The following is a 288,358-nucleotide window of genomic DNA, read 5'->3' on the forward strand; positions in this document are numbered from 1 at the left end:
AGACTGCAGGGCAGCAGACCTGCACATGGACTCTTCCACGCTCAAAGTTTCCCTCTTTCTGTTCTGTGAACCCCCAAGGCCTCCATGCTACACATGCAGAGTCTCACATCCGCCAGGAGACTGTGGCCCTTCAGTTGTTCTGATTAAAGAACAATTCTGCTTCTGGAGACGCCTGTCTTCTGCCCTTTATTTTCCCATTGCCTCCATTGATTCTGATCTTCCATTCTGGGTCACTCCTCTAGGAAAATAGCCAAGACCTGCTGAGGTGTTTGCTGAGAATGGAGAAATGCATGTTGGGTAGGAGAGGAGCATAATTTTATAAACACCCACTAAGGCAATGTGACCAGTTGCAGAAACGAGGGTTATAATTGACACCAGTGTTTCTGTTGTGTTTTGTTAAGAACATGTTTTGTGAATATACACATATATTAAATAGATATTTTCGTTTTCTTTCTTCTGTCTTTATCATATAACATAACACCAATTAAGATAATACCAATGGTGATCATAGTTAAGTGATGAGACATGAAAAGATTGTCCCTCAAGAGACATGGCCACCTATTCTAAAATATATGATGTGTTTGCAATTGTACACAGGATAGTTGTGTTCTCACTGCTATCTGGGATGGTTATATCATGTTAGAGATAATTTTGACCTCCTTGTTGTTTTCATTTGGAAATAAAGCATGACATAAGGAGATATGATTGTGTGTCAAGTTAACAAGGGGTGGACTTGTGATGGCTGTTCTTAGTTGTCAACTTGACTACATCTGGAATGAACTAAAACTCAAACTGGGAACAACTGTGGAGAATTTTTTGAGATTAGACCACCTCAGGGGGGGAAGATCTACCTAAAATCTGTATCATTTGAGGGGGAAATCACAGGCTGTATCTGGGCCACACCTTCTGGTGGTGGTCCACATAAAAGAGGATGGGAGAAGGAAGCTTTTGCTTTTAGCCTGCTTGTCCTTCCTTTCTCTGCAAATACACAATGAGTAGGAGAGGAGGTCATTACTGTCCTTCCTCGCTGCAGCCAGTCCATCTCTTCTGCTGCCTGCATCTATGCTGGCCATACTTCGTTGGCACTTGAGCACACTTCTTTCAGGATTCCAACGTGGATCGAAGAGCAGCCGAGACATCCAGCCTCACAGCTGAACGACTACCGGATTCTCAGCCTTTCTATCACAGACAAGCATTTTTGGACTAGCCAGAACACAGTCTATAAACCACTTCACTAAATCCCTTTTCATATTAGTAGGTTCATCTCTCAGTTCTGTTCCTCTAGAGACCTCTGACCAACACGTGGTGCCTGGTAACTAGGAGCTATTTGATTAGTTTTGGATGAGTTAAGTTTTGTTTCTCTTGACTCTGTTCATAAAAATGTGTAAATGAAGGATTCATAAATGTAGTGAAGACTATTGTTCAACATATGGGAAGTACAGAAATATTTGGAAAATTATGAAAGAAATCTTCTTTTCAAAAACTTAACCATTATTGACATCTGTACTAACTCCAACCATTTTGCACACACACACACACATATACACACACAGAGAGAGAGAGAGAGAGAAAGAGAGAGAGAGAGAGAGAGAGAGAGAGAGAGAGAGAGAGAGAGAGAGAGAGCTCCAAATTAGAAGAAAGGGACTCAAAAAAAATTAGCAAAGGCTAGCAGAGGATAAGTGTCAATGGAACACCAAACCATAGATAAGACATCTATATCACACACCACACACACACACACACACACACACACACACACACACACACACACACACACACCAAGGCTCAGAAACCCTTGAGAAAGGCGGGGCAGGAAGATGGTAAGAGCCAGAGGTCAGGGAGGACTGAGGTGAGGCAGGGTCCTCCGGACAGGACAGGACCACTGCACTCAGGAACTGACAGCAGCTGTGCTCGCCTGCACGTGATCAAGCCAGGAAAGATTCTAGCATGATTAAAAAGCTTAATTAAGAAGCTGTGAACAGATGGCTTCTGAGGGGTAGTAGGAGAGTCAGTTTCGTTTCAGGGTGTGGCTCCTAGCAGATTGACCATGCTCCAGCAGATAAGCCCACGTCTAAAAGTATATGGACATCACAAAGTGGAACTGAGTGATTGTTAAAAAGGAGGACACAAAGTGGGGAAGGGTAGACTTTAATTGATTATCCAATATCAAGTGATTAGCCCTGAAATCACATACATACAAGCAATACTAAATGGACTCAGCAGTTCATATTTATATATTTATGCATATGTATGTATATATAAAATAACAAGGAAAGAAAGGAAGGATATGAATTTTAGAGAGAGTAATGGGGCATGGGAGAGTTTGGGAGGAGGAAAGGAAAAAGGGAAACATGTAATTATATTTTAATTTAAAAATATTTTTGCTGTGGGATGATCTGTATGTCCTGTGGGAGCCCTTCTTGGGTTCTTTGTGGCATTACCCAGCAGGTCCGTATAGAGGATGATTGGGACCATGGGCCTGAGTGCAGGTGTCTGAGATGGTCTGCACTTGGCTGTGCTGGGGGATGGTCTGTATGTCAAGTTGTTCTGATTGGTCAATAAATAAAACCTGATCGGCTGTGGCTAGGCAGGAAGGATAGGCGGGACTAACAGAGAGGAGAAATAAAAGGACAGGAAGGCAGAAGGACTGGCTGCAGCCGCCGCCATGACCAGAGACACAGCAGCCGCCGCCATGACCAGAGACACTGCAGCCGCCGCCAGGACAAGCAGCATGTGAAGATGCCGGTATGCCACCAGCCACGTGGCAAGGTATAGACTTATGGAAATAGACTAATTTAAGCTATAAGCACAGTTAGCAAGAAGCCTGCCACGGCCATACAGTTTGTAAGCAATATAAGTCTCTGTGTTTACTTGGTTGGGTCTGAGCGGCTGTGGGACTGGCGGGTGACAAAGATTTGTCCTGACTGTGGGCAAGGCAGAAAAACTCAAGCTACATATTTTTGTCTATTTACCTAAAATTACATGCCATATATGTGTAATATATATGTAATATATATAATATATATATTATATATGTAATATATATGTAATATATATATTCATGTGTATACATAGTTTTAATGAGATTTTACCACCTAAGCTGGAAATACTGTCCCCACAGTCCATAAACTGGTTAACAAAAGCCCAATACCAGGCATGAGAAGTTCCCTTATGGTCAGAGAAGTCCAAGAGACTCCCCAAACATTACATTGCCGTTGCCCTTAGCTGCCTCCCAGAGATGGAAAGTAGTTCCTATTGCTGCAAATGCCATGCACTTTAGACACAAAACTCTGAGAATCTGAGCTGGATCAGACTTGAGAGTCTACTCCTGCAGGACTAGCTTTCATAGCACCAGAAGATATTATGTAATTTTCCACGGGAGAAAAGCAACCACAGTCAGTTATGACACGTATGAACTCTAACAACACCAGAATGGCAAAATAACCCTAAGGGTGAAATAGTGGCACTCTTATCTTGATGGTAACCAATGTCTGTCAAATTGGACTTCCAACCCATTCAACAATAAAGAAAGCATGCCTGGCACTGGAAACCTAGCCAACTACTAGAGCTAGTGAGGTCATAGATCTTAGAGGAGAACCTAGTGTCACTTTACTACACTGGCATAATTTCCTAACTTCATTTGAATATATGTCCTTATGCTCACAGGTATGGGTAGATTTCACCCTTCAACAAAGAACTTCTCTCTCCAATATCCAAAGACCATTACAGAAAACCATAACTGATCACAATACAGAGAACAAGTGACCATGTGGTCTCTAGCTCAAATTGATCCATCTACAACAGAACTGCCAAGGGAGTTCAGGGAGCTTCAAGGAAGAAGAAGAAGCAGGAAGACTGTAAGAGCCAGAGGAACAGAATGCCTACTGTGAAACTCTGTCTCCTAGGAATGTCAGGGAAGCTTCAGCTATGACGTCTCCACTACTTGGCTGCCTAAATGAGACTTGAACAAGGACAATACCAAAAAAACATGTTACGTGGAAGAGCGAAATCTCACAAGGCCACAACTGTAGACAAAGAGCTACAAGTGAGTAAAGAATGCTGAGAAGGAGAAAAAGAGTCTTCCCCAGGAAGGAGTCCTCAGTTGGTTATCCAATACCAGTGGTCAGCCTTGAAATCATACATACAGGTAACATTATATGGACTGAGCCGGTTGTATACTTGTGTTTGTGTGTGCACATGCATACATGTGTGTGTGCGTGTGCGTGTGTGTGTGTGTGTGTGTGTGTGTGTGTGTGTGTGTAACAATAATTAGCAAGTAAGAGGCCATGAATTTGAGAGAGAGAAATGGGGGTTGTGCATGAAAGGAGTTGGAGAGAAAAAGAGAATGGAGGAGATGATGTAATTATATCTTAATTTCAAAAACTACTTTTAGAAACCACAGAAAACCTATAACCAAAGCCACCTATAAAAGTAAAATAATAATAGTAATAATTGAAAGTTAAAAAACTTTGGGGGGTAAAAAAGTGGGGGTGAATATGAAAGGAAATAGGCAGGAGAGTTGGAGTGAATGTGATCAAAATACACTGTAAGGAATTCTCAAAGAATTAAAAAAAACTATTATAAATTTTAATAAAGGAAAAGACAACTGGATCAAGATAATACAGCTAGACAGAGCACCGTGCCAAAATAAGATGATAACAAGCAACAGATGATTATTCCAGTGGTAAGGAATCTGAAGGGATAGATGACTGGATGAAGGTCAACTCTCTCACAGAAAGAAGTGAAAATAGAAGAAATCACCTTCCTTATACTGAAAAGCACACCACCAGCAACTAATCTGGGGGACAGATTCAAGTCATAAGAAGCAAAAATAAAGGCAAGTTATTGACTTTAGGGGTCCAAGACCAGAATGTGCCCAGTACAGTCTCTGTTCATAAAGAGCACACTTGTCATGGTACTTTAGTGATGGTAGCAAGTTTTTTTCTTATTGCTATCACGACAGAGTGGATTAGAAACCACAGAGCTGTGAGTGGCCTGTTTTAGAACTTCACACTGAGGTTCTGCTTGTTCTCAGTGCATGTTGAATCCTGAGCTATTAAGAAGCTTCAGTGATGTGACTTGGAGTTCAAGGGCAGGAAGAGCAGGATGCCTATCTGGGCTGCATTGGAAACATGGATTCAGAACATCAAGACACAAAATAGAGTACTTCTCGAAGACTAGGCAACAGATTCAAATGGTTCGTCTGATTTGCCTCAAAAATATGACAAGAGCACTTACCTTAAGAGAAACATGAACATATGAAGAGGGAGCAGCGTACACTCAAATTGGACTGAAATGTTCTCTGAATAACATCAACCTGGAACACTCTGTGAAATTCATTCCATTATCTGCCAGGGAAGGCTGAAAGAGAACATTGAATTTGTATTTCACTTTGTAGCCAAGGGAGAGTTAATTTGTTTTTTCTCTCCTATTACAAATACAAGAGGGCTGCTCACATCATTCCCTTTAACAATGTTCCAACTAGAGCCAAAACCCTTGGTCATATACAGGTCATAAGAACATTTAGTGACTAAAGCAGTACAGTCGTAGGAAGAGGCGAAAGCAATATTCTGGCTAGTTAGCTAGCTAAAGGAGAAATTAAGTTAATAAGTGTCTAGCCTCACCTTGACTTTTTTTGGAGAACTGACAAGACTTTGACTTTTAACTCTGTAATATCAATTGAATGTTATATACTTCATATAACTGTTGTGAAGCTTAGAGAGTATATGGCTACAAATGTATTCATGTATAGTATAGACTGTTCATGTGATTGTATAGGAGGCACTCAAATAATATTTTCTTCTCCAATTTTCCTCTATAAGTGCACATTTCCATTAGTGTTTCTATGCCTAGTTTATGTGACTAAACATAATGTTCTCCAAGTTAATGAGTTTTGTCAAAAACAAAAAAACAAAAAAACAAAAAACAACGCAGGGTTCCCTTCTTCTTACAATTACATATTTAATTTTCTTATCTATTCTTTCATTGATAGACACTAGTTGGTTTCACATATTAGATATTATGAATAAGGCTGCAGTAAACATGAGTATAGATTTCTCTTCCATATATTAATTTCCTTTCTTTCAATTTTTTAGTGGTTTTCAAGAGATTTCCAGGTAATGTGTCAAACTAGAAGAAGCCTTAGTGTGACCCAGTGAAAGAGAAGAATCAAAGCAATAAAAACTCAATCTATTCCAAAGAGAGTAAAAGCACTCAAAATTAACAAGCGATGGTGAAGGTGAAGGCGGTTCTCCAAGGCACAGTGGTAGAGGCAGGGAATGGGTCAGTGGTCACCCAGAGTATGGTGCCCAAGCACAAGGAGTGACACTAAGGGGCTGAGGTGGAGACCAGCCTGGAAGTGTGTACCCCGAGCCCAAAGTGTTGAACAGACCTTAGGCAGGTCAGCCTGCCAGGAGGCCTATGCTGTGGAACGTCCTGCTTTGCCAGCACACAAAGGACACACTGGCTTTCTCCCTGGCCTGAGTAAACAGCTACAAAGGACAGCTCCGGGACTGAAAGGAACCATGGAAACCCACTGAGGTAAAATTTTGGAACAATATCTTTTAACTCAGGTTACAGGATGGGGTTGGGGGCAGGAATAGATGTAGTCATCAGCTTGCCTGTCTGTATATAGAATTTGGCTATATGGGGGACTTTTGGTTTAAGGTATTTTGTTAGACTTTCCCCCTCATGTTTCAATAGTTTTGTTCCTTATCTTATTTGGTTATTCTCTCATAGAACTATAAGTAATTTTGTACATTAATTATTAAGACACAGTGTCTTCTACCTCACTAGAAAAGATATTTATGACTGTCCTTCACTTTTATACACCTACAAAAATCTTCTCCCCTTCATTTTTCATTCAACAAAATAAGAATCATTAATCTCACAAGGTTCCCCCCTATTTTTAGACATATACATGACAACGACTATTTTAGTCCTCTAAGACTATTGGTAATTAAGGGATGAACATTGCATAGACAACTGTTTCTCTATTTTCACTGCATGTTGATCCCTGGATAGTAAATATTTTTGTGGACAGTGCCTGACTGCTGGGGTGCAGACTAAGGATAAAGATTGGGGTCCTGTCTAGCAGTCTCACAGAGGAAAGTGACATCTCAACCCCACTATGACTTTGTCTTCTCCTGACTTTTATAAATACTCTCACAAAAAGAAAAAACAGGATACAAATAAGGAAAAAATTAAGAAAATGACCCCAGATGCACAAGTCACAATGCAGAAGCAAAAACAATACCAAAAACCTAAGATATGTCTCCTCTAAAAATGGTGAATCACACAGTAATGTCCTGCAATGTGAATTATATAGATGAAAAATTCTACATAAAGAATTCAAAAGACTGATTGAAAATATGTTCATAGAACTCAAAGTGGGTATGAATGTGTTTCAATAGAAAACAAACAGATGAATGAAATAAGGAAGCCAATTCAAGTCCTAAAAATATAAGTCAACAAAGATAAAAAATGCTGAAGAAAGCCAAACAGAAATGAAGCTGGAAGTGAACAATGAGTCAAAGAAAAATATCAGTGGAGCTGGTCATAGTGGCGCACGCCTTTAATCCCAGCACTATGGAGGCAGAGGTAGGCAGATCTCTGAGTTCGAGGCCAGCCTGGTCTACAGAGTGAGTTCCAGGGCAGCCAGGGCTACACAGAGAATCCCCATCTTGAAAAACAAAATACACACACACACACACACACACACACACACACACACACACACACACATACATCAATGGAAAGCTTCAGCAACATAACGATCATGTTGAAAACAGAATGTCAGGTCTTAAAGGTAAATTCAGTCAATGTCAACAATACTTTTAAAAACAAAGAGAACATTCTCTTTGAGATGAAAGCCCAAATCTAGGAAATACAGCCACAGAAAAAGGAGAAGTCCAGGGCAAAGGCATAGAGGGTACTTTAAATAGAATTGTACAACAAAATTTTCTAAATCTGAAGAAAGAGACATCCATCCATCTATAAGAGACTTACAAGGATAAAATCACAGAAGAGGCCACAGGGGGAAAAGTAAACAACACCACGACAGTTAAGCATAAAAGGGTCTAAGAAAATGCAAAAAAAATCAATGAAATGATGGTTAACTAATATACATATTTTAATAAATAACTCTGAATATTCATAGTGTATATTCCTCTAATAAAAAGACACAGATTATCAGAGTGGTTTAGAAAACATAAGCCATGTTTTGTGCCTCTCAAAGAGTACACCTTCCTATCAATAATAGCTAACACTTTAGGGTAAATGGATGGAAAGGGTATTCCAAGCAATATGGAACAATAAAACATGCAGGTTTAGGTATTGTCATGCCTGACAAATAAGACTGCAAATCATAACTAGTTAAAAGAACTAAAGAAGGTCACTTCATACTAAGGGAACAGTCCACTAAGCGTACTAACACAGATACACCCAATTTCAAAACACAAATATTACTAGATATAAAGTCACAGATTAACCCCAACACAGTAATAGTACGTGAATTCAATACCCTAATCTCAACAATAGGTTTGCCATCCTGACAAAATACATGGAAAAACTGGGGTATAAAGATTCATAAATCAAATAGCCCTAACATTCCATCCAAACACTAAAGAACATGCATTCTCAGAAACTCATGGAACATTTTCCAAAATAGATCATATGTTAGGACACAAATCAAGGCTCAACAAATATAGGAAAATTGAAATAACAGCTTGTACTCTATCTGATTACAATGAAATAAATCTAGATTTTTTTTAAACTAAAGAAGTACACAAACTCAAAGAGATTGAACAACATATTACTGAATGATGGATGACTCACTAAGGAAATCAAGAAGGAAATGAAAAATTCCTGGAATTGAATGAAAATGAAAACACAACACACCAAAATATATGGAACACAATGAAGGCAGTCCTAAGAAGAAAAATCATTACTCTCTGTGCTTACATCAAAAAACCCAGAGTGGAGGGCAGTAACAGAGCTCAGTGCTACAACACTTGCCTAGCATGTACAAGGCCCTGGGTTCAATACCCAAGACAATGTACAAACACACACACACACACACACACACACACACACACACACACACACACGCATGCACGCACGCACACACAAACAAAAACAAAAACAAAAACAAAAAACAGAATAAACTACCATTTCACACTTAAAAAACAAAAACCCAGAGTGGAACTTGAGCTAGTAGAAATCATGGATACAGGGAGGACGCCAAAGAGGGGCAAAAATGCACAGGCCATGAGTCCCAAAACTCAGATCAACAGAATCCAGAGCTGACCAGGGGCAGGAATAAACGAGCCACGATTTTTAAAACTCAGGGTGGAAGCCTTGGTCTTAGAGAAAGTGTAGTGTTCCCATGTTGCAGAGTTCCACGATGGTGTACAAGACAGGGAAAGTGAAGATCAGACCTGAACTGACTCAAGGTAGGGCATCCAGGCACAGAGAGCCACATTAGAAGGCAGCAGAGGATAGAACCAGCTAGGCATGTGTGGACTCTTGGCTGGTGACCATTAGTACAGACACCACTGACTGTTCTTTCATAGGACCTGAGTTTTAGTCCCAGTACCACATAGTGGCTCACAAGCATCTGTAACTCCATGTGTAGAGGATACAACATCCTTTTCTGGCCTCCACAGGCATCATAAGGAATCATGGGTTTTTTTAGCTACCTAAAATTGTATATCAGTATGTGTATATGTACATAGTTTAAATGAAAATTTTCTATCTGGGCTAGCAATAGTCCCTCCAAGAGCAATAGACAAACAAAACCCCAACATGAGCCATGAGAAGTCTCTTGTGAATTATTGATCAGGGTTGTCCAAGAGACTCTCAATATACACTATTACTGCTGTGTTTTGTTGCCTTACAGAGACTGAAGGTAAGTCCCTATTGTGAAGACACCATGCACTTTGGACACAGGACACCAAGAATCCAAGGTGGATCTGACCTAAAAGTCTCCTCCTGGAGGACTAGCTTCCTTGGTACCAGAAGTCACCATATAAGCTTGGGGGGGGGCTATACTTATACCCATAGATAAGTGTAGTTCTAGCCCCCCAGCAAAGAAACTTCGCAATGGAGATCATTACAGAAAATCACACCCAATCAAAATGCAGACAACAAGAGTTCGCATTATGTCCGATCCTAACTGATCCATCTACAACACACTTACTGCACCTAAGGCTCAGGGAATATGGAGGTAAAGGGGACAGAAAGAGTGTAAGAGCCAGAGGAAGAGGAAGTTTGCTATGAGACTGTCTCCTAGAAATGTCAGAGAGGCTTCACACATGAAGGCTCACTAATATGGCTGCCTAAGCAAGACCTGAACAATAATGGCACCAACGGACATGCTAACATGGAAGGAAGAAAGCTTGCAGGGGCACAACCTTAAACAAAAAACTGTGGGTTACTGGGGAATGCTGAGAGCAGGAGACATAGACTTCCTCAGGGAAAAGTACCCCCAATTTGGTTATCCAATGCCAAATGATCAGTCCTGAGACCATATATATAAAGGTAACATTATAAGGACTGAGCAGGTTGTATTTAATGTATTTTGGAATATATATATATATATAAACAATTAAAGAGTAAAAGACCCTGAATTTGAGAGAGAGCAAGGGATTGCACAGGAGGAGTTACAAGGGAAGAAAGGGAAGGGGAAAATGATGTAATTATATTCTAATCACAAAAATAAAAAATTATTATAGATACCTGACTTTTGACAGAGGTATAAAAAATATAACTTGTAGAAAAGACAGCGTCTTCAACAAATGGTGCCGGGAAACCTGGATTTCCATCTGCAGAAAAATGAAATTGGGCCCTTATTTCTCAGCCAGCACAAATGGCAACTCCAAATGGATCAAAGACCTCAACATAAGACCTGCTACTCTGAAACTGCTAGGGAGCAAAGCAGAGGATGCCCTTCAACGTGCAGGTGCAGGTAAGAAGTTTCTGAATAGACTTCCTGAATTACACAAAGGGAGACCAACAATCATGAATGGGACCTGATGAAATTAAAAGCCTTCTGTGCAACAATGAAAAGTGTCAGTGGAGTGAAGAAGGGACCCATAGAATAGGAGAAATTTTTTTGTAAGCTATGTATCAGATAGAGAATTACTGTCTACAACGTACAAAGAATTTACAGGAAAAAAAAAAACCTGAATACAAAAAAAAAATCAATTTAAAAAAGGCTGTGGAACTGAACATGGAGTTCTTAAAAAGAGAAATTGAAATGGCCAGAAAACACATTAAAGGTGTTCAACACCCTTAGCTATCAGGAAATACAGCTAGAAACTACTTTAAGAACTCATCTCACCTCAGTTAGAATGAATAAGGCTGGGGTACAAATGACAATAAATGTTGTTGTAAAGGTAAGGAAAAGGGAACATTTATACACTGCTTGTGGGAGTGTCAACTACTGCAACCACATTGGAAATCTATCTTGGAATCTCTCTCTCAAAAAAAAAAAAACTACAAATAGACATTTGACCCAGCGACCCCACTCCTAGACATATACCCAAAGTGCTTTATATCCTGCTGTGGAGATATCTGCACATTCATGTTCATTGCAGATCAACTCACAATAACCAGGAAATTGAATCAAGCAAGCTGTCCATCAACTGATGAATAGATAAGAAAAATGTGATACATATACAAAATGGAGTATTACTCAACTGTAAAGAAAAACAAAGCCACAAAATATCCAGGTAAATGGATGGAACTGGAAAAAAATTCTACTGAGGTTACCCAGGGAGAGAAAAATAAACTTCTCTCTCATAAGTGGATCTTCGCTTTGAATCTTTCATTTTGTGTGTTGAACCTAGAGTACATGTGGAAGTCATGGAACTAGAAATAGGCCACTGGGGACGGATGCCTTCAGGGGTGCGTGATAGTCGAATAAAGGTAAAATGATCTGAGAGAAGGGGAACCCTGGGAACAGAAAGCTTTGAGCATGAAGGTTGGGTGGAAGATGGGAAAATGAGGTTTGGGCAGAAAGCCTAACCAAAATGAAGGTGGAACGAAAAAGGTATACAGGATTCGAAAACACTCTGTGTCAAGGAAACAATTCTACCAGAGGCGACAACAGAACACGGGGACATGAAAGGAGAGGGGTTTAAAGATTTAAATGGGGATAGAGATAACATTATATGGACTGAAAAAGGCGGCCATGAATTTGAAAGAGAGCACGGAGGGGTATACGGGAGGGTTTGAGGGAGGAAAGGGAGGAAGGGACATTGATGTAATTCTATTATCATCTCAAAAAAATTTTTTAAATAAAATTAAATTATATAAAATTGCAGTTGTAGCCCTGGGATTCATGAGATTGCAATATTATTTAAATTAATTGGGCACATATTCATACAGAATAATAATGAAAATAAACACACAGAATTTTCAAAAAGTAATTGCTAAAATAAATAGGGATAGAGGCACTGAGAAAAGGAGAAAGTAGGGGTGTGTTAGCAAAAACTAAATATACATGAAGAAGCCTTATGGAAATCCCCTAATTTACAAGCTAATTTGAAATATAATATTTTTAGAGCAGCTGGAACATAAGTACCTTGCATGGGTGGACAATGCCGCTGCCAGAATACATGGGTTATTACATGAAGGTCTCAGTCTTCCCTATGAGGTATTGGTCAGGGAGGCCCCAGAGGCACCCCAAAAAACACAGGCTATTGTCACCAAACTTGGTTGTCTGCCATAACCAGCTGATAAGTCACCGCTGCTGAAGACACCACTCAACTTTGGATGCAGGATATAGAGAAATCAAGCTCAAACTGACCAGAAAACTCTTCCTGATAGACAACTTACGTAGTGCCTGAAGGTGCGATGCAGGCCCCTGCGGGGAGAAAAGACATTGGTGGTCTCACCTGTAATTGAGCCTTACATCCTATAATATTGACCTGCCTGGAAAGATGTGCTACTGGTGCAACCATGACACGATGTGCGGTCATAAAGCACTTTCTGCTAAGAGACTTGATCCACAGGAACATCATGCCTGGTACAGTAAACTTGATCAAAAGACCACAGCTAGGATAATAATAGGGCCTGTGAAGAAACCAGCTGTTGTTGTTCTGCTAAATGGCCATGCTGTCAAACTGTACTCTATGTATTTATGCTTATACCATAGATTTGGCTTGCTCTCAGATTTGGTCAGAAAAGCTTCTGTTTGATGTGGGTAGTGGTTAACACGGAGACTCATAACGGGTCAGAGTGCAGAGGATAAATAGTACTAAATGCTAAGTTGTGGGTGGGTCATTATGTCAACTTCCCACCATGCGATGCTCAAGGAACATTGCAGAAAGGAGAGAAAAAGAATGTAAGAGCTGGCAAATGGGGAAGAGCGTTGCGAAATGCTGATTTCTAGACATGCCATGGCTGTGGCATGCATCAAGTCATAGCAGCTGCAAGCCTTTCCAAGATCTGTCCGAGATGAAGACAGCCAAAGTTCCAGTACAGACTGAGATGGGGACCCAGAGGATTCAGCCCTGTTAGAGGAGCTATTGGTAGTTTGATTCAGGCTGGAGGAGGTAGAGTCACTCTACTTTTGGACATGGCCACTGGCAGACTACTTTGTCCCAGTGGATAACCCCATATAGGCAGCACTAATAGGACTTCAGGGGTTATTAATAACAATAAAAAGGAGAGGACATGAAGTTACCCGGGAGATTGGATGGGGCATTAGACTGACCTGGAGGGAAGTAGAGGTAGGTAGGTACCAGATCAATACACATTGGATACCTTTATGAAATTTTCAAAAACTAAAACTTACTATTTTAAAAAAATCACATCTTGAATAACTATCTTAACAATAAACCTTAAGACCTTGGAAAAACAAGAACAGCCACACAATCTGTAGATGGGAGAAGTAATTAAGATTGAGGCAGATATTAATGAATTAGAAACAAACCAAGAAAAGAAGAAAGAAACATACAAAGTGTCAATGAAATGAAATAAAATGAAAAAGTTGGTTCTTCGAAAATATGAATAAGAGTGACCAAACTTTAGCCTAATTAACCAAAAGAAAGTTACTAAACAACTTAATAATGGGATTAATGCAGATGTCATCCAGGCTGGTGACCCCTGCACACATCATTTCCAACCTCTAGGCTTGGGCCAGGACACATCCTGCTCACCAGCCCAGCCTCCATGTGTCTGCCTGACCGTATCTTGTCCACACCATATCCAACCTCTAGGCCCAACCTCTCATTCAGTGTTTCAGTCCATCATGGTGAGTCTGCCTGACCCTAGCCTACCTACACCCTCCCCAATCCTCAGATTAACCAGTCCAGTCTGGTAAGCCCTGACTGTGCCATTCCCAGCCTCCAGGATTGGGCTAAAACATCCTGTGCACCATCCCAGCCTGCTGTTTCTACATTAGATACACAACCAATGAAAGAAGTTCACACAGTCATATCTCATTGTAAAAACAAAATCCACCAGTCCTATATTCTCCACTAATAATTACCTAGATAAACCCAAGGACACAGAGTTTAAAAGAACAATGATTAACTTCATCAAAGAATTTGAGAAGTTTAAAGAAGACACTAAGAAACAGTTCAATGAACTTGATATGAGTAGCAATCAGTGCCTGAGTGATGCCCAAGAAAACACAAAGATGAAGCTGAAGAAAATGATTACAACAGGATTTAGATTTAGAAACCAAATTCAATAAACAGGTGGAGATATTAAAGAGCACTCAAGCTAAAATGAAGATAGAAATTAAAAAACTAAATAACCCATTTAAAAAACTCCGAGGAAAGACTTTCCAGTAGATTGGATCAAGCAGAAGATAAAATATCAAGACTAGAAGACAAGATGGAGGAATTAGACCACACAAGAATAGAATATGAATTTCCTTAAACACGCACACACTAGAGGAACACACAGGAACTGTTAATGTCATAGATAGACCAAAATTTTCAATTGTGGGCACAGATGAAAAATAATCCCAAATCAACGGTGTAGACCAGATCTCCAATAAAATTATGGAAGACAATTTCCCCCAAGTTAAGGAAAGACATATACAAACAGATACAAGAAGCCCAAAAACATACCAAATAGAAAAGACCAGAAAAGAAACTCCCCACAGCATATTGTAGTGAGACAAATGAAGAAACAATCAAACAAAACCCATTACATATCTAGGACAATAAAGCATTGAAAGTTGCAACCTGGAATAACAGCAGACACAAGGAAAGTAAAAGGACCTTCGTGGGGAACAGGAACTCTCGAAAGGGCACTAGCAGGACATGGGTGCTATGAAGGGGGAAACAGGAAAAGCAGAGGGGTGAGATTTACCTGGAGAGAGAGAAGAGATGGCAACACAGAGGAAGAGAAGCGGGGTGAGATAAATAACACTGAGGAGTTTTCCAAATGCCATAGGGAACCACATTATTTTGTTTTCACTTAAAATTACGCACATATAAGTGTGCACATGCATGCACATGCACACGTATGCATAGATAGATAGATAGATAGATAGATAGATAGATAGATAGATAGATAGATAGATAGATGGATAGATGGATGGATGGATGGATGGATGGATGGATGGATGGATGGATGGATGGATGGATAGATAGATGATTGATAGATAGATAGATAGATAGATAGATAGATAGATAGATAGATAATTTAAATTAATTTACTCCATACAGAATGACACTATTCTCCCAAGAGACACACACAGTCTACCTAATTAAAAAGAAAAGACCCTAGTGCCAGGCATGGTAAACCTCCTTTCAAGTTGCAGGTCAGGGGAGTTCAAGACAACCCCAAACAAAATAGATTCTTGCCATTGTCCTAATTAGCTCCCAGCAACTGAAGGTGAGACTCTATTGCTGTGGCCACCATACCCTCCAGAGAGTGGTCTGAGGAATCACGCTGGTACTGAAAGCTGCCTTTAGCTCTCTCAGTACCAGAAGGAGCTATGTAAGCTGCCAAGGGAGAAAAACAATCAGAACTGTGAACACTGACCAGAATGACAAGATATCCCAAAAGATGTGATGTACATTTACATACTGGGGGAAACCAGCAACTCTCTAGATGGACTTAAAGCCTACTCGATGACAGTTTGTGTCAGGTAACTGTAAACTTAGCTCACTACCCATGAATGCTGAAGCTATGAACCCTAGAAGAGAGGCTCCTATTGCCACTTCATTCAACTGTATTCTAAATACATATCCTTATCCACACAGAAAACTGTAGCTCTTGCCTCTCACCAAAGAAGGTCTTTTTTTTTTTTTTTCATCCCAGAACATTGCAGAAAGCCACAACTGGTTAAAAAGGAGAGAATAACTGACTGTGGAGTTCTCAAGCCCAATTGATACATCTGCAACACAATGCATACCCCTAAAGCTCAGAGAACATCACAGAAGAGAAGGAAGAAAGATTGCAAGAGCCAGAGGAGTCAGGATGGGATGTCTGTTGCGGTCAGTGTCTTCAATAAATGACAGGGAAATCGTACCCAGCAAATCTAAAAACTGAGGTTGCCTAAACAAGACCTAAAAAAATAGCAACAGCCACTGATGTGCCAGCATGGATGTGGGAATTCTCGTAAGTCTTCACCTCTAGAAGAAGAGCTATAGAAAATCAGTGGTTGCTGAGATAATCAGTCTTCTTTAGGGATGAGCCTCCTGATAGGTTTGCCCATCCCAAGAGGTCAGCCCTAAACACATATGTACAACAATAAGTGATCTCAGCATATGGTGTTTATGAACTTATATATATATAATATTTAATACATAAAACAATTATAATTAAAGAATAAAGTGGCAGTGAATTTGAGAAAGTGGGAGGGACATGGTTGTAGGAGGAAGGAAGACACAGAGGGTGAAATGATGTAAACACAGTGCTCATATATGAAATTATCAATCAATAAATAAAATTTGTAAATATTTTAAAAAGAAAATGTAACCATTCTAAATATATATGCACTGAGTGATCGGACTTGTAATTTCTAAAACAGGAAAAGCAGATGGATCCTGACACAATAATAGTGAATGATTTCAAGACTTTAATACCTTCTTTGAATAAACCATTAAAACTGAAAATCAAAAAAGATTCCACCACAGGTGAAATGGACCTAAGCAATATCTACCACTATTTTCCATCCAGAAGTCATTGAATAAACTTTCTTCTCATTAGTTCATAGAAACTTGTCAAAACTAGACCACATTCTAGGCTACTGTATTAGTCAGGGTTCGCCAGGAATGGAAACAATGCAATTTTTCAAACGTTCTAAAATTGTGTTGATTGATAGTTTCATATAGATATACATGAGATTTATTAGATTGGCTTACATGATACCATCTGGGTAGTCCAATGGTTATCTCATACCAGAAAGACTGAGAACTTTGAAGTTTCTCAGTACATGAAGCTGGATGCCTTGGCATTTCCAGTCTGGCACTGAAGGCCCCAGAGGATTCCCGGAGAACTGCTGGTCTTCAGTCCATGTAAAATAAAGTTGTGGTTTGTAAGAAAATAATATGGGGGGATCATTATGTCAACTTACATAAGCCAGATTCAAAAAGACAAATATTTGTTCTTTGTATTTTCTCTTGTGTGTGGAACCTGGGTTTACTCGTGTGTGTGTGTGTGTGTGTGTGTGTGTGTGTGTGTGTGTGTGTGTGTGTGTGAGAGAGAGAGAGAGAGAGGGGGGGGGGAGCCATGACATGGGAAGAAGAGAGCTTAAAGGGGTGGGGTGGGGGAGAATAGAGAAGGTACCAGAGTACGTGAAAACAGAAAGGTCTATTTGGGAAGAGGGGAGGAAGGAGGAAGAAGAGGACAGACAGACAGGTCAGAGGTGGGCAATGAGGAAAGAAGGCAAATACGACACACATGTTTGAAAATGTTACCAGAGGCCTTAGAGTCAGAGCTTGGGCCCTTCTGTCCCCATTAGCCAGGCTCATCCAACCATCCTCAATGGGTCAATGAAAGAGACAAAGGAATCATGAAAAAGCGGAAACTGGAGATTCATTCAAACTGGCTATATTTTGAAGAGAAATAAAGAGATCCAGTGATCCCTGAGTCCATGTTCGGAGTCCTGACAAGAAGTTTAAGTTTACATTGGGAGGAAGAAGTATTTGTAACTAAGCAGGGGCAGCATTTTGTTTTGTTTTGTTTTGCTTTGCTTTTTCGAGACAGGGTTTCTCTGTGTATCTTTGGAGCCTGTCCTGGAACTTCCACTGTAGACCAGGCTGGCCTCGAACTCACAGAGATGCCCCTGCCTCTGCCTCCCGAGTAGAGATTAAAGGAGTGCGCCACCACCGCCCAGTGGGGCAGCATTTTCTCAGCTGCCAGTCTCTCCCGCAGAACTGAGTGAAATAGCTTTCCAGAAGACTAGCGCCCTCTCTGGTTGGCACCAGGATGCCACCTTTTCGCGTAGCCAGAATAAGAACCTTGGGCAAATGCCAACTTCGTGAGGTCCATTATTTCAACAGTATAATAGTCAAAGGGAAGGGCGCTTTCATCCTTACAAGGATGGTTACAATTCCCCTATGCTTTGTTTTTATACCTCGATGCTGAGGTGAAATATGTTTTTGTCTGGAACAAGTACCATAAACAGAACACAAGTAGGAGCCAAGGTTAGATCTCATTCAGTTAGCGTTAGATAACCATGCTCAAGACATTTCATTATAACCTCTATAGAGCTCTAGTTACTTTTGCAAAGCTTGGTAAAAATGAAAACATTTTGTTGTCGGTTTGAGACAAAGTCTTGCTATGAAGTCCAGGCTAGCCCCTAACTTAGAATCTTCCCACTTCAGCCACCCAGGAACTGGGATTACAGGCAATTGCTACCATATCCAACTTTACTTTATTTCAATTCTGACAACTTCCCCTCTTGTCTATCACTAATATTGTCTGAACAAATCACTAATAAACCATCTGATGCTTTGATCTTGATTGTCCCTTGCAACCAAGGATGAGATCCGTTCCGGTTGGTCTGATCAGATCCCACATTTCAGAAAGCAGGTGTCAGGGAGTGCCAGTAAAATCTTTATGACTGGGCATGGAGAGATGGCTCAGAAGTTTAGAGTGCTTGCTATTCATAGATCCAGAAGATCTAAGTTTAGTTCCTGGAACCAACATCAGGCAACTCATATAGGACTCAGCACCTTCTTCTGGCCTCTGTGGACATCTGCACACATCTCTCTCTCTCTCTCTCTCTCTCTCTCTCTCTCTCTCTCTCTCTCTCTCTCTCTCTCTCTCACACACACACACACACACACACACACACACACAAATGAAATATAAATACTAAAAAAAAAAACTTTATAGTGCACGCCTTTAATCACAGAATTTGGGAGGCAGAGACAGATGGATTTCTGAGTTCGAGGCCAGCCTGGTCTACAGAGCGAGCTCCAGGACAGCCAGGGATACATGGAGAAACCCTGTCTCGAAAAACCAAAACCAAACCAAAATAAAACAACTTTATGATCAATTTTAAGGAATGCCTCTTTGTCAGGCCACCTGTACTTTAACTCTGTCTATGGATGGTGCCCTTTTATTTCCAAAATGCTGCGCAGTTCCTTTTGTCAGGTATTCTTCAGAATATTAACAGATCACAGTCTTAAAGCTCTACAAAAAAAAACAGCAAGAGCAAATATTTTTTAAAAGCTGGTTTGAAAATCAAATATTCCTTATACTCTTTAGGCGATAAATGTCTAATAATGATTCATTATTAGGAAACTCTTCCAGAAATGCATAGTATTCTGGCAGGACTAATCAGAGCAGGGATGATGCTGGGTCTTTGAATGTGACAGAGGCTCTCTAGCCTCAGATGGGCTTAACTCAGGAGTTAGAAGGCCTGAAGCTCACAAAAAAATTCCACTGAGTCAGTGGCCCTAGGCTCTTGTCTCACAGATTTGAAGAATGAATTTTCTGAGCTATGTAGAGGAAGAGTCTTCAGAAAGGTATTTATTATAGGTTCATAGGTGACAGCTTAAGACACAGGAAGCAGACAGAGCTGTTTAGCAAGAGTGAGTCACAAGAAATGTGTTGCCATGGAGACGCTCATCTAGGGGCTTTTCACAGGACTGACTGCAGAATCGGAGGTGAGGAGGGAGGTTGCCTGGTCAGTCTACTTGCCGCCTCCCCCACCTCTACAAGATGTCTCGTAGCTTCCCATCCAAGTGGCTGCATTAGGGGTTCTGACACACACTAGTACCTCTAGCTAGAACAATTCTGGCATGCCTGCCCCCTGGCCAGGACAGAACCAAAATAAGGACATGAATCAGTGTCTCTTTCTGGAGCATTTCTGGCATTCTTGGCCAAAGACAAGAATCAGAACTACTCGTTTTCAAAGTCCCTGTCTATCTTCTGCTATCATTGAAATTTCCTTTGCTTAAAGAAACAAGTCATGATACAATCAAGCACACATGAACACAAACCTGGAAAAGGTTAACATCACTAAAATTTCTAGTTTGGAAAGCAACAGCTTGGTCGAGTGTTCTCACAATTTTCTATCTTACAAAGCACACACAATGCAAGAAAAATCACATGAAAGAGCCAACAACAATTGGCGTTAGTACAGAGAACTACATACAAGTCATTTACATATAATTCAGCTTCTACTTTTGAAGCAAAATTAAGGTTCTTTGTCTCAATAAGATAATAGATCTAAAGCACTAACCAAAATTAAAAATTTTACACAACTTGAAAATTTAGGGAACAATGGTAGTTACCACAAAGATGCATTTTGTGATGTACAGGTGCATCTTTTGTATAACAGTCCAGTGCCTCATCGAGGCAATGCATATAGGCCAGGGGCTTAACTAGTGTGACATCCCAATGGCAGTTTCTCATCAGAAGGGCAGTGATTAAAAATAGCAAGAAATGTCGAGATCTCATGTAGAGTTTTCTCAGGAGTAAGGAGCAAGGAGAGAAACATGCTGGACAAAGGAACAGAGGGCGAAGATGAGGTTAAAAAAAAAAAAACCACAGGAGCTTACTAAAACTATGAGGACAGGAAAAGTGGGCAGAGACGAGCTGAATGTGAGGATGGAGATGAAGCTGTATAGATAGAATTTTGTCATAGAGGAATAAAGTAAACGGACAAAAGAGCATGGTGCATGTAGATTCCTTTCCTTCAGATATTCCACACTGGATGTAGCATCTTCCGAAGGACTCTGGGAGGAATTTTCTCAGGGTTGGAACTTGGGAAAATTATGTTACTAATAGAATCAGCCATCGTGTTCATTAACACGAATAATTTTAAAAAATGTAGCCTAGATACATAATTTAATTATTTGTATAAAAATAAATGTCACTCAAAAATAAAAAAATAGCAAGAAATGTTGCAAATATCTCACTGACCATTTTATAGGCCACAGTCCAAATATAAATGTCTGTTATAGAAATCAGCACTCAATGGTTATTTTGCAAACTTTTGAACCATATAGAAAGTACAGACATACAGTTCCAAACATTTCTAGTCACGGATGCACAGGATATTAGATACACCACCATCACTTGAAAATGGTTGCTTCTAAAGGGGCCACATAAAAGACTCAACACACACACAGGCATTTAAACGAGCCTTGGCTTTTTAAAAGACAGTTTCCTAAATAGTGAAGTCTGACAGGATTAGCAAAAAGTAAACATTTTTTAAACAAAATATAAAATCTGGTCCTTTAAGCCCATTCTTTTTTGTAAATGTACCTAAGAGCAAAATAATCTGCTTAAGACAGACTTTTACTGCTCCAAACATGAGAATTAGGGGCTAGTTTTACATTGGTACATTAGATTTTGACCTCAGAAAATACCTTAGGTCAATTTAAATTTTGAATGATCTTTTTTAAAAGTTTTTAGCCGGGCGGTGGTGGTGGTGCACGCCTTTGATCCCAGCACTCAGGAGGCAGAGCCAGGCAGATCTCTGTGAGTTTGAGGCCAGCCTGGTCTACAGAGTGAGATCCAGGACAGGCACCAAAACTAGACCGAGAAACCCTGTCTTAAAAAAAAAAAGAAAGAAAGAAAGAAAAAAAAGAAAGGTTTGAAAGTAGTAGCAATGGCTATAAGCAGACTCATCACCTGGTGCATATGTGTAACTCACATGTGTGACAGCCGTGTTTTAACCAGAGGTATAAAGTCATTAAAGGCTTCAGCCTGAACAGCAATTTAAATGAGTCCAATTCTGTTAAAAGCTTGATAAAATTAATAGGAAAAATAAAACATTAAACTTTTGTTTTTTAAATTTTCCTTTTGTGGTTTCACTGAACCAGTAATCTAAGAAAGCCTTATTGATTTGAATATAAAATAACAAAACTTCTTATAAATAGCACTTTACTTATGGTCAACACATAAAACTTTTCTTGTAAAAGTTATTTTTCATAAATCTTATAAATATATACTTTAAATATGGAGAGTATCTACAGCTGTAACCATGGATATTCATTAAAAATAAATTTGAAAACTAAAAAAAAAATGAACAAAACTTCTAACATTTGTATTATGCTTTATCCATTTGTAAGAACATTTTCCATACATAATTTTTTTAGTTTAATGACCCAATGAACAGAGATCCTAAGTTTAACATTACCTTTTCATGAATGATACTGTTTTTATTAAAACATTCAATTTTATAACATTATTGTTTACAAAAAAATATACTACCAATTAGCAATTATCCAAATAGCAAAATTAGCTCTCTCAAAATTGACAAAGTAGCTGGGTGGAAATACTGCCTTTAATTCCAGCACTCAGGAGGCAGAGCCAGGCAGATCTCTGTGAGTTCGAGGCCAGCCTGGTCTACAGATCGAGATCCAGGACAGACTCCAAAGCTACACAGAGAAACTCTGTCTCGAAAAACCAAAAGAGAGAGAGAGAGTGAGAGAGAGAGAGAGAGAGAGAGAGAGAGAGAGAGAGAGAGAGAGAGAGAAGAAGAAGAAGAAGAAGAAGAAGAAGAAGGTATGAAAAGCATGAGTATGTACACAAGGCTCTTTGGGGACACCAGTGTAACTTTTAAGCAGTTTTAGAATACTACAGCAAGTTTTCCTCTCAGCCTCAGTTTCCAAAATTAACATTTGAAAGCAATAGATTTAAATCATCCCATCAGGAAGCAGGTTTAAACTAATACTTCAATTAGCTAAGAGTTTAGAAAGACTTGCCCAAGGGAGAGTCCTAGTCAAGCTGTGTTTCGGCAGTCCTAAATTCTACAGATAATTGTCAAATTCCTGAGTTTTAACCAATCCTTTTTTTTTCTTTTTTGTAATTTATTTAAAATTTTTTTCATATATGTATTTTCATAAATATCTTTTTATCATACTGTTTCCCCTCCCCAATTCTTCCCTACCTCCCTAGACACCCAACTTCATTCTCTTTTTCTTCTCTCCCTTCCCCTGAAAAGGAATAAACACAAAAAAACCAAAAAATTAAAATGAAAACAGTTACACTAAAAGAAGGCAAAAAAAAAAGCACCAAGAAAAGATGGAGTCTGCTGTATGTTGGCTAACTCCCCCTGGGCATACATAGGACCTCACCTGGAATGTGGGTGATCTACCCAGTAACAGCCCATTGGCCCTTTCCCAGCAGCCATGAATTACAAACAGCTTCCTGGTTAAGGGTTGAGACTTTCTGTCCACTTTCCTGACTCAGTGCTGAGATTTTTTTTGTCAGATTTGAACCTATCCAGACCCTGTGCATGTGGCCTCTGTGACTTCATACGTGCGTCAGTCTGGCATATCTGGAAGACACTGATTCCTTAGGGTCATCCATCCCCCCTGGCTCTCACAGTCTTTCTGCTTCCTCTTCTGAACAGATCCCTTAGCTTTGAGACGAGGGATTTGATAAGGACATCCCATTGAGGACTGAGTGCTCTAAAGTCTCTCAGTCTCTTTACGCTGTCCAGGTGTGAATCTGTGTGTTAGTTACCATCTATTACAAGACACTTCTCTGATGAGGGTGGAACAATGCTCTGATCGATGGATACAGCCATATGTTATTAGAAGTCATGTTATTGCTATGTTTCAGTAGTGAATAATAGTAGCAGGTTTTCCTCTAGGGTCCATGAATTATATAGTCTCTGGTTCTTGGCCACTTTAGCAGTGTTGGGTATGGGTCCTATCTCAAGGAATAACCTTCAATTCAAGAAAAAATAGTTACTCCCGTAATTTTTGCGTCACCTTTGCACCGGTATATCTTGCAGTCAGGTTGCTGTCATAGGTCTTAGGGTCTGTGACAAGATGACACTGATGATCGCTTTTCTCCTCTGGTAGTGTGCAAAGTGCCTTCCAGCCCCATGATACCTAGTCAGTAGGAGGGACGCTTCTATCGAGCCCCAGCTCGACTTCCCCATGTTTGATGGGGAGCAGCAGTCTCGCCATCAGGGTATAGAGAATAACCAACAGCCTTGACAATAGCCTATGATATTCGGGAAGGGATCATCTACAGGAGACTTTGGCCAATGACTCAACAAGATAGAGCCCATTATTGGGGTATTGTTAGGGTACTGCTCCCCCTTCCATTATGTGGTGACTTCATTCAGATTTTGTTCATATATTTATACAGTTCAGGAAGCTTCTACAGTAGTAGGTTTCCATATGGCTTTTCAAAAGTCCCTTAGTGTTAGTTGACCCTTCCCTATTCACTTCTTTACCCTGTGCTCTCATTCCCCCCTTTATGTCTCCTTCCTTGGGACATGCCCTCTTCACACCTGTTCCATTAGTAGTTACTTAACTTCTGCGGTTATTCAGATTAAAACACACATAATGAAAGCTTAAAAGCTAACATCCACGTATAAGATAAAGCATCCAATATATCTGTCTTTCTGGGTCTTGGTTATCTCACTCAAAATGATTTTTTTTCTAGCTCCATTCATTCACCTGCAGATTCCATTTCATTTTTCTTAACATATGAATAATTCTGTAAATGTAATACATTTTCATTATGCATTCATTAGTTGTTTCCAATTTCTGGGTATTATGAACAAAGCAGCAAAAATCATGGGTGAGCAAGAATCTTTGTAGTAAGATGTAGAGTCTTTAGGTATGCCCAAGACAGGTATAGTTGTATCTTGTGATAGACTGAGTTTCAGTTCTGGGCAGAACCTCCACACTGGTTCCCATAGTGTGACTCTACCAGTTTGAACGGTCACCAACAAAAGATGACTGTTATCTTTCCCTGCATGCATCCTCACCAGCATTTGTTATTATTTGTTTTAGTGACGAAATTCTGACTGGTGTATGATGAGGTCTTACAGTAGTTCTAATTTCCATTCCTGGGATGGCTATAGATGTTGAACGTTTTTGAGTGTTTCTTGGCCATTTGCATTTTGCTTTTTGAGAACTTTGTTTGGTTCTATACCTGCCCCAGTTTTTAACTGGGATATTTGTTTCCTTGATGTTCAGCATTTTTAGTTCTTTATATATTCTGGATACTAACCTCGTCTATTGGATGTGTAATTGGTAAAGTTTTTTTCCCCATTCTACAGGCTGCCACCTTACTCAAATGGGTGTGTGCACGCCTTTAATCCCAGCACTCGGGAGGCAGAGCCAGGCGGATCTCTGTGAGTTCGAGGCCAGCCTGGTCTGCAGAATGAGTTCCAGGACAGCCAGGGCTATTACACAGATAAACCCTGTCTCGAAAAAGCAAAAGCAAGACAAACAAATGAAAAAGATTGTGTCCTTTGCTCTTCAGAAACATTTTAGCTGCAAGTGGTCCCATTTATTAATTGTCTGTGCTAGTGGGGTCCTCCTGTTCAGAAAGTCCTTTCCTGTACCAATGAGTCCAAGACTCTTCTGGACTTTCTCTTCTATTGGATTCAGGGTATCTGGTTGTAGGCTTAGATTCTTGGTTCATTTGGAGTTGAAGTTTGTGCAGGGTGGCTGATGTGGATCTATCTGCATTCTTCTACATGCCAATATCCAAATTGAGCAGCACCATTGGTTGAAAGTGCTGTCTTTTCTATAGTGTGTGTTTTCGGCTTCTTTGTCAAAAAACAGGTGTCTGTGTATCCAGTTAGGTCTGGTCTTCAGTTTGACTCCATTGATCAGTGTGTCTGTTTTTATGCCAATTCCCAGCTGTTTTTACTACTGTAGGTTTTAAATACAACTTGAAATCAGGCCTGGTGACACCTCCAGCAGTTACTTTATTATTCAGGATTGTTGTAGCTGCCTGTAAGCAGCGCCCCTCCATGGCTTCTGCATCAGCTCCTGCCTCCAGGTTCCTCCCGTTTGTTCCTTCAGTGGTGAACAGTGATGGGGAAGTGTAAGCCGAATAAACCCTTTCCTCCCCAACCTTCTTTTTGGTCCTGGTGTTTCGCCACAGCAGCAGAAAGCCTACCTAAGACATTGTTTTGAAGTCCTTGTCTTGTGCTTCAGCTACATTGCTTTGCTCAGGACCCATGACAATAAAGGCGCTGCCTTCCAGAGGAGCACATTGTCCTGGTTACGTTTTTCTTTTCAAACTGGGACCCAGGCTTCTGGAGTTCTGATGTTTCGAGTGTTTCTTGGTGTAGACATCTGGTCTCGTCTTTGTTGGGTGGGTGTTCTGGTCTTTGGTTGCCATTGCCCATTCTGGATCTTAGCCAACTGTTGTAACTGTGGGGTCCCTGGTAGAGAGTTGTTCTGTAGGTCAGTGGGGAATCCCAAAGGAAGGGATATGGGTTATAAGGAAAGGCTTAGAGGGCAATGGGAAAGATCTAAAAGAACTCTGGATCCACACCAAGGCCTAGTCCCAAGTTGATGGAGGTAGGCTAAGAGGGGGCCTCAAGCCAGCAGGCTACAGCAAGACTAAGGCTAAGTCTGAAGAGACTGGAATGGAGAACAGGAAGGAAGATAAATGTTGCTTTCATGGGTGCCATCACTGCAAGTCCCTGGCAGAAAGTGCTAATGCAGGTTGGTGCGAGTTACAACGGACTGGAGCGGGGCTAGAAGCAAAGGCTAAATGGGCACTGGGAAAGAACTACTGGACTCGGTGTCCAAACCAAAAGACCAAATCCCTAGAGACTAGGAGTGGGCAAGGAGGAGGGGCTAAGGCAGGGAGGCGGGCCTAAGGCAAGGAGGAGGGACTAAGGCAGGGAGGAGGGGCTAAGGCAAGGAGGAGGGACTAAGGCAGGGAGGAGGGGCTAAGGCAAGGAGGAGGGACTAAGGCAGGGAGGAGGGGCTAAGGCAGGTAGGAGGGCGTAAGGCAGGGAGGAGGGACTATGGCAAGGAGGAGGGAGTAAGGCAAGGAGGAGGAACTAAGGCAGGGAGGAGGATTTAAGGCAAGGAAGAGGGACTATGGCAGGGAGGATGGAGGAAGGCAGGGAGGAGGGAGGAGGGCAGGAAGCAGGGAGGAAGGCAGGGAGGAGGGAGGAAGGCAGGGAGGAGGGAGGAAGGCAGGGAGGAGGAAGGCAGGGAGGAGGGAGGAAGGCAGGGAAGAGGAAGGCAGGGAGGAGGGAGGAAGGCAGGGAGGAGGGACTATGGCTGGGAGCAGGGAGGAAGGCAGGGAGGAGGGAGGAAGGCAGGGAGGAGGAACTAAGGCAGGGAGGAAGGAGGAAGGCAGGAAGGAGGGAGGAAGGCAGGGATGAAGGCAGGGAGCAGGGAGGAAGGCAGGGAAGAGGGAAGAAGGCAGGGAGCAGTGAGGAAGGCAGGGAGCAGGGAGGAAGGCAGGGAGGAGGAACTAAGGCAGGGAGGAAGGAGGAAGGCAGGAAGGAGGGAGGAAGGTAGGGAGGAGGGGGGAAGGCAGGGAGGAGGGAGGCAGGCATGGAAGAGGGAGGAAGGCAGGAAGGAAGGAGGAAGGCAAGGAGGAGGGAGGAAGGCAGGGAGGAAGGAGGAAGGCAGGGAGGAGGGACTATGGCAGGGAGCAGGGAGGAAGGCAGGGAGGAGGGAGGAAGGCAGGGAGGAGGGAGGAAGGCAGGGAGGAGGAAGGCAGGGAGGAGGGACTATGGCAGGGAGGAGGGAGAAAGGCAGGAAGGAGGGAGGAAGGCAGGGAGGAGGGAGGAAGGCAGGGAGGAGGGACTATGGCAGGGAGGAGGGAGGAAGGCAGGGAGGAGGGAGGAAGGCAGGGAGGAGGGAGGAAGGCAGGGAGCAGGGAGGAAGGCAGGGAGCAGGGAGGAAGGCAGGGAGGAGGGAGGAAGGCAGGGAGGAGGAAGGCAGGGAGGAGGGACTATGGCAGGGAGGAGGGAGAAAGGCAGGAAGGAGGGAGGAAGGCAGGGAGGAGGGAGGAAGGCAGGGAGCAGTGAGGAAGGCAGGGAGGAGGAACTAAGGCAGGGAGGAGGGAGGAAGGCAGGGAGGAGGAACTAAGGCAGGGAGGAGGGAGGAAGGCAGGGAGGAGGGAGGAAGGCAGGGAGGAAGGCAGGGAGGAGGGAGGAAGGCAGGGAGGAGGGAGGAAGGCAGGGAGGAGGGACTATGACAGGGAGCAGGGAGGAAGGCAGGGAGGAGGGAGGAAGGCAGGGAGGAGGGAGGAAGGCAGGGAGGAAGGAGGAAGGCAGGAAGGAGGGAGGAAGGCAGGGAGGAGGGAGGAAGGCAGAAAGCAGGGAGGAAGGCAGGGAAGAGAGAGGAAGGCAGGGAGGAGGGAGGAACGCAGGGAGGAGGAACTAAGGCAGGGAGGAGGGAGGAAGGGAGGGAGGAAGGCAGGGAGGAGGGAGGAAGGCAGGGAGGATGGAAGAAGGCAGGGAGCAGGGAGGAAGGCAGGGAGGAGGGAGGCAGGGAGGAGGGACTATGGCAGGGAGGAGGGAGGAAGGCGGGGAGGAGGGACTATGGCAGGGAGCAGGGAGTAAGGCAGGGAGGAGGGAGGAGGGAGGAAGGCAGGGAGGAGGGAGGAAGGCAGGGAGGAGGGAGGCAGGCAGGGAGGAGGGTGGCAGGTAGGAAGGAGGGAGGCAGGCAGGGAGGAGGGAGGAAGGCAGGGAGGAGGGAGGCAGGCAGGGAGGAGGGAGGAAGGCAGGGAGGAGGGAGGCAGGCAGGGAGGAGGGAGGAAGGCAGGTAGGAGGAGGAAGCAGGGAGGAGGGAGGCAGTGAGGAGGGAGGAAGGCAGGGAGGAGGGACTATGGCAGGGAGCAGGGATGAAGGCAGGGAGCAGGGAGGAAGGCAGGGAGGATTGACGAAGGCAGGGAGGAGGGAGGAAGGCAGGGAGGAGGGAGGAAGGCAGGGAGGAGGGAGGAAGGCAGGGAGGAGGGAGGAAGGCAGGGAGGAGGAGGAAGGCAGGGAGGAGGGAGGAAGGCAGGGAGCAGGGAGGAAGCAGGGAGGAGGGAGGAAGGCAGGGAGCAGGGAGGAAGGCAGGGAGCAGGGAGGAAGGCAAGGAGGATTGAGGAAGGCAGCGAGCAGGGAGGAAGGCAGGGAGGATGGACGAAGGCAGGGAGGAGGGAGGAAGGCAGGGAGGAGGGAGGAAGTCAGGGAAGAGGGAGGAAGGCAGGGAGGAGGGGCTAAGGCAGGGAGGAAGGCAGGGAGGAGGGAGGAAGCCAGGGAGGAGGGGCTAAGGCAGGGAGGAAGGCAGGGAGGAGGGGAGAAAGGCAGGGAGGAGGGACTATGGCAGGGAGGAGGGAGGAAGGCAGGGAGGCTGCTGCAGGACTAAGAGTAATTCTGGAGAGACTTGAATGGAAGACAGACAAGAAGATATATCGCTTACTTTTCTATTGCTTTGAAGAGACATCATGACCAAGGCAGTTGTAAAAGAAATCATTTAATTTGGAGCTCTTGGTTCCAGAGGGTTAGAGTCCATGGCCATCATGATAGGGAGCCTGGAAGCAATCAGGTAGGCATGGCACTGGAGTAATAGCTGATAGTTTACATCTGACTCACAAGCACAGGGCAGAGAGAGACAGTTCGGAAAGGCATGGCAGTTTTCAACCTTAAATCCCACCCCCAGTAACACTCCTCCTCCAACAAGGCCACATCCCAGAATCTTTCACAAACAGTCCCATCCAAAACAGATCAAGTATTCAAATGTATGAGCCTATGGGAGAATAATCAGCTAGAATTCTCATTAGAGGTCACCAAAATACTAAAAATATTTTAGGATTATGTAAATCATAATAGATATGTCAACACTTTCGTTTCTGTCACAGATTGTTCAACAGAACTCCAAATGGCTAGGCAGAGCCCCAGAACCTTTCCTGTCACATGCAGGGCACTCTTGTTCAAGGCTTTTCCCACACATGGTGCAATAGGCCAAACAGCTTAGCAGGACTGAGACACTTCTGAAGAACTCCCAGACGGGGTAGTTACAAAAATTCCATTAGAAATCTCATTACTGTGTATGCTAACTTAAAATTTAGTGAAACAGACTGGGCGGGGGTGGCGCACACCTTTAATCCCAGGACTCGGGAGGCAGAGGCAGGAGGATCTCTGTGAGTTCGAGGCCAGCCTGGGATACAGAGTGAGTTCCAGGATAGGCTCTAAAAAGCTACACAGAGAAACCCTGTCTCGAAAAAAAAAAATTAGTGAAAAAGAAAAACAGTTTATACATGCTTTGGATTATTTAGTGCCTAATGATTTTTGCATAAATTACTATCTTTTACTCTTTTTTTCTATTTTTAGGCATAAAAAAAGGAGAGTCATTTTAATTGTAATCACGCCCTCATGTAATTCTTTCTGGATCCTTCTAATACTTGGTCAGAGCAATGGGGTTTTCCTAGAGTGTAGGTATCATGAAAAGAAAAGACAAAATGGGCACTACCAGGGATATGGTGGAGAGAGACAGAGACAGAGACAGAGACAGAGACAGAGACAGAGAAAGAGAGAGTTCCAGGGCAGCCAGAGCTACACAGAGAACCCCTGTCTGGAAAAAAATTGGGTTTGACTTCTAGAACAAATGTTTTGCTCTAGGTTGTACACAGTGCTGTTATTAGACCACAAAACAAATGTTACTCTATAGTATTTTAATAATTTAACTAAATTAGAAGCAAATAAATGAAAAACCTAACATGCAGACTTTTTATACAAAAAATAGTGCAATATAAATGACTCTGTAAACACTTTATTATAATTCATAAAAGTAAGCCTGCTTCCTCGGGTCTTAAAGCACTTCTTAAATTATACTTACTGTCCAAATCAGGAGAGTGATTCCAGAGCTAAGCTGTACTTCTCAGGCAACCTGGCAACACGTCAGCAGCTGATAACTTGGAGCTAGGACTTGGGTCCCTGTTGGGGAAACCTTTGACATACCTTTCTAAGCCTGCCTTAAAGGTCTGCACAGCTGTCCACTGGTGCTGGATTTTATCAGGGCAATTTTAGCAGCTGGTTCGCCTTTGGGAGTATTCATTTCCCTATCAGTCTGGGTGAAAGCATCTGCTCCTACAAAATGGAGTATGCTTCTGAAAGCTGCTTTCATGGGCAAGAGGGAAAGCTCTCGGGAAGATTTTACAAACAAAAAACAGGTGTCTTGATCACTTGAAATAGTTCAGCCTCTCTAATTTTGACAAAGGAAAAAGGGTAGCTTGAACCAGGGACACAGCTAATACTTTTAAAGAGATTGAAAAACCAACTTGGCTTATAGAGATAGGTTGGTATCTGACTGGTAAGCATTCACACTAAGTATCTGAATGTTATTTCTATATACTTCTAAAGTCTTGAAAACTGTGTCCTTCCCATAGTGTGTTAACCACCTATACCTGCAACAATGTAATGCATTTGCTTAACACAGTAGAGCTGTTAAGTTAATCACAGGCAGGTTTCAGACTCTACTCTTTCCCCTTTTACCCGCTTTTCATGTGTGGGATACATGCATGTGGGCCTGAGGCCTGAAGTTGATGCTGGGAATATTCTTCAATCACTCCTCCACCCTATTCTCTTACTCAAATACAGAGCATGATGCTATGGCTCGTCTTGCTAGCCACCTTCCCTTGTGGATCCCCTGCCTCCATCATCTGAGGCTGGAATTACAGAGGGGCAGCCATGCCCACCCAGCACTTACATAGATTCTTGGGGTTTAAATTTAGATCCTCTTGCTTCCTCTGCAAGGAAGCAAGCCATCTCCCCAGGCCAGATAATTCCAAATCTTAATAAGAGGAGCCAAACTCATGAGAATCGATGGTGACCCTGTTTCTTCAGGTAGGCACCATCTGAGCTTCGTTTGACTTTAATCGAGCACGGTCAGAGGCAGTGAGAGCAAATAGGTGAGAAGACACAAGTAAGAATTATGAGAGCCAATTCCCCAAATCAGTCTGTTAGATAGGTGTTAGATTTATTGACGTAATAATGGCGCTAAGAACAGCTGCTACCACAGAAAAGAAGAGCAGGTGTTAGGCTGCAATTAAGATCTGGCAACTCTAGGCTAAAGGATATCTTAGTAGGGGAGAGAACAACAGGAAACATTTTGAGACTTCAAGACTCTTTTTCCTGTGCTCTTTAAATTACCTCCTGGTCCTACCTTATACTATCTTAAGGAGTACCACAGAGTTAAAAAGGCCCCAACAAGCCCTGTTTCCCCAATTTGGAAAATAGGGGTTTTTTTCCAGACACTTGGATCTAGGGATACTTTCATCCCCTTTTCTTCTGCATCCTCTTACTCACTCACTATGCTCTAAATGGAATGTATTTAGCTGTTGGACCTCTCTACGCACCACACTGGAAGACTTCAATGGAGCAAAGGCACATTCTCTGCCTAGGAGCAGCAGAGACCAATCTGGCTCGTTGGTAATTTATTTGAGGGTTATAAAAGGGCCTTTTTTTCACATTCTCACTCACATCTTTCCAAAATGACAACTTTTCGAAAATTGAAAGAAAAACAAATTTCAAGTCAGACATACTAGCGAAAAGGGAGTATTTGAAGAGAGAAATCAGCCACCTATGAATAGACCTTATGCCATCAGCGAATTATCCACGATTACAGTTGCTTTGGGGGCAAATCTGATATTCCACTAGCCCTGCATTGAAAGCCTACACACTAGTTTATGGACCATGGTCTAAGTACATAAGATACAAGATAGATTAAGAAGCACCTAGTACTTACTTTGTCGTGAACAAAGAAGAACCCACGTAATAAGGGGCCATGGAAATTAGGTGGCCATAGGAGAACAATGGATATTATCAAGGGGGAGGCTAATCATACAAGATTTAGAGAAATGAAACATCAACATATTAACTAAAAATACTCCACAGATGGTGGGGGAGGAGTCAAGGGAAACTTTCAGCCTCTACCAACTTGCAGCCCACATACATATCTAACCAGAAACAGCCTTGACTTGAAAATAGTTCTCAGACCATTTTCCCCTGAACACCCTGGGTGCTGTATACAGGAACCATTTCAAGATTTCAGATATTGGGCCGGGCGGTGGTGGCGCACGCCTTTAATCCCAGCACTCGGGAGGCAGAGGCAGGCGGATCTTTGTGAGTTCAAGGCCAGCCTGGGCTACCAAGTGAGTTCCAGGAAAGGCGCAAAGCTACACAGAGAAACCCTGTCTCGAAAAACCAAAAAAAAAAAAAAAAAAAGATTTCAGATATTGTCTTAATTTGGAGTATTTTAGGGGTCCCATTCTTGAGGCTATACAGGCATTCTAGTGCAATGATTTTAGGAGTAAGCTGTCTCACAAACAAAACTTGGTCAAACATAGTGACTGTGACCTAAGCGTGCAGAGTAGTAAGCAGTGTAGAGAGTGGGTGCTGTGGTATGGAAGCCAATGGAGTGAGCTAGTCTCAAGAACCAGATCAAGCCAGTATCACCTTGAGACCAAGGGTGTGCTCAATCACATGTGAAATTGATTTGAGATATGAGAACTATTCTGTGTTCATCCTTGAAGGAGATAGGTCACGATCCACATAAAATGATATTCAGTTAAATTTGAATTTCAGGGAAACAACAAATACATTTTAGTATAAGTATTTCCAATATATTGTATAGAACATACGTGTACTAAAATCATTTTCTCCTTATTGAAAATTGAGTTCAAAGCCAGTCTGGTCTCCAGAGTGAGTTCCAGGACTGCCAGGGCTATACATAGAAACCCTGTTTCAAAACCACCACTCCCAAAAAAGATTTTAAAAAAGTAAATCTTGTAAGAAAAGATTTATGTGCAATTAGGTTGACCAAATTGTTGTCTATAAGGGGTTTCGCTAATGCATTATATTCAAGCAATCAAATTTTCTTAGAATATTGAACTACTCTCAGTAACATTTATAAAAGGGCTATCTTTAAAAAAACCAATAATTTAGTACTTTATATCTCATCTTTATTTTGAAAGTTTTTAAAAAACAGAATCAAGGTTCAATTTAATCTCTGTTTAGGTTGAAATATTTATATTAAGATTTATTATTCTTAATTACATGTAGGTGTTAGCATGTGTGCATGTTCACATGAGTGCACATTGAAATGTATTAATTTTAAACAGGACTATCACATATATGAGATATATACAATGCACCAAGTGATTAGTCTGTTTATGATAATTGATGCTACTTTTTTCATAAAAGAAATCTGCCCTGAGGAAAGACACACACCTACAAGAAACACACAAAACACCAAAGAGCCAGAACTAGAAATGAAACTACACTCAACATATCAAACTTAGAACACTAAGTAGACAGAACAAAATATATTGAAATCTGCAAAGGGGAATGCACAAGTGACATAGAAAGAACAAGCCCTCAGATCAGAAGAACAACGGATTTCTCAACAGAAACGTTGACCAGCAGAAGAACCTGGGGCAGCAGAATCCAAGTCCTAAGAGACTGCGAGGACCAACCTAGACCAGTAGAGTCAGCAAAACTATCTACCATGGATGAAGGAGGAAGAAAGCCATCCCATGATCCAAACAGCCTTAAAAACCAGTTCATGAAGCCAGGCGGCTGGTGGCACATGCCTTTAATCCCAGCACTCGGGAGGCAGAGGCAGGTGGATCTCTGTGAGTTTGAGGCCAGCCTGGTATACAAAGTGAGATCCAGGACAGGCATCAAAACTACACAGAGAAACCCTGCCTCAAAAAAACAAAACAAAACAAAACAAATTCATGTTTAGCAGACCAATACTAAACAGAATATGGGAAGCAATAGTTTGGACTGAACAGAATAAGCAAAGTCAAGAGATTGTGGTGGGGGGGAAGGGAAGCTATAATTACCAGAACACAAAGTACAACTAAGAGCACAACAGGGGAAAAAGAAAGAAAGAAAGAAAGAAAGAAAGAAAGAAAGAAAGAAAGAAAGAAAGAAAGAAAGAAAGAAAGAAAGAAAGAAAGAAAGAAAGAAAGAAAGGAAGGAAGGGAAGGAAGGGAAGGAGGGAAGGAAGGGAAGGAAGGGAAGGAAGGGAAGGAAGGGAAGGAGGGAAGGAGGGAAGGAGGGAAGGAGGGAAGGAAGGAGGGAAGGAGGGAAGGAGGGAAGGAAAACATGACTGTAATCAACATATAATTCAATAACTTTAAATATTAATGGCCTCACTTCTCCATTTAAAAGACACAAGCTAGCTGAATGGATTAAAAAACAAAATACATCTTTCTGTTCTCTACAACAAATTCAGCTTTAAAGTTTGGCATCACGTCAAGGTTTAAGGATGGGGGCAAGTACTCCAATCAAATGGGGGACCAGGTAGCAAGCAAGTATTGCTATCCTAATATGTGAATAATCAGATTTCAAATTAAAACTAATCAGCAGAGATAAAGAAGGGCAATTCATTCTAACAAAGGGAACAATTAACTAAGAAAACATTGCAATCCTGAACATATATGCGCCAAACTCTCATGCCCCCCAGTTCCATTAAAAAAATAAACTACTGCTGGATTTAAAGACAAAGACTAACATCAACTCATAAATATTAGTAGATTTCAATACCCCACTTTTTCCCATAGCAAGGCCATTTGGACAAAAACAGAGATACATCAGAATTTATTGACTTCATACGTCAAGTGGACTTAAAAGATATCTATAGTATAGTCTATCCAAGGAATATACATTCTAATGTATATTAAATGAGTAACTTTTCTAAAATGGACCACATTCTGGGACACAAGGCAAATCTTTACAAATTCAAAAAGATCAAAATCACTCCTTGTATCCTATTTGACCACAATGGACTAAAACATAAAGTTGACAGCCAAACATGCCTCTAGTAACTACACACACTCATGGAGATTCAACAGCTCATTACTGGATGATGAATGAGTCAAAGAATAGAGCAAGCAAAAACTTCTTGGAAAACTCAACAACAAAAGCTCTGAGACACATTGAAAACAATTCTATGAGGGGAATGTATACCTCTAAGTGCCTACATTTTAAAACGTAAGCATAAATAAATGGCTTGGTGGTACAACTCAAGTATTTGGAAAAACAAGAACAAAATAAACCCAAATCCAGGCAACAGCAAGACATTCAAAGAAGATCTATAGCCAATCCTTCTTAAATTATTCAAAAAGAAAAAAGAAAGGAAGGAAGGAATGAGAGAAAGAAGAGGAGCACTTCCAAACTCTTTCTACTATTTAGTTTTAAATTATGAAACAATATTTCACAATATAAATTTACCTAAGGGATTTTTAAGGTCAAAATTTAATGCACAGCATAAAACTAGAACCTAACTCCCTGTTGCTAAAGCAACACAGCTTTCTCTAAAATATTATTCTGCTCTTAACAGCATTTACAAAGAAGATCGTGTGTCTGGTTGAGACAATTGTTCATGCTTTCTGCTGCTCTTCTCAGGATTCTATTTAGGAATCGGAATGCCAAAGAAGTCAAGATTCCTGTAAGTATGCTTGCATTAAAGTTTTTTTTTTTTAATCAAAATATTTATTTTTATTTTACTTATGTGTATGCGTGTTTGGGCTTGTGTGAATTCAGGTGCCCAGAAGAGGATGGTAGAATCCTGGAGCTGGACTTATAGGCCACATGGGTTCTGGAAACTGAATTCAGGCCTTCTGGAAGGAAGGGCAGCAAGAGCTCTGTATTAGGATCTTTAACTGACCGCTTTAGAAACAACTTATTTTTTTATAATTTATTTTTATTTTATGCACATTGGTGTTTTGCCTGTATATATTCTGTGTGAGGGTGTCAGATCCCTTGGAACTAGAGTTACAGACAGTTATAAACTGCCACGTGGGTGCTGGGAATTGAACCTGGGTCCTCTGGAAGAGCAGCAAGTGCTCTTAACCATTGAGCCATCGCTCCAGCCCTGAAACAAGTATTATTTTAAAGTGAATTGAATACATTCAATTTTCTGAGTATTTGTAAAGAAATGTATACAGCTGTATGTCTAAATCTTATCTAAGTATTATGCAAAGGTTTTCAGAATTGCAGACCAAAGTTTAACACAAAGTGAACAAACGGCGTCTCTTACATAATAGTTATTATATCTGGATCACTATCATAAAGTAGTCAGTGAAATTCTTTTGACATTTCTGGTCCTTATAATCAGTATAATCGGTACCATTTAGATTAACTTGCAATTTGGAAATCCATCAGTCTTAGTCGTCTATTGCTGTGAGGGGACACCTTGACCAAGGCAACTCTTATAAAAGAGAGCATTTAACTGGGCCGGCTTATGTTTTCAGAGGGTCAATCCATTATCATCATGGCAGGGAGCACCGAATCATACATGGTGCTGGAGCAGTAGCTGGGAGCTAAGCTCATCCCGATCCAAGGGTTGAGAGAAAGAGACTTGGCCTGGCATGGAATTTTTGAAACCTCAAAACCCACCCCCAACAAGGTCACACCTCTTAATCTTTCTCAAATAGTGCAAGTCCCTGATGACTAAGCATTTAAATATATGAACTTAGAGAAGCCATTGTTATTCAAACCAGCACACTGACTAAACCCCAGAATAAATTTATATGCTTTGACTATAGAATCATTTTGTTATTGTATAGATGAGGTGTACTTACATGTCAGAAAATGTGTCTATTTGGGGCATTTTTCACCATCTTCTAAATTTGTGAGAGGTCTGAAGTTTTGATTGTTTGCCCATGTTGTAGACTTATTATTTTACTAAGCCTAGGATTTTAAACTTTGTTTCAAAGTAGAAGCTAAACACACACACACACACACACACACACACACACACACACACCAATGTGTGTGGTTATGTGTTAATTGTTCCAGGCTTCTTTGTATGTTAAGTTTGTTTATGCTCCTCAAGTAATTAAGTTTCTAGAATAGATTGCTTAGGAGAACACTTTGCCAACCCGGTGTCTTCCTAACTAGAACTGTTAGTAGTGGTAACCTCTTCCAAGCTTGTGTTCACATAGCCTTAATTGCATCGTTGGTATCCTTTTTAAGAAAAGATAATTAAGCATGCTGTACCACAATTCACTCCAAGCATTGCCTACTAATGATTTAAAAGTAACAGATAATTGGTAGCCTACAGAGAGTGCCTACAAACAAAAACATTCCACTTTGGTTTTTTTAAAATAGTTTTGTTTATTCTTTTAAAATGTTTTTACATGTATTTAATGATGGGACATGCATGTGGAAGTCAGGAGAAAACTTGAGATTCTGTCTTTCCACCACTGAGCTTTCTGGAATATAACCCAGGCAGTTAGGTTTGGCAGCAAGTGCCCTTACCCAATGGACCATCTCACCAGCCCCACTTTTTTATTCTTAGAAGACAACATTAAATGAAGATTTATGTATACACATAACCTAGAATTATGTCACTCTTTCATTGAAACAGTAATTTGAGTCTATTTCTTCAAATAAGAAGAGAGATACAATAGGCTGTTGATCAACACATAATGCTATCAGTCATCATCACTATCCCTAAGTAACTATATGCAATGAAAGCATATCACATTGTTATCACGTTGTTAAGCTTTCTGCAAAATCCTAACTCTGGTGATTCTAAGTCTTTTGTCAGCCACAACCCGATCCTTTTCCATAGCACCCATAATCAAGTTCATGAAAAGTGACTAACAAGTAATTATTTTTCAAAATAGTATTTTCTACATTCCTTGTAAAACCCTGTAACTATTATCTGTTGACATTTTGTGGAAGAATAACCTCTAACAAAATAATTTATTTTGAAATGCTACTATTTCAGGCCTGAGTTAGAGTTTAGAGGGCATACATTGAAGTCTCCATGACCTTCTTTCCCAAGACAAAGAACTGTACCGGGAGGTCCAATGAGAAGGCTCAGTAGGTAAAGGCATTTCCCATACAAGCCTGGCCACCTGAGTTCAATCCCCAAAAACTTCAGTGGTTCTCAACTTTCCCAATGCTGTGATCCTTTAATACAGTTCCTCATGTTGTGGTGACTCCGACCATAAAATTATTTTCATTTTTACTTCATTACTGTAATTTTGCTACTGTTATGAGTTGTAATGTAAAGATCTGTGTTTTCCAATTGTCTTAGGTGACTTTTGTGAAAGGGTAATTACACACATACACCCCAAAAAGGGTCATGACCCACAGGTTGAGAATCCCTGGTATAGGAAGGTGAGAATCAACTCCACAAAGTTGTCTTCTGACCTCTAAACATGCACCATGGCACAATTATATCAACACACATACACACACAACACAATACTAACAAATAAAATAAAAATTGAAAGAAAAAAGAAAGAATTGCAGCAGGGATGCATGCACGATAAGGTAAGAGGTAGTACAGTGAGAAAGAGAAAGACACTCTGGAGAATAGGAGTGAGCTAGTGAGCTGGGGACAGGAATAAGCTCAAAGACGCTAGGCCTCAAGTCCCATGGTCCTTCATCGGTCATTTGTGGGAGCCCATTCTCGGGTTCCTCGTGGCTTTACCCAGCAGGTCTGCATAGAGGATGATTAGGACCACGGGCCTGAGTGCAGGTATCTGAGATGGTTTGCACTTGGCTGTGCTGGGGGAGGAGGTCTTTTGCTCCCCATCCCTTGTCATCTCTATAAAAACCCTGGGCCAGAGACAGTCGGGGCCCATTGGAATAGGTTCCAGGCCCTCTCGAGGCTATCCTTTATTTTTCTGTCTGTTTATCTCCGCAAGATTCTCCACAATAAATCCTTCTATCTAATATTTCCTGCTGCTCGCACTCAAGAAAACTCCGGGGAGCTGTGGGGTTGGTGGGTAAACACCCCACAGTCATTTACATAGCACTTGCCTCTATCACCTTTGTATATGGAGGACTTTGCTTACATATGCATTGCTTGTTGCACTTAGCCCGGGTGAATAAATGTTTCCAGTGTCTTTTGTTAACTGGCCTCTTTCATATTTTAGAATGGAGATTTTATCCAGTCCCTATTCTCCTGCCACACTAGGGTATCACATATAGGGCAGACAAAAATTAAATTCAAAAGTGGAGTCCAAATAAACTTGTCATCAGAGTTACTCCTTCTAGAATCTAGAACTTTTAGTCCCTTGAATTTGTCCATCAAGAGTTTTATTGGCATTAAGCCCTTTGACATCTGTCACTCCCTCCAGTCCTGACAACTCATCCTAGTAAATGGAAGAGTCGAAACAAACTTCCAGATAGTTAGTCAGAAATGGCTTAGAAGGAAATCATTCAGACATAAAGGAGGAAGTTGGCAGACTTAAATGAATTCACACCGAACACAATACATACTCAGTTCCAATGATGAAAGGCTGAAGCAGGAGGAGCCTAAGTTTGAGGCCAGCTTTGGTTACATAGAAAGACTCTTTCTAAAAGCCAGTGGCAAAATGGAGTCATTTGTGGCAGCCATTTCAAAAGGAACTAAAACCAAGAGATTATGAAGACACTATTTTTCTGCATAGTTATTTGTAGAGACAAAAAGATAGGAACACAATCCCCTACTCTCTTACAGTCACACAATAACTGTTTGAAGCCTAACCTGGTGACTTAGGATGTCTTACACAAACAATTAAACGCTAACTCTTTCTTCTTCTTTTTTTATTATTAAGAAATTCTCTATTCATTTTACATACCAACCACAGATCCCCCTCTCTTCCCTCCTCCTGCCCCCAGCCTTATCCCCACAACCCACTCCCCATTCCCACCTCCTCCAAGGCAAGGCCTCCCATGGGGAGTCAGCAGAACCTGGTACATTCACTTGAGGCAGGTCCAAGCCCCTCCCCCTGCACCAAGGCTGTGCAAGGTGTCCCACCATAGGCACTGGACTCCAAAAAGCCAGCTCATGCACCAGGGATGGATCCTGATCCCACTGCCAGGGCTCCCTTAAGCAGGTCAAGCTACACAACTGTCTCGCCTATGCAGAGGGCCTAGTCTAGCACATGGGGGCACCACAGCTATTGGTCCACAGTTCATGGGTTCCCACCAGTTTGCTTTGGTTGTCTCTGCAGGTTTCCCCATCATGATCTTGATGCCCCTTGCTCATAGAATCCCTCCTCCCTCTCTTTGACTGGACTCCTGGAGCTCGGCCTGGTGCTTGGCTGTGGATCTGCATCTGCTTCCATCAGTTACTGGATGAAGACTCTATTATGACAGTTCGGGTATTCACCAATCTGATTACCAGAGTAGGCCAGTTCAGACACCCCCTCCACTATTGCTAGTAGTCTAAGGTGGGGTCATCCTTGTGGATTCCTGGGAACTTCCCTAGCACCCTGTTTCTCGAAATTTCCATAATGTTTCCATCATGATATCTCTTTCCTTGCTCTCCCACTCTGTCCCTGTTTCAGCCCGACCATCCCATTCCCTCCATTGGCCCCCCTCACACCCAATTTGCTCATGGAGATCTCATCTATTTCCCCTTCCCGGGGCGATCCATGTGTCCCTCATAGGGTTAAACCCTAACTCTTAATGAATCCTGGCACCTCACCCCAAATAGGCAGTCTCAAGGAGGAAATGGAATACTATAAATTTTACTCAGCAGATGGTCACCTCTCCTCCTCTTATCTGTTGAACTGAGCCAGAAGGCAAGGACAGATAGCTTCTCTTAACTGATGCAGAAAGGCCCCATGCCCAAGGGGAGGTGATTATCTTTCTCTGATAATTCACGTACTGGGCTTCTGTTCACAGTGTATATTTTTTACAAAAACTTTCCATTCAAAGGATTGTAAAAACTGGGATGGTAAATACTTTTGCCCCTCACTTTAGGCTCCTTGATCCTGGCACAACACTAACACTAAATTTCTTTTACTAGAATCCATTGCTAGTAGTCCTTTTTGCTTGTTTGTTGTTTTTCGAGACAGGGTTTCTCTGTGTAGTTTTGGTGCCTTTCCTGGAACTCACTCTGTAGACCAGGCCAGCCTCGAACTCACAGAGATCCGCCTGGCTCTGCCTCCTGAATGCTAGGATTAAAGTTGTGTGCCACCACCACCTGGCACTAGTAGTCCTTTTTATATGGGTTTCTTTAGAGCAATGGATCCACTCTTGGCTCTTGGTGAGCTTACCAGGGAACTAGGAAACTGGATGATTATGGTCACCAAAGCTATCCTGAGCCAGCTGTTTCTGGGCTTCTTGTCTACGCCCAAGATAAACAAGAAAACACGGACAAGGAGCAGAGAGAATGTACATTTATTAAGGAACCAGAGAGTACTGCGAATAGGAAGAACCCCAGAAAGATAGCACTGTGCTGCCTAGTTCTTGTGGACACTAAGGTAGTCTTTGTTATGATTTCTCATTCTTTGAGTGGATCACAAGCTAAACCAATGAGGCATCCACACAACCTACACGTGCTCCCTCAGCTCAACCACAGATAATCATGTGTTACTCATCCAATCAGGGAAGTTGTCACACATTGTAGTCACCTTTATCCACTCTGTAGGCTAGTAATGGAGTCATTTCCCTTTTTTTGCTATTGGGCTAAGTGATTAGTTTATGATCCACCTTAGACCGTTCCCTTACTCCCTGCAAGGAGCTAACTTCTGTCTCACTTGGTCAAAGATATGTCTCCCTACATGAGTTATTTAATTGAGTGTTTTCTGAATTTGGCTTATAGTCTGCTTTACGGAGTTTATAGAGTTTCTATTTTCAAAATGAGTTACCTGGTTATCTCTTCGCTTGTATGACTCACGCACTACAGCTGCTTCCTTTCTCATGCAGTAATTTTCCTCCAGGGCAGGGAACCTACAAAACCATATTAGGTGAAATCCCAATTCCCTGATTCACACACAAAGGTGAAGATTAGTAATTTGGGGAGAGATGATGACCTGACTTGTCTCCTTGTAATTTTTCTGCATTTTTCCTTTAATACTCTTTAGCAGAAGTTTATTTTATTTCACACAATAGCTTTTTCAATATTTAGAAGGGATTATTGAAAAAACAAAGAAAGTTTTCTTCTTCCAAAATGAAAAAAAAAATGCCCCCCCCCTTCTTGGAGCATTTCCTTGAGATATTTACCTAGTATTTGTAAATCTGTCCCTTTGATGTACATGTAAAAAAACTTTTCTTGGCTTCCTTGTAGCCCAAGAATGTTTTAATTAAGTGTTCCAGAGCCATCTCTTTGAAATGTAAATATTAAGGGAGATAAGACGCCCCCCCCCATCTCCTCACCCTGAGTATTCTGCCTAGGGCTCTCACTTTAAGCATTAACTATGTGTTTCTCAAAGACATATGAAAAGTCATATTACTCTTTCATCCAAAGCAATTAGGTTTCCCAGTTACGAGATGAATTTGTGGTGCACACTGGCCAGGAAAGCACAAGAAAACAGTTTTGCTGAATCCTTTTACATGACAAGTTACTGTTTACTTTGAGAACATGTATGTCAGGGGTTTCATTTTCCAGAATTTTATATAATTTACATGGTATCCTAGTTAAGTTTATTCAGTCATATTGGTGTGAATTATGTACATTTCTGGATGACTTCGTCTCATCAAACAAAAAAAGTTAGCGTTTAAAGGTTGCCATGTAATCTTACATAAATTCACAAAATATCCCATTAATATTGTTCTTGAAGAACTTTGTCAAAAGTCAAAACCCATTTTAGTCCTTGACAGTTTCTAAAGATGCCATTTTCTTCTTCGTTTGTAAGAAATGTCTAGATGTCGTTTTAGAGTATATTTAGTACATTACATTAACAACAGTTATTAGCATACCTTTTTGAGATTTCGAAAATAAACCCATCTTTATTGTAGCTCTTACTAGCAAGTTTTTCAGTACAGTAAAATGAAGCCCTATTTTTGTTGTGAGAATCTCAATGCTTGGGCATATCATAAAGAACATGGATAGGAGTTTCTGGGAGAAGATACTTTTCTGTCTCACAGCTATTATTACTATAGAACCATCTAGAGTCCCACTTTAGGGCAATTTTTGCCCTCCTTGAGCAAATTACCAATTGTGTCTCTGGTGGACTTTAGTTAACCAGTCCTCAATGGTACGTGCTGACAGATGTGCTTTGTTTTGTATTGGTAAGCATGGCATCCCTCATAAACTTAAAGATAGTATCTAGCATTGTTTGGTAGCTAGTTAGGTATTACCAGGGTAAGCGGACATTAGAGCTGGCCTCTCCTTCATAATCAACAGCATCTTAAGGCAAGGACTAAAACTATAGGGTTCTGACTACCGGTCAGAAGGCTGGGATCTGAATCTTATCTCTGGACTCTGGAGGAGTCGTGATATCCTGCATTGTGCTATGGTCACTAATTGATAGCTATTTGACTCTGCTTCCAGGAATCCAAAACCCTGTAAAATTATTATCTAGCAGGAGGCTTTCTGGTAGAGAATAAGGATAAACCATTGTCTCTTTCTGTAAGAGTCTAACTAAATGGATTCATTATTCACTTGGACAGGAAAATGACCCTCAGAAAAACTGCCTGTACTGAGAACTTAGAAAGAGCATGAAGCCTGCATTAAATGTAGATGGGCACCATGGTCTCTTTGGCCATTGCCCATCCACTTTCACCCTCTGAGCATATGCTATCTTCTACTCTGAAGTAAACTCTGCCCATCTTCTGTACTTCACTGTCTCATGTGAATTCTTCCTTTTAAAAAGTCTTTACATTCTTTTGTTGGAGTACGTTTCCTTACATATACAGTGATATATTTACTAAACACAGTTCTGTGCAGAGACTATATACTATCCATCTAGACACATTTTGGTTACACTTTGCCTATTGATTGAGTAGTTTCACTTATAATGTTTTATATATCAAAAAGCTTTGAACTTGACCAGGCTATCCATTAATCATCTCTGGAAAAGTCCCATTTAAAAAGAAAAAGAAAAAACTCTCATTTGATTTTAGCTCTATTTACAGCATTGAAACCATCTCCAAATATTATTCTGTGCACAATGGCACTGAGTAGACAGAGATCTTCATCCACCCAGATCCACAGAGTCACATTCTGAGCTCTTCATCCACCCGGATCCACAGAGCCCCATCTGAGCTCTTCATCCACCCAGATCCACAGAGCCACATCTGAGCTCTTCATCCACCCAGATCCACAGAGTCACATCTGAGAGCTTTTGCTCCATACCTGGGACTTAGGAGACAGAGTATTCCTGACCACCTCATGGACTTCTTACTCTGACAGGTCACACTGCCAACGAAGACACGCCAGCAGCTCTCCCACATCCAGCTGGCATTTGAGTAACAGGTCTGTGCCATCATGTGTGACAGAAATAGGTATTGTTGTCATAATATCCAGGTAACTAAAGACACGTTTTTAAAAATGCCAAATTGATATAAAAATCAAGAGTACAAGGCCATGGCAACAAACTGTACCCATGTTACTTAGTTTCAGAGATATTAAGACATGATTCAAATCCCTTTACTCAATCTGCAGAGCCCTGAGATCACCCTGCAAAATGCGTATCAAAAAATACAAAGTTAAGCAAAGTTTGACATAATGGCATTATGCAAACCAAACTGGGAGGGTCATAATTAAGTATTTATTTGGGGGAGGTAGAGAGATAGCTCAGTGGTTAAGAGCACTTGACTGCTCTTCCAGAGGTCCTGAGTTCAATTCCCAGCAACCACATGGTGGCTCACAACCATCTGTAACGGGATCAGATTCCTTCTTCTGGTGTGCAGGAAGACAGAGCACTCATACATAAAATACAGGAATAAATAAATCTTTTTTAAAAAGTATTTATTTGACAGGGAGGCATAAAATCCTTTGTGTACACACTTAGTCTCACTGTAACAAAGCAGCCAGCACATTTTTGGCCCTTTTTATTTTCTCTTTCCTTCACTCCCTCCAATCCCTCCCACATACCCTTACCCACTCCCATTTAAATTCATGATCTATTTTTTCACTAATTGTTAATGCGTGCGCATATATAACCTGTTGAGTTCATGTAATGTTACGTGTGTGTGTGTGTGTGTGTGTGTGTGTGTGTGTGTGTGTGTGTGTGTTTTCAGGGCTGACTATTTGGTACCAGATAACCAATTGATGTGTTCTTCCCTAGGGAAGACTGTTTTCTCTTTCTCCCTTTCTCCCCGCCCTCCCCGTCCCTCCCCGCTGCCAGCATTCTTCAGTGACCTACAGTTCTTTGTGTAGGGCTGAAGCTTCCTCTCGTCCAGTCTGGCATGTTCACTGGTGTCATACTCGTTCAACTCATGTTTGAGCAATCCTGCTCGTGAGACTCCATGGGTGTAACTTGTAGTGTTTAAAATTGAGCATCTCATCTTTCCTTTTCAGTAACCCCCTGCCCAAGTAATTAGAGAATATCAATCCCAAATAAAATCCTCCAGGTTCTGCTGATTCTCCTAGAGTGGCAGGACTTGGGTCATCATCAGGAGAGAGTTTTATTTTAAAAGTGTCATCTTAAATTTCAAGGATGTCCATTAAACATCACAATTAAACCTGTCAAAAGAGAAGCCATGTTGTCAAAATGCCCATTTAACCCACCCAAACATTTCAAACCCACCCTTTTGTTGACCTTCTCGACCCCATTTTTATACTCTTTCCCTTTTGATTGACCAAGAGAAAGTAGAAAGGTACATGTTGATAAATGCCAACTCTCAGCATTCACATAAAGACACAGCGTAAGCTCTTGTGTTTACCGAGCCCCTACCATCAAAGATTGGAGAACACCTTAAAAGGAGAACGAATAGAGGAGTCAGGCAGAGGGAACGCTGTCTTCTGGACCCTCCGTGCCTGTTGACCTCATGAACTCACAGTAGCTGTGTTATTTGCACGAGATCAAGTCAGCCAAAACTCCCGTACTGGTGGGGAACAGCTCCCTACTCTTCTTTGGGGGTGTGGACCCTAGGAGGCTGCTCATACCCCAGTGCATAGCCCCATAGCTGTGCATTTATAAGAAACACTAATGTTGCTTAGTGGATTATAAAAAAAAGAAGAGGAGGAGGAGGAGGGGGAGGAGGAGGAGGAGAAAGAAGAAGAAGAAGAAGAAGAAGAAGAAGAAGAAGAAGAAGAAGAAGAAGAAGAAGAAGAAGAAGAAGAAGAAGAAGAAGAAGAAGAAATAAAGTTGGGAGGTAGATGTGCATGAGATAGCCGTGGGGAGCTTGAGAAGAGGAATTGGGGGATGGATATAACCATATTTCATGGTATACACGTATGAAGTTCTCAAGGAAAAAAATTAAAGCAGTTTCCTTTGTCTTTAAACCAGAGAAGTCATCATTGTAAGCCTTCAACACTTATAGTACAAGTACCCAGACAGGACATGGATTCCTATAGGAAGAATTTGGAGTAACTATTTGAACGTATTAAAAAAATAAAGAAATAAATATTTCAGTCTTCATAAGACATAGACATATATGCACACGTATGTAAAACATGTTGCATAAGTGGGAATCTCCTTAGGGCAAACTGGGATAGAAGTGTAGCCTGTCTTGTGAAGCGAGTGGCTGTGTTTCCTGACACAATTGTTCTTGATTGGCTCTCTCGGTAGTGTGCTTTCAGTTCCGGACCGCTATGTTTCCCTGTTATGTCACAGTGCTTTCTGAGCTGGATTCCGACTCCCAATGTCTGACCTAAAGAACGTTGAACATTTCTGAATCAACAGTTAAAAATCCTCCAAGTTCCCAAAAATGAGTACAAACACATGTCCACACATATTCCTATGTTTATTTCATTATAGCTTACATAATATTATAGGCATACATATGAATATTGTTACTTCATTATATCCTCTATAATTCTAGCCCAAAGACCAAAAAGCCAATGATGTTTTATTCTTAACAACTGAAGGGTTTATCATAGTTGTATCTGAAGGCAAAAATGTGCTCAATTTATGCAGTGGTTGTCTCTTTAAAGGAAGTCAACACATAGGCCTTACTATTCATTGTATTGTCAGAGTTAGGATCAGCGCCTGGGCTCTGACAGTGTCCCTAATAAGCAAGTTCCGTAGTACCATTAAAGACACTTGGGATACTGTAAAGCAGAAAAAGGAGACACATTCATGGAGCCATTTTGGAAGAACAAAAAGGTCCAGTGATTCCCTCGTGCCAAATTTATCTTTAGGGTGCTAACATGAGGTTTAAGTTATAATAGAGGACCAGAGCATACCTGAACAGTTCCTGCCACTATTTCAGTTCCAATCCCTAAGTAAACTGATCTGACAAATCAGCTCTGTGTGAAAGCTTTTCTATTCAGATGAGCTAGGGCTAGCACCGGGCTCCCAAGCTTTTCCTTCTCGAGGCAGACTCATGGGAAAATTCCAGTTTCTTGGAGTTCCATGTTTCAACAGTCCAAGAACCAAAGGGGAGGGCACAAATGTCTCTTTAGAGTGTTTTTACTCCTGCCAGGACAGTTGTATCTCCTTTGAAGGAATTCCTTCATTTCTCCCGACTGGAAGGTCAGACTGACAAGGCCTTTGTGGGGGCTTTTGTTGTTGAGAAGAAAGAGGGGGAGGGAAGGGAGGAGGGAACAATAAGTTGGGTGGGTAGAGAGGATCTGGGTGGAGTTGAGGAGAAAAAAGAATAGGATTAAAATATATTGCATGAAAAACTTTAAAATAAAAATTATTTTTTAAGACTTCCGGCTTTGATTTGGGGCTAAAACCTGCAGTGGGGGTTCTGTGTGAGACTCAGAGTCACCATCCACTTACCAGCTGAGAGATAAGGGAGGGAAAAAAAGGTGAAGGGACCGGGAAGGAGGTTGAATAGTTACTTAAGGGCCCGGAATGGGCCTTTCTTTGTCAGGAGTGATAAAGAATGGTGAGTTGTGAGGGAAAGAATGTCAGGTGATTGATAACATCTCAATGGCCAGCCATTATGAGGGAGCCTGCAGGGAGGCAGAAACAGGAATCTAGGGAAATCAGTTACTTTCCTCCTGGAATCCTGATCACTGTGGTTTGGGGGAAACTGCCAGAACTTTTCAAAATGGTGGTTACAGCTAACACTGACTACATTTCCTGCTTCCTTCCTGTAACAACCTAGAGTTCTGATCTCAATTGTGCTCATATAACCTGTAGAGCTTACACTAACCTGTGTGTGCCAAGGTTTTTCACTTCTTTATTTCAAGATTTTTTTTTTTTTGGAGGCTATTCTGAATGGGACTCTTGTCCCGATTTTCCTCTCAGTATGCTTGTTATCTGTATATAAGAAAGCTGCTGATGTTTTATAATTTTATATTCTGCCATTTTGTTGAAGGTTTCAATCAGTTCCAAGAGTGTCCTGGTGGAGTTTTCAGGGTCACTCACATATAGAATCATATCGTCTATGAAAAAAGGGACTTGGACTTCTTCCTTTCCCATTTGTTTCCCCCTTTTTATGTTATTGTACTAGTTCAGCCCTTGGGAGGCAGAGGCAGCCGGATCTCTGTGAGTTCGAGGCCAGCCTGGTCTACAGAGTGCGTTGCAGGACAGCCAAAGATACACAGAGAAACCTTGACTTGAAAAACAAAACAAAACAACCACAGCAACTCCACACACTGTATTGACGGGAGTGGGAAGAGTGGACATCTTGTCATGCTCTTTATTGTAGTGGAGATGCTTTGAATTTTCACATTTAGTTATGATAGGTAATTCACATACAATCTTCACTGAGATAGTTTCTTCTAGCCACCTCTTCCTGCTTTCTCCAAGGCTTTTTAAAAAATTATTTATTTTTATTTTATGTGCATTGGTATTTTGCCATGGTGTCGGATCCCCTGGAACTGGAGTTACAGATGGTTGTGAGCTGCCACGTGGTTGCTGGGAATTGAATCTGGGTCCCCTGGAAGAGCAGCCAGCGCTTCTAACCTCTGAGTCATCTCTCCAGCCCCTCTCCAAGGCTTTTTAATCATAAAAACAGGTTGGATTTGTCAAAAGCCTTTGCTGCATCTATTTAGATGACCGTGTAATTTGATAGTTTGGAGGTATTCTTGAATTCAGTTGTCAAGTATTTGGTTGAGAATTTTTGCATCCCTGTTCATCAGAGACGCTAGCTTATAATTTTCTTTTTTTCTGATTTTAAACGCGCTTTCCTGTGGGCTGACTCCTCTCCTCTTCCTGCTCCCCTTTCCTCTGCTCTACCCTTTCACTTTGTCCTACTGCCTTCTCCTCCTTCCCTGGCGAGTCTCGGGTTTCAGACACAAGGCTCTTTTTTCTAGTTTCCTGGCCTTTCCCCATATCTATTCCCACAGGCATTCCCATATTTGACAGTCATTGGCTAGGATGTACATATAAGAATATATGAATCATACTTGTCTGCCTGAGCCTGGGTTAGCACAATGTAAGGTTTTCCAAATTTCATTTTTCTTTATGATGGAATAAAATCCCGTTGTATATACGATCACATTTACATTATGTATCCATCTGTTGAGAAACATCTATGACCTACTTTTTATTTGTTGCAGCTTTATCTGGTCTGGGTATTAGCATAATAATGGCTTGTAAAAAGAATCTGGTAATGTTCCTTCTGTGGTACTTTGAAATGGTTTGGGAAACATTGGTGTTTGGAATTCTTTAAGGATCTAATGGAATTTCCAATTGGGTGGACACTTTTTAATTGAGGTGGTTGTTGTTTTTTTTTTTCCTAATTCAACCTCATTGCTTATTATGGATCAGTTTCAATTGTTTATCTCATCTAGATTTAATTTGCAACTAAAAGTTCATTAACTGTTTAGGTTTTAAAATGTATTGAAGTATAGGATTTTAAGGCAAGTCCTAATGGGCTTGACTTCACTAGTTTCTGTTGTAATGTCACCATTTTTCATCTCTAATTTTATTAATTTGGCTCCAATCTCTTTCATTTTGCTAGTTGGGCTAGGGGGGTGTCCAACTTGCTTATCTTTTCAAAGAATTAATTTTTTCTATTATTTTCATTTCATTGATTTTTGCCCTAATCTTAATTATTTTTGATGAACTGATTTTAGGTTTCCTTGTTCTTGCTTTTCTAAGACTGCGAGTTTTACTGTTAGGCTCTTTATCTGAGTGCTCTCTCTCTCTCTCTCTCTCTCTCTCTCTCTCTCTCTCTCTCTCTCTCTCTTAAAGTAGGCACCTGTGGGGAAAAAAACTTCTTTTTTGGAGTGCTTGCACCATGTCCTACAGGCTTATAGATCTTGTATTTTCAATTTGGTTGGGTGCTAAGAAATTTTGAATTTCCCTCGTCATTTGTCACTCGTGTTTTTATTCACCCTCCACAAGACTGTACTTGCTCTGCGGTTTCTCTTCCAATGGATTTCTAGTTTTATTTCATTGTATTCAGATAGAAGACCAAAAAAATATTTTAATTTTCCTCTATTGGTTAAAACTTGCTTTGTGTTCCATTATGTGATCACCTTTCAGAGAAAGTTCCAGGGCTGCTGAGAAGACTGTACTCTGCAGTGTTTGATGTTTTTTGGGTCTGTTTCATTTCCAGCTACTTAACTCAAATGTTTCTCTGTTGTTTTTAAAGAATGAATGATGTGTGTGAGAGACAGTTTTATGTCACTTTGACACCAGCTAGAGTCCTTTGGGAAAAGGCAATCTGAATTACCAGCTCACTGTGGGTGGTACTGCCCTGGGGCTGGTTGTCCAGGGCGCTACAGAAAAGCAGTCTGTGCAAGCCACAAAGACCGAGCCAGAAAACCGCACTCCTCCATGGCTTCTGCTTCACTTTTGACCCCTAAGTTGCTGCCTTGAGTTGGTCCCCTGACTTCCCTCAGTGGTGGACAGTGTAAGATGAAATGGAAAATTAAATAAATAAATAAATAAATAAATAAAGCCTTTCCTTTCCGAGTTGCTTTGATCTTGGTATTTTAAAATGTAATAGAAACCCTAACTAAGACAATCTGTTTATTATTGAGATGGGGTACATCCCTCTTCTTCTTGTTTTATGAGACAGGGTTTCTCTGTGTAGCCCTGGCTGTCCTGAAACTCACTCTGTAGCCCAGGCTGGCCTCGAACTCACAGAGATACGCCTGCCTCTGCCTCCTGAGTGCTGGGATTAAAGGCGTGCCGCCACCACCGCCCAGATAGGGTACACCCACTCTTATTGTCTGAGGTTACCATGCATCTTTACATCCGGTATTGTGTTTTATGAAGTTGGGAGCCCTGATATTCAGTGTGTACATGTTTTAAATTTGGATTTTTCCTTTGATGGATTGTTTTCTCTGTATATTTTTGGACTAATTTTAAAAAGAGATGAATAGTTTTTAATTATGTGTAAGTGTGTCTGCCAGAAGAAGGTATTAGATCTGGTGAAGCTGGAGTTACAGATGGTTGTAAGCTGAGCCATGTGACATGTGTCCTGGAAACTGAACTCCAGTCCTCAAGAGCAGTGAACATTCTTTACTTTTGTGTCATCTCTCCAGATCCATTTCCTGACTAATTTTGATTTGAAATCTATTTTTTGATATATGAGAATAGAACAGTGACCCCACCCATTTCTGCTTCTATTTGTTTGGAACGCCTTTTTCCATTCTTTGACTCTTACGTTTCTGCCACCATTTACACGTTCAATTCATTCCAGTGCCTCCACTGTCCTAATTCTTAAGCCTCAAAAAAAGCTTCTGAATATCCAGCTCCAGTGGCTCCAACACCCACCATAACAATGGTCCAGGAACAGGTTTAGAATATGCCGAGTGACATCCACTGTAGAAGAAGTTACATGGGTCTCTATTGTCACAGAGTAAAAGAAAATCATAAGTCAATTTACCAAACACACAGGTGGAAACATCAGGTACGTGGGTAACGACAGAACAGAAGGTCTGTCTCTGCTTCAGGTTTCAGATGCAATCTTGTAACCGTCTTAGCTTTAGGGCTGGTGGAAATCGGTGGTCTGGTAAGTTTAACAATGCATTCCAGAAGTTTTACCTAACAGCCACAAAGTTAGATCAGATATAGGGGCTGGAAATAAATGGCCATTATGTGGACTGAAGAGAGCCCAAGATGATTTGGCTCCTGATCTGTAGCATTCCATCTCTCCACAAATCATGAAGTTCTTGTAAGTTAATCAGTTTTCAGGATCTCCCACACAGATGGGCTTCTTGAGAAAACTTCAGTTCACAATATAGTTACAGAATTAATTCCGTTGTGTGCCTTTCTTCTTCTGAAACTGGTTTTTTTTTTCTCAGAGATTCCACTCTAAGGTATCACACCCTTCACATCCCGTCAAACTACTCCCCCAAATATATTTATCTTTGGTTACACATGATCAATTTACTAGTCATTCTCATGTATGTTTGAAACATACATAGATACTTACCAAATTATTTCCTAAACAAAAATATAGAGATAAATAGGGTCCTCAATCTAGACTAAAGCAAAGACTAAAATACAATGGGGGAAACTAAAGAGAAAGATGGAGGTCAAATACAGAATTTTGTGCTTTTTTCCCTCTGTGAATATCTCTTACAACATGACTCTTAAATGTGCTATTATTTTGATATTATTATTATTATTTTGGTTTTGCGAGACAGGGTTTCTCCGTGTAGTTTTGGAGCCTGTCCTGGATCTCACTCTGTAGACCAGGCTGGCCTCGAACTCACAAAGATCTGCCTGGCTCTGCCTCCTGAGTGTTAGGATTATAGGCATGCACCATTGATGCCCGACTTTATTTTGATATTATTACTTGTCTCTACCTGTTCAGAAGCTAGAATAAGCTCTCCTTAGCTTTTGTTTTCCTCACAATTTTACCTTCATGTAAAAACAGCCAACTTTCACTTTTGTAGCCACGGTTTATCAAACAGGTATATAAATTTTGTTGATTCTATTTATGTTCTTTTAACATTTACAATTTAAGAAGTTTTACTAGATAGAAAAGAAAGGAACTGATTTCGTGTGTCTTTCCAGATCACAGTGTAATAAAACTCGAAATAAAACAAAAACAAAAAAGCCTACAGAAACTAGACAAATAGATGAAGAGTGACCAATACACCCTTGAATGACTAGTGAGTCATTGAAGAAAGCAGAAGGAATTGAAAAATGCTCAGAATTAACTGAAAATGATAGCACACCTTACTAGAATCTTTGTGATAAGAGCAGATTATAGGTATGAGTGATTCCACTGAAAAATTAGAATTATCTCAGATAAAATAATGAAGTACCTCAAAGTCTTCGAAAAATAAGAACAACCCAAGCCCTAAAAATAATAAATACCAGAGCAGAAATGTATTAAATAAAATCTAACAGAACAATGCATAGAATCAAAGAGTTGGTTGTTTGAAAAAAATAAGGAAAACTGACAAACCCTTAGTCAACTAACAAAAAGAAAAAACAAAGTAATAAAATTTGAGGTGAGTGCCAGGCAGTGGTGGCACATGTCTTTATTCCCAGCACTCAGGAGGCAGAGACAGGTGAATTTCTGAGATGGAGGCCAGCCTGGTCTACAAAGAGAGTTCCAGGACAGTCAGGACTGTTACACAAACAAATCTTGTCTCAAAAAAAGTATATATACATAATTTGAGATGATAAAGGAGAGGTTATAATAAATACTATGATATCCAGACATTCATTAGGGAATACTCTGAAAACATATTCTAAAAAACTTATATTCTACAACATTCCCAGTATATACACACACACACACATATGTAACAGCTAAAGAAAAAAGAAGCTCTGAATTTGAAAGGAGGGAGTAAACATGGGGGAAAGGAAAGGGAAGGGGAAATTTTGTAATTATAATTGCAATATATGTCTATACATACATTGCGGTTTTATATATATATATATATATATATATATATATATATATATATGATTTTAAGAAAAAATTTTATATAGTTTTAAGAAAAGCCCAGGATCAGAAGGATTCACTGCCAATTTCTTCCAAGTCTTAGAAAGGAGATAACATCAATGCTCCTCAAACTGTTCATAAAATAGAAGACAGAGGACTACCACAAAACCACCAAACAAGGCAAGTGTTACCGTGATACTAAAACCAGATAAAGACATAACAATAAAGGAAGCCATATATCACAGTCCCTGTGAACTCAGATGCAAAACATATTCTCAGTAAAATGCTTGTAAACTGGATTCAGAATTCAATGAAAGCACACAACATATCAACACCCATGGGGCACAGTGAAGGCAGTCCTAAGAGCTAAGTTTATACACCTAAATGCTTATATTTTTTAAAAAATGTAAGACCTCTCAAATAAAGAGCTTAATTATGCACCTTAGAAAAACAAGAACAAACCATACCTCCAAATCACTAGACAGGGGGAAATAATTAAGGTCAGAGATGAAATTAATGAAATAGAAACGGGGAATAAAAGGTCAGTGTAACAAAGAGTCAGTTCTTTGAAAAGGTAAGCAAGACTGATAAACTCCCAACCAAATTAACCAAAAAGAAGAAAAAGCCCAAATTAACAAAATTCAAGATGAAAAGGGAGACACTCCAACAGATGAAATTCAGAAAATCATCAGGGCATTCCTTGAACACCTCTATTTTACTAAATTGGAAAATCTAAAAGAAATGGATGTGTTTCTACATGCATATAACCTAACACAATTAAAACAAGATAAACTAAAAAATTTAAACAGAGCTTTATCCAGGAAGAAATTGGAGTAGTAATAAAAAGGCTTCAACTAAAAATTATTCAGGGCCAGATGGGTTCCCTGCAGAACTCTGTAAGTTCAAAGAAAAACCAGTACCAGCACTTCTCAGATTATTCCATTGAGTGTAAGAGGAAGGGATGCTTCCAGGTCTTTTTATCACTGAAGTATGAGGGGTAGGAGCTCATGAGCTCCCTCCCATGCCTGACTGAGGCACTGGGGATAGTTGATGGCTTCTGGGAGAAGGCGAGTCAGTTTTCTTTCAGGCTATGGCTCCTGGTAGGTTTGCCATGTTCCAGTGGATGGCTGCACGTAGACCATCAATTTATAAATAGCACAATTTGGACTCCAGGAGATTACAAAAGCCAAGAGGCATGAAGTTGGAACGGGGTAGAGAGGTGGAGAAATGAATCTTGGGGGGATGTTAAGGAGAGGAGTGTGGTGATAGATACAATCAAAATACATTATTTGCATGTATGATATTCTCAAAATTCATAAAAATGTTTAAAAAGAATACCAAAAATATCAATAGCAATAAATGCTGCCATGGATGTGGCAAAAGAGAAACTGTTGGTAGGAATAATACAGCCAAACTGGACATCAGTCTGGAGCTTCCTTTAAAAAATAAACATCGGGCAGTGCGGTGTTCGCCTTTAGTCCCAGCACTCAGGAGGCAGAGGCAGTCGGATCTCTGTGAGTTCGAGGCCAGCCTGGGCTATAGAGTGAGTTCTAGGAAAGGCTCCAAAGCTACACAAAGAAACCCTGTCTCAAAAAAAAAAAAAAAAAAAAAAGATAAGGGCTGGAAAGATGGCTCAGAGGTTAAGAGCACTGGCTACTCATCCAGAGTTCAATTCCCAGCAACCACCTGGTGGCTCACAACATCTATAATGAGATCTGGTGCCCTCTTCTGGCCTGCAGACATACATGCAGATGTAATAAATCGTTAAAAAAAAATTTTTAAAAAAAAGAAAGAAAAATCAGGGCTAAAGAGATGACTCAGTGGTTAAAAGCACTAGTTGTAGCCAGGAGGTGGTATCACACACCTTTAATCCCAGCCCTCAGGAGACAAAGACAGGCAGATCTCTATGGGTTCAAGGCTGGCCTGGTCTACAGAGTGAGTTCCAGGACAGCAAAGGCTGTTACACAGAGAAACCCTGTCTCAAAAAAACAAAACAAAACAACAACAACAACAACAACAAGCACTGGCTGCTTTTCCAGAGAGTGCAAGTTTGATTCTTAACACCCACAAGTGGCCCATAACTCCCCACAAGTACAATCCTAGGGGATATGATGCCTTCTTCTGGCTTCCACGGGCACCAAGCATGCATGTGGTGAACAGGCATGCATGCCGGTGAAACACTCAGGCACATATACAAATCAAACAAAATTTTAAAAAGCTAAAGAGAAAACCATTATATGACCCAACTCTACTACTCTGGACATATACTCACAGGACTGCATCCCCTATGATATGGATACTTGAATAACCATGTTCATTGCTGCCCTGTTCACAAGAGCTAGGAAATGGAACCTGCTCAGATGGCCATCAACTGACGACTAGATAATGAAAATGTGGTACAAATACACAAAGGAAAATAAAATTTTCTGGGAAATGGATGGAATTGAAACTTGAACCCAGAAAGACAAGTGCCATGTTTTTTCTCATATGTGGATCCTAGTTTCAACTCATTAGTTATTATTTTTTTAGCCAGAAGCATGTGTAAAATCCAGGAAACAAAGGGAACATGGCTGGGCAGTGGTGGCATATACCTTTAATCCCAGCACTTGGGGGCAGAGGCAGGTGAATCTCCGTGAGTTTTAGGCCAACCTGGTCTACAGAGTGAGATCTAGGACAGGCAGGGCTGTTACACAGAGAAACCCTGTATTGCAAAACTGGGAAAAAAAGGGGGGAGGGGGCAGCATGGTGGGAAATTGCCTTAAATAAGAGGGATCATAGAATATAGGTAAATGGAAAATAATGAGGGAGACTACTGTGAGTGGAGAGGTCTAACTGAGAATCTTTATAAACCCCTCCCCTAGAGATCTATGTGGATGAGGACAGAAGGTAGATATAAAGAGGAAACATTGGACTGGAGAGGTGTTCTTGATAAAAATTCTCATTTTAAATCACAATAAAAAACTGTCTAGTTTTTTTTAAGATAAAATATACAGAAGAGAAGATACATTATGGTTATTCACTAGGCCAGGGATTGATATCTAGAATAAGGAACTCAAAAGGTAAACATGAACAACACAAACAATCCAATTAAACCAGACACTTCTCAAAAGAAGATATGCAGATGGATAAAAAGTACATTTGAAAAATGTTCAGTCTCAGCCAGGCGGTGGTGGCGCACACCTTTAATCCCAGCACTCAGGAGACAGAGCCAGGTGGATCTCTGTGAGTTCGAGGCCAGCCTGGACTACACAACGAGATCCAGGAGAGGCACCAAAACTACACAAAGAAACATTGTCTCAAAAAACCAAAACCAAAACAAAACAAAAGAACAAATTTTGGCAATCATGCAAAGAAAAGGGACCTTTCTTATACAGATTGAAATCTAGGCTTTATGGAAAACATTGTGAGCAGGGTCAACAGGTGTCACATGCCTTTAATCAGGAACCAGAGGCAGAGGATCTCTTGAGTTTGAGGCCAGCCTGGTCTACAAAGCGAGTTCCAGGACAGCCAGGGCTGTTGTACAGGAGAACAAAACAAAAACAAAAATAAAAACAGAAAAACAAACAAACAAACAAACCAATATGGAGATTCTTCATAAAGCTGCAAATAGAAAAACCACAACAATTGCACAGCTGGACATAAAGGAGATGAGGAAACACGCATGTCTATTTTTTAACACAGCACTGTTTTCAATATCCAAAATACAGAATTTTCCCATATATCCTTCAGTAAATCCAGATAACAAAGAATGAAATTCTTTTGAGTAGCATGGGTGAAACTTGGAATCTTTATGCTAAGTGAAAAACAGCTAGACACAGAAAAAACACTACTTGTTCTTAATCATTTTTGAAATCCAATAAACCAATCTTATAGAAGACTGGCCTGGAATATTGGTTAGTTGAGACTAGGAAGGTGGAGTGTGTAGAAAGAAGTACTAAAGCATAGTTGGAGTGGAGGAACTACTTCTCTAACACAGGATGGTAACTATAGAATAAAATATATACTGTATCTCAGAATGTCGAGAAAAAGTGCTCAGAATCCACAACATAAAAATGTACTGTTTGAAATAAAAATTCTTATTGTCTTGATCTGATTACTTAATTTTGTGTGGAGTGGGGTTGGGGATATGTACGTGGTGTGTGTATGTGTGTGTGTGTGTGTGTGTGTGTGTGTGTGTGTGTGTGTGTGTGTGTGTGTAGAACAGTCTCCCTAACCCTTGACCTGATTTGCACATTGTGTACATGTATTGGATTACCATAATATATTCCATAAAGATGCATGAACATGTTTCAATTTATAAAGAGCTGGGTGTGGTGGTACATGACTGTAACTACAATACACATGAGGTTAGTATTGGAGGTCAGCCAGGGTTACGCAGTGAGGCAATGATTTTACATACATAGAGAAGAAAGAGGGAGAGAGGCAGGGGGAGAGAGGGAGAGAGGGAGGGGAGGGTGGGGCAGGTCTGATGATGCACACATGCAATCCCAGTACTATAGGCAGTGAGCCAGCAGGATTGGAATTTTGAGACTAGCCTGTACTAGAGAGTGAGACCATATGCATCAGGTAGAAAGTTATATATGATTTACAAATGTAACTTAGAATAATTAAATAAAGTTTATTAACATATGCACCACCTGAAATCATTTTTATGGTGAGAACATTTGGAATTCATTCTTAGCAGTATTGGAATGCATAATACACTACTGCTAACTGTGTTCACGACACTGTGCAAAGAATCTTTTAAAAAGTTAAGAATAAAAACAAAAAGAAAAGAAAAAAATCAATGAAGACTGAAGTAGAAAACTACAGGATGTATAACAGTGTTTATTATAAAGTACAGTCAAGATGAGTTCACCCTACAAAGAAAAACCCAGCTCAATACTAGAAAACTGAAAATATAAATCACCAAGCCACTAACTTAAAGAATAAAAACATGATGAGTTTTCCCACCAGACACCAACCTTTATTATACAGATATTATGAATACTAGCACATGCATCATCAGAACAGAAATGGAGCTCCGTGACATTTTCGGTGGGAAAATGATAGATATTTCAACAAACTGTGCTAAGACAAAATGTTTATCTATGTCGAATAATGATAAATAATCCCTAGATCACATCATATGTAAAATTAGTTCTAGGTAGAATCAGTGTCTAAATTTGAAAAAAAAAATGTAAGTGCAGTTATTTTAGAAAAATAATGTAAAATATATTGCAATATGTTGTCAGAATGAAAATCTATGGGGAAGTAGAAAAAACAGCATAGAAGGCAATGCAGAACTTTAACATAATTACAACAAAGGATTCAGACAAATCCAAAGAAGGTTCTGAAGCTCCAATAACTCTCTAAAATTGTCCCCAAGTGGGGAAAGGGTGCCAGTTTTTATAGCTGTATGCATCAGCCGTTGGACACAAGCTAACTCTAAGAAGGGCATGTACCTTTGAGTAAGCATGCTTTGGAGAGGAATCCATTGAGATGTATTGTTCTAGTTTCATTTCTGTTGCTGTGACAAATACTGTGACCAAAAACATCATAAGAGAGGCAAGAGTTTATTCACTTCACAGTTTCCGGTTATAGACTTCCAGGGGGAAGTCAAGGCAGGAACTCAGGCAGCAAGTTATAGCACATCTACAATCAAGATCAGAGGGAAATGAATGTATCTGCTTGCTAGCGTTCTTCACGCTTATACACTTCAGGACCCAGCCAGGGAAGGGCGCTGCCCATAGTGGTCTGGGTCAATTAACAGTCAAGACAATCCTCCACAGATATGCCCACAGGCCAGCCTGCTCGTGACAACTCCTCACTTAAGACTCTCTTCTCAGGTGATTCTAGATTGTGTATTATATATCAGGCCAAAACATATGCTATCACTTGTATCTCCTCCTAAATTTCCCAATAGTTTGAGACTAAGTACTTCTATCTTGGAAGAAGGTATCTGAGCAATCTTCAACAGATACTTTAAGAGAAGACATCAAAAGGTAACCGTGAAAAAAATCTTGCCGGGCGTTGGTGGCGCACGCCTTTAATCCCAGCACTCGGGAGGCAGAGCCAGGCGGATCTCTGTGAGTTCGAGGCCAGCCTGGGCTACCAAGTGAGTTCCAGGAAAGGCGCAAAGCTACACAGAGAAACCCTGTCTCGAAAAACAAAAACAAAAACAAAAAAAAGAAAAAAAAAAAAAAGAAAAAAATCTCATTGGCAATCAAAGAAAATGCTACTGGAATCAATGAAGCCACTGGCATGTTTTTCATACCGTGAAGATGGCAAAAACAGAAATTAAAGAAATTCATTTTGTTAGGTATCAGACCTTACCTAGCATGTATTGTTACCAAGAACACAGGATCCCTTTTGTAGGCTCTTAGTCTCATGAATAAAAAATAATAATTAAACAGCATCACAGAACATTTAAGGGCAAGTTTATTAGTTTAAAAGAAAAAAAATAATAGGGTAGGCAAGCTGGGAATCAATGACTTCTAACCCTACTCTTGTTAGACCCATGTTTCGATGCCAGAAAAGGAGGAGGGGCCTGAGAGCTCAGGAGGTTGAGGACAATTAGAGGAGTCATAGAGTGGGAAGATACACACACAGACACACACACACACACACACACACACACACACACACACACACACACATATATGCATTAGGCAGCCAGACACCAGCAGGCAGCCAGGTACACACAGGCTGTACATATGTGGGCATGGACACATGCACAGACTGGCACACAGGCTATATGAAGCCAGGTGCACAGGCCTGTAGAGAAACACAGGCAGGCTAGCAAAGGCAAAATCTCATGTGTCTGACCTCAAGGACATATTTATACAGGATCACAAAAAGTGGAACTCGGTGCTGTGGGATATCTTTCTGTATGCTGTGAATATGTGTTGCTCTGATTGGTTGATAAATAAAGCTGCATTGGCCTATGGTAGGGCAGGTTGGAGCCAGGTGGGAAATCCAAGAGAGATAATGGGAGGAGAAAGGAGAGTGAAGCAGACGCTGCTAGCCATCGCCAGGAGAAGCAAGATGTGAAGTACCGGTAAGCCACAAGCCACGTGGCAAGGTATAGATTTATAGAAATGGGTTAATTTAAGATAGAAGAGCTAGTTAGCAAGAAGCCTGCCATGGCTATAGTTTAATATAAACCTTTGTATGTTTATTTGGGTCTGAGCAGCCATGGGACCACGCAGGACACAGAAAAACTTCCAGCTACAACTTGGCTAACAGATTGTATAAGTATTTACTTTCCGGGTCCATGGGCATTCAGTGCCAGCCAATTGATAGTGACTCATAGCCCCTGAGATATCCAATGTCAGCTGTGTTATAGCTGATTCATACCAGATATCCATCTTAGTACCACGTTATCTGTATATATAAACTAGTCCTTATGATCTTCTGTTCCCAGCAATAGTACTCTGGATTTGACCCTTAAAAAAAACAGAACCAAAGTATAACATATTATCAGAGCTGTGATTAAAAACCACACATATTATAAGTAGAAATATAAATTGATGCAATTGCATTGAAAAATATTTTATACTGCTAAGCTAAGCTCAAAAAAGCAAATGTCTGGGCTGGACAGATGACTCAGTGGTTAAGAGCACTGGCTGCTCTTCCAAGGGACCTGAGTTCAGTTCCCAGCACCCACATGACAACTCATAGCTGTCTGTAGCTCCAGTTCCAGCAGATCCAACACCCTCACACAGACACGTGTGCAGGCAAAACATCAATGCACATAAAAAAATAAAATTAAAAATATTAAAAAAAACCCCAATTATCCTCTGTACCAGGATTCCCTTCCCTAGATATTTTCCTTAGAGTAATTCTTACAAATAGATATCAAAAGCCATTTAAGAGAACATTCACCAAAGTTCTGTTTCTCTAAGCATTTTTATATTTAAACTTGAAACAGTGTAAGGGGAACACCCTACCCCAAAAAGAGATAGTTTATTTGGAGTAGATATTTCATCATATTTATTTCATACAAGTATTTATTTCATCATATATGTATGATGAAATATCTCACAACAATAAAAATAAAAGTACTGGAGTTACACATATCATCATGGATGGATCTCACATAATTTTAAGTAAAGGAATCAAGATACAAAAGAACACATATTTCAGGTTCAAAAACAAGAAAAGTGAGCCGAGTATGGTGGTGTACACGTTTAATCCCAGCTCTCAGAAAGCAGAGGCAAGCGAATCTGTTAGTTCAAGACTAGCCTGGTTTACATAGTGAGTTCCAGGACAGTCAGCCCTACATAGAGACCCAGTCTCAAAAATGAAATCAAAACCAAACCAACCAACCAACCAGCCAACCAACCAACCAACCAAAACAAAACAAAAACAAGAAAATTAAAATAGTTGCATTTGTATTCAGTGATGACAAAGATAGTTTTCAAAAGAGAGAAACAATAGGATTATTGTTAGTAGAATAGAGGCCCCTAGTTGGAACTGACCTGAAAGTCTCCTCCCAGAGGACTATCTCTTACCAAAAGAAGGAGCCAGGGGAGTCTCCAAAGGAGGGAAGCAACCAACAGTCCTACCCAGCCATGATGCCTGTGAACCACAATGTTAGCATGGCATCCTAACGCTAAGGTTCAGGAGTAGCAATCATACCTTGGCAATAACTAACAGCTCTTACTGGACTTAAGCCATGCTCGGCAATAAGGAAATGGTGCCTGATGCTAGAAACCCAGCCAACTACCCTGGGCTAGTGAAGGCATGGATCTTCGAGAAGAACCTCAAGTGTCACTTTACTAAACCAGTATATTCCCTAAGTACATGATAAATGTTAATCTTTATACTCACAGATAAGTGCAGTCCTCACCCCTCATCAAGGAAAAGTCTCTTTGCAACATTGCAGAAAACTACAACCAATCAAGATGTGGACTTGTGGAGGCCAGTCCCAACAGATACATCTATAATACACTCCTGCATAAAGCTCGGGTAACATCGAGGAAGGGGAGGCAGGAGATTGTAAAAGCCAGACAACAGGGCATTTGCTGCGAGACTGTATCTTCTAGAAATGTCAGAAGCCACACCCATAAAGTCTGAACAAGAGTAGAACATGGAATAAACATGCTAATGTGGAGAGCGGGGTAAGTCCCTGAAGCCTCAACCCTAGACAAAGAACTACAGGTAACGAAGGGATGGTGGGAGCAGGAGAAACAGTGTTCATCAGGAAACAGTACACTAATCCGTTCTCCGATACCAAATGGTCAGTCCTGCAAACATATACATGTAAGTAACATTATATGGACTGAGCAGGTTTTATATATGTATTTAGGAATATGTATATAGCAATAGTTAACAAAAATGGGGCCATGAATTTGAACACAAGCAAAGAGGAATGTATGGGAGGGTTTGGAAGGAGGAAAGGGAAGGGAGAAATGATGTGATTATAATTTCAAAAAATAAAAAAAATAATTTTGAAGTGAGAGGACTTATATGGTTACCACTGAAACAGGATAGAGGCCACTTAGGGGAACAAAATGTGATGTGTATGTGGTGGCTTCTGAAGGTCTGAGCAATGAATGTCCTCTTTTTAATCTGAGGAGTATACATGGGTTGACTCCATTCCTTCAACTACAGATATACACTTTATTCACTCTTTCCCAACGTTCTGATTACTTATCTAGATGGAAAATGTTTCTCCTAGACACCTAAATCGGCCATTCCCCTACTAGGCAGCCAGCAACAAAGGGCACTTACGAAGACTTGAAACCTTTAAAGAAAAGAAGAGAGGTTGAGAAATGCAAAGGTCTCATCCGTACACCTGGAAAGTACCAGGGAGATGGTGGGATACAAGAGGGATCCTGTAGGTGCTGGTGTCTGTGGCGGCACAGGAGGTAGAGATGAGTCCTCTCTAAGCCACCCCTGACAATGTAATGACAATCGATCTAAACGCAGGAACTGGCAAAGTGAAAATCTTCAGCTGAGGCCTTAGAGGTTTCTATTTTCGGAGCACACGTTCAATAACTCTGAGTCAGTGTTCCGAAGGTGGGAAAAGTACGTGCTTATATTGGTGCGAGCTCTTGGAGGTAAGGAAATGGGCTACATGGCTCTAGTTGACGGAAGAAGACTAAATACACAGAATGGACTTGAATAGAAGGGAACTGTCTGATAATCATTTGTTATGTGTTAAGCCACCGGGCGCAAATAACGGTCTTTCACCCTGGTCATTAAAGGTGCTTGTGATGAGAAGGGGGAGGCTCAAAGCTCACAAGTCTTGCTTCCTTAATGGCTACCAATTTTTTTCGTTTCTTTTTTTGGTTTTCAAGACAGGGTTTCTCTGTGTAACAGTCCTGGCTGGCCTTGAACTCACAGAGATCTGCCTGCCTCTGCCTCTGCCTCTGGGGTGCTGGGATTAAAGGTGTACACCAATGTCTGGCTTGTAAAGCTCTTTTTAATTGTACTTTCAAAATATTTTTTTTCTTCTCACAAAATAAATAAATACTGCGGGGCAATCTGTAAACTGTTTTTTGTTATTTTTAGGACCTAGAGTGGAAATTGCATCCTGACAGCCTTGGGAACAGCCACTTTTAATTTGTCTTTCCAAATTCTGGCCCCCATCCCCTTCACAGAATTTCCCCCTTTTACTTTTCTTCTGTTGCTCCTCTGGAATACACAAGTTCTAGATGAGACTTCTTCCCACAAGTCTGCTCAGGACTACCCATGTACTGAGATGTCTTTGGACTTCAAAGCTGTCTCAATACCCTCCTGTACCTATTTACTGCCCCCCCCAAGGGAACTAAAACAGCAAAGACAACAGGCCTGTACCTCAAAACTCTTGTGGGATCCTATATAAGAAATACAAAAACAGCACACAGTCTTCATCAAGTCCTATTCATGGGCATGTCTGAATATATCAGCAAGAATTAGGAGGGCTTCATGTACTTTAACAGAGAAAATCATTGCTGGAGACACCTGGTTTCCTTTGTTGCTACACAATACTATATAGTACCTTCTGTCACAACTTTTTTTAGTCAGAATTTCAAAAAGAAAATAAGCTATTTGTTCCACGCTGAAGAAATGCAATGAGAAGACAAACGGAACACGAACCCCATGGTTTCTGGTTTAAAATATTTTTATTATTAAAAAAGTACAGTCATCAGACAGAACCAGATTGCTGAGTACCCAGGCACCCACCCTGCCTGGGAGCTGCCGCGGGAGCTGCCCCACTGAGCTGAGACAGAGGAACCTCTGGGGGGCCATGCTTACTGAGGCAATTCTCGAGAATCTTCAGCTACACGACAGATGAGGGAGTTGCTCAACATCGTCCCTCTGAACAAGAACAAGTATAAAATGAGCGAAAATAGGTGCTGCTCTAAAGCACTAAAACGAGGAGGCACAAACAGAAGAGTTATAGAGACTAATGCATAATATACTGTTTTAGAATTTCTTTAAATAATGACAAAACTCCAAGAAATCCCTTCACTGCAGGCTCCTTTCCCCACCACACAAAAAAAGTCAGTTTCTGGTACTGCTCTCCTGCTGTGGCCTCCTGTCAAAAACAGGGATGAACATCACTAGGGACTGTCTTCCCTTTTCATTCAGGAATACAACGAAAACAGCACTGTATACAACATAGTTATAAAAGTAACGTCCAACACAGTTATTTGTACTGACCCTAGGAGACATCTACTGGAAGGGAAGGAGAATTTGTTAACAAAATAGTTATCTCTTCCCTTGCCCCCAACCCACCACCAGAAAAAAAGAAATGGAAAGTGATACCCAGTGTTTGAGAAACACCTACATAATTTCCATTCTCTTCCAGTCCACTCCCAACCCAACCATCCCACCCCACTCCCCTCCTACCTTTACTGTTTAATGTACAGTACACGCAGAAAGAGAAATTTTAACTCATGAAACGGAACTGACCAAAGACTGAAAAGCTTTGAGAAATTGTCTTTGTGCTTCTGACAAAGTTATATGTAATGCAGTCCAACCAGAGTAAGAAAGGGAGAAAAATATCATTTCAAAACTACGTGTTTTGCCTCTTATTTTATGTTAGGTCCTAATATGTTTCGCTTCTGGAAACAGTTGATAATCCTGGAGTCAGAGGATGTAGGGAAAGTGAGGATAACAGAACAAACAATATTGCTTCCAGTGGCCACTCTTCATTGATCTTTCTTATTGATTAAATTTAGCTGTTTTACTAATGAGGGATAATCTCCTTTCCATAGGATAAATATAAGGTACTCTAATTAGCATCATAGTAATGATTATAATACTTTCTCGCTCATTTAGAAATCACGCATCATTTTTTTAAACATCTATTAATAAGAAGCCTCACAACACTCCTGTGAGGTAGATATGTGGATCCCCATTTTTAGATGGGTTAATAGAGGCACAGAGAGGTGATGTGACTTGCCTAAAAACTGGGGAAAATACAGAAGAGAGGCAAATCAGGATACCACCCAGTTGTCAGAGATCCATATTTAGTAGAGAAAAAGACAGTGCTAAATGTTTCTTTAAACTAGGCCCATGGTGCTTTCCCATTTATCCCTTATTAGGAACTAACACACAATGGAAGATCAACAAGTTTCCTTGACTTCTTCAAGGTTAGGTCAATCACCAATGGTTTGCTTCATGTATGAGGAAGCATTTAGGGGCTAGGATAGAATTGAGAATACAGATATCTCTAATTCAAGAATCTTGTAGATCACTCTGTTTCAAAGAGTTGTTGAAGTTCTAAAAAAATGTTACTATCATGTACATAAGCACCAGGTTCTAACTGATTGATTTTTCTCATGGGTATACAGGATAACACTTAAGACACTGTTAATATGTATATAAACTGGATTTCAACAATTAATAAATGCCAGAAGGGGGAGCAATGGTTGTCACTGTTAGCATGGAAGGCTATGAAGATAACTAAGGATTGATGACAACTATATGAACTCATATATAAATAATAAAGATATTACATATGGAAATGTTTATAGACATGTGCATATATATAACTTAATATATATGCATATATTTCTTTGTTGTATTGGCTGAGAAGGCCTTTGAAGAAATAATATCCCCAAAGTAGCAAACCTACATGGTGCACAGATCCTGGTTTCTGATACAATTCTTCAGTAAAAGGAATTAGAACTCATTGAAGAAATGTCTGGTTATGAGAGTGCCCTCCACAAAACAAAAACAAGATGAATCTGGAACATCTTGAGACACTAAAAATTAAGCACATGCTGAAAAAAAAATGATGGGGTAGGTAAAAAAGACTTAGGAATCAATTCAAAAGAGCTCCTAACAGTCAAAGCTATAATTTGGGCAACAAAATAAAAGTAGCATTGGATTATAAAATAAACTATAAAATAAATATCTGAGTCCATGTTGGCATAAATAAACAACTATGTAAATAAATAAATGGGGAGGAGGCAAAGCTCCCATGCAGAAGAATTCCAAAGGATTTATGTAGACACTTGCTCTCAAGGACATGGTACATAACTCACCATTTCCATGTGTGGGCTGCTGTGCTTCCTTCCAGAGAGTGTAGTATGATGATAGGAAAAGGGGTACATGGGAGAAATTTCATAGATATTATCCCAGCCATGTGACTGAAGATACCATGAAGAATGATAAGTCACAGAAATATGATGTTATGAAAATAGTAACTCATTTGTGTGGTTATTCAGGCCCAAATCCATTAACCTTGTCTTTTCATGAGAAAAATAGCAAATAAATACCAAGTGAAGAACATCCTTCCAAGGTCCTTGAGAGTAAGGAAGTCCAAGAAACTGTCACAACCAAAGGAGTTGGGACTCCTAAATCAAAGCAGTACTTTGATGAGATATTAAAACAAAAAGAGGACGACAGTCGGAATAAAGCACTGGCTGCAGCTAACATTGATGCATCAATATTGTTTCACTAATTGTAACAAGTGTACCATACTAATGTAAGATGTGGAGTAAACAGGAACTCTGTTCTACCTTCACATTTTTTTCTGAAAAGCTATAAGAGTTCCAACATGGAAAGCTTATTTAAGAAGAAAGTCTTTTTTACAAACATTTGTGTTCTGCACATAAGGAACTCCACTAATCCATCAAACCAATTTACATTTCCTATATTTCACAATGGCAATTATCAACAGTTGTGTTCAGCTTCCAGATGTCTACAGAAGGAAGAATTCCACTGTAATAAATTTCTGAATATTAGCCATCCCTATGAGATTTCCATGTCCTAGGCAAATGTCATACTAACAGTGCTTTGCTGTTGTAAGCCCATTCAACTTAGTTAAAGCGCAGATGTTCCCCAAGAGAGATGCATTTCATTTCCTTTGTACCCCACCATCTAGCAAACATGCATGTGCTTTTGGTGCAGTAATTCTACACTGCATTGTGTTGGAATCAATTCACTCTGTGAAATTTTCTTCATCATGACACATTTTTAAAGAATAGGTTTGTAATTGGAAAGACTTTACCATTTTTGGAAAAGGGGGCAATGAGAATAGGGTTAGAAATGTTTCTGGACTAAAGACCATGAACAAGCATTTGCACAGTCAATTACTACTCTGCAGAAATAGATTTGAAGAAAGGCTCAGAGATGCCACGAGCATCGATATCTAGGATCCTAATTTGATCACCATTCTGAGTACTATAATTTGATAATGCTCATTTGTAAATATATGTCTCAATGTAAATATTGTAACCATATGTATCAATATCCTGAAGTCTAAGGGGCATGTGCCAATTCTGAACTCTGGAAAGCAAATCTCAGGATCCAAAGTGGGAAAAAAGTGGGTAACCCTTTGGACTCTGTTCTATAATATTGTACCAACTACTCAATTATAAGCTTAAGCCCATGCATGGTAGTAATATACATTTATCAATCTGTCATACAATGTGGTCCCCATGAATAGACTTGCCCTAGATATTTATTAGTGCTTTAGTAATTAGTATACAGCTTGGAACTTGTATACCATAAGTCAGGAAAAATCCTGTATGAAGATAATGATAATAGCAAAACCTACACGTCATCTGGAAAAGTACAAGTAGGCCTTAACTTATGGAGAATTTATAGTCTGGAAAGACACTGAAACTTGAAACAAGGTAAATTTAAAATAAAAAAAAGCCTGGAAATATCAAACTCTGAGAACAGAAATACTGTATGCGTAATGTTAACTGGCAATGACCATAAGCACTTACTACTTCCTTTGTCGTCAACTATATATGAATTTTGAGTGATTTAAAGTTTTCTGAAGTATAACATATAAAATTGGACAAATATTGCAACCAATCACATAATTTTTTATTTAATTTGGTTTACTAGTGTGATCCCTGGGAGAAGGAGTACATAGGTCTACATAAGGCCTCAAAGGAAATATCTGCAGAAAGAATCGAACCCGTATTTGCCTCATCTGTAAGATGGGAGGGATGGGTAGAAGTAGACAGGACCCCTTCTGGATGGTAGAGTTCTAGGATTTAGCTAGAAAGGACAGCCACGGGAGGTAGTAACCTGAAGTATTCAAGCTAGAGCTTTGAATATCTGCCAAGAAAAAAGGTTTAGTATGAAGACAACCTTTAGGCAAGAGGCTGCATCCAATCCTAATGATACAAAGCTCCTCTCCTTTTTTCCCAGGAGAGGAAATATGCCACATGGAGGTAGATCTGAGGTCCAGGGCCAGGAACAGAGCGTTTTATGCCCCAGAGAATATTAGGAACAGTCTGATTGGGCAACCAAATGTATATTATGCATCCTGCTGTTACATCTAAAATAAATGGCTTGGGTATTGGCAGCAGTTATAAAACATTAAAAATGATTTTTATATGTCAGTGTCAGAAAAAAATCTTTTCTATCTCATTAAAAACAGAAGAATGAGTGCCAAAAAATGGCATGAAGTAAACAAAATGCCTTGAGTGCAACCCCTCACCTCTGTCTAACATGCTCAGTGTACACTTTCTCTCAGGTAATACGCTGAATGGTTGCTCTATGTAAACAAAAGAATAAACAGTACAGCGGAGCCCAACGAAAGCGCCGTTTCAACGGGCTGCCCTTTGAATGAGGTTTGGGATTAACAGCAATTCTAATATCTTATCCAAATAATTGCTCAAAGGGTCCTCCAAGGTCTGCTTTTTCCTGTCACTGCCTGACATATTTTCCTAGAATACTTCTCCCTACTGATCTGTCTTTCTGTGCTTTGAATATTTGTCCAAACTTAACCTAAAAAGAATGTAATTGTGCCATAAAACCTTTAATTATAAAGGAGCATGAGGAGGAAGAGGAGGTCGAGAAAAATCCCTTCATTTCTTTGATGGACTTCAAAAAGGAGGGCTGGTACTGTCTGTAAACCAAACTGGTAAGAACAAGTAAAACTGGATCTACAAAACCTTCAAGGTTAGAATGAGACTCTGTATTTCAGACTCAATTCTCTGTAAATCTGACCAATCAACTCCACTGTTATGCCCCTTGTACCTATGACTTTGAAAAAAAAACCCTCATTTTAGGACATTGCTAAGTGACCTTAAGTACTGGTTACAGTATATATACTGTATCAATACATATTTATATAATGGATAAAAGTTTTAAAAAACAAGAGAAAAGTGGCAGGGGGAGCAGCGGATGTTTGTTCACAGCCTTGAGTTTGATTCCTGTTTTGTTTGTTAGTGTAGGAAAAATGTCTATAACACAGCATGAGGGATCAGGGAGGGCAACCATGGGTGCCGCACTAGAATTCAACCCAGGAAGAGGTTGAGAAAACTGAAGTCTGGACAGTGAAGAGGTGAAAGCGGAATATGAAGAGCCGCACGGGAGACCGGCTAACTTTTGTTCCAGTCTCATCAACCTGGCTCAGTAGGCTGTTCTAACCCCTAATCACAGGGGCAAGTTGTAGTCAAAGAGGCAAACAGGGTCTCGACCTCAGCAGACACTCAGGAGACCAGTGTAGCACGTCAGCTGTGGCCTGGGATATTCACATGGTGTCATGACGCCGGCGGTGGAGGGACAAGTGGTCAGATCGAGAAAAACTGCGGTTGCAGTCTGTGCACCGGAAGGGCTTGATGCCTGTGTGCTTACGGAAGTGGCGAGTGAGCTCATCCGAGCGAGCAAATTTCCAGGAGCAGCCATCCCAGGTGCACTTGTAAGGCTTCTCTCCTGTAGTGGGAACACAGCAAAATGAAGGTAATCAGGAAATGACTGGCTACCAGAAAGACAGCAGAATACATGATATATATATCAAAGCTTTAGTCCAAAAGTAAGACAATCACCTTGAAGGGGCACTCTCATTCACCTTTTTAACTAATAAGTTTGACAAATAAAAACCATTTTGCGCCAGGCGGTGATGGCGCACGCCTTTAATACCAGCACTTGGGAGGCAGAGGCAGATGGATCTCTGTGAGTTCCAGGCCAGCCTGGTCTACAGAGCAAGATCCAGGAAAGGCGCTAAAGCTACACAGAAAAACCCTGTCTCGAAAAACCAATAAAAAAAATCATTGCTTGTCTTCTACAAGTTTCAAAATATGCACACACTGTGGACTGGTTAAATCTAGCTAATTAGCATATGCATTACTTTACATACTTCCCGTTTTTTTTTTTATAGTGAAGATACTAAAAAATTTACCCGACTACACACTGCTGCTTGCAAAAGGTCTAAACTTAGCCTGAGACAGTAAAGTGGAGGGGACATGGGCTCTCAAAGAGTCTTTGAATCCTGCTTCTACCACACTAACCATATAATAAATAGTCTATTTTCTCAAATCTAAACAGAGGCAAAAATGTCTCACAAGGTTGTTCAAAACATTTTAAAAGTGGAGGCTAGACATAGGAAAGCATCCTTGCAACCCTAGCACTCAGGAGGGAGAGGCAGGAGGAACATTACAAGTTTGAGGCCAAGCTAGACTGCATAGTGAGTTCCAGGCTATGCAAGGCTATACAGTGAGGTACTGTCTCAAAAGAAAAACGGAAGAAAAAAAAAAAGGTCAGATTGCTAGTCTAAACTGTATTAGTTACATTTCTCCTCTCTGTGACCGAATGCCTGGCAAGAAGTAAGTGAGGGAAGAAAGGACTTCTTGTGGATCACAGTTTGAGGGCATGCAGTGCACCAAGGCCAAGGAGGCAGGGTAGCGGCAGCCTCCATTCCGTCGGGAGCTTGGTTCAGCGTGTACTCACATCTCTAGATCAGGAAGCAGAAAGAGGACAGAAAGTGGGGCTGGGCTGTAAGCCTACCTCCCAGAGAGTCACTTCCTACAGCCAAGCCCCAACTGCCAAAAATTCCACAGCCTCCCCCAAACAGCTCGAGAAGCTGGGGGCCAAGTTTTCAAACACGGGAGCCTGTAGGCGGAATTTGACATGCAAATTGTAACACAAATCCAGGTGGCTGCTACTTTCTACTCCACTCCACTAGTCCAACTACATTCTTTCATCTGATGCTTCTTAATGAATAATCTGAAATAAAGCCATCCACAAGAAGAACAGGCGATTCAATGGGAAGAGCACTCGTCGAAAGCTGTAAGGTCGGAAACTCGCACATGGAAAGGAATGGGGCGAGCTATGAAGCCCAAGTATTTGAAATAGCTCCACACTCAGACTCTTAAGGTTATAACCGGATTATATATGGGGCATGAATGCTCAGGAGAGAAAGAAAAATGGCCCCCAAAAAGTAGTATAGGAAGAATTACCGTAGTGCAATCCCATTATATGCATAGGTCCCATACCATACATTTGTACACTCAAGATAAAGGAAACATCAATACACTGAAATAGAAATTATAGAAAAAGGATCAACAATGAGAAAAGTAACAGCGAAGGATGGTAGGAGGCCTTTTTAAAATAACTTTTTGTACTGCTTGAATACTTTACAAACATGATACAGACGTATATTATATTAAAAAATAAGCCAGGAGGGGTAGTGAACACCTGTAATCCTAGTACTAAAGAAATTGAGGTAAGAGGTCCAAGAATTTGAGGCTAGACTGGGTTCCTAAGTGAAATTAGGTTGCACAAGTTAATTAATTGGGGCCAGAGAGATGGCTCAATGGTTCTGAGCACTGGATGCTCTTGCAGAGGTCCTAGGCTCAATTCCCAGCATGGGAAGGTACCTCACCACCACCAGTAACTCCAGTTACAGAGGATCTGATGCCTTCTACACATGGTGCAGAGACACACATACACAGGAAACACCCATATGCATAAAATAAAAATAAATAAATCAAATTTTTTTCGAGACAGGGTTTCTCTGTGTAGCCCTGGCTATCCTGGAATTCACTCTGTAGACCAGGTTGGTCTTGAACTTAGAGATCTGCCTGCCTCTGCCTCCCAAGTGCTGGGATTAAAGGCATGCATCACCACTGCCCAGCCTAAGTATTTTTAATTAAAGGAAATATGTTATATGGACAAATAAATATTAACTGTGGTTAAATCTAGGTCATAAATCATAGCAATATTCGTTTTTTTCCTTAATACACTTCTCTGTTTCTCATCTACTATGATGAGTATGTATTCTTTTATAATCAGAGACAACAATGTAGACACAAAGTGTATTAGGATTCTAACAGTTTGTTCTTCTATCCCTCTTTTCCCCCGTCATAAAATTTCCTGGGCATTTCCTTTTTTTCTGTTTTCAATTCTGGTGGCAATCTGATTTGCATCTTTTCACTTACTGCTTGCCACCTGCTAACCCTCCCAAGTGTTCACTAATTAACTGTATGTACAGCTGTTAGATAATGGACACCAGAATGGAGTCCAGTCTAGCTCACGTTTGGAGTATTACCCGGAAACTATATGGTTGATTAAAGATGGTTGTTACTGATCATTTCAACATTCAGAAATTGCCACATAAGCCTCTAAGAAGAATGACACACAGCTGAATGTATCAAATGTATTAAGACTAAAGATAACCTGGGTGTAGTAGTACACACCTTTAATCCCAGACCCACAAGACAGAGACAGGGAGATCTCTGAGCTCAAAGTCAGCCTGCTCTACATAGTGAGTTTTAGTCTAGGCAGGGCTACCTTGTCTATCTTTCTCACCAAACAAAAGAAGAGACTGGAAGGTTACACATGCTTATTAACATCTAGAAAGAACAGGATTTCAGAGAACGTAGGAGTGCAAATGAGATTTTCTTTTTGCTTTGATTCAATATAGTAGTATCCCATCCCCACACTTCACAACAGCTTTGCTATGTATAGACTTTATTGTAATTGCTCAAGGATTTCTCCTAGGAAATCCTATTTTCAGTACACCAGGATGAGTAATAACCAACTTGTTAAAGTAGTGCCACCATGTGGTGATCTGAGCTCACTGCTAGAGCACTCATTCAAAATAGTAGTTCAGGAAGAAGTCCATCTTTCTAGTTCAAGATCTGCCTTTTATCATGGTTAAAGAAGCTTTTGTTCAAGCTAATGCCAGTGTTATCTAGACACCAAAACCTGATGAGGACATATGAAAAAAAAAAGGCAAGCAAGCAAGGTATAGGCCAACAGCCTTTATGAACCTAGACACGAAAATCCTCAATAGATTATTTTCAAACTGAATTAAACAGCATATCAAAAACAATAAGACATGGTTAACTTGATTAAATTCTGATATGCCAGGATGGGTCAACATACACATATCAATAAATGTAACAGTACATAAATAGGATCAAAGATAAATATCTCATGATAATTTTAAAAAATGCAGGACAGGACTCTGATACAGCTCAACATATATTCATAATATAAGCCTTGAAGAAATTAGGAATAGGAGGATCACATCTCAACATGATAAAGGCTATATACAGCAAATCTATAGCCAGCATAATACTGAATGAGGAGAAACCGGAAGCATTTCTTGTACAATAAAAAAGACAAAGATGTTGATGTCTGCAATCCATACTCCTTTTGAATACAGTGCTTGAATTTTATGCACAGCAATAAAGCAAGACGAGAGAGAGAGAGAGAGAGAGAGAGAGAGAGAGAGAGAACTGAGATAGTCTTTCTTCACTTGGTAAAGGTGCTTGCTGCCAAGCCTGATGACCTGAGTTTTATTTTTCTTTTTTTTCCTTTTATTTTATTTTACAATACCATTCAGTTCTATATATCAGCCATGGATTCCCTTGTTCTCCCCCCTCCTGCCCCCTCCCCTTCCCCCCAGCCCACCCCCTATTCCCACCTCCTCCAGGGCAAAGCCTCCCCCGAGGACTGAGAACAACCTGGCAGACTCAGTCAAGGCAGGTCCGGTCCCCTCCTCCCAGATTGAGCCAAGCGTCCCTACATAAGCTCCAGGTTTCAAACAGCCAACTCATGCAATGAGCACAGGACCCAGTCCCACTGCCTGGATGCCTCCCAAGCAGATCAAGCCAATCAACTGTCTCACCTATTCAGAGGGCCTGATCCAGTTGGGGGCCGAGTTTTATTTTTCTAGTAATAAAAATATAGGCCGGGCGGTGGTGGTGCACGCCTTTAATCCCAGCACTCGGGAGGCAGAGCCAGGTGGATCTCTGTGAGTTCGAGGCCAGCCTGGGCTACCAAGTGAGTCCCAGGAAAGGCGCAAAGCTACACAGAGAAACCCTGTCTCGAAAAACCAAATATATATATATATATATATATATATATATATATATATATATATATGTAGTACTTAAAAGGAAACAAAACCAAAAGCAGAACCTGACACTTAGTAAATACTGTTATGACTCTTCTGCATCCCTTTATCGTCACTTCATTAACACCATGCTATAGTTAAACAGTGAACCTGAATGATATCCTAAAGCCCCTTTCCAGTACTAACATGACTATTTTACAAGATATATAATAAAATGATGTGGAAAATGTATGTGTACTACAGCCTTTTAATTTTCTTTACCTTTTCTTCTTTTTCTTTCTTTCTTTCTTTCTCTTTCTTTCTTTCTTTCTTTCTTTCCTTCCTTCCTTCCTTCCTTCCTTCCTTCCTTCCTTCCTTCCTTTCTTTCTTTCTGATCTTTCAAGACAGGGTTTCTCTGTGTTAACAGCCCTGGCTGTCTGGGAACTCTCCCTGTAGACCAGGCTGGCCTCGAACTCACAGAGATCTGCTTGCCTCTGCCTGAGTGCTGGGATTAAAGGTGTGTGCCATCACTGCCTGGCTCACTTGAAATTTATATGGATGAACAAAAGACCTAAATAACCAAAGCAAGCTTGAACAAAATGCTTAGGATAATAATGCTGAAGGTATTTCAAAATATACTACAGAGTAATAGTAACAAAAAAAAAACCCAACACAGTACTGGTATAAAAATGAGACACACAGACCAATGGAATAGAATAAAGAACCCAGAAATAAACCCACACATCTATAGCCACATGATTCTTGACAAAAGAAAAAAACATTATGTTTTGATAGAAAATAACCCCCAAAAGTTATATGGGTTATGTGTTGATAGCTTGTCCCTAGCTAGTAATGCTAGAAGTGACTGGATTATGAGGGTGATAATCAATGCTTAATTTATTCATGCTCTTAAAACTTTATACATTCATAAGTGATGGAGAACACGAGGCAGGGCCTACATAGAGGAAATAAATCAGTGGGCGCATGAAGGTATGGAAACTTAGAAGGCATATATTGTCCATGGCCTTCCTTTGTTTATCTCCGTGTCTCTTGTACGCCACCATGTGGTGAGTCACTCTGTTCCCTGACATCCTCTGCCCCGCGATGTTCTGCTTCACTGGAAGCAACAGAGGCAGGTGGCCATAGACTAAAACCTCTGAAACCAGAAACCAAAATAAATTTTCCTCTTTAAAGTTGATTTGCTCAAATATTTAGTTAAAATGATAAGTATCTAGTGCACATATATTGGGGAAAGACCATCCCAGACAATAAACGGTGTTGGGAAAACTGGATATCCACATGCAAAGCATTGAAAAATTTTCCCTATTTCTCACTAAACAAAGCTTAACCCATACTGGTATAGAAACTCATGTCAGAACCCTAATTTTGAAACTCTTAGCGGAAAATATGTAAGGCACTTCAATGGCTCTAATAGCTCAGGAAATAAAATCAAGACACATGGGGTGATAACAAATTAAAATGCATATGCAGAATAAAGAAACTATCAACAGAAGACACTGACAACGGATAGAATGAGAGAAAAATCTAAGCTAGTTATGCATATGAGAAAGGATTAACATCTAAAATATACAAAGAACTCAAAACAGTTAACAGTAAATGAGTAATTCACTCACTAAATGGAAAAATGATGTGAACACACACTACTGAAAATAAGAAACACAAATACTCTAGTAAATCCATGAAAAAAATGCTTGTTTTTCAGCCATTACAGATGCACAAAAGAAACCTAGACTCCATCTTAGCCTGGCCAGAATGACTATTATAATAAATAAACAAATATACAATATGCTGAGAAGAATATGGAGAAAAAAAAGATTCCTGATGTACTGCTGGTAGAAAAGTAAACTAGTACACAGACAACAACAGTACAGAGATTCCTTAAACAAGACTAAAAACCATGATGAGCATGCTATCGGATGCTCATGATCCCCACACTTGGGAGATGGAGGAAAAGTATCAGAAATTCAGGGTCAGCCTCAGCTACATAGCAAGTTTGAGGTCGGAGGTGGCTACAGGAGGGACCCCATGTCAAAAAAACAAAAACAACAAAAGAAAACCAAACAAAAATCGAAGGGGCTGGTGATGTAGCGAAGTTGGTAGAGTGCTTGCATACCATGCATGATGCCTTGGGTTTATTTAATACCTAGCACTGTAAAACTAGGCACAGCAGCACACTTACTTAGAAGGTAAACGGGCTTTCTGTTCTGCTAGACTGTTTCTGGATTTAGGAAAAGAACAATAGAGCCCAAACCCATAAGTGATCTCTTCTTTGTAGTTTGTCTCCCCTGCCCCCCCACACCGGCCCCGAACCTCATCTTGTAGTATCTGTGTAGGCGAGTGTGTGTGCTGGAGTTGGAATAGTGGGGGGGGGTGGCGGGGTGAGGGGCAGACCTGTATGGATTCTGCGGTGAGCTTTCAGGTGAGAGCTTTTGGTGTACACTTTGCTACATCCTGCAAAGTCACACTGGTGAATCCGTCTTCTCTTTAAGTCGAGAGAGTCTTCTCCCTGCATTTGAGCCACTGTTGCTGGACTAAGCAAAGAAAGAAAGAAAGAAAGAGAGAAAACCAATTACAGTGGTGGTACTTCATACTGTCTTATCATTGATGCAAATTTCATGCTAGCTCCCCAAGAGAAGAAATAATTAGAACAATGTAAGCAATTCTTTTAACTAGGGCCAGTCTGCTTAGGAAATGTAGCTCCCTGAGGAAGCACTGGAGGTGGAAATTTTTCCTTGAGTAGCTACATTGTCAGTGTGAACATTTCACTTCAACAAGTGCCATTCTTGTGCTTAACAAAATACAGTTTTCATATAAGATGTTTGCTCAATGCAAGCTAATTGCTTCTGATTCGTTTCAAGATTAAAAGACCAGACTATTTTGAATCTATAGAGAAAAACACTACAAAAGTATAATTTATAGAAAATTGGAAGATTTTTTTTCAGGGATAGAATTCGTGACATACAATTAGAATGTAATTCTATCATAACATGCATGAGCATACACGTCTGCACACACACTTAGATAGTTCTTAGGAAAGCAGCTAGCTTGTATATTGTTTTCCTCAAACTTTTATTGTTGTGTTCTGTTAATTCTAATGCTATGTGTGTGCTATGTGTGTGCGCGCACACACACTCACACTCACACTCACCCAGACACACACAGTTCCAACTTACTCTTGTTGAAATCCCTGCAGACTCTGTAAGGCCGAGGATCCACTCTCAATAGCACTCTCCTCGCTATCACTTGGAAACTCCAGTGGAGACATGGAGGTGGGGTCAACTTTGACTAAAAACAAAGAAAGACAAGGATGGATGCACCCCTACAATTATTTTCACCTCAACAACCATTTTCAGGATTCCCAGTTTGGCCCATATTAAGAAGTGGAACATAGAATTAAAGAAAGAAAGAGGAGAAAGACAGTAATGGCTGAACAATTATTTTTAGCATAAGAAAGGACAGAGGTGTCTTGGAAGGAAGGGTAACAAGAATTGTTCTTGCGTCACCAGAATGTGAATTTCCCTAGGACACGATCTAAGTGTGATATATCCATCTCTCTACTACCAGCTCCTGGGAAAGGGTCTGCAGAAAAGATGGGTTCCATGTATTTTGGGAACACTGAAGTCTTTGAACAGTTCCCTGACTGTCTTAAGAAAATTCCTAGGATTATCCCAACAATTACGACACTGAAAGCTGATTGTAATATTACATATATGGCGATGATAAATATTTCAAACCATGTCAGAAGCAAGAGATTTTCTTTGATCATTTCTGATTATGAACTAAAATATATGTAATTCTGGAAAGGGACCTATTGTTGAGGACAATGAAAGATGGAGCTTAATTTAGACCTTCTGAATTCTGAGCTCACTTCAAAAGCGAAGTAAGACAGGCCTGTGACACAGGCCTGTAAGCCTCGCTCCTCAATAGGCTGATGCAGAAGAATCGGGAGTTCAACATCTGCTGGGGTAATATGTTTAAAACCAGCCTGAATACATTCATGAAACTGTATCTCAAACAAAAAAAAAATCTTGCTTCTGTTTTTGTTCTTTTAATCAAAAAGAGACCTGGGGGTCTAGTTCAGGAGTAGAGTCCTTGCTTAATATGTGTGAGACCCTAAATTAAACTAGCAGTATCACAAAACATAAATAAATACACAGATGACAGCATATGAAACTCTGAGCAAATTTTCAACCTTCTTTGTTCAACAAATGATCTGTAGCTAAACAACTACTAAGGAGCCCTGTGGAGGGTGTCTCTGGAGAGGTGCACAGTCACATCATAAACGTCTTCTCGAGAATTCCCAACTCAGTTACGAAAAATGGCCTCATACTCTTGAAATCAAATAAAATCTTAGAAGCAATAAAACCTTAAAAGGAAGGTCATAGATGTCAAAGAAAGGGCTGCCTAGGAAACATGGATACATTGCAGAGACTTTTCTGTAGAGACCAGAGCTAAGCCCGGCTAAGTTATGGTAGCTATAGGAATACTGAGTTTTCTCACAAAGCATTCCAAACTGTTTGTTGTTAGTTTGCGTATTAACTCAGTTTTCAAATTTTGCATTTTGCTTTAAAACAGCAATATTTTAAATATGCTTTAAATTATTTACTATCAAATAATAGTGTATAAGGATTCTAGGAAGATACATAATAGTTCACTCAAGAATAGGCATCCCTGTTTGAGAAATATGGACTACCTAAAAGAGATCAATTATAGGTTCTTTTGTGACAAGGTCTCCTTATGTAACCCAGACCACAGTGTAGCCTGCAACTTGTAGTCCAAGGCTAGCCTGGGATTCATAATCATCCTGCCCCAGCCTCTCAAGTGCTGAGATTATAGATATGTGCCAAGATAAATGGCTCATTATACATCCTTAAGCATTACATAGAAATTATTTTAAAACCACTTTCTAAAAAAACGATAATTACAACAAGTCCCCTTTGAAACAGTGTCGCTCAAAATTGGAAGAGGTGAAAAGAGACAAGATAGAAAGGAAGTTCTCTGAAGGCAAGTAACAGTAGGAAGCTGTCAGCCCCACCCACACTCACCTGACCCAGCATTTTTGCCGTCTCCTCCAATGAGTGGGACGGTAATAGCTGCAGGACTCCCATCCGCAGGCAAACTGGTATAGACCATAGGCAAAGACTGAACCACCAGTGGGATTGTCTTTAGTCCACCCATCTTATTTGGCAAACTGACCGAGGGGATAGTGTGAATCACATGTAAAATCGGCTGGCCCCCAGTCCCCTGCGAGGAGGCCAGGATAGAGCCTGGAGTGAGAACGGTTGGGATGGTTGCTGAAGTGCCCGTATCAGATGAAGTAGACACCACGATGGCTTGGGCTGCAGCCGGTGGCCTGGGAGGCCGTATTGGAGCTTGCAGCATGCTAGCAGGCTGGAGAGGAGCCTTCGGTTTGTGAAGGGAAAGATCGACCGGCTCCACCTGGGGCAGGTTGAAATCACTAGCCAGTAGCTCTTCTGGAGGCTCGATCTTGATATCATTAAACAGGGCTGGGTTCTCCATCGAGCTGGCATCCAGGAGTGGGGAAGAAGTCATATTTCTTCTGTCTACTGTCACAGGGGGATGTCTGATCTGAACAGGGCCGGCGACCTAAAATAAATGATTACAAGGGAAGACAACCACCGTTAGTACTCCAAAGAGACATAGGAACAATGAAAGAAAGAAATCTCTACACTCATAGAAAAGATACATCATACTGAAAGAAATGAGACCATAATACACCAAAGAATAAAAAGGAAAGAAAATGCTGCTAAGCACCAGTGTTAAGTATTGGCAATCAAAGATCTAAAATGAAATTCAATTTTAACTTGAGAAATCCAATAAAAGGATATTCATTTAGAAAATAGCTCCTCGATTTAAAAAAAAAAAAAGCAGAAACCATTTATACCATCCTCTTGCAAAAGCATTGTGCTAAGTCCAGTGACAGCAGCTATGAATAAGACACAGCAATGATATTCTTATTTATGAATAAGACACAGCTAAGTATATACTAACTATGATATTAGAATAATATGAGTAGCTTAGAAGTCATACCAAAATAAGTGATGTGACATATGAACAGGAAGCCTCAGAGAAACAAATGAGCAAGTAGATGTAGCACAGTGGTACATCCCTTGCCTAGCAAAATCAAAGCCATAGGTTCCATTTCCAACACTAAAAAGGTTTGTTGGGGCGGCAGGGAGCTGGGGTTAGGTAATTTCTTCTATCTAGACAGGGAAGGCTTTAAAGAGAAGGTGACATTTTAGATGAGTCAGAGAATTAATAAGGCTTTCTCAAGGAGAGAAAAAAGGTAAGAATAACACTTCTATTTGCAATGGTGTATTAGCAGATAATATGCACCAGGAATATAATACAGTGTAATTAGTTGAATTTATATGCAAGATTAAAATCTGTAAATTCTAAATTGTGGCATATTTAAAAATAAATGCACATCTATAATCCCATCAATTGGGAGGCTAAAGCAGGAGAGGCTGAAGTGAGAGGGTCATGAGATTGAGGCCAGCTGGGATATACAGTAAGACTTGGTCTACATATACACACACACACACACACACACACACACACACACACACACACACACACACGTGCGCACGCATACACAGAGAGATACAGATATAGAGACAGAAACAGAGACCCGGACAAAGACATTTGCACTCCCATGTTCACTGCAGCTCTATTCACAACAGCCAAGACATGGATGAAATCTGTCTAGCAAGTGATAAAAGGATAAAGGAAATGCCGTACATATATTCAATAGAATAGTATTCATCTTCAAAAGGAATACAATCCTGTTACTAGTTCAACACAGATGGAATTGGAGATCTCAATTTTAAGGAAAATAAATGGAGTCACTGAAAGACAAGTACCACAAGATCTTACTCATGTGTGGAATCTTTAAAAATAAAACAACTCAATTTGTACAAGTTGGGAGCAGAAAAATTGACTGCCAGAGCTTAGAGACAATGGAAGGAAGATGGTCACAGAATGATCAATGGGAACTAGGCTATGGTTTGATGAAGCAAAGAACCCTGGGATCCTCTCACATAGTATACTGTGTGGCTACATATAGCACTGGGCCAGAGAGATGGCTCAGCTGTTAAGAACGCTTACTGCTCTTGCAGAGGACCTAATTTCAGTTCCCAGCACACACATGGCAGCTCACAAGTCACCTGTGATTTTAGTTTCAGGGGGACCCAACATCCTCTTCTGCCTCTAAAAATACTACAAGCACATGTACTCATGCAGGCCCACATACATAAAAATTTAAAAAACAGAAACAATTTGGAAAAATTTCACTATAAAATGATAGATGTTTGAGGAAATGGCTATGTTTATTATTAGCTGCACATTATTCAGTGTATACAGATATCCAAACATGACATGGTACCACACTAAAGTGTATGAACTTGGTTTTTAATTCATCAGTTAAAATACATTCAAAAATACTAACAAATGGTCATTGAATGTGCAATATAAACATAAAAGTCCCAATCCAATTAAAATATTTCTAAAAATGTGATCAAATCAGATGCCAAGAATGCTGTGTACTGTGTATACAATACCCAAGCAACATAAATCATGACAATGGCCTGGGAGATGGCAGTGCCACTTACGTCAGCCAATCATCAGAGCAAGCCTCTAGTCTCTGACAATCTATGTGAGTTATGGAAGTTTGACACAAGGAGAGATGTTCAAAACGCTCACTTTCTATGCAATTGAGCTCGTCTACTGTTAGATTTGGAAAGAAGGGGAAGGGAGTTCAAGAAAAGGCTGGGCAATAGAAGAGCAGAGCGACATGAGCAAAACTATTAGATTTGAATTTGCCCAATGACAGGAGAGCAGCGAGAGAGGAATGATACTGCATTTAAAGAAAAGAAACAACAGAACTGTGCTGGTAAGACATTTGGAGAAACGTGACTGCTGACCGAATATATGGTATTAAAGAGTTTTTCAATTATAAGCTATGATAATGGTACTACAGTAGTAACCATTTTCTAAAAATTGAGAGAAAATAAGGTGTGAATTTTGAAAAGGATGAGAAATATGGAGAAGCAGTGTCCTCTTGCTGTGACTTCACTTACAGATCACTCCCCTAAAAGCATTCTAGGAATGAGCATGGGCATAGAGAAAAAAATCTATATTCAATCTTCAGAACTTAGCCAGACTACCATCCGCTTTTCTTTTCTGCTTGCTAAGACATTGTTTTCTTGACTTGCAAGCCCCCATCTCAACTCAGGCCTGTGCTAATCTTTTTTTTTTTCAATTGTTCTGTCATATCCTTTCTTCCATCATTCATAAGCATCTCAGGCAATCTGTAACTCATGTGTGCATTAACCCCCGCTGGGAAAGGGGCTCAGGAAAGTCCTGTTAGCAGGAGCAGGTGTCAGCCAAGTAAGATCAGTGATGGAGTTATCAAGAACTGCTTCACTGTGGCTAAGGAGATGGTTGGGGGTTCAGAGAACGTGGTGCCCATGCAGAGGACCTAAGGTTCAATTCTCAGCACCCACACCAGGTAGCTCACAACTATCTGTAACTCCAGTTCCAATGTCCTTTTCCAGCCTCTGCGGGCACATGTACACACATGGTGTACACACAAACAGGCACACACACACACACACACACACACACACATATATATATATATATATACAAAAACAAATTTTTAAAAAAGAACCATTTTAGAGGCTGGAGAGATGGCTCAGTGGTTAAGAGCACTGGCTCCTCTTCCAGAGGTCCTGAGTTCAATTCCCAGCACCTACATGGCAGTTCACAACTGTCTGTAACTCCAGCTCCAGGACATCTGACACCCTCACACAGACATACATGTAGGCAAAACACCAATGTACATAAAATATAAATAAATAAATAATTTTAAAAAAGAACCATTTTACTAAACACACTTTTACTGACTTCCGAATCTACCAAATCAATTTAAGCTACCATTTTTTCCTATATTTCTACTTGTCTCTACCTGAGTAGGTCCATTCACTGATAAAAGAAGTAGAATCCAAAGAATCCATAAGCAGAGCAGGAAGGCCACCTATTTCCATAATTTTTTTTTTACCATGGCTTTTGATGATACTGAGAAAGGAGCTACAATAAAAGTTGTCAGATGCAAGCCACACACACCTATAATCCCAACACTTGGGAGGCAGAGCCAGGTGGATCTCTGTGAATTCAAGGCCAGCCTGGGCTACGGAGCAAGATCCTGGACAGGCACCAAAACTACATAGAGAAACCCTGTCTTGAAAAACAACAACAACAAGAACAAAACAAAACAAGTGTAATATTTGGGCTGGATGGATGGCTCAGAGGTTAAGAGCACTGACTACTCTTCCAGAGGTCCTGAGTTCAATTCCTAGCAACCACATGATGCCTCACAATCATCTATAATGGGATCAGGTGCCCTCTTCTGGCCTGCATTCAGAACACTATATACATAATAAATAAATTTTTTAAAAAAGTTGTCAGATGTAATATTTTCTCTTTAAAGATTTACTTTTGCCGGGAGGTGGTGGTGCATGCCTTTAATCCCAGCACTCAGGAGGCAGAGGCAGGCAGATCTCTGTGAGTTCCAGGCCAGCCTGGTCTACAGAGCGAGATCCAGGAGAGGCTCCAAAGCTACAGAGAAACCCTGTCTCGAGAAAGAAAAAAAAAAAAGATTTGATTTACTTTTATCTTTATGTATGTATGTGTATGTGCACACATATGGGTATGTGCATACTGAGTCTAGGTGTCTGTGGAGGCCAGGTGCTGAGAACTGAACCTTAGGTCCTCTGCATGGGCACCACGTGCTCTTAACCCCCAAACCATCTCTTTAGCCACAGTGAAGCAGTCCTTGATAACTCCATCACTCTGATCTTACCTGGCTCACACCTGCTCCTGCTAACGGGATTTTCCATTATCTATAGCCACTCAGTTTACTGAAAACACTATTCAAGAATATCCAAAATGGAAACTGAACAAAGAAAGTATAGAAATGAAAATATGTTTATTGCTTCGATGAGAGATAATGTTATAGGCCCTGTTCAAACTATCCATCCTGGGTGTGCTTCTATAGAGCAAGCCTGTCCTGTGGGTTCTCAATTTTTCACTAAAACTGTCGGCAATGGTGCTTAAATAATTGATCTCTCTTGCTATCATCACATGGCTTTGAAACAAATGTTAGAAGGTGGTTATTTAGGTCCTAGTGTTTTAATAACTTCCTTAAAAATATCATTACATTTTTCTTGTGGACATACTGATTTCACATGTACTTGTGATACTGAAATGAATCCGGCCTATAGCAAGGATGTGCTGGGTGTCAACGCCTCTGCAAGCAAGCTCCTTAAGAAAACACACTGCACTTGAGAGCAGGCGTCAAGACATTATTCTATATTTATCCACTAGTATAAGCAATGCTTTTGCTTGTGTGTACCAATGATTACCTTTTAAATAGGATCAAAGTAGCTTTAGTAAGATTCCTGATGATTTATCCTATATTCCATATAAAGTTCACTATGGTAAAAAAGGAAAAACAAACAACAACAACAAACACATATTCCCTGATTTCTTTTCTCATTCTACACAGCACCTTATACCTGGAGATTCTAAAGAAAAGGAATGTAAGGAACAAGTTTACAGCCCTAGGACCATGGTGACTGGCTAAGGGTTGGCTCCATATACTATTCTTCAGTGAACATAATAACTACAGGTTTGTAAGCTCATATGGAAACTGATGTAAAGCTCTGCCATGAGATTTTTCTCTTTTACCCACCATTTTCCTTCTTCAATATTGTGGGACAGTTTCAGGTTTTGAGTGTTCTCTAGTCAATAATTAACCACTCTTCAAAGAAAGAGAATGGCTACTTTCGCCATCTGCTAGTTTAAAGCTTGAAGCTACAGCTTTCCAGGATTTCTGATTCTGTGGAGAAGGCTGTGCATGGAAAGCCCAAAACCTTGGGAGTGGTTTTCGAGAGCTTTTACTTTCCACAGTCCTCCTTACAGGCCCAGGATCCTAATCAGGCTTTTATTTAAAAAAAATATTTGAGTTGGCATTTTTCTTAAGTTCATTATTGACAAATTACCAGAGATATGGAGAAAGGCAATTCTACAAAGAAATCTAGAGAAAAAAAAAACAGGTCACTTTTATAAACATTTAAGCTCTTAGACATCGGATGGAGACAGCCTTGACTTGAGGACAGTAGGGGAAATCAGCTGAGGAGAACTAACCTGTTCCTTCCCCTTTATCTGAAATAGCTCTGATGTGGAGCTTTAAAGTAGGAAGGCAAGACAAGAAAGAAAATGAAAGAACAAAATACTGCAGGCAGCGCAGGAAGTAGAAAGGAGAGGAAGGAAGGTTGTCATGGTAACAAGATAAAACCCAGGCTCCTCCCCAAGAGAAAGATAAAAGCTGTTTTTGTACACAGGTCTCTTCTAGCTTTGCTCTGGGTTTAGACTAATCATTTTCATGCCTGGGTGCACTTGTGTGTGCGTACACATATATTATGCACATTCATTATTTTGGTCGAAAAGCCAGTTTAACCCTCTGAAATTCCAATCCTTCTCCAATAATGCATGATGTGTTTCAGTATTAGAGAAAAATGGATGGAGATGAATATTATTAAAAAGCTAAATTTAATCTAAACCTAGAGGAATTTTGAATCTTATATCTTTACCATCTCAATAGCATTATGAAATAAAGCACTATTGGACAATCCTTCTTTATACAAACTAATGAACGTGACAACAATTTTAAGAGACTAGGATACTAACAAAAACACCCGGGGCAGGGGGAACCAAGATAAAAATGCACACACCTGAAATCCCAGAACTCAGGGGACCGAGGCTGGAGGGTGTTCAGTTCCAGGTCATCCTAGACTACATGACAAGAGCCTTTCCCCCAAAACATAGACAAAACCACAGAATATACATATGAACCTACACATATCTATGCATTTATGAATTCTATGTATTTGCTTACTATACAGCATTGAAATATTAGTACATAGCTTGAAACTAAATAAAAAGGAAAAAAGAGGAAATAACTTCTTTTTAATGTAAGATTACTTTTAATGACACATCATCAAAATTATTTTAACAACTATATGCTTGTTGTAACATATTATACCAAGCTGAAGGATGGTCACCCAAAAAAGATTTATCCATATCCTACCACCTAGAATCAATGACCATCACCTATTTGGAAAAGGGATAATTGCAGATAGAATTATGGATCTTAAAAGAACCACCCTGGATTACGTAGGGGGTGGAATTCAGTTCTCTATAGGGGCCAAAAATAAGGTGATGTGAACACACAGGGTCAAAAGCCAGAGAAGCCTGTATCTACCAGGTGTGGGAAAAAACAAGGACCCTATTTTCTCTGATAACTGGTATGACAATTTGATAGACCAGGGCAGTGTCACCAACTTGCTTTGAGACTTCTGCTTCTAGGATTCTGAGAGAATGGACTTGTTATTACCACAGTGAGCAGCTCACAACCACCTGTAACTCCAGCTCCAAGGGGATCTGATGCCTCTGGCCTCCAGAACACCTGCACTCATATGAACACAGCCACATAAGGACACACATTTACATGCCACTAAAATAATAAGTCTTAAAATGGGGGGAAAGCAAGCAAGAAATGTTAGTTATAAGATGAAAATCATTGACACTAAGATGTGAGATAATTCCATGCTACAGCTGACAATACAGGACAAGAAATGAATGGAACTATGAGAATGACTGAAAGAAATCAATTAATATTCTAGGAGTATGAGTGCACTAGAGATTTATGGGCATTAGACTGTCAGGGAAAAAAATTGTATAGAATAGTTAGAATTGAAATTTGGGATCATAAATGTGGTGAGGACTGGACAGGCTCATTTAGCCACAGTCCTGGTGGACAAAAGGAAGTTTAAAAAAATATGCCATTGAAAAAAATCTAAAAAAATATGCCACTGAAAATCTCTCAGAAATGCATATATATCTCCACTAGATATTATTATGGAAAAACTGTTCCTATGGGGGTGTGGCAGTTCTGATGGAGTTTTATAGGAAAGTGTGATTATTTGTAGGTGATACACAGCTATTGAGGGGCAAAGTGTCTTGATGCAGCTCACTTTCAAAAGTAAAACAAAAAAGTGTGTGTGAGAGAGAAAGAGAGAAAGACTGTAACAAAACATTTGTAAAACATTAACAGTGAAAGGATGTACACGGAAAGAGACATGTATGATATGATAAGGCACTCACAAGTCTCAACCAAGAGATTCCACTTAAAGAAAGCCATCAGAAACTAGAAACAAAAGACGGACAACAACCAAGTGCTCCTTTGTATGGTATTAATATATAGAAATCCAGAAACTGGAGAACAGCATGTGTGCTCTGAGTTAGAAAGCTTCTAGTATTACTATGACCAAGCTCCAGTGATATTTGCAACAATTAGCAAGTTTTTGATGTGCTGATAGTTTCTAAATGGCAGCAGCTACAAAGGTAATAAGATATTAAATTCAATTTAACATCATTAAAACACTACAAAGGAGTCTCATCCAAATGCATACGTACCTTAAATCCAATTATATGCCACAGACCAATCATTCACTGGTTAAAAAATAGGACTCATTAGCTGGGCATGGTGGTACACACCTACAATTCTAAAACTTGACAGGAAACAGCAGGAAGATTACCCTAAGTTCAAGGCCAGCTTAATCTACATACTGAGTGCCAGGCCAACAAGAGCTATATATTGAGGACTGATTTCAAGAAAATGAAAAGGTAAATATATGTATGCATGAGATGCGGGGCGCATATACACACATACAGCATATATATGGCATATATGACTCCTAATGTAACCCAGATATTTCACCTGTAAACAGCAACCCATCACTATGGACATGCTAATAAGACCAAAAGAATCAGATGAGTATTATATACACAAATTTGGATATTCAATTTACAAGCAATTTTAATAGATTCCTCAAGGTAATTCTGACTGTATTGGGGGCTCACTTATGCAGTGTCTTACAACTCAACCCTAAACATTCAAGCATTGTTCTGTGCCTGTAATCTTAGAACTCCACAGCCTGACAGGAGGATTGCTGTGAGTTTGAGAATGTCCAGAGTTATACAGTAAGTTCCAGGCCAGGCAGGTCTATGTAATAGTTAAGACCCTATCTCAAAATACTTTTTCACATCATTCAAAACCAGTTTTATTTTCTATAAAAAGTGAACATCAAGACCAGTGATAGTTGATGTGATATGACAACTTAATTGGATCACAGGTCAGATGGTTGGTTAAACATTTTTCTAGATGTTTCTATCTGTTTTGAGACAGAGTCTCACTATGTAATCACTGCAGGCCTGGAACTTGATATATAGACCAGGTTGACCTTGAACTCAGAGATCTGATTACCTCTACCTCCTGAATAGAGGATTAAAGTTGTGGAATACCATAACTAGCCTCTTTTTTTCCCCAACAGGACAAATATTTAAATCACTGGACTTGGAATAAACCATTTCCATAAAGTGAAGAGGCTTCTATAAATTCTTAAAGACCTTAATAAAACAAAGACTAAGTGTCATAGACATATCTAGGAAGGTGGACTTTCAATGGAGAAATTTCCTTCATCAAACTAGCCTGTGAGCAGTTAGTGGGGGCATTTCTTAATGACTGACTTGGGAGGTGCCATCACCGGGCAGGTAAAGCCTGGGTTATAGGCGAAGCACAAGAGGGGAACCATGTAGCGTTTCTCGGTGTCTCTGCTTCAGATCCTGCCTTTCAATCCGTACCTTGATTTCCTTGACTGTGAACTACAGTAAATAAACCCTCACCTCCCCAAGTTGCTTTTTTGGTCACGGTGTTTACCATAATAGCGGGAGCAAGCTAGGACACTGAGACTGATTTTCACGGTGAAAGAGAGAATTCATTTTTTTTTTTAAAGACAGGATCTCCTTGGGCTAGAACTCACCATCTTCCTGGTTCAACCTCCTGAGCATAGGGATTATAGACTTGCACCACCACGTTTGGTACAAAAATTCTACCAACAGTATTTGGAGACTTGAACTGCAACTCCTTCTAACTCTGGAGTGTGCTGATCTAGTCCATCAGGTTTTGGACTTGCCATACTTCTATAAACACAGGAGCCAGTTTCTTTAAAATTGTGAGATATATATATATATATATATATATATATATATATATATATATATGTGTGTGTGTGTGTGTGTGTGTGTACATATACACACATACATATATACATATGTACATATATGCATATACACATACATATGTGTGTATGTATATGTATATTTTATATGTGTGTGTATGTATACATCTCCATCCTTTTTTCTACACACACACACACACACACACACACACACACCAAGAACAGTGCATTAGCCAGGGTTCTCCAGGGAAACAGTTGACAGGGAACTAGAGTCAACAGGATGCTTCCTTAGAAAACTCTGATATACTATCCAGCATGGCTACTGAAGAAATGAAATAAAACAAACTACACACTGTTCACTATACCTGAAATTTGGGATAGTGCTAAATAAATGATTGTAGTTCTTCATCAAAGACTACAAGGGACAACACGAAGCTGTTTCTTTGAGGCCAGATAGACTCCTTAGTTGAAATTCAAACCCAGACATTCAATTAATTCTGGGGAAAAAATCTACCCTCTTTTATCCCTTCTCATTTTTCATACATGTCATTTGAAAATGGGGCTTCGATTCTGCAATGTTTAAGAGCTATTCAACTCACAAAGCTCACCTGTTTGAATACCTGCATTGAACCTCTTTCTGAATTAAGTTGGACTTCGAAGCTGTTCATGAGTTGATCCATATCTAGAAAAGATACAAGGGGAAAATAGCTTTTAGAACAATACTGACCCCATTATATGCATAGAGTATGACACGTACCCTATTAACAGTCTTTCAGATAAAATTTATACCAGAAAGTTATTAGACTATTCTAAATTAATCTACTCATGGTGGAGAACAGCATTTGTCCCCGATGCTAGCTGCCTAGTTCCTATAAGTACTTCCCTTCCTTCATGTAAGTGAATCCATTTCTTCCAGCCTCTCCAACCTGTCCTATTTCAGTGTTTATCGGCATACTTCAGTTTCCAAAAATTTCCAATCCTGGTCCAGTTCTTGCTTTCACTAAGGACTTTTAAGCTACTATACAGGTATTTACCCAAGTAATACATGTACAAAGACAAACCAACACACCATTTTTGTCTATAGATCTTAAACCTACAAGCCAAGCATGGTTAAAGGCAGTTCTCATCTTCCTCTCTATACAGCTGTCCCTCTTATGAAGAGATGATGTTAATAGCTTCAGTCAAATACCTTGAACCATCAGTCACCCCATAAAAAGCACCTATGTTTTCCTCTGTAACAGCTTTTGCTTGCTTTACCTACAGTTCAGTTTCACCAGAGAGGAAAACAGAGGCTGAGGGAACAAAGCAAAATCTACGGCTTACCTACAAACTAACCAGCCAATTTCAGATCACACTTGTGCCTCCTCAACCCTGTCCTGTCTTAATCCACAGGAACCGAAGAAGACCAGACACTAACTAGATGACTTGTAATTAGTCCTAGCTAGATATAACGACTAGTCAAGGATGATATGACTGCAAAGGAAAAAACAGTTCTGCAACACTCCTCTAGGCTTTCCTGGCAGCAACCAATCAAGCTCGTCCAGCTATTGAGCGCCCCCTCTGGATTATAAGAGAATTATCTGACATAACACTTTTTCTACCACCACATCTTTTTCCAACTTAGGAATTAGAAAACACTTAGGTATTCCTTCTAACACCTCTCACTTCATGTTAATGGCACCATGTGTGTGTTTCATACATAATCTCTTCAATTTTATTTCACGGTTTCCTACATTTTCCCAACTCTTGTTTTTAATAAAAAGCCCCCCCTTTCTTTACTCCCTTTTTCTTTCTGTAAGAATGAGACGGGGTTTTACATTGTAGCCTAGGATGGCCTAGACCTCACTGTGTAGCTCAGCCTGGTCTCAAACACAAGCAAATCTTCCTGCCTTACCCTCCCAAAAGCTGGGATTACAAGCATAAAATACCATACCTGACCCCTTGCTCCTTCTTTGTCAGTATCATGTAAGCCTTCAGAAATTTGTTGAACATCTATCATAGTTTCAGACAATGTCCTTGGTCCTTAGAATACATCCAGGGGCGTATGCTAAGAGCTTAAACTCTGTTAGAAGTCAGTTTTCTGAGTTCTGGCCCTAACTGTTCTTATTCCTTAGTAGACAGGTCCCTCCATTGCTCAAACCCTGGGAGGCTCTATAGAAAGAAGCCTTAGGGCTCTGCAAAGGGTAATGTGTACTCCTACAGTTCTAGATGGACAAGCCAAGTTTTACAAAGTCAGAAAATGTGATTCATAGGCATCTAACTCTCAGATCAACACTCTGCTGCATTTTCTTTGTGCCCATATGCTTGATTCACCTGGAGTCCAAACTGGTAGTATTATGTCTCGGATAGCCTCTGAATTTTCAAATGAAATTGGAGACAACAGTCTCAGCTGTCAAAATTCTCTAAATTCTGATAGTGGCTCAGAAGTCTTCCTTTTATTTCCCAAGGAGATTTCCTTGTGTATTACTGCTTTTCAACTAGGAATGATTTCCTCATTTCCTGACATTCAATAGATGAAATAATTGATGTCAAGTTCATTGCTTACTTTTTTGTGTTACTGTATCTTGGCTCCAAATATGCAAACCACACTCTTCCTAATATATTCTTCCTCGTTTTCTTTCTTTCTTTTGAGATGGGGGGGTCTCACTATGTTGTTTGTAGCCCAGGCTAGCCCAGAACTCACAACAACTTCCTCCCCCCCCACCCCCACCCCCACCTTTGTTTCTGAAGTACTTGGATTATAAGTATCACTAGCTCAAAATTTTGTAATAACAAATTTTGTGATAATAACAAATTGGGAAAGGGATTCTGAGTGCCTTGTGAAAATATTAATAGCACCAGCACATACATTATTATAGGATTTCTTAGGTAAATAAATGTACAGGTGAATTAGGCAGTGATGTGCACACCTTTAATCCTAGCACTCAGGAGGCAGGGGCAGGTGGACCTCTGAGTTTGAAGCTAGCCTGGTCTACAGAGTGAGTTCCAGGATAGCCAAGGCTACACGGAGAAACCCTGTCTTGAAAAAACACAAAAAGAAAGAAAACAAGCAATGTTTTAGAATTTTTGAGATTCCAGATTGCCTGCACGTATGTCTGTATGAAGATGTCGGGTCCCCTAGAACTGGAGTTACAGACAGTTGTGAGCTGCCATGTGGGTGCTGGGAATCGAACCAGAGTCCCCTGGAAGAGCAGTCAGTGCTCTTAACCAATGAACCATCTCTTAAGCTCCAAGGATTACTTCCATCAGGAAAATCACAAGAGGTACAAAAATACAGTCATATTGGAAAGATCCAAACCACTTAGCATGACACCTATCTCAATTTTTTTTTATCAATTTATATTTACAGTCCTGGAGGTTCACATTCTGCAGCGTCATCTGCACACTCCTCAGTGATGCAATAGCAACTAGCCTAGCCTCTAGTGTTCTCATCAATTTAGCCTCTCCTCAGATGGTGATTTTTAAGGCCCATTTTCTCTTAGACAAGAATAAAACAGATACAGGATCAGAATGATTAAGCAATGCTAAAGCCATGTAAGATGGGAATAAATGGTTGAGCTGGGATTTGAATCCAGGTATGATGCTCAATACCAAAGCTCTTTTTCTACATTAAAATACTTGACCGTTTTCTTCTAGAGATGACATGGCTATTACCATGAACTCACAGCAGCTGTGGTTACCTGCCCAAGACCTACAAAAGTTGAGCATGAATGGAGGACCACAAGGCTCCGCCTTGAAGATGCTATCGCTGCTGAGTCAGAGAAACAGCCTTTGGGGATGTGGCCATTAGTAGGTTGCATTTGTTCCCTCCAGTAGATGGCTCCACATGCATGCACATATCAGTAGCACTAAGTAGACTTAGTGGGTTATTTTTTAAAAAAGAGGAGAAGGAAATGAAGGGGGGGCATATGGAGGAAAGTTGGAAAGGGGGAAATGAGAGGTAGATATGTTCATATTTCATTGTATACATGTATAAAACTCTCAAAAAATAAAATTTTTAAATGAAAAATAAATATTACAACCCTGCACTTTGGAATGGTTTGGTAAAGTTGAATACAATAATGGAGGTTCTTTCATACCTTCACAACAAGCTCTATTATTGACAAAGAGAGTAAAGGTACCCACTAATTGTGGTATTAATCATAAGACAAAATGTGCAGCAATCACAATTGGCACAAAGCACTTAAGTATCAGTTGAGAAAAAGAAGAAAAGGCCACAGTAGCAAAGACTCATTGCTCTGAAATATCATATAAAATCTTACCTTATCCTATCATCTAATTACTTAAGAGAAAATGGAATCTAGATTTTAAATGAAATCCAACTTTAAAATATTGGCAATGAGCCCATTTTTAAGAGTATGAGATTAGGCCAAGTGGCTTGATGCCCTCCATTCATATGTGAAAGCCCTCACTCCTGAGGTGACTATATTTAGAGATATGGCCTTTATGGAAATAATTAAAAGTAAATGAGGTCATCCAGGTAGTGCTCTAATCACAGAAGATTAATCCCTTAAGAAGAAACACAGGAGAGTTCTGTCTCTTCACTTAGACAAAGGAAGGTATGGAGTATACAGCAGAGAACGCAGCCATCTGTGAGTGAGTGATGAATGCAGCCTCAAATCTGCCTATGCTGAACCCCTGAGCCCCGAATTCTAGCCTCTAGAACTAGGAAAACAAAATTTCTCTTGTTTAAAGCACCCAGTTAGTGGTATTTTGTTCTAACAGCTCTATATATACTACTTACTGAGTTTTCATTCCTATTAGAAACACTACAGATGTTTGGAAATATCCTAAATGTTGATCAATAAAAGAGTGGCTGAATAAATCATAGCTTACCCGTATAGTAAAAAAACTATACAGTCACACAGAACAATGAGGCATTTTTATAAACCTATAGGAAAATATCTCCAGTATCTATTTTTAAGTAGGAAAAGCAAATGGAAGAATATGCAGAATGTGTTACTATTTGTGTATAAATGAGAGGAATATAATTAAATTACAATCTCAAAATTAAGATAAAAATATTAAGGGATTAAAAAGGCAAATAAACACGTAGATGAAGAAAAAAGAAAAGTGATATATTTTCATTTAAAATGCATAAAAACAAAAAAGAAAAAAATAAATTCAGATTAAAAAATTATAAAAGGAAAAAAGTTGAACAATGTGTATGTGTGTATTCACATATACTGTTTCTATTGGATATACTTCAATATCTCCACAAAGAATCATAATAAACTAATAACTTCAGTTGTCTCCAGTGAGTAAAAGTGGCTAATGGACTAATAAAGGGAGAGTTTTCACTGCATAACCTTTTGTTTATGTTGGGTCTTGAGCCATATGGAATGTTACCTATTTAAAATACATCTGTTGCCGGGTGGTGGTGGTGGTGGTGGTGGTGGTGGTGGTGGCGGCGGCGGCAGCGGCGGCGCACACTTTTAATCCCAGCACTGGAGAGGCAGAGGCAGGCGGATCTCGGTAAATTCGAGGCCAGCCTGGTCTACAAAGCGAGTTCCAGGAAAGGCGCAAAGCTACACAGAGAAACCCTGTTTCAAGAAAATAAAAATAAAAAAAAAATAAAGCCTTCTCTTGCCTAGCAAGCGCAAGGCCCTGGGTTCGGTCCTCAGCTCTGGAAAAAAAAATATATCTGTTAACAAAAAAGTAAATAAAAGAGAGTTTAAAATTTTTTAGGGAAAACAAAATTTTTGTATGAGCTGTAATTGGTATATAGGCAAGGCCAGGCAATGGTGGCACTCGCCTTTAATCCCAGCACTCAGGAGGCTGAGCCAGGTGGATCTCTGTGAGTTCAAGGCCAGCCTGGTATAGAGAGCAAGACCCAGGACAGGCACCAAAACTACAGAGAAACCCTGTCTCAAAAAAAAAAAAAGTATAGGCTAATTATTTCAGCCTCTGGGTTGTGGCAGCTTTTAGGATAAAAGAAACGATGTTAGGAAATAAAGACAAGCAACAAACTCGTTTGCCAACTAGGTGGATATGGAAACTGAGAAAGAAGAAAAAGCTTGTATTTTGTACAAAAGACATGAGAATCACAACAACCACACCTTCATTTTCTCACTGCTTATACTTTATACTTTCATAAATTCTTAAAGCATTTTCACAAATTAATTTTCACAAGCATTTTACAGTGAGCAGTATGTTCCTCACTGCCATTCAAGTAGTCTCTACTGTGACCTCTAATTCAGAGGAAAACATTCAAATGCATAATTTAAATAACTTTGCCAAGGTTATGTTAATGGCAAGTTGTAGAACAGGGAAATGGAAAGGAAAAGTCTTGAATGAGCAGTGGGTAACTCTAGAGGTGAAAATGGGCTCTATTTAGAATGCTAAGGTGGTGGTTACAACAAAATGTGTGTGGTGGGGGGTTGGTTTTTCAAGACAAGGTTTCTCTGTGTAGCCCTGGCTGCCCTGGAACTCACTCTGTAGACCAGGTTGGCTTCAAACTCTGAGATCCGCCTGCCTCCCAAGTGCAGGGAGTAAAGGTGTAGGCCACCACCACCACCGCCAGGCAGGTTTGAAACACCTTAACAAGGTGCTAGCGTTGCATTATTTAACCTTCAAACTCTCATAGACCAGGGATGCAGTTCAGCGGCATACGCAAGACCGGTAAGTTCAGTTCCTAGCACGGCAAAGAGACATATAAACACCCCCCACCAAATCCACATTGCCCTTTAAAAAACATAAATATAGGTCTGGAGAGATGGCTCAGAGGTTAAGAGCACCGACTGCACTTCCAGAGGTCCTGAGTTCAATTCCCAGCAACCACATGGTGGCTCACAACCATCTGTAATCAGATCTGGCACCCTCTTCTGTGTACATGATAAATAAATAAATCTTAAAAAAAACCCGTAAATATACAGATAACATCTTTTAACGTGTTATATAGACTATCTAGCATGTTCTGGACATTTATAACTAACTTCCTGCTCAATAATTCATATGTCTCCCCATTCAGACACACAACATTAACAACATTAAAGTAAAATGAAGCATTGAAAAGAGCAAAATTAGTGAGACCCTTCACTTAAATACATCATTTACAACCACAAAGGACCACATTATTTTAGAAATAAGAGGCTAGATGATAAAGTTGAGTTGGGGTTAATAAAAAGAACAGAAACCCGACTTCTACTTATAAAATCAAACCAAATGTGGTCTCAGATTGTCTTTGGACGAAGAGATAACACCATCTATCCATACTCTACTTAGTAGTTAAATTGTAACCATACTGGATGATCATTTAGGTCAATCACACCTAAGAAGGGTTCTCTTCACTTACAAAAATATGGCAGTTTAGAATAAGACCTTAGGTCCCCACGGTGGTGGCGCACGCCTTAGGTCAGTCCCAGCACTCAGCAGAAGCAGACGGATCTCTGTGAGGCCAGCCTGGTCTACAGAGTGAGTTGCAGGACAGCCAGGGCTGTTATACAGAGAAACCCTGCCTCGAAAAACTAAAAAAAGAACTGACCTCAGATCACAATCTACAAAATATGTACCAAGTGCTTATAAGGGAAAGGTAATTAGGTAAGTACTATGAAGACATGACGATATGAGTGTCATCAAGAAGAAGTTCTCGGTCTCAAAGGACTGGAGGCTTCACTATGAATACAAATAATCAAAATGCAGCAGAGCTGTAAAACAAAAGGAGCTTTAAAAAGTGTTCATGTCGCGTGCGGCGGCAGTGGCGGCAGCGCACGCCTTTAATCCCAGCACTCTGAAGGCAGAGCCAGGTGGATCTCTGTGAGTTTGAGGCCAGTCTAGTCTACAGAGCAAGATCCAGGACAGGCACAAAAACTACACGGAGAAACCCTGTCTTGAAAAACCAAAAAAAAAAAAAAAAAATTGCTCATGCCTATAATTCCAGCACTCAGGAGGCTGAGGCAGGAGGATTGAGAGCCAGGTTAGCCTGGCTACATAGTAAGACCCTATTACCGTTTTAAAAATTCCAATGGTATACCAGACACTGATTCCAATGCCCAATAAATACTACAAACAAACAAACAACATAATACCATTTTCCCCAGCGCCTGACGTCCAATATGTCAATTTGCTAAATGAATTACATATGCCCAAACTGTTTTTTCTTCATCCAACAATGTAAGCGAGCTCATAAAGTATAACTGACTCAAAGCTAAGGTAAACATATAAATGTCCTGGGCTGGAGTTACGGCTACATGTTAAGAGCACTTCCTGCTCTTCCAGAGGACCCAGGTTTGGTTCCCAGAACCCATGTTAGGCAGCTCACAATCACCAGGAGTTCTGGTTTCTTCAAACAAGCAGCAATGTACTCATCCAGACACATACAAAAGCACATACATAAAAATAATAATGACAGAAATACGAAAATAAAACCTCTAGATGTATCAAACATTAATAAGCCCCTGCCAGAGTACAAAAGCGTGAGTAGCCAATCTCCACCTCCTCGCAGGAGAAACAGAACATTCTGGAAAGACTAATAATATCTAGTTTTGGTACCTTGGCAATAAAAAAAACCAAACAGAAGAACCACTAAGAGCCGCATCTCCGAAGTGCATAGACAAGAAAAATACGAGTGGTTGTGGTGATCACTTTTCCCCCACCAATTTTCCCTCCTATGAGCTCTGAAAGCAAGAGCATTCTGATGCTGGAAAACTGGAGCGAGCCTTTATACAATTTGGTCTAGCAAACAGACGAGGTAGTTACATTTGTCACTTACTCTTTTGAAGTGGTATTTCTAGCCGTCCTGTGTTTTTGCCTAGCTGCCCTCTAAGATAACCTGGAGACACACTGTGCCTAGCCTGTCGCGTCAGCAGTTTCCAAGGATTAATGTCTCTCTCATAAGGGTTACCCCCAAACTTTGAAGAAGAGGTTGAAGCCATTTCTGAGTCACTGGTTTGCTGTCCAAAGGTCCTGCTGGTTACATCATCTTGGTTAAACTGACCAAAGAATCAGAAGATAGGACGATTAGTGGCCTTTTCTCTTGCAGCTGATAAAATCCAGTGGGAACAACATTAAATCACAAACAAATAAGACATATATTCCAGCCTGTTTTTGAGCAAACTGCACTGCAAACTGAGACACTGCACAGGTCTTTGCTCCCTTTGTCCAAAATGTGTTTTAAGGACAGCAAAGTACTAATTTGACTAGTGGTGCTCCAGAGAGAAAACCCCAAAGAGTAGGAAAAGAAAGTGAAAAACAGAGCAAGTCGCAGCAGCACATGCCATATATATCTTCTGAGTAAGAATTTTTAACATGCATCCTACAGAGGAGAAAAGCAAGGCTCGTGGTCATAAAACCAGTTCATGGTGGTAGGAGGGTTTCAAAGTAGATCTTTTTATTATCCCAAACCAATATCTTCAGCTCCAAATTTAAATATTAGTCTCTTTTTTCTCTTTTCTTTCTACCTATTACACTAAGTGGCATGCAAGTACTTTATAATTTTTTTTTTCCACATGGGCAGTAATATTAGAGAAAATAAGGTATTGCTCCCCTGGCCACCTGTTAGGATATGATTTCGTTTCTTCAAAATTCTTAGGGTCAAAAAAGTCCAAAAAGCTTCACCTGTGGCGAAGCACATCCTTTCACTCTGGTAATCACAGCAATCCCGGCTGATCACCCACCTACAAGAACTCACCTCTTGGCCACATCTTAAGAAGCTTAGATAAGGCTACGCTTTGGCTTCTTCCTGCAACCAAGCTCAGCCCCTCCTTAAAGAGCTGGCACGCCCTAACCAGCTCCTCCTCAGAGGCTCCGGGAAGGGGTCTTGCCATCAATACTAAGAGGCCATGCTCCCAGCTTAACTCTTCACTGCCCCTCCTCCCGCTTTGGAGAATCATCTCTAGGTACCTGCTACCGCTTGGGGGAAGGGAGGGGTGACGTAAGTGGGATCACTGGTCTTCCAAATTCTCTTCTCTTACAGAGACTTTGGATGTATGCGGTTAAAACGAACCACTTAAGGAGAATTGAGAGCATAGAGACAGGACAGACTGAAGTAGACAAACCTATCCATTCTTGTCCCCTTTCAGTTCTTCCACAAGGCCCCCTGAAGTACCCCCTCCTCTTAGTCTCGCTTCACAATCCTTAAGGGAAGTCATTTTTCCCTTGAGTTTAATTTGATTCCGCATAATGTTCTTACCCTTTCCGCTCACACGCCCCCCATCCCAACACTTCACTGCTAAAACCCAAAGCCAAGTGGGTGTGTGCGGTTGGCGGCGGCGGCGACGGCGACGGCGGCGGCGCGCGGGGCGGAGGGGGGGTTAGTTAGAACCTAGATTGAGGACATGAGAGTGGGTTCTTTCCCGAGTCACTTACCGCCCTTGTCTCTAGCTGAGGACTCCTGAAGTGTCCGGAGCTCACGCGGTCCTCCCGGAGACTCATACTCTTGAGCTGATCTCAAGACAGCTGTTCCCCTCGCACCCGCCCATGTCTGACAGCGCGCCTGGCAACGCGCTTTAGCCTCCTCTTCCTTGGTCCCCCACCTCTCTGTTTTCTCCTGGCTGGAAAAGGATGGGGGGAACGAAAAAGGGAGGGAGTCGATTCAGACCCAGCTGGGCCACCCTCAGAACAAGGGAAACAAAGCTTTCAAGCATCCAAGCCCCCAATCGGGGCGGCGGAGCAGACTTCCTAAAAAGAATCCTCCCACTGCAGCCTTCCCTGTGCTAAAAATACAGCGGCTTCTCCGGAGCGAAGTAGCCAGCGCTAAAGCTCCTGCGTTCCCCTTTTACCTCAACCGATTCAGTTCCGGCCAAGCCCATTCTCCACCCACCCCAGAACTCCTCACACCCTCCCCGAGAGAGCCGGGGTGGGGTCCCGGCAAAGCACCCAAACCTCAGATCACGACTTGAACGCAAAGTTGAGACGGAGGAGTCAGTGAAGACCCGCAAGGAGACAGCGCCAGAGGATCCCCTCCACGCAGCGGTTAGCGCTGCACACCCGGCGCCTTCCTAAAAAGAAAGGAGGAAAAGAGGCCGGCGATTGGTCGAAACATATAGGAAAACACCGACCCAGGGCAGGGGCTCCCACGTTAGTGGCAGGCACTCCCGCTGGACCGAGCTAGAGAGACTTCCCGGTGGTACCTGGCCACCCCACTGGTACACCACGCCCGTGGGGTCAGAACCTGGCGCGCTCGCTCGCCAGGCAACCTGAGTAGGTGGAGTGCTTCGCTCTTTCTCTGGCAGACTAGGCCCAGAAGAGAGGTGTGACTACCATGAGGACTCCACCTAGGGTGGAGTTCCTTAAAAGGGACAAGTGGCCGCTAGAGGGGAGTGGAGTAGGAGGGGGGTGGAGATGGGTGGGGCAGAGAAGGCGGAGGGACAGGGGAGGGGGTGGGGCGAGACCTAGGAGCTGGCCTCGCCCCTGGCGGCGGCGGTCTCTGTTGGCCTCCTGCAGCAGCAGGTACAACTGAAATCAGTTTCAGTGCATCCTTAGTCCTTGCCAGGGGTTTTCGGGCACACTACATGGTCACCTATCCACCAGGATTTAAGCTCTCTAGGGAAGGGTGAGAAGGGTGTGGTGATTGGGAGTAAGGGATGTCTAGGAAGAAAAGGACCGGGAATGGGGAGTGCCAGAAAGATGGTAACTGTAAGCGGATTTTTACCCTCCCAGTTCTCCATGGCAACGTGTGACAGTAGCAAGGACAGAGGGGTCACAGTGTCTTTTTAGGGATGACACTTAAGAGGAAAGGAGACTGGAGCTGGGTGCATTTTCTAGCACTAGTTAAGAGAAGGTGAGAGTAAAGAGAAGGTGGGGAAAAAATGAGTTGAAGATGAATTCCTAACACCCTGTGGCCCTGGCAGGGAGAGTTCAGAAAGGCTTTCTGAGTCTCCCAGCTACCAGCTCTCTAAGAATAGAGTTCTCAACCCCCTGAGACCGCCTCCCAGCCAAGTATTGGCTAACCTCCCTGAAGATCTGAATCCATAGACTAGAAGCCACATTTCCAGCATTTCCTTGCCCTTGCCTTGTAGTCCTTCTCTAGCTCATTTAATGGAAACCCAGGAAGTCACAGACAACCACAGCCTCCTTCCAGTGCCTCTTCCCTATCACAGTTCGTCCAAAGGGGAGGCAAAAGAGAGAGAAGAAACAAAGGAGAGGAAGGGAGGGAACAGCCAAGCAAGAGAAATAATAATAGGCTCCGTGTATTCAGCACCTCGCATGGGCAGTTCACTGGGCCAGGTACCATTACGGTCATCCATTTTCCTTTATTCCTGGGGAAAACCCTGGAAGTAGGTAGCACTATATTTTTATGCCTCATAAGGGAGGACAGAGGACTGAATTCAGGACCTTGTGTATTCTAAGCAAGCACTCTACCACTCAGCTGTACCCCAGCTCATTTTTGTTGTTGTTTGAGATAGGTAGTCTTACGACAGAGCTCCGGCTAATGTTATAGCCTAGGCTGTCCTCAAGCTCACCAGTCTCCTGCCTCAGTTTCACTAGTTCTGAGTTTGCAGGCATGGGCATGAACTGTCACACCCAGCTTCTTAAGAAAAAGAATAAGGAAACTGAGGGTCACAGCTCAGTATGTGCCCGGAATGTATGTCCGTTGGCTTAATTGCTATGTCTGCTCAGATGTGTCTTAAACATCTCCCAGACAATCTGTTCTTTCACGGTAGATCACCAACCACCTAAACATTAAGGCAACACCTCGGAATTCTTCCACTTGCTGTAATGAGGATCTGGACCCTGCCTCTATCTCAAGCAGCGGGGTTTTTCCTGTCCTGCTAGATCTTACCCAGATTTGAAATCTCTGGTAATCCCAGGCCTTTTCCAGCCTCGGGGCCATGAGACAGACACCTTACCTTCTCTGTCTGAAGTGGCTGTATAAACACTCTGCCCACCTTTTTAAAAGGACGAACTAAAGGTCATCTCCTCTCCTTATTTAATTCACTCAGGAAGAACTGACCATTTCCTGCTGTACCTCTAGGTATCCACGTGTTGTTATAACTGCTTCTCATTACTACACTATAATGTCCTGGAGGTTAGGCATCAGGTGTTGTTATGTCTGTAATGTAGATGCTGAATATTGTTATCAATAATAGTTATCGAGCAGAAACTATGTGCTGAGCTCTGTTCTAAGATGCATTGAATCATTCTGACAGTGGTATAGGTAGGTATTATCACTGTCATTTTCATATGTAGAAAGCAAGGAACAAAGGTTAAACAGCATGTATATGTATGTGCTATGTGGAAGAATGACCCTGTAGTAGAGGCTTTTATAAATGCCTCACTATCTCTCTATACCGTATTTCCACCTCTGCCTACACCCCTGCCCCGCTTACAAGGTAAGACTTACTAAGTGAAAGCCATTCAATGTACAACCCTACATATTCTTTTTTTAAAATGTCATTTATCCCTTGGAGCCTTATGTTCTTAATGTATAAAATCTGGAGAGTATTACTGAAAAAATGATTTGTCATTAGTCCAAGGCTATCTTCAGTGATGACAGTTTTAGATTCAAGGATGTCAAACTGTTTATATAAAAGACTAATACACTTTTGTGATGTGAAAAAGGAAGACTGGTAGACTTCTGTAATTTCTACATCAATAGCCACGAGAGAGAATTCTTTATCGATGCTAGGTACACCATTAGGCCATCATGAAGTCTTCATTCAATCTACGCAGGCTCCTCAAGAAGTTGTGTCCTCACCAGGTGGTGGTGGCACACGCCTTTAATCCCAGCACTCAGGGGGTGGAGCCAGGCGGATCTCTGTGAATTCCAGGCTGGCCTGGTCAACAGAGTGAGATCCAGGAAAGGTGCAAAGCTACACAGAGAAACCCTGTCTCGAAAAAACCAAAAAAAAAAAAAAGCTGTGTCCATTTGAAGATAGTCAAACAGTCGATCCTCTGGCTAAAAGTGTCCCTGGTTATCTAATTTATTTTATGCCCTTGTTTTTGTCTGCCTCAACTGCATTTGTATAGAAAACATTATATCAGATTGGTAAATTCAGATTTTGGAAAAAACAAAGTAAATTATTAAACCTTAGATAAATGAACTCGAGACTCTTTTTCACCCATTTAGTCAATGAAATATACTAAGCACCTATGCCCTAGTAAGAAGCATGTTAAACATTAGAGGGAAAAATAAAATCAAGCCACCCATTCTGTCTCTCTCTCTCTCTCTCTCTCTCTCTCTCTCTCTCTCTCTCTCTCTCTCTCTCTCTCTCTCTTAGGGACTCCAGAGTAGGAGCCTTTGACTTCATCATACCCAGTCTTTTGGTTCATATTTTTCCTTTGAAGTTTTCAGATATGGAATCCGTCTGGTTTGAATGAGAACTCAAAGGTGACTCACAAGGAACTATGTCCCCCAGTTAGTGGTAAAGATGGAGTTTACCTTGACATTCTTTGTCTCTGTTCTCTATTTCTCCAGACCGTAGCCGGAACCCAGTGCATTGGCTATGGCTGGCCAGCCCTCTCCCACTGAGCCCCTCCACACTTGTTCTCAGATCAATCAACAGCATGGTGGATGCCATTTATGTCAGATGGAAAGTTGTGAGGGAGCAGACATGAAGAAGTAGATGCAATGCTTCTTCCTTCTAGGAAGAACCACAGGCTCCCTTTTTCTTAGGTGGCTTAAGAAATAAAGCAAAGAGCAACCTCCAATATCTTCAGCTTGTTCCATTTCACCCCAAGCATAAGGAGCCTGAATGCTTGCAGAAGCAGCCTAAGCTCTCCCCCATATGGTTAAAGAATCCGAGGGGGAAGGTGAGGGTTAAATTACAAACTGAACTTCATGAAAGATGGCAGAGAAGCCTGCAGACACCCAGAGCACACAAGATGCTGTTCTTTGTTGCCCTTCTTCCTCTTCACTCTCCTGCTTCTCTTCCTCCTCAAGAATGCCAGCCAACAAACTACTGGGGTGGAGCCCAGAATGAGGGCTAGAGGGAGAAGAGGAGGAAAAGCCTCAGGAAGAGGCCTCCACCCTCCCGGCTCCCAGTAGAACAACAACAACAATTGAAAATTCTTGAAGGGCTGGAGCTAAGGAGAAGGTGGGGCAGAAAAAAAAAAGGGCAGAAGAGGATGATGAGGAAAGGCAGAGACAAGACAAGGGAGGAGATTTAGGGGGCAAGCAGGGTAGAGCAGCCTGGGGGACAAGGAAGAAGGTAAGAACGGAAACAGAAAACTTGGCCCTCTTATGACATGTTGTTCCCGGGGCAAGACTGTTGCCAAAACCAGTGCATAGCTCAGACCTAGTGAGAACAAAATTGCCCTCCTCACCCACTTTTTTTTTGCTCTGCATTCCCCAGGGGGTATAGTCTCCCTGCAAGCTCGGCTAGAAGGAGACCTTTTGCCTCCCTGCCAGTGTTGAAGCACTGTTGAGTTCCTCCCATGGCTCAGAGGACATCTCGAAGGTTACTGGCAGCAAAAGATAAGGATAGTAAGAAAAGAAATGTCTATTTCGCTGAGAGGAGAAGACCTGGAAAAAGACTTGGTTTGTAAGCTATGCAACGTTGAGCAAAAGCGTTCACGTCTCTAAACACCAGTTCCTACAGCGATTTCTTTTACAGAGATACTGTTAGCACTGACTTCACAGAGCTGTCAAAAAGATTAAATAAGACACAGAGGAGGCTTTGCAGTGACTAGCGAATTTGAGTTTGGGGGCTTCTTTCCCAGAGTGGAAGGAATCAAACCGTTTTTTTCTCAGTCTCCAGAGTTCTATCAGCAATCAGTCCCGGAAAAGCCTCCCTCAGCCCGATGAGATTACCGCCTGCAAAGCACACTGCTTGGCACAAAGGAACCTCTCAAAGGTTAACTAGTATTACTCTTAACAATGGAACCTCTGAACTTTGCTTCAACAGAAGTTGAAGCAATGGCCCATATTCTTTGTATTCCCTTTCCCTATACACCTAAATGCACCAATTTACAAAATTAGCAAGCAAACTGTTTGCTCTAAGGCATCCAGAGGCACAATTAAATTCACCTTAGGAATGTCCAGTGGGCCCGGAGTGTATGGCCAGAATTTGAAATCATCCTGGCATAACACCATCCCAGGCAAGCTCTAGCAGGCCTACAAACTCCTATAAATTTAGTTGTGCCTTAGGCCACTAACTATGAATAAAACGCTTGATTAATTGTGGTAGTGTGGTGGTGGTGGTCATGGTGGTGGTGGTGGTGGTGGTGGTAGTAGTGGTGTATGTGTTAGGACAAGAAGTTGGGCTCCCATGGATTTTCACACTACTTAGACTACAGAAGTTACCACACCCATAAATTGGAGGAAGGAAGAGCCTTCAACAGTGAGCAACCAAGTCAAACCAGAAAAACTGGGAGCCTTGGCCTCACCTGAAGGAAAGGTGTCCTTGTCCCTTGATTGTATATTCCCGAGTCAGTATAACACTTGAATACTTGCTTTCATATTCCCCAAATAAACATATGAGATTAGGTAAGGAAATATCTAAATAGGACAGAAATGTCTTTATTACTACGGTAGTCTAGGAGTACTAGGTCCCCAAGGGCACAAAAAGCAGCTCTCATGTCCCCCAAACAGGTAAGAAATGGACCCTGACGCTGGGGGCCAGGACAGTTTATCACGGCACTCAGAAAGTAGAACAGAAAATCTGAATGGGGTTCTGCCTATGGTGCTTTCTCCAAATCTTTCTTAACACGCCTACTAAAAGTACTGAAGCCTCAAGCTTTATTTCCTTCATTTCCTCCTTTCACCGAATAGCCGTGCATTGTAGTAGTTTTTACCCCTCAAGTTAATCCCACAAATCCAGTCTAAGCAGCCTGATGGGGAGTGACAAGGACAGCGCATTACTCTCTCAAGTCAGTACAGTAATGAATTGAAATGAGGATGGCAGGCAGATTAGCAGCGGCAATTCACTTCCTAAAATGAGATAAATGGTCTGATCGGGGATGAGTGTCTAATTAGTATGCCACGGGGATACACCTATTTACATGGTAGAAACACACAATTGAAATGGTCAGGGCTATGTGGCCAAGTGGAGGAAATGTGCACAAATGTGCTGAAAATAAAATGTGGGAGACACAAATCCTTGCAAGACTTACTCAACCCAGTTACAGAATGTCAGTGTGGGAAAGGCCTGAAGATGTTATTTCAGTAAGTGTTTTCAACATGTGGCGTGTATGCCAATAGTTCTATAAAGGATCATTTTGGGTGGCACACAGATAAATATTTTCCCATACTGTGTATTTACTTTTATGGTTACCTTCTATTTACAGAAAATAAAACTGGCTTTCCGTTTTCAGCCACACTATTTTTGTAGAAATTTATTTTTATTGAAGTAAGTTAGTTCATTTAAAGAACAATAAGTAAGTAATGCTACAGATATGTTCTAAATTATGAAAGTAACTCAAACATTGATCTTTAGCAAGCCAGTGTGAATCTAATTACCCCAATCCAACAGTTCATTTATTGGACACCTTGATTTAGAGGAGGGTGTTAACACCCTGATCTACAAATAAAAATCAAACTTGCCCATTTTTCCTATAGCCACTGCAGAACTGATAATAGAACATGGCATTTTAACACTGAACCTAGGGAAAGCACCTCCCCTAATTCTTGAAGCACCCACTTTATACTAAAAGGCTTTCTTTTGCCTCTTACAACATGGTAAAATATGGCTCCCATAGGGCTCATCACATTTTATTAAATTTATCTTTTTACGTGCAATCTTACTCATTTGACTGTTAGCTCCTTGATATCAGGAGTTGGATCATCATAGTTCAATTATCATCCTGATTTCATTTCTGAGCATAGTACCTATACTGTAGCAAATACCCAGTGCAAGTTGGTACAGTGTAATAAGTAAGCATTAGAGATGGATGTCTGCATATTAATGCTGCCATCATTTCATCAATGTTGCCACTAATTCATCACTTAATAGCTGTGTGACACTGGACAACTTATATAAACTGCCTGGGTCCTTGGTTTCCTTATTAAGATGAGGATTAGGAGAAAAGCTGCCAAATATGACACTGAGAAGATAAGGTAACAATACATGTACTTGGTACAGAGTGAGTGCTAGCTAGTACATTTTACAGATTGAAAATCCCAACTCGGACATCTAAAATGCTCTGAAGTTTGAAGCATTTCCGAGTGCTTAGACAGCAAAAGTTCCTGCCCGTCTCATAGAATTATAGTCACAACACACTTACACTAGGGCTGCTGAGATGTGCTGGCTGACAAACCCGATGGACTGAGTTTGATACCCAGAACTCACATACATGGTGGAAAGTCCAACTGACTCCTGCAATGTGTTCTCTCACTTCCACATGTATGCACACGCACACACATGCACATTCCCACACCTTGAATAAATATAAATGTAAAAATACATTCTCATTAAATATTATATAAAATTACCTTCAAGCTATTCTCATAAATTGAAATAAAAATAAATTTCATGTTTAAGCATGAGACCATATCTAAAATATATTATTATATAAATACAGAAATATTCCACAATCTGAGGAAAAAACTTGAAATCTAAAACACTTCTGTTCCCAAGCATTTGGATAAGGGACTCACAACCTGTATTTGTGTTGAACTCAATAATACTTTATTGGTCCTGAGATCCAACTCTGGAGAAATAAAGACAAGACTATTTTTTCCATTCATGATCATTCAAATGCCTCACCTTCTTTCCTTTCCCATCCCCAATGGCTCAATCCACTTCTGTAACATCATTTCCACACTCTTTGCTATCTGCTATCTCAGCTACTTACAGCAAATTATAGACTCCTCAATCAGCGATGCCATCTCCCAGAAACCAAGATGTTTTAGCATCTTAGTTTACCAGGTAATTAACTGCAAGAGTAAGTCTATTAACAGAAAACCAGAAATCAAGGCAAAGGAGATCACTCCATACTTAGATATAATAGAAGAGATTGAATGTTCAACAATAAGATATTAGGGAGCTAGATTACAGGATGCCCAAATAACAAATACACTGCTAGTCAGATTTGATATGTCCTTTCTCCAAAATTCATATACAGAAACCTTGATTCCCAAGGCAATGGTATTAAGAGGAAGGACCCTTGAAAGCTATTAGTACTCTTACAAAAAGGCTTAAGGAACAGACTTTGTCCCGTAGCCCACTTCCATTCCTTCTGCCATGTGAAGACAATGCTCACACCTTCTGGAAGGCCAGCAACATAGTACCATCTTGGAAGCAAAAAAACAGCCCTTGCACGACACTAATCTGCAAGATCCTTGATCTTATATATACCGGGTTTCAGAACAATGAGACATAAACTCTCATTGTAAATTAGCCACTATGTGATATTATTATAGCAGCATAAAGGATATGATAATATACAGACATCAGAATTTATGCTTCTAGCTATGCAAAGTGGCACATGCCCATAATCACAGTTACTTGAGAGGCTGAGGCAGGAAAATCACAAACTGGAGTCCACTCTGGGCTACTGAGCAAGTTCTTATCTCAAAATAAAAATAAGACTAGGAATATACTTCAGTGGGAATAGGTTTGCTTAACTTTGAGAAGCCAAGTCCTAGGTTCAATTCCCCAAAACTAAAAAAAAAGAAGGAGGAGGAGGAAAGGAAGGAAGGAATGGAGAGGGGAAAGGAAAACAAGCTAGGTTTTGCAATACAAATATGGCTATATAAAATATTATGTCATACTGAGTCGAAAAATAGACACAAAAGAGCATATATAATGTCATTTAAATTTGTCTATACACACACATTTTTGATAACAAATGCATTTAGTGTGTAGAATTATCTGAAAGCTTCATCTACAGTATTTAAAATATTTTCTATAATGATCACGAATTATTTTTATTAATTGGAAAACACGGGCTAGACATAGATTATCACGGCAGGCAGCACAGATCGTGGTAAATTTTATGTTTTCACCTGCACACTTACACAAAATCAACAGACGTAAAACAAATTTTAATCTCCCCGACTTGGTTTTCCTGACAACGTTTGCCCTCTTGAACTGCAGCTATAATTGGCCATTCCAAGGCAGAAATTTCTCAAAAGTGCCTGTCTCAAGACAAAAATTGATGCCACTAAATATGAGCTACAAGAAAACCCTTCAGAAATAGTTTTCTATTTCTATGGTTTTCTTCCTGATGGCATCTCTCAACCAGCATGTGCCACCTGATGAAGACACTGCTTTTTGAGCCAAAGTGCACAAATCTTGGTAGAATGTTCTTCCACACGTATATGTTTAGCAAATCAATTTTCCTTAGCAGCAATAATCACAGTTTCTAATTGGGTATACTCTGTATTTGTGTGATGATCTATTTGATGCCTGCTTCTCCCACCAGACCTCATTGTAAGAAGGCAGATCTAGGTCAGATTTACTCAAGGATGTAATTTAGTTCTTGAAAGAAAGTAATTGCTCAATAAATATTTGTTAATTTCACTGACTGGATAACTGAATCATTGATTTTTTTTTAAATGTCATGTTCATCTATTCTGTTTGTGAGACCCAGTCTGATCTCCAGCTCACTATTGTTCCCAGTGCATATGCCATCATGCCCCACATTGATCTTGAACTTCTTGGATCTACAGTTTCCCGATGATAACTGCATGATGTTTTCGTGAGAATAGGGTAGCTTCCTTTCCCAAAATGAAAACCAAGAAAAGAACTTGAGGAAGAAATCAGTCAAAGGTTCTATAATAATAATAATTCCAATTTGAATTGGGTGTTTTGCTATGTGCCTATTGCTGCTCTAAGCAGTTTACATATAGTAAAAGAATCCCTGAAATAACCCTGTAAACACCATTGTCTCTAGAGAGTAAAAACTGAGACCGAGAGAAGTAAAATTTGCCCATATCACATATCAGAATTACCACTTCAGTCGTCCCGACTGTATGTGTTGTTTGATTGTTTATAAACAGATATCAGTATGTACCCCAGGCTAGCCTCCAACTCTCCTACTTCAGCTTCTCCAATGTTGGGATTATGGGCATGGACTACCTCGCCTACCAGTCTTAACTTATTGTATTTAGATTTTAAAAAAAAAAACTATGGACATACCATACGATCCTTAGAAATAGACACTTGATATTACATGAGAAACTTTTAAATTTATATAATTTTTTCCTAATGACAATTCTTTTTGTAAGCCTATGTCTGTCCTTGATTGTGCTGTGCTGAAATGATGGAATGGGGGTGATTCCTCTATTAATGAACAAAATAAAAACAAAGCAAGAGGTACTTTCTCATGATGACCCAAAGGCATTTACTACACAACTTTTTGAATGTAGAAATTTCTCAAAAACTAATTCCTGTGATTCCACACAGTGTTACTACTCCCATTTCAGCATGCCAGAAAAGCCTGTGCTTTTCTGCATAAAACAATCAATATCTTATGTACAGTAAGAAGATACAATTTAACTTACATTTTTTTTTTTACCAAAGATACAAATCAGTATATTAAAAAATGAAACCAAAAAATCAGATTCCTTATTTGGCTAACTGTCTGAACTGTAACCTAGTACCGAGATGGCTCTGTGCTTAAGAGCACATACAGTTCTTGCACAGGCCTGAGTTTAGCTTCCAGAACAGACATCACGTAATTGTAACTCCACCTCAGGCCTCTATGGGCACCTGCATGCATTCACACACAGATACAGACACAGAGAGACAGCACACACACACACACACACACTTAAAATGATAAAAATAATTCCTAAAAACTAAAATATAAGGGTTACAAATAAATAAAAATCGCTTGATTAAACTGCCAAGACGGTTGCTCTCCACAAACTGAGAGCAATGCCTCATTGCTGAAGACAACATCCACACTATTCACTGAACACAGAGAGTCTAGCTAGTGACCACATAGAGCCTTCACCTTCGCCCCTCTGTTCTGGTGTCTTTGGTATGGGAAGGTATCTGCACGTTCCTAAAAGAGAAACGTGAACACCAACCCAGCCACTTCTTTGACCTACAACCTGTCCTGCCCATAAAATATGCTAGAGCAATGGTAGCACAAAGCCTGTGGGAGTAACCAACCAATGTCTGCTGTGACTTAAGGCCCACTCCATGAGATAGAACCCATACCTGACACTGCTTGAGTGATCAGGAACCAGAGACTGGATAGCTCAGGGACCTAGGGTAAAACCAAACACTACTGCTCTAAAAAAAAGTATCAATAAAATGATTCCTAATGATATTCTGCTACACTGATAGATCAGTATGCCTTGCTCAGCCACCATCAGAGACGTTTCCTTTTTAGGAAATGGGAACAAATAGAGAGACCCACAGCCTGACATTTGAGAGAGAGAGAGAGGAGAGAGAGAGAGAGAGAGAGAGAGAGAGAGAGAGAGAGAGAGAGAGAGAGAGAGAGAGAGAGAGAGAGAGAGAGAGAGAGACCTTGGAACACACAGCTCTAAACAGGATGTCTTCATCAAATCCCTTTCCTTAAAGCTCAGGGAACCTCATGGAAGAGGAAGCTGTGAAAATAGTGTAAAAGCCATAAGGGATGAAATATAACGCCCTCTAAATCACCTGAGCAAAGCTCCCATGAACTCACAGAGACTGAAGCAGCAAGCACAGGTCTGCACAGGTCCTCTGTGTCTATACAATAGTTTCCAGTTTAGTACATTTTTTGTTTGTTTTTTGAGACAGAGTTTCTCTGTGTAACAGTCCTGGCTGTCCTGGAACTCACTCTGTAGACCAGAGATCTGTCTGTATCTGCCTCCTCAGTGCTGGGATTAAAGGCATGTGCCACCACCGCCCAGCTCAGTTTAGTATTTTTATGGGACTCCTGAATGTATAAAGAAGTAAGTTTCTGATTCTTGTGCCTTGTCTTGGACTCTTTTCCTTCTGCTGGTTTTGCCTTGTCCAACTTTGAAGTGATATTTTGTTTTGTTTTTTTAACATTCTATTTTTCTAAAAAAGAATAAAATTTTTGATGATTTTATTTTAAAAAAGAGCACTGTATTATACAGATTTGTGCATAAAACATGAAAAAATTAGGTAAGACAAAAAGCTAGGTAAATAACATCTTTGTGAAAAATAAGTTTCTCATGTAGAACTAAGATTTAGTGACAATTCTTAAGCCTCCAGCAGACCATGGACCTCATATTTCAGCATATTTCACCCCAGAGACACATCTGAATGTCTTGCTAAAATCCAGACTGTGGGGCTCCTAGCCTCATTCTGATTAGTCGATTACTGCAAGGAACCCAAAACTTTTCATTTCTAACAAGTTTCCGAGAGCTGCTGGCGTTTCTGTTCCAGAGACCACACTTGGAGCACTGTGGAGCCACGGGGAACATCGATTCTGTTCCCGAGCTACTGCTCTACACGTGTTAGAAACCGTCACCAGACACACAGCAACCACTTTTTCTTGCTATTCATAGCAGGGAATTATTTCTATCAGTAATTGCAAGACATTCTTTTCACAGAAGCAGCTAAAAGTAATGGCTACTATATTAGCACACTATATACTCCATTTATGTCATACTACTACACTGAGATGCATATTTTATACCAAGACCTAGTGATAAATGAGCGAGTTCCAGGACAGCCAAGGCTACACAGAGAAACCCTGTCTCAAAAAACCATAACAAACAAACAAATAAAACATTTCTTTTATCTTTTGAGATTATAATATAATTATATCATTTCTCCCTTCTTCCCTTTCCTCTCTCCAAGTCCTCCTATATACCCCTCCTTGCTCTATTTTAACTTCATGGTCTAACTCTTCATTAATTGTTGTAACATGCATATATACATATATACGTGTGTGTGTGTATGTGTGTGTGTGTGTGTGTGTGTGTGTGTGTGTTCCTAAATACATAAATACAACCTGCTCAATCTGTATAACAGTACTTATATGTATGTTTTCAGGGCTGACCATTTGGTATTGAACAACCAATTGGTGTGCTCTTCTCTGGGGAAGACTATTTCTTCCACTCTCGCATTCCTTAACTGCCTGTCCTTCTTTGTGCAGGCTTGATGCCTCATGGGCTTTTACTTGTCCACTTTAACACGTCTCATGTTGTTGTCCTTGTTCAGCTCATGTTTAAACAGTCATGTTGGTGTTCTGGTGTAACTTCTGACATTTGGAAGAGACACAATCTCACAGCAAACATCCTGTTTCTCTCTCTTAAAATCTTTCTGCCCTGCTGAGCAGCGATGGCGCACACCTTTAATCCCAGCACTCGGGAGGCAGAGCCAGGCGGATCTCTGTGAGTTCGAGGCCAGCCTGGTCTACACAGCAAGATTCAGGACAGGAACTGAAACTACACAGAGAAACCCTGCCTCAAAAAAACAGCAACAATAAAAAAAATCTTTCTGCCCCATCTTCTACAATAATCCCTGAGCCTTAGATGTGGGAGCTACACTACAGGTGTTTCTTTTGGGACTGGGCTCCACAGCTCTGCATTTTGATTGGTTGTAGTTTTCTGTAATGGTCTTCATCTATTATAAAGAGAAGTTTCCTTGATTGAGGGGTGAAGACTACACTTATCTGAGCATATGTCTTAGTTTATTTTTCTATTGCTGTGCAGACACCATGACCAGAGCAGCTCCTAGAAGGAAGAGTTTATTGGGACTTATAGTTTCAGAGCGTTTACTTAGAGTCCATGATCATCATGGCTAGGATCATAGCAGCAGGCAGGCAGGCAGGCATGGTGCCGGAGCAGTAGCTGAGAATTTATAACTGATCCACAAGCATGAAGCAGAAAGCTAACTGGGAATGATACAAACTTTTGAAACCTCAAAAGCCCACCCACCAAGATACATCTCCTCCAACAAGGCCATACTTCCTAATGTTGCAACAACTTAGATACAAGAATGTAGAACATTGGGTAGCAGGTAGCGAACTTCTGCCCTCCGGGGATCCTCCATTATGTTGTAAGCCTGTATTTAATGTTTCCTCCCTCTTTTAATAAACGGCATTTGGCATTCAGCATTTCAGCCATGGCAAATGACCCGCTGTCTCTTGTCTCTTATTTTCTAATCCGCAGCCCCTCACTCGGACATGGTGAACGGGTATCGGTAACGCCTGTGTTACCGCAACATCCTAATTCTACCCAAACAATTCTACCAACTGGGGACTAAGCAGTCAAATATATGAGCCCTGGAGCAGTAGCAGAGAGCTTACATCCTTATGCAGGTTTCCAAAAAGAAGAAGTACATAGTTTGAAGAGAAAAAGAACACTAGGAAATTTAATGCTGTAGCCATAGTTTGTATTGAAATAGAGAAATGCAATAAAGGGAGTAGTGCCCTCAGGGTGAGACCACACCCAGCTAATCCTGCAATTTGTGAAAACAAAAGGCCTGAGGAATTATCTGTCTGTTCCTGCAAAGCAACAAATCAAAGCTTGTGCAAATGCAATTCAAAGAGGTGGCCAGAGTCTATCCCAAGCAGGCACTAGGCAGCATCAGCCACCTGGTTCTGGCTTTAGAGTCATGAAAGATACAGGAATAAATATTTTGGAATCTTCCTCTGAGGATGAGGAAAGCCTCCCTGGCATCCCATTGCAGAAGTGAAGCCTGGATTGTGTTGGAGAACCCAGGATGCTGGAGATGCCAGAGACCTGCGATATCTGCAAAGAAAAGCCACATATGCAGAGTGGAAGCAGCCCAAGAGAGCAAGAAGTGTGTAGCAGTCAGCAAAGCTGGAAGGGATGAGCCATGTCCCTTTGACACGGGAGATAAGAGTTATAGGATTTGAGCTTGCCCTGCTGGGTTTTAGTGATGCTCTGGTCCAGTATTTCTTTACTATACTCCCGTTCCTCCCTTTTGGAATGGTAATGCATATTCTATGCCATTGTATGCTGGAAGTATGCAATTTGCTTTTTTTTATTTTATAGGGAGTTACAATTAAGAGATTGCCTTGAGACTTTTGACTTTGATTTTTAAACTGTGTTATGACTGTGAAAGACTACGGGAACTTTTGAAGTTCTTCTAAATGCATTTTGCATTCTGATATGGTCACAGGCCTATGGGGGTCAGAGATTGGAATGTGACGGTTTGAATGAGAATGGACCCTTAACCTCTTCTATTTGAATGCTTAGTCCCCAGTACTTGGGAAGGAATAAAGGTGTGGTTTGGAGGAGGTGTCACTGGGAATGAACTTTGAAGTTTCAAACGCCCATTCCATTCTCAGTTAGCTCTCTGCCTTATGCTTGTGTATTAGATGTAGGATCTCAGCTACTGCTCCAACGCCATGCCTGTCTGCTTACTGCTGTGCTCCCTGCCATAAGTCTCAGACTCACCCTCTGAAACTATAAGGCCCCACTACATGCTGTCTTCTATAAGTTGCCTTGGTCATGATATCTTAACATGGCAATAAGAAAGTAACCAAGACAGGCTAAAAGGACAAATACTTAGAATGCTGGGTCTATAGCTAGGGATTGTACTGGCTTTGTAAAGTGGCCGTTGTGGGTTCTCCTCTAAGGTCCATGACTTCACTAGCCCTGGGTAGCTGGCTATGTTTCCAGTACCAGACACAATTTCCCTTTTGTTAGTTACTGCCACCGGTCTGAATGCCACAACTGCACCCTTAGGGTTATTCTGTCCTGATGGCCCTTATTGGGGTTCACAGGTGTTACAGCTAGGTAGGATTGTTGGTTGCTTCCCTCCTTTAGAATACTGAATGGCACCTTCTGGCACCACAAAAACTAGTCCTCAGAGAGCAGGCTTTTGGATGGCGTTTTCAGCAATAGGGACGTACCTTCCACCTCTGAGGGTCAACCAAGGGAAAGAGCAATAGCCTGTAATGCTCTGGGAGTCTCTTGGACAACCCTGAAAAGAAGGTCTGGTGTTAAGGTTTTTGTTAAACGGTTTTTGGTTCTTGGGGGAGCACTGTAAGTCCAAATGGGAAAATTTCATTTAAAGTATATACTTACATTTGTATGGTATGTTTATGTGTATGTGTATTTTTTTAGGCAGTTGATAGTATGATTCCATATGACTTTTTCAGACATCCTTTCTGGTTTTTTAACTCTCTTCATTCCTTCTGTATCTATCTCCTTCTATTCGTTTTGAATACATCCTCCCTCCTCATTTTCACCATTAAATCACTATTCCCCTCTCTATTGCTTCCCCATGCCCCAACCCCAACAAGATCTCTTTTTACTTTCCTGATTTCTGCAATTATTCCAGCACACGTACACAGATCTGAACACATTTGGAACTAGGAGCCTCATATGATAGAGAGTGATGGTTATCTTTCTGGGTCTGGGTTACTTCCTTTAATATGATCTTTTCTAGTTCCATCCATTTACCTGCAAGTTCATGATTTCATCTTTCTTTACAGCTGAATAGTACTCCATAGTGAATATGTACCACATTTTCATTGTCCATTTGTCAACTGAAGGACACTGAGGTTGTTTTTATTCCCCAGTTACAAGAAGGAACATGGTTGAGCAAGTATCTGTGGAGTATGATGTCAAATCCTTCGGGCACTGTCAAGGGGTAGTATAGCTCAGTCATATGGCAGAGTCATTTTTAAGCTTTTTGATAATGCTCTACGCTGATTTCAGAGTGGACAGACAGATTGCCATCCTACCAAGAGTGAAGGAAGGCTACCCTTTCTCCACATTCCCTCCAGCATTTACCATCTGCCTTTTTTTTGTCATTGTGACTGGAATAAGATGAAATCTTGGAGCAATTTTAATTTTCATTTCCTTAATAGTTAGTATCTTGGTCACTGTTCTATTGCTGTGAAGAGACATCATGACCACAGCAACTCTTATAAAAAGGAAAGCAATTAATTGGGGCTTGCTTACATTTTCAAAGGTTTAGTCTATTGTCTTCATGGTGGGGCGCATGGCAGCATGCAGGCAGACATTATGGAGAAGTTGGGAGTTTTATATCTGGATCTGCAGGCAGCAGTAAAAAAGAGAGCCACTGGGCCTGGCTTGGGCTTCTGAAACCCCAAAACCCACCCCCCTTGACACACTTCCTCTAACAAGGCCACATCCACCTCAACAAGGCCACATCTCTTTATCTTGCTCAAGTAGCGCCACTCCTTAATGACCAAGCATTCAAATATTTGAGGCATTGGGGGCTGTTCTTATTCAAATCACCACATCTACAGACCATGAACACTTTTTGAAACATTGGTAGCCATCTTTTCCTTCTTTTCAGAGCTCACTGTTCAGGTCCCAGGCCCATTTTTTTGAATAGGCTGTTTAGGGTTTTTTTTTTTTTTTTTTGACAATTTGTTTTTTGAATTCTTTATATATTCTGGATATTAATACTCTGTCAGATGTATAGCTGGCAAAGAGTCTGTCCCATTCTGTGAGTTTGCTTTTTACCTGATTGATTCTTCAGCTGTGCAGAAGAAGCCTTTTAGTTTTATGAAGTACCACTTATCAAATGTTGGCCTTAATACTTGGGCAAATGCAGTCCTATTGAGAAAGTCCTATCCTTTATCTATATATATCACGTAGAATACTGTCTACATTTTCGTCTAGAGTATTTCAGGCTTTAAGTTGGATCTTTGATACATTTTGTGTTAGTTTTTGTGAAAAGTGATAGATACATGTCTAATTTTATTCTTCTGCATGTGGACATGCAGTTCTCCAAGAACCATTTGTTGAAGATGCTTTCTCTTTTCCAAGTTATCTACTTGGTCAAATATTCAGGGGCTGAAGTTATGTGTACTCATCTTTGGGTGTTCAATTTTGTTCCATTGGTCTACTTGTCTGTTTTTGTTGTCCACACCATAGTGTTTTTATTATTATCTCTATAATGTATTTTAAGATCTAAAAGGGTAATCCCTCAATATTGTTCTTTTGAGGATAGGGGACTAATGTAGTTTACAACTCTCAGATCACACACTCCATCATGAAGGGAAGGCAGAGCAGGAACCTGGACACAAGAACTAAAGGAGAAGCTGAAAGAAGAACAGTGTTTACTGACTTTTCCTCATGGTCTCCTTGCTTTTTTTAACCTTTTATTGAAAACAGATATTTTTTTCCTCACATAATATATCCTGGTTACAGATTCTCTCCCCCTCTACTCCCAGTTCCTCCCCACCTCTCCTCCCATATGGATCCTCCCTTTTGTCTCTCATTAGAAAATAAACAGGCTTCCAAGAGATAATAATAAAAATAAGAGAAGGCACAAGAAACAAAGATCCACTCATTCACACACTCAGGAATCCCATAAAAACACTAAACTGAAAGCCATAATATATAGCCACAGAGGACCTGGTGCAGACCTGTGCAGGCCCTGTGCATGCTGTCTCCCACTACCAATATGTGATTCAAACTGCAGCAGTGTTTCTTTTACACGTTTAGGTGTCCTTTTGTTTGCGGCATAGATGTTAAGAATTACATTGTCATCTTCGTGGAGTTTTCCTTTGATGGGTATGTAGTGTTCTTCTCTATCTCTTCTGATCAGTTTTGGTTTGAGGTCTATTTTGTCAAATATTAGAATGGCTACACTAGCTTGCTTCTTAGGTCTTTTTGCTTAGAATACCTTTTTTTCCCATTTTTTTTTTTCACTCTGAGGTGATGTCTATCCTTGATGCTAAAGTGTGCTTCTTGGATGCAGCAGAAGGATGGGTCCTGTTTTCTTGTATCCGTTCAATGAGTCTTGTGTTTTTTTTATTGGTGAATTTGACCAATGATTGCTGATCCCTGATATTTTGTTGTTAGTGGTGGTGGTGATGATGGTGGTATGTGTGTTCGAGCACTCACATACTTCTCTTCTTTTGGTTTTGCTGATTTGAGATTATTTATTCCTTGTGTTTTCATGAGTGTGGTTAACCTCCTTAGGTTGGAGTTTTCCTTCTAGTACCTTCTGTAGGTTGAATTTGTAGATAGACATTTTTTAAACTTGATTCTATAATGGAATGTCTTATTTTCTCTATCTATGGTGATTGAAAGTTTTGATGGATAGAGATAGTAGTTTGAGCTGGCATCTGTGGTCTCTTGGTGTCTGCAGCACATCTGTCTTGGTCCTTCTGGCTTTTAGAGTCATCATTGAGAAGTCGGGTGTTTGTCTAATGGATCTACTATTATATGTTACTTGGTCTTTTTCCCTTGCAGCTTTTAATATTCTTTCTTTGTTCTGTACATTTAGTATTTTTATTATTAAGTGCCAAGGGGACTTCCTTTTTGATCCAGTCTACTTGGTATTTTTTAAGCTTCTCATACTTTCTTTGATAGTCATTTCCTTCTTCGGGTTAGGGAAATTTTCTTCTAGATTTTCTTGAAAATATTTTCTGTGCCCTTGATCTGGGTTTCTTTTCCTTCCTCTATTCCTATTATTCTTAGATTTGGTCTTTTCATGGTGTTCCAGATTTCCTGGATGTTTTGTGTCAGGAATTGTTTAGACTTACCATTTTCTTTGACTGAGGTATCCATTTCTCCTATTATATCTTCAACACCTAAGATTCTATCTCCTGCATTCTGCTAGTGAAGCTTGCCTCTGCAGTTTCTGTTCAAGTTCCTAAGTTTTTCATTTCTAGATTTCCCTCAGTTTTTTTTTTTAAATTCTATTTCCACTTTTGGGTCTTAGATGGTTTTATTCATTTCCTCCCACTGTTTGTTACTATTTTCATTGATTTCTTTAAGGAATTTATTTATTTATTCTTTAAGGATCTCTATCATATTCACAAAAGCTGTTTTTAGGTCTTTTTCTTGTGCTTCAGCTATGTTGGAAAATTCAGTCCTACTGTGGTAGGGTTGCTGGGCTCTAGCGGAGACATATCGTCCTGACTGTATTGAATGTGGTTTTTATGCTGGTATCTAGGCATCTGGGTTGGGGGAGATTGTAATTCTAGGTGCTGCTATCTGCTACCGTCTTTGCTATCCAGGCATTTTGTTCCTTGGTGGCTATTGCCTGTCTGGTTCTTAGTAGAGTGTGGGGACTATGTATTGCCTCATAAGGGATTCTCCTGAGATCCTGGTAAGTATGGCCACTGGAGTTTCTAGGTAAAATGTGTTTCTAGGTATTGGAGGCTAACACTTAGGAATGAGGATGGGATAGGGAAGGAGGAGATGAGAGGGTTCACAGGAGGGAGGAAATCGGGGTTGTTATAGGAAGATCTGCTTAGTTCCCTGGGAATGGGAGCAGAGTAAGGAGAGGCCACAGCAGGTGGCCTGCTATAGACCTGTATTATTCTTTTATCTTATCTTACAAAGTAATATTGCACTGTATGTGCTCGTTAAATCTATCATTTTGAAGGCTAGAGAATGGAGGTCTGTGAGTTCGAGGCCAGCCTGGTCTACATAGTGAGTTCTAGGCTAGCCAGAGCTACATACTAAGACCTTGTCTCAAAAAGAAAAAATATAAAACAACAAACCTTTTCTTAATAAACTCTTCTTTTGCTTTACAAAAAAAAAGAAAAGAGAAAAAAGAAGAAATCCACTTCATTCACTTTGCATCTAAGAACACAAAAAGATCCAGGGAAAAGGGATGGGGTTAAAATATTCAGTGTGAGCCGGGTGATGGTGGTGCACGCATGCCTTTGATCCCAGCACTGGGAGGCAGAGCCAGGTGGGTCTATGTGAGCTCGAGGCCAGCCTGGTCTACAGAGCGAGATCCAGGACAGGCACTGAAACTACACAGAGAAACCCTGTCTCAAAAACTACAACAACAAAAAAAATCACCATCTACTGCTAGAGGAAGTTTCTCTGATGAGGGTTAAGCAATTCAATGATCTGCAAATTTCATAATTTATTCTTGATGAACATGAACACTCAAATCTTCAACAAAATACTTGTAAATGAAATCACAAACAAAATGATTATTCCCTGTGATCACAGGAATGGAATGATGGTAGAATATATATGAGTACATGTATGTGATGCATCATTATCAACAAAAGGAAGAATTAAAAAATCATGGGCACCTCAATTCATACGGAAAAAGCATTTGATGAAACTCAGCATCCCTTCATGATCAGCATAATAAAGGCCATTGTTAGGAAGGCACCGGCTACCATTACGCCTGAGTGAGGAGCAGAGGAAAACTTTCTGACAAATACATACACTTTCCCCACTTTTACTCATCATGGCAGTTCGCCACTCTAGGTAGAACAAGTAGAAAAGAGAAAGACATAAAGAACGTCAGGTTAGAAAAGAAGGAGAACTGTCAGTGTTTACACATGATACGATCTTACAGAAGTCAAGAAAATACTACTACACGATTAGAATCAGTGAGAGAGAGCCAGCCCGATGGCTTACTAAGTAAAGACCCTTGCCACACAAATGCAGCAACAAGAATATGATCCTCTGGAACCCACATAAAGGTTGAAGGGCAGAAGCAAGTCTCCAAAGTTACCCTCTGACCTCCACACACATGTGCCATGGCAAGGGAGGCACCCCAACAACAACAATAATAATGAATGTCTTAAAATAATACAGTAGAAGAGGAGAATGGGACTTGAATATGCAAACAGCAATAGTATGTTATACTATAAAAGAAAATTCTTTAAAACAAATCAATAGCTAAAATAATATACTAGCTAGGAATAAATTTAACTGAAGAGACCAAAAAACTCTGTAATGAAATGATAAAATATTGATGACAAAATCAAATAGCTCTCCAAAACATTGCAAGATATTCTGTTGTTATCAACTGCAAGAAACAATATTGATAAACATTCACATTGCAAAGCAATGTACAATTCAATGTAATCCCCATCAAAATTCTAATTAACATATTTCATAAAGCTAAAAGACACTCTAAAATTTATATTGGACCTCAAAAATCTCCAGACAGACAAAGCTATTTTGAGTAAGATGAAGAGAGGAGGGAGAACTATGCAACCTGGCTTCAAAATATACCTCAAAGCTGTATTAATCCAAAGTGCTGACATTAAAACCACACCCAGGCCAACAGGACAGAGTAAACAACTGGAAGGAAAGATGCACAACCACAGCAAACACTCAGGAGAATCAAGAACACAATGGGTAGAATACTTGCAATGTGCATATCCAATGAGATGCTGATGTGACGTTAAAGGAGCAAAACAAACTAAATAGAACTTTCTCAAAAGAAGACAGAAAAATGGCCAACATAATCAAGCTTTAGGTAATCACAATTCAAAGCCATAATGAGAGGCCAGTGTGTGAGGTGGTTCATGGGCTAAATAAAGACTCTTGCCACAAGCCTGAGGACCCCAATTCAATCCTTAGCAGCACTCACATGGCGGAAAGAGAAAACTGAGTTCCACAAATGTCCTCTAACCTCCACATGTATGTTGTAGTACACATGCACACTGTTCTCTCTCTCTCTCTCTCTCTCTCTCTCTCTCTCTCCCCCCCCCTCTCATACACACACACACACACACACACACACACACACACACACAAAATTAATTAATGTAAAAGAAGTGATGAGGTATCACTGCACTCTAGCAAGAAAAGCTATTATCAAAAAGACTAAGGATGCTGGGCGGTGGTGCTCGCCTTTAATCCCAGCACTCAGGAGACAGAGACAGGTGGATCTCTGAATTCCAAGGCCAACCTGGTCTACAGAATGAGTTCCAGGACAGCCAGGGCTACATGGAGGAAACCTATCTCAAAAAAAAGAAAAGAAAAGAAAAAGAAAACCAAACAAAAGACTTAGGAAGAAGAGCTAGAAAGATGTTTCGGTCAGTAAAGTACCTGCTGTGCAAAAAATGATAACCCGAGTTAAGATCCCTGCACCCATGCAAACTCCAGGTGCAACAAAGCTCTGCTCTAACCCTGATACTGGAGAGGAGTGGGGACAGGGACAGGTGGATGCATGTCTGTCGCTCTTTGGCCAACCAGCCTAGCTAAATCAATCAACTTCAGGATCAGTGAGAGGTCCTGTCTCAAAAATTAAGGTAGAGTGCAATCAAGAAAGACATCTGGTATTGAACTCCAGTGTTCACACACACGAACATAGTGCACAAGCACTCACATGCACACACACGCGTACACACACAAAAACAAGTACACAAAAGACTAAATATAACAAATGTGGATGAGGATGCAGGTGCAAGGGAACCTGTGGACATTGTGGGTGGGAACATAAATTAGTGCAGCCATTATAGAAAACAGTATTGATTTCTCCCCAAATTAAAATACAACTGTCATCTAATTCAGTAGTCCCATTACTGAGGATTTTAGAAAAATTACAGTACGATTTTAGAAAAGAATGGAATGTGTAACTTGTGGTGAGATCGGTAGAAGTGGCTATCCTGTTGCTAAGTGTCAAGCACAGCAACGGAAGGGCCACTTGATCTCACTTATATGTGGAACTCATTATAGAGGTATAGAATGGGAGTCGTAAGAACTCAGGGAGGGTAGTGTTGAGGAATGGAAGGAAGCTGACACTGGATGATGAATTTTAAGTCGCATAGAAGCAAAAGCCCCAGTGAGGTGGCTGTAGATTATGAGGATCAACTGTATTTTTCAAAGGCTAGAAAGGGGAATTTTGAAAGTTTACACCCTGAAGAAATTATCATGTCTTTGAAATAAATATGATTAGCCTGATTTAAACATTGTAGAACACATACATGTATCAAACCTTATATAGTAATCAAAGATATGAACAGCTTTTTATGTTTAAATATTAGTTGAAAAACAAAGCATTTCAGTTATGCCAGATAAGTTCTGGATAGCTAATATACTGTCTGCACAATGCCACATCATATACTTAAAATTTGCTGAGAGTAGATCATTTCCTTAAGCAAAATTTTATTTTTGAGTTATTCTTGGAGAATTTTATACATGCATACAATGTATTTCTATGCAGTCACCTCCTACTCTACCCCACCAACTCCACCCACATCCTTCCACACCCCCTTACAACTTCATGTCCTCTTTTTAAAAAAACTTTTTATTAATTCTTTGAGAATTTCACACATTATATTTTGATCATATTAACCTCCCTCCCCCAACTCCTCCCAGATCTACCACCCAACTATGTGTCCTCATTTTTTAATACTCTACTTAGCCTAATTTGCGCTCTCCATGTTCTCATGGACGTGGGGCCATCCTCTGGAGCATGGCCGACCTTACAGGGGCCATACCCTTAAAGAAAATGGACTGTCTCTTTCTCAGAAGCCATCAGTAGTCAACAGCTCTAGGAGTGGGGCTTGTGAGTTCTCCTCCAATGCATGCCGATTGTTGATTGGCTCAATCTTAAGTGGGTCTTGTGCAGTCAACCACAGCTGCTGTGAGTTCATGAGTGCAGCCATCCTGTCATGTCCAGAAGCAGTCCCGCTTATGGCTAGGCAAACTGTACAGATACTTAGTCTCTGTACTCTGACGAGTACCTTCCAGTACTACGAAAACTAGCCAGCAGGGTGGAAGTTTCCAGGTAAGTAAGTTTGATTTCTCCAACTCTAGTGACTAAAGTGTGTGGTGTGTTCAGCAATGGGGTCTTCCCATTAAGTTCTGGGGGCAACCAAGAGCAATGGCAGTAGCTTTTATTATTTTGGACTGCCCTAACCAACAGCTCATGGGGACATGTCCGACACCAGACACTGAGCTTTTCTGTTTGGCAACCTATAGGTTGTAGGAGTAGCATTATTTTCTGTGTGGGATATTTCACCTAAAGTCCTTAGTAGGTTTCCATATGGTCTTTTCAAACATTCTTAGTGTTAGTTACCCCTCCTCCCCTTCTTTCTCTGCCTGACCTCCCTTTCTTCTCCCCATCTAAACCTTGTCTCCTCATTATTTGAGAATAGATCTTATGTTGTATTCTTACAAATTAAAAAATCATGCCTCCTTCCCATCTTCCTCCTTTTTAAATTAATATCCAACTAAGTCCATTTAGTGTTTGCTGTGTGTTCGTGGGTATGAGGCCATTCTTTTACACCCACAGACCTGGGTTGCTCTCAATCTTACTCAGAGAAATTGCATTTCACCATGAGCAGCAGTCAAGGCAGAGACTAAAATTTGATCAAAAGTATGAGAATAAGTTGAGTGTGAGTACTCTGAGTTAAGTAGGACATCCTTATCAACTCCCTTCTCTCACTTTCCAGTCTCAGGGAACATCAAAAAAAAGAGGAGGCAGGAAGAATATAAGTAATCTAGAAGCCACGCGGTGGTGGGGCACACCTTTAATCCCAGCACTCCGGAGGTAGAGGAAGGTGGATCTCTGTGAGTTTGAGGCCAGCCTGGTCTACAAAGTGAGTTCCAGGAAAGCAGTAAAGGTGCAAAGCTACACAGAGAAACCCTGTCTCGAAAAACAAAAAACAAACACACACACACAAAAAAAAGTAATCTAGAAAAAAAAAAAAGGATGTAAGTGCCAGAGGATGAGGTTGGGGGTGCTAAGAAATGCTGTCTTCAATTAAAAAATGGGCTAAGAAGCTAAACAGAGAATTCACAAAACAAGAATCACAAATGGCTGAAAGACATTTAAAGAAATGCTCAACATCCTTAATCATCAGAGAAATGCAAATCAAAATGACTCTGAGATACCACCTTACACCTGTCAGAATGGCTACGATCAAAAACACCAATGACAGTCAATGTTGGAGAGGATGTGGAGCAAAGGGAACACTCCTCCACTGTTGGTGGGAATGTAAACTTGTACAACCACTGTGGAAATCAGTATGGCGGTTTCTCAGAAAATTAGGAATCGAACTACCTCAAGACCCAGCCACACCAGTCTTGGGCATATACCCAAGGAATGCTGATTCATACCATAAAGATACATGCTCAGCTATGTTCATAGCAGCACTATTTGCAATAGCCAGAACCTGGAAACAACCTAGATGCCCGTCAACAAAAGAATGGATGAAAAAAAATGTGGTACATATACACAATGGAGTACTACTCAGCAGAGAAAAACAATGAAAGCATGAAATTTGCAGGCAAATGGATGGAACTAGAAAAAATCATCCTGAGTGAGGTAACCCAAAACCCAGAAAGACAGTCATGGTATGTACTTACTCATAAGTGGATTCTAGATATAAAATAAAGAACAATCAGACCACAACCCATAGAACCATAGAGGCTATATATATAGCATGGAGGTCCCTAGGACGACTGTGGCTTATAATAAATTTCAGTTTTACTCAATTATTGAAAAAATAGCCAAATGAATGTAAACACATGAACTATGAACCAAAGGCTGAGGGGCTCCCAGCTGGATCAGGCCCTCTGAATAGGTGAGACAGTTGATTGGCTTGATCAGTTTATGAGGCAACTAGGCAGTGGGACCAAGTCCTGTGCTCATTGCATGAAATGGCTGTATGAAACCTGGAGCTTATGCAGGGACACTTGGCTCAGTCTGGGAGGAGGGGACTGGACCTCCCTGGACTGAGTCTATCAGGTCGATCTCAGTCCTCGGGGGAGGATTTGCCCTGGAGGAGGTGGGAATCGGGGGTAGGCTGGGGGTAAGGGGAGGGTGTGGGAGGGGGGAGAATAGGGGAACCCGTGGCTGATATGTAGAACTGAATGGTATTGTAAAATAAAATAAAAGAAAAAAGAAAAAAATTGTTTAAAGGCTTTTCACTTGAGATTAGGACAAAATTTCTAAAAAAAAAAAAAAAAAAAAAAAAAAAAAGAAAAAAAAGAAATGCTGTCTTCTGGACATGACTGTTGCACTCAGGAAAGCACAGCTATGGTTACCTGCACAAGACCTCCGCAAGACCAAACCAGCTCAAATTCCAACATAGACAGGGGAGGAACTCACAAGGCCACACTCCTAGCTGAAGAGCTATAGGCAGCTCATAGCTACTGGGGGATGGAAAAATCATTCTTCTTTGGGGATTATGAATATGAGCAGCAAGCCAGCTGACTTCTGTTACTCTAAATGTTATCTGTATGAACTGAATCTTATGGAAGTTCTGGTGTTAGATTTTTGAAGAGTCTTCATAGTGTTTTTCATAGTGGCTACATTAATCTAAATCACCAAGATCAAGTAAGGCGTATAGTCCTCCACCCCTGCATTTTCAACGCCATTTCTAACTTTTGTTCTTGTTACAGTTTTTTTTTTTCCATCATACCCACACCTACTGAGGAGAGGGAATATCAACATAGTTTTGATTTATATTTCCCTGATGGCTAACAAGGTTGAACTTTTTTTGAGGTAGTTATCAGCCATTAGTACTAAAAATAAAAATGCCTGATGAGCTTACAAGATGTCCCTCTCATTCTGCAGATTATAATGTGGCTCTGCTGTTTCCTTCCTGTCCAGCAGCACTGAAATTTGACAAAGCATGTTCTTATTTCTTCAACTAGTAGAGTCTTATTCAGCAAAGTCTAGCCTGTGTATCTTTTTTCCCCCCAGAGCTGAGGACTGAACCCAGGGCCTCTACCACTGAGCTAAATCCCCAACCCCCTGTGTCAATATCTTGAAGCTGTTGCTATGTTTCTCTCTCCCTGTTTCAGTATTTTGCATTTGAATGTCTTTGATCCATGCAGATACCCAGTTTTACAAGAACCATTTGTTGAAGAAGCTATCTTTCTGAAATGGATGTTTGGGCACCTTCATCAAAAATTGGTTGATGTAAATGTGTGGATCTTTTTCTGGGTCCTCTATTCTATTCCATTCAGCTACTAATCTATTTTTAGACCAATAGCATACTTCTTTTGTTACTATGGCTTTAAAATGTATTCTGAAATCATCATCATCATTATATTTGCTGGTGCATATGTTGGCTATTAAGTTTACTTGGGGACCCATGTGAACTTTCGGACATCTTTCCAGTACTGTTAAAAACGCCATTGGTATGTTCACGGGTGGTACACTGTTTCTGTGCATCACTTTTGATAGCACAGTCATTTTAACAATGCTAATTCTGTGGATTCACAACAGGCAAAGTCTTTCTGTTTTCTAGTTTCTTCTATGTCTTTCCTCAGTACTTTATAATTATCATTAATAGAGGTCTTCTTACCTCCTTAGTTAGGTTTATTTCGAAGTATTCTGTACATATATATTTTCATGTAGCTCAAATTTTTGCCTATTTATTATGTATACAGAAATTTCTCATAAATTTATTAGTTCTAAAAGGTTTTTTAAAGTTTACAAAAACGTATTATTTTGTGCGTATGAGTGTTTTGTCTGAATGTATGTATGTGCACCATGTGCATACAGTGCCCTCAGAGGTCAGAAGAGGACATAAGAACCCCAGAACTGGAGTTACAGACAGTTGGGAGCCACCACATAGGTGCTTGGGATCGAACCTGGGTGCAACCAGTACTCTTAACCATTGTTCCAGCTCCCAGTTCTGAGAGTTTTGAGTCCTTGTATTGAGACATAAGGGTTTTCTAAGTTATCTACATCGGGAATAATTTGATGATTTCTTTGTCTAAAATTTCAAGTACTATAATTGAATGAAAGTGAAAATGAAACTTTTGTTTCTGACTTTAGCAGAAACGTCAGGTTTTTCCCTTTCAGTATGATATTGGTATGGATTTTTCATATGCAGGCTTTTAAAACTATTTTATGGCCCAGCGATGGTGGCGCTCTCCTTTAGTCCCAGCACTCGGGAGGCAGAGCCAGGAGAATCTCTGTGAGTTCGAGGCCAGCCTGGTCACAGAGCAAGATCCAGGACAGGCACCAAAACTACACAGAGAAACCTGTCTCGAAAAGCCAAAAAAAAAAAATTAAAAAAAAAATTCATGTATATGACTGTTTTGCCTGTATGTATACATGTACAGCACATGTGTGCTAGACACACAAGGAAGTCAGAAGAAGGCATCCTATCCCTTGGAAGTGGAGTTATGGATGTAGGTGCTGGCAACTTATCCCAGGTCCTATGCAGGAGATTCTAAATGCCTTCGTATTTTTCTGAATTCTTTGACGTCTGTTGTAATGTTTCCCTGTTTGCTTCCCATTCTGTTCACTTGGGTCCCTCTTTCTTTCCTTTGGTTAGTTGGGCCAAGGGTCTACTGATCTTGCTTATCTGATTTCCAGAATATTATAAGGAACTATTTTTAAAAATCTATACCCCATCATGTTGGAAAACTCCCCTCCAAATGTGGAGAAACTGGAAGCAGTCCAGGAAGTGAGACAGGCCTGTCCACTGTCCCCACTCATTTCAATCCAGGGCTTGAAGCAGTAAGGCAGGAGAGCACAATTAAAGAGGTACAAACAGGAGAAGGCAAAATCAAATTATCTCTATTTATAGATGATATGGTGTTTAAGTAAGAGACCCAAAAAAAACTTCTTAAAACAGTAAATTCCTGTACCAAAGAAAGGGCCTTTAAAGGAAATTTACATTTGACCATACATTTGAAGGAAGGGATGGGGTAAGCCACAGGAAGATTTGGGGGAAAGTTTTAAGGATAAGGAACAGATAATACTTGAGGGGAAAGTGTGTGTAGAGTGTTCCAGGGCAAACAGGAAGGCCAAAATGTGGTTAAAGGACAACGAGCACAGGGACAGACGGACAGCAGGAACTGAGGTCAGAAGGTCAGAGTGCACAGCACCTTAGAGACCTTGAAAAGACCTAACTTCAATTGAGATACATATATGCAGTAGAAATCTATTGAAAGATGGTTCATGGAGAAAAGCAACAACGTTTGATCAATGTTTTAAAGGCATCGGTTTAGGCCAGAGGCTAAGAAGGAGATCATTAAGTTAGTAATTACATTAACCCTGGTAAATAGCAATAGAGGTATTGAAGGTCAGATTCTGAAGAGAGGTGGCCTTGATCTGCCTTCTGATATCATGCAGAGTATCAGAGAAACTTTCCAGAAGAGACTTGGGGATTTTTCACCCCTTCCCGAGGTCCCCCTCTGCTCTTCAGAAGGTCTTTTTCTAGGTGTGTCTCTGCGGTGTGGGGCATGCTTCCTCACCCTCAGTAAATGCCTTTCTTTAAACATCTGATCCTGCCTGTGCCTGTTTGTGCTGGTTCAGATTCCTCCACTACCACCTGGCTCGCTGGAGACTCTTCCTGTTTTTTAATTCTTTAAAGGGCAGAGAAAACAAACCCAATCAAGGCCCTTAGACTGTATAATTTGGGGACCTTATCTCAGGACTTCTTCAAGGTGAGTAAGAAATCAGGTCAAGCCCTGAAAGGATAGGAAGGTGTGTTCCATAAACTGCGGGCACCCTTCCCCCATCCTGGACAGAGACCGATGATTTTCTTTTTCTTTTTTTTTCTAACAAGGAGGGTCCCCTTAGACCTTCTAACACAAATGTCTGCAGGCCCCCAGGAAGCCAGTTCATCTATTTGGCATCCAGAGCCCTGTGAACAGACACTATACTAACCTAAGCCCTGGCTCCAGAGCAATGTAGCCTGGGTCTGGTCAGGATGTCACCGGATCTAGGTGCCTGAAGGAGAGATTTTTAGCGAGATTTGGAAAGTTCCCCTCTACCTGGAGACAAACAGACCTTTGGCTTTTGCAAAGGGCCTACCCCTCCTTGTCTCCTGTCCTTCCTTGTCTCTTCTGCCACACTGAGAGACAATGCCACCACTATTGTGAACTCCAACTGGATGATGGTTAAATTTCTTCCCTCTCCCTCAAGAAGCTATCTGAGATCTCACGCTGACAGCAGCTCCCCCAAGCTGAGACTGCGGAATTCCTTCCTGTGTTTTTGCTTTTGGGGGGCCTACTTGCTGAGGCTGCCTCCTCCTCCATCCATCCTTACCTTATGAAAGTATCTTTTTAAAGAAAAGGGTATAAAAGTCCACATTTAATCTGCGAGATGTGTGGATCCCACAGGGCCTTGTACCTGATGGGAGATTGTGAGCTCACCTTATCAGGGACCTGGGCTCACCTGGAGCAGAAAACAACCATGTGGCTTTCCTGATAACCTACCTCATCAAGATGGAAGCAGCCATGTGACTTGGCTGCCATCTTTACTAATGTTATATTTTAAAAAAGACAAATGTCATATGACTTCACCACAATCTTAGTTATCATCACATCTCTCTCTTTAAAAAAAAAATTAGAGGTTGGGGATTTATTAGCTCAGTGGTAGAGCACTTGCCTAGCAAGCGCAAGGCCCTAGGTTCGGTCCTCAGCTCCGGGGGTGGGGGTGGGGGGTGGAACAAAATTAAAAAAATTAAAAATTAGACTAAAGAGTACCAGGACTCCAAGGTGTTTTGTTTTGTTTTGTTTTACTCAATGTTCCATTTTTGCTTTGTCTTAAATTTGAGCCTTTCGGTTAAGAAAAAGAAACAAGCTAATATGGTCACCTTCTGAGTTCTTTAATTTGTTGTTGCTGTTGTTTTCTATGTTTACTATCCTCCATGTTACAGGGACTTAAACACAACTTACACATAGTGAATTGTGAGAAGACGCTCCTAATTTAGATGATACTCTTCAAATAAAAAGAAAATCACTTATGATGCTTGCTTCCTAGCTGGATTAAATAATTAATAATAATAATATGGATTTACAGCTGAAAAGAAAATGGACATGAGATCAGGAAAACTCTATGGCAGAGCAACTAATCCCTTTTTTATTGTTTAGGCTATTATTGCTGGGGTTCCTCTGCAGGAGTTAAAGGTGATGCAAATTTACATCACAGAAAACAGGCCATTATTTAGACCCTGGGGGAGGGGACCTCAGTCTCTCAGAATGCACGGTGTCCTATCCTCAATCTGTCCTAAAGATAAGGTTATAGGGGTGCTAGTGAGATCTCCACTTTCATCTGTCCCAAGGATGAGGCTTGGCAGAAACTAGTGCCTGTCCCTCACAATACCGGGCTTTCTAACCTTGAGCTGTCCTATGAATGAGGTTAGAAGGAAACTAAAATACATCTAACAATGATATCTGGGTCAGAAGTGAAATCTGGCAGGGACCAGAACTGCAGGCATGGGTAATCATGACTCAGTACCACACTGGGAACTGGTCCCCCCGGGGTGTTAGGGTCTTGCTGACAACCCTTCCCCCTCTCTGGATGCTGGGCTGAGTCAGCCCAGGAGGCTTAATTAAACCCCCATCAGTCTCTCCAAATCTTGTTTTCACTTTATAGATGGGGACAAAACCTTCACGATTCCTCCAGGTTCCCCACCCACTTGTCTCCTGGACAAGTGGAGCAAGTTAGACCCTGGGTACTTAGCAAGAGAGGGTTCGTCTTTCTTCAGGACCCATGCATGGCCTAAATGCTCTATAGGGAATAATGAAAAGCAGCCCTCAGTGGCAACTAAATTAGAATACTGTCCCACAGTTAAAGCTGTTCTATAAACAAGAGGAAAAGTCCCCTAAAATTCCCACTGTCCATCTTTTCTTTTGCCAGCTAGATCATCCAAATGTTGCTAAACACACAGACAAACAAACAACCACAGGATGGATCCACCTATGTGCAGCTAATCAAGGTTTGTGTTTGAAGTGTTTCATTTCTGCTCACCTAAACACAGCAGAGGAACCAAAAATAACGCGCTGGTGCAACTGACCTCCGGGTGTTCCATAACCAGACTTGGAGGCCTGCGATGATGTGTTCAGAGGCATTAAAGGGGAGCTCAACTAAGTCCCAGGGAACTATGGGGTGTCTCTTCAGATGTCCTCTATCTGGGGGAAGCCACCCCTTCTCTTTTTCAGAGGAGACATCCCTGATTGGATGCTGACCAGTGTCCTGTCTACAAAGAGGAGCGTCAATACAGGGGAGAAAAGTTCCTTCGCACTTCCCAAGGAAACAACAGTCAAGCGAGGCCTTGGACTGAGCCTCACACAGGTGGATCAACTGACAGCCATTAGAGGCACCAGAGAGGCTCCTCCCAAGCCCAAAGGACCCCTGGCGTCCACATTGGCAGGAAAAAAAAAGTGGAGCCTGGAGAGATGACTCAGTGGTTAAGAGCACTGGGCTGTTCTTCCAGAGGACCTGGGTTCAATTCCCAGTAGCTACAGGGCCGCTCACAACTGTCCTACTCCAGTCCCAGGGGATCAATGCACCTAAAAAAATGATTAATTTTGGCCACCTACACTTACCCATCAGGAAAGTCTAGCCAGGATTCAAATGATCAGTTTGATTCTTATCAGTCCTCAGACACTGTACTTGAACACTGTACTGAACCATATGAGATGTTATTTGGACAACTATTTCCCACTAATTAATCACTTCCTAATGACACTATCTCTTTGTAAAAGAACACTTCTCACAGCTCTATTATGATGTCCTATGTCCCAACCAATCATGTTCCCCAATTAAAGAAGGCTGCCGGATATCTTGCTAAAATCACAGGTTTGTGGAAATATTCAAGATAATAAAATGATGTTCCTGGAACACTGCTGGACAACTCTACAAAAATATGTCCTCTTTACATTGTCTATCAGATGCTGTTGTCTGATTGGAACTTCAATAAAGGAAATTTGGATTTCATTCTAGTTTGGTCCATATTGTATACCTCCAGTAGGCATTACAGCTGGTATCTGGGAAGAGGCATCTCTTGCTGGTAAGGCAGTATCCATAGGCCTCTACAGGATTCTGGTAAAAAGGTTCTGGTATGTAGTTTAGCCAGCTACACAATTTGGCTCACCTTATTAAACAAAACTTATGTTAACCACGATGGCAAGGAACTTTCCACATTAATCTTGTCTCTTAGTGTTTCCCATGATTAGAGAAGAATAAACTCAATGGCTGACTTCTGAACTTAGGGCTGATAGAATGCTCCTTGACCCCTTGAACCAGACAAATGACTTCCTCCATGGCATACACTAGAAACCTTACAATTTTAGCAAAGAAATCATCAGCCTCCGTGATACCTATGACAACGCCTGCCAAGGATTCTTTGGCTTGTTTTCTTGCTTGTTCTCTTCCTCAAATAAGGGCAGAACTGCCCCAGCTATTTTTCTAACAATGTCTTAATAAGAGTCTCATTTTCTATATGTTACAGATGCTACCTCCCTTGGACGGCATGCTTCAAAACTATACACCACCACCACATGGCTATCTTATGTTCTGGATAATCACCACTGGTTAAGTTTTATCATGGCACCTTAGATCAAACCCTCTCTGAGGACCCTGACTGCTGCCCCCCACCCCTCCCACCCACCCACCCCTACCCTTGTCAGCACAAAGCAGTTAAGAGCAGTTAGCAACCCCAAACTCCCTGACAGCAGTTAGGGTAACCTCTGAGAAGCGGGGGGAATGGAAGATTCGGACTTAGACAGACCCCCTGGTAGGCAGACAGATAGGGAGAGGAGCCATGGCTCCATAATAAAGGAGGTGAATTTCCAAGATGGCTAGCTTAAGCTTTTCCTTACCCCCCTGGCAGCTTAAAACAAAGTCCTTGTGGGCTTCTGTCTCCCACCAGCAGGCTCCCCGATGAATCACTGGATCAACAAGCTTAGTTCGGGTCTGGATCAGGACATGTCACACAACACTTGTGGGCCAATTAACCATCCTATCTTTCTTCAAACTGAGCAACCCCTAAATTAGAGGAGGAAGACTCTTCAGAGACTTAAAAAAACAGGCCTCCAGAAAAGCCTGGACTTTTCAGCTCCCCACATCCTCCCTCTGCTTTGTAGAGGGTAATTTGGTCTGTGTCTGCAGCATGCCTGTGTTTCCTCACCCCCAATAAACACTTTTCTTCAACTGCTTAAAAAAAAAAAAAAAAGAAGGAGGAGGAGGAGGAAGGGAAGAAGAAGAAAAAAAAAGACTTGAGGGTTGGGGATTTAGCTCAGTGGTAGAGTGCTTGCCTAGCAAACACAAGGCCATGGGTTCGGTCCTCAGCTCAAAAAAAAAAAAAAAAAAAAAAAGACTTGAGGGCTTTGTCTTCAGCAAATAAAAGGATGGGACCATCATATTAAATGGATCAGACTACAGATTATTGTGTGGCAGTGGTGGCCTTTAATCCCAGCACTTGAGGCAGAGGGAGGCAGATCTCTGTGAGTTCGAGGCCAGCCTGTCTATAAAGCAAGTTCCAGGACAGCGAGAAAACCCCTGTCTAGACAAATAAACAAAAAAGACAGCCGGGCGGTGGTGGCGCACGCCTTTAATCCCAGCACTTGGGAGGCAGAGCCAGGCGGATCTCTGTGAGTTCGAGGCCAGCCTGGGCTACCAAGTGAGTTCCAGGAAAGGCGCAAAGCTACACAGAGAAACCCTGTCTCGAAAAACCAAAAAAAAAAAAAAAAAAAAAAGACTGCAGGTTATACAGGGCTGCTGATAAGGCAAACAAGAATCAAGTAGGTGGTAGATGCAAGAATTATGATTTTGGCCAGGCAGTGGTGGCGCACGCCTTTAATCCCAGCACTCAGGAGGCAGAGGCAGGCAGATCTCTGTGAGTTCGAGGCCAGCCTGGTCTACAGAGTGAGATCTAAGACAGGCACCAAAACTACACAGGGAAACCCTGTCTCAAAAAACCGAAAAAGAAAAAAGAAAATGAAAACATCACTTAATGGAACATTTTCTGATATAGCAAAAGTACTCGTAAGGAGAACTTTTATAACTAAGGATTCCACATTAGAGCAAATGGCAGGCAGAACTCTCTGACAAGTTACCTAATGGTGTGCATCCCATCTTACAAAAACCATAACAAGGCAAACCAGCAACTTTAAAGATCAGAGCTGAGGCTGGGTAGTGGTGGAACATCCCTTTGATCCCAGCACTCAGGAGGCAGAGACAGGCAGATCTCTGTGAGTTCGAGGCCAGCCTGGTCTACAGAGTGAGATCCAGGACAGGCTCCAAAGCTACACAGAGAAACCCTGTCTCGAAAAAACGAAAAAACCAAACCAAAACAAAAAGATTGGAGCTGAAATCAATGAAATAGAAAACAAAAGAATGCCACAAACATTCAAAGAAATAAAGTTCTCTGAAAAAGATAAATGTGACCTACAAAACCTTAGACAAATTAATGGAAGAAAGAGAAGACCTAAGTTAATAAAATCGAACTTTTAAAAAGAAATAATACAATAAATTTCTTTGAGATTCTGTAATCATACAGTATTTTAAATAATGCTTTAATAATTGGAAAATCTAGAAGATGCAGGTGAATTTCTACATTATATGGCCTATCCAAGACAAAATAAGAGGATAAAGACAAACTGAGCAATGAGATAAATAATAAACAGTCTCACAAAAGAGAAAATCCCAGGACCAGATTCATTGCTAAAACCGAGCAGGCTTTAAAGAAGAGCTAATGTTGATGCTCTACAAACCACCCCATAAATTATCAAGAGAAAGAAAGGTTCCAAAGTCATTCCACAAAGCCAGGATTACCCTGATACCAAAACTAGTTTTAAAGAAAAGAACATAAAATGATCATAATTATATAAATACATAAATTTCATGAATTAATACAGATCCTCAAATCCCCAGCATAATACTTGCAAACTAACTTATAACATATTAGAGACATTTAACAGCATCATATTGAAGTAATTCACCCGTTCATCATAATGCACAGATGTTCAGCATATGCAAATCAATGACATAATACAGTACATAAATCAAGAACAGTGAACACACGGTAAGTTTAATATATGCTGAAAAGGCCATTAAGAAAAGTCAACATCCCTTTGTGATTAAAAAAAAATGAAGAAACTAAAAATAGAAAAATAAAAGCCTGTTGGGTGTGGTAACTTGAACCTTTAATCCTAGCACTTGGGAGGCAGAGGCAGGTGGAACTCTATGAGTCTGAGGCCAGCCTAGTCTACAGAGTGGGTTCCTGTACAGCCAGGGCTATAAGACCTTGTATTAAAAAACAAGGAAAAAAAGAAAAAGAAAAATTATACCTACATGATAAACTCATACCCAACACTATACCAAATGACAACAGAAAGCATTTTCTTCAAAATCAGGAATGAGATAAGAATGTATCCACTTTCACTATGCCTTTTCAATGAAGTGCTTGAAATCTTAACAAGACAAAGCAGAAAAAGGAAATATGAGGAGAAGTCCATGAAACCTCAATCCTACACCAAGAACTATAGGCAACTGAGGAAACCTGAGATGAGATGTGTGGTCTTTCCGAGGGAAGAGCACACTAAGTGTTTGTCCAGTGTCAAATGGTCAGTCCTGAAAAATCCATACATATATATACAAATACATATATAGACTGAACAAGTTATATTTAGAAATATATATGTATATATATATATATGCAATAACAAGTAAAAAATAGACAATGAATTAGAAGGAAAGCAGAGAGGGATTTATGGTAGAGTTTGGGGGTAGGAAAAGCAAGGGAGAGGTGTTGTAATTATATAATAATCTCAAAAACATAGAAATAAAAGAAATACTATGTATTATTAATAAATGCAAAAGTAACTCTAATGAGATGTTTTTAGGCCTGCAATCAGTATTCCTCTTATTGTATTGGCAAGAATGTAAAAAAAACAGGCATATGTGCAGTTGAATCATATGTTAATTGATATAGCCTATCTATTAAGATTTTAAAATATGCTCTTTAGGTAAAGCTCGATGGTAGAGGACTTCCTATTCACTTAATATGCTGAAACACAAGAAAGATAATTTATTCTTGAAGAAAATGAGCAAGACTCCCCCTTTCCCACCACATGTGCTGCGTATTATACAGGCCCAGGAATAACTTTCAACTTTCTAATTTATCCTTTCACATTTCAGTGTTATCTTATTTGCTCTCCTCTCAACCTGGAACATCTTATCAATGTACCACTCTGTGTACCACCTTTCTCCTGTTGGTTGATCACTGAAGATTCAGCTCAAACTGTAGCTCACATGTTAGCCTGCTCATAAAGCCCGCCATGATTTATATCCTCAATCTCCCTCCTTTAAAAATCCCACAACCTCATGTAAAACTACTTAGTATAGAATTGATAATTATAATTATTTTGTTTTGTCAAGAGAGGGTTTCACTGTATAACAGCCCTAGCTGTCCTGGAACTCACTCTGTAGACCAGGCTGGTCTGAAACTCACAGAGATCCACCTGCCTCTGCCTCCTAAATGCTGGGATTAAAGGATTACACCACCACTGCTCAGCAAGAATTATAATTCTTTAAAAAAATTTTAATTTATTATTAGTGTATGATGTATAGATGAGTGTGGGCACACATATATAGAGATAAGAAGATGATTTTCAAGAGTCAGTTCTTTCTTTCTACAAAGATTCTCAGGGATCAAACACAAATTGTCAGTGCTTTTACCCAAAGAACCGTTTTGCCAGCCCTTAAAAATGTTTTTATTTGTGCACACAGTGTGTGTGTGTGTGTGTGTGTGTGTGTGTGTGTGTGTGTGTGTTGCATACCCACATTTGGGGGAGAGGAGATGCATGTGGAGGCCAGAAGAAGATGCTGGGTTTTTCTTACCTATTACTTCTCTCTGCTTCATTTCCTTGAGATACAGACTCTTACTAAATCTGGCAGCCAGCAAGTCCCAGGGATGCTTTTGTCTGTGCTCCCACAGAGCACTGGAGTTGGCATTTTGTGTGGATGATTGGAATTTAAACTCAGGTCTTTATTATCTCACAGAAAACATGCTTACCCGAGCCATCTCTGTACCCCTGAATTGTTATATTATTTCTTTAGAGGACTTTGTCTCTCTTCTTCAGAGTGAAAACACAGTTTTATACAAAGCAGTTTTTTTTCTTCTTTGGTTTTTCGAGACAGGGTTTCTCTGTGTAGCCCTGACTGTCCAGGAACTTGCTCTGTAGACCAGAGATCTGCCTGCCTCTGTCTCCCAAGTGCTGAGATTAAAGGCGTGCTCCACCACTGGTAGGCCATACAAAATAATTTATTGTTTACTTTCTCAAGATTCTATGAAGTAATTATTTGCTCCAAAATTTAGTAAGGTATAAATCAATACTATATATATTTACAATATATACTGTGAGGTTTTAATGCATATGCCCAATGTAATAAGATTACTAGTGAGTCTTCATCTTAGTTTTTGAAATTTTCAAGACAGAGTTCATGATTTATCAGTAGCCCTGGCACTAGAGAAGCCATATCATAGCAAGCACTCAGTAAAGTTCATATTCACCTTTTTCAGATCCAGGGCACTTGCAAGTAACAACATCCCTATGGATTTCATTCTAATCAGAGAAAAATGGACAATAACTAACATATAATATGTCAGAGAGCTTAAGATTGGGTCTGATGAGGAATGCTTGAAAAATTGCTTATCAGACCACTTTGGGGTAGCAAACACGGGAGAAATGAAGCCATGCGGCTATTAGAAGAGGACTCAAGTATAAAGAATGCCAGGTCTGAAGTTCCCGTGGATTGAACACAGTGAGTGGATGGGTTAAAGGTGGAAGATGGTGTCAGAAGGGGAGCAAATCTGAAGACTGTTGTGTACTAGGGCAATGATGCTGACTTTCGGTTGGAGTGAGCCAGGAAAACATTAGAGGGACTTGGGAGGAAAAGGAATATGCTCCCATTCAGGTATAACAGAATCGATCAGTCTAGCTAATGTGTTAGGAACAAAGACAGGAGAGTTGAGGCTAGTTAAGAAACTGCTATAATGCTGCGGGGGTGGGGGGGTGACACATTGCACTAGCTACTGTAGGTTGATGGTGGTGAGTAGGGATTCAATGTAGATTATGTGTAGAGATCATCTCCCTTGTTGATGTATTTCTTATATATGAATGACAGTGATTGCTCTGATTAGTGAGGAAAATAATAGATTGCAATTTACTTGGGCATCTTGAATTGTGTGCTTCAGCCAAGCTAAAAACAAGTTAAATGAATGAGTAAACAAAAAACAGGGGTCATTCATTTCCTACAACCAGAAGTCTGCATATTTCTTCTATCTCCTAGAATACCATTCATTACAAACTTCACAAACAAAATCCAGTACTGTTGTTAAAATTCCTACCAACTAGAGCTGCAGCTCCATGGCAGAGCACCTGCCCTTGGGTTTGCTTCCCACAACACCCATGGAGAGGCCTGGTACATGTAGCCTGCAGTACACAGAATCATCTTCTTTGGCTGCCATTCTTGGTTGAGATATTTCATCCCAATTGTGATGGGAAAAGGTGTTCCTACTCCACCCCACCCCACCCAAGGCTTCCATTAGCCTATGAAAGACACTGGTGAATTTTGTTTTGCTTTTTTTTTCAGGGAAATTAGAAAGATTTGCATGAGATCTCTAGACAACAGTGATGTGTGAATGAGCAAGCCGTTCCTGCGTCCTGCTTTCCCCTTTAAAATGCATTGCCTCTCGTACTTTACATTTCTTACAATTGAAGGTGAAACTGGTTCCTATCATACTTCCATACAAATGTAATGAAGGCATAAACAAAGAGCTGGTGAGACGCCTAGCTGACTGGGAGGGGCAGGGACAGGACGCCAGGGGTCTTTTAGCAGCCATCTCAATTATGTCTGCTCACTTGAGTGATGGTCTAGAACCCACTGCGGAGGATAAACAGAGGCTTCTCAAGAGATGCTGCAGTCCATGTCCACTTATGAATGAACTACACAGTTGAACTTCCGATGACTTTAGATCTTCAGTAACAGAGTTTTCTGAGAGGCAGGCGGATCTCTGTGAGTTCCAGGCCAGCCTGGGTTACAGAGTGAGTTCCAGGAAAGGTGCAAAGCTACACAGAGAAACTCTGTCTCAAAAAAAGAAAACAACAACAACAAAAACCCAGAGTTCTCTGACTTAGAACGGGGCAGTGAGAATAACTAGCCACCAAAATGTTGCAGTTATATCAAACAAGAGAATCATTTTCTCTGAATTCAGTAACAGCCAAGACGCAAAAGAAAATGCACAAATCCTTGTCATGTCACGCTTCTTCACCCAGAATGACTCCACTGTACATGGATGTGGATTGCTCCAAGGAAATACCTTGGCAGTGAGGAAGAACACTCTTTGACCTCTCCCTGTAGACATCATAGTGGTCTATGGTTTATGAAGGCTGGAGTGGAAATCACTCTGTATTATATGGCATAAAACTGATAAAGAGTGTCTATTCTTCAGGTAGAAAGCTAGTGGTTAAGAGAGGGGACTGAAGCTGCCTGGGCTTAAGTTGTTTGGCCTCAACCAAGTTATTCAGCAAATATTTACTCTCCTAATATGTACAGAGATACCTTGGGCACATTAGCCATCTCAGGGAACAGATGGTGGGAATTTTTACCTTTGGAAAATACGAGGGAGCCCTCATCACTACGGAACGTCTAACAAGCCTCTGTGTCCTTCCTTCCCTTCACTTAGCCAATGGTTTTTGTTTGCTTTGTTTCATTACTGTGGGTGTGGGTGTGGGTGTGTCTGTGGAAGTCAGGGAATAATCCGCAGGAGTCAGCTTTTTCCTTCCACCACATGGTTCCCAGGGACTGAATCTGGGGCATCAGCCTAGGTGGCAAGTGCCTTCATCTGCTAAGCCATCTTGCTGGCCAATTTGTTTTGGTTTTGTTTGATTTTTTTCGAGACAGGGTTTCTCTGTGTAGCTTTGGCTGTTCTGGAACTCACTCTGTAGACCAGGTTGGCCTCGAACTCACAGAGATCCTCCTGTCTCTGCCTCTCGAGTGCTGGGATTAAAGGTGTGTGCTGCCAGGCTCCAATTTAGTTTTGAGACAGAGTCTCACACTGTAGCCCAGGCTATCTTCAAGCTGTCTTCAAACTCAATGTGATCTCCCTGCCTCAGGTGGGAGTATGAGTATGTCCCCAAATCGCTAAATTTCTTCTTAGAGTCTTACTAATGGCCTCTTCCCAAATCCCTTACTTTCATGTGATAGTGAGAGGAATTATAACATTAAAGAAGTCAGAGGTTGTTTCTAGCTATCATCAATTTTAGGTCATGACTAGGCATGATTTGTGACTCTTTTTGTAAATTAAGGGGATTGCACTGGCAAGAAAATGTAAGAAATAGAAAAAGAACACGTTAAGAGAAAGCAAAATGGAGAACTCTACTCCAAACACCACGTGCTCTTAAGACACTGAGATGTGTGAGTGGAGCAGGAACACCCATACACGGCTTCTTGACTCCCTTAGATGTATTCACTTATCCAATAGAGGTGGCTTTCAGGAGATGAGAATGTAGGAAGATGTGAAGAACAGGGTATGATAACCACCAACGGAAATAAGTAAAGAAGGGAGGGAAAGACAGAAAAGCAAATGAAATGAGGGACTGAAAGATTACTTTCACATTTTATTTTTAAATGGTAATTCATTCTTACTAACCTGTACTAATCATGCGTGTTAATGGGGCTCAGTGTGGTGGTCCAAAACATGTATGCATTGATCAAATCCAGCCTCTCTTTACTCACACGTGTCCTCTCTAATTTCTGGTAACTAGTACTCTACATTCAGGCTGACTTTTTTAAAAAACTGCAACATATGAGTGAAAATATGCAGAACTTATCATTTTTTCTCTGGCTTGACATAATGTCCTGCAATTGCATGTATTTTGGTACAAATGACATAATTTCATTTTCCTTTAAGGATGAATAATACTCATTAGACAAACATACACATACAGAGAGAGAGAGAGATTCTTTTTTTCTCTCTCTTACACACACACATACACCACATTTTCTTTATCATTCTGTTGATAGATAAAAAGGCTGATTCCCCATCCTAGCTATTCTAAATAGTACTTACAACAGACGTCAGTAATGAATTATCTCTTTGGTAAGTTGATTTCAATTCCTTTGTATACCCAGAAGTGGGCTACTTTGATCATTTGGTATATATATATGGAACTTCCAAACTGATCTTCCTAATGGTTATACCCATTTACATTCCCATCAATACTTTATCAAAGTTCTTTCTTTCTTCCATAGTCTCACCAAATTTTTTTGTTTTTGTTTTTGTTTTTCGAGATAGGGTTTCTCTATGTAGCTTTGCGCTTTTCCTGGATCTTGCTCTATAGACCAGGCTGGTCTTGAACTCACAAAGATCCACCTGCCTCTGCCTCCTGAGTGCTGGGATTAAAGGCGTGTACCACCACTGCCTGGCCTTGTTATTTTTTTTAATCTCAATGTTCCTTGATTTTGTATTTCCTGATGACTTATGACAAGTCATCACGGCATGTTTCCACATGCCTCATGGTCATTGTATCTCTTCTTTTGAGAAGGACCTATTCAAACAACTTGCCCATTTACCACAACTTTGCTAGATCAGCATGATTTCTTACTACATTCTAAATATGTCTTCCACCCATAGATAAGTGTAGCTACCATCACTTAGCAAAGAAACTTCTTTTTACAGCAAAAAACAAAAACAAAAACAAAAAACTTTATTTTATGTGTATGGGTGTTTGGCCTGGCTGGTGCCCATAGAGGCAGAAGAGGGCATCAGATCCCCTGGAACTGGAGTTACAGACTGTTGTGGACCACCATCTGGGTGCTGGGAACTGAACCTGGGTCCCCTGAGACAGCAGGCTGTGCCCTTAGTAACTGAGCCATCTCTCCAGCCCAATGTGCCCATTTTTACCTGGAGTATTAGGGGTTTTGTTCTTATTAGTTTTTCTCAGACCTTTATATATTCTGATAACATCAGTATTTTGCCATATGGATAAATGTCAAATATTTTAATAGGCTTTTCTCATCCAATTATTTCCTTTGCTGAGTAGAAGGGTTTTTTACCCCTTAGCTTTGTATATCTCATTTGTCTATTCTAGATTTTGTTCCCTATGCTTTGGGGGTTATGTAAAAAATGAACAAACAAACCAAAAAACTCATCACTGCCTATACAAATACCATAAAATGTTCTCAAAGGTTTCTTTTGTATTTTCAAGTCATATGTTTAGATGTTTGCTCCATTTCAAGTTAATTTGAAGCTAAAATTTCCTTGATACTAAAACCAGATAAGGACACATCAACAACAGAAGAAAAGCTATATAACAATATTCACATGGGACATGGATGTTACAGTTTTCAACAAGATACTAGCAAATTGAATCCAATAGCACATCATAAATCTCATTCACTATGATTAATTCACTTGTCCCAAAGTATACAGCTGATAAATAGTAGAGCCAGATTTGGAACTCAGATTTCAACTTTTCAATCTCCAACTTTTCAATTTAGTATGTTTACTTCCAAGAATAACCTTTTCACATTTCACTCTCTCTTTTTGTACACGAGTCCTACTTTTTCAGAAGATCAACCAACTATTCCTGAGGGTTTTTTTCCATGTGTCCCATAGCTCATATCACAGAGTACAGTACACAACCAATGTTATTAATTTCCTGCCAGGTAGCCATGAACCTTTGTGGCATTATCAACACTTTAGCTGATAAGATACAGAAAATAGTCAATCAATAACAATCTTAAGAGTAATAAAAAATATCAAATTTTACTCAAAATTTGTCTATTGAGTATTGACTATGTATAAAGATTGAATAATAAAAGCACACATCAAGATATTTCTCCTAAGGTGGGGGAGTGTGGTGATATATGACTAATTTCAGAACTTCAGAAGCAGAAGCAGTAGGACCAGAAGTTCAGGGCCAGCCTTGGCTACAGAATGAGTCTGAGGCAAGCCTGGGCTAGAATAGACACTGTCAAAACAAAACAACAACAACAAAAACACAACCTGCAAAAATATTTCTCCTAGCTCCCACTCAGTTAGAAATGATTTTTCAAGGTATTACATAGGTTATTTTCTTCAGATGATGACCCTTTCATTTGAAATATTTACTAAGTATTACCTGCTTTTTGATGTCTACTAAATATACCTCAAAATTCTGTAAGTGCTATTGTACTATTAAAAGCTATCAGGCCCCAACTAAAACAGTATGTCTCTAGCTAAGTCTAAAAATATGGCCAACACAGGGCTAATAATCCTACTAGACTGCCTCTAAAAAGCTAACTAAGGCAGAAACATGACAAGGTCCATCACAATTCTACTGCTCTCTGTCTTTGGGGAAAGAAGTTCTAGGTTAGGAGAATCAAATGTTCATGGCAAACAGAGAACTACAGCCACATAAAAACTGAAAGATTCAGCAATCCACAAATAACAGATATCACAAACGGACAAGTCAGTCTCGCACTCACTCAGAGACATTTGCTCTTCTCTTTGTTTCTCATTGTTTTAACGTCACTTCTGTGGAATATGACTTTAATGTAAAGATGTGTTACATTTACTTATGCTGCATTTGTTTAATGATGTAAAGATGTTTTGCTTTGCCTGCCTAAGGCACCTGATTGGTCTAAAAAAAAAAAAAAGCTGAACGGCCAATAGCTAGGCAGGAGAGGGACAGGCAGGCCTGACAGGCAGAGAGAATGAGTAGAAGGAGAAATCTAGGCACAAGAGAAGAGAGAAGAAAAGAGAATGAGGAAGAAAGGGAGACACCTGGGGCCAGCTGACCAGGTATCCCCCAGCCAGCCACAGAGTAGGACATACAGAAAGAAAGAAAGGGAAAAGGCCCCAAGGCAAAACACAGACAAAGAGAAACAGGTTAAATTAAGTTATAAGAGCTAGTGGGACAAGCCTAAGCTAAGGCCGAGCATTCATAACTAATAATAAATCTCCTTGTCATGATTTGGGAGTTGGTTGGTGACCCAAAAGAAAGCATGTTACACTTTTACTTCTTTTGTCTGACTTCAACTTTCTCTTCCAGTCTCTTTCTTCCTTTCCTCCTGTACCTTTTCCTTTCTTGAATATCCCTTCACAGAATTAAACAAGAAACATTACATGTGAGAGGTCTAAATGGAGTGCTTTCCTTCAGTCTGGTGCATGTTACCTTCAACCTGCTCTATAGACACACTTCAAGGAATTTCTTTTCATTTGAGAATTTCTTTTTTCTTTTTTTTGTGGTTTTTTGAGACAGGGTTTCTTTGTGTAGCCTTGGCTGTCCTGGAACTTGCTCTCTAAACCAGGCTGGCCTTGAAATCACAGAGATCCCTCTGCCTCTGCCTCCTGAGTGCTGAAATTAAAGTCATGCACAACCACCACCCAGTTGAGAATTTCTATATCTTTCTCTTTCTCCACTCATCTATGAGCCTATGAACCTATGTTTAATACGCTATGTTTAAATACACAGAGATCAAACCCGAGATAGAAATACGCACAACAAAATACACAAAAAAACATATGCAATAAAAAACAAGCACATATGCAATAAAAAAAAGCATAGGGAGGCAGAGGCAAGCAGATCTCTGTGTTCAAGGCTAGCTTGGTCTACATAATGAGTTCCAGGACAGCCAGAGCTACATAGAGAAACCCTGTCTCAAAAAAAAAAAAAAAAAAAAAAAAAAAAAACCAACCAAACCAAACCAAACAAAAACCAAACTACATTAAAAACTCATAATAGCATAGGCTCAGTTCAGTTACTACAGATCTCATGTACATATATAGCCTTTATAATAGGTTGCCCATAAGAACTTGACAGTAATACCCTATTGCTGAAGACACCAAGTCACAGAACATGGAGATATAAAGCTGGAACTCACATGGAAGCTTCAACCCTACTGGGTAGCTTTCATAGTGCTAGAAGGTGCCATGCATACTACTGAAGGAGAAAAATAATCATCACTCTTACCCAAGTGAAGCCTATGAGCTACAATAACATCTGACCTGGCCAGATGTGCCCACTACTGCAATAGTGACATGAACATCATGGGAATAACATATAACTTTCTAATTGGGTTTAAAGCCTGTGTCACAGGATGAAACCCATACCTGCCACTATTAAAGGGGCCAAGAACCTGTGGCAAGATGAGTTATAAGCCCTACTGGGGGAGAACCTACTACTATTATTCTGCTAAACCAACACAGTTTAAGCCAACTCCTAATGACTTATCAATAGATCAATCTCTCATCTTTCAATCCTCATCAGAGAAGCTTCTATGAGTAGTAGGTGGTAAACACAGAGATCCACACAATGGCCAAGATTCAGAAAATAAGTGACCAAGGAATGCTCAGGCCTGAATGGGTCCTCTTTCACATCCCCTCTTCCCAAGGCTCCGGGACCAGTGAGAAAGATGGAGCAGAAAGATTGCAACAGCCAGAGGTGGTGGATGACTACAAACAGTGTTTTCCAGATGCCACAAAGCAGCTGTACATAAGAACTCACAGTGATTGTGACAGCATGCATAAGCCCCATATAAGCACAAGCCAGACCAAATCTCAGCATGGAGAGGGAAGGTAGACAACAGGATATCATAATCCTAAACATACGTGCAACAAACACAGGTGGCCATCAAGAGAATAATGGAACAGGAAAGATTAAATAAGGTGGTTGATAGGAGTACAGGGTAGAGGAGGAAGTAAGGGAGGGATAGATAGTTAAATTCTAAAGATGTTCTGAAAAAGTCATATGCAAATCTTCATATGCTGTAGAAGCCTCCTTAACAAAGAGTTCAAATGAAGTTACACTATAATGGGGTGACAATGACCCTACTAGGCACCATAAGCAAACAAATAAAATCCTCAGTGCCAAGAATGGGTTCCTTCTCCTGGAGTCATGGCCCAGCGAGGTCCCATGGACCCTTAAACATTACAGGCTATTGTTAATGCTATTGGTTACCCTCCAGAACGAACTAGTAAGACCTGATTGCTGAAGACACCACACACTTGAATCATAGAACAGAAAGATATCAAGCTGGCATTCAAATAGCAGCCTCTTCTCAACTGGCTAACTTTCACAGTGCTACATATGCTATCAGAGTTGAAAAGTAATAATTGGTCTTATCCAACTATGAATCCTCTGAGCAACAATAATTTCCAGTCTGGAAAGACGTGGTCACTAAAGCAATAGTGGCACAAACATCATGGAAGTAACCAGCTACTTACTGATTGGGTTTAAGTCCCAACTCAGAAAGATGAAACCCATACTTGGTACTGTTAACAGGACCAAGAAACTACGGCTTAATAGGTCATAGGGAGAAAAACTACCATTATTCTGCTAGATGGACACAGTATTAAACCAACTCCTAATAACAACATTATTATACCCATAGATAAATGCATTTTCAACATTCATCAGAGAAGCTTCTTCTTGTAGCAGATGCCACTATTATATAACACAGAGATTCACAATGAGTCAAGACACAGAGAATAAGAAACTGCAGAATGCTTAGCCCAAATGGAACATCTATATTATAGTCCCTCCTCCCAAGCCTCAGAGATCATTCCAGAAGAGGAGGCAGAAAAAACCCTAAGAGCCAGAGATGGTGGATGCCTACAAGCAAACCATTGTTTGCACACAACCGAGCAAGTGCACATATGAACTCATGACAGTTGTGATACCATCCACAAGACCTAGGAAAGATCCAGCTAGACAAAATTCCAGCACGGTGAGGGGAGGTGGGCGTGAAGTCTCACCCCACACTGAGGATCTTTGTCAGTTAATAGTTGCTAGGAGGAAAGTCCGTTTTCTTTAAGAATGTGGCCTCTGGTGAGTAGGTCACACTTCAGTGGAAGGCCACACATTTAAGACCTATGGACAGCACAAAATAAACTTGATAGGTTTTTGAAAAGATGACACAAAGTTGGGTGGGTTGAGAAGGGGCATGAATCTGGGAGGAGTTGGGAGGAAAGGGAATGGATATGATGGAAGTACAGTGCATAAAATTCTCAAAGAATTAATTAATTAATTAATTAATTAATAAAAATGTGGATGAAAAATAAAATTAGCAATAAAAAGAAAATAACCAGAACTGAAAATCTTCTAAAGATAGGACAAGAGATGCTAATCCAGATACAGAAAGCATTTAGGACACCAAGCAGGCAAGGTCGGGAAAGAGCCTCCACTCATCATAGCGTAATTAAAGCACTAAACATATAGAACAAATAAGGTATATTAAAAGTAGTAAGAGAGAAACAATCCCCATATACAGGTAGGCCCATCAGGTTAATAGCAGATAATTCACTGAAACTTTCAAAGCCAGAATGGCTTCAAGTTCTGAATGACAACTGCCAACCCAGGCTACTGTACTCAGAAGTCAGGAAAACTATCTGTCACAATGGAAGGAAAAATAAAAACTTTGCATGGTAAAAATAGACTAAAGGAATTTGTGACTACTAGCCTAGCTTTACCGAAGATAACTGAAGGAATTCTTCAGACAGAAGAAAAAACAATTCCATGAGTGAGGCCACAGGAAAGAATAAACCGTGCTACAATAGTTAAGCATGACAGGAAGAGGGAGAAAACACTACAGAATCAACAACAACAACAACAAACCAGGAATTGGCACAAAGTTTTCCATGATCCTTCCGAATGCTAATGGTCTGAATTCCTGAATCAAAAGACACAGACAAGCAGACTGCATCAAAACCCAGGAACCATCTATTTGCTGCCCCTACAACAGGCATCTCACCACAAAAGATTGACATTGCCGTAGGACGAAAGGATGGGAAAAGTTGTTTCAAGACAAAGGAACTAGGAAACAAGCAGATGTACCTTGCACTAGTATCTGACAAAACAAAACTAGTGAGAAAAGATAAAGTCACTTAACAGGGATCAATCTAAGCCTATATGTTCTGAACAGGGATGCACTCAATTTCATAAAAATACTATTAAATGTAAAGTCACAGATCAGCCTTAGCACAATAGCAATGTGGAACTTAAATACCCTACTCTTACCAACTGACATGTCTTTCCAACAAAAACTAAATGACAAATATACAAATTAATTCATTTCATGGATCACACTGACCTAACAGACATCTATAGAACATTCCATCCAAACACCATGGAATACATACTTATTTTCTCAGCAGTCAGTGGAACTTTCTCTAAAATGGATCCTATATTAGGGCACAAAACAAGTGTCAACAAATACACAGGAAAATTGAAATACTCTGGTGTATTCTAGCTGATCATAACATAATAAGACTATAAATCAACAGCAAGAGAAACCCTTGAACATACATAAACATGTGGCAATTAAATAGCACACTATGGAACGATGAACTGGTCCTAGAAGAAGTCAGGAAGGAAAACGTTCTTAGAATCCAATGAAAATGAAAACACGACACACTACATCGCCTGGGTACAAGGAAAGCAGAGCTAAGTACCTACATTAAGCCATCTCCTTAGTGATCGTGATTGCTTCTGTGGTTGTTATTCGGTTGTGTCGACAGAGCCTAACTTCTCCCTGTATGAACTTGTTAAAATATTAAATGATCATTAACCTTAAAAAAAGAAATCAGATAGCAGGGCTGGAGAGATGACTCAGCAGTTAGGAGCACTGGCTGTTCTTCCAGAAGACCCAGGTTCAATTCTCAGCACCTACATGGCAGCTCATAACTGTCTGTATCTCCAGTTTCAGGGAATCTGGTACCCTCACACTGACACACATGCAGGCAAAACACCAATGCACATAAAAATAAAGAAATATTTGTTTAAAAAAATCAGGCAGATGTCAAATAAATAATGTAATGATACAGTTTAGGTCCTAGAAAAAGAACAGATAAACTCCAAATCAGTAGGTGGAAAGTAATTCAAGATCATGGCAGAAATTAAAGAAATGAAAAAAGAAAACAAAATCAATACAGAGAATCAAACAAATAGTTGATTCTTTCAAAAGAGAATCAAGATTGAGAAACCCTTAGCTAACCAAAAGAGATGAAAGATCAAAATGGGGCCATTACAATAGATACCATTAAAATTCAGAAGATCATTAGGTCTTACGTCAAAAATGTATATTCTACTAAATTGGAAAATCTGAAACAAATGGACACATTTGTAAATACATATGACATACCAAAATTAAGTCAAGATAAGATAACAATGTGAACAAGTCTGTAGCAAGCTGTGAGACATAAACATTAATTCACAATATTCCCAACCAAATGAATTCATTAGTGAATTTTATCAGATGTTCAAAGAACTAACATCAATGCTTGAAAAAGTATTCCATAAAATGGAAAAGGAAGGAACATTACCAAACTTCTATTTAACCAAAACCTGGTAAAGACACAACACACACACACACACACACACACACACACACACACAGAATGAGAATTAGAAACCTATTTCTTGGGCAAATATACATGCTAAAATTCTCAAAAAAAAAAAAAAAACTTGCAAACCAAATTCAAGAACACATCAAATAGGCCATTTGCTATAATAAAGTTGGGTTTACTCCAGCGATGAAGGAATGGTGAAATAGACCTGATCAATAAGTGTGATAAATTACATGAAAAATCACAATGGTCATCTCAACAGACACACAGAAAGGATGCTGACTAAATCCAACATCCCTTCACATTAAAAGTCTTGAAGAAATCCAGAATAGAAGAAATATTATTTAAACATAACAAACAGTATATGCAACAAACCTACAGTTAAGTTTAAACTAAATGGGAGAACTCAAAGTATTCTATAAAATAGAGGACAAGAAAAGAGTTGCACTTTCTGCAGCCTTATTTAATATAGTACTCTAAACCTTAAGTAGAGCAGCAAGACAATAGAAGTAAATTAGAGGACTCCAAGCAGGAAAGGAAGAAGTCCAAGTATCCTTGTTTGCAGATGACATGACCTTATACATGAGAGCCAGTAAAGTCGCCATCAGAAAACGCTTAGGTCTGAAAAACACTTTCAGCAAAGTGGCAGGATACAAACTTGTCATAAAAACTACTCTCCTAGCTGGGTGGTAGTGGTATATGCCTTTAATCCCAGCAGGCAGATCTCTGTGAGTCCGAGGCCAGCCTGGTCTACAGAGTATATTCCAGAACAGCCAAAAATTCAGAGAAAACCTGTCTCAAAAATAATCAGGAAAACAATTCAATTTACAATAGCAAAAACAAAATACTTCAGAGCAAACCTAACCAAGGAAGTGAAAGACTTCTATGATGAAAACTTCAAAAGACTTAAGAAAGAAACTAAAGAATATACCACAAAATGTAAAGACCTCCCATGTCCATGGATTACAAAAGTCAAAATTGTGAAAATGGATATCCTACAAAAGCAATCTACAGATCTAATGCAACTCCAATAAAAATTCGGTGAAATTCTTCATAGAAGTAGAGGGATAGCTGGGTGGTGGTGGCGCACGCCTTTAATCCCAGCACTCCGGAGGCAGAGGCAGGCGGATCTTTGTGAGGCCAGCCTGGTCTACAGAGCAAGATCCAGGAAAGGCACAAAGCTACACAGAGAAACAATGTCTTGAAAAAAACCAAAAAAAAAAAAAAAGAAAGAAAGAAAAAGAAATAGAGGGATGATCATAAAATTCATGTGACAGCACCAAAGTCTTCAGGTAGCCAAAACACTCCTGAACAGAAAGAACACACCTGAGATCCCATGCCTGATTTCGTTATACTGCAAATCCATTTTTAAGAACAGCAGCATGCTACTGGTACAAAAACAGGTGCTGGGCAATAAAACAGCATGAGGGACCCAGATAAAAGGCCAGTCAACTACTGTCACCCATTTTTGGATGAAGATGCCAAAAATACATATCAGAGGAAATGCATCATCTTCAACAGGTACTGCTGGGGAAAGTGGGTATCTGTGCATGTAGAAGAATACCATTAGATTCTTATCGCCCACCCTCCACAAAATATCAATCCAAAGTGGATTAAGGAAATTTACACAGGCCCCTAAACTCTGAAACTGCTGGAGGAAAAGTACTGCACACTTCAAGAGATAACTGCAGGTAAGGACTTTGTGACTAGGATTCTGATCACTCAGGAAATTATATGCCTCAAATCAACAAATGGGATTTCATGAAAAAAATGATTCTTTACATCAAAGGAAATTGTCACTCAAGTTAAGAGGCAGTCTACAGAATAGGAGGAAATTTTTGCCAGCTTTATATGCAACAACGGATTAATATCTAGAATATACAAAGAACTCAAGGGACTTTAACCTTAGCACTCGGGAGGCAGAGGCAGGTGGATCTTTGTCAGTTTGAGGCCAGCCTGGGCTACATACAGAGTCCCATGGCAGCCAGAGCTACACAAAGAGACCATCTCAAACAAAAACACAAGCAGACAAACAAAAAGAATTCAAGAAACTATATATCAAGCAGATACTCAATCCAATCGAATTCACTGGTTTGTTGAGGCGCAGGGTATAGCACAGTGGCAGAGCATTTGACTGCCAATTCACCATTTTGTGGACTGTGTTTATCAGATCTAATAGATTTCCTGGGTATTCCTTAGGGCTTTTAAAATGAGGATCATATCATGTGCAAAGGGGGCTAATTCGGATTCTTCTTTTTCTACTTACATGCCTTTTCTTTCATTTTCCTTGCCTCATTGCTCTAGCTATGATCTCAAGCACTACACTGAGCAAGAGTGGATGAGAGTGGACACACTTTGTTCATGATTCCGGAAGAAATGGTCACAGTTTTTATTCCATTCATCATGTTTACTACAGGTTTGTGGTACATAGCCTTTATTATATTGGGTATGACTATTGTTTTCTTCATTTTTTCAAGCCTTTTATCATGAAGGGATACTGAATTCTCAAATTCATTTTCTGCATCTATCAAAATTATATATATATACAAGTCCACAGTTATAAGCTACACTATGTTTACTGATTTCCACATTTTGAACTTGCAACCCTGGAGTGAAACTCTGTTAATTATGGCATATGATGTTTAATAAATTGTTGAATTCGGTTTGCAAATGTTTTATTGAGCATTGTTACTTCCGTGGTTATACATTTCTTTCTTTCTCTTTTGTTTCTTTGATTTTTTTTTCAGTTATCTTTTGAAATGCTGCTTTAATGCCCATAAATTGCTGTAGTTTGCCCTTATCTTGGAGAGTCTTTGCTTCTCTGTTCACTTTAAAGGATAGTATCTGCTGGACAGAGTAATCATGATTAGCAATTATATGCACTCAGGCTTGAAATGCACCCCATGCCTTCTCGGCCCTCGGGCTTTCTGCTGAGTAGTCTGATGTGATTCTGATAAGTTTACCTTTATAAATAACCTGGCAGTGCTCTCTTGCAGCTTTTAATAATTAACATCATCGTCTTGTTATGTACACAGATTAAAACTCTGCAGCCAGTTATTGTTTAGGTTAGCACACAAAGTTGGAATTGATCATGGCCTCTTCATGAACGTGCTATCAAATTTTCGCCTCCTTCATTCTTTTTCCCTACTGCTCCCGCTGCTCCTCACAACCATATGCAGCTGCTTTACTTTCTCCAGTTAGCTCCTCCTCCTTCTTTCCTAGTACATGCATTCCATTCCTCCCCTGTTCACCTTTTCCGCTCCTCTCATGAGCCTCTGTACAGTGTTGGTTTTTCCAGACAGGGCATCTCTGTGTAGCCCTGGCTGTCCTGGATCTCATTCTGTAGCCCTGGCTGGCCTTGAACTCACAGAGAACTGTCTGACTCTGCCTCCCAAGTACTGGGATTAAAGGTGTGCACCACCACCACCACCACCACCACCACCACCACCACCACCACCACCACCACCACCACCGCCCAGCAATCCTCTTTCTAGTTTTATGACCTACAAATACATACATCTAAAAACGTGCATATACAAAAGTATATATTTATATAAATTTGGATATATATATATTAGTTTTTTGAGACAGGATTTCTCTGTGTAGCCCTAGCTGTCTTGGACCTCACTGTATGTGCCATCAACCACTGCCCTGCTAAATAAAAATGTTTGGTTTACTTTTTTTTATTCTCCTTTCACACAATACATCTCGAGCACAGCAGCATCCCCTCCCTTCATTCATCCTAGTCCCCAGCACCTCCCTTCTCCCCCAGATCCACTGCTCTCCTATTCCCCTTCAGAAGATCCATTTACTTTATGTGTACGAGTGTTGTGCATGCATGTATGCATTGCATAAGTGCCTGGTGCCGACAGATTTCAGAGGACGGCATCAGATTTCCTGGAACTGGAGTTACAGTTAGGAGACACCCTGCAAGTGCTGGGAATCAAAATTAGTCCTCTTCAAGAACAATGGTTGCTCTCAACCACTGAGCCATCTCTGCCGCCTCTATACAAAACTTTAAATCTAAGTTTGTGGAGTCAGTAAGTTCTTCTTTTCCCTTCCCTCTGAGCCTATCCTTCTTTGACCATGAAATGGTGACAAAAATATCCCCCATGCCTGGTACATATATAAAGAATTCCATCTTCATGGCTCTTAGCTTACTGTAAGCTACCTTCATCTCTTGCTTACACTAGACCCTCAATTCATCTTTCAGTTCTACTGTATTTCATTCTTTGTGGAACAGCCAGACAGATCTTTAAAAATTCCCATCAGTGGCTGCGGAAGTGGCTTGGTTTTTTAAACCACTTGCCATGCAGCAAGGAGACTGGAGTTTGGAACTCCAGAACCCATGTAAATTCCAGGTGGGCACAGTGGCCCACCTATAATTCCAGGCCTGTGGAAGTGGAGAAAAGGAGTCCCCAGAGCAAGGTGCTCAGTGAATTAGCCTGATCAGCAAATTCTGGATGTACATAAAAGTTTTACCTCAAAGACTAGAGTGGAAGACCAATAAAGGAAGATTCCTGACATCAATCTTGGACCTCTACATGTACGTGTGTGTGTGTGAGTGAGGTGCACACACCTGTATACACACACACACACACACACACACACACACACACACACACACGCATGCACGCACGCACTAGATATACACATGAAAAAAAGAAAAGATAAGAAGAATTATAACAGTTTATACTACCCTTTGGTCATTACTATCCAGTACTTCCAACTGAAGTAAGTCTAATGGTGAATTTTGCTTTAAAAGCCTAACACTGTCTAACCTACTACCTCCTCAAAATCAACTCCTCCGAACAACATGTTTCTTAATTTACTGGGTTCCAGTTACTTGGGTCTCTTGGGTCTTTGCCATATATCCTCTTTCATTTCTACTTCAAGGACTTCTTATCTGCTATTCTTTCTTAGAATAGCCTCATCTTAGTTTTGCACAGCCATCATAGCTAAGGGAACACTCCAACTTCATTACTTTTAAACCTACTACCTTGATTGTGTGTGTGTGTGTGTAAAACAGTATCTAATCATATATGAAAATTATATTATAAATGTGGTTTTTTTTCTTCACTCACATTATCCAATCTCCACAAGGGAGATGACTTTCTGGGTACTATATGCTTAGCACTAACAGTGCTGAAGACAAAGTAGATATAATAAATGATTTTTATATTAATTAATCATGGAATAAAAAAATTGCTGTGCCATAAGTATTGCCAAAGTCTGACATGTACTTTACTGGTGATACATGAGATGATGTTAATTGGCACGCGGATGAATTATTTTTAATGATCATTTTGATGCAGATGATAAAATATTGCTGGCATATTCAATACATGTGTATACACACACATACATACACACATGAAATCACTGCTGAGAGCAAAATAAGTAAACAAAAGACAAGATAGGAATATACATATTACCATTAAAAAAAGTAAAGTACAGGAGAATATAAATCTCACCCTTTTTCAATGTTTCAATGTTCCTTCAAACCCAGTAATGTAGGTCACCACTGATTTCCATGACTGTGATGTCTAACTCCATCAAATAGGTAGGGATTGCAGTCTCTGATTATTGACAGTGACTGTTTGGTGACGTGGCCCTCTGGAAAACTGTAAGAAAGTGAATAATGGACAGAAATAGGGAAGATGCTGTACTGTTAAGTAAGCAGTATTAGGACTGAAAAGGAGCCAGATGTCTGAAATCACTAAAGGTTCACCTTTACTATCACTTCCAAAGTGCTCAAAAGTGCTCAAACATATGTAATTTGGTAGATATTTTAAAATGCAGTGTAATTGTCATGAAGATTGTATAGTACTTTTGTAGACTAGCGGTTATTGAAGTGTGGTATTTAATTTGCCCTTATCAACATCAAAAAATAACAAAGATACACAGTGATGCCTAAGGTAATGGATCAAATTGCCTGGGTTGCCGTGAGTTCAAGGTCAGCCTGAGCTACATAGTGAGAGTATCAAAAATGAAAATGAAAAGTCACTTACATTATTATATTGTGTTGTTGCTGTTTTTTTCAAGACAGGGTTTCTCTTTGTAACAGTCCTGGCTGTCTTGGAACTTGCTCTGTAGAACAGGCTGGCAGAGAGATCCTGCCTCTGCTTCCCAAGTGTTGTGATTAAATGTGCTCCATGACTGCCTTGCTACATTGCTATATGTTAATAAGGGATTATCAGAAATAGAATCTTAAAAAGCAGTTGTATTTGCAATAGCTACACAAGGAAACAAGACAGAATTTTGCCAGAAGTGAAAGATCTCTATAAGAAAAATAATCTATAAAATATTGATAAACATTTTGAGAAGAACAAAAAGGAAAAGATATCTCACATCTGTAGATTAGGGGGAAATCATTGTTAAAATACAAATTTACAAATTCCTTCTCAAGTTACCAATGACAGTCTTCACAGAACTAGAAAAGAAAAGTGTAAAGTTCATATATGGAAGCACAAAAGACTCCAAACATCTAAAGCAATTTTCAAGGAAAAAACCTTGGAAGATTCATAATGCTTGATTTAACATATGCCAGAGAGCCATAGAAAGCAAAACAGCATGCTCCTGGCATATAAACAGATGAACAGTGCTATGAAAACTGGATATCCACAGGCAGAAGAAGTAAACTAAATTCTTATCTCTTACCAGTTACAAAAATCAACTTACAATGGATGGACTGCAAATGTAAGTATACAATTTACAGAACCATAGAAGAAAATACATTAGAGTGGGTGAAGTTTTTTGTCTTGTTTTGTTTTTGACAAGACCTCAAATCACAGTAGTTTAAAAGTAGATAAATGTGACTACATCAAGGTAAGAATCTTCTGTACAACAATAATACAATCAATAAAATACAGAAAGAACCTACAGAAAGGGATAAAATATTTTAATATGTACATATGACAAAGGACTAATCCAGAATGTACAAGGAGCTACAAAAACTCAATAGCAAAATTGAACACCTAATTAAAAAGTAGGCAATAGATTTGTGTTGAGTTGCTTCTCTTGTTATGAAAAAATGTCTGACTTGAGTCACTTGAGGAATTAGGGGTTTTATTTTGGCTCACAGTTTGATAGGACAGTTTCTATGGAAGGGAAGGCACAGTGGCAAGACTGTGAGGCAGCTGGTCACACTACATTTGCAGTCAGGAAACAGATGAATTCTAGCACTCAGATCACTTTACCCTTTTAATGCAGGCCATGATTCCAGCACATGAAATGATGATGCCTATTTACGGTGGGGCTTCTGACATCAATTAATCTAGAAACATCTAGAAACTCCCTTACAGATATGCCCAGAGATTTGTCTCCCAGGTGATTCTGTATTGTGAAATGTTGACAATCAATATGAACCACCAAAAGTCTACCTCCTGTCAACTAGATACTCAAACATCACTGTTAAGTGATAACCCTCCACCCTTTGTCCCCACAGACTCATGACTACCTCCAGATGCAAAATGCAATCAGGTCAACTTCCGACATCCACTTAGTCTTTGAAAGTTTTAAGTGTAGAATTCTGAAACTCAGGCAATCTCTTAACTGCAAGTCTTTCTAACATCAGAGTAAACATTCCATTCCAAATGGGAGAAATAAGGACATAACAGTGAAAGATGAGACCAAAACAATACTGAAACACAGCAGGGTAAACACTAAATCCTATAGCTCCATATCCAGCATCTGGGGCAGGTGACAGAAATCAACTAGGCCCCAAAAAGCTACAGTAGAGCCTTCCATACAGTTCTGCCAGCCTACAGCACACATAACTTGTTTCTTCCTCTGATGCCACTCTATGAATATGTAGACATACATACACTGTAAGATATCAGATTAGAAGGATTCAGCAGGATGGTGACCTAACAGAGGACGGTGGGGAGCAGGATGGGGGAATAAGAAAGTAGGAGAAAATTAGAAAAAAACAAAGAACACGAACAACTCCTGTAGAAGCAGAACCTAAACTGGGTAAGAGAGAGAGCTCACTGGGTAATTGTACTTGCCACTGACAATCTGAGTTTCATCCACATGCTGGGGTTTTAGTGCAAAAACACAATTTGGAAGGTTAAGACAATATGTACCCCCCACCAAAGTACCAGTCTTACAAAAATGTTCTCTAATAAGAACTCCTAGATGAACCCCAAGACACAAAACTTGTCGGGCGGTGGTGGCGCATGCCTTTAATCCCAGCACTTGGGAGGCAGAGGCAGGCAGATCTCTGTGAGTTCAAGGTCAGCCTGGGCTACAGAGTGAGTTCCAGGAAAGGCGCAAAGCTACACAGAGAAACCCTGTCTTGAAAAAAAAAAAAGACACAAAGAATTATAAACTTCATTAAAGGATACATGGAATTTAAAGAAGACACAAACAGTTCAATTAACTATAAGAATCAATCTTAAAAAGAATTAAAACACAGGAAAGGAACATTCAGGAACTATGAGACACCATGAAAAGGCTAAACCTTAGAATCATAGGTACAGATTAGGGAGAAGAATCCAAGGTCAGTAGCATAGACCAGATCTTCACCAATTCATAGATGAAAACTGCCCCAAACTAAAGAAAGACACACCCCTACAGATACAACAACAATGCAGAACATCAAATAGGCAAGAACAGGAAAAGAAACTATATTTGGTATATTATAATTAAAACACTAAATATAAAAGACAAAAAAAAGAAGATTGAAAGATACATAAGAACATATGTCACAACAAAAGTCACATGAAGGAAAACCCATCAGAATAGCAACCAATTTCCCAACAGACATGTGGAAAGACAGAAAAGCATGCATATGTACTTCATGTACTAAAGGACCAAATATGATGGTACACATGCTGGCACATGCCATTAATTCCAGAATGTGGGAGGCAAAGACAGGTGGATAGGAGAGGCAAGTTCCAGTCTACATAGCGACTTCCAGGATAGTCAGGGCTACAGAGAGAGCCTGTCTCAAAAGTAAAACAAACAAAAAAGACCAGAGATGACGATCTAGGCTCCCCTACCCAGCAAAACATCTGTCATACTTGAAGGAGAAAGAACATCTTTCTATTACATAAACAGGCCAAAAGAATTCTTATCCAGCAGAACATTCCTAAATAGAATTCCTGAAGCAATATTTTGGACTAAAGAGATGAATAAACACCCCCTATAGACTGTAGAAGAAAATTAAGCTATAATTACTGAGTCATAAAATATGGCTGGCAAAAATGACTACAATCAACACATACTATTAACTAATAATTTTAGATGTTAATGGCCTCAACTCTCCAATCAAAAGACACAAGTTAGCTGAATGGATTCAGAAACAAAGCTCCATCTTTTTATTGTTGACAAGAAACCCATCTTAGTTTTAATGATAGGTACCACCTTAATGCAAAAGGATAGAAAAAATTATTTCAACATAAATGAGACCAGCAAGGAAGCAGCTGTCATTCTCCTAATATCTAACAAAATAGACTTCAAACTAAAACTAATCAGAAGAAAAAAGAGCACTTTATTTCAATGAAGAGAAAATTTTACCACAAACAGTATAATTCTAAACAAATATGCACCTAAGTCTGTGTGCCCAATTTTATAAAATGTGTACTACCAGGATTAAAGACAAAGATTAGCCCAATAATAGCAGTGATTTCAATACCCCAACTTTCTCAAAATCAAAACAAAACAGAGAAACATCAGAATTAAATGACATAATACACCAGATGGACCTAACAGGTATCTATAGAGACTCCACCCAAACACCAAACAATACACATTCCACTAAGCAGCCAATGGAAGCTTCTCTGAAACTTACCACATCTAGGTACAAAACAAAACTGAAAAAATTTAAAATATTCAAATACCTCCATGCATCCCATCTGACCAAAATGACAAAAACTTATTTTTTTTTCAAGATAGGGTTTCTCTGTGTAGCCTTGACTGTCCTGGAACTCCCTCTGTAGAACAGGATGGCCTCAAATTCACAGAAATTCACCTGCCTCTGCCTCTTGAGTGCTGGGATCAAAGGTATTCACTACCACCATCTGGCAAAAACTTTTTAAAAAACAGCAAAAGAATATCTAGAATGTACACTAATTCATTGACATTAAACAACAGTACATGTGAGTTAAAGCATAAATCAAGTGAGAAATTTAAAATTTATTAGAACTAAAGAAAAATGAAAAAAAATTGACATACCAAAGCCTCTGGGATACATTAAAAATTGTCTTGTAAGCGAAATTTATTGCTCTAAGCTACTACATTTAAAAAATCAGAAGACACAAATAAATGACTTAATAATATAACTCAAGAATTTGGAAAAATAAGAACAAACCAAACTCAAATCCAGTAGCTGGCAAGAAATAATAAAAACCAGAGCCAAAACTAATGAAAAAGAAAAGAAAAGAATACAGTAAAAATAAGTCAAAGAGCAGGGTTTTTTGCAGAAATAAACAAAATTGGCAAAACTTTGCCCCAACTAACCAAAAGAAGTGCCTAAAGAAACAGAATCAGATGTAAACAGGAAACACTGTTTCTGTATACATACACAGACTATATACATATATACACACACACACACACACATATATAGAGAGAGAGGGGGGGAGGGAGATGGAGAGGGGGAGGGAGAGGAGGGGATATTTATTAGAATGACTTACAGGCTGTGGTCCAGTTAGTCCAACAATGGCTGTCTATGAACAGAAGTTACAAGAATCCAGTAGTTGCTCAGTCCACAAGGCTGGACGTCTCAGCTGGTCTTTAGTATACTCTGGAATCCCTAAGAAGTAGGCTCTAACACCAGTGAAGGAATGGACTTGCTAGCAGGACAAGGGCAAGAAGGCAAAGAGCAAAAGCTTCCTTCTTTCATGTCCTTATATAGGGTTCCAGCAGAAGGCGTGGTCCAGATTAGAGGTGGAGCTTCCCACCTCCAAAGAGCTAAATTAAAGGCATGTCTTCCTACCTCAAAGATCAGGATTAGAAAGAAGTATCTTCTTACTTCAAATTAAGCAAAAGTCCCTCACAGGTGTGCCTTCCAATTTGGGGTTTTAGTTCTTTCCAGGTGTAGTTAAGTTGAAAACCAAGAATAGCCATCACAGACACTATAGCAATTCAGAATGTTATAAGGGAACACTAAAACTTGTACTCCATTAAGTTGGAAAACCTAAAGGAAAGGGAAAGTTTTCTAGATTCATCCAAAGAGAAACAAAGAATTCAACAACCTAAAGAGACCCAGAACAAATAAGAGGATCAAATGAATAATAAAACAGACCTAGATGGATCCATAGCATAAGCCTATCAGACTTTCAAAGAAGATCTACCACCAATGTTTCTTAGTTTTCTTTTTAGTTGTGAGACTAGCCTTCAACAGCTTAGCCATCTCTCCAGCCCATTAATTTATAAAAATGGAACAGAAGGAGCACTTCTGAACTCCTTCTATGAAGCCATTATTACTTTACTACCAAAACCAGGTAGACACAAGAAAAGAGAAAACTCCAGACAGGCTAATACTCTAATGAGCAAGATGCAAAAATCCTAAAAAAAAAAAAAACCCTTGCAAACCAAATACAGACATATATATAAAAAAAGACCATCTGCCACAAACATATTGGCTTTATACTAAAGATGCAGGGGTGATTCAATGCATGTAAGCCAATAAATCTAATTTAAAGGGGCTTAAACATAAAGATCACATGATCATCTCCCAATAGATTTTTAAAAATCCTTTGATTAAAATCAAACATACTTTCATGATATAAAGTCCTAAGGACTAGGATTGGAGGGAACACACTTCAACATTAGAAAGGCTATAGATGATGAACCCAGAGCCAACATCATCCTAAACGGAGAAAAGCTTGAAGCAACCCCACTAAGGTCAGGAAGGGGACAGAGCTGGCCACCATCCCCACTCCTTCTCAATAGAGTGCTTAGAGCACTAGCTGGACCAATAAGGCAGGAGAAGGAAGCTAAAGAGATACAAACATGGACAAAAGGAACCAAATTATCCCTATTTGCAAATGATATGCTATTAGACATAAGAGAGCCCAACATTTCTATCAGAAAACTTTTAGAAATAATCAACAATTTCAGCAAAGGGCTGGATACAAAGTCGACTTGAAAAAATCAGTAGATTTCCTATACACCAACAAGAAGGACTCCATTCACAATAGCTTGGAAATGAAAACAACCTAATGTCCTTCAACTGAATGAACAGATAATGAAAATGTGGTACATACACCTAATGGAGTGCTATTCAGCTGTAGAGAAAAATGAAATCATGAAATTTTCAGGTAAATGTACAGAAATAGAAAATAATATATTGAATGAGGTAACCTAGGCTGAGAAACACAAACGCCAAGTTTTCTCTCATCCATGGTTCCTGGTTCCAAATCCTCAGATGAGGGTTTATATAACCTAGTGTAACTGTACAAACTAGAAAAGTAAAAAGAGACGGTGGGGGCAGGCTAGGGATGGGAATTGCAGGATACAAGTGATATGCTGGAGGATATGGGAAGACGGGGGGAAATTTGAATCGGGGAGAGAGTGGAAGATTTATATAGAAGGAGAGGTAGGAGCAATAAATAACACTAAGGATGTTTGGAAATGCCTTAAGAAATCATATTGTATTCACCTATAATTATATATAATACACATACACATATGTACATATGCATATATGTGTGACTTTACATGAAGTTACACTACTTCACTTATACTACAGGCATGAGAAACCTCCATTCAAGTTGTTGGTCAGGGGAGTTCAAGAGACTCGCACAACAATACAGACTATTGCTATTGCCATTGGTTGTGTCCCAGAAGTTGAAGATAAGTCCCTGTTGTTGAAGAAATCATATACTTTGGACACAGGACATGCAGCAATCTAGGTGGCTCTGACCCGGTAACATCCTCTCTGAGAACTAGCTACACAAGCTGTCAAGGGAGGAGAAGTAATCAATAGTCCTACTCCGCTGTAATAGCTATGAACCACAACAATGATCATCATGGAAAGACATCCCTGAGGGGTGCAAAAGTGGCACTTGTATCTTGACAGTTACCAACAGCGGTCTGATTGGACTTAAGGCCCACTCTACATGGCGGGGGGGGGGGGGTCATATCTAGTACTAGAAAACCAGCCAACCACTCATGGCTACTGAGGGCATAGATCTCAGAGGAGAGTCTACTGATGTCATTTTCCTAAACCAGTATAATTCATTCCGGAGGAGGGTGCAGAAAAAGAGTAAAAGCCAGAGGATCAGGAAGCCTGCTACAAGATTGTGCCTTCTAGATATGACAGGGAATCTATACCCATGAAATCTCAACAATATGTCTGCTTAAGTAAGACCTGACCAAAGACAACATCAATTGACATGCCAGTGTTAATGGCGGAATTGCATAGTTCCTTTATCCCCAGAAGAAGAATTACAGTTAATTAAAGACTACTCATAGCCAGGAGGTGATGGCGCACTCCTTTAATCCCAGCACTCAGGAGGCAGAGGCAGGTGGATCGCTATGAGTTCGTGGCCAGCCTACAAAGTGACTTCCAGAACAGCCAGAGCTGTTACACAGAGAAACTCCATCTCAAAAAACAAAAAAGACTACTCAGAGAAGAACTAGTCTTCTCCAGAGTTGAGCACCTAAATGACTATTCAATCTCAAGTGGTCAGTTGTGTGTGTGTGTGCATGTGCATGTGTGTGTGCATGTGCGTGTGCGTGTGCGTGTGCGTGTGTGTGTTCAAGCAACACTAAACATACTTAGCAGGTTGCATTTATATACTTAATTACTTACATACATGTAATAATAATAAGGGAGAATGATATGGCTATATTTGATTAAATAAAAAATTATTAAAATATTAGTAACCTATTATACTACATAATACCTGGAGATCATAATAATACATATCTCAAAAGTGTGTCAAAGAGATAAAAGAAATCACAAATGAAGGGTTCACTGGGTCTGAACTTTAAGTGCTGTAACATAGCTCAGTGGTACAGCCCTAGAAGTTGCTCTTGCTCCAATAACACCCACCTCATGCAAGCAACCCTAATCAAATGCAGTGAGTGACAAAAACCACGAGAAAAGTGGCAGGAGAACTTGTTAGAAAGAAGAGGGGATTCTGGGGTTCTGTGGGAGGGGAAGGGGAGTAAGAGGATAATGGATAGAAATATAATCGAAATAATTATAGCTCTATAAACCTGTAAAAGAATCAACCCAAGCTTCCGAACACGCGGCTACAGTGGTATGAGTTCACGGCTGAGCTCTGTACTCTATTCCACTGATGGGCAATGTCTGTTTTTGTGCCAGCCCCAAGCTGTTTTATTATCTCATCGTTATGGTACCACTTGAGATAAGGTATCATGATATTTCAAGCATTATGATGAACTTATTTATTGTTAAGGATCCCTTTGGTTTCCATGGGAATTTTAAGTTTGTTTTGCTTATTTCTATGAAAACTAGCATTGGAATTTCGAAGGGGATTGCTTTGAAACTGTAGGTGAGCATTGCTAGCACAGCCATTTTCACAGTATCAATACTGCTAATTATTTTTCATTTCCTTGTGCAGTGATTCTCAATCTTCACTAGAAGGTCATGACCCCCCTGGGGTAGCATATCAGATATGCTACATATCATATATTATAATTTATAACTAGAAAAATTACAGTTATGAAATATCAGTGAAAATAATGTTATGGTCGGGGGTCACCACACCATGAGGAACTGGATTAAAAGGTCACAGCATTAGGAAAGGTTTTATATGTTCCATTATAGAAGTCCTTCATTTCTGATTAAGGGCTGTTATTTTTTCTTTGTGCTTTATATACATATGCTTCAGGCAATTATAAGTAGGCTGGTTTTTCTGATTTCTTTCTCAGCATGTCTATTATTACTATATAGGAAGGTCAGTCATACATAGCCTTGGTTGTGTTGAATTATCTTCCATCTATTCTTAGTCTCTTCACGACTTTTATCATAAGGTATGCTGATGTTTGTAAAAATCCTTTTCAGAGGGGATGATCAGATTTCTAACATTATATGCCTTTTTGTTCTATTATTGACTTCATGTCTCTTAAATATCTTGAAACATACCATCTTAATCCCTTTGTTTCTTTTACTGTGTTTAAAATAAATTTAGTAATTTACAAAAGTTTTACTCTTCTAAATTCCATTGCCTGCCTCCATCTTTCGTTGTGTAGTTACATTGCATGCTCATCAATACTTCTGTAGACATCACTTTCTCCAAGTTATCTTGTTGAGTATTTGTGCTAACCTATTGTTTAATTGAATGCTGAATATATCACCTCGGGTGTCCATGATAGGTCTTTCTCTGATTCTTCTGACAAATTTCCCTGGGTATAGAGTATTGGACATGGAGAAGATCTCAGTCAGAACCAATAGAAGACACATTTGCACACGAGGCATTCCAAAAGGCTGCCACAAGAGTTAAACAATGACAATGTTCTGGAAATGGAGCTTTAGAGAACTGACAGCTCTATTCTTCCCTTGCTAGTGGTTGCCAGATTTCTGCTTTCACTGAATGCAGCTGGAGAAGAGAAATGGAAATGAGCTGAATTATAATTATAAATTCACAGCTCTTACCAAAAGATGGTATTTTTTTTTTAAATAAATGCACCGTGAGCTGGCATGGGACTGACCTAGGCCCTCTACATATGTATGACAGCTGTATAGCTTGGTCTACTTGTGGGATGGGAGCCATGGGAGCAGAAGCTGTCCCTAATGCTTTGACTGGCTTTTGGGACCCTATTCATTCCCCATACTGGGTCACCTTGCCCAGCCTTAATACAAGGGGAGGAGCTTAGTCCTACCTCAACCTGATATGCCATGCTTTGTTGATACCCATGGAAGGCCTGCCCCTTTCTGATCAGAAACAGAGGAGGAGTGGATGGGGTGGCAGAGGGAAGGTGGGGGAGGGAATAGGAGGAGAGGACGGAGAGGAAACTACACTCGAGATGTATACTAAATTAATTAATGTAATTTTAAAAATGCTCCATGGGTTTTTGAAAGCAAGCCTCAGGCTAATTCCTAGTATACTAAAAATATCTATTATGACGTTTTAGTCCATTATTCTCATTTTTTTATATATGAGAGACATTCTTATATTTTTGGTTGTGAGCCTAGCCTTTAACGGCTGAGCCATCTCTCCAGCCCTGAGAGAGACATTCTATACAGGTCCTTCCTGCAACATTTTCATTGATGATAATCAAGTCACAACATTCTTAAATTTTATATTTCATATTTAAATAATCACATGTGGGGTTCTGTTCTTTAGGTTTATTCTAAGGACTACTACTACTCTGAAGTAAAAGTTTTACTAGGCTCTATTATTTGACTCCATGTTTCTCTGCATAGATCTTTGGAACCTCAATAACCCAATTCTTAATGTCCTGAATAAGGCCACAAAAGTGTATGTTGAGGACTATCCTGAACAAGGTATTCACTTGGCCAAACTCAGTGCTAAGATGGGGAGATCATAAGTGCAAGTGCACATATGATGTTGGATTCCACACTTTCATTAGAAGATATCTACCTTACCTACTCAGCTATTAAACAATAGTGCAAAACTTTGTATTTACAGAGATGAAACTCAATTCTGCAATCTCTGCCATTTAACTTACAAAAATGCAAATGAGAGAAATCATTTTTCACTCATCAGTAAAGCCACATGAGAGATGTATGTGGGAGCGCTGACGAAACGTGTAACTTGTAGCATCATTCAATTCTTTTATATACACCCAAGAGAAATAAGTGTGCATGCAACAAAAAACTATCTGTTAAAATATAAAATCCCACAGTATCATAACCAAGACTGCAAATAGTTCACATATCCATGAAATATACAATAACAACTAAATTATGTTACAGATATACAATGGAAATTTATGATAATATAAAAATAAATACAATGCAATATCATAAATCAATATAAAAGAAGCAAACCACTGCTACATACAACAGCATCAATAAATCATATAAACTTGAGCGAAATAAGCTACACATAAATGAGTACCTACCATATGGTTCCATTTAGATGCATGCTCGGTTTAGGAAATGCAGTATACAGCTGTGTGTGTTCCTGTACTCTCACTTTCTCTTTACTAAAATAAAATATTGGCAAACCACACTAACCTACATATTCTGACTCCAGAAAGGAGGTATTTGGGACAAAAGAAACAATATTTACAACGGTGCTGTGACATGGAAAAGCACCCTGTGTTCTTGGAATGGTGACTGATTCATTCGGTGGGGCTGGAGCTCAGTTACGTTTACAAATAAGAGATATGAGGCAGAGAAAGCCTTTTATTTCTGGAATAGAGTAAGTGTGTTTAATAAAGTGAAATACTAATCCATATATTTATTAACATAGGCTATAACACTGACATAACTTAACATTCCAGCACACTGTATTATATATACTCTGGGACAAAATGTCTGCAACCAGATACTGTAACCATATACTAAAGTTCTTCTTCATTTGGCACCTTGTATCATTCTACTCCATTGTCCAAGACAAAAACCTAGGCCTCACCTTCACTTCCTCCTTGCCCACAACCAATCAACCACTCAACTTTGTTGATACCATCTTGCTTCATTTGTATCTTCCATTGGCGTCTATTACCATAGTTTAGACCCTACTTTTTCACTTTGGCAATCAATCCTAAAAACCCCGCAATTATTACTGTTTCTCTCTGTCTCTCTCTCTCTCTCTGTCTCTCTCTCTCTATCTCAGTCCTATTCTACACATGCTCCACAATGATGTAGCATAATACTTTAAAAGACCAAAATCCTTAACATGCTCTATACTACCATTCACAGGGTTTCTGATCTGCGTATTATTGTCTCCTTAGGAAGCTTTATTTATATCCTTTTAAGTAGGGCCTTCAGCTGAAAATGTGTAGATTTCAATCATCTTTAAAATTCTATATACAGTGCTAAAAGACTGAGGTCAGTCCTAAACCAGACATCTAATTAGCCCCAAGCCAAGAAGCCTTAGGGAACATCCCAGAAGAGGAAGCAGAAAGAATGCAAGAGCCAGAGGCCAAGGGAAGAGTGAAGTGAAATGCTGTCTTTGGGCAATCATGGACGCACGGCAGCTGTGCTCACCTGCACACGCTCTACACAAGCTCAAACTAGGCAAAATTTGTGAATCTAGTGAGTAGAGGACCTCCAGGCCCCATTCCTTACTGAAGGGCTATTGGCAATGGACAGTTGCTGGGGGTGGGCTGGACTGGAACTCATTCTTTTGTAAGGGACTGCATGACTTTTTGTTTTTTTAATTCCCTAAGGCCAGTTAGTGCTGTCCACATACTTATGTGGAGCCATCCACTGGAACCTGGGAAACCTACCAGTGGCCACATCCTTACAAGGAATGGGGCCTGGAGATAGGGGAGGTTGGAGGGAGGAAAAGAGGGTGGATATGATCACATTTTATCGTAAACATGCATAAAATTCTCAAAATTAAAGAAAAAAATTGATTCTACTTTAGAAATCCCTTTTATTTAGTACATGTAGAATTCTAGAATGACAGACTGTGCCCCCCCCAAAAAAATACAACAGATGAATGTCAATCAAAATAACCCAATAGCCTTAAAAATTGATAGTCAATGAGCAATCTGCTGGGAAAGCAGTATATTTCATACCTAGATGCTCTTAGTACTCACTCTTAAACAAAAAATTGCAAAATATCAACCATGGATTTAATAAAGATACAATCTCCAAGAGAAATGTAGTAGACCATCTCCAGGGACAGAACTATATATAAAATAGACTGTCTACCAAGATGTGGTCCCATTTATACAATTTAGCACTAATTTTTCCATTGCAGTTACAAGATTAACTGCCATGCAAGCTGTATATTATTAATGCTTATGATGCTAATGAGTTATTTCTTTTCATTCTCTAAGAATATAGAATCAAAGCAAGATCAGTTTCCAGAAATGACCCAAGCACATAGCAAACAAAGGCTGTTAGAACAAAGGCTGTGAGAGCCCCTGCTCAAATCACTGAAGTTCAGTGAGAAGCTGTTTAACCGTCTTTAAAACACTAAGAGGGCTGGAGAGATGTGTTGCACGAATCCTAAATGGTCTTAAAATAAAAACCCGAAGCCAGATATCAGGGTGAAAGCTGAAAGATCAGAGAAGCAGAGCAAGTCACAGCCACCACCTCTTACCTCACAGACTCCTCAGCCTGAAAGAGCGCTGAGTTCCTGTCTCCTCTTGCCTTATATTCCTGTCTCTGCCCAGCCACATCACTTCCTGTTTCAACCTTCCTAGTGCTGGGATTAAAGATATGTGATCCCAAGTGCTGGAATTAAAGGTGTGTGCCACCAATGCGTGGCTCTGTTTCTCTTTTAGACTGGATTAATCTCGTGTAGCCCAGTGTAGTCTTCAACTCACAGAAATCCAGACAGATCTCTGCCTCTGCCTCCTGAGTGCTAGGATTAAAGCTGTGTGCCAACACCGCCTGACCTCTACGGCTAACTCTGTGGCTAGCTCTGTCCTCTGATCTTCAGATAAGCTTTATTTTCTAGATTATAAACAATATATCACTACAGAGATGGGTCAGCAGTTACGAGTACTGGTTGCTCTTCCAGAGGACATGGGTTCAATTCCCAACATCTACATGGTGGCTCACAACCATCTGTAACTCCAGTTCCAGGAATCCAATGCCCTCTTTTGCCCTCTGAAGGCACCAAGCACACACATGGTGCAGACATACATGCAGGCAAAATACCCACACACATAATTAAAAATAAAGATGAAAAAATATAAAGAGCAAGATCTTACCTATGACAAATCAGTACTGGAGAATCACCAGCTGACTATGGACTTCAAATTGCTGCAGGAAGAGAACTGTGATATCATCCATAACCTCAACAAGTACCAGAAGCAGAGATCACAAGAGCAGAAGAGCCTACACAAGATGGACATCCATTGCTATGGTACATGGACATATTAAAGCACATGACTTTCCTGGGTGACATAAAGACCATGATGGAGACCAAGAAAATGGCCAGCTTAGGGCTTCTCTTGCTGGACAGCCATGTAGACCACATCCAGATCCCCCAGACTGTGGCACACTCTACAGACCCCAGCATTCATCCAACAGAAAGATAAGGAACTAACCAGTGCAACAAGCCTATTGCCTCCATGGAGAAATCTCATGTGGCTTTCACACATACATCGTACACATGTGATGGAAGATGTGGGAAGATCTCACCCATGCAGACACCCAGATATCTTGGACATATTGGAAGATAACTAGGACCAACACTCCAGCACCGTTCATCAGAGCCCTTAGCAGCTACTCCTGGAGGAGCAAGGGATTCGCTGGCACACCCAGTACATTCCAGTTTGAGCTGACATTAAAGAAGGAGGAAAAAGAAAATGCACTGGAAGTTCAGGGTTGCCTGGGGCTGGTAAAAACAACCTTGGCTGGGGAAGAGATCATTGTCTCAGCTGAGAAACCATCTAAGATCAAAGGCCATGACTGGAGTGGTAAAGGTAGAAGATAATTGGAGGGAGGAGGGGACTGCAGGCTGTGGTAGGCCCCTCCAGTCTTGGAGGGCTCCTTCTTTCTATCTTGAAAACCCCCGTACATACAGGAGAAGCTACAGGCCTCCTGGGCCTCCATTCCATGAAGGCCCCTAAGTGACTACCTAACTACAAAAGGGGCCTGCTTTGCCTGCTTCGGAACACCAAGTGATTGTAAGACAACCTAAAACCTACATCCGCCATCCTCAGGCCATCTCTCCTCCCTACTCTACCTCCTGACCTACTCTACTCCCTCAGTCTACCACTGACCTCTTTCCCTGCTACCTCAAGACTCTAGGCCATCCTAAGAATAACGAAAATGGAAAATTGAAAAAAAAAATATATCAAGAGCAAATGTTATGCTATTTTTCTAAGGTAGCTAACGAAAAAGACAGTCAAGCCTACAATTCTTATCATATGCATGGCTGTAAGAGAATTCTTCCTAAATACAGGTCTACAGATTGTATATGTAATTATATGTGTATATACATGACATACACCCCTTTCTCTCTCCATTTTCCTCATTTCTCAACCTTGTATTCATCTTAAGCTATATATACAGCACAGATATACACACACATACTATATATTATATGGACTTTCTGATAGGCAGCACCACTTGTCCTATCAAAATGGTCCAATTTCATACTAGACAGTAAAATGATTAATATTGCCATCTGTTGAAGAAGAAGAGAAACTAAAGAGGGGAAAACAAATCTGAGGGTGTTCTGGAAGATGATAGGATGGTTAATACCCAATAGTATGTGTTTATCAGTACTTACAGATTTATACAAGTTAATAATGCTGCCTCAATACTGGTATCGTTGTATTGGTTCAGTATTTGTAACCCATACTACACAGTAATGCAAGATGTAAATGACAGTGGAGACTGTAGTGGAGCAGGCATAAACTACATCATCAATCTTTTTGTAAATTCAATTTTTTTCTTAAAATTATCTACTGAGAGATCTCCATGGGGAAGCGGGTGTGAGCAGCTGCAAGTCAGCACCAAGTGGCCCCACTGAGGTCAGAGAAGACCCAGGGAAATGCTTCTCCTCAAACACACTGGTTCTTCAAGAACAGTTAGCTGAATAAACTAACAGTAAAGCCTGGGAGCTGATATTCTTGAAGCTCCGCAAGGGCCTTGCCTGAGATCAGTGGATACCACCCGGTCAAGGTCACAAGCCCTATCACACAAAAAGGCACCATAGGACGCGAAGGGCCGAGTTCCTACAGATCCAAAATATAAGTGAAAAAGAGCCCCACACACTTCCACGGGAAGGAAGCCAAGAAATCCACCCTAGCTGTAGAAGCTGTGGACAAGGGAGATACTGCAAGACCTATGGAGACTTGCTGCTAAGCTTGCCGCTGAGGTCAGTTAGGGTTTTCACGCTCCGCTTCCTAACACAGCACAGATCCAGACAGAGCATCATCAGGGGCCTGAGAACCACACGGCTCAGCCTCACAGAGCTGTGCCAAAAACTCAACCCAAAAGCTAACCATCTCAACTCCCGCGGGGCAATAAGTAACCCAAATCTGATCTCACAGGTTTGGATCGCAATTACAAATTGCACCTTGCTCCTCAGCGCAATTTTCTGCATGAAACATCACAGGGAGGGAAAGAATTTGAAACGCATTCCAGGAAACAATATCGACTTATGCGATCATTGTGTTTTGTTATACTCTGTCTTATTTTTCATGTTAATGTTTTATCACTTAGAATAGTTTTTCCTTTTAATTTCATTCTTTCATCACTATCTCATGGTGGTCTGTATATCACCAGGCTAAGTTTTATCATGGTGCTCTGTATTTCTCCACCCAGTCTACTGTGCAGTATCTACTTTTCTACACCCATTCTCCCCTCCCATTCCCACCTCTTTTTCTCTCTTCCCTCCTGTCTTAGGGTTTCTACTACTGTGAAGAGACCCCACGCCCACAGCAACTCTTATGAAGGAAACCATTTAACTGGGCTTGCTTACAAATTCAGGGTTTAGCCCATTATAGTCATGGCGGCACGCAGGCAGGCAGACATGGTGCTGGAGAAGGAGCCAACAGTTCTACATCTGGATCTGCAGGTGCAGGAAAAGAGAGTGCCGCTGGGCCTGGCTTGGGCTTCTGGACCCCCAAACCCACCCCAAGCCATGCCTACACCAACAAGGCCACACCTCCTATCAGTGCCACTCCCTAGGAGCCTACTGGGGCCATTTGCATTCCAACAACCACATCTACTCTACTCCTCTCTACTTCTCAACTATAATGTTCCATAGCTTCAATAATCCCTAAAAGCTATGGGCCTTAACAGTACCACAAATTTCCCCTACCACCAGGTACTCTTCCTACATTAGTTTTTTTCACAGCTGTTATAATATTAATTCTTATCCTTACCCTGTGTACTTCTGTTTGGCTCCTAACATTTTAAATAATAATAATAATAATTAATATTAGTATTTAGATGATGATGATTATGATGATATGTGAAGTGATATGTGGGGAGGGTGCACATGCCACAGTACACACATGTAGGTCAGAGGGCATCTTTACGAAGTCAGTTCTCTCCTTCCACCTTCACGCCCATTTCAGTGATTAAACTCAGATCATCAAGAACCTCACGCACTGTACCATCATGCTGGCCCTTCACTCTCTATCTTAGTAATTTATATATCCTAGTATAATATTCTACCCTTAATTATTTCCGCTCCCACAGCTATTGAAGTTAAGAGAAGCATTGCAGTGTATTGGCTAGTATATTTGCATGGTGGGCCTATTCAGTAGTAGGGATTCTCCTATAGTTAATTCTACTCTCTGAGAGTAAAACACCAGGTACTGTGAATATGGATTGAATGCCAAACTTCTGAACACTTTACTCGACCATAACCCCATACCACTCAAATACTGTAAATACTTCAAATGAAAGAATACAGCTAATTTAAAACTCCAAGCAAAGAAAACCCACATATGTGTAAATCCCAATGCACTAATATAACAACAACAACAAAAAAAATCAAGGCTGTATGACATACACTCCTAAAAAATACCAATTCTATGTTAGTGGCTCCCAAATACAATGAAATCTCAAAGAATTTAAAAGAATGATTAGGAAGGCTTGATAAAGTCAAGAGGATACAAATAAACTCCTAAAAAATTCAAAGAGAATACAAATTAACAACTGACTTTAGAAAATCAATACAAGATATGAAACATGATCAATACCAATATCAATAAATAACTAAAACAATACAATTTTAAATTTAAAAATGCAAAACTCAGTAAGTCTAATTTAAAAAAAAAACTCAGCAGAAAACCTTACCAATCGAATGGTTCAAGCAAAACACAAAGTATCAGAAATGGAGGACAGGATACATAAATTAGCCAGGCTGTGGTGGTGCTCGCCTTTAATCCCAGCACTCGGGAGGCAGAGGCAGACGGATCTCAGTGAGATCGAGGCCAGCCTGGGCTACAGAGTGAGTTCCAGGAAAGGCACAGAGCTACACAGAGAAACCCTGTCTCGAAAAACAAAACAAAACAAACATACAAACAATATATATATATATGAATTAGAACATTCTGATACTGACAAAGACAAAACAAATATGAACAGGACATATGAATTCTGTAGGACACCATTAAAAGATCAAATTTACCAATCTTGGAAATGGAAGAACATCAAACTAAAGGCATAAAAAATTTATATTCAATTAAATGAAGCACAAAACATCCCAAATATAAAAAAAGAGGCAATAATCCAAACTCAGGAGGCATTTAGAACACCACACAAGACCAGAAAACAACCTCTCCACCCAATATTACAATCAAAACATTAAATACATAAAACAAAGAATTAAACACTGACAGAACAAGAGGGAAGTGCGAAATCATACATAAAGGCAAACTCCTCAAATTTACAGCAAATTTCTCAAAAAAAAAAAAAAAAAACCCTGAAAGTCATGAGAACACAGAATGATGTGTTCCAATAATAGCCAATCTAGGATACTACATCCAGCAAAACTAACTGACCTCTGCTTGTAAAGAAAAAATGACTTCTCTTCAATGGAGTCGCACTGGGTATATTAACCATACTTTAGGGCAGGCCCCATGCCCAGCATAGATAGATGGCCAACCCAAAACAAACTCCATGGTACTTTTTGTAGACTTTTTGTCTCATTGCTTTGATTGGGTATTTTTTTTAACCTTACTGGTTTTTTTGTTTGTATATTATGGTTTACAATTTTGTGTTTTCATGGTTTGCGTGCATGTGTTTGTTTCTTATGCCTTTTTCTATATTTTTTTCATTATGGTTTGCTTGTTTTGACTGTTTTCTAAAGAGAGAGAGAAAAGGGGGCATAGAGTTAGGTGGGTGGGGAATGGGGAGGATCTGGAAAGAGCTGGGGGAGAAGAAATCGTCATCAGAATATATTACATGAAAAAATATTTTCAATAAAAATATATATTAAAAATGATCATTTCCTATGGTTCAGGTATCTCTCTCGACATATAGATAACATATACATATATAGTAAAGCAATATATTGCATAGGTATTTTAATATATATATGTAAACAAATCATTCCATATATTTTTCTTCCTAGAGACTCAGACAATACAAGTTTCTATGACTATCAAACCACTACATTTAGCATGACTATCATAATTCAGTTTTAATTACATGTTGCACTTCCCTTTTGTGATTGTTGGTCCTAACTGTTCCTTTAAGAGGACTTAGAATCAACCTATGAGACTCTGTGAGGGCATTTCTGGGAAGGCTACCTGTGCGGGGAAGAGCCACCTCAATGAAAAGTCTGCGGGAAAAACTGCTGCTTTTCAGACAATTCCTCTTCCTCTTTATGAATGCATGAAACTAACTACTACTGCCATCTTCTGCTGCTATGGGAGCACAGCTTCTCTGACCTTCCGACGGGGACTGATCTCCAACACCTTTCCAGGGAGCTTCCAAGACTTACAGCTAAAGCTATTTTCCTCCACAGTATGCAGACAGCGTGCCCGACCTATCATATGAGGCAATCTACTTACATAATATATACTATACATTATATTCATATATACACATACGTATACATATATGTATGTGCATATATATACACACTACTGCTACAGAACTCTATCTAATACAGCTTTTGATACAACACACACACAGTCACATACACAGGAGTGAACTCAAAGCCTTTGGCATCACAGCAACCAAGAACTATGTCAAAGACAGGTTTCTTTTCTCTCCTCTAGGTAGTATATTTCTACTTGCAGTTAATAACATGGAGATTAAAATTAAGAAAATCAAATAAACAGTTCAAAATCTATTTTTAGGACAGAATGATAACAATAGGGAAAGGGATAAAGCAAAAACACAAATAGAATTCTATTCTTTCACTCAGAATGAACACTATTTTCACTTTTGTTAGCTGTTAAAAGAAAAAAGTCTTTCTGTGGCTGCAGAGGTGGCTCAGAGATTAAGAGCACTGGCTGTTCTCCCAAAGGATCCAGGTTTGATTCCTAGTCATCCACACAAAAATAAATAAACAAATCCTCTTTATTTTCCTGTGACTTTAAGAGAGAACTAAATCAGGGATCAATATCTAAGTCCAGGGCAAACAGCCACTCCACTTAAGGTTATCACAGTAATGCCGATCACAGTGACATACACCTGCCATTTCAGCACTCGGTAAGTTGAGGCAAGAGGCTGGCAAATTTGAGGCCAGCTTGCCTTATATGGTGAGATCTAGTTTGACCTAAGCTATAAAGATCCAGTACTCATAAAAACCTCAACAATTAGGACACCAACATTCACTAACTCCTCTAAAAATTCAACCCTCCACTAGCAAATATACACCACCAGCATTATCATTACCAACATCTCCCATAGTCCACTGAGGGGCAACTTGCTCATTTTTCATTTGAGAGCAGTCATGACTACAACCCAACACTCTGGCTAATGTCACTCTCAGACCCATTGATGCACCCTACACTACTTGTCCCTATTCTCCTTCCTTACACTAGACACACAGACATCCTTTTTGTCCAAAATGCTTCTGTGTCCTTTGCTTTCTCTAGAGCAGAATGAGTGTTTTCATTGCGGGCCAGTAGCTTCAAACAGAGCAAGGAAGGTGGCTCTGTTCTGAACTTATTGCCATTAAACTTAGAAATCTAATTTTCCCTTCATTATACCATCGTCAGAGTAAGTTCACCAATGTCACAGCCTGACTATGCTTAGTAGGTCCCACTCCTAGTCCTAAATGGCACAACTGAATGTCTGTAAGCTTGGTAGGTACCACTACAAGCTCCGTCTGCTTCTGTGTTGTAGGAAAAGAACAACAAATGAAAATGTATTCTTGTGAGTCCTGCTGTTATTTCTTCCAGTCAAGACTGATGGAGACTGGGAACAGTGAATAGATTTCTAGACCAGGCATAAAAGGCCCATTCTCAATGTTAAAGCAAATGTTAAAGAGATTTAGCAGCTTCTACACTGATCCCAATGAGCTAATCTGAATGAGCTAATCAGCTGTGAAGTATTCCATTGTGAAAAGTTTTCTTTTATAATATAGACCTATGATGTTTCATTTAAATGTACTTTTCTATATAACAACTATGAAAATAAACTCATAAGGTAAAGCAACTAACACAGTAAAAGAGATTGGATAGGCCAAATATATCCTTATACAACAAAAAGATACAAGAAACCTGATTTGAATCCTAGTCTAACACTAACCAATGATGTAAAAGTAGGAAGGTTTGCTTTGAGTAAAGTGGTTAAAATATAATTGTATGCACAAGTTCATGACTTGCTTTATGCCTTCATTTCCCATCTACAAAATGACAATAATAATAGCATATATTTCATAAGGTCATAGTCAACATTCAGGGTTTAATTAATGTAAACCACTAGTGAGAGTATGTAAACATAGTATTAAATGTAAGATTTTGTCATTTCCTGTAATTTTCCATCTATAGTAGCAAATAAATGGAACGTTCTATCAGCCCCATGGTCTAGTTAACTAAGAATTACTATGTGTATCACCAGGAATCCCTACTTTTAAAACCAAATTACAATATAAGAAAATAAATGGTAGTTTTCTCCAAATTACTATGGCAGCTTCTAGAACTTTAGCCGTGATGATGGAAAGTTTAATTGATCCATTTGACAAATGTGTGACAGGTACTATATCCCATGGACTTTATCTCATACTTACATACCATAATATATGGCTCTCTATGAAATTCTTTAAGGAATCTGAACACTGTTTCCATGATAGCTATCCTAATTTACTCTTCCATCATTAGTGCATCAAAGTTCCCTTTCCCCTATATCTTTACCAACATTTGGTATCTATTTTATGTTCCTAAAAGATATTTTAATAGGTGTGAGGTGATATCTCACTTTTGTCTTAATTTGTAGTTTTAAAATTGATTAGTGCACGTCTTTGAAATCTTAAGTGGCCTATCTGCAACAGTAAATTTGGGCACTAAAATCTATGACAGGAAAATAGATAAATTAGAGCATAGCTGAATGGCTATATAGAAAGGAATGACTTAGATTTTTATATATTAATATGGCTACATTGCAGAAGCCACAATGTGTGCCGGAAAATCATGAAGATTAGCAAGTGCAACATATTTTCATTTATATACCTTAACATGTTGCATACTCAACTGTATGACCTATAGCTGAAGAATCTATATATAGGCACGAAAAAAGCCTAACATGGACGGATATAGGTTGGATGTGAAATGCCCTCCATGTGCTTGTAATGATGCTATTTTGGAAGGTTGTGGAGCCTTTTGGAGATGGAACCTTGCTGGAGGAAGCGAGCACCATAGTGGGATGGGGTGAGGTTTTACAGCCAGGCCTACTGTTGAGTCTTTGCTTCCTGACTGCCGATGCCATGTTATCAGCCTGCCTCCTACTCCTGAAGCCAAGCCATCCCTGCTGTGGTGGCGGGCATGCCCCTGGACCATACACCCTTCTTTCCTTCTTGTCAAGAGTTTGGACACAGAAAGGAGAAAAGTAATTAACACATACACCAGACCCATCTAATGGCTTCACCTTGTACAGCAGGGATGTCAGTCTGGAAAAGACCCTATCTGACAAATAAACATTCCCTAAATGACTCTACACTGCCACAATTTATTCCTTTGTCTGCATTATTGCTTTTTCTTTTTTTTCTCCTTGAAATATTTTCTATTATATCAATTGCTAAATGCCTATGTCTAGAACTACTTTTTGGTCACTCATGCCTGCCATCTCAAGACTCAGGAAGCTAGAAAAGGTAGTTTGCCACAAGTTTAGGCCAATGTGGCCTACACAGTAAGTTCCAGGCCACCCTGGAAACCAGAATGAGACTCTGTCTGATAAAACAAACAAGTAAGCAGGAATGGACAGGAGTCCATTCTTCAGAGCGTCTATGGTCTACATATGGTATAAATGTGTCCCCTGAGCACCATGTCTTTAAAGCTTGGTCACCATGGTGATGTTAAGAGGTGGTAGGACCTTTATGATGTAGGGCCTAGTGAAAGTTGATTAGGTCAGTGGAGACATAGCTCTTGGAATTGAAGTAGCTCTCATGGAGCTGAAATATTCTCAACAGCGATTAAAAAGAAGCCTGGTTCCTTCTCCTTGCTCTGGCTTCCTGTCTTTCTGTGTGATGCTTCCCACCCCACATGCATACATTACTGTCACTGTGAGTCCACTTTCTATGGAGTGTTCATCACAGACACACATATGCCAGTGATGCCCTCAAACCTTCACAACGATGAGCCAAAGTGCTTCCTTTATAATGTGTCTAGCCACGAGTACCTCGTAATGCCAGAAAGAAAGACAAGTCTATTCGTGATAAAAATAGAGGGAAGCCTTCACCAGAGCGGCTTCTGTAAAGCCTTAATTTAACCCTGAAACAAAGTAGATGCTATAGTCTGGGTCTGAAATGTTCCTCTAAGGATTATGTCTGAATACTTGTTCCCTGTCTACAAGAGATGTTGGAAGAATCTGTAGGAGCCCTGGGTAGGGCCTTGCTGGTAAAAGTAGGGCACCAGTAGTTGCTCTAAAGAGTCTTGAGAGCCCAGGAATATTTCGAATCCTGGCCTCTTTGCTTCCTTATCCTGCTATCACTTGATGCTCTACCACACACTCCAGTGACCAGGATCTGAACTGTTCTTGTCATCAAGCCTCCTTTCCCATGAGCTGTACTCTGAAACCATGAACATGAATCAACGGTTTCTGTTAGGTATGGCACAGTGATGAAAAAGTCACCGATGTGGTGAATGGATTTAGATGTAGACCAACATATATACTTTCCCAAAGAAATCTTTAAGGGCACCCACAAGTGATTTGTTCATACCACAAATACTTCACAAATTCTCTTCTATACATAGAGTCATGACTGTCAACATCTTCCACTTCATCCTTCAGATCATCTGCTGGGCTGTGACCCTGCAGGCTAGCATATGTATCATGAAAAGGCTCGTGTCTGTAGCCTTGGTTGGTGTTTAGCCAATCAGAAATACCATCAGGAATCCTGAAGGAGAAGGGATGAAGTATTTATTCTCCAAGTGAAAAACTGGATTGCTACATTTATTCAAAGATCATAACTCTGTCCAATGGACACTAATAGATGTAGGTGTTAAATCTGAGTTTTCTAGGCATCATTCTCTATGTGTACCCTATCAGGGCTAAGAATAATAATATCACTTGATATTATTACGCTTAGGAAATGATATTATCTGTCTTAGTTAGGGTTTCTATCACTGCAACAAAACACCATAACCAAAAAGCAAGTTAGTAAGGAAAAGGTTTATTTGGCTTACACTTCTACATTCCTGTTCATCACTGATGGAAGTCAGGACAGGAACTCAAGCAGGGCAGGATCCTGGAGGCAGGACCTGATGCAGAGGCCATGGAAGGGAGCTGTTTACTGGGTTGTTCCTCATGGCTTGCTCAGACTACTTCCTTATAGAACCCAGGACCACCAGCCCAAGGAAGGCACCACCCACAGTGGGCTGGGCCCTCCCTCATTGATCACTAATTGAGAAAATGCATGCAGCTGGATCTCATGGAGGCAGTTTGTCAACTGAAGCTCTTTCTTCTCTGATGACTCTAGCTTGTGTCAAGTTGACACACAAAAACAGCCAGGACATCATCCATGTGATGATTTCCCTATCCCCTACTTGGAACTCTGTAAGTAGTTTACCATATTAAACTCCCCCCCCCCCCGAATCACTCAGTATGAGCTGCACCTATGTTCTTTAATAGGACTGTCATTTGTATAATCAGAATCACTATCCAAGTAATAATATTCGGCATTTATTGAGCATTTACTGTGCATCAGTTTCATGTGCATTGACTTAAATGAGTCATTTTCATGCTAATTCTCAGAAGTAAACATAATTTTTCTATACATTACCTCATTCCTTTATTTTTAATCTAGATGTTTTCCTTTCCTTTTCACTATTAAAAAAAAAACTAGTGCTACCTCTCTGTCCATGGTTCAAAGGAGTAGAAAGTATAGTCCCCCCAAACCAAGGAATACAAAACTAGTAATAATACGGTAGCAGAAAGGACATGTTTTGGTGATAGTTCAGACCGAGTAAACAAAGCAGGAGTAGAAAAGCTGCACAGAGACACATGTATAAACCAATCGACAGCCCAGGAAAGCTTGTTCCCACCTTCCAGTCTATGAATTGTTTGTTCTTTTGTCACAGAGAATTATTTCAAGACTGAAAGGGATAAGGAGAAGTAAAAGGGGGGTTGGGGATTTAGCGCAAGGCCCTGGGTTCAGTCCTCAGCTCCGGAAAAACAAAAACAAGCAAACAAGCAAACAAAAAAAGGGATAAGAAGTAAAAGGAATGACAGATTACAAGAGGGATGATGCTTATGATAAGCAAGTGACAGAAAGAAATTGTATAAATGGGTTTAACAAGTTTTTTAAGTTAGTCGCTAGGAAGAGGAGTCAAAAGGAGTATACATGAAAACTAGCTAGAAATGCAAACCATCAATATCTAATTAAGAAATGAGATCCTTTGTCATTTTGTCTAGTGCTTTGTAATGACAGAATAGCACACACTCCATGTACGTGTTTGTGTATTTCACAGTCATATACTGTTGTTCAGTTATCTCATATCTGTTCTTGTTCTCTCACACAGCAGAGGAAGATCCTTCCCTTTCTGCTGCAGCAAGTCACTAAGGACCCCTTGATCATACTCCTTTTTGCAAAGTTCCCCAGTGCTCCTGGAATGCCATCTACTCTGTGACCCACTGCTTCTCAGTGGATCAGGGAAGAGAGAAAGGAGGGAAGAACTGATTGATTGGTTCTGTTTCCATTCATCTGACCTTTTCCATCTCATTCTGAATCACATTCCACTCTAGCTGCTTTATTCCAGGGTACTAATCCACTTGTGAAACACCGAGACTCTCCGTTTCCTTTCATATCAAGGGCTTTGCAGTTACCATTTTCTTTGTCCTACGGCAAAGAGACAAATACACAAATTCGATCACACCACAATTATATAGGAATAACAATTAGGTATCAGAAAAGAAATTTTCATTAATTACACCAATCATCTTATGGATTCTTCAAAGCTATAGGGGAAAATATAATTGAGGTTATTGGGGGATAAGATATAATTTATTGAAATAACAGAGCACTTTAGAACATAAACTTATCCATTATGTATTGACATCTATTCATTAAGCAAGTATTTCTTGTTTGTATGTGCATATGTGCACACCTATGTGTGTGTGTGTGTGTGTGTGTGTGTGTGTGAGAGAGAGAGAGAGAGAGAGAGAGAGAGAGAGAGAGAGAGAGAGAGAGAGAGAGAGAGAGATTATTTCTCAACCTTATTTTTGACAGGATCTCACTGAACCTGGACTCAGTGATTTGACTAGCCTGGCTGGCCAGTGAGCCCCAGACATCCTTCTGTCTCTGTCTCTGTCTCCGTCTGTCTCTCTAGTTCTGGGATGACAGGATGTGTATGTGGGTGCCGGGATCCAAACCTAGGTGCTCATGTTGACATAGCAAGCAGTCTACCTATTATTACCTTCTCCTTGGTCCCACTAAGCAAGTGTTTAAGCTCCTGTTTCTTCCTTCCTGAAACTCGGGTGCTGAGCTGTGGGACCGGGCAAGCGGTTAGGAGCTGGCCCACCAAAGCCTGAAGCCTGGAGAATGGATTCCCAGAACCAATGCAGTAGCCAGGTGGACACAGTGGAACTCCAGCCTTGGAAAGTGGAGACAGGGGATCCCCCTAAACAAGCTATGAAGACTAACCACATCAACAACAACTCAGTTTGATTAAGAGACCATGACTCAGTGAAGAAGGTGGAAAAACAGCTGAAGCTGATTCTAGATAATGGCCATGGGTGGACACAAGAATGAATGTACACGCACACATATGCGCACACACACACACACACACACACACACACACACACACTCACGCATGCACGCACACACGCACTCACGTACGCATGCACACACATATTAAAATGGAAAAAAAACATCAAATGCTTCAGGACTCCTACTCAATTAACCAACCAATATTACTGGAGTAAAAGCTATGTGTAAAAACTTTTTAATAATATTTTTTTTTATTTTCTGAAATTATAATATAAGTGATCCTTGTTCTTGTGGAACATATTCTAGTGAAAATGTTAGTTATTAAAACAACACAAATTGATTGTTTTTAATATTATCTGCACTAGAAGTATGAAGTACAAAGAGCAATGAGTCTTGACCACAGAAAAAGCTCATCTATTCTGGGTATATGGGGCAGTTTCATTAAGAAGTGACATTTGAGTAAAAAATAGAAAGATGATTAAGAATTAAGAGGGCAATAGAAAGTATATATGCACAAATTACATAATATACAAATATGAAATTATCATAATGGCACCAATTTATTAAAATTGAAAAAAAGAATGCTGACTCCCTGGGACCCCACAGCCACTCTGGTCAGGGAAACATATAGGCTGACTGCAGCTCTTCATCTCTTCTGCTCCTCCAAGTACAATCCCCCAGCCTCATCCCTAGCTCTGCAGGAAAACCGCTGCAGCCTTCCTCCCGCCCCTTCCCCCTACCTCCAGTGGATCTCACAGATCTTCCCTTCCTGACTGCCCTCCCCCACTCTTGCTTTCTCCCAGACCCCCACCCTGCCCCAACTCCAGCAGGCATTCCCTAGGAAAGCACAGGCCACTCCAGCCAGGGAAGCAGGAAGGCTGACTGCAGATCTGCACCTCTCCCTCTGTTCCTCCAGATCCAACCCCCCAGCCTCACCCCCAGCTCTGCAGCAGACCTTCTGCTGGGACCTCTCACCCTTCATCTCCAGTGGATCTCCCAGATCTTCCCCTCTTAACTTCTCTTCCCCAACTCATTCCTTCGTCCCAGCCCCCAACTCCAGAACACACAACTCCAAACACACAGGCCACCCCAGCCAGGGAAGCAGGAAGGCTGAGGGCAGATCTCCACCTCTCCCTCAGCTCCTCCAAATCTAACCTCCCAGTCTCATCCCCAGATCTGCCCCAGGTTTCTCCCAACCCAATAATGGCTTCCTTTATCAAGATATCTCTTCCATTGTTCTCCCTACCTGCTGCAGATCTGGAGCTGCAGCCTCCCTTCCCCCTGGCCCCATCTCCAGTGCATCACACAGATCTTTCCCTCCAAACTTCCTTCCAGCCACCCATTGCTTTGTCCCTGCCCCCAACCCCAGCAGGCACTCCCTAGGAATCCACAGGCCACTCTGACCAGGCAAGCAAGTAGGCTAATTGCAGATCAGATAAGCAATTTAAACAGACATATAACCCCTAGTGAAATAGAAGCACTCATTAAGTCTCCCCCCCAAAAAAAAGAAAGAAAAGAAAAGAAAAGAGAAAGAAAAAGAAAGAGAAAAAAAGGCCCAGGGCTAGATGGTTTTACCGCAGAATTCTACCATCAAGAACCATTAATGCCAATACTCTTCAAAACGTTCCACAATATAGAAACACAGGGACCATTATTCATTTTATGAGGCCACAGTCACCCTAATACCCAAACAACATAACGACCCAAGAAAGAAGAGAACTACAGACCAACTTTCTCTTATGAACACAGATGCAAAAATACTCAATAAAGTACTTGCAAACCCAATCCAAGAATACATCAAAAAGATCATCCATAATGATCAAGTAGGCTTTATCCCAGAGATACAGGGTTGGTTCAATATAGGTAAATGAAATCCACCACACAAACAAACTGAAAGAAAAATGATTTCCTAGGTAAATTAGGGGGTGGGGTGGGGGATAAGAACATGAGAGGACAGGATGATCGAGTTGGGGGAGGGATGGAGTGGGAGAGCAATGAAAGAGATATCTTGATAAGGGGAGTCATTATGGAGTTAGGGAGAAACTTGATGCTAGGGAAATCCAGGAATCCACAAGGATGACCCCAGCTAAAACTCCTAGCAATAGTGGAGAGGGTGCCTGAACTGGCCTTCTCCTGTAATCAGCTTAGTGACTGCCCTAACTGTCATCATAGAGTCTTCATCCACTAACTGATGGAAGCAGATGCAGAGATCCACCGCCAAGCACCAGGCTGAGCTCTGGGAGTCCAGTTGAAGAGAGGGAGGAGGGATTATATGAGCAAGGGGGGTCAAGATCATGTTGGGGAAACCTACAGAGACAGCTGACCAGAGCTAGTGGGAACTCACGAACTCTGGACTGGCAGCTAGGGAGCCTGCATGGGACCGAATTAGGCCCTCTGAATATGGGTGTCAGATGTGTGGCTTGGTCCGTTTGTGGGGCCCCTGGCAGTGGGACCAGGACTTATCCCTGATGCATGAGCTGCCTTTTTGGAGCCCATTCCCTATGATGGAATGAATACCTTGCTCAGCCTTGAAACAGAGGGGAGGGGCTTGGTCCTGCCTCAACTTGATAGGCCAGATTTTGTTGACTCCCCATGGGAAGCCTTAGGCTCTCAGAGGAGTGGATGGGAAGGGATGAGGTGGGGGAAGTGGGAGGAAGGGGAGGGGGACTGTGATTGTTATGTAAAATGAGAAAAAAAAGCTGGGAAAAAAGAAGCTGAAAAAGCCTTTGACAAAATCCAACACTCCTTCATGATAAATGTCTTGGAGAGATTAGGGATACAAGGAACATACCTAAACATAATAAAGGCAATTTACAGCAAGCCCCTAGGCAATACAGAGAAACTGAAAGCAATCTACCAAAATCAGGAACAAAGCAAGGCTGTCCACTCTCTCCCTATCTATTCAATCTAGGACTTGACTTTTACCTAGAGCAGTAAGACAACTGAAAGAGATCAAGGACATACAAATTGGAAAGGAAGAAGTCAAAGTATCTTAATTTGCAGATGATATGATAGGATACATAAGTGACCCTAAAAATTCCACCAGGGAACTCCTACAGCAAAGTAGCAGTATACAAAATTAACTCAGAAAATCAGTTGCCCTCTTATGTACAAATGACAAATGGTCTGAGAAAGAAATCAGGGAAATAACACCTTTCACAATAGCCTCATATAATAAAGAATATTTTAGGCCGGGCGGTGGTGGCGCATGCCTTTAATCCCAGCACTTGGGAGGCAGAGGCAGGCGGATCTCTGTGAGTTCAAGGCCAGCCTGGGCTACCAAGTGAGTTCCAGGAAAGGCGCAAAGCTACATAGAGAAACCCTGTCTCGAAAAACCAAAAAAAAAAAAAAAAAAAAAAGAATATTTTGGGGGACTTTAATAAAGCAAGTGAAAGACTTATAAAAACTTCAAGCTGGGCAGTGGTGGCGCAAGCCTTTAACCTCAGCAGATCCAGGTGGATCCAGGATCTGGCAGAGCCAGGTGGATCTCTAAATTAGAGGCTAGCCTGGGCTACATACAGAGTGAGATCCAGGACAGCCACCAAAACTACACATCGAAACCCTGTCTCAAAAAAACAAAAACAAACAAACAAACGAAAACTTCAAGTCTTTGAAGGAAGAAGTTGAAGAAGACATCAGAAGATGGAAAGCTGTCCCATGCTCATAGAACAGTTGGACTAAGATAGTAAAAATGGCCATCAAAAGTGATCTACAAATTCGATGCAATCCCCATCAAAATTCCATCACAATTCTTCACAGACCTTGAAAGGACAATTTTCAGCTTCATATGGAAACACCAAAAACCCAGGACAGCTAAAACAATCCTGAAAAATAAAAGAACTGGACATATCATCACTTCCGATTTCAAGTTGTACTACAGAGATATAATAATAATATAGTCTGTTTTGTTGGCATAAAACACACAGTGATCAGTAGATTTGAAGACCCAGACATAAGTCCACACACTTATGGACACCTTATCATTGATTTAAAAAAAAAAGCCAGAAGCACACACTGGAAAAGAAAGCATCATCAACAAACAATGCTGGTCCAACTGGATGTCTACATGTAGTAGAATCCAAATAGATCCATATCTATCACCCTGCATAAAACTCAAGTCCAAGTGGATCAAAGACCTCAGCATAATTGACCATGATAGATGCAAAAATGGGGAATAGCACGCAGTAGAGGACTTTCGAAACAAAATACTGTTAGCACAGGCACTAAGATGGGACCTCTAACTAATAAATGGGACCTCATGAAACTGAGAAGTTTCTGCACAGCAAAGGTCATTCTGCACAGCAAAGGTCAATGTCATTTGGACAGCCTATAGAATAGGAAAAGATTTTTACCAACTACACATTTAATAGAGGACTAATATCCAAGATATATAAAGAATTTAAGAAACTAGATATCAAGAAAACAAATAAGCCAATTAAAATGGGGTACAGATCTAAACAGAATTCTTAAAAAAATTCTTAAAAAAAGAGGAATCTCAACTGGCTGAGAAACACTTAAAGAAATGTTCAACATCCTTAGCCATCAGGGGAATGCAAATCAAAACTGCTTTGCGATTTCATCATATACCCATCAGAATAGATAAGATCAACAAAGCAAGTGTCAGCTCATGTTGGCAAGGACATGGAATAAGAGGACACTCATCCATTACTGATGCGAGTGCAAACTTGTACAGTCACTACAGAAATCAGTATGGTGGTTCCTCAGTAAGATGGGAGTTGATCTACCTCAAGATCCAGCTATATCACTCTTGAGCATATACCCAAAGGATGCTTTATTATACCACAAAGACATTTGTTCAACCATGTTTATTGCTGGTCTACTCATAATAGCTAGAAATTGGAAACAACCTAGATGTTTCTCAACAGAAGAATGGATAAAGAAAATGTGGTTCAATTACAAAATGGAGTATTACTGAGCCATTAAAAATGGCAACATAAAATGAAACTAAAAAAAAATCATCCTGAGTTAGATATCTGAGATCCAGAAAGACAAATATGGTATGTATTTGCTTATATAAGAATATTAGCTGTGAAGTCAATGATAACCAAGCTTTAATCTGGAGGGTAGTTTTTATATAAGGAATTAGAGGGAACAGATAGATCTCTTAGGAAAGGCAAATCGATAATTAGGAATGCATTGAGGGGGCTGGGATGACATGATCAAGTGGGGAAGGGATTGGAGAGGTCATTGAGGGAGTGAAAATGGGGAGAGACAGTTAAAATTAAGGGGCATTCAATGAGTAGTATAGAAACCTAATACAGTAGAAACTTACTAAAATATATACACTCATGATATAGATGAAATTGCCAAATAACAGGGAAGACTAAGTCCCAACTGGCCATTTCTTTTCACCAAAGGAAGCTTTCAGTACCAGGACTGAATCACATTTAATTAAGCTGTTGGCCAAAAGAATTCCATGGGAATCCCTGAAACAGCCCAGGCTGTTGCCCAAACTATAGGTTGCTTTCCACAAACATACAGCAAGGTCCTGTTGCTAAAGCCAACACCTACACAACTCACTGGACATGAAGATGACTAGTCAGTGCCTACATGGCGCCTTCATGCTACTTTCAAGCATCTTTGTTACAGGAAGACACTCTGCATGCTTCCAAAAGAGAAACGTAAACTCCAAGCCAGCCACCAACCCTCTGTCTACAATGTGTCCTGCCTGCAGATGTGCTAGTGCAATGGAGGCACAAAGCTTGTGGGAGTACCCAGCCAATAACGGACAATAACGGATCTGACTAAAGACCTACTCCTTGAGATGGAACCCACACCCGACACGGATTGGTTGACTGAGAACCTGAGACTACATAGCCCAGAGACCTAGAGTAAAACCAAATATTACTGGTCTTTAAAAACAAAAAAAGTAATGATAAAAGACTCCTAATGACATTCTGCTGTACTCATAGACCAGTACCTTATTCAGCCATCATCAGAGCAGCTTCCTCCTGCAATAGATGGGAACAAATGCAGAGACCCACAGCCAGATTATGGGGGCGGGGGGGGGGGAGACCTTGGAACACGCAGCTCTAAATGGGATGTTTCCTTCCAATCCCTCCTGTCAGAGCTCAGAGAACCCCATTGAAAAGGAGGTCTAAAAGTGTAATCGCCAGAGGGCATGGAGGACACCAAGAAAACAAGGCCCTCTGAATCAACAAGATCAAAGCTCATGTGAACTCACATAGACTGAAGCAGCACGCACAGGGCCTGCACGGTCTGCACCAAATCCTCTGCGTGTATATCATGGCTTCCAGTTTAGTGTATTTATGGGACTCCTGAATGTGTGAATGAGTGGGTCTCTGACTCTTGTACCTGCTTTTGGGACAATTCTTCTGTTGGGTTGCCATGACCAACTTTGATAGTTTTTGCTTCATCTTATTGTATTTTATTTTGTGATATTTGGCTGTCATCTCTTTGGGTGTCTATTCTTTTCTAATGAGAGACAGAAAGAGAGTGGATCTGATGGGGAGGGCAGGTGGGGAGGATCTGGAAAGAGTAGAGGGAGGGGAACCATAACCAGGATATATTATGTGAGAAAAGAATCTATTTTCAATAAAGGAGGGAGTTAAAGGCCAGCAGATGAGCAGGGAGGAGAGGACGGGAGGAAGGGGCTAGAGAGATCAAGAGGGAGGCTGTCTGTGTATATCTCAAAGTGACATTGTTAAGACAAGGCAGTATACAGAAGCATGTGTATTAGATTACCACTTGTATAAAATGTACAACCCTGATGCCTGGAAAGCATGTGGAAAAACCTGATGACCTGTGTGGAAGAAGATAACTGAGTGATTAGATGGGTAAATCAAGGGCTTGGCTACTCCATGCTCTTTACTAACTGAACAGTGTGATTATATTCACTCAAGAAAATAAGTAAATTTTGAATTTTCACACTTAGAACATTAAGAAAGAAAAGAAGGCTGATAAGTGGGCACACAGCATGCTGTGTAAAGGGAATAAATGCAAAGGCCTTGATGTCAAGAGCTAGGACTCTAACATCACCGTCCCCTCTGTCGCCACCGTCCCAGTCACTGTGTGGAACTATGCTACTGCTTGGTCTGAGGGCAGATGTTTTAGTCTCACACCAGCTACAGCAATTGCAAGGGTCAGAGGAACTGGGAAAGATCAGGGCTCATTCTGGCCATGTGACCGAGGAGGAAATGGCCATTGCTGGAATAGTGCTATCATTCCTGCTGTGGGAGTGGTCACACAGAAGGCAGATGATAACTTCTACATACCCTACACATTCCTGAGTCACAAGAGTGTTCCCCACATCTGCATGTCCCAGGAAGATAGTAGTCTACGGCTATGCAACACAATACATTTTACCCGCAGTCATTAACTACAGGCAAGGAAGCTAGAGGGCCATTACAGTATGGTTCTAAGCTGGAATCAAATGTGACATTACATTCTATAATAATTGAACCTAGGTGCCCCCAAAGGTTTCTGTGTTAAAAGTTTTGTTCCCAATATAAGACTACTGGGAGGTGTCAAAAAAAATAAAAGATAATAAATGGGGGGGTGCAGTCTTTAGGTCATTAGAAATTGTGCCCTCAAAGCAGAATGTGGACTCATGTCTGGGGTTTCTATTGCTATGATAAAATATGATGAGCAAAAGATACTTGGGAAGGAAAGGATTTCTTTCTTTTTTTTTTTTAAGATTTTCTTTTCTTTTTTCTTTTTAATTTATTTATTATGTATACAGTGTTCTTCCTGCATGTATGCCTGCAGGCCAGAAAAGGGCACCAGATCTCATTACAGATGGTTGTGAGCCACCATGTGGTTGCTGGGAATTGAACTCAGGACCTCTGGAAGAGCAGCCAATGCTCTTAACTGCTGAGCCATCTCTCCAGCCCCGGAAAGGATTTATTTCATCTTACCCTTCCAACTTCCACATCACAGTCCATTATCAAAGGAAGTCAGGGTAGAAGTCAAGGTAGAAACCATGGAGGAATGGTACTTACAGGCTTGCTCAGCCTGCTTTCATATACACCCCATGACCACCTGCACAGGGGTGGTACCACCTCCACTGAGTTAGGACCTCCCCCATCAATCACTAATTATGAAAATGCCCCCACAGGCTTGCCCACAGGCCGATCTGGTGAGGGTATTTTCTCAACTGAGGTGCCCTCTTCCCAAATGCGTCTAGTTTCTTCTTCTCCCCCCCCCAAGACAGGGTTTCTCTGTGTAGTTTTGGTGCCTTTCCTGGAACTCACTTTGTAGCCCAGGCTGGCCTCAAACTCACAAAGATCCGCCTGGCTCTGCCTCCCGAGTGCTGGGATTAAAGGCGTGCGCCACCACCGCCCGGCACCTCTAGCTCCTTTTAAGTTGACATAAAAGTAGCCAGCATACCCCACTTCTTCTTTTCCTCAATTTTGAACACTGGTCATGGTGTAAGCAGTATCACTGACTCTATCACAGAGTAATGCCTCTGATACCCTGCCACAATCCCAAAGCAGGTTCCAAACAATCAGAGATTGAAATCGCTAAAAGTATGAGCCAAAATAGTCCTTTTTGTTTTGAGCTGAATACGTTTGGTAACACACCTACCAAACTGACACCTCGAGACACAGCTTCAGGGAAAAGCAATTTACTACAAAGCCTACTCCCTAAAAGAGGTAGAAATAATGTATTCACCAGATATGCAAATTTCAACACAGAAGCACAAGAAATGTGAAGCAGTGAGATAAGATGACATTTCCAAAGAAAATAAACTCTCAAGAAACAGAGTCCAAAGAAAAACAATACATAGTGTGGGGGTTTGAAAAAAAAAATGCCTCCCAAAGGGAGCGGCACTGTTAGGTGGGGTGGAAATAACAGCAGACAACTTCCCTAACCTTGAAGATGATGTGAGCACACAAGAACAGGAGGACAGCAAAGAAACACGGTCTAAACAGAAAGTCTCTTCACTCCCAAACATATTCGAGTTACCGTTCGAAATATAAGACAAAGACAAAATGTCCAGTAATTACAAGAGACAAACACTCAAGTTCTATTGAAGAAAACCACCATTCGATCAGCAGCAGCTTTGTTAACAGAAACTTACTGGTCAGGAGCAGATGCCAAGAAGCCACCATAAAACAGCCACTTTCAAAGAAGGCCTACAACCAATACTTCCTAAGACATTCCAAAACAATAGCAACAGACGGAACACTCCCAAACATTCTATGAAGCTACTATCACGCTAATCTACTATCTAAACTACTATCATTTAAACCAGGTAGAGACAGGACCAAAAAGCCACAGACCAATATGCCTGATGAACACAGATGCAAAATTCCTCAATAAAATACTAGCAAATTGATGCAGGCAAATGGATGGAACTAGAAAAAATCATCCTGAGTGAGGTAACCCAAACCCAGAAAGACAGTCATGGTATGTACTCACTCATAAGTGGATTCTAGATATAAAATAAAGAACAATCAGACCACAACCCATAGAACCATAAAGGAGATATATATATATATATATATATATATATATATATATATATATATATATATAGTATGGAGGTCCCTAGGATGACTGTGGCTTATAATAAATTTCAGTTTTACTCAATTATTGAAAAAAAAAAATAGCCAAACGAATGGAAACACATGAACTATGAACCAAAGGCTGAGGGGCCCCCAACTGGATCAGGCCCTCTGAATAGGTGAGACAGTTGATTGGCTTGATCAGTTTGGGAGGCATCTAGGCAGTGGTACCGGGTCCTGTGCTCATTGCATGAGTTAGCTGTTTGAAACCTGGGACTTATGCAGGGATGCTTGGCTCAGTCTGGGAGGAGGGGACTGGACCTGCCTGGACTGAGTCTACCAGGTTGATCGCAGTCCTCGGGGGAGGCTTTGCCCTGGAGGAGGTGGGAAGGGGGGTAGGCTGGGGTAAGGGGAGGGGTGGGAGGGGGGGAGAATAGGGGAACCCGTCGCTGATATGTAGAACTGAATGGTATTGTAAAACTATATATATATATATATATATATATATATATATATATATTACTAGCAAATTGAATATACTCACTAACATAAAGGTCATCCACCACAATCAAGTCGGTTTTATCCCAGAGATGCAGGGATAGTTCAAAACATGTAAATTGATAAATGTACTAAATCATATAAATGGACTTAAACACAAAAATCACATGATCATCTCTCACTAGATGCAGAAAATCCTTCAACAAAATCCAACATGCCTTCCCAATAAAACTCCTAGGAAGAGTAGTAGTGGAGGGAGCATACCTCAATAAAGGATATATACACACCTATATAATGTATATGACAGGCCCACAGCCAACATCGTCCTAAATGGAGAAGAATTCAAAGCAAGCCACTAAAATCAGGAAGGAAACAGGACTGCCCATCAGGCCCACTCCTTTTCAACATAATGCCCAAAGCACTAACTGGAGCAGTAAGGCAAGAGAAGGAAACTAAAGATACAAATAGGAAAAGAAAAAGCTAAACTATCCCTGTTTGCAGATGATATGAGACTATTCATAAGAGATTCTAAAACTTCCACTAGAAAATTTCTAGAAATAATCAACAATTTCAGCAATGTGTTGGATAAAAGTCAACTTTCAAAAAAAATCAGTAGACTTCCTATACACCAATGAGAAAGACCCTGAGAAAGAAATAATGGACACCCATTCATAGCAGCCTCAAAGAAAAGAAAGTGCCCAGCAATAAACCTAGCCAAGAAGATGAAAAACCTCTACAGTGAAAACTTGAATTTTCTGAAGGAAGAGACTAGAAAATGGGACGATTCCCCCACCATCACCACAGACACACACCATGGTCATGAACTGGTAGAACTAGCATTGTGAAAATGACCATTCTGCTGAAAGCAATGTATAAATTCAACGCAATCCCAACAAAAATACTGACAACATTCTTCAGCAGAAATAGGGGGGAAAGTCTTAAATGTATTTGGAACCAGAAAAGAGCCTGAATAGCCAAAGCAACCCCGAGCAAAAAGAATAATGGTAATTAGTGCAATGAAAACGGGATCAGCATTCCAAATCTTAAGATAATGTAAGGAGCCATAGTGATCAAAACAGTACAGTACTAGCACAAAAAGACATGTAGACCAATGGAACAAAATTGAATACCTGCCTAAACATGACTACTCATCACTACAGCCATCTGAAAGCTAACAAAGAGACCAAACCATAAAATTTTCTTTGAAGAACTTCAAAATTAGGAGCTAGACATGTCTCTTTTTGGATAACTGATTCAACCAAGACTCTCCGCCCAGTTATCATTAAGCCTGAACCAAAATGGGGTATCCTGTAATCATTTGTCCTTTTCCCCAACAGCAGCCAATTATTCACCGTGATGACTCAACAGTGATGGGAGAAATACTCAACATATTTTACTGCTAAGTAAGGGACCGTGACCAATCAGAATGGATCTCATCGCATATGTCAGCATGATCCTTTTTTTTTTTTTTCCGGTTTTTTTGAGACAGGGTTTCTCTGTGTAGTTTTGGTGCCTTTCCTGGAACTCACTCTGTAGACCAGGCTGGCCTCGAACTAACAGAGATCCACCTGCCTCTGCCTCCCGAGTGCCCGGCCTTCAGCATGATCTTCAAATTTAATTTGACTCCATCTGAACTCATCATTTTCCCCATCCTGTTTCAAATGTCCCCTTCCTGTGTTCTGGACATGTGACTATGTTATCTTTACTTGAGAGATTACCCGAAGCTCTCAGAAGTTGGTACCTGTCCCAAGGACTAATGAGGCAACACATGTGGCACCTAACTAGGACCGGACACTCAATTCATGCTGGTGTCTCCTTAGTCCTGGAAATGAGTCCGTCTAGTCACCCATCCATCTGACCGCCCCCATGGACCTTCTTTGTGTATGTACTCTACACATCCCTGTTTGCTAGGCAAATCAATCATCCTGAAACCTCCCTTGCTTCCCTCCTGACATTCCGTTATGTACTTCCATGTTACAATAATTGACACACTAGAGACTTTTCTGCTCTGAGTTTCCCCAAGCACTGAGTAACCCTTTCTAGTGGCGTCTACTCTTCCTAAACTGAAGACATTTCCAACGAAGTATTATGCATCTTGCTCTTTTTCTTTGTGTTCTCTTTTCAGTGAGTAGCAACCTATATGTATGGTCAAAACTATGGAAATCACTTCAGCTCTTCTCTTTCTATCATTTCCCATGTCTAATTAATTATCAAGTCCTGTTGTATATATATTTCAAAATCTCTCTCATGCCCAAACTCCCTTCTCTATTTGCACAGACATTGTGCTAGTCTTATAGCAAAAAAATAATCTTTAAATAAAAGCACAATGCTGAGCAACATTACACTATTGGATTTAAACTCTACTACAAAGCAATAGTGATAACAATAATAATAATAAAAATAAGAATGGCACTGATACAAATATATGTAGACCAAAGAAACAGATGAATGAAAAGAGAGCCAAGAAAATAATCTACACATCTATCTATCTATCTATCTATCTATCTATCTATCTATCTATCTATCTATCTATCTACCTATTTATTCATTTATTGGTTTTTCGAGACAGGGTTTCTCTGTGTAGTTTTGGTGCCTGTCCTGGATCTCACTCTGTAGACCAGGCTGGCCTCGAACTCACAGAGATCTGCCTGGTTCTGCCTCTTGATTACTAGGATTAAATGTGTGCGCCACCACTACCCGGCTATTCTGCACATCTATAATTGATTTATCATCAATAAAAGTGCCAAGGACACAAAATAGGAAAAAAACAGCTTCTTTAATAAATTACATTGGAAAAACAAGACATTCCCATGAACAAGAATAAAACTATACTCTTACTTCACATCATATGTAAGTCTACTCACAATCTAGTAAAGACTTCCACATACAATGTACAATGTAAACCACTGGAAAGAAGGCACAGAAGAGAACTCTTTCTGATGTCACTAAGGGCATGACCACAAAAGCACAGGTAACATAAGCAAACAGAAAAATTTCAATGTGTCAACAAATCCTTTTATCCAAACAAGGAGACAAGTATTGTGAATACATACCTACAAAATGGAAGAAATTATAAGTCTTATTTCTGCTGAGTGGCTACTATTCAAAGGAACATAAACAAGTAAGAAAAAGATAACCAAATTAAAAATGGCCAAATGACTTGAACATTGCTCAAAAGAAAACATACATATGGCTTACAGGTACAAGAAAAATCAATTCAACATTACTAATGACTAGTCAAATATAGCTCAAAACTACAATGAGACATAACCTCACACTATTTCTTTATTAATTTCTTTAGGTTGTTTGAGATAAGGTCTTGTTCTGTAGACCTGGCTGGCCTTCCTATGAGAACCAGTTTGCTGGTTTTCAACTTGCAGCAGTCCTCCTGCCTCTGATTTCTGAGTGCTAGAATTGCAAGCATAACTCAACATACCCAGAACCTCCCCCTTATTAGAGTGGCTAGTAACCAAAAGATGAAAAGTTTGGTTTTTTTGCAAGGATGCAGGGGAGGAAAGAAACCAGTATTCACTACTGATATAAATTTTAATTAGTATAGCCCTTATAAGAAACAGTTTGGAGTTTTCTCAAAAGAATTAAAAAGGAGCCGGGCAGTGGCGGCGGCGCTCGCCTTTAATCCCAGCACTCAGAAGGTAGAGCCAGGCGGATCTCTGTGAATTGGAGGCCAGCCTGGTCTACAGAGTGAGTTCCAGGACAGCCTCCAAAGCTACACAGAGAAACCCTGTCTCGAAAATCAAAAAAAAAAAAAAAATTTAAATGGCCAGGCAGTGGTGGCACAGCCTTTAATTCCAGCACTTGGGAGGCAAAGGCAGGAGGATCTCTGTGATTTCAAGACCAGCCTGGGCTACAAAGTGAGTTCCAGGACAGCCAGGGCTATACAGAGAAACCCTGTCTTGAAAGCAAACAAACAAACAAAAAACCCTAAAAATGGAACTATCATAGAGCAATCCATCCCACTTCTGGTCAGACATCCTCAGCAATTGAGCTGATACTGAAGGAATATCTACACTCCTGTGTCTGCTGCAACACTATTCATGATAGCCATGATACGGAATCAATCCAAGTATCAATCAACAAATAAATAAAGAAGATATAGTGGGTATACGAACACAGCTACAAACAACATGGAATATCATCTACTTTTAAAAAGGAAGAAAATTTTGTCATTTGCTACATGGATGAACCTAGCAGACGTTATACTAAGTGAAAAGGACCAGGTACAAAGGCTGCATGATCTCACTCGTAGAATCTATAAAGTTAAACACACAAAAGCAGTATGAACTGAAGTGCCTGGGGGGGGGGCGGGGAACCCAATCCTATGTGAAAATTTTTCCACAACTAGCTGATTAGAACTTCTGTGACTATGGAGAGGTTAATGTTTCAGGTCTGGAGCCAAATTATCTTGTGCCATCTTTAGTCCCTTAATAGCCATTTATTGCCTACTTGTGTGTTTGACCCACTATCCTTGTGACTATTAGTCAAATCCTTTTGAAATGTAAAAACAGACACTTAGCTTTCATCAACCCCAAGGTTAATAAGCAATCAGATAAAATCTGAGGCCTAGAGCAGAGGTTCCCTCTGCTGTAACCTGCCTACTGGATGTTCCCACCTATCTTTAATTAAAAAAAAAAAAACCTTGATTTGTGACTTTCTTTGTTGTTATTATAAAAACTTCACTAAACTGTTCATGTGCTGGTCATGGCATTTGGGGCAATGTGAAAACTATCTCGTATTCTGATTGAAATGACAGCTATGTTTTTGTGTGGACAATGGAGAGGAAAATAGTGGATGCAAGGAGCTGGAGGCTGGGGAAAACAGGGATATGTTGCCCCAAAGGCACACTTTTAGTTATGAAGAACTAAAAATTTGGAAGATCCAACATACGGTATTGCTATTTTGTTAATTATACTGTAATGTATTTTGTTGATTATACCATAATGTATAATTTAAATATGCAAATAATAAACAACTCTACTCACCAAAAAATATGGTAGCTATATTATGATGATGGATATTTTTCAATCTTTCCTAGGATTTAGTTTTAATTATGTGTATGTATGTGTGTTTGAGCGTGTGGGATCCCTTGGAGAGGGAGTTAGAGGCAGTTATGAGCTAGCCAACATGGGTACTAGGAACTGAATTTGGGTCATCCACAAGAGCTATATGTGACCTTATCCAGTGAGACATTTCTCCAAACCCCAAATAACAAATATTGTAACTCACTTGATTTTGGTAATCATTTCAATATATATATATATATATATATATATATATATATATATAACTTCATGTTGTATACAACAAAACAAAGTTTTATATGTGAATTACAGCTCAAAAAAACCCCTGAAAACTCACTTCCTCAAAGAGAGACAATTAACAAATTAAGACACCAATGATTCTTTATACTGTAACATTTGCAATACAGTCTGTTACTGACTTTTTCCTGTGTTGACTAAAAGCTAAAAAGGTTTTACATTTTACTTCTATCTATCTATCTATCTATCTATCTATCTATCTATCTATCTATCTATCTATCTATATGTCTGTCTATCTATCTGTGTATGTACAACTTGTATAAGTTGGTTCTCTCTTCCAACAGGTAGGGCCAGGGATTGAACTCAGGTTGTCAAGCATAGCAATGCCTTTATCTGCTGAACATCCCTCCAGCCTACTTTTACATCACTAGTGATCAAAAACTGTCCAAAGAATGATTTGTGAAACTTAAAAAGTTTATGAAATTTAAATGTGTCCATATATAGTTTTATTAAATTATACTATACAGTCACCCCAAAATGCAAATTGCATTTGTCCTACGATAATAAAAGGTCATAGGCATATTCAAAATGATGTGTGAGATGAGAATGAAAGAAATCCTTATAATCTGGAAAATAAAGAAATTTTGTATTACAAAGTGAAGATTTCATTACAAACTCCACAGCCGTCCACTCCCGTCTTTCTCTCTCCTCTGCCCCCTTCTCATCGCACCTCTGTACCACGCTGAAATCCTCTCGTGTGTGACTCGCACCTCTGTACCACGCTGAAATCCTCTCGTGTGTGACTTGCACCTCTGTACCACGCTGAAATCCTCTCGTGTGTGACTCGCACCTCTGTACCACGCTGAAATCCTCTCGTGTGCGACTCGCACCTCTCTGTACCACGCTGAAATCCTCTCGTGTGCGACTCGCACCTCTGTACCACGCTGAAATCCTCTCGTGTGCGACTCGCACCTCTCTGTACCACGCTGAAATCCTCTCGTGTGTGACTCGCACCTCTGTACCACGCTGAAATCCTCTCGTGTGAGACTCGCACCTCTGTACCACGCTGAAATCCTCTCGTGTGTGACTCGCACCTCTGTACCACGCTGAAATCCTCTCGTGTGTAACTCGCACCTCTCTGTACCACGCTGAAATCCTCTCGTGTGAGACTCGCACCTCTGTACCACGCTGAAATCCTCTCGTGTGTAACTCGCACCTCTGTACCACGCTGAAATCCTCTGGTGTGCGACTCGCACCTCTGTACCACGCTGAAATCCTCTCGTGTGAGACTCGCACCTCTGTACCACGCTGAAATCCTCTGGTGTGCGACTCCTTTCCTCACCGGGCTTTCGCGTCCTGTGCCCACATCTGCCCTCTCACCTTTCACTCTGCGGGTCTACTTTTTCCCTCGCATTTCAACCCCAATGTTTGTTCACTGAAGATGCAGCACTACTTTAACAAGGCCTAGCTTTAGTCAACCCATTTCACTACACCTTCGCTTCCTTCATAACACATTTCACAGTTCACATTAAGCTGTTTATGCAGCAGTTGTACATTAATCTTCTCTATTGTCTGTCTCCCTCCACTAGACTGGAAGATCATTAATGCAGAGACCAATTGACTTGATCACTGTAGTCTCTCAGTAGTTATTTCAGCTGACATACATGGTGTGTGTGTGTGTGTGTGTGTGTGTGTGTGTGTGTGTGTGTGTGTGTGTTTGCCTGTATGTGTGCCTGTGTGTGTGTGTGCCTGTGTTTGTGCGTGTGTGTGTGTGCCTGTGTGTGCCTGTGTCTGTGTGTGTGCCTGTCCGTGTGTGCCTGTGTCTGTGTGTGCCTGTGTGTGTGTGTGCCTGTGTGTGTGTGCCTGTCCCTGTGTGCCTGTGTCTGTGTGTGCCTGTATGTCCGTGTGTGCCTGTGTGTGTGCCTGTGTGTCTGTGTGTGCCTGTGTGTGCATGTGCCTGTGTGTGCCTGTGTGTGTGTGCCTGTGTCTGTGTGTGCCTGTGTCTGTGTGTGCCTGCGTGTGCGTGTGTCTTGTGTGTATGCCTTTGTTTGTGTGCCTGTGTGTGTGCACCTGTGTGTGTGTCTGTGTGTGCCTGTGTGTGCATGTGCCTTGTGTGCATGCCTGTGTGCGTGCCTTGTGTATGTGCCTATGTATGCCTGTGTGTGCGTGCCTGTGTCTGCGTGTGCCTGTGTGTGTGTGTGTGTGTGTGTGTGTGTGTGTCTGTGTGTGCTCCTGTGTATGTGTGTGTGTGTGTGTGTGTGTGTGTGTGTCTGTGGGGGAGGAGTATTACTCAAAAGAATACCCCTTGGAAACTATTTATTCAGGTTTTATGGTAATGTATGAAATCACTTATAAATGAATAACATACTCAATATTCATCGGAGGAAATGAACAATGCACAAATGGTTTTCAGCTACTGAAACCGGAAACCATCTGTTTTTTTCCTCATCGCACTTAATCAGAGATTGTACAGATGGCAAGACTCTTACCTACCTACCTACTTACCTACTCAATGCACAAGTCCTCTCTCTTATAGTAGTGATTTTTTTTTCTACTGTGAAATATTTCTAGACAAATTCAGAGTAATTTTAGTCAGATTGTGTATGTTCTTTCTAGTCCATCAAGGTATTTCAATTAATTGAAGAATATCTCCGTGCACGTATGGAGTGGGAAGCATACGTAAGGAGGATATGGAAAACACTGAATTGGGGCTAAAGGAACAAGAAAGGAAACACTATTGCACAAACACCCTCACCCATTCTTTCATTTCTGATGCCAAACGGAGAGGAGAGCCGCCTGAGGGCTTTCTTTCTTCCCACAAGATCCTGGTGCTCAGGAGTAGGAAGCTTCTTGTTGGAGGCAGCAACAATGGCTCGCTCTTCAACTCACCTCAATTTCTGTCACTTGTAAGGGACAAAGTCAGGAGGTCATGCACAGTCACATCCCAGCTTGTAAATTAATACGTATTTTCAATTCTAGAATGTTTTGGGTGTAAGACTTATTTATTCTGATGTCTATGTGTGTGTGCCTGTGTGAATTTGTGAACCATGTGTGTGCAGGAACATTCAAGAGGCCCCTGGAACTGGAGTTGCAGGAAGTTGTGAGAACTGGAAACAGAACGTGGGGCCTCTGAAAGAACAGTAAGTGCTCATAACCACTGAGGCATCTCTCTCATCTCCATCCAAAAAGGTTGGAGAATACATAAATCTATGCATATCACGGGAGAGAATATGGAATATTGTGATACATTGTGTAATACTGAAATCAACTTAAGCTTATCTAACTCCTCAAACATTTCTTTACAGAAAAAGATGTTCAAAATATTCCCTTCTAGCTTTTTGAAATATTCAGTGTGTTTCTGTTATCAATAGTCATCCTACTATGCAAGAGCAAAGGAAAAGCTTGTTCCTGTCTACCTGTAACTTAGTATTCACTGATCAACTATTATCCATCCTCACTCTTGCACTCTTGTGGGCCCCTGGCAATCCATGTTCTACCTTTGACTTCTCTGATAGCAATTTTTTTTAGATTCTACATATTTAAGATCATACAGTGTGTGTAAATTTCACTTTGCATAATTACTTCTAGTTCCATCCAAGCTGGCACAAATGGCAGAATTTCATCCCTTTTAGGCTGAACAGCATTCAGTCGTGTAAATATCTTAATCCATTCAACAGCTCTGATGTTCATTCAGGTTTCTCCCACTTCTTGGCTATTGAGAATCTGTACTCCCATGTTTATTGTAGCACTGTTGACAAAATATGCTTCTAAGAAGCCTATTCCATAGCAGATAGTGAAATTCCTTCTACCCACGCTCCATTTCTGTTCATTAGAAAGAAAAGATCCTGCCTGGCCCTTTTCTCCCATATATTACATCACAAGTGAAGTATAAAGTACTAGGGCTATAGCTCACTGGGAGAGTACTTGGCACCATAGGGGGGAAAGTGGGTAATACTTTTCCTTAAAAAGTAGAAAAGGGGTAAGAGTCTAATTTCCATCAACTACATCGTTTCTTGACTAATGCAAAAATAATGTTGTTTTCCTAATCCTATGTGTGTATCTTCTTGCCTATATAATGCTGAAAAAGTAACATCATATCTCCATGCCTTAATTTTCTATTACGTTAAATTAGAACAGTAATAGCATATGCACTGGAGGACTTTTAGAAAGTAAATGAATTCACGCCAAACATATGTCTGACACATAGTAAATGCTAATTATGTGCTATTATTATAACTGAAAGTTTTAAGACTTAAGGAAAGATATAGTGTACCATATAGCAACATCACCCTTGGGTATACGCAGAGAGGAAATAAAATCAATATTTCAATAAGACCCATACATGCCTATGTTAATTGTAGCACTAGTCACAGTAACCAGGACATGGAATGAATTAACCAAAATATCAATCAACAGATAAATGGATGGAGAAAATGTGAGGGTGTGTGTGTGTGTGTGTGTGTGTGTGTGTGTGTGTGTGTGTAAAATACTGTTCAGCATGAAATCTGGCAATTTGTCACAACATGGATGAACAGGGAGGATGTTGAGTTATACAGAAATAAAAATATTACATGATTTCATTTTTAGATGAAACTCAAAAACGATCTAATAGAAATCAAAAGTAGAATAATGGTTATTAGATACCAAGGAGAATAAAAAATACAGGTTGATTGATAGATACAATGCTAATGTTAAATTTAGGATGAATTAATGATATTCTACAATACTGCATTGTATGGCCCAAAACAGTTATAAAACTGGATTTAGCGGTGGTGGCGCACACCTTTAATCTCAGCACTCGGGAGGCAGAGGCAGGCAGACCTCTGTGAGTCTGAGGCCAGCCTGGTCTACAGTAAGTTCGAGGACAGACTCCAAAAGCTACACAGAGAAACCCTGTCTCGAAAAACAAAAACAAAAACAAAACTCTGGATTTTAAATGTATAGTTTTATTATTCTGATCCTATCATCACCCAATGCATTCATGAATCAAAACATCACATTGTACATCATAAATATGTAAAAATTCTGTCAAGTTAAAATGAAAATAAAATGACTTTTTAAAAACATGATGATGCCCTAAGTGTAAAAACATTGATAAATGGAAATATATATATATTTATGCAAAAATTTAAGGCAAATTTGATTTTTGACAGACACTATGAATACTGTGTGAAGAAATGATAATTTTTTTTAAAGATTTATTTATTTATTATGTATACAGAGGAGGGCGCCAGATCTGATTATGGATGGTTGTGAGCCACCATGTGGTTGCTGGGAATTGAACTCAGGACCTCTGGAAGAGCAGTCAGTGCTCTTAACCTCTGAGTCATCTCTCCAGCCCCAAGAAATGATAATTTCAATCAATAAGTCATGTTGAGAAAATTGGACATCTTCATATAGAAGAATAAAACTGGACCTTTTTACACAACATATGAAAAATAAACTAAAATGAGTTTACTGGCTGGTTTTGTGTGTCAACTTGACACAAGCTGGAGTCATCAGAGAGGAAGGAGCCTCAGTTGAGGAGATGCCTCCTTGAGATCCAGCTGTAAGGCATTTTCTCATTTAGTGATCAGCTGGGGAGGGCCCAGCCCATTGTGGGTGGTGCCATCTCAGGGCTGCTGGTCCTGGGTTCTAGAAGAAAGCAGGCTGAGCAAGTCATGTGAAGCAAGCCAGTAAGCAGCATCCTTCCATGGCCTCTGCATCAGCTCCTGCCTTCAAGATTGTGCCCTGCATGGGTTCCTGTCCTGACTAACTTCCTTCAGTGATGAACAGCAACATGGAAGTGTAAGCCAAATAAACCCTTTTCTCCCCAACTTGCTTTTTGGTCATGGTATTTTGTTGTAGTAATAAAAACCCTAACTATGACAATGAGTAACTAAATTTATATCTAAAAATGGAAATAGTAAGGCTGGTAGAAAAAAACTTCGAGAAAAATTCCATAACTATTTTCTGACTAGTGATTTCTTAGATAAGACAAAAAAAACACAAGCAAAACCAAAATAGAAAAAAAATGAGATGACATCAAGTTAAAATGTTTACCCACAGCAAAGGAAATAATTCACTGAATGAAGAGACCAGACACCTGATCAAGGGCTAATATACAAAATACTCAAACTTTTCAAGAACAAGTGAACAAATAACACAATTTTTATTTTTATTTTAATAAATATCTTTATTAATTGAGAATTTTATAAACATATTTCGATCATATTCACCCCCAACTCATTCCCTTAACTTCTCCCAGATCTCTCCATACCTCCCTACCCCCAAAATTTCACGTTCTCTCTTTTTTAATTGAATAACCCACCAATTCCAATTGGTGCTGTCCAGATTCTTCTGAGCCAATCACTGGAGAGTGGTCAACCTACCAGGAGACACACCCTTAAAGGAAACTACTTTTCCTGCCACAGAAGCCACCGAGCCTCCAACGTTCCTCAGTTGGAGTAAGAACTCAGGAAGCAATTCCCACCCCAGGCTGGAATGCTGACTTGACTGATTCTGTACGGGGCTTGTCCAGGTAGCCACAGCTGTCACGAGTTCATGAGTGTGGTGATACTGTTTCACCCTGGTCCTCCCTCACCCATGGCTCTTAACAATCTTTCTGTCTCCTCTTCCATGATGGTCCCTCAGCCTTGGGAAGGGGTTGATCCAGATGTCCCATTTGCAGCTGTGCATTCTACAGACTCTTGTTTTCTGCACTTTGAGTAACAACACAATTTTCAAACTGGCAAAAGATCTGAACAGACATTCCTCAAAAAAGACGGCAATAGCCAACTTATGTTACCATCTCTAAATATCAGAGAAATACAAATTAAAACCACAATGAGGCCGGGCGGTGGTGGTGCACACCTTTAATCCCAGCACTCGGGAGGCAGAGCCAGGCAGATCTCTGTGAGTTTGAGGCCAGCCTGGGCTACCAAGTGAGTTCCAGGAAAGGCGCAAAGCTACACAGAGAAACCCTGTCTCGAAAAACCAAAAAAAAAAAAAAAAAAAGAAAAAGAAAAAAACACACACAATGAGCTAACTTAACCATAACTACTGGAATAACTGTTATTTTAAAAAATGAAAAGCTAGACATGGTGCTACACATACTTATGATCCCAGCATTAGGAAAGCGGAGACAGGGGGACTCTTGGAGCTTGCTGGCCAGCTAGGCTACCCTATTTGATGAGTTCCAGACCAAGTGAGAGATCCTGTCTAATAAAAAAATGTAGATAACACCAGAGCTTGACACCCAAAGTTGACATTTGGACACCACACACACACACACACACACACACACACACACACACACACACACACACACACACACACATCTACATAGCTGAATACACATAGAAATATGGATAAGTGTTAGTTAGGATGTTGGGAAAACAGAGCATTTCCACACTACTAATAGATGTGCTAATTACTCATATTGTAAAATGTAAACACATCCCTTATAATAATTGCAATATGACCCAGCAATCCTACTTCTTAGAATATACATAAAGGAGTTTAAGTTGTTATATCAGAGATATATATCCATTCCAATGATCATTTTAACATCATTGGCAATAATCAAGATATTTTAAATGCATTAGTATCTACCAATGGATGGATAAATAACATGTAATGCATATATATGATGGAATACTATGTAGCCTTTAGAAATAAGGATCATCTTCCTTTGCAACAACATGTATGGAACTTCAGGAAATTACATTAAGTGAATTAAGCCAAGTACAGAAAAATAAATACCAAATTACCTTACTTTTATTCAAAGTCTAAGTAGAACTCATTGGAAATAGAGTAGTAGGAGACTGGTGAGATGGCTCAGTGGTTAAGAACACATATTACTCAACTAGATGACCACAGTTTAATCCCCAGACTCACATTAGGCAGCTCACAACTGACTTTTCCACTTCAGGGAATCTGACACTCTCTTCTGGCCTCTGAGGTCATCTGCACTCATGTGCATATATCCACACACACATAATTAAAAATAAAACTTAAAAAAAAAGAAAAAAAGAAGCTGGGCAATGGTGGCACACACCTTTAATTCTAGCACTCAGGAGGCAGTGGTAGGCGGATATCTCTGAGTTAGAGACCAGCCTGGTCTACAAAGCAAGTTCCAGTATAGGCTCCAAAGCTACAGAGATGGTCTATCTCAAGGAAGAAAGTAAAGAAGGAAGGAAGTAAAGTGCTCCCTAGAAGCTAGGTGATATGTGGAAGAATGGGGAAAGGAAGATATTAGATATGGAAAACTGCAAAATTAAGTTTTCAGAATCTCATCACAAAAATAGCAAATTATGCCGGGCAGTGGTGGTGGACACCTTTAATCCCAGCACTCAGGAGGCAGAGGCAGGTGGATCTCTGTGAGTTCGAGGCCAGCCTGGTCTACAGAGCTAGTCCAGGATACGCTCCAAAGCTACAGAGAAACCCTGTCTCAAAAAACCAAAAAAAAAAAAAAAAAAAAAAGCAAATTACTGAAGTAATGATTATGTTATCTCAATTGAAGATTTCTATAATATATATGTATATCAAGACCAAACAATTCTATGTAGTCCATAAATATGCATAATTATTGGTATGGTTAATTTTGATTGTCAACTTGGTATGATTTAGAAATAACAGGGAAACAAATCTTTGAACAAATCTGTGAGGGATTTTCTAGATTAGATTAGTTGAGGTGGGAAGTTACCCTAAACGTGAATGACACCATTCCATGGGCTGGGGTTCAACACTGAAGAAAAGGGAGAAAGTAACTGAGCACACATTCATCTCTGCTCCTCACCTCCCTGCTGTTATGACTTACCCAACATGATGGACTGTACTCTGGAACTGCGAACCAAAAGAAACCCTTCTTTCTCTAAGGTACTTCTGTGGGGGTATTTACAAGAAGACAAGGACCTAACACAGTAATTTATCAATTAAAAATAAATATGGAGGAACTAGAGATGGCTCAGTAGTTAAGAGCACTTACAGCTGTTACTGAGGACCTGAGTTTGCTTCCAAACACACACGTCAGGAAGCTCACAACCACCTATAACTCCAGCTCTGGCAGAGCTGGTGCCTCTGTTTATGTGGGAGATCCTGTTTATTGATTTACATACACTGAGCCAGCCCTGCATCTCTGGGACGAAGTCAACTGGATGAGGGTAGATAATCTTTTTGATGTGCTCTTGAATTTGGCATGCAACTATTTTATTGAGAATTTGTGCGTTCCTAAGGGATATTGGTCTATAATTTTCTTTGTTGTTGCTGTTTGGTATTGGGGTAATTATTATGGCTTCATAAAAAGAATTAGAAAATATTCTTTCGGCTTCTATTCTGCAGAATAATTGAGGGCATATTAACCTCAAATTTTAGTTCTTCTTTGAAGGTCTGACAGAATGCTGCACAGGCCCTCTGACCCAACAGCCCTCCCCTCAAGAACTCTGAGGAGTTCTATGAAGAAGAGAAGCTACAGTGAATGTCAAAACACCCGAATACTCCATTTTTTTGTTACTGTAGTGCATGGCTAATGCCCCAGAATTCAGCTTTATGCCTTCTCATAGCTTTTTATTTTTCATGTGAATTATCATTTGGGGGGGTTTCTGTTTTCAACATTTCAACTTTCAGAATTTTAATCTTTCAAGACTGTGATTTTCAAGCCGGGCAATGGTGGCGCATGCCTTTAATCCCAGCACTCGGGAGGCAGAGCCAGGCGGATCTCTGTGAGTTTGAGGCCCGCCTGGGCTACAGAGTGAGTTCCAGGAAAGGTGCAAAGCTACACAGAGAAACCAAAAAAAAAGACTGTGATTTTCAAGATTCTAGACATGAAAAAATATCAGGAGTTCAGCCTTCAGGAACATGGCACTCAAGACTGGTCTTGTGAGCCTCCAAGGGAATGGACTAGGCCCTCTGCATAAGAAAGACAGTTGTATAGCTTGATCTGCTTAAGCGCCCCCCCCCCCCCCCGTTCAGTAGGATCAGGATCCATCCCCGGTGCATGAGCTGGCTTTTTTAATCCCACTATCTATGGTGGGACACCTTGCACAGCCTTGAGGCAACAGGACGTTCTTGGACCTGCCTCTACTGAATGTACCAGGCTCTGAGGACTCTCCATGGGAGACCTTACCTTCTTGTAGGAGGAAATGGGGGGGGGGGTTGGAGGGGTGGGAGGAGGGAAGAGGGGGATCTGTGATTGGTATGTAAAATGAATAAAGACTTTCTTAATAATAAAAAAGACTGGTCTTTTGGCAAATAATATACACCATTCTCTGACCACTCTGTATACAATAAAGAGCTCAGTGGTACACCCACCTCTGTCATTTTGTATACTCTCAGTTGCTTTAATTTGCCTTGAATCACTTATCACTAATGTTGTTTGGTAATTACATTCATGTATCCTCCTCAACAATATGAACCGATCGACGTCAGCAACCTTGTCTTCTTTACTGATGCATCAGGGTATCTGACACTGGGTATGCACTCGAACAACTGTCATATCTATTGAATGGGCGACTAAGCTCTTGAGGTCAGGGTTACGAGGGAAAGTAGTCACACACTGCACATAGAACACTAAACTCAAATATATCTGGGTTTGAAATCTGACTTGACCACTCAGTTGATAAGTCCTTCTGAACAAGCCACTTGTATAGATAATAACTGCAGCTGTCTTCTAAGCTTAAACTGAGTTAATGTTAACACGTTCATCACAGGCCCTGTCCTACAACTTGTTTGTAAAGATAGTTTGTGTTTGTGCTGTAGTTTAGAGGACATGGGTAAATATTAGCTGGAGTAGTCATAGTACTGCCATCGGTAGGCCTGGAGGAGGCCAAATGAAAATTCTTAAATGATCCCACACCCTAATCCCTGGGCCATGCATGTTATTGTACACAGCCAAAGGAACCTTACAGAAGTGGTAGGAATCTGAAGTCGGGCTAGTACATAAGTCTATTCCACTGGGCCCGACGTAACCAAAGGGTACTTCCTAGGAGGAAGGCAGGGGTCAGCGACAGGGACGTAAAAGAGTAAGGCAGCCTTTGAGCGAAGAACGTGAAGAGCCTTTAGAAGCTAGAAAAGGCAAACAAGATTTGCCCTGAAGCTTCCAGAAAGGGCAGTCCTGCTGACACCTTCATTTTAAGCCTTTTTCTAACTTTGAGAACTGTAATAAAATAAATTTGTGCTGTTTTAAAGCACAGTTTGTAGTAGTTTGTTACAACAACAATATGAAATTAACATAATCATTATCAATATTTCCTACACAAGTGAACTCTTTTGAGTTATGGCAGTAATTTTGTTATTTAAGAGTGTTTTACACGCTGGTAAAAAGATTGTATGTCCTTGGCAGAAATGAACAGAACGACTGTTATTTTACTATATCAGAAGGACGGACTATAACCTAATAACCCACTTGGGGTCCTCAAAGAAACATGCCTCTGTAGCCATGACTTTCAACTTCAGCTACAGAGCTAAATCACTGGAGTGGCTTAAAACGACCACACTTCCCACACTCTAGCCCAGACTGATCACATCACTTTAAACTGCCCTCAAGGTGTTTCTAAAGAACATCACACACGGCTAGGTGGAGGTGGAGGTGGAGGTGGAGGTGATGGTGGTGGTGGTGGTGATGGTGGTGGTGGTACCGTACATCTTTAATCCCAGCACTCGGGAGGCAGAAGCAGGCAGATCTCTGTGAGTTCGAGGCCATCCTGGGCTACAGAGAGAGTCCCAGGACAATCAGGGCAGTTACACAAAGAAACCCTGTCTCAAGAAAAAAGGGTGGGGTGGGATAGTGAGCTGGATTTATTCTAATGAAAAAAAATGGTGATTTTTACACAGTAGAAATGGAGCACACAACCTTAAACAAGTGATCCACCAGTAGCATCACGTGCACATCACATGCTCTCTGACATAACATGAAGATAAGGGCCTATCAGTTATGTTTTATTCCGCCCCCAATTCAAACCTCAATGTGATCGGGAGATAGCATCAGACAATCACAAATGAAGTGATAAAATGAAAACTAAATGTAGTGTGTATTCCTGGATTGGACAGAAAGCAAGACATTATTAGATAACAACTTGGGAAAATTCAAATGAAACTATAGTTCAGATAACAGTATCACATATCACTTCTATATTCATGGGGAACTGGCGAAAGCCCGCAGCCTATAATCTCCATGTTCATCCAATCAGTTGCAGTGTCTGCTCAGTACATCAATTTATAATTACTATCTACAATAGAATTTCTTAAACCACTAACTCCTCTCTGTACATAAGCTTTCATTCTCCCTAGAATTCACGTTCTTTTTAATGCTTGTTCGCTTGTATGTCTGAGGCTCTAACCCAGCCTTGGAAGCTTTAAGTGAGCCACAACTCCAATTTGGGGACGATCTAGCCTCTTTAGCCTTTAAGTCATAAAAGGTAAGCCAATGGTCTCTTAATCCTAAAGTCTAGTATGTTCCTAAAGTTATTAAAAAATTTTTTTCAGAGCCGGGCGTTGGTGGCGCACGCCTTTAATCCCAGCACTCGGGAGGCAGAGCCAGGCGGATCTCTGTGAGTTCGAGGCCAGCCTGGGCTACCAAGTGAGTCCCAGGAAAGGCGCAAAGCTACACAGAGAAACCCTGTCTCAAAAAAACCAAAAAAAAAAAAAAAAAAAAAAAATTTTTCAGAAAATACTTTCTTTTATGGTATAGCAATACAATTTCTATGTTAATAGCACTATAATAGAATGAAAAAAGAGAAACCTGGGAAAATCCTCTTTTTTATTCAAGTCCAATTTGGGGCAGACATCTTAGCTACACTAATAGTAGAAGAATGTACCTTATTTTTGTTTGTTCATTTGTTTTATGGGGTTTTTGGTGTTTGTTTGTTTCAAGACAAGGGTTTCTCTGTGTAGCCCTGGCTGTCCTGGAACTCGCTATGTAAACCAGACTGGCCTCAAACTCACAGAAATCTGCCTGTCTCTGCTGAGTGCTGGTATTAAAGGCGTGTACAGAAGGCGGTACCTTTAAAGGGTGGGATACAGGATATTTTAGTTATAACACCCAGGCTCTGATCCCAACTTTTAACCCCTACATACAAAGGAAATGATCAATTTCTAGAAAATGTACAACTGAGAAAATGGTAAGTGAGAAACTGAACATCCAGGTAAACAGGATGGGAGACACAGACAGACCTATGTCTTCAGATCACTCCTTGTCCCCACGAAACTGTCCTCCTGCTTGCTTCCTTGACAAAAATTTCATCTTCAAAGTTTTAACTCATGCCTTTAAATGTCATTGGAGTATTTTTCCAACCGTTGTTACCCTGATCATTTATCTTAAACCTGGATTCTTGGGGCATCATCTGTCTGTTTCCTTCAAGTTGGGCATTCAGCATTGCCTGGTTGTAACTACTTCCTTATGGGCCTCACCCACCCAAGTGGACCATAAATATCTTCACGGGACATGCTAAGTCATATTCATCCTTACCCTAGTGCCTGGCACAGTGCCTGGCATGTAGTAAATGCAACAGATGGTGCAAGTGCTGCTACTGTTGCTGTTGATTAAGATGGTATAGTACGTTGTGGGGGGTATTTATAGTGATGCTAGAGTCTGCTGTTGCTTTTCTCGGTTTATTCCCACACCCTTACATTTATCATCCCTTCACTGTTTTCTATGGCCAATATCCATGCCCCTTTCAAAAACAAGTGAAATGCCACCTTCTTTCTACACCAAATTCTTAGCGCCTTGTGGAAAGAGCCCAGGGTTTCTTAATTAGAAAGTCTACAATACAACGGTTAATTGAACGGAACTTCCTGTCAATGACATAATAGGAGACCCTGCTGCCACTCTGTCCTAGGAGACAAACAGAAGGACCTGACTTTTACGCATGCTTTCACTTGATCCTCCCTTGTTTATTTGGTGTTATAAAATCTCAAGCATGCTTCAGTGATTAAGAGCCCTTGCTTCAGGGGCTGGGGAGATAGCTCAGTGGTTAAGAGCACTGGCTGCTCTTCCAGAGGACCAAGATTCAATTCCCAGCACCCACACAGCAGTTCACAATTGTCTGTAACTCCAGTTCCAGGGGACCCAACACCCTCATATGGACATATATGCAGGCAAAACCACGAATGCACATGAAATAAAAATAAATAATTGAAAAAAAGATCCCTCACTGCTCTTGCAGAGGACCAGGGTTCAGTTCCCAGCCATCTACCGCCAGGTCAAAGGATCTACCACCCTCTTTTGGTTTCCAGGTATGCACAAAATAAAAATGACTAAATAAGCATAAAGAAGTGGGATGAGCTGGGCGGTGGTGGCGCACGCCTTTAATCCCAGCACTGGGAGGCAGAGCCAGGTGAGCTCTGTGAGTTCGAGGCCAGCCTGGGCTACCAAGTGAGTTCCAGGAAAGGCGCAAAACTACACAGAGAAACCCTGTCTCGAAAAACCAAAAAAAAAAAAAAAAAAAAAAAAATCCCAGCACTGGGAGGCAGAGCCAGGCAGATCACTGTGAGTTCGAGGCCAGCTTGGGCTACAGAGCAAGATCCAGGAAAGGCACCAAAACTACACAGAGAAACCCTGTCTCGGAAAAAAAAAAAAGTGGGATGAAAATACCCGCCATCAAATCAACGCTCCATAAAAACCATCTTCCTCTCTGTGCATTCCTTGCATGAACAAATACTGAATGCTCACAATGGGCTAGGTACCATTTCAATGTTGGGAAAAACAACACTGAACACTAACAGACAAAAGGTATCACCTTCATGAAGGGGTAGTCAGTAGTGGGAAACAAACAATATACAAAATAAACATACAATGGTTGGATACTCTTCAGTGTAAATAAATATACATATATAATACACATATAATATATATATAAATATATAACAAATACATACTAGTCAGACAGTCTTCAGATGGGTTAAAAACAAAGCAAGCAAAGGAGACATCAGGAGTGATGTGTTAGGCAGAGAAATGGAAAGACAATCTCAAGGTAGAAACATTTTAGTGTGAACAAGAAACAGCTAGACTAGAAGTATTTACTGATCCCCAACTCATCTTTACACTGCATGTGGATATTATATATCTTTATAGAGATCTTATTGTTTTCTATTGAATTGTGTTCTCCCAAACGACATCTTGAAGCTCTAACCCTGTGGACTGGCTATTCAACAGGTTTGTGAGAATCCCCTGCCAGCAGAAGCATTATTAGTCTTGACTGAGCAGAAATGAAAGAGGGAGTTGAAGGGCCAGGGCGTGGCTACAGAGGCCTGGGCCAAACACCTCATTTCCATAAGTAGGGACGGCAGGGTCACTGCCCCATTGGCTGGGAGGGCACAACTACCAGGCCAAGGGGACAGAGAATCACACCACAGGATTCTTCTCAGGCTTTGACCTTTAACACAATGTTCCTTGACCTGCTTTGACCCCATGATCCCTTTTATTCTTTTAGTTTGAAGGATTTTGGAATGACAATGTGCATTTTGTCCCTGTCCTGGCTTTCTTAATTTTTCTTCCAGGTTTTACATGTCTGTAGATGGAAAAGAATTCTGCCCCTGGAGGGACCTCTCAATCAACCGTATCTTATTTAAATGAATGACAGATGAAACCTGGGACTTTTGTATTGATTTTATCTAGTTGACATTTTAGACTTGGACTGGGTTAAGACCTTTGAGAATACTGGGATCAGTTGAAAGTCTTTTCCCATACAAAGGGCATGAATCCTGGAGAGCCAGAGGACATGCCATTACAGGTTGAATTGTATCCCTCAAAATGAGCTCTTGATATGTTGAGGTCAGTACTTGCCAATGAGACCTTACTTGAAAATAATGTCTTTGTGGATAAAATAAAGATGAAGTGATTAAGGCAGATCTTGGTTCAGTATAAGTATGCCCTTACAAGAAGAAGACACCATGTGGAGAGAGAAAAAAAATACACACAAATAAAAGGACAGAGAAATCAGTTATGCTGTCACAAGCCAAGGAATATATGGGGCTAGAAGAATCTGGAAAAACCCAGAAAGGATCTTAGCATAGAGGTCTGTGTGGGACCCCGGCCTTGGCAGCATACGGATGTTAGGCTTTTACCCCACAGCACTATGAGAATGAATTTCTGTCTTTTAAGCCACCGACTCTATGGCCATAGATATTCTCCTCAGGTGCCACCTAGATCTTCTGATTCTACCTGTACAGTAATCAGAGAAGCAGGTAATTTATGCACAGAAAATTTGAACTGTACGTACAACTGAAGTACAGGAGACATGAAAGAATGTGTATCTCATCAGACAGTTAGGAGGCCAAGGTTAGAAGTAGTATGCATGGAGCTTAAGATAGTATTTGTGGTACGATTTTTACAGCATCAGGAAACCAAGTACATTCATTTATGTGATGTATCTTTATAAGTCTGTAAATACCAGGATAGCAATTTCTGAATGAGTATGTTTATCTGTGCCTATAGACATACATAAATAATTTATATAGAGTTAAGCAATGTGTAAAATGATGTATAATCTACCAAGAAGTTACAAACTATGTAGATGATTCCCCAAACCTGGATTTATTCATTTACTTGTTTATTCTTTACTTCACTCAACAAGTATTTTCTAGAATCCTTTTGCATTGTAAGCATTGAGGGCAGACATGACTAAGACATTCCTAAATATCTAAATCTAATGCTATGGGAGTCCAAAGGCTCCTGATAAGTCTACGACCTAATTTCTATTCACTGTAAGGCAGTGAGAAGAAAATGGGTAAATCATGAGTAGCCAGCCAATACTTTTTAAGGGGCCTGTGACATTTGAATCTGTCGTTTTGCTAACTTTGGTACGTAAAAGCAGCATGATAGATCACTTAACATACTACTCATGTGACCTAGAGGAAGATTTTTAGTTAACGTCACTGATTCCATAATTACTTATTCATAACACAGGAAAATGGTATTTCACAGGTTTGTATTAAGTAGATTCAACAAAATAACATTTACACAGAGGGAGAAAAGAAACAATACCGGGCATTCAGAAGCTTGTGCCGCCTTGACCCTTGAATACTGAACAAGAGGCTGTTTTACTGGAATATTTTCCCCGTATGAATGTACTGCTTCTCACTAGCAGGGGCTGAAATACAAAATTAGATCCCCAACGTTAAACCTACCCAGTTATAAATATTATATTTTATATCCCCTGACTGAGTCAAAAAGGACAAATTTAACACAACTGCACCAAATGAACTTTGAAAAACAAGAGGAAGTTTAAAGACTATTAAAGGTACCACCAGGCATTATAAACACGGTCACATGCATTCCAGCACGGCTGAAAAGGAAGAACTCAAGTGGTAGATTCCAATGATGCTGAAGAGGATTTTGCAGGTTCTCAAATGTCAGATCCCTGGGCTATCAAATGATCTCAAATAAATTCTTCAACTTGTAGGTATTCTGGGTGGAGGGGCCTGGCAAGAAATAGTTTGAAAGATGTATCTGTGGAAATCTGTGGGGTTTCCACCTCATCTAAGGAGGAAGTTGTCCACTGTCCCCTCCATGCACTGGGACATGAGGACCTCAGCCTCATTCAGATAGAGTCGGTGTGCTTTAAGACTGGAAGTGAGAGCTCATTTTAAAGATTTTTACTTCTCCCTCATCAGCGACTGAATCTTATCTCCAAATACTTGAATGAGCCTCACTTCTCCTTTTGGACCAATAAAGCCTTCTAAGTTACTTAAAGCTTTCATAAAGTAATTATCACACATGTTCAATGAAATTGACTTAAATGTATTTACAAGGAAATAAAAGTAAATAAAGTAATAATTCAACAAAACAAAATTGTGTTCAATTAAGACACAATAAGACTCCTCAGCCGGGCAGTGGTGGCGCACACCTTTAATCCCAGCACTCGGGAGGCAGAGGCAGGCGGATCTCTGTGAGTTCAAGGCCAGCCTAGTCTCCAAAGCGAGTTCCAGGAAAAAGGCGCAAAGCTACACAGAGAAACCCTGTCTTGAAAAACAAAAAAAAACAAAAAAAGACTCCTCTACTGCACTAAGTAGGCTAAGGTGAGATACAAAAAAGCAATTCAAAAAATCAAGGAATTGCTTTAAGAAAAGATTATAAGCAAAGAAATCCCATATCTGACAGAGGACTGATCTCCAAAATATATAAAAATTTCAAGAAACTAGACATCAAAATACCAAATAATCCAATTAAAAATGGAGTACAGATTTAAACAGAGAATTCTCAACAAAAAAATCTCAAATGGCTGAAAGACATTTAAGGAAATGCTCAACATCCTTAGCCATCAGGGAAATGCAAATCAAAACAACTCTAAGATACCATCTTACATCTGTCAGAATGGCTAAGAACAAAAACACTGAAGACAGCTTATGTTGGAGAGGATGTTAAATAGGGGGAACACTCTTCTACTGCTGGTGGGAGTGCAAACTTGTACAGCCACTTTGGAAATTAGTATGACAGTTTCTCAGAAAATTGGGAATCAACCTACCTTAAGACTCAGCAACACCACTCTTGGGCATATACCCAAAGGATGCTCTATCCACAAGGACACTTGCTCAACTATGTTCATAGCAGCATTATCCGTAATAGTGAGAACCTGGAAACAACCTAGATGTCCCTCAACTGAAGAATGGATAAAGAAAATGTGGTACATTTACACAATGGAGTATTACTCGGTTAAAAAAAAAAAAACATAATGACATCATGAAATTTGCAGGCAAATGGATGGAACTAGAAAAAAGTCATCCTGAGTGAGGTAACTCAGACCCAGAAAGACAAACATGGTGTGTACTCACTCATAAGTGGATACTAGATATAAAGCAAAGGATAACCAGGCTACAATCCACATCCCCAGAGAAACTAAGTAACAAGGAGGACCCTAAGAGGGACAGGCATGAATCACCCTGGGAGGGGGAAATAGATAAGATCTCCTGGGTAAACTGGGAAGGGGGGAAGGGGAGGAGATGGGGGTTGAAAACATGAGGGAACAGGATGGTTGAGCTGGGGGAGGGACGGGGAGGGACGGAGTGGGAGAACAACTGAAAGAGATATCTTGATAGAGGGAGACATCATGGGGTAAGGAAGAAATCTAGTGCTAGGGAAATCCAGGAATCCACAAGGATGACCCCAGCTAAGACTCCTAGCAATAGTGGAGAGGGTGCCTGAACTGGCCTACTCTGGTAATCAGCTTAGTGACTACCCTAACTGTCATCATAGAGTCTTCATCCACTAACTGATGGAAGCAGATGCAGTGATCCACCGCCAAGCACCAGGCCAAGCTCTGGGAGTCCAGTTGAAGAGAGGGAGGAGGGATTATATGAGCAAGGGGGGTCAAGATCATGTTGGGGAAACCTACAGAGAGAGCTGACAAGAGCTAGTGGGAACTCCCGGACTCTGGGACTCTGGACTGATGGCTGGGGAACCTGCAGGGGACTGTACTAGGCCCTCTGAATGTGGGTGACAGTTGTGTGGAAGCTCCACCTCAATATCCTGGCCCCCCTGGCATCCATTCACCCAGAGTCTGGAATGTTCTGGTAGAAGCTCCACCTCAATCCCCCTCCCACATCTTTCTCTCCTTAAACCCTGCCTCATCTCAGAAAGCCCACCAAACACGGCTCCTCCCCCCAGAGATACTCAAGACCACTTCCACAGGGTATTTAAACTCCCCTCCCTGTCGTCGTCCGTCATGTGTCGTCGTCGTCCCCCCCCCTCCCCCCGCTTCCCGAGAGAACAGACATATGGTTTATTGGTCTCTCTTCCCTGTCTCCTCTCTGGGGGGCCAAAGAATCACCCAGGAGTGTTTTACCCATTAAACCTGGGATTTTTTTCTAATTTGGTTTGATTTAGTCTGATTTGGATTGCTTGGTCAGCAGAGAGGCTTATGGGGTATAGAAACTTTTCATCTCCAGGTCTTCGTCTGTTTGTAGGGCCCCTGACAATGGGACCAGGATCTATCGCTGGTGCACGAGCTGCCTTTTTAGAGTCCATTCCCTATGATGGGGACACCTTGCTCAGCCTTGATGCTGTGGGGAGCGGCCTGGTCCTGCCTCAACTTGATGTACCAGACTTTGTTGACTCCCCATGGGAGGCCTTACCCTCTATGAGGAGTGGATGGAGAGTTGGAGGCGGAGAGCAGAAGGAAGGGAGGGAGGGGGAGCTGTGATTGGTATGTAAAATGAAAAAAATGGAAATTAAAAAATAAATAAATAAATAAACGAACAAAAAAGAAAATACAACATAAGAATCAGTAGTTGGGGCTGGAGAGATGGCTCAGAGGTTAAGAGCACTGACTGCTCTTCCAGAGGTCCTGAGTTCGATTCCCGGCAACCACATGGTGGCTCACAACCATCTGTAATGAGATCTGGTGCTCTCTTCTGGTGTACATACATACAAACAGAACACTGTATACATAATAAATAAATAAATCTTTAAAAAAAAAAAAAGAATCAGTAGTTGGAGTCAGGCGGTGGAGGCGCACGCCTTTAATCCCAGTACTTGGGAGGCAGAGGCAGTCGAATCTCTGTGAGTTCAAGGCCAGCCTGGTCTACAGAGTGAGTTCCAGGACAGGCACCAAAGCTACACAGAGAAACCCTGTCTGGAAAAACCAAGGAAAAAAAGTTGAAGTCTAGACTGTGTCACTGACTACCTCTGTGACCTTGAGAAGTCATTTAACATATTTAAATAACAATCACTTTCTGGTAAAGAAAACAGATTTGAAGAAATTTTAAGTTTCCTCTGTCCTTATTATACAAAGTGGGATCCATTCAGACACCAGAAAGGATACCTTCCGCAGGCTCAAGCCCAGATCTCCGGACTCAATTTGCATTACAAGCAGAACTGCAGGGAATTTATTTGCACTAACGTTTGAGCATATCCGGGTGAAGCAAAGAATAGATGAAGGAATACATACATTTCATCAGCAAATTAAGGTGTCAAATTTGCAAGTAGGCTGAATAGGGTGTGACAGATATAAAAATGTCTCCGAATTTTTACTTGTGAGGGTGAGTGAGAAAGCATGTACTTCCATTAGGCCCAATCCAAGTGGGCTGTAACAGGAACGAATAGGAGAACGGGTAGAAAATGCATGCATGTATCATTCATTGACTGAATGTTCTATGATAGCTACTTATCTTCATCGGCTTCCTGTTGCCATAACAGAATAACAGAGACTGGGGAAATTGTCCCCTGAAAACTCCTTACTCGTTAGCAAAGATGTGAGCTCTGATCATATTCCATGGCCCTAGGAACCTGTCTAGCAGTCCAGAAAGGACCAAAGCCAGGCATGTCAGAGTCCTGTGAGTTTGGAAACAGAATGATGAGATCCAATGTCTTTCCAAGTAACCGAACCATAACAACTGTAACATGAACTCAGCACACAAAGAAGTTCTCTCTTGCCCACTAGGTGCCATAGCAAATACACAGAGGGAGAGATATCTAAGATTCGTAACAGACCTTGGATTCCCATCAGCTTCCCATCTCTTTTCGTGGAATCTGACTTTTCTTTACATTGGATTAAATAAATATGAGTTTGCTTGAGTTAGTTAAAATGTCAGTACCTCCCCCCATGCCACCACTCCACAACTTCCCACTTCAACTCAGTTGCTTCTGAAGAGCTAGTCACCAGCCCTGAGGAGGCAGAGGCAGGAGGATCTTGGTGAGTTTGAGGCCAGCCTTACCTATATATTAAATTCCAGGACAGCCAGAGGTACATAATGAGACCCTGTCTTAAACAACAACAACCAAATCTCTTGTCACATTAGAACCAAAAGATATTAAATATTTAATAAATAAAATATTTAAAGTTGAAGCATCTACTCGGCTTCTGGTGACTCTGTCTCTTAAACACTGACAATGAATTCTAATTTTGAGAAAATAGTCTTTAAAAACATGAACATGTGTACCCTGATATCAGTGTGTAGGTCTTTGAATTGTGACCTGTCAAGAAGTTTTCTAGCTTACTATTTTCTTGCTTGTAAAATCTTTCATCTGTTTTTATCTTTTTCATTATTTATTCAATTATGCATTGTGTCAGACTGGTAGTGTGACCCAAAGTTACTAATCCATCCTGACTCAATTTCCTTCCCAATCTTACTGACTATCTTGCTAAATATGTAACAACAAAATAATCATCAATGATTGAACATAATGACTAAAATCATGAGTTACGGAACAAAATTACTTGGGTTTAAATTCAAATTCTGCCAATTATTAGTGGAGTTTCCCCAGCATCTTTATAATTATTGTCAGAGTTCTGGGGTGGTGGGATTTCAAGTGATGATGACAAATTTAGTTCTTAAAATATCAGGGAGTATATTCATTGTATTAGTGGTGGTAGTGGTACAACTTTTTTTTTTAAAGATTTATTTATTTATAATGTATACAGCATGTATGACTGCAGGCCAGAAGAGAGCATCAGATCTTGTTACAGATGGTTGTGAGCCACCATGTGGTTGGTGGGAATTGAACTCAGGACCTCTGGAAGAGCAGTCAGTGCTCTTAACCTCTCAGCCATCTCTCCAGCCCGGTAGTGGTACAACTTTAACTATCATGCCTAATAGCCATTTCTGATAACCAGCCTCCCACAAAGTGCTGATTTCATCCCCTTGGTGGTAGTCGTAGGGTCCTGTCAGTCCTCAGATTTCTGTCTACTTTCTGACTTCAGTAATTTTTCAAGTCTCTGGTACTACTCCTAAGTACCAAGCATACCTTTAAATCATCTCTTGTGCTAGGAGTAACTGCTTTATGCAAAGGTTTTGAATAGTAAAGAATATCACAAGAATAAAGTACCCTTAGCACTATATCTATAAAAATAAAAGGATTGTTTTATTTGTGGCTGTATCCTAGATTCTACCCACTGTTTGAGTCTTTTTGCCACAGATTACGTGCCATAATGAAGTACTATTTCCTGAGCACACATCACTCCAGGGCTTTCATTCCTTTCTACATACCTTTTCTATCTGTTGTACAATGTAATTTCTTAATTCACAAATCTTGAAAAATCCCTGTTTTCTTTAAGATATAAGCATCATTTTCTGTAGCATGTCCTTCTCTTACCCTGCATTCCCCAAATGACACCCACGTCTTACCTACTCATATTAATAATGTGCTCACTAGGCACATTTGCCAGGATTCCTCTCTTTAAGTTGACACAATTTTTCGCTAACCTTCATCATCCTTATCTGAAAGATGAGTATAACTCTATTGCAAATTTAATTGAAAAGTATGCAAAGAGGTTAGCATGGTCGCCAGCATAAAATAAACAACCAAGAAATGCTAGAGTATTGTCTGTCTCCAGTTTCCCAAGCTATAGCAAAGAGCTGACTACACAGGGTTCTGGTAGAAGTTGAATGAATGAATGAATGAATGAATGAATGAATGAGATAAAGGACTAAATGTTCTTTCTTTCATCATCATCTGCAATATATGAGTGGAAATGAATAAACTACATGATTAGATTTAAGTAAACCAAAGATACACCAAAATTAAACTCTGATCCAGTTTTAAAATCTGTTACGCTTAATCACTCATGTTCATATACACTTACACAGAGAGACAGACAGACAGACAGACAGAGACACACATGCACAGAGAGATAGATAGAGACAGAGAGAGTGTATGCTATTAAAAGGTCCAGCTTTCCATAATCCCATTTACAAATATCCCCCCAAATACCTTGAAAACAGTTAACCAGAGAGGTGATGACTATCTATATTGTAAACTATGAAAATTAGTGAACGAAAGTGAAAAAAATCAATGTATGTAAGGATATCACAACCGAAAGAATAAACACTACACAGAGAAACCCTGTCTTGAAAAAAAAAACAATTTGCAAGCCGGGTGGTGGTGCAAGTCTTTAATCCCAGCACTCAGGAGGCAGAGGTAGGCGGATTTCTGTGAGTTGGAGGCCAGCCTGGGCTACAAAACAGATTTCAGGACAGCCAGGGCTACACAGAGAAACTCTATCTTGAAAAAAGCAAAAACCAAACCAAAACAAAATTTTCCAAATACACTCACATTCTAAGGTACAGAAACAGTTAGGGCTCCAACACGTTTTGGAGTATACAGCTCGACAGAGATACTGCAGGCAGAGAGAAGAACAAAGGAGCTGTTTGAATAAGCCAGGTCAGATACAATGAAAAATGAAGCATAATTTAGAAGGTGACGGAAAAGAAAGGGTAACTGACTCTGTTAGGTCACTGTTAACCAGAGGACTAAAAAGGAAATGGGAGGTTCGCTGATATATGAAGGGTGTTAGCCCCACCACCTGTGAGACGCTGAAATGTCTGTCCAGTTAACAGATGGATGGTCTACGCTCAGGAGAAACATTCTACTTGAAAAACGGAGGCTTGTCATGCAGACAGGCATCATACGAGCGGCGGTAGAAATATTTAAGGATTATGGAGTAGCAAGAGAGTGCAAAGAACAACCCGAGAGGCAAGTGGAAACCCAAGAAATAACACTGACATGAAAGGCGAGGAAGCGGGGGCTCGAAAGAAAGGACAACCTGCAAGCCTGAATGCAATAGTTAAGTGAGTTAGAGGCCGACCACTAGGCAGGATAGAGCCTATGGTGACCTTGGTAAGAGCAGTTTCGTCGGATTTCAACTGAAAGTGCAGACGAAGTAGGTGTTAAGTGGCATGTTATCAAAGAAAGATTGCTTGAGACTGGGAAAGACAGTACGTGCTAGAATCATGTCTTGGTTACTTTCCTGTTGCTGTGACAAAACACCATGACCAAGGCAACGTCTAGAAGACTGGGTTTATTTCGGATTATGGCTCCAGAGGAATGAGAGTCCATCTTGGTGAGGAAGCATGGCAGCAAGGGGCAGGCATGGTGGCTGGAGTAGCAAGCTCCAAGATCACTTCTGGAACCTCAGCGCTAAGCAGAGAGAGTAAACAGGAAGTAGGGTGTGACTCCCAACACTCAAAGCCTGCTCCCAGTGATGTACTTGCTCTAACAAGGTTCCTCCCCAAAGGTAACCTCCCCAAACAGTGCTACCAACTGGGGGCCAAGGGTCTAAATACCCAAGCCCCTAAAGCACATGTCTCATTCAAACTACCGAAGATAAGGCAGTATAACAAAATGGTCAGTGTTCGGACTTTGCACACTCTGCACCAGACGTCTCTCTGCTGCTCTCAAGCTCTGGAAGCTTGGGCAAGTTGCTTGCTTTTCCTGTGCTCCAATTATAAAAGAGGAAAAATGACAGCACCTGCTTCAAGGGATTGTTGTGATCAGTGTGAATTGATGCACCTAAAGAAAATGCTCAATAGAGAGTCTGCTGCATGGTAGTATACTATGTAGGTATGGTGGGATGGGCGGGAGAACAAAACAAGAAACCGTGAAGACAGGACAGGAAGAACAAAGTCTCCGAAGATACAACAGAGAAAATCTATCTTTCACTAACTAGCTGTGTGATCTTTAGTAAGGACTCTCCTGGGCCCCTGTTTCTTCATCTGTGAAATAGAGATGATAACAGTGTCTGTCTTGCAAAGTTATGGTGAAGATTAAGTAAAACAATGCACAATAAAGAATGTTTAAGCTAAAAGAAAGGTGGGCAGATGATACACGCAATACAAATACTGGAGTGATGGTGTGGGAATGAGATCCTGATACAGGATGGGAGCAAGCACATCTTTCCTGCCTATCACCAATAAGCATAAAGAGCTTCTGTTAGGGTTGGGGATTTAGCTCAGTGGTAGAGAGCTTGCCTAGCAAGCGCAAGGCCCTGGGTTCGGTCCTCAGCTTTAAAAAAAAAAAAAAAAAAAAGAACTTCTGTTATTGAACTAAGTATATTCCATCCTCAGGTGTGTTGGGCCTGATACAAACGTGTGAGAACCTCCAAATTCTAAAGCAAAGAGCCATATTACTGGGTCCCACTTCTAACAGTTTCTGAACCAGCTCATCTAAGGCATGGCCTGAAATTTGACGTTCTTTGTTTGTTTTTGTTGTGTTTTTTTTTTCAAGACAGGGTCTCTCTCTACACAGCCCTGGCTGTCCTGGAACTCACTCTGTAGACCAGGCTGGCCTCTACCTCAGAGGTCCACCTGCCTCTTCCACCTGCTTCTACCTCAACTGCTAGGATTAAAGACATGGCTACCATGTCCAGCTTAAATGACTATTGTCCATGCCCATTGCCTATGGGAAGGTTCTGTCCAGAGTGGTTGGCACATCTCTGGCTGATTGGGGTGTGTGTGTGTGCACATTGGTTTTTTTCAAGGCAGGGTTTCTCTGTATAGCCCTGGCTGTCCTGGAACTCACTCTGTAGACCAAGTTGCCCTCAAGCTCACAGAGATCCACCTGCCTCTGCCTCCTGATTGCTGGGATTAAAGGCATGTGGCATTACACCAGGCTGAAATTTGACATTCTAAAAGGTTTCAGGTGGTGAGAGTGCTTCTGGTCTAGGTATCATACTAGAATAACCTCACCTCTAAGAGAGTGCTAGGCAGCCTTGATTCCACATTCAAATCACCTAAAGACTGTTTTTAAAACTCCTTTCTTTCAGGTCAGTCCCCAGGTACCTAATCTGAATCTCTGCGGATAGGCAAAGATATCCGAATTTTCTTAAAAATATTCATCAAGTGAGTCCACTATGTGGCCGAATTGAGAATTATTTGGGGAAGAAGCAGTTCTCCATGCATCCATCCAACATATAGTCATCCAACATAACACCTACCTTACCCCTAAAGAGGACCTGTAATGAGAAGGGGGATTTTCAAGGCCTAAAGACGATGGAATTTTCAAACTGTAAAATGGAGATGCTGAAAACAGTCTTGTAACATTTTCCTCTCTGGACTCTGATCCTTTTTCTCTCTCTTTTAACTCCCTTTCTTCTCATTCTCTCTTTCTGAGTTCCCCCAGGCTAGTGAGATATCTAAACTTGAAAAGTCCATTGACAACTAACTTAAAAGAAATCATGTGCTGGTGGTACTGAACGTTTAAAAAGATTTCCAAGCAACTATTTCATATTTCCATGATAAATAGCATTATAAAATCTTTGACACTTTTGTAATTAAAGTTAAGAATTTCCCTGGTGCTAATAAATTTGCCGTGATATTTTTGTTAAAATGTAGGGGAGCTGTTTGTATTTTCACATGTGTTTGAAAGCATCCTCAGATAATTATGTTAAAATGAAGTACTAGTTGGCAAGAACGACTCAGCAAAAACTTTCCTACTAAGATTTTTTTTTTTTTTTTTTTTTTTTTGGTTTTTCGAGACAGGGTTTCTCTGTGTAGCTCTGCGCCTTTCCTGGAACTTGCTTTGGAGACCAGGATGGCCTCGAACTCACAGAGATCCGCCTGCCTCTGCCTCCCCAGTGCTGGGATTAAAGGCATGCGCCACCGCCCGGCTTTTTTTTTTTTTTTTTTTTTTTTTTACAGGAAGCATTACAGCCAAACCCTAAGACAATGAACCTCAACTTTGTCAAGATGAACAGCTCGGCACTCTTTAGTGACGCAGAATTTGAAATGATAGATGATGGTTTTCTTCAAAAAAATGCAAGCTTTACATACAAGCAACAAAAATGTACTCAGCCGGGTGTATTTGTATATTTGTGCATACACATACATATTGTATGTATCAGGTATAATCAGAGAAAAAGACCCTATCAATTTGTGGGAATGGTTAGAGGGAGGGTACCTGGGAGAGGCTGGAGAGAGGCAGAGAAGTGGGAAATGATGCAATTCTACTCCAATTCAAAACAAAAAAAGATAATTACAATATTAAAGAACAAGAAATAGTGCATCCTAACCCCTTCAGAATAAAAGCCAAACTCCTTACATACAATTCTGTAGGACCTAGCCTCCTCTATCTCGATGACCTCATGTCCTGTGGCTCTCCAGTGAAGACAGCCCTCTCTTTCTCTTTCTCTCTCCCTCCCTTCCTTCCTTCCTTTCTTTCTCAGCCTTACTAAATACCTCAAGCTAGCCGAGGCTGTCCTTCAGCTTCAAAAGTGCTGAGATACCAGGTATTTGCTATCATGGCTGGCAATAATGGGCTTCTGCTATTCCTGGAACACACCAAGTAGAACACTCTTCTCAAATATCCTCATAGCTCTCTCCTTTATTTCATGAGATATATTGTTCTGCATCCTATCAAAGTGGCATCCCTTGACTATCTGCATTAATTAGCTCTCCCCAGCATATCATATTGTATTCCTACTAATTTAGATCTTCACTCAACACATATTGTTGTTGTCTAGCCCTTCCAAGAGCACCCATGGCACAGAAAAGATTCTTAGCATATACTCATGAAGTGAATAAATTACTATCATGCTACAATATAATTTTGTGTTGAAATTTTCCCCTTTGCAGCTTTCTACTCTTGAGGGCTGAGTAAGAACCAGAACAGGATTTAACCAAAGCTGTCCAGACTTTTCTAGTATAGGAAAGTCTAGGCATTCCAAAAGGCAATTTGAGGGTCGGGACTAGTGCTATAGAATTACAAAAGCAGAGGGAGGCAGAGGCGAGGGCAGGGGTGGGGGAGGAAGAAAGAGACACAGGAGGACAGAGACAGAGGCAAGGAGAGAGATAATCTCGTTGCTTTTGGTTTTTGTTTGGTTTTTACAATTATCTCATATGAAAACCCTTTTCCTTGTCATAGATGAAATTCTAGGAAGCAGAATAACACCAAATAACTCAAAGTACTATGGGGAAGCCACTTAAAACCCTTGGAGAAAAAATTCTACTGCTTTCCTTGAGTACCTCTTAGTAGGCTCATAAAGTTTCCCTTGTCCTATAAAGGTAATAAGCATATTTCCACAACAATATGACAGCTAAGCGTTTCCTAGTTCCCATATATACAACTCAGAATTCCCCACAAAGAAAATTCAACGAACATGAACACCAAGGGGACGAGCAAATGTTAAAACCGAAGTCTAGCAGCCCCTAACAAACGACACAAATACCAGAGGTGAAATACTGGCCGTGGAATCAACACACAGTCCCTTCCCCACCCTCCAATCGAGGGTAGGTATGGCATGCACAAGTGCCTTTTGACTCAGTGACAAGACTACACTCCCACTGTCAAAAGCAACCAGGAGTGTTTCTGTTGAATGTGTTTTCCTTTGTTTTCAGGAGGCCATAGGAAAAAAATGTTGAGTCTTTTTTTTTTCTTTATCTGAATCCACCCAACTCAGTAATATAGACTGTTTGGAATAAGACTGTTTTGAAGTTTAGAAGATCTTCAGAGGAGACACAGGATAGAGGATTGTTCTTTGCTTTAAAATGTTGCCGAGGAACCTAGAACAGACACCGTCCCTTGATGAGAACTGGTCCTGGAGACGCAACGAAACACAGCACAGCAAAGAGGAAGGCAACCCTGTACTTTACAGTTAGCACTAGAGACAGTTAACTGGTGGACTGCAAGCCGAGGGGAACTGGGCACTCCATCACCACACAGTGTACTTCATGGTGAAATAACAGCCCTAAAATCTAAAACAATAATCTCATCTCTTTGGTCTGTGGAGACATCATTAAGTTACATCCACAATCCTGCCACCCTCCCTAAGCAGAACAAAAGAGAGACACGTGTAAAAGATGCCATTGGTCCATAGAAGCCATCCCTACGGAATGCTTGCTATACCAACTCTTTATCTAGTGGGAGAGAGCTGGCGGGGCCCTCCTTCCCAACACAATGTAGTGGATAAGACACCAACATGAAAATGATAGCGCGTACAAGATCTATCCTGTTCTCTTCCAAAGCTTTTTTTTTTTCTTTTTTAAGACAGGATCTCATTCTGTAGCTCTGGCTGGCCTGGATCTCACTATGTAGGCCAGACTGGCCCTGAACTCACAGAGATCCACCTGCCTCAGCGTCCCATGGGTGGAGATGGCAGGCATGTACCACCACACCCACTTTACAAGCCATTTTGACTTGCTATCCTGTTTTCCAGTCTGGGCTCCCAGTTCCTTTGATTTGAGTATAGGGATTCCCAGCACCGACAGAAAGGAAATACATGTGAACTAAGAGTGTATATGTTAGAGATGCTTGGCAAATGCTGGAATCAAATTCAACATTCCACCCCATATCCTGGGAGGAGGTCTTGGCCACCAATCAGCCAATAAAGGAGTCCGTGACAACATTCTGCAGGGCCTTGAGATTTTACACACATTGTCCAACAGCATAATCAGCCACGGGCAATCAAGTTGGCATTAAATAAGTATCTGTAAAATGAATTAATTTGTTCAAGTCATTTGCACTGTCGTGTTGCCTCCTGAGGAATGGAAACGATTCCCTTCGGCTAAAACTGCAGAGCCAGTTGGCTCTGGTTAACTAATGTGCATACTGGCATCGATGCCCACGATGCACCTCCTCAAATTCCACTGGATGTTAGAACCAAGTTTGAAGGGTAACCTGGGAGGAGGAGGAGCTTTCCTCTGCACATAAATTCCTTTCAATAAACAGGTAGTGTTATAACAAAATAAGACACTGATATTCTTCTTAAAACTGAATTTCCAGTCCGAGAGAGCCATCCCCTAGGTAAATTGTGCACTGTCCCTTTAAGAAGCCAGGCAAGATGGAGCCCTCCCAGCTCGCAGCTAGAGGTTTCTAGCAACCTGATAGGGATGCTGGAGTGTGACAAAAAGAAAGAATGCTAGAAGGGTGGTAGCGAAGCTGTAACACCACGAGTGGAAACAGAGGCTGTAAACACACAACACGCTTCAGTGCGCACAGGCTGGCCGCGTGGCCGCTCTGGGCGCAGAGCACCACCCTCCACCCCTCTCCTCCACCCTACTCCACCCTGCCCCACCCTTCTTTCCTCCTGGAGTGAGCTACCCGGAGAAATGCCGCCACGTCCCCGCCCCGCCGAGACCCCATGAGGGCGGCCAAAGGCGAGGTGCTGGCTGGACAAAATGAAAGGGACTTACTTTGGGGTTGCGTGCCTCCGAAGGCATCCTCTCCTTCCAGCCCCTTCCAGGGCCAGAGCGTGTGCGGGGTCCTCGCCGCCTCGCACCGCGAACCGAGCCCAGGGAGACTTAGGGAGATGCCGGTACACTCGATAGTACTGATCTTAAGGCGAGACAGAAGGGTGTGAGGGAGTTAGCCAGTGGCGGGAATGGTGGTAAGATCTAAAACCCTCCTTTCCCCTCATTCGCACTAGCGTCCCTTGCCCAGCGTTAGCGATGTCAGGGGCAATGGTTTTCTTGTTTCTCCCTTTTGGTTTCTCCCAGCTGCCTGTCCCAGACCCCACCCAGCGGCTCCACCCCATCCACTGCTACACATTCTGTCAATCACCAGCCCCTTTAAAGCTGCATCACACAACTTGGGTTTTCCTCCCTCTTTGATGGGCGGACAGAATCCTGGGGCCTTTTTAACAATGCCCCAGACCTTTTTGTTGGGTTTATGAAGCTGGAGTTAGCTCCTAGTGGAAGCTTCCTCACCTCACCTCTGTCCTGAAGCTTGCCCACTCTACCCCACCCAAACTCCTTCCGGCCAAGCCAGGCCCAGCCCCACCACACCCCACCCGGTCTCTTAACTTTGTTTCTGCTGAAAGCTCTTCCTTAGCCAGCAGAACTCCAAGAAAGTTCCTGTTAAGCCCTCCTTGGCACCGCCCACTCTGGTGCACTTTCTAGAAGTGCACTGAAGGGGCTTAATAGCTTGCCTGGCCTTGGGGCTTCTCATCCGTGTGAATCTCCAAATTTCTGACTAGATTGGAAAGAGAGACTGTAGTGATTCCCAGAAATCTGTGGATTGTGATATCTTTAACAAACCAGAAAAAGCCTTCCAGTACCACCACCCCACTCCACAAACAGGCAACTCAAAAGTCAAAGAAGAACATTGAGAACCCATCCCACCCGCATAAAGTGGAGCTGTTCAGTGACCCGTCAGAAGTCACGTTTGTTGCTAGTGTCCGTTTCAGTTAATGATAACACCTGGTTTCAGGACAAGAAGAAATCTTGGACCCAACTTTGACCCTTTTGCCCTCCTAGGTCACTTTCAATTCTCCAGAACATCCTTTTGTCTCTATCTTTAAACCAGCGAGTTGGGGGAGGGACGGAGAGGGAGAGCAAAGAAAGAGACATCTTGATAAAGGGAGCCATGATGGGGTTAGGGAGAAACCTGGTGCCAGGAATCCACAAGGATGACCCCAGCTAAGACTCCTAGCAATAGTGGAGAGGGTGCTTGAACTGACCTTTTCCTGTCATCAGATTGTCGACTACCCTAACTGTCATCATAGAGCCTTCATCCAGCAGCCAAGCACTGGGCCGAGCTCCGGGAGACAAGTTGAAGAGAGGGAGGATCCGGGATTATATGAACAAGGAGGGTTACGATCATTATGGGAAAACCCAGAGACAGCTGACCCGAGTTCGTGCAAGCTCATGGACTCTACAATGACAGCTAGGAAGCCTACATGGGGCCGACCTAAGCCCTCTGCTTGTAGGTGATAGCTGTGTAGCTTGGTCTATTTGATGGGGTCCCTAGTAGTGGGACCAGGACCTGTTCCTGGAGCATGAGCTGGCTTTTTGAAACCTATTTCCTGTGGTGGGATGCTTCGCTCAGCCTCGGTGCATAGGGGAGGAGCTTGCTCAGTCCTCAACTTGGTGTGCCATGCTTTGCTGACTCCCGTGGGAGGCCTTACCCTTTCTGAGGAGTGGATGGGTTGGGGGAGGCGATAAAAGGGGTGGGGGGGGGAGGAACAGGAGGAGAAACTGTGTAAAAATTAATTAAAAATAAAATATGGCCAGGAGCTGACTATTTCTCACCATTCTCCACCTCTTCTGAGGCTCTAGTCGCTGCCGTCTCTCAACTTAATGCCTATGAGAATCTCCTCAAAGATCTCCCTATTTTCTACATTGACTCCCCTAAAACCCATTCTCTAGTTAGAAAAGTTTTACAGGGCAGACTTCAATGGCAAAATCTGAACAGGAGACACTTCTTTTTTTAAATCTTCAATTACTTCCAATTGCATTTGGAATCCAAATTCTACTGGAAACAAGATCTGTCCCTCCCCTCCTCCCTGATGTCTACACAGTGCTGGCATTATTTTAGTCCAGTATGCCTGGCCTCAATCCAGTTGTGGTGCTTGCCTTTAATCCCAGAACTCAGGGAGGCAGAGGCAGGTGGATCTCTGAGTTGGAGGCCAGCCTGGGCTACAGAGTGAGTTTCAAGACAAGCAAAATTACACAGAGAAACCCTCTTGAAAAAAAAAAAAAAACAAATATGCCCAGCCTCCGAGTTACTATCCGGCGTGAATTCCCATATCCTATAAAGCTCAAGGAAGCTTTCCCTGACCTGACAGCCAAGATTAATTTACAGAACACAGGGTGATAAAATGGGACCTAATTCCATCATATTTCTACTCCAACACTTCTCTCAATCTCAATGAATGGTCTTTACAAGTTTGTACAGCAGAAGTTGGGTGAGAGAGAACAGGGACTTAGCTATCCTTAATATACTGAGTAGTGGCTGCCACAGAGTGGGAAGCCAATAAATATATGTTTAAAAATATTATGGGCAGTATCTTCAGAGATGTATTGGGTAATATCTATTTTTTTATTATTATTTGCTTTTTTGTTTTTGGGGGGTTTTGTTGTTTTGTTTTGCTGTTGTTGTTTTTCAAGACAGGATTTCTCTGTGTAACAGCACTGGCTGTCCTGGAACTCACTCTGTAGACCAGGCTGGCCTCAAACTCACAGAGATTCACCTAGCTCTGCCTACTGAGGGGTGGGATTGAAGGCCTGTACCACCACTGCCCAGAGTAATATCTATTTTTAAGCATGCCAATAAAAGACGGTATCAAAACCATAAATGCCTTTTATAAACAACTTGCCTTTATTATCCCTTAAAATACCTGTCGGGATACCTTACCTTTGGGCTACTGTCGGGCTTATTGGTAGAAGCTGTGACCTACTAGCAGTGTGCTTTGGGGTTGTCTTTAGTGTTTGCAGTTGGTAGTTGATTGCCCACTTAGGCTTCTTAAAAGTTCCAGGGAGCATAGTTTTATGGAGACAAGACATCAAAATTAATAGAACCTTCTTTGCTTTCTAGTCAGATTATATTTTTCCACACACCCTAGTATGTATCACCTCATTTAATTACACAGCCTCACAATGAGTTAGCTATTATTATTATTATTCTCATTTTCAGATGAGAAAGCAGAAGCCTTGGGAGGTAGAATTACTTGTCCAAAACCACAACCCAAAGAAATGGTAAAGCTAGGATTTGAACTTTGGTTGTAAGGCTCTGAAGACAAATACATTCCCATTATATTTCTTAACTAAACTAGTATACTATGATATTAGGAAAAACAGACAAGCTGATTTGCTGGATGTTAATTGGTAAGAGATGTAGGCAAGGCAAATGAAGGGCATTAGGTATGGAAAAAAAGAAAAGGACTGAGCAATTTTATAAACTCTGATCTTGATGCAAGGTTATCAAAGGCACCCACGCTCCTTCACCAGTTGAAGGACATAAGGCTACTTAGTCTCAAGGAAGAAAAGACTTACAAGAATAAGAATCCTTTCTTTAAGAGCTGTCTTGAGCCATTATCAACACATTCTCAGTTGCTTAGCCGTCATATGTTCCAAACTCAGTATTATTTTGCTTACAGATGTTACACCAGTCATGAATGCCCTGAATGCTAGCCAGTCTTCATCTAGTTTGCTATTATGAACTTGTGAGGTACCTGGACAAAACAAGAGTGTTTAATAAACTCCTCTTAGAAATATGAATGAATGAAAAAGTTCTCTCTTGCCAATTTAGTAGCCCCAAACTAATTCAGATCCTGATTTTTCTGATCTTCTATTATTTCCACTTTGTTTTACACTATGTATATTTAGATGCTGTCTTACTAGACTGCACAAGATCTTTATGAGTTTGGTCTGGGTCTTGTTTATCTTCAAACACTTTGCAGTGACTAACAGAGTTTTGGCGTGTTGAACTGAATATATATATAGTATCTCATTTAGTCATGTAGCAAACAAACAAAAATATATCTTTGAAGGATGTGAAAGGCAGCTGTGTTATACTGGAAGGTGTTAGGTCTCAGAAACCCAGGACAAATGGCCAACTGAGGCGCCTATTAACATACCAAATTGGACCAGATCAGTTCTGTCAGCATCCCTCAGTATCTGTGGCTCCTCCCAGCTCTCCCACCATCCCTCAGTACCTGTGGCTCCTCCCATCTCTCCCAGCATCCCTCAGTACTTATGGCTCCTCCCAGCACTTCTCACCCCAGCCTCTACCCTAAGCCTCTTGTTTAGTCTGCCAGCCATGTTCAGCCTGTACCATTCCGTCTCCCTGCTTTCTCCCTCATATCTACACTAAAAATCCTCTCCATACTTTAGGAGCAGTTGTCCTCCTTTTATTTCATCTTTTCATTCAGAAAAAAAGAGTGGATTTGTAGTTGTAGGAAAATCTCCGGGTCCTGTAACTAGCTGTCTAACACAGAAATGTGGAGGAAAATAGTACTGTTATCCGGCTTCTCTACATATACCCTAAGGTGGCTGAGAAGCTAGAGACTTTACCTAAGAAACAGTGCTTGTAGAAAAATAGGAATAATACCTCTGATAGTTCTTGACATAAAAAAAGAAAAACAGCCAACAATGTTTTATGTTTGTATGTTTGCTTGCTTGGTTGTTTTGTTTGTTTTTTTAAGGGGGTGAGTGTTTTGAGACAAGGTTTTTCTGTGTAGCCTTGACTGTCCTGGAACTCACTCTGTAGACCAGGCTGGCCTTGAACTCACAGAGATCCGCCTGCCTTCACATCCCTAGTGCTGGGATCAAAGGTGTGTGCCACTGCTGCCCAGCTCCATTGCATTCTTTATAAAAAAAAAATGCTGGGTGGTGGTGGTGCATGCCTTTTATCATAACACTCAGGAGACAGAGACAGGTGGATCTCTGTATCACTCAGGAGGCAGAGGCAGGTGGATCTCTGTAAGTTCGAGGCCAGCCTGGTCTACAGAGCGAGTTCCAGGACAGGCTCCAAAACTACACGGAGAAACTCTGTCTCAAAAAAACAACAAAAATCAGAGCAGGCATGTTAGCAAGGATGTTGGAGAGACTCCTGGCAGTCTGGTGGCAAGAGTTAAAACTCCAAAACAGAGATCACAAACCCACAATTCAGAGATTAAATATCAACAGCTATATTTTGTTTGGCCTATAGTATATGTGTGCAACTGTATACACAAACATACATGTGAATATGTCAAACTGAAGGGACTGCTAGCACTGAAAATTTCTATATAAAAATTAATTTCTGGCCGGGCGTGGTGGCGCACGCCTTTAATCCCAGCACTCGGGAGGCAGAGGCAGGCGGATCTTTGTGAGTTCGAGGCCAGCCTGGGCTACCAAGTGAGCTCCAGGAAAGGCGCAAAGCTACACAGAGAAACCCTGTCTCGAAAAAACCAAAAAAAAAAAAAATTAATTTCTGGCCAGGTGGTGGTGTCACACACCTTTAATCCCAGCACTTGAGAGGCAGAGGCAGCTGGATCTCCGTGAGTTTGAGGCCAGTCTGGTCTATAGAGTGAGTTTCAGGAAAGGCGCAAAGCTACACAGAGAAACCCTGTCTCAAAAAAAAAATTAATTTCTGTATAAAAATTAGATTTCTAGCCGGGCGATGGTGGCACACGCCTTTAATCCCAGCACTCGGGAGGCAGAGCCAGGTGGATCTCTGTGAGTTCGAGGCCAGCCTGGACTACCAAGTGAGTCCCAGGAAAGGCGCAAAGCTACACAGAGAAACCCTGTCTCGAAAAACCAAAAAAAAATTAGATTTCTATATAAAATTAATTTTCCATGTTTATACAGACTTTCCAATTGGCCATTAATTGGTTGGAAATAATCAGTGCCTGGCCAATTCAGATGTCATTTGATCTCATGAGCTCACCATAGTCCCTATCTGAGCATTTCACTCATTTATGCGATCATTTTGGCATGGGAAGGCATTTCAGTTTTCAATCCTTACTAAATAATAAATGACTACAAGGTGGACATTTGAAAGCTCCTAATGATCCTTAAATATCCAAGAGCAGTTTTTGGAGCATTTTTCAGAAGGACTTTGGCTTCAGGATTATGTACCCATTTTGAGGGTACATTTAATATGTGACCTGACTGCTTTTGCAGAAAACGCAGCATGCCACTATGCTACGGGTATGCCACCACCTTGACTCGAATGCAGTTCCCTGAGAGAGGGACTAGGAGCTACATGTAACTTAGTTAAGTTCAAGAAATGTTTACTGCACATTCATCAAGTGGAAGAACTTTACCAGATGCACAAAGTTAGGTTTGTTTTCTTTCCCTTTGGAAGCTTCCAGTCTAAAATTCTAATTATGGTTTCTGTAATAATATTCCTTATGAAGACTTAATACTCTCTGTGGTGGTATTGTGTTCCCCAAAATATTGTGTACCCTAATAAATTTATCTGAGGTCAGAGAACAGACAGCCACTAGATACAAAGGCTAGAAAATGGTGGCACTCACACCTTTAATCCTAGCATTCCAGGGGCAGAAATCCATCTGGGATCTCTGTGAGTTCAAAGCCACATTGGAAAGAGCCAGGCATGGTGACACATGCCTTTAATCCCAGAAAGTAAGCCTTTAATCCCAGGGAGTGGTAGTAGAAAGCAGAAAGGTATATAAGGCATGAGGACCAGAAACTAGAAGCATTTGGCTGGTTAAGCATTTGGCTGGTTAAGTTTTCAGGCTTCTAGCAGCAGTTCAGCTGAGAACCATTGGGATGAGGACTCAGAGGCCTCCAGTCTGAGGAAACAAGACCAGCTGAGGATCCAGCGAGGTGAGGTAGCTGTGGCTTGTTCTGGTTCTCTGATCTTCCAGTGTTCACCCCAATACTTGGCTCCAGGTTTATTTTATTAATAAAGACTCTTTAAGATCCCTGCTACAACTCTGAGAATTTCTAATTACTCTTTAATATAATTCAGCCTGCTTTTTTTCCCTGTGACTCTCCTGAAGTGGTTATTTTGAAGATCTACAGTGACCTCCATGTTTCTAAATCAGACGATCATTTTTCAGTCCTTAAATGTCTTTGTCATTCAGTAACATCTGGTATAATTGACCAGAAAGTGATATTCTTTTGGGGTTCCTTTCCTCATGATTTTTATATAAAAATACTCTTTTTTCTTTTTGTTTTTTTTGAGACAGCATTTCTCTGTGTAACAGCCCTGGCTATACCTGGAACTTGCGCTGTAGCCCAGGCTGGCCTCGAACTCACAGAGATCCACCTGCCTCTGCTGCCCAAGTGCTGTGACTAATGGCGTGTGCCACCATCACCTGGCATAGAAATACTCTTGTGTTTTGACTTTTACCTTGCTGGCTGCCCTTCAGACTGCTTTTTTCCTACTTCACTGAGCTCTAAATATTCGAGTACCTCACGTCTTCTCTTTTCCTTTTTACTCCAGCTGTATTGCCTTCCCATGTGATCTCAAACAGTACTGCCACTCTGAGTATGAGCCGATGCATTCCTAAATCTGTGTCTCCAATCTAAACCTGTCTAAATTCTACCTCCATGTATGGTAGCACACTTCAGAGAACAGGTTCTGAAGAATCCTACTTACTACATTCTATTACTATAATACAGATACCACCACCAAAAGCAACTTGGGAAAGAAAGGGCTTATTTGGTTTACATACCCTGCTCACAGTCCACCATTGAGGAAAGTCAAGGTAGAAACTCAAGCAGGGCAGGAACATGGAGGCAGGACTGAGGCAGAAAGCATGAAGGAATATGCCTTCCTGGCTTGCTCCTCATACTTAGCTCAGCCTCATCTTTGATACCACCGAGGACAACCCAGCCCAGGTGTGGCACTGCTCACAATATGCTGGGCTCTCCCACATAATTATCAAAAACTCCCCTACAAACTTGCCTTCAGGAAATCGGGTGGAGGTACTCTCTCAGTTGAGGTTCCTTTTCCCAATGACTCTAAGTTGAGTCAGTTGACAAAAAAAAAGAAAAAAAGAAAAAAATCCAAAAAATAAAAACCTAACCAGAACAGTTGATTGCTTGCCAACTTGACACACCAATGTACCATGTTAAACCATAACTTATTTTCTTATTTATTCCCAAGATCTCATATTAATGTCAATACCACAATACAAAACACAGTCCAATTTTTTAAGTCTTTAAAACCTCAAACATGCCGGGCGGTGGTGGCGCATGCCTTTAATCCCAGCACTCGGGAGGCAGAGGCAGGTGGATCTCTGTGAGTTCGAGGCCAGCCTGGGCTACCAAGTGAGTTCCAGGAAAGGCACCAAAACTACACAGAGAAACACTGTCTCGAAAAACAAAAAAAAAAACAACAACAACAAAAAAAAAACCCTCAAACACTAAGAGCTGCAGAGATGGCTCAGTGGTTAAGAGCACTTGCTGCTCTTCCAGAGGACCCGGGTTCAATTCCCAGCACCCACATGGCAGCTCACAACTGTCTGTAACTCCAGTTCCAGGGGATCTGACACCCTCGCACAGACATGCATACAGGCAAAATACCGGTGCACATTAAAAAACCTTCCAACATTAAAAGTTTGGTGGCTTTAAAATATTCAGTTCCTCTAACATTTCAAGAGGGGAGAACAAGGGCACAGTCGCAGTCAAATCGAAGCATAACACAGTCCACATCTGGGATTCACAGCTTTCTGGGCTCCAAACGGCTTGAGAAGCTCACATGCAGCTTGTCTTGGAGGTTCAGGCCAGCTCCACCTACACCTGCCACTGTCCTTGGCAGGTGTCCTATGTCCCTGCTCTCTCCAGTACGCTGGGGTCTCCACCACGCCTGAGGCTTCCTTCATATCTGTAGAATTCTAATCAGGCTACAGGGTGCCAAGCTCCACCATCTTTCCATGACCCCTTCAATTTTGGGGGTTTCCATTGCAACTGAGGCTACACCTCCTTCACCAGTGGCCTCTCTCCTGACACCTCACCATGCCAAGCCTCAGCTGTTCTCCAGAACCCCTTTAAAACAGCAGTTTGCATGTTGCCAAAACCAGTAACATACATTACACATCACCAAGTTCAGCTGCCAGCTTGAGATGCAACCTTGGTCCTGTTCTGGAACATGCTTTGTATACTAGCCCTGAGGAACACTTTCCAGAAGATTTCACCTCAATAATGCTGGTCTCTAGTTAACTGTAGGTGATTTTTTTTCTTTCTGTCTTTCTTTCTTTCTTTCTTTTTTTTTTTTTTTTTTTTTTTTTTTTTTGGTCCCAGCTAACTGGCATCAGTTGTCCCAGTAAAGGAAAATGGTATTAGTTTTTTGTTAATCCCAGCTAATCCTTAGGCCCCAGCTGACCAGAACCAAAGATTTGTAATCCAAAATGTCATATAAATGGTCCCAATGGAGTCTTTGCTTCTTTCTGAAACTTTAAAAGCCAGGCCTCTATTGTCTATATTGCTCTCAACATCTTTATCTTTCAGGCTCCCATGGAACAGCTCTGAACACTCAATGACTTTTTACACACAAAGTCCCAAATTTCAACACAATCCTCCCCAAAATAGCATGGTCCGGTCTTTCAGAGCCATACCACACAATCTTGGTACCAATTTCTGTCCTATTGTGTTAAGAATATGTTTTACACATTTATACATATAAAACCTATATTTGAGTTCTCTTTCCTTTATATCTTTATCATGTAATGTATCATTGATTGAGATAATATCAGTGCTTAATTGGTGTTAATTTATATTATTGTTTTGGGGGGTTTTTTGGGTTTTTTTTTTTGGTTTTTTTTGTTTTTTGTTTTTTTTGGTTTTTTGTTTTTCGAGACAGGGTTTCTTTGTGTAGCTTTGTGCCTTTCCTGGAACTCACTTGGTAGCCCAGGCTGGCCTCGAACTCACAGAGATCCGCCTGCCTCTGCCTCCCAAGTGCTGGGATTAAAGGCGTGCGCCGCTGCCGCCCGGCCTTAATTTATATTATTGTATTTAAGTTACGAGACAATAAAATAGCAAGCATTCCTCAAGGGACTTTGGCATCCATTCTAAAATGTATGTGTCTGTAGTTAGAAGTGGGATAATTATGTGATGTTTGATGGGATTATGACCTGGTTACTGTTTTCGTTTAGAAATTAAGCATAATGTCAATAGATGAAAGTGTGTGTCAAGTTGACAAGGGATGGACTTTTGATGGCTAATCTTGGTTGCCAACTTTACTGAACCTAGAATCCACTAAAACCTAAGATATGAGGCACTTCTGTGTGCAGGTTTCTTAATCACTTATGTGAAGTGGGGAGACAGCCCCTAAACCTGGTCCACACCTTCTGGGGGCAACCCAGATAAAAAGAGCACTGAAGAGAAAACTGTTTTTTTTGCCTGCTTGTCCTCATTCTTGCTGGCAAATCCATCATCCATCTTGTTGCTGTGATATTTAGAACTGACTTCTTCAGGATTTTAATATAAACTGAGGACTAGCAGCTCTCTAAGAATCCTCCCAGCCTTTAGAACCAGATTAGAAGAGCTGAGACATCCTGCCTCAGAGACAGAACAGCTGCTGAAGCCTTTTCCAGTGGGAGACAGCCACTGATGGACTACCTGGACCACATCCTGTAAGCCAATCTAATAAATCAATTGCTATCGGTACTGTTCCTTTAGAGAATTCTGACAAGTACACAAAGTATAAAATTTTAACATAAATCCTTTCTGTTCTGTAGTGCAAGGACCAAGGAGATGCCATAACAGGCTGCTCAGTCTTCTCTCAGAAATCTGGTCTCGATTTCAGTTTCTTGAGACTTGAGCAAGCAGTTTCTGGGAGGGCCATGAACAAAAGACATAGTCTTTGCAGTAGCTCCCTTTCTGCACACACTCTGACTGCTCAAGGTTTAGCCAGTTGTTTACTGTCTGGGACCCCTCCCCGACTTAGATCTATGTGCATAAGTCAAGGACAGAGCCTGGGCCACTGAGCCAGCCCCCAGAGTCAGTACGTGCTAGGCCAGCCAGCCCCCATGGCAGCTCAAGGACAAAGCCTGGGACTTGTCCAAGCCTGCCCCAAAATGGATGACTGTAACTCCCAACTAACCTTAGCCAATTAAAAGTTACTAACATGATTGCCACTCACATAAACCAATCCTGAGTCTGTTCCTATGTAGTCTGTAGACCCCAAGCCCCTTGCTTTAAAAACCCTGCCCCATTGCTACTCGGGGTCTCTCCTGCTCTGCTGCTGTGTCAGACTGATGGAGAGCCCCGAGTTAACATGCAATAAAATGACTCTTTGCTTTTGCATCGGATTTGGTCTCTTGGTGGTCTTTGGGGGACTCTGGGGACAATAGTAGCAAATATTCAGTCCTAGGCAAGTTACTTAACATCACTGAGTATCAATTTCCATATCTGTATAATGGGGATAATAGAAACTACTTCAGGATTGAATGCTTATCACCTTTTCTTCTCAATTTACTCTTTATATGTAGCCAATTTATTTTTTAAATTAAAGCCCAGATTGTGTCATTATCCTGCCTAATTCACACTTAAGACAGAAGCCTGGGAGCCAGGTGGTGGTGGTGGCGGCGGCGGCGGCGGCGGCGGCGGCAGCAGCAGCAGCAGCAGCGGCGGCGGCGGCGGCGGCGGCACACGCCTTTAATCCCAGCACTCGGGAGGCAGAGTCAGGTGGATCTCTGTGAGTTTGAGGCCAGCCTGGTCTACAGAGAGAGTTCCAGGACAGCCAGGGCTACACAGAGAAACCTTGTCTCAAAAAACCTTAAAAAAGAGATAGAAGCCTGGATCTTTACCATGGCCTACAAGACCCTGTGAGATTTGGCCTTTAGGTGAGGGTCTTAAGTCGTCTTCTACTGCTCTTTCTTCCATTAGGCTTTAGAGTCACTGACCTCTCTTGCTATGGGTCATAAATGCTCTACTTCCATGTAAAGCACTCGTTTTCTTTCTTGTCTTATTTGGCCCATAATTATTTGCAGAAATTTATGGGCTACAGTGTGATAACTCAATACGTGTATATAACATATCAAATCAAGACAACCTAGAATTTCTACCTCTTCAAACATTTAACCATTTCTATGTGTTGGGAAACTTTGGGAACCTTGTACCAGGCTTTTTCTTTTGGGCCACCAACCAGTTCCCAAATCATGACACAGAGACTTATTAGTTATGAATGCTCCGCCTAGCTTGGGCTCATTTCTGGCTAGCTCTTTTAATTTAAATTAACCTGTTTCACTCTTTATCTACCTTTTGCCTCGAAGCTTTTTATTTGTCTTTCCTTCTGTATCTCTTACTTTGACTGCTGGCTGGCAGCTGCCTGACTTCTGGCTCTGGCCATGTCCCTCTCTTTCTCCCTTGTTCGCCTACTTCTCGTTCTCTCCACCCTAGATTCCTCCTCCTATTTATTCCCTCTGCCAGGCAGGCCCACCTATCCCTCTCCTGCCTAGCTATTGGCCATTCAACTTTTTATTAGACCAATCAGGTGCCTTAGGCAGGCAAGGTGAAACAAATGCAACACACCTTTGCATGGGTAACAAAGGCAGCAGAAACAAATGTAATGCACATACACATAGTCAAAGCAATATTCCACAACAGAACCTCGTTTCTTTTTTTGCTTTATTTGTATGAGTATTTTGTCTGAATGTATGTATGTGTGTACATCAAAGGAAAGGGCTTTGGCACTGGAAGTATGAATGATTGTGTGCCATATGGGTGCTGGAACTAGAACCTCCACAAGAGTAACAAGTGATCTAAACCACTGAGCCTTTCTCTCCAACCCCAGGATCCTCTTTTCAATTATGATAATGTACCATAAATTTTTCTGCACTGTGTTTTCCCTACTGTGCTATAGGGGCACCCGAATTAATTCTTCCGAAATGACTGACATCTTCCTACTCTTGTCTATCCAACCTTTCCTAGTCACTAGTGAACACTTATGCTACTCTCTTTTTTACTTGAGATACTCTTTTTTGTTTGTTTGTTTTTCGAGACAGGGTTTCTCTGTGTAGTTTTGGTGGCTGTCCTGGAACTTGCTGAGTAGACCAGGCTGGCCTCGAACTCACAGAGATTCACCTGGCTTTGCCTCCTGAGTGCTGGGATTAAAGGTGTGTGCCACCACCACCTGGCCCATTTGAAATACTCTTATAGTCACTCTTTCCTTGGTTTGTTTCTATTAATTATTCAAGAAAAAATTAACTACTTCTTCATGCAGCACAGTGCACAGTCCCTAATAACATAATGTTGAATAAACAAAGTGTGGAAATTAATCTTAATTGTCAGCTTGAGAAGCTCCATACTCACCAGGGAGATGAGCCTCTGGGCCTGCCTGTGAGGGATTATCTTGATTAGGTTAATTGAAGTGGAAAGATACACTCACTATGAATGGCACCATTCCTGGGCTGTATGCTTTCTATATAAAATGGAGAACGTGAGCTGACTACACGCATTCATTACTCTCTCTTCGTGATGACAGATGCCATGTGACCAACCGCCTTAAGTTCCTGCTGCCTTGACCTCCCTGCCATGATGAGCTGCCCCTGAAACTGTGAGCTGAGATAAACCCTTTCTCTCTTAGGCTGCTTTGGTCAGGGGATTTATCACAGCACCAGGAAAAGGAACCAAGACACAAAGTAAGTTCCAGAAGACGTGGATATAGTAGCTATGAAGATACAAAACCTATCAGAGTGAAACAATACAGCGTATTCACACACAGAAAGTAAAACATCAAATGCATAAAATGTTGGGCCACTTCTAGGAGACATGGAAAAAGAGAAGCAGAAATAGATATGAATTATTGGTAATGTCCCAGCTTTGGGGCAGGATGATAGGTCAACAAGTATTTATTATATTATTAAAGAAATGACTAATGGATAATCGACTATAACTGTGACAAGTGCCCAAGACACACCTGAAATAAGAAAGGGTTTATTTCACTTAAGATTGGCTGGATTTGCCAGGTGGCACACACCTTTAATCCTAGCACTCAGGAGGCAGAGACAGGTGGAGCTCTGTGAGTTCGAGGCCAGCCAGGACTACACAGAGAAACCTGCCTCGAAGAAAAAAAAAAAAAAAAAAGACTGGCTGAATTTAGGCAGAATATACTATTGACAGAAACATGTAGCAGAGGAGGTCTGCTTACCCCATGGTTGCTAGGAGAGAGAGACACATGTTCAGAAAGCAGTGGTGGGGAATCGGAGGAGGAGGGTGAGGAGGAGGAAGGGAAAGAGAAAAAGGAAGCAGAGAGGAAAAGGGGGTATTGTAGATGGAAGGAGGGGAGGGGAAGGAAGAAGATGAGGAGGAGAGAAGAGAGCCTGAGGAAGAATGGAGAAGACAAAGAGGGAACGGAGAGGGAGAGAGATAATCGTTTAGAAGATAGTGATACAAGAATGCCCTCAGTGGCCCGATTCCTCTAACCAGGCCCTCTGCCTGAAGTTTCTGAACCTCCAAAAAGAGTGGCACTGGTTATAGACCAAGCTCCAGTACATGTGCCTGTGTGGGGCATGTAATTTTCAAATTATAGTTATCAATAAGGGGACACACACACGCGCACACACACACACGCACACGCACACGCACATGCACACACACGCCCATTGAAAGTCAATGAATTAAAAACCTATCCCTGCAAATAAATACCTAAAGAGGACAGAGATAGCTAAACTTAGTTTATCTATTAATGGCAAAGCTTCATTAAACAGTTACTTACTCAGGAGGCCTCCTTTTGTATCTCTAGTCTAAGTTAAGTGATCGGTTTCGGTGCTTCCAGAAATAGCCAAATGTCTTAAGATATTTGATAAGTCGTGTATCGCTCTTGTTTTAAAATACACTTGGAGCCAGGCGGTGGTAGCGCTCGCCTTTAATCCCAGCACTCAGGAGGCGGAGCCAGGTGGATCTCTATGAGTTCTAGGCCAGCCTGGGCTACTAAGCGAGTTCCAGGAACGGGGCAAAGCTACACAGAGAAACCCTGTCTCGAAAAAAAAAAAATACACTTGGGATTGTAATATAGCTGGAATGTAGATAGGTTTTCAAAACAAAGCAAAACAACAATGACAAAAAAACTTGATAGAATGAGGCTTGCAAAAGTGTATTGACAATGCACCTAAATTTTCTGTGAGATCTCATGCTCATGTAAGAGTTAGGGGCCAAGAGTAAGAATCGAGGAAATTTGGAGTCATTGATCCAAGTCTCTGTGATACCTGAACAACTTTAACAGAAATGCCAATTAAAATAATTGATCAAAGGCAGGGCATGGTGGCACATGCCTTTAATCCTAGCACTTGGGAGGCAGAAGCAGGTGGATCTCTGAGTTTGAGGCCAGCCTGGGCTACAAAGTGAGTTCCAGGACTGCATAGAGAAACCTTGCCTCAGAAAGAAAAAACAATACTTGGTTGACAGGTCTAGAGAGATGACTCACTGGTTAAGAGCACTGGCTGCTCTTCCAGAGGACTTGGGTTTGATTCTCAGGACCCATATGGTGGCTCACAACCATCTATAACTCAAGTATATAATAGGCATACATACAATTAAACTAAATTAAAAACAATAATTAGTGGAGTTTCTCAGAGGCAATCTGTAGTTGTTTTGTTGCTGTTTACTCTTTTGGCTTTTAGGGGGGGCTGCCACCCAGCTCCTAAATAAATTATACATGGAGGCTTATTATCTCCTTTATTATTTATTTATTTTACATAAACAACCAGTTTCCCCTCCCTCCTCTCTTTCCATGCCCTCCCCCTACCTCCTCTCTATCCCCTCATCCACTTCTCAGAAAGTGTAAAGTCTCCCATGGGAGTCAACATCGCATGGTATATCAAGCTGAGGCAGGACCAACCCCCTCCTCTCTGCATCAAGGCTGAGCGAGGCATCCCATGATAGGGAGTAGGTTCCAAAAAGCTAGCTCATGTGCCAGGGACAGGGAGTCCAGCTGAAGAGAGGAAGGAGGGATTATATAAGCAAGTGGGGGCGTCAAGATCATGATGGGGAAACCCACAGATACAGCAGACTCAAGCTCCTGGGAGCCTGCCTGGGGCCAACCTAGGCTCTCTGCATGTGGGTGACAGTTGTGTAGCTTGGTCTGTTTATGGGGCCCCTAGCAGTGGGACCAGGATCTTTCCTTGGCTTATTTCTTATGAATGCCCAGCCTTAGCTTGGCTTATTTCTAGCCAGCTTTTCTTAACTTCAACTATCCCATCTACCTTTTGCCTCTGGGCTTTTTCCTTTGCTTACTTCTGAATATCTTCCTTTTACTCTTACTGTGTGGCTGACTGTGTGGCTGGGTGGCTGACCCCTAGCTTCCTCCTCTCCTTGTTCTCTTGCTCCTTCTATACATTGCCTCTGCCTGCCAGCCCCGCCTATCCTCTCTCCTGCCCTGCTATTGGCCGTTCAGCTCTTTATTAGACCGTCAGGTATTCTAGACAGGCAAAGTAACACAGCTTCACAGAGTTAAACAAATGCAACATAAAAAATGCAACCTATCTTTGCATCATTAAAACAAATGTTCCAGAGCATAAACACAGGTAACACATCTTTAATATCCCACAACAGCAATCTAGGCATGGGCTTCAGTTTGCACCTTTAATACCTTCCTACTACTACTTGTATGTATGTTCTCCTGCCTCATGTCTCTGGGCCACAATTTCTGCAGTTTTTGGTGGGTAAGCCCAACATAGCTTCATATGACTATAAGGCCCCTCTGCCTTTCCCATCCCAAATCTTGGACAAAGCCATCTCTTCAGCCATATACCCCCCCCATTGTTAAGAAACCTCTAGACTACATTTCTTCAAGTCCTTTCATGCCTAGGCATGACAATTTTTCATTCAGTTTTCTGTCCCTAATTCTTTCCACAAATAATCTATTTTAAATCACAGCTCAAGTTGTGTCATTCTGAAGTTTTTTAATGGATTCAAAATATATTATAGCTGCATTTCCAAACATATTTGTGGTCCCTGGTATCAGCTGATGCTCAGAGAAATCTGTAGCTTCAGTAAGGCTTCTTCTTCCTTTTTTTTTTTTTTTTTGGTTTTTCGAGACAGGGTTTCTCTGTGTAGCTTTGCGCCTTTCCTGGAACTCACTTGGTAGCCCAGGCTGGCCTCGAACTCACAGAGATCCGCCTGGCTCTGCCTCCGGAGTGCTGGGATTAAAGGCGTGCGCCACCACCGCCCGGCTCAGTAAGGCTTCTTAATTGTGGTTTTAGTTTCAATTATTATTCACAGTGGATCTCTCTATTACAATTCAAATCGGCTGGCCAGTACAACTAAATAGTAGAACTTTCAGCGTTTCCTATTTGATGTCATTATTATCATTCTCAAATTGTGGGAAATTTGTCCTGTTTCCCAGGCATTTAGTGTACCCATGGTCCTGGGCAGTCATTTTAGAAAACAAAGACGTGCTTTAATGCTACACGTTCTTGATTTCATCTAACAAGTTTCTAGTTTTCTCTGACCACAGAGTCGGCAATAGAGATTTTATTCTTTTCTTTTTCTTAGGAGAAAAGACTTGAATGGAAAATGTTCTCCTTTTCCCCTCGTTCTTTTATATCCAAAGCTGGATATGGACTGTGGGTTACCATATCTTCTTTGTGCCTTTGTCTCACACTTGTGTGCATGTGCATGCAGAGCCCAGAGGTCACCAAAGGTCTGCCTTCTCCACACTCCACCTTTTTCATCTCAGTTGAACCAAAAACTTGCTAATATAGGCCATTCTGATTGGCCAGATTGCTCCAGGGCTCTGGTTTGTCTTTTGTGCTCCCAAATTACTAGCAGGCTGCCACACCCACACGACATGTACAGGGGTTCTGGGATCTGAAGTCTAGAAATGCAGACTGGGTGTGCTGATACACACCCATAATCCTACACGGAGGGAGGCTGAGGCAGAAGGATCATGAGTTTGAGGCTAGGGTGGTATACACAGTTAGACTCTATCTAAAAAAAAAATACACACACACACACACACACACACACACACACACACACACGTCGTTTTTTATTTTTTCCAAGTTTTAGAAAATAAAATCAAGAGAAAATTCAATTGTAGGCAGTTGCCTCTATGGACCACTAGATGGGAATATAGGTTGAAGAATGTAGAGACACTGTTCTTAATTAAAGAAAAAGTGGGGTAGAAATTCAGATAATTCAAATGAAGAGTTTATAGATGTTGTTAGATATTTTGATACACCATAACTTCGCAAACTGCCTCTTCTATCCAAACATCTACAGTTTCTGCAATGCTTGAGACTCGAGAAGGAAGTGAAATACCATTTGTGAGTATTTACTATATGGTCAGTGTTAACCGAGGCAATGCTTTTTAGATTCATCTCCAAGATCTTCATTGACAATTTCTTATGATAAAGTTGCCGCAACACAATAGCAAAGCTGTACTATAGAAATTGTTAGGCATGAAATTAGAAGTAATAAAATCTGCCCTGATTGAAAGCTAAAAACACCATCTGGGCGATGATGGTGCAGGCCTTTAATCCCAGCACTCAGGAGGCAGAGGCAGGCAGATCTCTGAGTTCGAGGCCAGCCTGGTCTACAGAGCAAGTTCCAGGACAGCCAGGGTTGTATAGAGAAAACCTGTCTCGGAAAACCAAAAGGAAAAAAAAGAGTTAAAAGAAAACTAAAAACCCCACAAACTTAATCTCAAAATCAGACCTAAAGGAAAAACAAACTATTGCACATAGTAACCCCACTTAGGCTGATAAACATGAATATTTTTGTACTTTTTCAGTATCCTGTGACTTTCGTACATTGTGACTTCTGGGAATGATCTTGGTGGTACTTTTTGGTATTATAATTACTATAGAAAAGATTTAAACACATGTGATCCTAGATTGAAAGAAAGTGTTAGTGCTGAAGCAAAAACATGCATGAGTCAGAGAGTGTAGCTCTAGTAGAGAACTTACCTTGCATGCATGAGGCTCCAGGTCTAATTCTCAGCACCACAGAAAAGAGTTCTAAACGTTGGTGCCAATTCTTTCTCATCCTGAATGTCACAGAACTAAAGGTTATCTTCGTCAAATGCCAGGATTACAAGCTCTGGAAGTCAAATTTTAAAACTTTCAATGGTCAAAAGGTTTTGGAAAACATATGCTTAAATGAATAAACTTCTGAGAAGGTAGTAGGTGACTTTTAGAAAAAAAACAAACCGTAAGGTAATATTACTGATGATACATTATTTTTAGAATTCTGCCCAGAGGAAAAAAGGGGGTAACAGTAATTGGGGATAACGTACCATGCACACTTGTGGCTATGGAACACATCTAAGGACTGAGGCGATTCCACACACGTCTGTGATGGGCGGCTATGCCAGAGAGAGACGAACAAGTCCTAGAGAGGAGCCTAGTCAGTCAAGAGGCAGCCTTATTGAATGGATTAGCACAGGCAGTATCATCTCCCTAGGGAAAAGGAACCTGAGGACAGCTGCGAGGAGGAATTGTTGGCTTGTGTTAGGCATTTTAAAGGGCGAATATGAACAACTTTTCTGGATGCTAAGAATATCTTTCAAGATTGTAGTGCTGATCAGTGCAGCTAGCTTTTCAAGTGTGCACAGGGCAGGCAGGCTGTCTCTTCTTCCTCTTCTGGACGAGGGCACTTCCAGAACCTGTCGCTGCTTAGCAAATACTGAGTTGTTGCTATTAAGTCCCCATACAAGTATTTTTTTGTAATTTTTGTTTTGAAATTGGAGTTTTCCATGTAATTACTAATGATGAATTAAATGTCTGTTACTGTCTATGTCACGGTAAGTTAAATTAAGTTAAATTGCCTAAACTGTGATTTGAGAAATATACACATTTATAGTTTGAACTGTAAGCAATCTAAGATGTTAGGTTTTATCACCTGCTGCTATATTTTTAAACAATAGATGTTGCTTTAAGAAGTAATTATAGACCAGGCGGTGGTGGTGACGCACACCTTTAACCCCAGCACTGGGGAGACAGAGGCAGGCGTATCTCTGTGAGTTCGAGGCTAGCCTGGTCTACAGAGTGAGTTCCAGGACAGCCAGGGCTGTTACATAGAGAAACCCTGACTCTACCCCCTCCCTACCCCTCAAAAAAGTAGTTATAGAGTGTTCAGGGGTTAGGAGAGCTTCCTGCTCTACTAGAGAAGCAGAGTCGGTTCCCAGTACTGGAATGGGACAGCTCACAACCACCTGTGACTCCAATTAACAGCAGATCCAAAAGGCACATACCTATGCACATACACATAAATACAAAATCTAAAAAAGAAGTAATTATAGTAAGGAGTAGACTATGGGTGCTGTCTTAGTTAGGGTATCCATTGCTGTGATAAAATACCTTGACCTAACAGGTGTTTTATCTTGCAGCTCTCAGGTACCAGTCCATCACAAAGGTTAGTCAGGGCAGGAACCTGGAGGCAGGAAGTGGAGCAGAAGCCATGGCTGAGCGCTGCTTGTTGGCTTGCTATCCATGGCTTCCTCAGTTTACTTTCTCATACACCTCAGGACCACATGGCCATCAGTGGCACCACTGACAGTGAGGTGAGCCCTCCTACATCTATCATTAATCAAGAAAACGACTTCCCAGACTTGCCCACAAGCCAATCATTGACTTTACAGTAGAAGCCAGAGTGATTAACAAATAAAAGCTGTGGAGAGGTGTATACAGCAGTAGCATAATCTATGCTCTTAATAAACTTGTAGAGCCAAGCAGTACCACCGAGGCAAAAGAACTCTTTAACAAGAATCATCACAGGGAAGTTGGTCTTAATCCCTGCGTTATCCTTAGCTTTCATCTCTTGAATAAAGGGGGGTAATCCTGCTGTGTCTGCTTGAAACTTATGGAAACTGATTCAGAAAGGTTAAAAACTTGCTCCAAATGACACACATATAAAAATGTCCTGTGTGCCAGACCTTGTTGACTCCCCACAGGAGGCCTTATCCTCTCTGAGGAGTGGGTGGGTGGGGGGTGGCAGAGGGGGTGCTAGGGAGGGGAGGTGGGGAGGGAGGAGGAGGAACTGTGGTTGGCATGTCTTTAGTTCCTGACTTCCAGCTTCAAAACTCTAGGTGGCCGGGTGGTGGTGCACGCCTTTAATCCCAGCCTGGTCTACAGAGCGAGTTCCAGGACAGGCACCAAAACTACACAGAGAAACCCTGTCTCGAAAAACCAAAAAAACCCCAACTGTATCTGGGCCTTCTGTTTACTCAGTTGTGCTCCTTCCTTCCCAGTACTCACACGCGACCAGTGAGCAAGCGCGTCATTTGACTTCACCTCCAATATTTCATAAAACAATAACAGTAATGTATGTATGTATGTATGTATGTATGTGTATTCCATGGTGTAACTGGTTCTCTCCTACTTTTATGTGAGTTTTAGATATCAAACTCAGGTTGCGAGGCTCTCAAGACATTGGTCTATCTGCTGAGCCCTTTCCCTGAACTCACTCCCAAGAGTTTTGAAATCTGGCTCTTCTTTTCACTCCTAGTTACTTGATCCTTTCATAGAGGATGAAGGGCACCAAGACCTCAACCCTATCTTCCTAGGGCTCCCAATTGCCCTATATTTCAGGCACAAGAAATCACTGTGTTTTTCTAAAAGTGTCATGGAAGGGGCATTTATTTCATGCCTGTGTCTTATCTTCCTTATTTCAATCATGTACTCTTTCTTTTCATGATCCTAACAAGTGTTCCTCTCGGCGATGACAGTGAACAGGATTTTTTTTTTCTGAGTACCATCTCTCAGTGAACAATGTATATGTACACACACACACACACACACACACACACACACACACACACACATGCACGCAGACGCACACACGCAATAACGACCTCTATTTCAGATAGTGGCTGCAAGAAATAAACACATGAATATATGCCGGGTCCTGCACAACTGGATCCTAGAAACAGGGACAATGAGGGAAGGAAGGAATGGCAGACAAGGAAGAGACAACAGATACACGTCCAGACCAGCTGGGACCAGCTGGATTGTGCTGGCTCTGATAGACCGCATCTACCCCACAAACCAGTGAGTCATTATGCACAGCAGTATGAGGAGGGATTAGCAGCGCTCAGTGGGAGGTCTCTGTGGGAGAGCAGTCCCAAGCTGTAAATACCCACCCGGGAGGAGAAAGCTTCTGTGGATGCTTTCTCCACACAATCAACATCAGTACTTGGACATAGACGCAGAAAGGTTTTGCTATTTCCCGGATGGTAACCTGCGGAGGGCTTTATTATTTCCGTGGGTCTGAGTCACTGGGTCCTTGACATTCTAGTGTTCATGTTAAAAACACACATTCACCCAGGCCGTCCTGCACTCCCTACATTTCCTGTTTCTTACTTCTTAGATATTTAGGATCAGTCTTCCTGTTTAGTCCAGGGCAGTTCACTACAGTGCTCAACACCACACGGTAAGGATCATAAGAAAGATCATAACAGCTGCTGTGCCCAACAAAAACAAAAGGAATGCTTTAACAAATTAAAGAGAATGAAGCCTTGAAACTCATTAACAAATTAAAGAGAATGAAGCCTTGAAACTCATCGGGTATAAGTTTTACAATGTTAGCAAGAGAAACAATTTGATCGTAGGCCTTTTGTGTTGCTAGGATATGCTGACATAATTGGGCCACATCCATGCTATCATTGTTGTGAATCCGATCACCCAGCTAATTCCCAAATACATCTGCTCTCACTATAAGGAGCTGTTGTCATACATATGTGTTGGTAATCCTTGTGATGTGCTAAATCCTGTCCAAATTACAAGGCTGTAGCCCATCCTGAAGAGGTGAATGGAACCCAGGTGGTTAGAGGAGTACCCTCAGGGTGGAAAGAGTCATTAGCATCAACAGGTATGGAAGAGGAGGCGACCAAATCACTGAACAAAAAGCAGTGTCCTGGGGACATAGGTTCAGCAGGCTTCTTTCTTGACCAGACGGACCTGCACGGGTATAATGGTATAATTAGCAGATACATCACAAATACAGCTGCTGGATGATTTCCCAACCCCCAGCCCCGTGCTCCCTCCGCTGCCCGGTTCACCAGCCTTTTTGTATGACCCCAGGTTGGTGGTGGCATCTTCCTTGTGGCTTTTGTAAGAGGCCTCTTCCTCTGCAGCCGCTGGACTGGCATTGAGAGCCACCCTTTCAGCTTCCCGGGGAATCAGCCTCTTCCTACCTGGAAGCAGGTTCTTCACTGGATCCAGAGAGCTCACTCCTACATCAGCTCGAGGTGGGGGTGGGGTGGGGTGGGGGTGGGGGGGTGGGGGGGCAAACCATTTCTCCACTACAACATCTTGTCATAGCACCTCCTTGGCTGTCAGGTCATCTTCTGTCTGGTTTAAATTTTTTTTTAATCATTTATTATGTACACAGAAGAGGGCACCAGATCTCATTATAGATGGTTGTGAGCCACCATGTGGGTGCTGGGAATTGAACTCAGGACCTCTGGAAGAATAGTCGGTGCTCTTAACCTCTGAGCCATCTCTCCAGCCCTGGTTTAAAATTTTTAATGTAGAGAAAACATTGGTAAGGTGGAGAATTGTCCCCTTTATATTTGTTTCTAATTGTTGTTTGAGCCATCTGCGGATCTTTCTACAGTAGCCTGTCCCTGTGGCCTGTAAGGAATACCCATGCTGTGAGCGGTTTCCTGTTGGGCGCAAAGGGTTGTAAGTGCAGAAGGGTTATGAGCAGGAACATTGCCCACCTCAAGGCACTTAAAGCAAACGCAGCAGGGCAGTGAGCGGCCATGTGTTTTGCAGCCTCCCCTGGGTGAGCAGAGGCAGAAACAAAATGAGAGTAAGGATCTGCAGAAACGGACACGAGGTAGACTCTCCCGAAGGAGGAGACGTGAAGAACATCTACCTGCCAGAGCACATTGGGACATCACCTTCTGGAGTAAAGAGCATCGTGTGTGACAGGACCACAGTGGGTGCTTGCTTAGCTATTTGCCTAGCCTGTTCTCTGGAGATGGAAAAAAGAGTTTTGACGGTACAGAACCTGACTCTCTTGGGCTTTTATCAAGGCAGACTGCAGAGCAGCAGGGGGCAGCACAAGGACCATGATACTAAGGCATCAGCTAATGCATTACCTTCAGCCAATGGCCAGTGGAGACCCGAGTGTGACTGAATATGGCCAACATGGACAGGGCTCTGGTGGTAACACGGGAATTCCCGGCTCCTATGGGAAAATGGTATCACTCTTGATCTGGGGTCTGACCAGTGTAGGCTCTCTCCCAGGCTCAAATTACTCCTGCTATGCAGGAGCTGTTGCTGTAAATATTGAGGGGGGGGGCAAAAGGCAAGACCTTCGAAAACCCCAAGAATTCTTGTCGCTGAGCTGACGTGTAGGATAGTCATTGCACTTTAGAAGCCCGAGGAAGAGTGGTAGGGAGGCAGCTAAGTCACTGCCAGAAGCATATGTAAAGACGACAGTTTTAGCCAAAGCAAGGGACTGAGACTGCATGACCTTGGACAAATAAACCCATGAGTGGATGCATGGTGGAATATGTTGGATGGCAGAAGAGGAGAATCAGGATAATGAGCCAAAGAACATCACCCGTTGAGCTCCTGAGTAGGAGATAATTGTCTCTGCTCGTTAGCACTTCTGTACAGCTTTTGTGACCTTTGAGATTAATTTTACTCCCAAATCAGAGTGTATTCAAACCCCTACAGTTGCCAGAGTACCAAGTAGGGGTTGAGGATGATTTTAGGGTTGCTAGTGAAAGACACGCCACAGATTCCATCTCTGTGCTATTGGACGTGGCCACTTTCACTCTAGCTAGAGCCATCTGTCTTAGTAAGGGTTTCTTTTTTTTCTTTTTTTTTTTTTGGTTTTTCCAGACAGAGTTTCTCCGTGTAGTTTTGGAGCCTGTCCTGGACTAGCTCTGTAGACCAGGCTGGCCTCGAACTCACAGAGATCCACCTGCCACTGCCTCCCGAGTGCTGGGAATTAATGTGTGCACCATTAGTAAGGGTTTCTACTCCTGCGACAAAACACCATGACCAAAAAGCAAGTTGGGGAGGAAGGGGTTCATCATCATAGGAAGTTAGAACAGGAACTCGAGCAGGGCAGGATCCTGGAGGCAGCAGCTGATGCAGAGGCCATGGAGGGATGCTGCTTACTGGCTTGCTCCCCATGGCTTGCTCAGCCTGCTTTCTTATAGAACCCAGGACCACTGGTCCTGGGATGGCACCACCCACCATGGGCTGGGCTCCCCCCATTGACCACTAAATGAGAAAATGCCTGCAGCTGGATGTCCTGGAGGCATTTCCTCAACTGAGGCTCCTTCCTCTCTGATGACTCTAGCTTGTGTCAAGTTGACACAAAACCAGGCAGCACACCATCCTATTCGCAGCATCTCCTTTTAAAGCCTGGAAAATTGGAGAAGAATACTGATTAGTAAGCTTAAGTGAGGGTTTGAGCCAAGTAATATCTCTCAACAGTATTTGAAAAACATGTTTTGAGACAATCCTTATAAATTTTTAGCATTTGAGGGTAGACAGTTCATGCCTCTATAACTGTATAGATGGGAATTAATGGAGTCGAGATGTCTTTTTTTTTTTTTTTTTTTGAACCTTTTCTGAGGCAATTCGAAGACCTCAGGCCTAAAGGCTGATTTTGAGGTAGACAAAAATGTCTGGCTGTCAACTAAGAAGAATCGGGATGGCTGATTAGAATATCATCCATATAATGGATAATATAAGCATTAGGGATTTTGCTACATATGGGCTTGATAGCTTTGGCAGCAAATTCCTGGCACATAGTAGGGCTGCTTTTCAGACCCTAGGGAAGAGTGTTCCATTGGAAATGCTAGGCAAGAGAAAGGTAAAAATAACATTTTCACAATCCCAGGATGTAGTGAAAGAATGTGAAAAACCTACCCTTAAGTCAACTATAACTAAACAAAAATGTGACGCTCTAGTATTAGGCGACAAGTCCTGGCTGCAGGGGCCCCATGTATCTCTTAAATACAGTAGCAGCCTACATTTACTTAGTTTCTTTTCTGTGATGAAGACTGGGGTGTTGTAAGGGCAACTGGACTCTTCTATATGTCCAGCCTGTAACTACATCTCCACTAAAGCAGAGGTAGTGGTTAAGTTTTTCCTCCAATCTACCCCGACCAGTTTCTCTGATACCCAAATGATCTGGTGCTGGAGACCCGCTTTGGAGTGTGTGTGTGTGTGTGTGTGTGTGTGTGTGTGTGTGTGTGTGTGTGTGTTCAGGTCCCAAAGTGGATGTGTGGAGTCGGCAAGGGGTGGAGGAGACAGATACCATCTGAGAGGGAATCAAGATGGCTGCCAGCAGCTTTTCATTGAGAAAAAGACCACACCTTTCATACTCTTTAGTTGCACATAGGATTAAATGGGAGACAAGGGGCGTGTGAGCTGAGGTGTGGCTTGAGATCAAGGGTTAAGAATCTAGCACTGACCTTGACAATAGGCGGCAGTCAATATGTTAATGGAAGGGCCACAAGTTCATTTGCTAGAGATAAGAAGAATGACTGCTTTAGTAAGCAGGAACTTTCCTCAAGTTCCCAAGGGAATGGAATCCCTTATGGAAATGTTTGACCTTGGGAAAGGACTTCTGAGGAGCAGACACGATATTATAATGTCTTAACCTTACTTTATGGGCCTGTTCCCCTCATAACGCTCCCAAAAGAGAAGGTCCTGATGTCCTACTCTTTTCCCATTATATTGCACCGTTCTGATTTCTCTGTATTTATTAACTGAACTCTTGCCCTCAATGGCCTCAGGCTCTGGATCTGAATTGTAGGCATTTCATCCTTGGGATCAGGTGTGTCTAATAAATCTCTAACATTCCTGTTCTTGGTGTAATTAGGAGGGTGCAATGGAATTCCTGGTTCTATGTTGGCAGGGATTTTCCCCCCAAGAATTATTTTGTAATTATTTGACAAGGTGACATGAGCCTGGAATACAGATAAGCCTGGTCTCTTCAGAACCGCTAAGTCTATCCATCTGCTCTAAGGAAAGTGAAGTGAGAAATACTGTCGACAAGAAACCGAATGTTCAGAGCCCTGAACACAATACAATGTTTCTGTATTTCAAATTCAATCATATTATCAGCAATCCCTCTCAGTTGATCTTTATTTGAGTACAATAGAGATCATTATATACAATAAAATCCTAAATCTTTAAAGCTGTAAATAACTCAAGAGATTTGTCTTTCTGGAGTTGGGAGAGATGGATCAGCAGTTTAAGGCTCTTCTGGCTTTTCCAGAGGACCCGAGTTCAGTTCCCAGCACCCACATCAGGCAGGTCACAACCAACTGTAATTCCAAGTCCAGGGGATCTGATGCCTCTGGCCTGTGCAGGTACCTATACACACAGAGAGACACACATAGATAAAAGGAAAATAAAATATTTCCCCCAAGTAAGTTGTCGTTCTAGAATACAATCCTTCTGTCAGAGTTCCTATTTATATACTTAATGATTCTTATATACCATTATGGAATCCATACAACAATATATCTGATCAATGGCTCATTTTGTAAACATGTTTCTATGCTTGTGGAATTGTTACTACAAGGGTCCCCTTCACAATGTGGGAACAGTGGAACAGCCTTTTGAAGATACTCCATGTAGTGCATATAGGAAGCGATGCATGGCAAGACTGGAACAAGGTTCTCCATGGGAATGCATGTGCTTTGAATCACTATTCGATATATGACGCTGTTTCTACCAAAACTAGACTTCACATGTCTGGGTATGAAGGAATGTACCCACAGTCCCCCAATGCAAAATTTTTTGTCTCCTGTTCAGCTGTTCAGGCATCAGGCATCTCTGATTTCCATTTTGTTTGTTTGTTTTGCCAGATTGTAGAGGAAAGAATGCTTCCAAAATCTCTCTGTCTGTCACACACACACACACACACACACACACACACACACACACACACACACACACACACACGGTGGAGAGAGAGGGCTGATATTGGTTTCTTTGGAGACCCTTAACACACTTTTCTTTTCTTTTTTTCTTTTTTCCTTTTTTTCGAGACAGGGTTTCTCTGTGTAGCTTTGCGCCTTTCCTCGAACTCGCTTTGGAGACCAGGCTGGCCTCGAACTCACAGAGATCCGCCTGGCTCTGCCTCCCAAGTGCTGGGATTAAAGGCGTGCGACGACGACGACGACGACGACGACGACGACGACGACGCCGCCGCCGCCACCCGGCAACACATTTTTCTTACAGTACCTTTTTACAGCTTTTATATTGGAATAATGCTGGCCTCGTAGAGTTAGTGTGTTAGAATTATTTCTTCCTCATCAATGTTTTAGGTAGTTGGTATAGATCAATGTTAATTATTCTAAAAAATGTTTTTGACATCAGATCCAGAGATTATTTTTTTAGTGCTACTCATCCTTTGAATATCCATATTTGACACAATTTTATTCTATAATAATATTTACAATATAATATTATCTATAATAATGTAATATTTATGGATATTTAAACTCAAGGTGACACCTGGCTGTTGCCTCTAGGCCATATAACATGACAAAATGGGATTTCAAAAGACCCCAACTGAGTTTGAGTTTTGTCAGCTGGGAGCGTGCCTTGAGGGTTGGACCACTAGGCTTAACTATCTGAAGCAGTTGTTTCCCTTCCCAGGGAGCTATATCGCCCATTTCTTCCTGATCCTTTGGGCATCCCTCGCTTCCTTTGTGGATTCCCAAACATCTTTCCTCTCTCTCATGTATATTTCCCTTGCTACAGGTTTGCACCCAGTATCCAAGGCCATCTTAGAACCTGCTGTGGGAATGATGTCGGGAAGCACTCCCCATGCTCTCAGATAGATAGCATTTCTTCATCTGGACTCTTGTGTGGACAGGAATCCTCTCAGATTGTAGATTACAGGAACTGGAGTCTGTATTCAAGGTGATTTCAAGGTGTATAGCTGGGACTGAGATTTATGTCACTTAAGGCATAAATAGGCATACTTCTTGGCAGACAGTTCTCATACAAGAACTAAGGCCCAATGGGGAGAACTAAGTCCATAGTATAGCTACTTCTGGGTCTGGAGATAGGACAGCAGTTAATGAGCATGTCATCTGGGCTAGGTCTCTCCTCTCAAAAGACCTCTGCTATGTCATGGTGCTGCAAAGATATCACAACTACCTACCTCAATTCCCAGACTCTCAAAAAGGCACTTTGTCCTTGAATATCTGTGAAATGATTGTTGCCACGGGAGACTATAAGCAGGGGACCTCTTAGTCTGGTGGCATGCTGGCATTAACTCTCCATGTAGTGTGAATTACGTGTATTTCTGAGTATAGTAAACCTGAGTATTTCATTACAGAGCCAGCTGAGCCTACAATTTGGCAAAGTGCTTATAAATATCCTCTATTGGAGTTTTAGTTGATTTATTGATTTCCATCCTTTCATTATTTATAAAGAATTTTTTTTTTTGGTTTTTCGAGACAGGGTTTCTCTGTGTAGCTTTGCGCCTTTCCTGGAACTCGCTTTGGAGACCAGGCTGGCCTCGAACTCACAGAGATCCGCCTGGCTCTGCCTCCTGAGTGCTGGGATTAAAGGCATGCGCCACCACCGCCAGGCTCATTATTTATAAAGAATTTTAATTGAAATTTCATTAAATGTACAAATAATTTGTGAGATAATTAATATTGTTATATTATATTGTCTCAGTCATGAATATGATATATATTTCTACATTGCCAGATCTCCTTTATTAAAAATAGCTTCATTAAAATATAACTTGCTTATCAGAAAACTCACTCATTTAAAATATCAAGTTTATTCCATTTTTGACTTGCCACCATTATTGAACATCACTTAATTTTTCATAAACTCACTATGTTGAGATAATATTTTTTATTTCCAATTTTTATAGTAATTGTTTGAATAATAATGCATGCTTAATATTAGCCTTATAGTAATTTTATTTCATGTTTAATACAACTAATTTAGTTGTAAATACACCGAATTTTGGTTTCGCCTATTACTTTATGTTTTTTAGAAACGCTTCTAAAATGAAATGCTGCTGTTTCAGTATTATGAAACTAAACACTAGTATGTCCCTTTTGATATCTGTAGTGCCTTCCAAACATTTATCTGGAAGTCTGAGGATGAAAGAGCTCAGACTGAACAAGGAAGTGAAGTCTGAAACACTTTCTTTAAGCTCCCGCTCCACCATGTAGCTGCGCTCTGCCATGTGACCAACGTCCAAGCTAGCTTAATAGCAGGGCTTTTTTCTCTCTGCTCCATTGCTTGCTTCCTCCAGGCGGCAGCTGAGATTTTCAGCTTTCCTGTCCTGAGATTTTTTTTCCTTTTAAAGTCTAATAAAATTGTCCCTATTAATTCCACCCTTACTTTTTTTTTTAATGAAACTAAAAAGCCCAAGAGGGGACCCTGATTTCCTGGTAACATGCAGTGACTCCTCCAGGACTCCCTAAGCTTCACAATTGACCAGAGCCCAGTTGGGGCTCGGTTGCTGCACACATAAGACCTCATAGATTGGAGCCGGGCAGTGGTTAGCATGTATCTTTAATCCCAGCACTCGGGAGATGGAGGCAGGTAGACCTCTGTGAGTTCAAGGCCAGCCGGGGCTACAGAGTGAGTTCCAGGACAGCCAAGGCTGTTACACAGAGAGACCCTGTCTCGAAAAACAAACAAACAAACCAAAAAGACCTCCTGCATCTCACCTCATCTTACTTTGTCTTTCAGCTCTTTCTTTCATAGATGTAAAGCCTATTTTATCCCGTTTCTTCAACTTTATCAGGTCATAGTGTCTTTCAGCTCTTTCTTTCATAGATGTAAAGCCTATTTTATCCCGTTTCTTCAACTTTATCAGGTCATAGACCTGGTTTTCCTTTGTTTTCCTTCTTTTCCTTGTTCCATTCTTTCCTTTTCTTTTTTGAGGCTGGGTCTCACTATGTAGACTTGTCTGCTTGGAACTCACTATGTGGACCAGGCTGGCCTTTGATTCAAGAGATCTGTCTTCCTCTGACTCCTGGGTGCTGGGGTTAAAGGCATGTGCCACCACATCCAGTGAAGTTCTTATTTTTTATGGATATTAAAATTGCATATGGCCCTCTTTCCCCTAACTTTCTGAAGTTGGACATCTTTGCCAAGTAGATCAAGTCACTTCCAGGGCAACACAACTAACTTGAAAATACAAAGAAGCACTAGAGCTAAATGACCTCCTAAATCAAACATACTATAGACTATTTTACCCAAATATCATCTCAGTAGTTTGAGGAATAGACTATATTTTAGGATAGAAAGCAAGTCTTAGTAAATATAAAAGTGCAAAACTCTTTCATTGTATCGGATTACAATCTAAGAAAACTAGAAATCAGTGACAAGAAAAACTATGGGAAATGTACAAAAACATGTAGCTCAAACAACGATCTGTAAAGTGATCATGGATCATCAAGGAAATCAGGAAGAAAATTTCAAATGAAAATATTACATACCAGTACATGTGGGATAAATGCAGTTCTAAAAGCAGTGCTTTAAAGATGTATTTATTTTTGTATTGTGTGTCTGTGAGTGTGTGTCTGGTACTCACAGATGAGAAAGTCAGATCCCTTGGAATTAGAATAACAGATGGTTGTGAGCCATTGTGTGTGTGCGAGGAAATGAACCTGAGTCCTCTATAAAAGCAGTACTGGCTTTTAACTGCTGAGTCATTTCTCCAGGCTCTAAATCCAGTCCTACATGGTAGTTTAGACCTATAAATGCCTGCATTAAAAATCAGAGTGATCTGGGTTGCCTCGCTCCAGACCCAGAAAGACAAACATAGTCACATACTCACTTGTAAGTGAATATTAGCTGCTAAGTAAAAGATACACTACAATCCACAGTCTCAGAGACTAAGTAACAAGGAGGGCTCTTGGGCAGGGCATGGATCTCCCTGGGAAGGGGAAATAGAATATCTGATTTGGAGGGCAGACTTGGGGAGGACATTTGGGGGTGAGGTAGCAGGGGGAGGAGGTGATGTGGAAACCTAGTGCAGTGGAAACTTCCTGGAATCTATGAGAGAGACCCCAGTGAGGATTCCTAGGAATGAAAAACATGGAGCCTGAACAGGCCATCCTCTGCAGCAAGGCAAGACTTCCGGTGGTGGGACTGGGACACCAACACAGCCACAAATCCTTTGGCCCACCCCTGTCCAGCCTGCAAGATGTGCTGGTGGCTCAGAGCTTATGCGAGTGGGCAGTCGATGACTGGTCTAACTTGAGGCCCAAGCCAAGACAGGGAGCCCATGCCAGACATTGCTTGGCTGGCCAGGAACCGGAAGCTGGATGGCTCAGAGATTTAGGGTAGAACCAAATATGAATGACAAAAAAAGAAGAGGAGGAAGAAGAAAGGAAGGAAGGACTGAAGGAAGGAAGAAAAGTCAAAGTCAATGTAATGATATTCTGTTATACTCATAGACCAGTGCCTAGACCAACTGTCAGCAGAGAGGCTTCATCCAGTGACTGATGGAAACAGATGCAGAGACCCACAGCCAAACATTAGGCTGAGTTAGGGGAATCCTGTAGAGGATTGTAGAAGCCAGAGTAAAAATAAGGAAGAAATGGAACAGTCTTACAACTAGTAAGAAGGTTCAATTAGTGAGAATGGAGAGGTATTTCAGGAGTTAAGAGCATGTACTACTGTTGCAGAGACATAGTTTAGTTTCTAGTACCCAAATCATTGGGTGGCTTACAACTGCCTGTAACTCCTGTTCCAGAGAACCAGTGTCCTCTTCTGGTCACCACAGGCAACTCACTCACATGCCCATACTCCCAAACAGACACGTGTATACACATAATTTAAAAAAATCTTTAAGGGTGGTGGCGCACGCCTTTAATTCCAGCACTTGGAAGGCAGAGGCAGGCAGATCTCTTAGTTCAAGGCCAGCCTCGTCTATAGAGTGAGTTCCAGGACAGTCAGAGCTACATAGAGAAACCCTGTCTCAAATAAACAAACAAACAAATGAATAAATATATTTAAATAAAAACAATGAAAAAATTAGTTATGCAAGGATTCAAAATATTCAAAATTATAATTAAAAATGTATTTAACTAAGTTTATGTTAAAAGATCCTCAAAGTTAATCTTTTGAGTTTTTTTTTGGGGGGGGGTTGTTGTTGTTGTTGTTTTTGTTTTTCAAGACAGGGTTTCTCTGTGTAGCTTTGCGCCTTTCCTGGAACTCACTTGGTAGTCCAGGCTGGCTTCAAACTCACAGAGATCCACCTGCCTCTGCCTCCCGAGTGCTGGGATTAAAGGCGTGCGCCACCACCGCTCGGCTGAGGTTTTTTGTTTGTTTGTTTGTTTGATTGTTTGTTTTTAATAAAAATATCCTTAGAGTTCCCCAAAGATCAGTGAATGAAAAGTTTTTAATATATGGGCAATTTTAAAAAATCTCAAAACAAAAGAAAGGCCAGCCTTACTTTTGTAGTGATAAAAGAAAAACCAATTAAAACAATGAAATGCCACTTTTTGGATCATAAGACTGACAAATATTAAACAGGAATAAAATGGGTACATTTATGAAAATAGTTACTGCCACATGCAATCAATCAGTGCATACATATTACATTTGGTTTAGGCTTCATGCAAGTTAATTTGGTTAAAAAATTCGAGGCCAGAACACTTCACTAGAGGGGCTGGCACGAGGCAGGAACAGGTATGGGAGCCCCGCGTGCTACACTCAAGGATTATAGTCAGTGAGGCTCTGGAGTTAGAGGACACAGAGACTTTCACTCGGGCACAATAGATGACGTAACCACAGAGACCGCATGAAATTAAGTGGAAAGCCTCAGGTGACTGGCATCAGCTCAGCAGCCCCTGCTGATGTTTCCACTTCAGTGATGATACCATTCATTACTGGCATAAATAATTCAAATTATTGACAGTGTGTTAAAGGAATCGAGGGAAAGTCAGGGACTCAAAGAGAAAGTTCACTTTTCAGGAGGTCTAGCAATCTGCTTTAGTGTCAGGGCTTCTTTCTTATGGGAGTTCTTTCCAAGACAACCATTTCTAAGGAGACATTAAAGTTGCCTGTGGCCCTAGACTCTGTGCTGATGCCATCATCATCAAGTTCGAGACCTGTGCTGCTTAATTTTTGTCAACTAGAGTCACCTGAGAAGAGAAAAGTTCACTTGAGAAATTGCATCCATTATACTGGCTGATGGGCATGTCTGTGGGAAGGCCCAGCCCACTGTGGGCGGTGACACCCTTGGGAATGTGGCCCTGGGAAAGGAATCCGATCAAGCCAGGAAGAGCAAGCCAATAAGCAGCATTCCTCCATGGTCTCTTCTGCTTCCGGGTTCCTGTCTTGGCTTCCTCCATACTGGACTGTAAACTGGAAGATGCAGGAAACCCTTTCCTCCCCCAGTTGTCCTTTGGTCCGCAACAAAAAAGACACACCAGGCCAACATCCTATTTCAGTGCAACAGGCAACACACAACAGGCAACACTTTTCAAGAAGACTGAGAAGAACACAGTAAGACAGCGGCTTGCGGGAGATGCAGAGACCCATGCTGCATATATTAGAGCAAGAATATTTCTGAGGAAAAATGGAATAAGAAATTGGGGGGGCTGAATAAAAATAATAATAATAATAAAAAGAAATTGGTGAGAGCCTGGTATGTGATAAGATTTCATCTGAAGAATATGTTCTGCTACAACCAAAGCCTGTTGAATGAAACATTATGCTACAACATTCTGACAGTTCCAAATAGTATTTCCCCGAGACCTTTAACATGTTTTATGAGCTAACCAGGTAACGCAGTAAATGGAAATGCATAGCTTTGAGCCAAACCATGTTATTTCAGCTCAAAGTTGTCTTAGCTACCCGATCTTCACTAGACTACTACTGGTACATTACAGACCCTCTAGCCCCGTAGTTCCTAACCTGTGGGTTGCGACCTCTGATTCACAGGGTTTGCCTAAAATCATCGGGAAACACAGACCTGTGGGTCAACACCCTCACGGAGTGGTTGAACGACCCTTTCAAAGAGGTTGCCTAAGACCATTGGAAAATACAGATATTTACATTATGGTTCATAACAGCGGCAAAATTACAGGTATGAAGTAGCAACGAAAATAATTGTATGGTTGGGGGGTTGATACAGCATGAGGAACTGTGTTAACGGGTCTCAGCATCAGGAAGGGTGAGAAGCACCGCTCTAGCCATTCTCCCAGAAGTCTCTAGCTGCTCTCCCTGCCTTGGGCCCTGCTGTCTGCTGTGACCTTGCAGTCTCACAGAGTGGCATTCTCTCCTTCCCTTTGCATCTGCAGACAAGGCTTATCTCCCGCCGCAGAGCCCAAACAACCTTGAATTTGAATTCTAACTTTCCTCTTATCAGTGCCTTCTGGACATCTAGGTCATGTGATCTGGAACTCCCTCCCCCTTCCCAAACCACTCCCTTTGTTCTTTGGGAATGAAAGGTCAGTCTGGTTCTCCCTTAAAACCCCACTGCACTGTGCAAAGGGATTAACTCTCCTAGTCCTTGAGAACCAAAGGGTCTTTTCTTTCCGGAGGTCACCACACTATCTGTGGTGGCTATCTCTCCTGATGGAGCTCTTCTTTGGACCTGAAAGCCCCACCCACACTCTCCCTTCAGACATGGTTACTTGTGGCCTTGATGCTTCCAATTTTCCTAATAAAACCCATCTGGCCGGGTGGTGGTGGCGGCGGCGGCGCATGTCTTTAATCCCAGCACTTGGGAGGCAGAGACAGGCGGATCTCTGTGAGTTCAAGGCCAGCCTGGATTACAGAGTGAGTTCCAGGAAAGGCGCAAAGCTACATAGAGAAACCCTGTCTCAAAAAACCAAAAAAAAAAAAAAAAAAAAAAAAAATCATCTGAAGGGTAATTCATTTCAGCTTCTGTTGTGTAACTAAACTTTTCCTGGGGAGAAGCAACATACATCTACTCACCCCAAATAGGGAACTCATGATAGAACGAATTATGGGTACTACCAAAACCAACCTTGGTGAACCAATGGATTGGTTTTTTAAATGTTTTTTATTTTATGTGCATTGGTGTATGTCTTTGTTGGATTACAGACAGTCGTAAGCTGCCATGTGGGTGCTGGGAATTGAACCTGGGTTCCCTGGAAGAGCAGCCAGTGCTCTTAACCACTGAGCCATCTCTCTAGCCCCGAACCAATGAGTTTCACTGAGGTTACTTCCAGGAGCAGAAATGACTCAAATACAGCTGCATCCAGAAAGCCCACCCCAGCGTGGGGGACAGCTCATGAAACTGGGGACCTGGCTCTCACTGCACACCCTGCAGGCAGCGCAGTAGGTTAGAGAATGTCCTTTCCGGGTGTCCCAATGAGTTACACCTTTCCAGGCAGCTTGGCTTGTTGGCATCTTCTTTGCAGCTTATCTTGTCTGAGAGGGACTCTCAGCATTCTGTATTGCTTACTCTGGGATAGAGGGATGCAGTGAATGTGGTTCATTTCAGAAACTATCTTGAGTTGCTTACTTTCTGCCTGAAGGAGCTTCCTGCAGGGTGAAATGTTTTAATCTCAGAGGAGACTGTTACAGAATAGCTTCCTTTCTCTGAATCTGCCTTCTATAAATTACAGCAACTATAATGCTCTATATCGTTATTTATATATTATTGGGGGGGTATGTGGAAGGAAGGGTGTTTCCATGTGACTTTTCCTGGGGAAACATACACACATATCTATTCATCCCAGATAGAGAACTGAGGGGAGACTAGAGAAACATTCCTCCCTAGTCTAAATCGATGAACCAACTAAGTGTATTGAAGTTACTTACAGAAGAATGAGTGACGGTTCCTTGCAGGAGAACAGATGACCCAAAGGCATTTGTATCACCAAATGTCGCACCCTAGCATGGCTGAGAACTCACCAATTTGCGTCCTTGGAGCTCCCAGTGTAACTCCAGTGGTCTCCACCAGAGAGGCTGCTCCTCTGAAGTCACTGCTTCTGAATCTTGTCATTTTTCGTGAGCTTGCTGAGCCTGGCTACTTCTTTTAAGTTCCTAACATTCTTTAAAAAATTCTATTTATTTATTTATTTATTTACTTGGATGTATCTAGGTATTCTGCCTGTGCACCACATGCATCCAGGATGTGCAGGGGCCAGAAGAAGGCTTCAGATCCCCTGGAACTGGAATCACAGAGGGTTGTGAGCTACTATGTGGGTGCTAGGAATCAAACCTGGCTCTTTTGCAAGAGGAAAGTACTTTTAGCCACTGAGCCATCATTCCAGCCTCGCGTTCTGGATTCTTATGTTCCTCCTCCTCCTTCTTCTCAGGATGCAATGAGAATAGCTGTACAAAGGATGAAAAAGGCTTGAACAAGGTTATTGGGAGGCTTAAAGGATATGTTCTGCATCCAGTAAATGATTACTGTCGGTAAAAGAAAATGTTTACTCCATAATTAATACAAATGTGTTTAGCAAAAAATATAGAAGATAAGTATATATATACATTTGTCCTTTGCTGTTCAAAGAGGGTTGCTTCCAGGACCCTTAGCAGATACCGATAATCTCAAGTAGTGGTATAGAATTTTTATAAAAAATATGAACTTCCTCCTATAGATATCACATCATCTCTAGAGTCTTTATTTATATGGATGACTCTCTCTGTGTGTGTGTGTGTGTGTGTGTGTGTGTGTGTGTGTGTGTGTGTGTGTGTGTGTGTGTGTGTAATGTGTGCAGCTGCCCATGGAAGTCGAAAGTTTTGGATCCCTTGAAACTGAAGCCACGGGCAGTTGTGAGCTGCCCAGTGTTGGGGCTTGGAAGCAAACGCGGGTTCTCTGGACAAACAGCAAGTACTCTTAACCACTGAATCAAATCTCCGGCCCCAATCTCTAGATTCTTCATAATGTTTAGTACAAAGTAAATGTTCTAGAAATACTTTTATAGTATAGTGCTAAGAGAATTTTGATTAGAAAAAGCAGTATTTATTCAGTAAAAGCAATTTAAAAAGTATTTTCAATACACAGTTGGTTGAATCCACAAATGTGAAACTAATGGATACAGAGGAGTTTTTTTTATATTGTTATTGTTTGTTTATTTTTTATTTTTTATTTGGTTTTTCAAGACAGGGTTTCTGCATCTTAATCACTGCTCTTCATCACTGAGCTCCAACCCCAGAACTGACTTCCATTAGTTCCTGTATTTGGGAGCTGCTACTCGGATCCACTTCATGGTATTGTAGGAATGAAGTAGGGTGATGTTTGTAGAAGTGTTTCATAGTAGCATTTGGCACATAGCAAGAGTGTGATAAATGCTGAATTCTTTTGTTATTATCATAAATATAGTCTTGTTTATGGCATAGAGATTGAATCTTGTAGACACACTGAGTTGAATTTTAGGCCTTAGGGAGAACTGTTCCTCACACGGCAATATTGAGGAACAATTTGCTTTTTAGATCTGCTAAGGCCTTGCTTTTCCTCTTTCATAATGGTCTTTGATCTAATAACCAGAACCTGGCCTGTCAAGATAACAAATACCAAGGAGAAAAGTAAAGACTGATAAGGAAGTAGTTTGGGAATATGAGAGAGAAACTTCTCTGGGAGACTGATACCACATGCTAACAAATAAAGGCCTCCTGCTAGAAATGGGCTTTTGAATTTGTTGGCCAGTGCAGTCTCACAGACCCCAACACAGGCTATTGTCAATGCCACTGGTTAGCCTTCAGAGCTTGATAGTAAGACTCCATTGCTGAGGATATCACATGCTGGAGTCATAGATCATGGATGAAGCTGGTGCTGACCTGGAAGCTCCATTCATAGTAGCAAGCTTTCATAGTGCTGGAAGGTGCTATGCACATTACTGGGGGGAAATTATCATCAGTCTTACCCAGACATGAATCTTGTGAGTTACAATAATTTCTGTCCAGTCAAGTCATTCCCAATGGTTGTATTAGTGGCACAAATGCCATGAGAGTAACTGTCCTTTCTGATTGCATTTAAATTTCTCTCCACAAGATGAAACCCATACCTGGCACCATTATCAAGGCCAAAACCATGTGGCTAAGTAGGTCATAGGCCCTAGGGGAGAACCTACCACTATTATCCTGCTAAATGGACATAGTATTAAACCAACTCCTAATAACACATTGTTACATCCATAGATCAGTGAATCTCTCAACTCTCATTAAAGAAGTCTCTTTTTGCTGTAGGTGGATATCAACATAGAAACCCACAACTGATCAAGGTGCAGAGAATGCGAGGCTGTGAGATGCTCAGTCCTACATGAGAGATCCACATTATACCCTCTCCTCCCAAGGCTTAGCGGTCATTTCAGAAGTGGGGATTGAAAGATTGTAAGAGCCAGAGACAGTTGATGGCTAAAACAGTGTTCTTCAGACACAATAGGTAGTTGTGACAAAGATTGTGACAGCTGGCACAAGTCCTGTGAAATTCAAACCCAAATAATCCCACCATGGGGTGGGGAGGCGGGCACCAAGTCCTAGCCCTAGCTGAAGAGCTATGGGCAGTGGATAACTTCAGGAAGAGAAGAGGTCAGTTCTCTTGAACAGTATAGTCTTTGGTAGTCAACCATGCATCACTGGATGGCTGCACATCCACTAGTATATAGGTAACACAAGCTGTACTTGATGGTCTTTTTAAAAAAGAGTACACCAAGTTGAGAGGATAGGGGAAGGTGGGTGGATCTGGAAGAAGTTGGGGGGGTGAGTATAATCAAAACACACAGTATAGATTCTCAAAGAACTAATAAAAACAGAAATAAAAAAGAAACTGGAAGAACATTTTTTAAAATGCAACGAGAATAATTTTTAATAAGGAGGTAGGAAGTAAAGACTGACCAAAGCAATGGACTATGAAACTGAGGCATCTAGAACATTAAACAGTCAGATATACCAGACACAGAGTTTCAAAAAGAAGTATCTGACACTATAGCCTATGCACATCCCATGATTTGAAAATGATTCATAGTTATCCTGGAGGGTCCACAAAACTTGGTTGGAAGCGTCCCAGGAAATTTGCCTTTGGAAATGGAATGGGATTAGCTACAGCGCTTTTCATCATTTCCCCCCTTTTTGGCATTGGAGTGTTGCTATTTAAGGAACACTTAACCCTTGGCTCTACCACTCTCAGCCATTGATGTTCATTAGCTTGAACAGCACTACTTGGGCACTGACTATCAAAAGGCACACAAATGAGTTACACACAGCCCTCCCTTGGGGGCTCCCAGTCTAGTGCCAAAGACTGGAGTGTGATCCCCTCTAACGCTGCGAAGCGGGGGTTATGTTATAAGATACATCTGGAATGCTAAAGGAGCAGGGTTGGAGCAGGGACCACAGCAGTGCCACTGGCGGTGACATCCCAATTGGATCTTTTTTTTTTTTTTTTTAATATTTATTATGTATACAGTGTTCTGTCTGCAAGTATGCCTGCACACCAGAAGGGGGTAATAGATCTCATTAAGGAAGGTTGTGAGCCACCATGTGGTTGCTGGGAATCGAACTCAGGACCTCTAGAAGAACAGCCAGTGCTCTTAACCTCTGAGCCATCTCTCCAGCCCCCCAATTGGATCTTAAACACTAGCAGGAGTGAGGATAATAGAAACTGAGGATGCCATCTCTAATGTAGCTTTCTCTCTCTCTCTCTCTCTCCTCTCTCTCTCCCCTCCTTCCTTCCTCCCTCCCTCCCTTCCTTTCTTGCTTCCTCTTTTTGAGAAAGGCCATCATAAAGCATTTTTACTGCAATAAGAAAAGCTGAAACTCGTATATAGTGTGGGAGATGGAAAAAAAACATGGTTACCTTTTTCTAAGCTTTGGAATGGTTCCTGCTTGTCTGACATAAACTTAAAGGCTTGTTTATATCTTGGGAAGAATCAAATTTCTTTACAAATACATCTTCAAGTATTCTGGTATAGCGCACCACATGTCTGGCCACAATTTGGCAATGTGTGCCAGTCTATGGGGAAGATGGTGAGGCTGTGACGGAGGCGTATGTGGGGTTGGCAGCATGGACCCTAGCAGAGGTCCAGCAGCTAAGCCTTATCCCAGCTGTTTCTTAAATATCCCATAATGTTTCACATAGGCCTCTTCTCTAGGAATGCCCTATTTATTATATATTGTGTATGTGCTTGCATATGTGTGCGCATGCATGTACATGTGTATGCATGTGTGCATGTTTATGGGTGCAAATGCATGCACACGCATGTGGAAGTCAGAAGCCAATTGCAGATTGTATTCTTCAGTAGTCACCCACCTTATTTATTTAATTTATTCATTTATTCATACATTTATTTATTTATCTAACTATCTCTCTATTTATTTGTTTATTTATTTGTTTGTTTACTTATTTATTGTTTTTGAGACAGGGTTTCTCTATGTATCAGCCCTGGCTGTCCTGGATCTCGCTCTGTAGACCAGGCTGGCCTCGAACTCACAGAGATCTGCCTGCCTCTGCCTCCTGAGTGCTGGGGTTAAAGGCGTGCGCCACCACTGTCTGGCTCTGTTGCATGAGTCCTAAATGGTCTTAATAAGAACCAGGAGCCAGATATTGTGGTAAATGCTGAAAGACTCAGAAGCATTCAGTCTGAGGACCTGTGGAGACAGGATCGGCTGAGGAGTTGGCGAGGTGAGAACTGTGACCGGGTCTGTCCTCTGATCTTCAGGCAAGTTTTATCAGAGTACAATAAAATATCACCACACGGCTCACCTTATTTTTTGAGACAAATTCTCTCACTGAGACCTGGGGCTTGCTGATTCAGCTAGGTTAGCTGGACTGTTAATCCCAGAAATCCTCCTGTCTCTGACTCCTCAGTGCTGGGATTATAGGCACATCACCATGCCTGACTTTTTTCTTTCCTTTTTTTTTGATTCCCGCCCCCCCCCTCCCCCCCCGCCCCGAGACAGAGTTTCTCCATGTAGTTTTGGTGCCTGTCCTGGAACTCACTCTGTAGACCAGGCTGGCCTCAAACTCACAGAGATCCGCCTCGCTCTGCCTCTCAAGTGCTGAGATTAAAGGCGTGCACCACCACTGCCTGGCCTAACTTTTTTTTTTAAATGAGGGACCAACTCAACCATTTCTCCAGTCCCAGTCACACTGACTTTCTTCATAAAACCACAGAAATTTCAGTGGCAAAATGCAGGCTGTATTCAATCTGTACAGTGCAGTTCAATCTGTATTCTTACCAATTGGCTTGTCACACAGAAGGTGTTCAACCGACATGTGGACTATGTATGTACTGAGTCCTCTATTTTCTCATGGTTTTTTTTTTCCGAGACAGGGTTTCTCTGTGTAGTTTTGGTGCCTGTCCTGGATCTCACTCTGTAGAACAGGCTGGCCTCGAACTCACAGAGATCCGCCTGCCTCTGCCTCCCAAGTGCTGGGATCTCATGAGTTTTTCCCTAGGTGCTTGACATAGAGCAATGAACATCTCTGCCCTCATGAGGACCTACACATCTAGTGAGAGCCAACAGATAACTACTAAATAAAACGGCAACTTCAAGTACTGAGGACTACGTTAAACTATGGCACTACAAAAGAGGGACTAGGGTGAGATAATAATAGTTATGATCCGACAGTCACAGAGGAGACTTCTGAAGTGATAGTGTGGGAGCACACAGTAGTATAGTGACAAAGAATAATCTTTGAAAGGAGATGTAGTAGCTAGAGCAAAGACCCTGATATAGGAATAAGTTTAATGTCTTAAAAGAGGAGCAAGACATGGTATGGTAAGAGCAAAGGGAACCGAGAGAAAGTAGTTAAATTCATGTTGAAGTAGACAGAAGCAAGATGTTATGGGCCCTTACTGTGTGCCATGAGGGGCCAGAGGTTAAGTGTGAAGGGAAACCATTTCTGGATTTGGGAGATAGGATTCTGAGTTAAGTTTACAAGTTCTAGTATAGACTGTATTGACTTAAATTCTACCTATAACACTGATGCCTTAACCACTTTGTACCTCATAGGGAAATAGAAGGTAATGGTAGCATCGACGTTACAGGATTTTCTGGAGCAGGTTAAGGGACAGCGTGTACACAAAATGATTAACCAGAAAAAAAAGGCAGTGTTCTGAGAGTACCCCGGCTGAGAGTATAGGAATCATGTTGAGAAACACTTGAAGTATTCGGAGAGCAAACTGCCCTAAACAAATGAGAGGGGTCTTGACACTAAGTGACCAATAGTGACCCCTTCAAAGAATGGTGCTGGGATTAGAAAGGACAAAAGGCATTCTTTAAGTGTCTTCTCACTTTTGCACACATACCTATCCTAAAACAATAGTTGGGTTTTTTGTTTGTTTGTTTTTTGTTTGTTTGCTTTTTTTTTTGGTAAGGACAAAGGATTGGGGGATGATAGTAGGAAAAATAAATCAAAGGTTGACACATGTATACACGGAAATGACAGAATAGACCCCATTAATTGGTTTAATGCATACGAGTTAATAAGTATAATTTAAAAACCCAGTGGCCTGCCTTGTCTGGAAGTAGAATTAACTGGGGCACAGGCCATAGACCACACCACTGTGGTCAGAAACTACAGAATTGAGACTCAGCCATCCATACATTCCACAGCTCCAAAGGCAGCTCCAATGTGAAGTCAAAGCTGGCGACCATTGCAGTTCTTATGGTAACATGCTTTCCTGTATTTTGAAGTTCACATCTACATAGCGAACACATTTTTAAAGATTTATTTATTTTTATTTTATATGTTTGGATGTTTTGCCTGCATGTACGTCTATGCTCCACATGCATGCTTGGTACCCACAGAAGACAGAAGAAGGCATCAGATCCCCTGAAACTAGAGATAACAGATAATTGTGAGCCACCATGTAAATGCTGGGAATCGAACCCAGGTCCTCTGCATGTGCAGCCTTATTCTTAACCACTAAGTCACCTCTCCAGCCACCTGTATATTTTTAAATTGTTACAAATGATACAATCTTTGGTGTCATAAATGTTGACAATTTCAAATACACTGTGAACTCTCACTAATGGAATTAAGTGCCATAGCAATTTAAAATTCAGAAATGAAAACTCTTGAACAATTTTACATTACTTTTCATTGCATTCCAGAACCTTTTGGTATCATTATACATTTTTGATCTCTTTACTGATATCTTCTCTTTAATGAGACATAGTTTTTTTTTTTTTTTTTACTTTTCTTTAGCCATGGTTTTCTTTAGTTTAACATCTTTTAAAATATTTTGCCTGTATGTATGTATGTATGTATGTATGCATGTAAACCATCTGAGTTCCTGGTAGCCATAGAGAAAAGAAGGCACCAACCAGATCCCCTGGAGCTGGAGTTACAGAGGCTATGGGCTACTGTGTGTGTGTGTGTGTGTGTGTGTGTGTGTGTGTGTGTGTGTGTGTGTGTGTGTGTATGTATGTGTGCATGAGTGTGTGTGTGTGTGTGTGTGTGTGTATGTATGTGTGCATGAGTGTGTGTGTGTGTTTGTGTGTGCATGTGTGTGTCCAAACCTAGGTCTTCTCTAAGAGCAGTAAGTTCTCTAACTGCTGAGAAACCTTTCTAGTCCCCAACTTGACATCTTTTGATAGCTTATTTGGATTACTTAGTTAGCAAACATCTATATGACTATATTTTTCCTGTATACAGGCCATTTGTTTCTTTGTATGTCTTACAATTTTTGTTGAAAGAAATGCCCCATAAGTAGGTCCCAGAAGTCTGATGCTGAAATTTACAGTTCTGGACTAGGGTTTTGTTAGATTTGATTGTAACTGTGCTCTGGTTCTTCCTTCTTGGAGTAGGAAAGCATGTATCTTAATTTTCATTTTACAGGCACTCACAGTTAAGAGATACTGGAATTTTACAGAGACTTTGTATTTTAGGGAAACTTTGGCTATTTGTTGAGAGACTTGGAACTTTTAAAGAGACTTTGAGTGATTTAAAGAGACTGAACTTTGCAAGTGTTCAGTTTTTAAAAGATTGTGGCAGTTTTCAAAGAAGGCTTCATGTTGTGATATTGAAATTAACGTGTACTCTTGGGAACAGACGAGAAGGGTTGAAGTTGAACAGTGACCTGTTTGTGTAGCTAGTTGACACGAGGTTCATTGTGCTGGCGGCTTTATGTCATGGTGACACAAACTAGAGTCGCCTGAGAGGAGGGGGCCTCAACTGAGCCAATGCCTCCAGAAGACCGGCCCAGAGGCAAGCCTGTGGAGCCTTTTCTTAATTGACGATGATCGGGCCATCGATGGAGGAGGGCCCAGTCCTGTGTGGGTGGTACCACTCGGGCCTGGAGCTGCTGGGCGCTCTCAGAAAGTAGGCTGAGAGAGCCGTGAGGCGTGAGTCACTCTGCCGTATGCCTCTGTAGCAGGCCTCTGGGGCAGCTCCTGCCTCCAGGTTCTCACCTGGTTTGGGTCCCTGCCCATGCCACTTCCTTTGATAAAGACTGTGATATGGAAGTGGAAGCCAAATAAGCCCTTTCCTCCCCTACTTACTTTGGTCACGGTGTTTTAGCACAGCAACGGAAACCCTAACTAAGACACAGGCTTGAAGAAGTAGGTTGCTTAACAGCCTGCCTCAGGCTTTGCTTCCTGATTTAACCGATTCTCTGGTTCGCTGGAAATGAGAATCTTCACTGAACATGTTCACCATTGAGGAATAAATGTAGACTTCCAGGTTCCCAGAATATATCAGAGATTTTCCAAGTCAGCCTCATTCCAGATTTGCCTTTTATGGTTTTTGTTTTTGGCAGACAATTCTTTTTCAACATTATGCTATTGACTCAGTCAGCTCAGTGTGGAACAACTGCCTGTGGTGGTTTTTCGTTCTTTTTTTTTTTTTTGTGAATACCTGATGGGTAGTGGATAATGTGAGCTCTGAATGAGTGAGGTTTTTTTTTTTTTTCGAGACAGGGTTTCTCTGTGTAGCTTTGTGCTTTTCCTGGAACTTGCTTTGGAGACCAGGCTGGCCTCGAACTCACAGAGATCCGCCTGCCTCTGCCTCCTGAGTGCTGGGATTAAAGGCGTGCGCCACCACCGCCAGGCTGTGAGATTTTGTAGGAAACTCCCAGACAGGTCAAATAATGAGCATTTTCTAAGAATGGAGCTTTGAAGGCATGCCTGCTCCATGTCGCTGCTCCAGTGGTCGCTAGGCTATGCTTTGTCATGATGACAGTTGGCTCTCAAGCCCACACCGGAGCTGAGGAGGGACTAGAGAAACAAGAAGCGCTACTCGGGGTGAAACTGCTCTTCTTGCTGAGATTCACCCACCTGACTTGGATAAATGGTTTTAGATTACTGTCAACCTTTAGTTAATTTTCAGGATTCTGAAAAAAAAAAATGATTCAGTCTACTATTTCCTCTTTTGCAGAGAAGAGAATTTCTGAAGATCCATACAGCAGTATTTTTAAATCACAACTACCATTTCCAAAGGAATACTATGTAGTTTATTCTGAGCCAAATATGAATAACCATGGTCCAGGAATGATTCTGGTCATTGTGAAGGCCATGTTCTATCACAGATGTGCTTCTATGAGCCTTTTCTAGCTGGGGAACAAAAGGAAACCATACAGCATTTACAACATACACTGGTGAATGGTTAGGCAAAGCACAGAACTCTGCTACAGATTTCAGACCCTGGCTATGGCATCACAGCATTCAGATGCTATCTTATTCTTAGCTTCTGGGCCAGTGGAAGCACATTGTCTGCTTTTTCGAGTTATCTGATAGTCAGAAAGGTGTTAGGGCAGGTACAGAGGTAAGTGGTGATGGGCGATAAAGAGGATAAGGATCACCCAAGATGATTTTGGTTCTTTATCTGCAACATTCCAGCTCTTCACAATCAGGAAGCACTAATGAGCGAGTCTTCAGAATTTTCAACATACCTGTAGCTTTTCCAGGAAACTTTAGCTCATATTACACCACTGAATACTGTAAGTTTAACAGGGACTCAACAATTGGACTTTAAAAACTACAGTTTCTTCGTATAATCCTATGCTAGGGATGAATTCTGAAGCTATAACATCAGAAGGAGACCTACCCACTGCATCAGGAAGAGGTGTTTCACACTTCTAATAACTTAGCTCACAGCTAAACATATAGCTGTTCCCTAGCTTTTGTTACACTGAAAAAATCGGTGTAACACTGAGATAGGAGAAAAGGGAATTATGTTTTTCATTCCAGTTGTGTTCCAAGCTATAAAGGAATCTATTTTTCTTTCCTAATTTGTATCTCCTGTTTTTTTTTTTTTTAAGACTAGGAATAAGCAGTGGACCTTTGTGCTCCTGTATCAATATTGTCCCTGATCTATAAAAACAACACTAATAAAGCACACTTACCCTAAATTCTTTTTTTTTTCCCAGACAGGGCTTCTCTGTGGTAGCTTTACGCCTTTCCTGGAACTCGCTTTGGAGACCAGGCTGGCCTCGAACTCACAGAGATCTGCCTGGCTCTGCCTCCTGAGTGCTGGGATTAAAGGCGTGCGCCACCACCGCCCAGCATAAAATTATTCTTGCTCTAAATAACTGAACAGCATGCAATACAATGGGCAGCTCCATGTGACAAGCAGAATGCGAGTGCTCCATTTTTCCAGCCAAGGCAGAGGCACCAGCACTGGCCAGCCGTCCCAGACTGACACATGACTTACTCCTAAAGGTCACAGGGGACCATCCTGGAAACTTCCTAACGCAGATTGGTAGATCAATGTAGATTAAATTTACTGAATCTCCACACAGGTAATCAAACCATGTAAGAAAAACTAGGCCCAAGGACTTATCAAACACAAACCAGACCAAAGAAGACTGCAACGCCCTCACGTGGACTCCGTGAAGAGAAGGAATCCTACGTCAAAGTTTCACTACTTATAGATGATAAGACTCAATACCTAAAAGACCCTAGAGCTCCATCAAAAAAAAAAAAAGAAAGAAAGAAAGAAAGAAAGAAAAGAAAAGAAAACCCCAAAACCAAAAACCAAAAACCAAAAAAAAAACCAAAAAAAAAAAAAAAAAAAAAAAAACAAACCCGTTAGAGCTGATGAGCACTTGGAGCACTCTGACAGGATACAAAGGTAGTATAAAAAATCAGCAGGCACCAATGACAAAGAAGCTGTGGAGGAGATGAGGGAAACAATAGTGCTTATCAATTCCTCAAAAACTCCCCAGCAGGGAACCTACATGCAGAAGGCGACGACCTCCAAAATGAAAACTTGGAAACTGAAGAAGACACTGGAAGACAGAAAGACCTCCTATGCTCATGGGTTTGGAGAATCAATAAGTGAGAAGGGACTTTACCCAGTGCGATGCTCATCAGTGTCGCCATGACATTCTTCCCAGAACAAGAGTAACAATCTTCAAATTCACATGGAAGCACAAAAGAACGCAATCCTAAGTCGAGAGTAACAACTAGATGCAATGCTTGCAACACTGATGTTCAGTGTAGCATTGCTCACAATAGATAAGTCCTGAAAACGACTTCTGTGCCCAACAGCAGAGGAATTAACAAAGAAAATGCGGCGCATGCACACAATAGATTTTTTTCCAGCCATAAAGAACAACAATGTTATGTCATTTGCAGGAAAGTGGCTGAAAGACGATTAGCCTAAGTGTTCTCTCTCACACTGTTCCTCGATTTTACATAGAGACATACAAGTGTGCATGTATGTATATGTATGTATGCATATATGACATGAAGGTAGAAGTGAGACTTTCTAGGATGACAAAGGAGACTAACAGGAGGGAGTGGTGGGAAGAGGAAGGAGGAAGGCAGGGACTACGCCCAGTGTGCACCATCCACCCGAATGAAACGCTCTGAGGCAACACATCGTCACCGCACACAATGACTACCGTACGTACAACACGTAGCACTGAGACTGTGGCAGCGCCACCTGTCTATCAACTGACAAACTGATTTGCATATCAAGGAGCGGGCGGAGAATCCTGTTGGCTCAAGGGCTTCAGTTCAGCCCAGTCTCCACTCCTGGCATGGCCTGCTGGAACTGCTGTCTTGATGCTCGCTCTCCTGGACCTCGTGTCAGCCGCAAGGCTTGGCTTAATCCTGTGACCTTGTGGCTCGACTCTGCAGTGTCTGCAGCAAAGTCCGTTTTATGTGCTGAAGAAGCCTTGCCAGACTCTGTGTCCGGTACCACCTCTCTTCTTCTGCTTCCAGTAAGCCTGCTTTGAGCTCCTCGACACTTCTGTGGCTTTGTTAACCCTTGGTAGCCAATCTGCAACTGGCACACAGACATACATACAGGAATAATTTGTGTGAGGAGCTAAGAATTATTATTAGCAAATAAAGTTAAATCAAAGAACCTGTGTTTTCCAACAGCCAGCCTTCAAGGGAAATTGGGATTACTTGACAAAGCTACTGATACAGCTTGGAATTGCTATTCAACAAATTCTGATACCTTGAAAAGACACAAACATGCCCATCTATGTTTGTGGTACAGGGCACTCATGACACTAAGTCCGATTCGGTGTAATTTTCCACAGCTATTCTGGAAAGATCTTTATAACTAAAGAGCTAGTGACCCTAAACCTAAGTAAGGCTGGGTAAGGAACCAGAGCAGGAATTTTGATAGCTACTACCATCTGCAGGCTACCAGGATCCTGGAAGCTCCTGATAAGGAAGCCTGAAGCTGTGGGGCCTCCTACACTAAGGGCACACTGATAGCATCTGCAGGCCTCTAGGATCTGGGAGGCTCCTGCCCAAGGGAGCCCAAAGGATGGTCTGGTCTCATAAACTAAGGAATCTTCCTTCCCCACAAGAAGAACATTCACCCCTCCTGATAAGGCCACACAAACCTCTGCTGCTAATTACAGCTCTGAAACCTTGGGGGAACAGCTCTGCAGATGGACTCTTGCAGCCAAAGTACAATCTCTGCACGTAAAACCCCCAAGCTCCATGTGCCACGTACGCATGGTCCCTATCCCCACGGAGAGACTGTTACCTCTCATTGTTCTGATTAAAGGACAATCTGCTCCAGTTAAGGTTGCCTTATTCTTTCTTTTATTTCTATGCTACCTAGATCAATCCTGACCTAACAGTAACAACATTTATCATAGCAAAACCAAAGAAATAACCTAAATAAGTTATCAATGGGAAAGCAATACAATATAGATTGTCTAGCTATGATTATAACACTGGACTGTAAAAATGAAGCTTTACACTTAACATAGACCCACTGATTAGTTACAAAGTTGTCTTGAAAAAACAAAAAACAAAAACAAAACCAGCCAACCAACCAACCAACCAAACAAACAAACAAACAAAAACTGCTCTATCTGTATTCCTTTTTTTCTTTTTCTTTTTCTTTTCTTTCTTTTTGTCTTTTGGTTTTTCGAGACAGGGTTTCTCTGTGTAGCTTTGGTGCCTGTCCTGGAACTCACTCTGTAGCCCAGGCTGGCCTCGAACTCACAGAGATCTGCCTGACACTGCCTCCCGAGTGCTGGGATTAAAGGCGTGAGCCATCACCCGGTTGTATTCCTTAAAATTTAAGTTGTTTTATATTCAGAGTATCTGTGTACCATATTGTTCCTTAAATGTCAGTGGTCCAACAGCACTAAAACGACTTTAAGAAGCTGAATGTAGTAAGATTAAGATCAACTGTCCTAAGACCAAAAGTCCCTAACAGAGTTAGTACTAGAAGAACAGTTAGCTTTATGTCTTAGAGATAATTCACATCTATCCTCTTTTGCGGGACTTGTGTGTGGAGTCATACTCACAGCGAGTTAATGTGTACAACAGCTCGGCCATGTTAGGAAAATGATTGCCTATCAATCCTCTACTATCTCTAGTTCTTAGTCTTTCTGACCCTTCTTCAGAGCCCTGGGGAGAAAGGGTGAGATACAGATGTCCCATTTAGGGCTGAGCACTCAAGTCTCTTAGTCTCTACATTTTGACCATATCTGAGTATCTGCATTAATTGACATTCTACTGGCAACTGACGGCTTCCGTGGGAAGGAGTCAGTTTGCTATGGATATGAGCCCTGAAAGGCTACCCTGTTCCAGCGGGTGGCTATGCACTCATACATTCATCCTGGCAGCACTGTGTGAACTAACTCAATGAGTTTAAAAAGAAGACAGAGATTTTACACTTTCACTACTGGATATTTTCTATGCAGTTACCCACCGCCAAAACCAAAAAATCTGTAATAGAGTTAGAACTAGAAAAACAGTTTAGCTTTCTATCCTTTGTCATAACTCACATCCATTACCTGCATCCAGTCCTTCCCCATCTCCTAATAAGTAACTTTCCTTGTTCTTTTCTCTACATGTTATAGTGTACATTTGCTTACATGTATACATATATTATTGGCTAGGTTCTGCACATGAGAGAGACATTTGACATTTGTTTATTTTCTTTCTGAGACTGTGTGACTTTAGTTAATATTATACATTCTTTTTTTTTGTTTTGTTTTGGTTTTTTCGAGACAGGGTTTCTCTGCATAGCTTTGCACCTTTCCTGGAACTCACTCTGTAGACCAGGCTGGCCTCAAACTCAGAGATATCCGCCTGCCTCTGCCTCTCCAGTGCTGTGATTAAAGGCATGCACCACCACCTCCTGGCAATATTATACGTTCTAAGTCCACCCATTTTCCTGAAAAATTTCTGAGTGTATTTAGCATTCCATTCTTTTTTTTCAAGACAGAGTTTCTCTGTGTAACAGTACTGTCTGTCCTGGAACTCACTCTGCAGAACAGGCTGGCCTCGAACTCACAGAGATCTGCCTGCCTCTGCCACCCAAGTATTGGGATTAAAAGTGTGTGCCACCACACCCAGCTCCATTTTTGAATAAATACAGCAAAATTTCATTATCTATTCATCTGTTGATGGTCATCTAGATTGATTCTGGATCTTTAAATGAATAAAGCAACAATAAATGTGGGGGTGCAAATATCTCTATGATAGAGTGTGTGGTTCTTCGGCTATATGCCCATGAGTGAAATAGCTGGGTCACATATGGTAGCTCTATTTCTGAGAAGTCTCTAAACTGGTTTCCACAATGGCTGCATTAATTTGAACCCCCACTGACAGTACGGAAAGGCTTTTCCCCACATCCTCTCCAACCTTGGTTGTCAGATTTCTTGACGATAGCCATTCTGTCTGGGGTGATGCGCTATCTCAAAGTAATTTAATTTCAATTTTTCTGATGGCTAGGAATACTGAACACTTTTAAAAAACAGTTATTGGATATTTGTTTCTTTTTTCTTCTTTCTTTTTCTTTTTTAAGAAAACTATCTATTCAGCTCATTTGGGTGTTTGTTGGCTGGCAGTTTTGTTTCCTGGGTGTTTAATTTCTACTTTTTGTTCGTAAAGTCTGGATATCAGTCTCCCGTCTCAAGTGCAGCTGGTAAAGATTTTCTCCTGTCTTGGTTTGCTCACCATTGTTTTGCTAACCGTTTCCTTTATTGTACAGAAAGTACTCCTTTTTTTTTTTTTTGATTTTTCAAGACAGGGTTTCTCTGTGTAGCTTTGCGCCTTTCCTGGAACTCACTTGGTAGCCCAGGCTGGCCTCGAACTCACAGAGATCCGCCTGCCTCTGCCTCCCGAGTGCTGGGATTAAAGGCGTGCGCCACCACTGCCTGGCAGAAAGTACTCCTTTTTATGCACTCCCACCTGTTGATACTTGGGATTAGTTCCTAGCCTACTGGTGCTCTGTTCAAAAACTTCTTGCCTACCTCAATATCTTGAAAGGCACACTTTGTGTGTGTTTTTTTTTTCCTAAAAGTTTCAGTCTCTGGTTTTATTTTTACTTATTTATTAAATGGATCCAGATGACCTTGCTAAACTGCAGGATCATCCTGGTTTTTAAAATTTGTTTATACTTTAAGTGTATTTGGTGTTTTGCCTTCATGTATGTCTGTGTGAGGGTGTCAGGTCTCCTAGAACATGGAGTTGTGCGCCACCACGTGGGAATTTAACTCAGGACCTCTGGAAGAGCAGCCAGTGCTCTTAACCACTGAGTCATCTCTCTAGCCCTGTGTCTAAAGTCTTAAATTAGCTGTGCAGTGGTGGCGCACACTGTTAGTCCCAGCACTCGGGAGGCAGCGCCAGGCGGATCTCTGTAAGTTCGAGGCCAGCCTGGGCTACCAAGTGAGTTCCAGGAAAGGCGCAAAGCTACACAGACAGACCCTGTCTTGAAAAACCAAAAAAGAAAGAAAGCTTTAAATTAAATCCTTTTTGAGTTGGTTTTGTGCGCGGTGAAAGATAAGAATATAAGTTCACTCTTCTGAGGGCTATCTTTTTTCAATGTATGTTTTTGCCTCCTTTGTAAAAAAAAAAAGTTGCGTGGGCATAGGTTTACTGTTTTACAGGGCCTCTATTAGACTCCTTTTGCTCCTGTCTATTTCATGGCAGTACCAGACTGTATCCTACAGTTCTGTAGTATAATTTGAGGTCAGTTATTGTAACAGTTCCAGTGTTGTTCTTACTCTTTAGGATTTTTTTTTTTTTTTGGCTAGTCATCATTTTTGCTGATTCCATAAGGATTCTTGCATTATTTTTTTTTTCTGAACCTGTGATATGACATAGGAATGTTGACAGGTAATTGTATTAAACCTGTAAATCAATTTTGGTAGTATGGCCATTTTCCCAATATTAATTCTGTCAATCTAAGAGCATGGAACATCTTTTTACCATCTCGTATCTTCTGTGATTTCCCTTTTCAATATCTTGATGTTATTGATGTTGAGGTCTTTCACTTCTTTTGTTACATATATTCCTAAATACTCAATTTTTGAATATTTTCACTGGAATAGAAAAAATAAAAAGAATATATGGCTGGCTGTGGTGGTGTTGCACACCTTTAATCCCAGCACCCAGGAGGCAGAGGCAAGCGGATCTCTGTGAGTTCTAGGGCACTTGATCTACACAGTGACTTTCAGACCTGACAGGGCTACACAGTGAGATACTGTCTCAAGAAAAGAAAACACAATGAGTACATGAAGAAAGTTGGGGGGGGGGGAGTGGTGGAAGAGTATAGGAGCTGGAGGGGAGGGAGTCAGAGGCAGTTCTCAGCAAAACACATTACATTGATAAGTGAAATTCTCAATCAGTACTTCTCTAAAGAGGAGAAGAGATAGTTTATTATAGAGTCAAATATGTCTGATGACTTTTTTTTTTTTTTTTTTTTTTTTTAGAAAAGCCAATTAGATGAGCTCATCTACTAAATGAAAGTTTCATTAAACTTATGCAGGCCATAAGGACAGCCTAATTTCTTTAACTAAATCCTGCTCTGTCAGGGCATATGTAAAAGCCAAGAATGAGGGATCCAAAGCACTAGGAAATGTTCTAGGAATAGGAGGCTACAGCCTTGTGTTAACTCTTTTAATCTCAAAACTATATCAGGGAGTACGATAATGAAGCTAAGACCCCCAAATTGCAATTTTTCATCTTAGTTGGAGTCCTTGTTCATAATCACTTACTCACAATGCACTGTTCATGCCAAATAGTACAGTAGAAATAACAAAGATTTTACATTTAGAATGATATGACTTGAAATTTCACTTTCTGTCTGTCTGATCTTGGGCAAGTTACTTTACTTTTCTGAGTTTCCATTTCTTTATCTGCATAGTAGAAGATTTTTTTTTAAAGATTTATTTTATTATGTATACAGTGTTCTGCCTGCATGTATGCCTGCAGGTCAGAATAGGGCACCAGGTCACATTACAGATGGTTGTGAGCCACCATGTGGTTGCTGGGAATTGAGCTCAGAACCTCTGGAAGAACAACCAGTGTTCTTAACCGCTGAACATCTTTCCAGCCCAGTAGAAGATTTTTAAGGCCCATATCTCATAGGATTGTTGGGGAGACAAAATAAGCTCACACTATTTGATTATGAAATATTAGTTTTTCCTATACTTCCTTCCATGTCTCTGCTCCTATTTAAATTACCAACACAATACACTCATCAAATAACTCAGAAGCATTCTAGACAGGAGTTTTGTTTTCTTTACACGGGGTAGTAGTCAGGCTGTGGCCAGATAAGATTACTATTTCCCAAGGCAGGCAGAGACAGGAGGGTCTCTGTGAGTTTGAGGACAGTCTGAACTACACAGGGAGTTTCAGGACAGCCAGGGAAGTTACACAGAGAAACCCTGCCTCAAAACACCAAAAAATAAACATAAAAAGATTATCATGCCCATTCTTCATGCCTAAGGCACAATGTGTAGAATGTCTGTTTGAGAAGAGAAAAATGTTATTATATTGAAACATTTGCTAAAGTTTGGCCTAGAAGATAAATGCTTGCTAAAATTTAATAGCTCATCAGTAATATTATGGAACTCAATAGACATCCTTAAGCAACCTGAATATTTACATATTAAAGTAAAAGGAAGCATATGATCTGTTATTGTACAGCTTACTATGGCCATTCTAACTAGTGGAATGGTTTAAGTTATAGAAACCATGGTGGTGGTGGTGGGGGGAGTCCAGACAGTGTCAATTGGAGGTAACCAACTCTGATGCCCATACTTTGAAACCCCAAAGTAACATCTTGGTCTTATTTTCCTCCCCTAAAAAAGCAGCAACACAGAACAGCTCTTCCTTTACCACAATGCCCCCGGGACCGAAGACTGACTGTGTTTTGGTTATTCTCTTTTGTTTGTCTGCTTCTTCTTGAGAAATGGCCTTACTCTTTAGCCTAACCTGGCCTGGAACTCACTAACAGGCTTGCCTCAAACTCTCAATCATCCTTCATCAGCTTCTCAAATGCTGGGATTATAGGTGTGAGCCATCAAGCTCAGTTAGAAAACAGACTCTAGATGGCTGCCTTTTAACTTCCTCATCTGTAGGGCTTCCCCCCTCCCTCTTTTGGTTTTATTTCTTCTTTTTTTCTTTTTTCTTTTTCTTTTTTTCTTTTCTTTTCTTTTTTTTTTTTTTTTTTTTTTTGGTTTTGCGAGACAGGGTTTCTCTGTGTAGCTTTGCGCCTTTCCTGGAACTCACGCTGTAGCCCAGGCTGGCCTCGAACTCACAGAGATCTGCCTGCCTCTGCCTCCCGAGTGCTGGGATTAAAGGCGTGCGCCATCACTGCCCGGCTGGTTTTATTTCTTAAGACTTAAAAATGGGGTTGGGGATTTAGCTGAAAAAAAAAAGACTTAAAAAAATTATGTGTATGTGTGTGAGTGTATGTGCACTTGAGTGCAGGTGTACATACTGCAGAGGCCAGAAGAGGGCATTAGATTCCCTGGAGCTGGACTTACAGGTGGTTGTGAGCCAGAACTGAACTTGAGTGTTTTGTAAGAACAGCAAGTGCACGTAACTGTTGAGGAACCTCGAAAACCATCCTTTGGTGTTTTGAACTCCCTATGTAGCTGAAGGCAAACTTGAACTTCTGATCCTGCTGTCTCCACCTCCCAAATGCTGGGATCATGGAAGTGGACCATGGTGTTCAGTAGCAGTCTTTTTTTTTTTGAGCTGAGGACCGAACCCAGGGCCTTGCACTTGCTAGGCAAGCACTCTGCCACTGAGCTAAATCCCCAACCCCCAGTAGCAGTCTTTTAAAATAAAGTCAGGGGGCTGGAGAGATGGCTCAGAGGTTAAGACCACTGACTGCTCTTCCAGAGGTCCTGAGTTCAATTCCTAGCAACCACATGGTGGCTCACAACCATCTGTAATG

At 41.1% G+C, this 288,358-nt stretch overlaps 1 protein-coding gene across 3 annotated transcripts; it reads right to left on the reverse strand.

Moving 5' to 3' along the window:
• Positions 1–69,999: 69,999 nt before the first annotated feature.
• Positions 70,000–232,409, reverse strand: Klf8 (Kruppel like factor 8). 3 transcript variants are annotated; one of them, XM_037199360.1, is made up of 8 exons: positions 102,526–102,646; positions 102,278–102,393; positions 101,762–101,946; positions 92,065–92,138; positions 81,338–81,899; positions 79,466–79,577; positions 78,684–78,823; positions 70,000–71,863 (listed from the first exon to the last, which is right to left on the reverse strand). In XM_037199360.1, exons 4-8 carry the CDS (start codon positions 92,134–92,136, stop codon positions 71,682–71,684), a joined length of 1,068 nt encoding a protein of 355 aa, XP_037055255.1. In that variant the 5' UTR covers positions 92,137–92,138; positions 101,762–101,946; positions 102,278–102,393; positions 102,526–102,646; the 3' UTR covers positions 70,000–71,681. The 3 variants fall into 3 exon arrangements, with proteins under 3 accessions (XP_037055255.1, XP_028739254.1, XP_028739255.1); XM_028883421.2 differs by adding an exon at positions 100,167–100,386 and having other exon boundaries at positions 101,762–102,647; XM_028883422.2 differs by lacking the exons at positions 101,762–101,946; positions 102,278–102,393; positions 102,526–102,646 and adding an exon at positions 231,905–232,409.
• Between the last annotated feature and the right edge of the window lie 55,949 nt (positions 232,410–288,358).

Source organism: Peromyscus leucopus, chromosome X, assembly GCF_004664715.2.
Source record: "Peromyscus leucopus breed LL Stock chromosome X, UCI_PerLeu_2.1, whole genome shotgun sequence".
NCBI lineage: Eukaryota > Metazoa > Chordata > Mammalia > Rodentia > Cricetidae > Peromyscus > Peromyscus leucopus.

What these genes read in the sequence shown, in the direction of transcription:
- Klf8 (XM_028883421.2), bottom strand. Translation starts at nt 101,827, where the DNA reads ATGAGTCTCCGGGAGGACCGCGTGAGCTCCGGACACTTCAGGAGTCCT. An exon ending in AGAAATACCACTTCAAAAGA is followed by an intron (nt 92,139 to 100,166) that starts GTAAGTGACAAA and finishes TATCTTTTCTAG; the next exon opens with ATATGGATCAACTCATGAAC. An exon ending in CAATGCAGGTATTCAAACAG is followed by an intron (nt 81,900 to 92,064) that starts GTGAGCTTTGTG and finishes CATTTATTTTAG; the next exon opens with GTCGCCGGCCCTGTTCAGAT.